General features: G+C 54.4%; 51 protein-coding genes across 58 annotated transcripts; 23 read left to right on the forward strand and 28 right to left on the reverse strand.

Moving 5' to 3' along the window:
* Positions 1-19,140: 19,140 nt before the first annotated feature.
* Positions 19,141-23,250, forward strand: IUM83_01164 (Pleiotropic drug resistance protein ABC Superfamily; the record flags this gene model as incomplete). 2 transcript variants are annotated; one of them, XM_067924996.1, is made up of 2 exons in its annotated part: positions 19,141-19,957; positions 23,096-23,250. In XM_067924996.1, the coding sequence occupies 2 exons, from the start codon at positions 19,141-19,143 to the stop codon at positions 23,248-23,250; spliced, it is 972 nt and encodes a 323-aa protein (XP_067797705.1). The 2 variants fall into 2 exon arrangements, with proteins under 2 accessions (XP_067797705.1, XP_067797706.1); XM_067924997.1 differs by having other exon boundaries at positions 19,141-23,250.
* A 937-nt stretch (positions 23,251-24,187) lies between these two features.
* Positions 24,188-28,300, forward strand: IUM83_01165 (ATP-binding Cassette (ABC) Superfamily; the record flags this gene model as incomplete). Its single annotated transcript, XM_067924998.1, has 1 exon — positions 24,188-28,300. One exon carries the CDS (start codon positions 24,188-24,190, stop codon positions 28,298-28,300), a length of 4,113 nt encoding a protein of 1,370 aa, XP_067797707.1.
* Positions 28,301-29,342: 1,042 nt separating this feature from the next.
* IUM83_01166 (ATP-binding Cassette (ABC) Superfamily) lies at positions 29,343-33,458 on the forward strand (the record flags this gene model as incomplete). The annotated part of the gene is made up of 1 exon (XM_067924999.1): positions 29,343-33,458. The coding sequence occupies one exon, from the start codon at positions 29,343-29,345 to the stop codon at positions 33,456-33,458; it is 4,116 nt and encodes a 1,371-aa protein (XP_067797440.1).
* Positions 33,459-35,091: 1,633 nt separating this feature from the next.
* On the forward strand, positions 35,092-39,206 carry IUM83_01167 (ATP-binding Cassette (ABC) Superfamily; the record flags this gene model as incomplete). Of its 2 annotated transcripts, XM_067925000.1 has the most annotated exons (2): positions 35,092-36,072; positions 36,144-39,206. In XM_067925000.1, 2 exons carry the CDS (start codon positions 35,092-35,094, stop codon positions 39,204-39,206), a joined length of 4,044 nt encoding a protein of 1,347 aa, XP_067797704.1. The 2 variants fall into 2 exon arrangements, with proteins under 2 accessions (XP_067797704.1, XP_067797703.1); XM_067925001.1 differs by lacking the exon at positions 35,092-36,072 and having other exon boundaries at positions 38,232-39,206.
* A 981-nt stretch (positions 39,207-40,187) lies between these two features.
* On the forward strand, positions 40,188-44,315 carry IUM83_01168 (pleiotropic drug resistance protein ABC superfamily; the record flags this gene model as incomplete). The annotated part of the gene is made up of 1 exon (XM_067925002.1): positions 40,188-44,315. The coding sequence occupies one exon, from the start codon at positions 40,188-40,190 to the stop codon at positions 44,313-44,315; it is 4,128 nt and encodes a 1,375-aa protein (XP_067797619.1).
* A 2,742-nt stretch (positions 44,316-47,057) lies between these two features.
* IUM83_01169 (pleiotropic drug resistance protein ABC superfamily) lies at positions 47,058-51,185 on the forward strand (the record flags this gene model as incomplete). Its single annotated transcript, XM_067925003.1, has 1 exon — positions 47,058-51,185. One exon carries the CDS (start codon positions 47,058-47,060, stop codon positions 51,183-51,185), a length of 4,128 nt encoding a protein of 1,375 aa, XP_067797702.1.
* A 979-nt stretch (positions 51,186-52,164) lies between these two features.
* IUM83_01170 (ATP-binding Cassette (ABC) Superfamily) lies at positions 52,165-56,259 on the forward strand (the record flags this gene model as incomplete). Its single annotated transcript, XM_067925004.1, has 2 exons — positions 52,165-54,352; positions 54,425-56,259. The coding sequence occupies 2 exons, from the start codon at positions 52,165-52,167 to the stop codon at positions 56,257-56,259; spliced, it is 4,023 nt and encodes a 1,340-aa protein (XP_067797277.1).
* Positions 56,260-56,427: 168 nt separating this feature from the next.
* Positions 56,428-59,112, reverse strand: IUM83_01171 (pleiotropic drug resistance protein ABC superfamily; the record flags this gene model as incomplete). The annotated part of the gene is made up of 1 exon (XM_067925005.1): positions 56,428-59,112. The coding sequence occupies one exon, from the start codon at positions 59,110-59,112 to the stop codon at positions 56,428-56,430; it is 2,685 nt and encodes an 894-aa protein (XP_067797276.1).
* A 2,138-nt stretch (positions 59,113-61,250) lies between these two features.
* IUM83_01172 (pleiotropic drug resistance protein ABC superfamily) lies at positions 61,251-65,378 on the reverse strand (the record flags this gene model as incomplete). Of its 2 annotated transcripts, XM_067925007.1 has the most annotated exons (3): positions 62,660-62,663; positions 62,749-63,501; positions 63,724-65,378. In XM_067925007.1, 3 exons carry the CDS (start codon positions 65,376-65,378, stop codon positions 62,660-62,662), a joined length of 2,412 nt encoding a protein of 803 aa, XP_067797457.1. The 2 variants fall into 2 exon arrangements, with proteins under 2 accessions (XP_067797456.1, XP_067797457.1); XM_067925006.1 differs by having other exon boundaries at positions 61,251-65,378.
* A 1,270-nt stretch (positions 65,379-66,648) lies between these two features.
* IUM83_01173 (uncharacterized protein) lies at positions 66,649-67,641 on the reverse strand (the record flags this gene model as incomplete). Its single annotated transcript, XM_067925008.1, has 5 exons — positions 66,649-66,726; positions 66,797-67,043; positions 67,117-67,187; positions 67,279-67,370; positions 67,452-67,641. 5 exons carry the CDS (start codon positions 67,639-67,641, stop codon positions 66,649-66,651), a joined length of 678 nt encoding a protein of 225 aa, XP_067797181.1.
* A 184-nt stretch (positions 67,642-67,825) lies between these two features.
* IUM83_01174 (Pre-mRNA-splicing factor 38A) lies at positions 67,826-68,443 on the forward strand (the record flags this gene model as incomplete). The annotated part of the gene is made up of 1 exon (XM_067925009.1): positions 67,826-68,443. One exon carries the CDS (start codon positions 67,826-67,828, stop codon positions 68,441-68,443), a length of 618 nt encoding a protein of 205 aa, XP_067797215.1.
* Positions 68,444-73,458: 5,015 nt separating this feature from the next.
* IUM83_01175 (RxLR effector protein) lies at positions 73,459-74,036 on the reverse strand (the record flags this gene model as incomplete). The annotated part of the gene is made up of 2 exons (XM_067925010.1): positions 73,459-73,776; positions 73,869-74,036. The coding sequence occupies 2 exons, from the start codon at positions 74,034-74,036 to the stop codon at positions 73,459-73,461; spliced, it is 486 nt and encodes a 161-aa protein (XP_067797274.1).
* A 3,258-nt stretch (positions 74,037-77,294) lies between these two features.
* IUM83_01176 (Glycoside hydrolase) lies at positions 77,295-78,833 on the forward strand (the record flags this gene model as incomplete). The annotated part of the gene is made up of 3 exons (XM_067925011.1): positions 77,295-77,581; positions 77,650-78,130; positions 78,213-78,833. The coding sequence occupies 3 exons, from the start codon at positions 77,295-77,297 to the stop codon at positions 78,831-78,833; spliced, it is 1,389 nt and encodes a 462-aa protein (XP_067797216.1).
* A 3,608-nt stretch (positions 78,834-82,441) lies between these two features.
* IUM83_01177 (uncharacterized protein) lies at positions 82,442-83,794 on the reverse strand (the record flags this gene model as incomplete). Its single annotated transcript, XM_067925012.1, has 4 exons — positions 82,442-82,566; positions 82,894-83,080; positions 83,186-83,632; positions 83,693-83,794. The coding sequence occupies 4 exons, from the start codon at positions 83,792-83,794 to the stop codon at positions 82,442-82,444; spliced, it is 861 nt and encodes a 286-aa protein (XP_067797275.1).
* A 4,461-nt stretch (positions 83,795-88,255) lies between these two features.
* IUM83_01178 (necrosis inducing-like protein NPP1 type) lies at positions 88,256-88,729 on the reverse strand (the record flags this gene model as incomplete). Its single annotated transcript, XM_067925013.1, has 1 exon — positions 88,256-88,729. The coding sequence occupies one exon, from the start codon at positions 88,727-88,729 to the stop codon at positions 88,256-88,258; it is 474 nt and encodes a 157-aa protein (XP_067797225.1).
* A 5,488-nt stretch (positions 88,730-94,217) lies between these two features.
* IUM83_01179 (RxLR effector protein) lies at positions 94,218-94,802 on the forward strand (the record flags this gene model as incomplete). Its single annotated transcript, XM_067925014.1, has 1 exon — positions 94,218-94,802. The coding sequence occupies one exon, from the start codon at positions 94,218-94,220 to the stop codon at positions 94,800-94,802; it is 585 nt and encodes a 194-aa protein (XP_067797600.1).
* Positions 94,803-110,556: 15,754 nt separating this feature from the next.
* Positions 110,557-111,207, reverse strand: IUM83_01180 (ATP-binding cassette (ABC) Superfamily; the record flags this gene model as incomplete). The annotated part of the gene is made up of 1 exon (XM_067925015.1): positions 110,557-111,207. One exon carries the CDS (start codon positions 111,205-111,207, stop codon positions 110,557-110,559), a length of 651 nt encoding a protein of 216 aa, XP_067797547.1.
* A 9,136-nt stretch (positions 111,208-120,343) lies between these two features.
* IUM83_01181 (reverse transcriptase) lies at positions 120,344-122,252 on the reverse strand (the record flags this gene model as incomplete). The annotated part of the gene is made up of 2 exons (XM_067925016.1): positions 120,344-120,450; positions 121,301-122,252. The coding sequence occupies 2 exons, from the start codon at positions 122,250-122,252 to the stop codon at positions 120,344-120,346; spliced, it is 1,059 nt and encodes a 352-aa protein (XP_067797548.1).
* Positions 122,253-123,657: 1,405 nt separating this feature from the next.
* On the forward strand, positions 123,658-124,341 carry IUM83_01182 (uncharacterized protein; the record flags this gene model as incomplete). Its single annotated transcript, XM_067925017.1, has 1 exon — positions 123,658-124,341. One exon carries the CDS (start codon positions 123,658-123,660, stop codon positions 124,339-124,341), a length of 684 nt encoding a protein of 227 aa, XP_067797250.1.
* Positions 124,342-140,006: 15,665 nt separating this feature from the next.
* On the reverse strand, positions 140,007-147,447 carry IUM83_01183 (Integrase, catalytic core protein; the record flags this gene model as incomplete). Its single annotated transcript, XM_067925018.1, has 2 exons — positions 140,007-141,149; positions 146,749-147,447. The coding sequence occupies 2 exons, from the start codon at positions 147,445-147,447 to the stop codon at positions 140,007-140,009; spliced, it is 1,842 nt and encodes a 613-aa protein (XP_067797549.1).
* Positions 147,448-147,824: 377 nt separating this feature from the next.
* Positions 147,825-148,394, forward strand: IUM83_01184 (Pleiotropic drug resistance protein ABC Superfamily; the record flags this gene model as incomplete). The annotated part of the gene is made up of 2 exons (XM_067925019.1): positions 147,825-148,138; positions 148,253-148,394. The coding sequence occupies 2 exons, from the start codon at positions 147,825-147,827 to the stop codon at positions 148,392-148,394; spliced, it is 456 nt and encodes a 151-aa protein (XP_067797249.1).
* A 347-nt stretch (positions 148,395-148,741) lies between these two features.
* Positions 148,742-149,586, forward strand: IUM83_01185 (uncharacterized protein; the record flags this gene model as incomplete). Its single annotated transcript, XM_067925020.1, has 3 exons — positions 148,742-149,173; positions 149,254-149,456; positions 149,526-149,586. The coding sequence occupies 3 exons, from the start codon at positions 148,742-148,744 to the stop codon at positions 149,584-149,586; spliced, it is 696 nt and encodes a 231-aa protein (XP_067797442.1).
* A 1,149-nt stretch (positions 149,587-150,735) lies between these two features.
* IUM83_01186 (Pleiotropic drug resistance protein transporter) lies at positions 150,736-151,557 on the forward strand (the record flags this gene model as incomplete). Its single annotated transcript, XM_067925021.1, has 3 exons — positions 150,736-150,827; positions 150,911-151,196; positions 151,306-151,557. The coding sequence occupies 3 exons, from the start codon at positions 150,736-150,738 to the stop codon at positions 151,555-151,557; spliced, it is 630 nt and encodes a 209-aa protein (XP_067797636.1).
* Positions 151,558-151,663: 106 nt separating this feature from the next.
* On the forward strand, positions 151,664-151,995 carry IUM83_01187 (mitochondrial protein; the record flags this gene model as incomplete). The annotated part of the gene is made up of 2 exons (XM_067925022.1): positions 151,664-151,717; positions 151,783-151,995. The coding sequence occupies 2 exons, from the start codon at positions 151,664-151,666 to the stop codon at positions 151,993-151,995; spliced, it is 267 nt and encodes an 88-aa protein (XP_067797546.1).
* A 109-nt stretch (positions 151,996-152,104) lies between these two features.
* Positions 152,105-153,058, reverse strand: IUM83_01188 (UDP-3-O-[3-hydroxymyristoyl] N-acetylglucosamine deacetylase; the record flags this gene model as incomplete). The annotated part of the gene is made up of 1 exon (XM_067925023.1): positions 152,105-153,058. The coding sequence occupies one exon, from the start codon at positions 153,056-153,058 to the stop codon at positions 152,105-152,107; it is 954 nt and encodes a 317-aa protein (XP_067797254.1).
* Positions 153,059-153,925: 867 nt separating this feature from the next.
* IUM83_01189 (uncharacterized protein) lies at positions 153,926-154,994 on the forward strand (the record flags this gene model as incomplete). The annotated part of the gene is made up of 2 exons (XM_067925024.1): positions 153,926-154,803; positions 154,964-154,994. 2 exons carry the CDS (start codon positions 153,926-153,928, stop codon positions 154,992-154,994), a joined length of 909 nt encoding a protein of 302 aa, XP_067797255.1.
* A 1,496-nt stretch (positions 154,995-156,490) lies between these two features.
* On the reverse strand, positions 156,491-157,090 carry IUM83_01190 (Chromatin modification-related protein EAF3; the record flags this gene model as incomplete). Of its 2 annotated transcripts, XM_067925026.1 has the most annotated exons (2): positions 156,613-156,624; positions 156,725-157,090. In XM_067925026.1, the coding sequence occupies 2 exons, from the start codon at positions 157,088-157,090 to the stop codon at positions 156,613-156,615; spliced, it is 378 nt and encodes a 125-aa protein (XP_067797202.1). The 2 variants fall into 2 exon arrangements, with proteins under 2 accessions (XP_067797201.1, XP_067797202.1); XM_067925025.1 differs by having other exon boundaries at positions 156,491-157,090.
* A 273-nt stretch (positions 157,091-157,363) lies between these two features.
* Positions 157,364-157,972, reverse strand: IUM83_01191 (Chromatin modification-related protein EAF3; the record flags this gene model as incomplete). The annotated part of the gene is made up of 1 exon (XM_067925027.1): positions 157,364-157,972. The coding sequence occupies one exon, from the start codon at positions 157,970-157,972 to the stop codon at positions 157,364-157,366; it is 609 nt and encodes a 202-aa protein (XP_067797174.1).
* A 197-nt stretch (positions 157,973-158,169) lies between these two features.
* On the forward strand, positions 158,170-159,592 carry IUM83_01192 (Zinc ion binding protein; the record flags this gene model as incomplete). The annotated part of the gene is made up of 5 exons (XM_067925028.1): positions 158,170-158,226; positions 158,325-158,432; positions 158,501-158,995; positions 159,081-159,119; positions 159,215-159,592. 5 exons carry the CDS (start codon positions 158,170-158,172, stop codon positions 159,590-159,592), a joined length of 1,077 nt encoding a protein of 358 aa, XP_067797396.1.
* Positions 159,593-162,734: 3,142 nt separating this feature from the next.
* IUM83_01193 (DUF4091 domain-containing protein) lies at positions 162,735-165,380 on the reverse strand (the record flags this gene model as incomplete). 2 transcript variants are annotated; one of them, XM_067925030.1, is made up of 1 exon in its annotated part: positions 162,735-165,380. In XM_067925030.1, one exon carries the CDS (start codon positions 165,378-165,380, stop codon positions 162,735-162,737), a length of 2,646 nt encoding a protein of 881 aa, XP_067797173.1. The 2 variants fall into 2 exon arrangements, with proteins under 2 accessions (XP_067797173.1, XP_067797172.1); XM_067925029.1 differs by having other exon boundaries at positions 162,735-163,046.
* A 186-nt stretch (positions 165,381-165,566) lies between these two features.
* IUM83_01194 (DUF866 domain-containing protein) lies at positions 165,567-166,052 on the forward strand (the record flags this gene model as incomplete). The annotated part of the gene is made up of 1 exon (XM_067925031.1): positions 165,567-166,052. One exon carries the CDS (start codon positions 165,567-165,569, stop codon positions 166,050-166,052), a length of 486 nt encoding a protein of 161 aa, XP_067797314.1.
* Positions 166,053-166,159: 107 nt separating this feature from the next.
* IUM83_01195 (Intraflagellar transport protein 43) lies at positions 166,160-167,113 on the reverse strand (the record flags this gene model as incomplete). Its single annotated transcript, XM_067925032.1, has 5 exons — positions 166,160-166,294; positions 166,358-166,411; positions 166,474-166,562; positions 166,634-166,693; positions 166,765-167,113. The coding sequence occupies 5 exons, from the start codon at positions 167,111-167,113 to the stop codon at positions 166,160-166,162; spliced, it is 687 nt and encodes a 228-aa protein (XP_067797197.1).
* A 756-nt stretch (positions 167,114-167,869) lies between these two features.
* Positions 167,870-168,442, reverse strand: IUM83_01196 (RxLR effector protein; the record flags this gene model as incomplete). Its single annotated transcript, XM_067925033.1, has 1 exon — positions 167,870-168,442. One exon carries the CDS (start codon positions 168,440-168,442, stop codon positions 167,870-167,872), a length of 573 nt encoding a protein of 190 aa, XP_067797196.1.
* Positions 168,443-174,221: 5,779 nt separating this feature from the next.
* Positions 174,222-174,446, reverse strand: IUM83_01197 (Serine/threonine protein Kinase; the record flags this gene model as incomplete). The annotated part of the gene is made up of 1 exon (XM_067925034.1): positions 174,222-174,446. One exon carries the CDS (start codon positions 174,444-174,446, stop codon positions 174,222-174,224), a length of 225 nt encoding a protein of 74 aa, XP_067797563.1.
* A 4,068-nt stretch (positions 174,447-178,514) lies between these two features.
* IUM83_01198 (cellulase (glycosyl hydrolase family 5) subfamily protein) lies at positions 178,515-180,200 on the reverse strand (the record flags this gene model as incomplete). Its single annotated transcript, XM_067925035.1, has 2 exons — positions 178,515-179,974; positions 180,047-180,200. 2 exons carry the CDS (start codon positions 180,198-180,200, stop codon positions 178,515-178,517), a joined length of 1,614 nt encoding a protein of 537 aa, XP_067797336.1.
* A 648-nt stretch (positions 180,201-180,848) lies between these two features.
* On the forward strand, positions 180,849-181,911 carry IUM83_01199 (Chromatin modification-related protein EAF3; the record flags this gene model as incomplete). Its single annotated transcript, XM_067925036.1, has 2 exons — positions 180,849-181,635; positions 181,724-181,911. The coding sequence occupies 2 exons, from the start codon at positions 180,849-180,851 to the stop codon at positions 181,909-181,911; spliced, it is 975 nt and encodes a 324-aa protein (XP_067797204.1).
* A 176-nt stretch (positions 181,912-182,087) lies between these two features.
* On the forward strand, positions 182,088-182,780 carry IUM83_01200 (Phosphatidylglycerophosphatase and protein-tyrosine phosphatase 1; the record flags this gene model as incomplete). The annotated part of the gene is made up of 1 exon (XM_067925037.1): positions 182,088-182,780. One exon carries the CDS (start codon positions 182,088-182,090, stop codon positions 182,778-182,780), a length of 693 nt encoding a protein of 230 aa, XP_067797635.1.
* Positions 182,781-183,046: 266 nt separating this feature from the next.
* IUM83_01201 (saccharopine dehydrogenase) lies at positions 183,047-183,496 on the reverse strand (the record flags this gene model as incomplete). Its single annotated transcript, XM_067925038.1, has 1 exon — positions 183,047-183,496. The coding sequence occupies one exon, from the start codon at positions 183,494-183,496 to the stop codon at positions 183,047-183,049; it is 450 nt and encodes a 149-aa protein (XP_067797168.1).
* A 250-nt stretch (positions 183,497-183,746) lies between these two features.
* IUM83_01202 (DnaJ subfamily C member 7) lies at positions 183,747-188,385 on the reverse strand (the record flags this gene model as incomplete). Its single annotated transcript, XM_067925039.1, has 6 exons — positions 183,747-183,886; positions 183,964-184,958; positions 185,036-185,124; positions 186,238-186,456; positions 186,540-186,602; positions 187,063-188,385. 6 exons carry the CDS (start codon positions 188,383-188,385, stop codon positions 183,747-183,749), a joined length of 2,829 nt encoding a protein of 942 aa, XP_067797167.1.
* Positions 188,386-188,630: 245 nt separating this feature from the next.
* Positions 188,631-189,615, reverse strand: IUM83_01203 (RRP15 protein; the record flags this gene model as incomplete). Its single annotated transcript, XM_067925040.1, has 2 exons — positions 188,631-189,064; positions 189,165-189,615. The coding sequence occupies 2 exons, from the start codon at positions 189,613-189,615 to the stop codon at positions 188,631-188,633; spliced, it is 885 nt and encodes a 294-aa protein (XP_067797166.1).
* A 1,242-nt stretch (positions 189,616-190,857) lies between these two features.
* On the reverse strand, positions 190,858-194,550 carry IUM83_01204 (TKL protein kinase; the record flags this gene model as incomplete). 2 transcript variants are annotated; one of them, XM_067925041.1, is made up of 2 exons in its annotated part: positions 190,858-192,394; positions 192,496-192,506. In XM_067925041.1, 2 exons carry the CDS (start codon positions 192,504-192,506, stop codon positions 190,858-190,860), a joined length of 1,548 nt encoding a protein of 515 aa, XP_067797164.1. The 2 variants fall into 2 exon arrangements, with proteins under 2 accessions (XP_067797164.1, XP_067797165.1); XM_067925042.1 differs by having other exon boundaries at positions 190,858-194,550.
* A 1,052-nt stretch (positions 194,551-195,602) lies between these two features.
* On the reverse strand, positions 195,603-196,142 carry IUM83_01205 (Transposase; the record flags this gene model as incomplete). The annotated part of the gene is made up of 1 exon (XM_067925043.1): positions 195,603-196,142. One exon carries the CDS (start codon positions 196,140-196,142, stop codon positions 195,603-195,605), a length of 540 nt encoding a protein of 179 aa, XP_067797163.1.
* Positions 196,143-212,372: 16,230 nt separating this feature from the next.
* On the forward strand, positions 212,373-213,049 carry IUM83_01206 (uncharacterized protein; the record flags this gene model as incomplete). The annotated part of the gene is made up of 2 exons (XM_067925044.1): positions 212,373-212,554; positions 212,908-213,049. 2 exons carry the CDS (start codon positions 212,373-212,375, stop codon positions 213,047-213,049), a joined length of 324 nt encoding a protein of 107 aa, XP_067797152.1.
* A 2,704-nt stretch (positions 213,050-215,753) lies between these two features.
* IUM83_01207 (TKL protein kinase) lies at positions 215,754-218,274 on the reverse strand (the record flags this gene model as incomplete). The annotated part of the gene is made up of 2 exons (XM_067925045.1): positions 215,754-215,768; positions 215,878-218,274. 2 exons carry the CDS (start codon positions 218,272-218,274, stop codon positions 215,754-215,756), a joined length of 2,412 nt encoding a protein of 803 aa, XP_067797162.1.
* Positions 218,275-218,901: 627 nt separating this feature from the next.
* On the reverse strand, positions 218,902-222,612 carry IUM83_01208 (TKL protein kinase; the record flags this gene model as incomplete). Its single annotated transcript, XM_067925046.1, has 3 exons — positions 218,902-220,447; positions 220,562-220,956; positions 221,557-222,612. The coding sequence occupies 3 exons, from the start codon at positions 222,610-222,612 to the stop codon at positions 218,902-218,904; spliced, it is 2,997 nt and encodes a 998-aa protein (XP_067797170.1).
* A 3,681-nt stretch (positions 222,613-226,293) lies between these two features.
* Positions 226,294-226,909, reverse strand: IUM83_01209 (Transmembrane protein; the record flags this gene model as incomplete). The annotated part of the gene is made up of 2 exons (XM_067925047.1): positions 226,294-226,670; positions 226,750-226,909. The coding sequence occupies 2 exons, from the start codon at positions 226,907-226,909 to the stop codon at positions 226,294-226,296; spliced, it is 537 nt and encodes a 178-aa protein (XP_067797169.1).
* A 1,075-nt stretch (positions 226,910-227,984) lies between these two features.
* Positions 227,985-228,291, reverse strand: IUM83_01210 (uncharacterized protein; the record flags this gene model as incomplete). Its single annotated transcript, XM_067925048.1, has 2 exons — positions 227,985-228,104; positions 228,181-228,291. The coding sequence occupies 2 exons, from the start codon at positions 228,289-228,291 to the stop codon at positions 227,985-227,987; spliced, it is 231 nt and encodes a 76-aa protein (XP_067797526.1).
* A 1,683-nt stretch (positions 228,292-229,974) lies between these two features.
* IUM83_01211 (papain-like cysteine protease C1) lies at positions 229,975-231,323 on the reverse strand (the record flags this gene model as incomplete). Its single annotated transcript, XM_067925049.1, has 3 exons — positions 229,975-230,012; positions 230,109-230,116; positions 230,188-231,323. The coding sequence occupies 3 exons, from the start codon at positions 231,321-231,323 to the stop codon at positions 229,975-229,977; spliced, it is 1,182 nt and encodes a 393-aa protein (XP_067797527.1).
* A 1,955-nt stretch (positions 231,324-233,278) lies between these two features.
* Positions 233,279-234,466, forward strand: IUM83_01212 (E3 ubiquitin ligase; the record flags this gene model as incomplete). The annotated part of the gene is made up of 1 exon (XM_067925050.1): positions 233,279-234,466. The coding sequence occupies one exon, from the start codon at positions 233,279-233,281 to the stop codon at positions 234,464-234,466; it is 1,188 nt and encodes a 395-aa protein (XP_067797528.1).
* A 3,269-nt stretch (positions 234,467-237,735) lies between these two features.
* On the reverse strand, positions 237,736-238,713 carry IUM83_01213 (Ferredoxin-dependent glutamate synthase; the record flags this gene model as incomplete). Of its 2 annotated transcripts, none has more annotated exons than XM_067925052.1 (2): positions 237,736-237,942; positions 238,645-238,713. In XM_067925052.1, 2 exons carry the CDS (start codon positions 238,711-238,713, stop codon positions 237,736-237,738), a joined length of 276 nt encoding a protein of 91 aa, XP_067797530.1. The 2 variants fall into 2 exon arrangements, with proteins under 2 accessions (XP_067797530.1, XP_067797529.1); XM_067925051.1 differs by lacking the exon at positions 238,645-238,713 and adding an exon at positions 238,006-238,041.
* On the forward strand, positions 238,586-239,047 carry IUM83_01214 (uncharacterized protein; the record flags this gene model as incomplete). Its single annotated transcript, XM_067925053.1, has 1 exon — positions 238,586-239,047. One exon carries the CDS (start codon positions 238,586-238,588, stop codon positions 239,045-239,047), a length of 462 nt encoding a protein of 153 aa, XP_067797521.1.
* Between the last annotated feature and the right edge of the window lie 8,112 nt (positions 239,048-247,159).

Consider the following 247,159-nt stretch of genomic DNA (forward strand, 5'->3'; position numbering starts at 1 on the left):
AAAATCCATATCTCGAGCAAGTAGACTCCAGCACCCGCAAACGTTTTGTTATAGTCTCGTCCGCCAACGTTCCTTGACGCGTTTTCCTTTTGAGTTCGTGAAGCGTGTTATATTCCCGGTGGCGTGGATGATACCAGTGATGGTGATAATAGCTCCAGCGTGAAGTGCGGCGATGTTACTTAGAGGCGTAAATGCTACGAGGGGATCTTTTGATACGGCCTGATCACCGTCCAACTCCTGAATGTCGGCATCAGCACCGATAGTAGCTTCATATGTAGACCCCGTATCTCCGAACTTCGCTGGCTTGATGCGATCCAGGTAGAAGCGGCACGCCTTAACGGGGAGTACGATGTCGCAAAACCGCGCAACGGCTTCATTGAAAACAGTGATCCGAAACATATCGCCGGCAGAACTGACGACGTAAGATTCGCAAAGGCAGCCGCCGCCACGCAGATTTAGCCATTCACGTACTGGGTGTATAGCCACAACGCGAAGTATCTATAGTGATGTGGACTGAGTCAATCATAAACTTCTAGAAGCTCAGTCGACATCGCTCAAGATACGTCTTAGCAATATCTTAGTTGTAGCCTCGTCAAATTGCGCTTGATATTCTATCATTACCGAAGTCTCGTTCTTGGCGAGCTTTGACGACACGGCCGCCCCCACCCTTCTGAGAGTTCTTCTCTGCTGCCGTGCTGGATTGTCTTACCGAGCGTACGGCTTGGTAGTCAACCAAGCTGCCCCCGCCCGCCACTGCGGCCATTCCCACTGCTCTTGCCGATGCTGTCGCTCGTTATGGTAAAGTCACCTGCTACAGAGCTGGGGTGGGTCCAGCTCAGCAAACGGTCACATCGGTTAGTGAAGTGCAGAGAAGCAAGAAGGAGTCGTTTCTACCTTCAAATATGAACGGTTAGCTCGTCGAGTAATGAACTGTTATCGAATACTATTGAAACCGCTCGTGTGGCAACACCTTAGACTACGGCAGCTTGCTGAATAATACAGAGAGATGCGAAAGAGGAGGGAGTCTTCCTGAGCAATTTTGGCCAATGTGTAGTAGATTCGTTGCTTCACGATATTACCATGTTACAATATCAATAATGATGTCCGATTCCTGGCTAGACATACAGCTCGTGCCACACATTTAAGACGAACAACCACATACAAACTTGAGTTTTTATATGATGACAACACTTGAAAGTTGTATTGGTGCGCTTAATTACGGTTTTGTGGTCCAAGCGGTGGTGGTATAGTGTGACAGCAACACTGCCATCAACGTGGCGACCCCCCCCCCCGGAAATCACAAAGCGAATAAGCTCCGCTATCGGTTTACAAGCGCCTTGTTCAGCTCGGTTGCCTTAAGATAGCTTACTGCTCTACAACAGCGACGACAGTGAATATTCTCACTAAGATCTACCCACGATACAATTCCTGAACCTAAGAACCTAAGACAGAAAGTAGGCGCGCGCGATCTCAAATTGTCCCTTAGTATTTAGTGGGAGTGTCGAATGTGGAGACACGCAGCGCGCGCCCAGCTCGCAGTGAGAGTTACCCGCTATCCATAGTGCGATGACGACAAGAGGCCGAGGAGCGAGCCGTCGAGGATGCAGTCCAAAGCCGATCTCACTTCCGCTTTTGCCTCCAGGTACTGAGCACGGATCTAGAGCAGCAGGCATAGGAATAGACGATAAAGACTAATACATTGTAGTGAGTCACCTACATTGTGTTTTCGGTTCATTTCAATAGTCCGTATCATTAGCCCAAGCCCTATAGGAATTGTAACGGGGTTACACGCACAAGTGGCTACAAGCCACTTGTGAATTTAACAGATAGGTTATCTGTTAAAAGTTTTAGATACTTCCTCACCTTGGTGTAAGACACACCAATGGATACATTGAAGTGGGCCACCGCAGTGAGTGGGCCACACATACCCAAAGATCCTATTGGTAGAAAGCAGCATCTTTCTACCAATCAGAGACATGCATATTAGCAGGGCTCTGACAGCCAGCCGCTACCAACCCCTTTCATAGATGATAAACAGTTTTAGCAGTTCTAGGAGGAAGATCAATTTACAAACAAATACAGTTCTCATTTTACCTAATCTAAGTCACTTGGAATCCTATCTTACTTAGCTTATATTTGTGTATTCAAATATAATTAACCAAAGTAATTACTAAGTGCTTACGCTTCCTCATACACGTTGCGCAACGTGTAAGTAAAAGTAGCGAGTCAAGTTAGACCCACTACAGGAATGCCCTTGCAAGTGCGCCACGATTGCACAAGTCTCGCAGTCGTGGACAATAGGGACAATGATCCCTTTTCCGACGGTGCCCAGTAGATAATGCATCACACGTTTCAGCGCACCAATGTGCTACTCAGTAAGGCGATCTACAAAGTGACTAAGCTGCCACACCGCAAACATCAGATCTGGACGTGTTCCAGTTACCAAATACACCTAACATCCCACTGCCTCACGGTACGGCACTTTACTGGGTGAATGATTGCAGCTTCCTTCGTTTGCTTGCTCACACTTCCTTAACTTCGTGGTAGTTTCCATCGGTATACCGCTCTTGTGCGACTATTCCTCTATTTAAACCGTTCTAGGATCCCCCCGAGCGTATTGCTCCTGGTCCAGCGTCGTTTCTGTCTCCACATATGATACTTGAATCCCCAAGTAGTTCGTCTCCAGCCCCAATTCGTTGAAGTCATGGTCCTTATCCAATGCAGCAAAATGTTACGGGCTGGTGTATGTGCCCGTCACTAGCTTACATGTATCGTGTGTAAGCTTAGGTTTTAGACTCTGCATTAAAAACAATAGTCAATATTGGTGAAATTCAAGTTTACGGCGGCCCATGACCTCATAATATAAGGTTTCTATTATAAACCACTCAAGTGCAAGTTAACGCTTGATTGGGTGAAATGGAGTTTGGTTCCCTTAATTTCAACCAATCAGACGATACCGTCTCAGCACACGCTAGACTCCCTACTTTCGTAAATTCAACCTACCTACTTACGTAACTGGGGCCATTACGTCACGCCCCGTCCACAATCACACATTTTCCAAAAACACCCGACTGGAGAGGCTGACGAGGCGGAGAGATGGCGATCGCGTTACCGACTGACGATGGCGAGTAGTAAACTGGCTCAGACCAAGCCAACTCATCGGCCCACACGCCGACGCAGAGCCCGGTGCCTGAAGAAGCGTCGGGATTGCGCAGAATCCGTGCGATGCTGATGGAGGACGACCTGACGCCGTGGGACCTGCTCGCCTTGTCCGCCGCGGAGCGCCCCGTCACGCTGACTACCACGAATGGTCGCTTTCGTCGCTTCCGTGCGACGCGCCCCAAGGGCATCAAGAGATTCTCGCATGAGGTGCTTCAGTACTCGTGGTGTGCGTTCGCGAGGAGACGCTCCAGATCACTTGATTAAGGAAGTTCGACAGCGTGTCTGCGAAGCCGCGTGATATCTGGATCGAATGTGTTTCGTCAGTGTGTCGGAAGGGTGTGCATCATTTGGGACGTCTCCACCAACACTAGCTCAGTGGGAGGCGCAGCTCGCCGAGCGTCCGCTCGGTGACGAAGCGTCGGGATGGATAGCAAAGGACAAGCACTCTCTCCGATATTGCTCGGACACCAAATCGAGGCAGCGCGGGAGCGCCGTTTGTACTGGAGTCGCCCTTGTCGTTCGTAGTTTTGATCGCCAGACCTTTCTTGTTCTCGCTTGCTGCGGCGCATGCCGAGGGAAAGCTCGCCGCCTCGAGCGCGCTCTCGTACTCGAGAATAACGTCTGGAACGTCACGTAGAAGGTTGACACGAGCCTCCCACGTATCGTCTTCAGCAGGAAATCCAGCGTACCCGATTCCGCGCGGTCGGTACTGTGTGACCAGCGGGACGGAGACCACGAGCGCGTCCCCCCTTGTGTAACAGCGAGATCTTCGTGCGCCACAAAATGGTCGAAGAAGAGGTTCCACGTCCTACGTAAAACATCCGTCAAAAGCAAGACTCGTTTCGATGCCTGGTCGTGGACGCCGACGTCATCTCGATTTGGTCGGAGCTGTCCATTAGCCATTTTGCAGTGGTGGATAACGGCGACGGGGAGCCTCGCTTATCCGCCACGGTCATTCATGATTTGTCAATTCCGGAAGGCAGCTCCTTCAATTACCACACCGACGTATCCTCCATCCCAAAGCCACATTTGAGCATTGTTCCAGCGTCACTCGAGAAGCCCCCGGTTCACAGCTACGTTCTGGTCCGCTCTTCGAACGCCTGGGCACAACGCTGAAGATGTCGACCGCGGCGCATCCGGAGACGGACGGACAGACTAAGCGTGTTAATCGCGTCGTAGAAGATGTGTTCCAGAGCTACGCGACAACATTCCCGAGTTGGAGCGACTCCTTGCCGCTGACCGATGTTGTCCGCAACAACGCCGACCGCTCGTCGACGAGTCTGACTCCATTCTTCGTTAACTCCGCGCAACACCCGCGCGTTCCCCGCAATGTTTGCCTTGGGTCTGCGATGGACCTACCGCAGATAAAGAAGCCGACGGAGCAAACAACAGCGTCACCATACTCGTCTGCGAGTGAAACAAAAGGCAATTCTGTGACACGCACCCAAGTGAGGAAAACCCTCGCCGCACAACCCAACGTGGCGTCCCCACCCACGGACCGGGCGAAACGTGCTTTGGTTGATCGCGCTGGCTCCAGTGACTGTGACCGCGCGGCAAACGACATAGCTATGCGCTCCATACCCGTAGTTAACCACGTCGGCGGATCGCCGGACCTCGCACCAGACATATCGCTTTACCAGCAAAGCCACCAGGACATCTAGGCATGCGCTAGCCGACGAGAAGACCATGCATCAGGGTCATGCCACCAATGGGTGCCAGCCAGGTCCAGCACGTACGCCTCCTGCTGGCACCGGCTCTTCCGACGAGAGGCCCAGCGTTTGCCACGCCCGTCATTCCGCCGATGACGCCTCACCTGTTGTTCAACCGCAAGACTCGGATCACCTGACACATATTGTTGACACGCAGTTCTCGAGATCCGGCTCCATGCCCGTCCATGCGCCTCTCGGTGGAGAATAGACTACACGCCCACAGCGGTATTTGCCGCTGGTGCGACCACGCTACCCGCCGTCGCACGCAGAGTTGATCACCATACAGGCGTCGGTACATCAACAGATGAAGCTGGGGGAATCCATCCTCATCGCGTCCATTCAAATTACATTCAATGCAGAGGGGGACTCTCTGCCGCCGACCCAACACGCGTCCACCGCTATCTCAGACACCGCCTTTATCTGTCAATTAACCATTGCAGACAGCGATGTCCGAATACAATCGCCGCGTTCAGCCATCTCTACGCATAGATGGTTCGCCTGAACGTCGAGCAGTAAAAGGGGCTATATTTTGTTTGCTCTAGTCCTGATATCGAAGCGCCGAGGAACTAACGACGCCTCGTCCTCGTCAATTGCGGCGGCGACCGTCGGACCCACGGCGACGAAAGCGCCTCTTGATGTTGTTGGAAAAAATTGTAAGTTGCTGCTGTTGAAGTTACAGTGAAGTGCTGCTGGAGCAGATAAGGGACGAGGCAGTTGAGGTAGTGTAGTCTAACGGTTGCATGCATGTCTAGGAGAGAGGGAGAAGGAGTTTGGCTGCGGCCATTACCCAACTTACCGCCAAGAACAAGTTGTATTTGTGCGTGTGAGCTTTGTGGTGACATATTCCAACAGATGTACCGGAGGAGGGCTGGAGGTAAATCTGAGGGCCAATCGTGCACGCGGTTGCTGGATGCGCAGCGGGCTCGGGTGTCGCTTAAGCACATAGTACCCGCGAAGGACCGGATGAATGGCTCCTCACCGTCAGCGTCGCGTAGGAACAGCGCCCTTATATGTACCGGAATACCACCGGGTCGTGGCGGTGTACTACGCATCCCCCTGAGAGGTCCATCGGCCGGAGTGGCCGAGGTGGGCTCGGCCGTTAGGCGGTGCGGAAGCCCGTGGAGTGCCATCGCCCACGCTACTGAGTTGTAATCGGTGCGGAGCACGGCCGCGCGAAAGTCCCTCCACCAGGTCGTTGCGTCGCTCCGAAAGGTGGATGACGTGGCGCCGACTAGCTGGTTGACCTCGTGGAGGGTACGTTCCACGCGGGCCGGGGAGTGGTACGGGTCCACAGCCAAGTTTTCTTCGACGAACTTGCGGACGCTGTAGAGTGGACGAGCCATCGGTTCGTAATACTTTCGTTGGCGAATGTCATCAATCCCTGGAACGCCCCAGCAGGTCGTGGAAGTAGGTGCAACTTGGATCTGGTGGTGGCACAGCGGTGGGCTCGAAATCCAAATTGTAGTTGGCATCGGTCGATCCAGCGAGCAGATGTGCGTCGCCCCGAACGCGTTGAGCTGGTGAAAATGCTCGGCTCGGAGGCCACACACAGTCCTGGGTGGGATCGCGTTCCGATGGTCAGGCAGGAGCTCGAGGCACGGCCGCGACTATCTCCTCGTCGGCAGGGCGGGTGAGCCATGGTACGGCGTGGGTTTGAGCCGGCGCAAGAAGCGAGGCTGTCGATGGGCTTGTTTTGGCCGTGCTAAGCAGGAGACCCACGAATTCGGACGCCAGCGTGGGGGTGGTAACCGACGCTGGGCTATCGACGAGCCTTGGTGGGTCCGACGGTAGGGAGTCGGAACCCCGCGGCGCCGGAAGGGCTGCGCTGTGGTGCCCTCCGGCGTCGAAGATGCGCAGCAATGAGTTCAAATCGAATGGCGTACGATTGGGGTGTATCATCGTAATGGGACCGACGCCGTCGCCGAAGCGCGTGTCGGAGTGACTACGAGCTGACGGCGGGAGGGGCGACGTCGAGGCCGAAGGGCGGGAGGGAGCAGGCTGAGCAATATCGTCCTCACTGTCGAAGTCTACCGGCTGCGGTAGTAGCGCAGTACACGGCGGCGGGGGCCTGGCTCCGCATCGGCATCGGGTGTCGAACCCTGGCTGGGGATGTGCCCCCCCCCCCTCCCGGCTGGTTGGATACCTTTGTTCTGCTTCATCAACGCTCGAGTTGTCTGTTGTGTACACGAGGCGCTGAGTGCAGACCCATAACAGGGCACTTGCAGCGTGATCTTGCTCCACAACGCACTGCTCAGGGTTCATGACGGCGTCGTAATTCCACTTCATGCCCGACAGGTACTTAGATCGGTGCGACTATAGTACTGGATGACGGCGTCCGTGAGTTGCAGCACTTTCTCGCCCGCCACCGGATAGAAGCGGCAGTAGCTATGGTAACCCACGTCAGCTCCTTTGTGACTCTGTAATCGAAGTAGCACACACACACACCACCGCCCAGTGCGCCTAACATCATCATACGTTTGGCTGATATGAGAAATTCGTATAGCAGTAGATCTGCCGCATCTTAGAGATCAACATGGAGAGATAGCGACCAGGCCAGGGGTGTCGCTGAGGAAGGAGACGGGGTGCCGGGTCGGTTCGTGCTGCCGAGTCTACTCGCGGTCGAGCGAGCCGGATCCCGCGTCTAGCGACACGTACGCGTTCGTCACGGACGTCGATACGCGAGCGATTTATTGCTTATCTGGTGTCAGTTTGGTTCGCGGGGCGTCGGCCCCCTCCTGGTAGTGCGTTGGGTACTTCTCTTGGCCGTGTTACGCAGCGATGTTCCTGGCGGCCTCGGTCACGGAGACTAGCGTTTGTAAAGGAAGATGCACCTGCAATATTCCAATAATCAATCAATCAATGCGCGGTATTTAGGTCATGACTCAGCTGCTAATATCTGCAGGTATTGTGCGTTTTGTCTTTTTGCTGATGCTTGGCAAGAGCTGCGTTGGCACTTGGGAAGCGAAATCGGGCTTTGCAAAGTAGCGTGTAGCCAACTATAAAACGTACCCAAACCCTTAGGGTATTAGCCAATTGAAGGAGGAAGCGTCTGACCACGAGTGCCTCTGCCTCATTCTGAAACCAGCAACCCAGGTAGCAAGCAGCGAGGACGCCTCCAACAGCTAGGACAACTGATAGCGAAGACGCCACCAATTACGAGCCTGACTGCCACCCCTTGTACCTACCTGTTACCACGACACTTGAATGCCTGCGTAGCTTAACGGTAAAGCCACGTGTTCGGACGATGGAGATTCGATTCCTCCCGCAGGCGATTATTTGGTGGTGGTGGGTTAGCTGGGGATAGGCTCAGGGCATGTCACGGAGGACAGCTTATGAAGAACATACGGCGAGAAATACAGTGGATGCAGCGGTAAAGCCGTCGAGGATAAAGCTCAGAGCGCTGGATAGCATGACAGGCAAGCGGTGGCAGGGATGGCAAATGCTATGCGGTGGATGAGAGGTGTAGCTGGAGATTGTTTCGCCAGGATTGACGAGTTGGTTGCCACCAATCTATTTGCAATGGAGCTAACTATTCCTTTACCCGAAAACTTATGACACCACGTGCCGCGCGAGCAGCGTGCCGCGCAGCTTTGATCGACGATGACACGTCGCCTCGGGCTGTTGCCGGTCGATCCGCGACGCCGAGAAGAAACCGCAGCACGACTAGTACACGAAAGAGACGTCGCACGGCACAGACGCGCTTTCACATTGGCACTGGCGATGAAGATGATGAGATGGTCTTGGTCAGCAGTGATGTGGCCATAGCAGCCGCCGGTGACGGTGGCTCAGGTGATAGCAACAGTGAAGAGGACGCCGAAGACAACAACCGTGAGCACCGAAGAGCAGCAGACGACCCAGCACGCGGCAGCCAAGTCGTCGTTCGACGCGCGCAACTCGGTCGAACCAAAACGAAGACGCCGACGCAGGAACCGATGCGGCCGATGATCTGGAGGACATGAGTTGGTGGGAAGCGCTGACGCCCAGCCAGCAACGCAGCATGATGCGCCGATTTATCATGGCACCACCGCCTGCAGCAGCTGCAGCATCACCGCCGCGAGCTGTTGTACCGGTGGAGCAGCTGAGGAAAGCCAAGCGGAAGAAGCAGCTGATCAGCGACTTCTACGGGAAACCGGACGAGTCGGTGGCAGTGTGGTTGGCGTCGGTCTTGAAGGAAGCTGAGAACCAAGCACATCTGGGGGGAGACGAGTAGACTGTCAGTGGCCTCTATCATGGCGCCACTCCACACCTCAAAGGCAAGTCTGAGAAGTGGTTCATTACCTGGTCGCAAAATGTAGCGCCGGAGGACGAGACGTTCACGTACTTGGTGAAGAAAATGAGGGGAAAGTATGGCCGCCGGAAGGATGCGTTCGAGATCGAACAGCGGCTAGGCCGACGCAAGCAGCAGCTGGGCGAGCGCGTGATTGACTTCGCCGATAGCCTGGTGGACATCGCGTTCGGGAAAAACGTAGCAGACGAGCTCATTAGAGAGGCGTTCTTGCGCGGCATGAACAATGAAGTGATGGCCACCCAAATACGTACCTCGAAACCAGCCACCCTGGAAGACGCCGTGGAAGCAGCCATCGAGACGTGCGGCGAGTACGGTGAAGGCCTCAGCGTCACCGACTGGAGGACGGCGCAGGAGTGCTACCGCCCCAAGCGAGGTTCCGCCACTGAAGAAGCAGGGTCTAAGAAGAAGGCGGCGAAATCGGAAATGGCAAGCCAGTTTGATTGGAAGCAGCTAGGACTGGGATTCGGTACAGAAACGCAGTCGATGTACGACAACTCAGAGGAAGCTGTTAGCGGATTGGCCGAGACGGTCAAGAAAGATCCAGTGTCAGTAGCCGCCCTCCGCGCCCTGATGGTAATGGTTGGTGTCGGAAATAAGACGGCCGAACCCAGTGAACAGCAGGCGAAGGCAGCAGCAGGCAAGACCAAGGCGAGGGCCCTGGAGATCAAGGCAGAGAGGACAGCCGGCGCCGCAGCCGCGGAAGAGCAGCCCGCAGCCGCAGGACGCAGCTGGTAGCTACAGCCGGCTGGCGCAGGTGACAGAGGGTATGGCAGCCACTGGGCACGGAACGGCCGAGGACGAGGCGGAGGACGCGGAGCTGGCTTAGAGAACTACGGGCCAGTCGACAATCGATCGATTGCGCAGAGGAAAGTCGAGTCGTCATGCAGCTACTGCGGACGAGCAGGCCACTGGTGGCGAGAATGTGCTACGCGCCTAGCTGACGCCAGCGCCACAGAGGCACAACAAGCCCAAGCCGCCGGAAACAACAGCAGCAACCGAGGCAACCAAGATGCTGAAGCAGAGGAGAAGGCAGTCCCACCAACAGCGCAGGGAAACGGCCAGCAGCAGTAGACGAGGGGACTCTATTGCCGGCAGAACAGGAACGCCCCATAGCTGAAGTGACGGATGGAGAGCGCACAGCTCACAGACGAAACCGGCGTAGGAAACACCAAGAGAGACGGCATACGATGCGCAGTGAAGCACCCAGAGCAGGACAAGAGACAGAGGTCCCGCGGAGTGCACCAATCTGTGGGAAGAGCGCGTCTGCGGTCAGTAGTCCAGTCTGGGGGAAGAGCAGCAGCGTGCGTGAAGACGAAGAGGCCAATAGTGAAGATATGGCCGATGAGGAAACCAAGAAGGATGCAGCAGCAGTACTGGCCGTGTTAGCAAACAGTGGAGGCGCTCCTGCGCTCGCGCAGACGCCGACAGCCGAAGGTAGTGCAGCTGACGTGCAAAAGACGCCGCAGGGATTGATGAGGAAACGCCTGTTACTGAGCGGAGGTCGGACCACGGCCGCCAAGAGGCGACAGCGGAGAACGGAGCAAGAATTAGCCGAGGCGAGACGCATACTGGCGGCAGAGATTCGTACAGAGTACACCGAACGTGCTAAAGTGCTGCGGAAGAAGGTTCAGAAAGTGATAGCCGAACTGCGCGAGGTGTCCGATCTGTTGCAGCTGGAACACGACCGTCTAGACGCGCAGATAGCAGCAGCAGTTGTGCTGCGAGAGGAACGCAAGAGGCGCTTGAAGTCGACGACCGCAGTCGCAGCAGCTGACGACGAGCAAGCCAAGACTGGACCATCGACAGCAGTCGAAACTGTGCCAGCGGTGGCACATCAGAAGGCTCAGAAGCCAGCAACCATTACTGAGGAGGAGCGGCAGAGGATTGCGCAGCAGTATGCTGACAAGGCGCCCGAGACGCTCGAAGAAACTGGATCGCGGAAGCAGATGCGTGCAGCACGCCGCCGAGCCGAGAAAGAAGCCAAGTCGAACCGGGTGGCAAGATGCATAAGAAGACTGCAGCAACGCCGAGAACGGCAGAGGCGTCTGAACGTAGCAGAAGCAGCTGGTCGAGCAGCAAGTGAGCAGAATAGAAGACGCCGAGCCAAGAGCTGCTACCACTATGAACAGCAAGGCACTTGCGGAGACGTAGAGTTGCGGACAGAAGCCGACGGTCAGACGATACGAGTAGGGAAGTTGCGCGCCACGAGCAGCGGCAGCCCTTGCTGTTTGCCCGCCGCGCTTCTCGCTCTGACGAAGAGACACACGCAGGAAGTGAGGCTGGACACTTGTGCCCAGTATAGTGTGGCTGGTGAAGGGTTACGCAAGTACGGGTACTGTGTGACGCGCAACGCGCCGGTGGACATTGTTGAGGGATTCGGCGGAGGCATCAGCCGGGTACTTGGTGTATGGAGATTCACGGGCACGACGCGATACCAGCAGCGGATAGTCGTGGATGCATTGTTGGTTGAAGGCCAGGGTGACGAGTTCCTGATCGGTGAGAATTGGATGGTGGACAAGCAGGTTAAGATGGATTTCGGCAGCCGTGAACTAAAGTACCGCGACGAAGCTGGACAGAAGGTGATCTTATCCTTCACCTGTTATGGAGTGAGTTCGCTGCCACAAACGAATGGCACCAGACGGGCTGTGGTACGGCTGGCGAAGACCATGAAGTTAGCCACCAACACCCGCAGCAAATGGCGAGTCGCAGTGGATGCAGAGGATGGCACCACTGGTGTGTTCTTGCCAAAGGCTGGAGGCAGAAGGCATTTAATGCTAGCGCCCACAGTCGACACGGTGCGCAACGGGAATGTTCGGATAGCAGTGATCAACGTAGAAGGCCGCCGCGAAAAGCTGCCAGCGCGAGAAGCGCTAGGGACGTGGATTCCTGCTGATGTTGACATGCAGATCCTGTCTCTGAATGGCGAGTTGGAAAGGGCTCGAGTGGCTGAATGGGTCCAGATGCTGCGTAAGGCCGACGCTAAACCCTTAAAGGACGAGGATAAGCTGGACATTGGTGAGATGGAAGCGGAAGACCGTGACCTAGTCATTGCATTGCTGAGGCAGTATGCCTACATTGTCGAGAAGAAGGCGATGCAGCGCCAATTATGCTGCGCCGTAGACGACACGCCGTAGCCGAGTACGCTATTATCGACAAGGAAGTGGATGAGATGCTGAAAAACGGAGTCATTGAACAAGGGTCAGGCGCTTGGGTTTCCCAGTCGCCTCAGTGAAGAAGAAAAATGGCACTGTGTGTTTCTGCATTGATTATCGGGCATTGAATGCAGTCACAGTAAAAGATGTATATCCTTTGCCGCGTGTGGACGAGACCTGGAGGCCTTGCATGGAACTCAACGGTTTACAAGCCTAGATCTACATGCCGGAAATTGGCAGCTGGGCGTAGCAGAGGAGGATAAACCGAAGCCGGCCTTTACAACTCGCCGAGGGCTGTTTCAATTCGTGCGGATGCCATTTGGTCTTTGCAATACGCCGAGTACCTTTCAGAGATTGATGAATTGCCTGTTGAGGGGCCTCACGTGGTTTTGTTGTTTGGTTTACTTGGACGACGTGATCACCTTTACCCGAGGCACGGTCGCGAGACATGTCGTGGAGCTTGAAGTGGTTTTTGGAGAGACTTGCAGAAGCTGGTCTGAGTTTGAAAGCAGGTAAATGCACGTTTGCAGCAACAAGCATGGAGTACCTGGGTCATGACTTGATACCAGAAGGTATCAAGCCGACAAGCCGCTTGATCAGAGCGATCACTGAGTTCCCAAAGCCAGATGATGAAGCAGCCGTTCGCAGATTTGTAGCTTTAGCGGGCTATTACAGGAGATTCATACCAGAATTCAGCACACGAATGGCTCCATTAACGATGCTGTTGCGGAAGAGCAGTGAATGGACATGGGGACAGCAGCAAGAAGAGACATTTGCATGGGCCAAGGCCTGGTTAAGTCAAAAGCCGGTGTTGATTTATCCTGATTATCAACTGCCCTTCAGCTGACAACGGATGCTTCGAAGACGGGGCTAGGCGCGGTGCTCTCGCAGGATCAAGGGAACGGAGACCAACCCGTCGCCTATGCCTCCAAAGTGAACAGTCCTCAGGTGGCGAAGTATAGCATATCGGAGTTGGAATTTTTTGCAGTAGTTTGGGCAGTGCGTTTGTTTAGACCGCACTTGCATGGGCGCAAGTTCACTATCGTGACAGACCACTGCGCTGAAGTGGCTGACGACGGCAAAAGAGCCAGCTGGACGCTTACACCGCTGGGCTTTGACCCTGCAGGAGTATGACTTTGGGATCGGTTATCGGCCGGGGAAGGAAAACCATGTTGCTGACGCCCTATCCCGAGGACCAGCAGCTGAAGACGGCGCCGCAAAAGCAAAGGGAAGGGACGCCGACGAAGAGCTAGCTATTGGAGGTGCCGCAGAAGCCTCTGAGGACGAGCCAAGGGCAGGTGGAACCGGGGAGCCCGTTGTGGCAATCATTCGCCACATTGCCGGCCAGGGCACAGGAGCGATATTGTCGCAGGATGAAGCTGAAACGCTAATGACTCCGCCACAGCAGCTTCGCAATGAAGCTGCTGAAGTCAAACTGACGATGGAAGAGATTGCCGATGAAGGTGCAAATGGAGTTGTGGTAGCAGAAGTAGCACGCGCTCTGAGAATGCAGATGCAATTGACGCTGAGATTAAACGCGCAGCAGACGATGTGGTTCGAATGGCAGTGATCCGACGTGTGGAAGCTGCAGAAATGGGCGTGGTGCAGTTCACTGATGAAGACATTAAACGGGAGCAGGCTAAGTCAGTGATGGTGCAGACATTGAAGGAGAAGGGCACCTACCGAGGACAGCAGGTGGTGACCGATGAAGCCGGTCTAGTGAGTATTGTTACAGCCGAGGGAGAGCAGCATATCACCCTGCCCGCTGTATATTGGGCTTTAGCTTTCAAAGAAGCACATGATAGTATTTGGGCTGGACATCAACGGATGCCGAAAATATATGAACGGCTGCGGAGGATGTATTGGTGGCCGCATATGCGTGAAGCTGTGTACAGCTGGGTAGCCGCGTGCCAGGACTGTGGTTCGCGCAAGGCGAAACCCCAAGCTGTGGTGCCGCCGTTGAGAAGTGTCAGAACGGGAGATGTTAGTGATCGATGGGCTATCGATGTAGCGGGTCCTTTGCCGGAGACGGAGAATGGTCATCGCTATGAGATTGCCGCTATTGAATACACGACGAGGTATGCAGTGGCAGAAGCAGTGAAGGAACACACAGCTAAGGCAGTTGAAGGATTTCTAATTCATCGGGTTGTGTTGGTTTTCGGACCCATGCGCGAGATTATGATGGACGGGGCCGCGGAGATTTGCAGTCAAGCGACAGCTGAATTGCTAGAATTGATGCAAGCGAAGCAGTCCACACCAGGGCCGTATCGACCGAAGCTATTGGGGTTGGTTGAACGTACATGGAAAGATATCGTTAGCGTGGATGAGCAGCAAACAGATTGGGATGATTTCTTACCGTGCGCGTTATATGCGTACAATGACGCGGAGCATGCCACTCATGGGTACCAACCGAACGAGCTGATGTTCGGGCGGAAGTTGCGATCGCCTTCTGAGTTGTTGAGGCGCAGTCATTTACGGCGGCCGTATCGGACGTTGGACGAATACCATGAAGTGTTAATGCAGGACCTAGAGACAGCACGCGAGTTAGCAGCAGTAGCATTGCAGAAGGAGCAGGCACGTCAGGCGATGTACTATAACCAACGCAATGTGCGGCAACGCACCGTGTTTTCGACCGACCAGTTGGTGTGGGTCTACCGACCAGCACGCGGGCCGGGGATCACGAAGTTTGGACACCGCTGGAGAGGTCCGGGACAGATTGTTGAAGTTGCAGGATATGACAACTAATTAGTGAAGATGCTGGAGTCGGGAAAGGAACTTGTAACACATTGCTCGTTCTTATTACCTTATTATTACCCCACGAATTTGTTGGGGTAGATGGTTCGTGACATCGCGTTGGATCTGCGTGAAGCCGTAGCAGCAGCCGATGTTGATCCAGATGACGAAATTGATGGAGCAGACCAGATGGATGATCCACAAATAGATGGAAGTGATCGGACTGCGGATATTTCCGTGATGGAGCACGACGACCGAGTGACTGGAGTAGATATATCCTCCACAGTGGCTCCGAACGCAGTCGCCAATTTACCCGCAGCAGCACAGACGACAGCCGCCGAAGTAGCAGACGAGCAGCAGCCCGCAACAGCAGCAGTCGCGCGTGACGCCGAAGCAGCAGACGAACAGCGGAGAGCAGCAGTCGTAGCAGATGAGCAGCAACAACCGAACGCTCAAGGTAACGCAGCAGGAGCCGCTGGTAACAGACGTCGTGGACGCCCACGAAAACACCCGATAGCAGCAGATGTATCCAACGCAGCAGATGCATCAGCAGCAGCCGAGCGAGCACCGAAACGACGGCGTAGGCGAACAACAGCAGCGCTTGGAGATGCCGTTGCCGGACGCACTCGTGCACGCATTCGAAGAGGTCCCTATCCAGGAACTGACGATGACGATCAACTTCGATACAGAGGCGATAGCCCGAATCGAGCATTGGCAGCTGGCGCAAGCCTGGAAGGTGACAGTGCAGCCGCTCCCGATGCAACAGCAGCAGCCGATGATGATGCACTTGCTGCAGCCCGCGTTGCTGAGCAGTCAGCCAGAGATGCAGACACAGCCGAGCAGCCCAGTGATAGCCGAGCAGCAGGAGCAGCGGACCATGGTGATTCTCTGTTCAAGATGACGGAGCAGCGGACCATGGTGAGTCTCTGTTCAAGATGACGGAGCAGCAGAAGCAAGACGTCGTCAAGGCGCTGAAGCTGGCAGAGCAGATATCGGCCCAGAACGTGATGAGACGCATGCTGACGAAGTTGAGGCAAGAAACGCAGCAGCTGACGAGGAAGTGATCTCACCGCAGCGGTCCAGCCGACGACGACAACCAGCGGCCGAGGAAGCAAAAGAAGAGCCGAGGGTATACGTTTTTGTTGGACAAGGAAGCCGAGGCGTCGACAGCCTCGTGTCTCCGAGACCAAGGCTACCACGCATCGGTCCCGACGAAGCGGTGGTGGAGCTCCGTAGAAGGAAGTATCGAGCACGCACAGGGCGTTACTCGATGGCGTTCCAGATTGTCCGTTTGGCTGATAGATTTGACCCTAAGCGGACACCATCTGGATTAATCAAAACGATTATGAGCAGCTGTGGAAAGAAGGACGCGTACGTACCGAGTTTGAAGATGATACAGCTGGCGAAAGTATATCCCTACCCAATGGTGAACACTAATGCAGAGGTTGCAGCAGTCGAGTGCGTAGAACAGCAGTATTGCACGCGCTTTGAAGATGACGGTAACGCAACCCCAGATGAAGATGACGGCGTGCCCACCGACGAATCGAGGACGATTCGAGGCACGGGGGAAGAGAGTGAGCAAGGTGTAAGAACTGAAGCCCTTCCACCTTGCGTGGGGATGACGGACAACCAAAGCAGCAGAGACGGCGGAAAAGTGGACAGCGGCGAGGACGCTCAAGTGGACAGCGGCAAGGACGCTCAAGTGGATGGCGGCGAGGACGATCCAGATGACGGACGTGCGGACGACAGTGAGACTGACACAGAAGATGAGGAGATGCAGCCAGGCATTGACATTGCAGAGAGCAGCTGGCTCACCGAGGAGACGGCAGCTGGGGTGTGCCACAAACCGGCACTTCAAGGACGCAAGGATCGCACTTGAGCGGCTGTAGCGAGACAGAAGCAGGTGCAGAAGTAGATGTAGCAGCAGAGTTAGATTCGCCCTGTGGAGCGTAAGCCGTAGCGGTGCGCGGTGTTGCCGGCATTGGTGACGCCGTAACTACTCTACTGAAGCTGAAGATGCGAAGCAAATATGTGTGTGTTGGCGAGATGTCCAAGTGTGGCGAATGGGAGTGTGCCTGAGTGGGTATCTGCAGCCCCACGAGAGGAAGGAGACCGCGGTATCGGCAGCCCGAGTAAGCAGCAGCGTGCAAGGCCAAGAGAGGTATCAGCAGCCCCGCGATAGACTAGCCCGCCCGCCCCACGCCTGCAGGTGTCCTGAGGATCTCCCGGACTGCCCCAACTTCAGCCGGATGCACGGAGGGTCGACCAGCAGCTATGCGTGTTTCATATGTAGTGTGCGTGTGTAGTAGTAGCTGGAAGGTTAGTCCATCGAGCACTGTCTCGACGGCCGCAAGACAAGATCGACGCTGGCGACTGGAGCCTACGGGACAGATTGCCCCCGCTTACTTTACCAGGCAAAACAGTGATGCTGAACATTTTTTTCCTTGGGACCTGGCAAAATGTCGTTGCCTTTTGTCAGGTTTCAAGCGTTGTCTGAACAGCGCCATTGAGTCATGACCGAGTCATGCTTTTCGTTTTACATGTACTTGATGAATACTGAAAAGTTACAAAATTCGCACAGGTTGCACATAAACGTCAATGTACTGAAAGTTCGTTAAGCGTCCCATTGCAGCAGTGTGGTTAAAGCCGCACCCTTGCGGCTTTATTTCGTCCAGGGCTCTGTCGCGATTTGCTAGATAAAGCCGCAAGCAAATTCAAAAAGCCGAATAGAGCCGGCCCTATAAAGCCGAAGATAACTCCGCGAGATTGGCTATACAACGGTATACGAGAGGCTATACCTACTTGTATACTCGGCTAATTTGTGGGGGTTTGTGTTTCGGAAAGTTCCTGCTCAGGTGAGCACCACAACACAACCCCCCCCTCAAGTTCCCGTCCAAATCAGTATACAGCCAGCCTACTCATACAACAAGCCTACCCTGGCACGATGGGGCGCCTCCAGGGCTACGAGCGGCAGCAGTTCATTGAGACGGGCTTACCGAAGAAGGGCGACAGGCTCCAGCTTTGGTGCAAGCATTGTCATGCAGCTTACGGCGACGAACAAAGATCTGATCCTGCACCCGCGCCCAAGATCGTCATAGGGCGAGATACCAACTATGTGAGCCACCTCAAGCGTTGTGAGTACTTCCTTGAGGCAGTCACACTGCGCAAGGTTGCCCCTCCTCCGTTTGAATGTGTTACTCTTCACGAAGCGTTGATGCGCAGCGCCCTGCGGCCTATACCCAGACCCAATGTGGCGAGGACCCGACATCGGGGGGATGACGTCAGTGATAGTGTTTCGACGGCTGGAGCAGCTCAGACAGCCCAATTAGGTACGATTTGTCCGGTAATGTCCGGATATTGGCCGCCACTTGCCCCACAAATAAAGCCGCGGCTAAATTATAAAGCCGATCGGCTAAAAAATCGATAAAGCCGAAAATAAAGCCGCGGCTTTATCCAACACTGATTGCAGATCTTCCTGCAACGCGACACTTGACCCTGACGATCTCTGAAGATTTCATACACTATGGGAATTGGCTGCGCAAATCTTTGAGTATGAGCTGTACTTCCTGTGCGGGGTACATCAAGAAATACAGTGGTAAATTAAACGGACGCCTGTCGTGAATTACCACCGATTTACGTGTTTCGCCATCTTCATTCTATCTCCTCTCCGCGGAGCACAATAACAGACGCTTCAGTGCTCCTGGATTGTGCTTTTTCGCTAGCATCGGAGCGCGGTCACTGACAGTAACCAATACCGCCACGCCAAAGTCCCATCCCTTTTGCCGCTTGTTTGTGCATGTTTGTGCTCAGCGGATGTTGCCCCCAGCTCCGATGGATGACGGTCGTCATCCGAAAATAGCCTAATTTCGGTCCTGCGCGCTTAAGTTCGGTCCATCTGGCCTCGATGTTGATGCTCCGTAACGGCTCCTGTCAAGTGGATTGTGCTGGCAATGGCATCGCGGCGCCGCACACTTGACCTGCAACCACGCACGGCGCCTCGATTCGTGCGGTAGTGGCGATGGCATTTCCGATTTTGGCGTGAGGCCGTCACCCCGCAGGCGACAGGCAGGCAACGGCAGCAGCTCCGAGAGTAGACATGGCTCCTCAGTCCGACGCTGGCAAGGGTCAGTTCGGCCTCGAGTCGGGCCAGGCCCTTATGGCCGAGGGCGCCGCCGTGCTGCACGACCACATCGTGGGCAAGATGGAGGTCGCACTCGGCCGCGAGCTGCCGCATATGGACGTGCGATTCAAGAATTTGTCACTCACGGCCGACATCGTCGTGGTCGAGGACGACGGCTCCAAGAACGAGCTGCCCACGCTGCCCAACACCGTCAAGAAGGCTTTCGTGGGCCCCAAGAAGCGCACCGTGCGCAAGGAGATCCTCAAGGACATCAGCGGCGTATTCCAGCCGGGAAAGCTCACACTGCTGCTGGGCCAGCCGGGCTCCGGCAAGTCGGCGCTGATGAAGGTGCTCAGTGGACGCTTCCCCATGGCCAAAAACATCACGCTCGACGGAGACATCACCTTCAACAGCGTCAAGCGCGAGCAGATCGTCAAGACGCTGCCGCAGTTCGCGGCGTACGTGAACCAGCGCGACAAGCACTTCCCCACCTTGACCGTCAAGGAGACGCTGCAGTTCGCGCACACCTTCTGCGGCGGCGAGATCGCCCGCCGCGGCGAGGAGCTTTTCTCCAACGGGTCGCAGAAGGAAAACCTCGAGGCCCTCGAGCTGGCCAGCTCGGTGTTCAACAATTTTCCGGAGATCGTTCTCCAGCAGCTCGGCCTCAAGATTTGCCAGGACACGATCGTCGGTGACGCCATGATGCGTGGTATCTCGGGCGGTGAGCGCAAGCGCGTGACGACCGGCGAGATGGAGTTTGGCATGAAGTACGCGTCCTTCATGGACGAGATCAGTACGGGTCTCGACAGTGCCGCCACCTTTGATATCATCACCACGCAGCGCAGCATCGCGCACCGCCTCCACAAGAACATTGTGATCGCCCTGCTGCAGCCGTCACCCGAGGTGTTCGCTCTCTTTGACGACGTTATGATCCTGAACGACGGCGAGCTGATGTACCACGGCCCCTGCGACCGTGTGCAAGGCTACTTCGACAGCTTGGGCTTCGAGTGCCCCGTGGGCCGCGACATCGCCGACTACTTGCTTGACTTGGGAACGCAGGAGCAGTACCGCTACCAGACACGGGAACCCCCGCGTGGTGGCAAGCACCCGCGGTCGCCCAAGGAGTTCGCTGACGTTTTCAAACAGTCGGATATCCACTTTGACATGCTCAAGGCGCTGGACACCCCTCACGACCCGAAATTGCTTGACACGATCCAAAAGCACATGGACCCCACGCCGGAGTTCCATCAGGGCTTCTTCGAGAGCACGATGACGCTGTTCCGTCGCCAGCTAATGATCACCTACCGCAACAAGCCGTTCGTCTTCGGTCGTCTGCTCATGATCGGCGTCATGGGTCTGCTGTACTGTTCGACGTTCTACAAGTTCGACCCGACGCAGGTCTCGGTGGTCATGGGTGTCATCTTCTCGTCAATCATGTTCTTGTCCATGGGGCAGTCGTCGCAGGTGCCCACGTACCTCGCCGAGCGTGACATTTTCTACAAGCAACGCGGTGCTAACTTCTACCGCACGGCTTCTTATGTACTGGCCCAGTCCGTGGGTCAGATCCCGTTGGCGATTGCAGAAACCCTCATCTTCGGCTCACTGGTGTACTGGATCTGTAGCTTCGAAGCGGACTTCTGGCGGTTCATTATCTTCCTGGTCATTCTGCTGGTGATGAACCTTGCCATGGGCATGTGGTTCTTCTTCTTGTCGGCTGTGTGCCCGAACGGCAACATCGCGTCACCCGTCAGTCAGGTTTCCATCTTGGTGATGGTCATCTTCGCTGGTTTCATCGTGACTGCCGGTACCATTCCCGACTGGCTTATCTGGCTGCACTGGATCAGTCCCATGTCTTGGGCCCTGCGCGCTCTGTCGATCAACCAGTACCGCGCTGCGAGTTTCAACGTGTGTGTCTACGGCGGCGTTGACTACTGCACCCAGTACAACGGGCTGACGATGGGCGAGTACTACCTGCAAATGTTCGACATCCAGACGGACACGGCTTGGGTTGCTTACGGTGTGATCTACGCGGTGGCAGTCTACGTGGTGTTCATGATCCTGTCGTTCCTTGCTCTCGAGTACATCCGCTACGAAACCCCGGAGAACGTCGATGTTTCCGAGGCCCAGGTTAACGACGAGGCTTACGCTCTGCTTGCAACGCCGAAGAGCAAGAATGGCACTGGTGAGGTGATCCTTGACCTTCCGCACAAGCACGAGAAGAATTTTGTGCCAGTCACCGTGGCTTTCCAAGATCTGCACTACTTTGTGCCGAACCCGAAGAACCCGAAGGAACAGCTCGAGCTGCTGAAGGGCATTGACGGATACGCCCTTCCTGGCTCTGTGACTGCTCTCATGGGCTCTTCCGGTGCTGGTAAAACGACGCTGATGGACGTGATCGCTGGTCGTAAGACCGGCGGCAAGATCACCGGTAAGATTCTGCTGAACGGCTACGAGGCGACCGATCTTGCTATTCGTCGCAGTACGGGTTACTGTGAGCAGATGGACATCCACTCGGAAGCGGCTACCATTCGCGAGGCTTTGACTTTCAGTTCGTTCTTGCGTCAGGATGCCTCGATCTCAGATGAGAAGAAAATTGATTCGGTGAACGAGTGCATTGAATTGCTTGGACTTGAGGACATCGCGGACCAGATCATCCGTGGCAGCTCGGTGGAGCAGATGAAGCGTTTGACGATCGGCGTGGAGCTTGCTGCCCAGCCGAGTGTGATTTTCCTGGACGAGCCGACGAGTGGTCTGGACGCTCGTTCTGCCAAGATTATCATGGATGGTGTCCGCAAGGTGGCCGACTCCGGTCGTACGATCATTTGCACGATTCACCAGCCATCGGCGGAGGTGTTCTACCTGTTCGACAGTCTTCTGCTGCTGAAGCGTGGTGGCGAGACCGTGTTTTACGGTGACTTGGGTGAGAACTGCCGTAACTTGATCGACTACTTCGAGAACATCCCCGGCGTGGCCCCTCTTCCTGTCGGCTACAACCCGGCTACATGGATGCTGGAGTGCATTGGCGCCGGCGTCAGCAATTCGGCTGCAGACAACATGGACTTCGTGAGCTACTTCAAGAACAGTAGCTACTGCGCGAGGCTGCAGGCGGCTTTGTCAAAGGAAGGAGTGACGACGCCATCACCTGACTACCCGGAGCTGGTGTTTGGCAAGAAGCGTGCTGCCAGCTCGGCGACGCAGATGAAATTCTTGGTCCAGCGCTTCTACGACATGTACTGGCGCACGTCGTCGTACAACTTGACCCGACTGGTGATCTCGGTGTTCCTTGCCCTGCTCTTCGGCGTGATCTTCGTTGGAGTGGACTACGCGTCGTACACGGGTTTGAACTCTGGCGTCGGTATGGTCTTCATGGCTTCGCTGTTCAACTCGATGGTGTCATTCCAGAGCGTGCTGCCGCTGGCGTCGGAGGAGCGCGCCTCGTTCTACCGAGAGCGTGCTTCCCAGACTTACAACGCCTTCTGGTACTTCGTGGGCTCGACGCTCGTGGAGATCCCGTACTGCTTCGTCAGCGCCTTGCTCTTCACAGTGATCTACTTCCCCATGGTGGGCTTCTCGGGCTTCGCGAACGGTGTCGTGTTCTGGCTCAACCTGTCGCTGCTGATCACCATGCAGACATACTTCGGCCAGTTCTTTTCGTACGCGCTCCCGAGTGAGGAAGTCGCCGCCATTATTGGAGTTCTGATCAACTCGATCTGCTTCTTGTTCATGGGTTTCAGCCCCCCGGCCTACGCCATCCCATCGGGCTACAAGTGGCTGTACACCATCGTCCCGCACCGATTCGCCCTCTCCAACCTCGTGTCGATCGTCTTCGGCCAGTGCTCGGACATGCCTACATGGGACGAAGCCTCACAGTCGTACACGAACGTCGGCTCGGACCTCGGCTGCCAGCCCATGGCAAACTCGCCGGTGACAGTGGGCCACATCACGCTGAAGGAGTACGCGGAGCAGTACTTCGGCATGGACTACGGCGACCTCTGGAGGAACTTCGGTATCGTCATCGCCTGGATTGTCGGCTTCCGCCTCCTGGGTCTGCTGTCGCTGCGTTACGTCAACCACCAGAAGAGATAGAGAAGTTGCTCAACATCGAGTCTCGCTGGTAAAAGAGCAGAGCTGATAGTACAGACGATCGGCTTGGCCAAAAAAATCAAATATACAGACCATACTTGCCGAAGAAGAAGTGAACGCAGTCTGTATGCCTTAGACTTGTACATGTACATGAACATGTATTAATACCTCCTTGATGATGGCACAGCGAAGCTCGAGCAGTGGATATTCCTGTACGTGTCGTCTCAGTGACAGTAATACACGTACGAAGGTAGTAGAAGTGCGGAAGAGCAGTCTATCGGCAGCACGGTGACAAAGCTTCCAGCTTGTGACTTACGAGTTGCGACCCAACTGATCTCACCGCAGCCGGTTTGGGCCGTGATTGTGCTCCTAGTTCATCAGCTCAGGTTCCGAGTGTTTACAGCTACTGTTCTCTTATCTCGAGATTGCAAAAGTTGTTGCCCAGAAGTGCAAGACGCGGTTTATGCCAGCGCCAATATGTCGCAGTCCGCAGCCGACTCAAGCAATGCAACGCGCTTGCCATCATCGCTCTGAAGTCGACGCCAGCGTTTTGGTGGGGCTGCTATCATGACGATTTGTTGCCGTTGTTGAAGTAATCTGGTCACGTCCAGCCAATCGCAACGCTTATCGCGGCTATTACTCGACTCCGCTGAGGTTTCGGGTAGAGCTGTAAACGCACTTCAACACCTTGGGTACATGTACAGGTACAGTAGTTGCACTGCATAAGCAGGATGGCCTAAAGACATCCCCCTCTCACCCCTGTTTCACTTAACATGACTGAAGCATGCAACCCCCAAGGTTGACGCCGCCTGAGGATGACGACCAAGCTGACAGGGGTATACTCATTGATGCCCGCCAGCGTTTGACGCTGCCGGCCATCCTCATTCTCGAATTTCCTGTCTAGCTTCAAAGCCAACCAAGGGACAAGTAGAACACAACGATGGAAACCACGATCCCGGTGTCTCCGGCCACTCGCAAGCAGATCGGATACGAGTCCGGTGCCGCCTTGATGGCCGAGGGCCCTCAGGTGCTGCACGAGCACATCGCCACCAAGGTTGGCAAGGCGCTGGGCTCAGCCATGCCTCAGATGGATGTCCGCTTCAGCAACCTGTCTGTCACCGCCGACGTCGTTGTAGTCGACGACGACAACAGCAAGTACGAGCTGCCGACCATCCCCAACACCCTGAAGAAGACCTTCATTAGTCCGAAGAAGCGCATCGTCCGCAAGGAGATTCTCAAGGATGTCAGCGGTGTGTTCTCACCAGGAAAGATCACGCTGTTGCTGGGACAACCGGGCTCCGGCAAGTCGGCTCTGCTGAAGATGCTGAGTGCTCGCTTCCCGATGACCAAGAACATTACGGTGGAGGGCAACATCGCCTTCAACAACGTGCAGCGCGAGCAGATTATCAAGACTCTGCCCCAGTTCGTGGCCTATGTCAACCAGCGTGACAAGCACTACCCCGTGCTGACTGTCAAGGAGACGCTGGAGTATGCTCACCAGTTCTGTGGGGCTGATCTGCCCGAACATGCTAAGCAAATGCTCTCCCAGGGAACCCCCGACGAAAACGAGGAGGCTGTGCGAGCTGTGAGCGCTATGTTCGCCCACTACCCGGAGGTCATCATCCAGCAGCTAGGACTCCAGAACTGTCAGAACACCATCGTGGGCGACGCCATGACCCGCGGTGTGTCCGGTGGTGAGCGCAAGCGCGTGACGACTGGTGAGATGGAGTTCGGCACCAAGTACGTGACGCTCATGGACGAGATCAGTACGGGTCTGGATAGCGCGGCCACGTACGATATCATCAACACGCAGCGCAGCGTGGCGCACAAGCTGCGAAAGACCGTCGTCATTGCCCTGCTGCAGCCGTCGCCGGAGGTGTTCGCGCTCTTCGACGACGTAATGATTTTGAACGAGGGTCAGCTGATGTACCATGGCCCGTGCAACAAGGTCGAGGGGTACTTTGAATCCCTCGGTTTCAAGTGCCCGCCTCAACGCGACATCGCCGACTATCTGCTAGATTTGGGCACGCACGAGCAGTACCAGTACCAGGTCGAGCATCCAACGAAGCAGCCTCGCCGAGCGAGCGAGTTTGCGGATGCCTTCCGGGAGTCACGCATCTACATGGAATCGATGTACGCCCTCGAGGCCCCGTACGACCCCGAGCTGCTGCGAAGCGTGGAGCAGAACATGAAGCCAATGCCCATGTTCAGCCAGTCTTTTCTTGACAGTACGCTCACGCTGCTGAGACGTCAGCTAACCATCACCTACCGCAACAAGCCCTTCATCTTCGGACGCGTGCTGATGATCGCCATTATGGGACTGCTATTCTGCACGGTCTTCTACAACTTTAATCCGACGCAGGTCTCAGTTGTGCTGGGTGTGGTCTTCTCTTCGGTCATGTTCCTGTCCATGGGCCAGTCGTCCCAGATCGCCACTTACATGGCGGAGCGTGAAGTTTTCTACAAGCAGCGCGGCGCGAACTTCTTCCGCACAGCATCGTATGTCCTCGCAACATCAGCAAGTCAGATCCCGTTGGCACTCGTTGAGACGATCATATTCGGATCGTTGGTGTATTGGCCGTGCGGATTCGTGTCCGAGTTCAAGTTATTCCTCATTTTCGAGTTTGTGCTCTTCGTGATGAATCTGGCCATGGGAATGTGGTTCTTCTTCCTGAGCTCGGTCGGACCGAACGAGAACGTCGTCACCCCCTTGGGTATGGTGTCGATCCTCGTTTTTATCATCTTCGCGGGCTTCATTGTGACCAAAAGTCAGATTCCGGATTACCTCATTTGGGCACACTGGCTCAGTCCAATGACTTGGAGCATTCGAGCACTCTCCATCAACCAGTACCGTTCGGACACCATGGACGTTTGTGTCTACGATGGCATTGACTACTGCAAAGACTACGGCATGACGATGGGTGTGTACTACCTGGATCTGTTCGGCCTCGAGACGGAGAAGTCATGGATCGTGTACGGCATCATTTACACTCTGGCGATGTACGTACTCTTCATGCTCATGTCCTTCCTGGGACTTGAATACCTCCGCTACGAAGCTCCCGAGAATGTCGATGTATCGGAGAAGACGATCGAAGATGAAGGGTACACGATGCTTGAGACACCTAAGAACGCTGGGTCAGCCAACGCATCGGGTGACTATGTTGTGCAGCTTGACAATCGCGAGAAGAACTTCACTCCGGTGACGGTTGCCTTCCAAGACCTGCACTACTTCGTGCCGGACCCGAAGAACCCGAAGCAGGAGCTCGAACTGCTGAAGGGTATCAACGGTTTTGCTGTCCCCGGGTCGATCACCGCGCTCATGGGCTCTTCCGGTGCTGGTAAGACGACGCTGATGGACGTGATCGCTGGCCGCAAGACCGGCGGCAAGATCACCGGTAAGATTCTGCTGAACGGCTACGAGGCCAACGACCTCGCCATTCGTCGCTGCACGGGTTACTGCGAGCAGATGGACATCCACTCGGAGGCGGCTACCATTCGCGAGGCTTTGACTTTCAGCTCGTTCCTGCGCCAGGACGCGTCGATCTCAGATGAGAAGAAAATTGATTCGGTGAACGAATGCATTGAATTGCTTGGACTTGAGGAGATCGCGGACCAGATCATCCGAGGCAGCTCGGTGGAACAGATGAAGCGTTTGACGATCGGTGTGGAGCTTGCTGCTCAACCGAGTGTGATTTTCCTGGACGAACCGACGAGTGGTCTGGACGCTCGCTCCGCTAAGCTCATCATGGACGGAGTCCGCAAGGTGGCCAACTCCGGCCGTACCATTATTTGCACGATCCACCAGCCGTCGTCGGAGGTGTTCTACCTGTTCGACAGCCTGCTTCTGCTGAAGCGCGGTGGCGAGACGGTGTTCTTTGGCGAATTGGGCCAGAACTGCCGCAACCTGGTGGACTACTTCGAGAGCATCCCTGGCGTGGCCCCTCTTCCTATCGGCTACAACCCGGCCACGTGGATGCTGGAGTGCATTGGCGCTGGTGTCGGAAACTCGGCTGCGGATAACACAGATTTCGTGAAGAACTTCAGGAACAGTGCGCTTAACCGTGCGTTGGAGGCGAACATGGCGAAGGAAGGTATTAGCGTCCCGTCACCGGATCTCCCAGAAATGATTTACACTGAGAAGCGAGCGGCCGACTCTAAGACGCAGATGAAGTTTGTGGTGTGGCGTTTCATCCAGATGTACTGGCGTACCCCCAGCTACTCGCTTACTCGAATGTACCTGGCGCTATTCCTCGCAATGGTGTTCGGTCTGATTTTCGTGGACGTTGACTACGCTTCGTACTCTGGTCTGAACTCGGGCGTCGGTATGGTGTTCGTCGCTGCGCTCTTCCAGGCTATGATGACTTTCCAGAGTGTGCTTCCGCTCGCCTGCTCCGAGCGTGCATCGTTCTACCGCGAGCGCGCTTCCCAGACCTACAATGCGCTCTGGTACTTCGTTGGGTCGACGCTAGCTGAAATCCCCTACTGTTTCATCAGCGGAGCTCTCTTTACGGTGGTCTACTACCCCTTCGTGGGCTTTTCGGGCTTCGCCAAGGGCCTGCAGTTCTGGCTGGCGATCTCGCTCATGGTTCTGATGCAAGTCTACATGGGTATGATGTTTGCCTATGCAATGCCGAGCGAAGAGGTGGCGGCGATCATCGGTCTGCTCTTCAATTCCATCTTCATGATGTTCATGGGCTTCAGCCCGCCGGCGTACTCGATTCCCTCTGGCTACACGTGGCTATACAGGATCTCGCCGCTGCGATTCCCGCTCTCGATCATGGAGGCGCTGGTGTTCGCTGACTGCGATGAGCTGCCGACTTGGAACGAGACCACGCAGTCGTACGAGAACGTCGGTTCTCAGCTTGGATGCCAGCCTATGGCGAACTCGCCCGCGACTGTTGGCCACATCACCATCAAGGAGTACACGGAGCAGTACTTTGGCTTCAAGCACGACAAGATCACGCGCTACTTCTTCGTGGTGATCGGTTGCATCATTTTGTTCCGCATCCTCGGACTGATCGCGCTGCGCTACATCAACCACCAGAAGCGGTAGATAGCTCGACGTGTTCGAGGGCTGCTCAAACAGTCGCACTGCGTGGTGGATTTTTGCATGCTTGATACATTTACACCAACAACACACCTTTTGTTTCTACAATGATGTTGATGGCCTGCAGTGCGACACAAATACAGCTTCTGACTGACTGACCTTTTCCGAGGATACCTTTTATCCGGCTCGTTATTAAACCGTGGCATCATCTTTCGGACTTTCGGGGACTGTGCATCTGGTTTGCCATCATCATGGCACTGTCAAGCTGGCACCGCCGGAAACTGACTGTGTACCTTTACTCCTCGATATAGTTGTGCGCACGATAGCCGGCGCCAGTGCGGTCTGCAGGTGCAAATCGCCGTGGTGGTTGCTTCGCGTGATGTGTGTGAACAAGGCAAGGATCGTTCCCGATTGTGCAGCAGTGCAGGCGGTGGTCGCGCTATACTGTAAGTTCATACCCGCACTTTCACAAAAATGTGAAACCTCAGCTCTATATTTTCCAAAAATATGAAAACCTCAGCGACGATACTTTCTGAAAACCTCAGCGATTGCCGATTTTAGTGAAGGGGCGCGATCGAAAAGCGACGGCTGGGCGGCCAATCAGAGGGCGTCTGAGCTGCGATACTTTGCGATGATGGCACCCATTTCCTATTTCTGGCAGTAGTACCCTACCCCGCATTGGATGACGGCAGCCCTCCCTATTTGTGGCGACGGTCTCATCGCGCCACATTCGCAGACCTTCACGCCTCGCTCGAAACTGAAGTTCCACCCCCACAAACAAGCTCACCCCGCCACGGCCCGACGCCACAAACGTCAATGCGGTAGCGCGCGGAAGACGGCGCCCCGCGCGGCTTACGGCCGCTTCAACCTGGCCGAACTGCACCGTTTACCCTCGGCGCGCGTGGTGGTCATCATCCGATACAATGCTGCGCGCGTTGCGTCTGTTCGTCCGCCCCCTTGTTTGACAGCGGCCCGCGCCGGCCCGAGGCTGAAGCTGAAGCTGAAGCTGGCAGTCATTCCCCATTTTCCTGCTCAACCGGCAGCCAACATGGAACTGTCCGCACAGCCGTCGCCGGCCACGGCCAAGAAGCTCGGCCTCGAGTCGGGCCAGGCCCTCATGGCTGAGGGCCCGCAGGTGCTGCACCAGTACGTGGCCTCCAAGATCGGGGCCGCCATGGGCCGCGCCATGCCGCAGATGGACGTGCGCTTCAACAATCTCTCGGTCACCGCCGACATCGTCGTCGTGGACGACTCGGGCGCCAAGCACGAGTTGCCGACCATCCCGAACACCATGAAGAAGGCGTTCGTGGGCCCCAAGAAGCGCATCGTGCGCAAGGAGATCCTCAAGAGCGTGAGCGGCATGTTCGCGCCCGGCAAGATCACGCTGCTGCTGGGCCAGCCGGGCTCCGGCAAGTCGTCGCTGCTCAAGATGCTCAGCGGCCGCTTCCCCATTGAGAAGAACATCACGGTGGAGGGCGACATCACCTTCAACGACGTGCAGCGCGAGCAGATCATCAAGCGCCTGCCGCAGTTCGTCGCGTACGTGAACCAGCGCGACAAGCACTTCCCCATGCTGACCGTCAAGGAGACGCTCGAGTTCGCGCACAAGTTCTGCGGCGGCGAGCTGTCGAAGCGCGGCGAGGAGATGCTGTCCAAGGGGTCCGCGCAGGAGAACCTGGAGGCGCTCGAGGCGGCCAAGGCCGTGTTCGCCCACTACCCGGACATCATTATTCAGCAGCTAGGACTCCAGAACTGTCAGAACACCATCGTGGGCGACGCCATGACCCGCGGTGTGTCCGGTGGTGAGCGCAAACGCGTGACGACCGGCGAGATGGAGTTCGGCACCAAGTACGTGACGCTCATGGACGAGATCAGTACGGGCCTGGATAGCGCGGCCACGTACGATATCATCAACACGCAGCGCAGCGTGGCGCATACGCTCCGCAAGACGGTGGTGGTCGCGCTGCTGCAGCCGTCGCCGGAGGTGTTCGCGCTCTTCGACGACGTGATGATCCTGAACGAGGGCCAGGTGATGTACCATGGCCCGTGCAGCCGCGTGGAGAACTACTTCGAGGGCCTGGGTTTTTCATGCCCGCCCGAGCGCGACATCGCCGACTACCTGCTGGACCTGGGCACGAACGAGCAGTACCGCTACCAGGTGCAGAACTACCACACGAAGCAACCCCGCAGCGCCGGCGAGTTCGCCGAGTTCTTCCGCCGATCGAATATCCACCGCGAGATGCTCAACGAGCTGGAGACCCCCCACGACGCAGAGCTGCTGCGCAACGTGGCGGAGGTCATGGAGCCGACGCCCGCGTTCCACCAGTCGTTCGTGGAGAGCACGTTGACGCTGCTTCAGCGGCAACTCATGGTGACGTACCGCAACAAGCCCTTCATCTTCGGCCGTCTACTGATGATCTTCATCATAGGTCTGCTGTACTGCACGGTTTTCTACGACTTCGACCCGACGCAGGTGTCTGTGGTCATCGGCGTCATTTTCGCCACGGTCATGTTCCTGTCCATGGGCCAGTCGTCGCAGATCCCGACGTACATGGCAGAGCGCGACGTGTTCTACAAGCAACGCGGCGCCAACTTCTTCCGCACGTCATCGTACGTGTTGGCCACGTCCGTGAGCCAGATCCCGCTGGCCGTCGTCGAGACGGCCATCTTCGGCGCGCTGGTGTACTGGTTCTGCGGGTTCGTGTCGGAAGCCAAGCTGTTCATCATCTTCGAGATCATCCTGCTGCTGTCGAACCTGGCCATGGGTATGTGGTTCTTCTTCCTGTCGGCCATCGGCCGCAACGGCGATATCGCGACGCCCTTGGGTATGGTGTCGGTGCTGGTGTTCGTCATCTTCGCTGGTTTCATCGTGACGAAGAGCCAAATCCCGGACTACCTGATCTGGGCGCACTGGATCAGTCCCATGACGTGGAGTCTGAAGGCGCTCGCTATCAACCAGTACCGCTCGAGCCCGATGGACGTGTGCGTGTACGACGGCGTGGATTACTGCTCGAAGTACGGCCTCAAGATGGGCGAGTACTACCTGGGCCTGTTCGGCATGGACACGGAGAAGGAGTGGATCGTGTACGGCGTGATCTACACGGCGGCCATGTACGTGGTGTTCATGTTCCTGTCGTACCTGGCGCTGGAGTACATCCGCTACGAAGTGCCTGAGAACGTGGACGTGTCGGAGAAGACGATCGAGGACGAGTCGTACACGATGCTGGAGACGCCCAAGACGAAGAACGCAACCAACGCCGTGGACGACTACGTCGTCGAGATGGATACCCGCGAGAAGAACTTCACTCCGGTGACGGTTGCCTTCCAAGACTTGCACTACTTCGTGCCGGACCCGAAGAACCCGAAGCAGGAGCTCGAACTGCTGAAGGGTATCAACGGTTTTGCTGTCCCCGGGTCGATCACCGCGCTCATGGGCTCTTCCGGTGCTGGTAAGACGACGCTGATGGACGTGATCGCTGGCCGCAAGACCGGCGGCAAAATTACCGGTAAGATTCTGCTGAACGGCTACGAGGCCAACGACCTCGCCATTCGCCGTTGCACGGGTTACTGCGAGCAGATGGACGTGCACTCGGAGGCGGCTACCATTCGTGAGGCCCTGACCTTCAGCTCGTTCCTGCGCCAGGACGCGTCGATCCCGGACGCTAAGAAGTACGACTCGGTGAACGAGTGCATTGAGCTGCTTGGACTTGAGGACATCGCCGACCAGATCATCCGAGGCAGCTCGGTGGAGCAGATGAAGCGTTTGACGATCGGCGTGGAGCTTGCTGCTCAGCCGAGTGTGATTTTCCTGGACGAGCCGACCAGTGGCCTGGACGCTCGCTCCGCTAAGCTCATCATGGACGGAGTCCGCAAGGTGGCCAACTCCGGCCGTACCATTATTTGCACGATCCACCAGCCGTCGTCGGAGGTGTTCTACCTGTTCGACAGCCTGCTTCTGCTGAAGCGCGGTGGCGAGACGGTGTTCTACGGCAACCTGGGCAAGAACTGCCGCAACCTGGTGGACTACTTCCAGAGCATTCCCGGTGTGGCCCCCCTTCCGAAGGGATACAACCCGGCCACGTGGATGCTGGAGTGCATCGGCGCCGGTGTCAGCAACGGTGCCGCCAACCAGATCGACTTCGTGGACAACTTCAACAAGAGCTCGTACCGCCAGGTGCTTGACAGCGAGATGGCCAAGGAGGGCGTGACGGTCCCGTCGCCCAACCTGCCGGAGATGGTGTTCGCCAAGAAGCGTGCGGCCACGTCGGCGACGCAGATGAAGTTCGTCGTGACCCGCTTCTTCCAGATGTACTGGCGCACGCCGACGTACAACCTGACGCGTATGGTGCTGGGCATCTTCCTGGCGCTGCTGTTCGGCATCGTGTTCGTGGACGCCGAGTACGCGTCGTACTCGGGCCTGAACTCGGGCGTGGGAATGGTGTACATGGCCTCGCTGTTCCTGTCGATGACCGCGTTCCAGAGCGTGCTGCCGCTGACGTCGTCGGAGCGCGCCTCGTTCTACCGTGAGCGTGCTTCGCAGACGTACAATGCGTTCTGGTACTTCCTGGGCTCGACGCTGGCGGAGCTGCCGTACTGCTTCGTGCTCGGCGCTCTCTTCACGGTGGTGTTCTACCCCATGGTGGGTTTCACGGACGTGGGCGTGGCCTTCATCTTCTGGCTGGCGACCTCTCTCAGCGTGCTCATGCAGGTGTACATGGGTCAGATGTTCTCGTACGCGATGCCGTCGGAGGAGGTGGCGGCTATCATCGGTCTGCTGTTCAACGCCATCTTCATGACGTTCATGGGCTTCAGTCCGCCGGCCTACGCGATCCCGTCGGGCTACACGTGGTTGTACAAGATCTCGCCGCTTCGCTTCCCGGTGTCGATTCTGGTGGCTCTCATCTTCTCGGACTGCGACGACCTGCCGACGTGGGATGAGGCCTCGCAGTCGTACACGAACGTGGGCTCGAAGCTGGGCTGCCAGCCCATGGCGGACGCGCCGGTCACGGTGGGCCACATCACCATCAAGGAGTACACGGAGGAGTACTTCGGCATGAAGCACGACACGATCACGCGCTACTTCTTCGTGATCATCGGGTTCATCGTGTTGTTCCGCGTGCTGGCGCTGATCTCGCTGCGCTACATCAACCACCAGAAGCGGTAGATCGTTACTACTTCTTGAAACTGGGGGCCAGCCAGTTATTACGAGCGAGCTTCCATGTATATTTCTGCTTTTGAAACCTCAAATAAAATAATGGTACACATGCGTGCGAAGTCGTTTTCTTCTTCGTTGGGCAACATGCTTCTGATCGGATACCCCGGGCGATTTCGTCTCCAAGCAATGTTGGTAGTCGCCAGGAGTGATCACTTCAAGCACTTCGGTATATCGGCTGCGGTACAGTACAGTCGAGTGAACCTGGACAGCGATGCACCAGCGCAAAGGGCTGAATTTCACATCGGCATTTCGCCATCGACGACAGCACTCTGCCGATAACGGGTGCGGATGCAACAATTTTGGAGATATCACAAGTGCACTCCTACCGCGACAATCATATATCTGCCTGTTACCGTCGGGGGATTCTGTCGAGCGACATAGCACGGAGCTATGCACGGTCAAACCAATCACCCCTGCCCCCGTCACTACGCACAAAACCACAGAACGCAAAGATGAACTGCTTGTTATGGTTACAAATATTAATACTTGGTTGGTTTCCGGAGGATATGTGCAGAATCTTGGTCCACCAAAGTTTAAAGTGGTGTGGACCGCCAGCTCTGGCCAGCATTCCAGTCCTTGCGTCGGCACAACCGGGCTAATGACCGCGATTCGTTCGAACGATCAGCGGGGACACTGTTCAGCGGGGGCGGGAATGGAGAAGCTGTGCTGCTGTCTATCGGAGGATCGACCGAGATATGTACGCACGAGCGCATGTATCTGAAATCTGAAAATCCAGCTATTGAATAGGGCATCATATTGCGGCAGGTTTTCCAGACCGGACATCTGGAATCTGCAGCTTGCCATCATCACGGCGTTCGGTTTTGACCCCTGCCCAGTGCCAGTGCCACCAATTGGTATTAATACCGCCCGCCGGAAACTAACTGCGAACACGTACACCAAGTACACCGCACTATGGTTGTGAGCACAAGACAACTATCGTTCCCGATTGTGCAGCATGCAGGCGGTGGTCGCGCTATACTGTAAGTTCATACCCGCACTTTCACAAAAATGTGAAACCTCAGCTCTATATTTTCCAAAAATATGAAAACCTCAGCGACGATACTTTCTGAAAACCTCAGCGATTGCCGATTTTAGTGAAGGGGCGCGATCGAAAAGCGACGGCTGGGCGGCCAATCAGAGGGCGTCTGAGCTGCGATACTTTGCGATGATGGCACCCATTTCCTATTTCTGGCAGTAGTACCCTACCCCGCATTGGATGACGGCAGCCCTCCCTATTTGTGGCGACGGTCTCATCGCGCCACATTCGCAGACCTTCACGCCTCGCTCGAAACTGAAGTTCCACCCCCACAAACAAGCTCACCCCGCCACGGCCCGACGCCACAAACGTCAATGCGGTAGCGCGCGGAAGACGGCGCCCCGCGCGGCTTACGGCCGCTTCAACCTGGCCGAACTGCACCGTTTACCCTCGGCGCGCGTGGTGGTCATCATCCGATACAATGCTGCGCGCGTTGCGTCTGTTCGTCCGCCCCCTTGTTTGACAGCGGCCCGCGCCGGCCCGAGGCTGAAGCTGAAGCTGAAGCTGGCAGTCATTCCCCATTTTCCTGCTCAACCGGCAGCCAACATGGAACTGTCCGCACAGCCGTCGCCGGCCACGGCCAAGAAGCTCGGCCTCGAGTCGGGCCAGGCCCTCATGGCTGAGGGCCCGCAGGTGCTGCACCAGTACGTGGCCTCCAAGATCGGGGCCGCCATGGGCCGCGCCATGCCGCAGATGGACGTGCGCTTCAACAATCTCTCGGTCACCGCCGACATCGTCGTCGTGGACGACTCGGGCGCCAAGCACGAGTTGCCGACCATCCCGAACACCATGAAGAAGGCGTTCGTGGGCCCCAAGAAGCGCATCGTGCGCAAGGAGATCCTCAAGAGCGTGAGCGGCATGTTCGCGCCCGGCAAGATCACGCTGCTGCTGGGCCAGCCGGGCTCCGGCAAGTCGTCGCTGCTCAAGATGCTCAGCGGCCGCTTCCCCATTGAGAAGAACATCACGGTGGAGGGCGACATCACCTTCAACGACGTGCAGCGCGAGCAGATCATCAAGCGCCTGCCGCAGTTCGTCGCGTACGTGAACCAGCGCGACAAGCACTTCCCCATGCTGACCGTCAAGGAGACGCTCGAGTTCGCGCACAAGTTCTGCGGCGGCGAGCTGTCGAAGCGCGGCGAGGAGATGCTGTCCAAGGGGTCCGCGCAGGAGAACCTGGAGGCGCTCGAGGCGGCCAAGGCCGTGTTCGCCCACTACCCGGACATCATTATTCAGCAGCTAGGACTCCAGAACTGTCAGAACACCATCGTGGGCGACGCCATGACCCGCGGTGTGTCCGGTGGTGAGCGCAAACGCGTGACGACCGGCGAGATGGAGTTCGGCACCAAGTACGTGACGCTCATGGACGAGATCAGTACGGGCCTGGATAGCGCGGCCACGTACGATATCATCAACACGCAGCGCAGCGTGGCGCATACGCTCCGCAAGACGGTGGTGGTCGCGCTGCTGCAGCCGTCGCCGGAGGTCTTCGCGCTCTTCGACGACGTGATGATCCTGAACGAGGGCCAGGTGATGTACCATGGCCCGTGCAGCCGCGTGGAGAACTACTTCGAGGGCCTGGGTTTTCATGCCCGCCCGAGCGCGACATCGCCGACTACCTGCTGGACCTGGGCACGAACGAGCAGTACCGCTACCAGGTGCAGAACTACCACACGAAGCAACCCCGCAGCGCCGGCGAGTTCGCCGAGTTCTTCCGCCGATCGAATATCCACCGCGAGATGCTCAACGAGCTGGAGACCCCCCACGACGCAGAGCTGCTGCGCAACGTGGCGGAGGTCATGGAGCCGACGCCCGCGTTCCACCAGTCGTTCGTGGAGAGCACGTTGACGCTGCTTCAGCGGCAACTCATGGTGACGTACCGCAACAAGCCCTTCATCTTCGGCCGTCTACTGATGATCTTCATCATAGGTCTGCTGTACTGCACGGTTTTCTACGACTTCGACCCGACGCAGGTGTCTGTGGTCATCGGCGTCATTTTCGCCACGGTCATGTTCCTGTCCATGGGCCAGTCGTCGCAGATCCCGACGTACATGGCAGAGCGCGACGTGTTCTACAAGCAACGCGGCGCCAACTTCTTCCGCACGTCATCGTACGTGTTGGCCACGTCCGTGAGCCAGATCCCGCTGGCCGTCGTCGAGACGGCCATCTTCGGCGCGCTGGTGTACTGGTTCTGCGGGTTCGTGTCGGAAGCCAAGCTGTTCATCATCTTCGAGATCATCCTGCTGCTGTCGAACCTGGCCATGGGTATGTGGTTCTTCTTCCTGTCGGCCATCGGCCGCAACGGCGATATCGCGACGCCCTTGGGTATGGTGTCGGTGCTGGTGTTCGTCATCTTCGCTGGTTTCATCGTGACGAAGAGCCAAATCCCGGACTACCTGATCTGGGCGCACTGGATCAGTCCCATGACGTGGAGTCTGAAGGCGCTCGCTATCAACCAGTACCGCTCGAGCCCGATGGACGTGTGCGTGTACGACGGCGTGGATTACTGCTCGAAGTACGGCCTCAGGATGGGCGAGTACTACCTGGGCCTGTTCGGCATGGACACGGAGAAGGAGTGGATCGTGTACGGCGTGATCTACACGGCGGCCATGTACGTGGTGTTCATGTTCCTGTCGTACCTGGCGCTGGAGTACATCCGCTACGAAGTGCCTGAGAACGTGGACGTGTCGGAGAAGACGATCGAGGACGAGTCGTACACGATGCTGGAGACGCCCAAGACGAAGAACGCAACCAACGCCGTGGACGACTACGTCGTCGAGATGGACACCCGCGAGAAGAACTTCACTCCGGTGACGGTTGCCTTCCAAGACTTGCACTACTTCGTGCCGGACCCGAAGAACCCGAAGCAGGAGCTCGAACTGCTGAAGGGTATCAACGGTTTTGCTGTCCCCGGGTCGATCACCGCGCTCATGGGCTCTTCCGGTGCTGGTAAGACGACGCTGATGGACGTGATCGCTGGCCGCAAGACCGGCGGCAAAATTACCGGTAAGATTCTGCTGAACGGCTACGAGGCCAACGACCTCGCCATTCGCCGTTGCACGGGTTACTGCGAGCAGATGGACGTGCACTCGGAGGCGGCTACCATTCGTGAGGCCCTGACCTTCAGCTCGTTCCTGCGCCAGGACGCGTCGATCCCGGACACGAAGAAGTACGACTCGGTGAACGAGTGCATTGAGCTGCTTGGACTTGAGGACATCGCCGACCAGATCATCCGAGGCAGCTCGGTGGAGCAGATGAAGCGTTTGACGATCGGCGTGGAGCTTGCTGCTCAGCCGAGTGTGATTTTCCTGGACGAGCCGACCAGTGGCCTGGACGCTCGCTCCGCTAAGCTCATCATGGACGGAGTCCGCAAGGTGGCCAACTCCGGCCGTACCATTATTTGCACGATCCACCAGCCGTCGTCGGAGGTGTTCTACCTGTTCGACAGCCTGCTTCTGCTGAAGCGCGGTGGCGAGACGGTGTTCTACGGCAACCTGGGCAAGAACTGCCGCAACCTGGTGGACTACTTCCAGTGCATTCCCGGTGTGGCCCCCCTTCCGAAGGGATACAACCCGGCCACGTGGATGCTGGAGTGCATCGGCGCCGGTGTCAGCAACGGTGCCGCCAACCAGATCGACTTCGTGGACAACTTCAACAAGAGCTCGTACCGCCAGGTGCTTGACAGCGAGATGGCCAAGGAGGGCGTGACGGTCCCGTCGCCCAACCTGCCGGAGATGGTGTTCGCCAAGAAGCGTGCGGCCACGTCGGCGACGCAGATGAAGTTCGTCGTGACCCGCTTCTTCCAGATGTACTGGCGCACGCCGACGTACAACCTGACGCGTATGGTGCTGGGCATCTTCCTGGCGCTGCTGTTCGGCATCGTGTTCGTGGACGCCGAGTACGCGTCGTACTCGGGCCTGAACTCGGGCGTGGGAATGGTGTACATGGCCTCGCTGTTCCTGTCGATGACCGCGTTCCAGAGCGTGCTGCCGCTGACGTCGTCGGAGCGCGCCTCGTTCTACCGTGAGCGTGCTTCGCAGACGTACAATGCGTTCTGGTACTTCCTGGGCTCGACGCTGGCGGAGCTGCCGTACTGCTTCGTGCTCGGCGCTCTCTTCACGGTGGTGTTCTACCCCATGGTGGGTTTCACGGACGTGGGCGTGGCCTTCATCTTCTGGCTGGCGACCTCTCTCAGCGTGCTCATGCAGGTGTACATGGGTCAGATGTTCTCGTACGCGATGCCGTCGGAGGAGGTGGCGGCTATCATCGGTCTGCTGTTCAACGCCATCTTCATGACGTTCATGGGCTTCAGTCCGCCGGCCTACGCGATCCCGTCGGGCTACACGTGGTTGTACAAGATCTCGCCGCTTCGCTTCCCGGTGTCGATTCTGGTGGCTCTCATCTTCTCGGACTGCGACGACCTGCCGACGTGGGATGAGGCCTCGCAGTCGTACACGAACGTGGGCTCGAAGCTGGGCTGCCAGCCCATGGCGGACGCGCCGGTCACGGTGGGCCACATCACCATCAAGGAGTACACGGAGGAGTACTTCGGCATGAAGCACGACACGATCACGCGCTACTTCTTCGTGATCATTGGGTTCATCGTGTTGTTCCGCTTGCTGGCGCTGATCTCGCTGCGCTACATCAACCACCAGAAGCGGTAGATCGTTACTACTTCTTGAAACTGGGGGCCAGCCAGCTATTACGAGCGAGCTTCCATGTATATTTCTGCTTTTGAAACCTCAAATAAAATAATGGTACACTTGTGTGCGAAGTCGTTTTCTTCTTCGTTGGGCAACATGCTTCCGATCGGATACCCCGGGCGATTGCGCCTCAAAGCAGTGTCAGTAGTCGCCAGGAGTGATCACTTCAAGCACTTCGGTATGTGGGTCGAGGCCTGCGGTAGTCAAGAGAACCTCGCGACTAGAGAGGGCCGATCATCTACATACAGTGATGCAATTGTTGTAGTCGACTTGAGAGCAATCCACAGCTGTTCAACACGCTTTCCACCCGTTCAATTCCGACAAGTACCCTTGTGGATGTGTAGCTGTTGCTGACGAGGGATGAAACGTTGCAGCTGTACGTCAACGCATCGGATCGGACTCGGTTATCAGGATCGGCCACTCGGCACAGTATCGGCTCCAAGCACAAAGCGATCAATGAGATCTTTGGTTCCGCGCCTGGGTTCCGCGAGTCACGAGTCACAAGAAAAATGCTCATAAACATCCATGTGCATCGGACGAAGCCGCGTCCTCACTTGATCCCTGCGTGATACCAGCGGGCAGCAGCTAACTCCTCTTGCCGTAATCGCTCGCCTACCCAATATGGTAGTTTTCATACCTTTGCAGCGCGGGAGCTGTCTCGGCGAGCTGTCGACGCTTTCCGCTATTATAGTTGGCGCTTGCCATCATCAGAGGCACCTCTCGACCCTCATGGAAGTCATCAAGCTTGAAAACACTATGAACACCATAAAAGGGCCACGTTGATGCCAAGGTCACTTCAACATGTAGTGCTCTTTTGCCAAGACATGGTACCGCCGCCTTTGTCGCCAAGAGGAAGCTGCTTCGCGAGCGGGCTAGCTAGTCTCGATCACTCTTGAATTTCCTGTCTTCCGCCCAAGTCAATCGAGAAGAAGGGGATCCGCGATGAATTCGACGGAGCCGTCGTCCACCTCCGCCGCCGACGGCCCCGAGCTCAGCTACGAGTCGGGCAAAACGCTCATGGCCCAGGGCCCGCAAGTTTTTCACGACCTCATGGCCGCCAAGCTCCCGGCCGCCACGGGCCGCCCATTGCCACGGATGGAGGTGCGCTACAGCAACCTGTCGCTGTCCGCCGACATCGTCGTGGCCGACGACCACGCTACCAAGTACGAGCTGCCCACCATCCCGAACGAGCTCAAGAAGACCCTCATGGGCCCAAAGAAGAAAACAGTTCGTAAGGAGATTTTGAAGAACGTGAGCGGCCGCTTCGCGCCGGGCAAGATCACGCTGCTGCTGGGCCAGCCTGGGTCGGGCAAGTCGGCTCTCATGAAGATTCTCAGCGGCCGGTTCCCCATGGCTAGGAACATCACCATGGAGGGCGACGTCTCGTTCAACAATGTGGCTTATCAACAGCTCGTCGACAGACTACCGCAGTTCGTGTCGTACGTGAACCAGCGCGACAAGCACTTCCCGACACTGACTGTCAAAGAGACGCTCGAGTTCGCCCACACGTTCTGCGGTGGTAAGCTGCTGGAGCAGGGCAAGGGCATGCTGGACATGGGTGGGCAGCACTCCAGCGACCTGGAGGCGCTTGAAGCTACCAAGAGCATCTTTGCGCACTATCCTGACGTCGTGCTGCAACAGCTCGGACTGCAGATCTGCCAGGACACTGTCGTGGGCGACAACATGCTTCGTGGTATCTCAGGTGGTGAGCGGAAGCGTGTCACGACTGGCGAAATGGAGTTCGGCATGAAGTACGTGTCGCTCATGGACGAGATTACTACTGGATTGGATGCCGCTGCAGCCTATGATATCGTGGACACGCAGCGCAGCGTCGCTCATCGAATGCACAAAACAGTGGTGATCGCGCTGCTCCAGCCGTCCCCGGAGGTGTTTGCGTTGTTCGACGATGTGATGATCCTGAACGAGGGCGAGCTCATGTACCACGGACCTTGCAACCAGGTGGAGGAATACTTCGAGACGCTGGGTTTCAAGTGTCCCCCTGGACGCGATATCGCCGATTACCTGCTGGATTTGGGAACGAAGCAGCAGCACCGCTACGAAGTCCCTCATCCGACGAAGCAACCGCGCAGCCCAAGCGAGTTTGCAGAATGTTTCCGTCTGACGCAGATGTACCAGGAAATGTTGAGCATATTGGAGGCTCCCTACGATCCGGAGCTGGTCGCAAGCGTGAAAGACATCATCGAACCGATGCCCGCATTCCACCAGTCGGTGTTCGCCAGCGTGTTAGCGCTTCAGTGGCGAGCGTTGCTCATCACTTATCGGAACCAGGCCTTCGTGATGGGAAAGCTGGCGATGGTCATCGTTATGGCATTGCTGTATTGCTCCATCTTTTACCAATTTGACCCAACGCAGATCTCGGTGTCGATGGGTATCATGTTCGCTGCCGTCATGTTCCTCTCGATGGGACAAGGTGCGATGATTCCGGTCTACATCTCGGGTCGAGCTATCTTCTACAAACAACGCCGCGCCAACTTCTTCCGAACTGGGTCCTATGTTCTAGCAACTACTGTGAGCCAGGTCCCGTTGGCGCTAGCTGAAACCGTCGTCTTCGGCTCGATCGTGTACTGGGTCTGCGGGTTTGCGTCCGACGCAAAGCTTTTCATCATCTTCGAGGTTGTACTGTTCCTGTCAAACCTGGCAATGGGCATGTGGTTCTTCTTCCTCGCTGGGGCGCTACCCGATGCAAACGTGGTGATGCCGGTGAGTATGGTCTCCATTCTCGTGTTCATCATTTTTGCGGGGTTCGTTGTAACCAAGAGCCAAATTCCCGACTACCTGATCTGGGCGCACTGGATCAGCCCGATGGCTTGGGCTATCAAGGCGCTGGCGGTTAACGAGTATCGGTCGAGTGATTACGATGTGTGCGTGTACGACGGGGTGGACTACTGCGCCAAATACGATGGACTCAACATGGGCGAGTACTACCTGAACCTCTTCGATGTATCTACGGATAAGGCGTGGGTTGTATACGGGATCATTTACCTCCTGGCAGTGTATGTCTTCTTCATGTTCCTGTCGTACTTGGCGATGGAGTACATTCGCTACGAGACCCCTGACAACGTTGACGTGACCGTAAAGCCTATCGAAGACGAAAATTCGTACGTCCTCACGGAGACACCAAAGGCTGGAAACCGAAAGAACGACGTGATTGTCGAAGTACCTGTCGAAACGCGTGAGAAGAATTTCACCCCTGTGACCGTGGCGTTCCAAGACCTGCACTACTGGGTCCCCGATCCGCACAACCCGAAGGAACAACTCGAGTTGCTCAAGGGCATCAACGGCTACGCTGTTCCTGGTTCAATCACGGCACTCATGGGCTCCACTGGTGCTGGTAAAACGACGCTGATGGACGTGATCGCTGGCCGCAAGACCGGCGGTAAGATTGCTGGCAAGATTATGTTAAACGGCTACGAGGCGACCGACCTCGCAATTCGCCGCAGTACAGGATACTGTGAGCAAATGGATATCCACTCGGAGGCGGCTACCATTCGCGAGGCCCTGACCTTCAGCTCATTTCTGCGCCAGGATGCGTCGATCCCGGACGCCAAGAAGTACGACTCGGTCGACGAGTGCATTGAATTGCTTGGACTTGAGGACATTGCTGACCAGATCATCCGTGGCAGCTCGGTGGAGCAAATGAAGCGATTGACGATCGGTGTGGAGCTTGCTGCTCAACCGAGTGTGATTTTCCTGGATGAGCCGACGAGTGGTTTGGACGCTCGTTCGGCCAAAATCATCATGGACGGTGTTCGCAAAGTGGCTGACTCCGGTCGTACCATTATTTGTACAATCCACCAGCCTTCGGCTGAGGTGTTCTACCTGTTCGACAGACTGTTGCTGCTGCAGCGTGGTGGCCAGACCGCTTTCTACGGTGACCTGGGTGAGGGCTGTCGCAACTTGATCGACTACTTCGAAAACATCCCGGGGGTGGCTCCGCTACCTGACGGATACAACCCTGCGACGTGGATGCTGGAGTGCATTGGTGCTGGTGTGGGCCACGGATCTAAGGACTCGATGGACTTCGTTAGCTACTTCAAGAATAGTCCGTACAACCAACAGCTGGAGACGACGATGGCGAAGGAAGGCATCACTACCCCTTCTCCGGATCTCCCCGAAATGGTGTTCGCGAAGAAGCGAGCCGCTAACTCGATGACGCAGATGAAGTTTGTCGTGTGGCGGTACTTCCTGATGTACTGGCGGACCCCAACGTACAACCTCACGCGCATGTACCTGGCCATTTTCTTGGCGATCCTGTTCGGACTGATTTTCGTCAGCAATAACAACTACGCGTCGTACTCGGGTCTGAATTCGGGTGTTGGTATGGTATTCATGTCGTCACTTTTCAATTCGATGGCCGTGTTCCAGAGCGTGATGCCGCTGACCTGCGCCGAGCGCGAGTCTTATTATCGCGAGCGTGCTTCGCAGACATACAATGCGTTCTGGTACTTCATTGCCTCGACGCTGGCTGAGATCCCGTACTGCTTCGTCAGCTCGCTCTTGTTCACCGCCATCTTCTACTGGTTCGTGGGCTTCACTGGGTTCTGGGCGGCGGTGGTGTTCTGGCTGGACTCTTCCTTGCTGGTGTTGATGATGGTATACCTGGCTCAATTCTTCGCGTACGCGACACCAAGTGAAGAAGTTGCTCAGATCTCGGGCATCCTGTTCAATTCGATCTTTATGATGTTCGTTGGCTTCAGTCCTCCGGCGTACAAGATTCCTTCGGGCTACACGTGGCTGTACAAGATCTGCGTGTTTAAGTTCCCTATTTCGAACCTCATATCGGTGGTGTTTTCCGACTGCGACGAGCTGCCGACCTGGAACGAGACGACTCAGTCGTACGAGAACGTGGGCTCTCAGCTCGGTTGCCAGCCGATGGCGAATGCTCCGGAGACCGTGGGCCACATCACGATCAAGGAGTACACGGAGCAGTACTTTGGTATGAAGCACAGCCAGATTGCTCGCAACTTCGGCATCACGATCGGCATCATCGTGCTGTTCCGAATCTGGGCTGCGTTCGCACTGCGCTACATTAACCACCAGAAGAAGTAAGCAGCACGGTTGGGCAAGCTGCATGGGCATAGCGAACTTGCATGGACATAGCAATTTTATAATGCATTTTGAGTTTTGAAACAATCAGTCTCCAAGGTTTAAATTTCAATCAGAGCGGTGACAGCAGCAGCTTAATAATGCCATGACGCCAAGCGACTCATAATAAATGTCTACTGTAGAAGTTGCGGTGGGGTGGATGCACACGGACAGCACCGGAGAAAACGACATTACGTAAGCTCTGAAAGGTTCCTGTTGATCCCACGGCTACCCGGAACAAGCTGTAAGCCGTAGAACAACGTGGGGTGCGGCCTATTCTCAAGTAGATCCCGGCGGTGATGCGAGTAAATCAACAGCATTAATCCGCGTAATCCTAAAAAAGGGGCGATTCAAGGAGACCCTCTCACGAATTCATGGGCAGAACAGTTGCTTCTGCGGCAATGTCTCGCCTGATGATCAGGTGATAATGGATTCTCAAAGGATTATTTTTCAAATCTTTTCTCCGTGAACACGTTTGTGGGAAACGACGACAGCTCCTAGTTTTTAGTTTAGAGGGCGTCGTTCTTAGGTCTCAGCTTGCACGCAGGCCAACTCGCCAGGCTAATTTCAACACCCACCACGCCACTCCCCGACTTGTTGCGAGGCATGCCTACGGCGATCTAAGAGTTCTGTAAAACCGTGGTATGGCGTGATGTTAAGTCTGGCTTGGGATGGTGTTTGAAAAATATTGCTCACTGCTTCGGCCGAAAAAACCGCTTTCCACCGCTGCACTGGTTCAAAACGGTGATTTCACTTCAAAGTCATCGAGGCAGCATGCTTAAAATGTACAAACGTCAAACCTCGGTGTCATGAGACAACCAAGAAATTACACGGTAATTTACGATACGTATTACGGGACGAATTACGGGACGAGCTTCCAAGGTGAAGTTTACGGGGCGATCCGTCAAATCGGTACTTTCGCCAAGTCTTGGATGTACAAGGTGATCTGCACGGATGTACATGTACATGTAGGGCACCCGCAACGCCAACAATTGTGGTACATGTATTTGACTGAGCGCGCACGTAGACAGCACAGCCCAAAAGAGCGGATTGCACAACCTTCTGTACGATCAGCTGCACCAAAGCTCCCGAAACGACTCCTGCCGAATTGTTGGCTTTGCACCACGCGATGCGAGGTGGTGGTGGGGGGATACTGTAACACGGGAGCAACCTGTCGCAAGGTGTTCATCTACATGTATGTAGCGAAAGGAAGACGGTGGTCTTGAGGTGGGAAAATGCATTTCAGGAGATCAAGGATGCGATTCCAGGCCTAGAAGCTCTCCCACGCCGTTTAACATACCAGCCAGCCCGAGACGACGGCAAAGCACTAACAGGTCTCCATGGACCTGTAAATGCATTACCGCACGAGCCACAAACAGTTCGTGTGACCTGCCATAATTGTTTTCTCGTCTAGCCTCCCTTCGTGGACAAAAGAACTTCGATGCGTTGTTCAATGTAGCCGACGACGACACGTGAGACTGGGAGACCGACATGGACCCTGGCCTGGAAGGGTGCGGAGCAGGTTCGAATGTATACGAGCTAATATTCAAATTCATACATCAGGCAACGCTACAGAATCCTAACCAAACTAGATAAGCTTACAGTGATAGCGTTATAGCAAGCCAGTGTGAATGTTACGCAGGATTGCATGTGCAGGAGTGCGAGCGGTTGGCGGATGTAGATTGAAACTGCTACTACATCTACTACATGGGGTGCTCGGCTAAGCACGCATACTTGGGATAATGCTATAACGGAATGACGCTGAGTCGAGAGCGCGCGGGCTCCGACGCCACCGCTCGGAGGTCAGCATCCTCAGTGGGCTCGCCGTGATGTCCACCCCAAACGGCTCCTACTTCCATAGACCATTGCCGTTGTAGCGACACTGACCAGGGCGCGACGGCATGTAGCTCGACCTCTCAAACTTTTGATTGGGAGTACCGTGAAGTAAACCACCGTCGCCACGTGTAAAAATTGGTGTTTTGATTGGTCGTTTTTTCCCCTGTGCGTTGAATTGATTTGCTGGAGCCATAGGTCCAAGGAGACCCGTAAGAAATCTCTGGTAGTGAAAGGGTTAACGTGGGCCACGGTCGGACCTTCAGAAAAACGATTTTGAACATGGAGACGAGAAGATGGATCGACTCGGGGCAAGTATCGGCTGTTTACAGGCGAGGCTCCAAGCCCGCCTGAATCCTATCACCTACAGAGGTGCAATGCCGAGGTGTGCTCCCAACCAAGCAGTGCCTCGCAGCGGGCGGGAATGCTGGTCGTCATTGACACCCGACAACTTGTCAATGGGGTGGGGTGGTCGACTGGATTGATCCCTGATCGTTGACCCCTTCGTTGACGCCTTTAGTCACAGGGCACAGTGTACCGCTGCCATCAACATCGCGCTTATTTTGGGCCGCCGCCCAATCTAGACGATCGTAAGCATGTGGCAACTCAGTGGAAATCTTCACTTATCTATACAATTTTTCATAAATATCAAAATTCCTAATATCCCCTAAATCGGACACCCTCAAAACGTTACTTTGGGACCTGATGATGGCGCGCCCCGTCTCTGTGCGGACCACTTCAACGTGCACAGGTACAGCCATCTTTGCAGCCGACGCGCAACGCGCCACTCGAGCCTCGAGCCACGCTCACGAGTGCCCGAGCAGCTCCATCCATTCTGGAATTCCCTGTCTTGCGTCGAGGTCAGTTGAGACCATGAACTCCACCGCCGATATGGACCCGCCCGCCGTCGAGGGTCCCCAGCTCAGCTTCGAGTCTGGCAAGACGCTCATGGCCGAGGGCCCGCAGGCCCTGCACGACCTCATGGCCGCCAAGATCCCGGCCGCCACGGGCCGCGCGCTGCCGGAGATGGAGGTGCGCTTCAGCAACCTGTCGCTGTCCGCCGACATCGTCGTGGCCGACGACCACGCCACCAAGTACGAGCTGCCCACCATCCCGAACGAGTTAAAGAAAACACTCATGGGCCCCAAGAAGCTCACGGTGCGCAAGGAGATCCTCAAGAACGTGAGCGGCCGCTTCGCACCGGGCAAGATCACGCTGCTGCTGGGCCAGCCCGGGTCGGGCAAGTCGGCTCTCATGAAGGTCCTCAGCGGCCGCTTCCCCATCGGCAAGAACATCACCATGGAGGGCGACGTCTCGTTCAACAGCGTGGCGCACCCGCAGATCGTGGACAAGCTGCCGCAGTTCGTGTCGTACGTGAACCAGCGCGACAAGCACTTCCCGACACTGACCGTGAAGGAGACGCTCGAGTTCGCCCACACGTTCTGCGGTGGCAAGCTGCTGGAGCAGGGCAAGGGCATGCTGGACATGGGTGCGCAGCACGCCAGCGACCTGGAGGCGCTCGAAGCCACCAAGACCATCTTCGCGCACTACCCCGACGTCGTGATCCAGCAGCTCGGACTGCAGATCTGCCAGGACACTGTCGTGGGCGACAACATGCTGCGCGGTGTGTCCGGAGGTGAACGCAAGCGCGTCACGACTGGCGAAATGGAGTTCGGCATGAAGTACGTGTCGCTCATGGACGAGATCAGCACGGGTCTCGACAGTGCCGCCACCTACGATATCATCAACACCCAGCGCAGTGTGGCCCACAGGCTCCGCAAGACGGTGGTGATCGCGCTGCTCCAGCCTTCCCCGGAGGTGTTTTCGCTGTTTGACGACGTCATGATCCTGAACGAGGGTGAGGTCATGTACCACGGGCCCTGCAGCCAGGTGGAGGAATACTTCGAGACGCTGGGTTTCAAGTGTCCTCCTGGACGCGATATCGCCGATTACCTGCTGGATTTGGGAACGAAGCAGCAGCACCGCTACGAGGTTTCCCACCCGACGAAGCAGCCTCGCAGCCCGAAGGAATTCGCGGACTGCTTCGCACAGTCTCGGATCTACCACAACACGCTGGCAGCGCTGGAGGCACCGTACGACCCGAAGCTGGTGGCGAGTGTGAAGGACATCATCGACCCCGTGCCAACCTTCCACCAGTCGGTGTTCGCCAGTGTGTTGGCGCTTCAGTGGCGAGCGTTGCTCATCACTTACCGCAACAAGGCCTTCGTGATGGGAAGACTGATGATGGTGATCATCATGGGCTTGCTCTACTGCTCCATCTTCTACCAGTTCGACCCGACGCAGATCTCCGTGGTCATGGGAGTGATTTTCGCCACCGTCATGTTCCTCTCCCTGGGCCAGGGATCGATGATCCCGGTCTACATCGCCGGGCGTGACATTTTCTACAAGCACCGCCGCGCCAACTTCTTCCGAACGGGGTCCTATGTTCTGGCGACGACCGTGAGTCAGATCCCGTTGGCGCTAGCTGAAACCATCATCTTCGGCTCGATCGTGTACTGGATCTGCGGGTTTGCATCCGAGGTGAAGCTGTTCATCATCTTCGAGGTTGTCTTGTTCGTGTCGAACCTGGCTATGGGCATGTGGTTCTTCTTCCTCGCTGGCGCGTTACCCGACGCGAACGTGGTGATGCCGGTGGGCATGACCTCGATCCTCGTGTTCATCATCTTCGCTGGCTTCATCGTGACCAAGAGCCACATCCCGGACTACCTCATCTGGGCGCATTGGATTAGTCCTATTGCTTGGGCTCTCAAGGCGCTGGCGATCAACCAGTACCGATCCAGCGACTTCGATGTGTGCGTGTACGACGGGGTGGACTACTGCGCGAAGTACGATGGACTCAACATGGGCGAGTACTACCTGAACCTCTTCGGTATGGCCACGGAGAAGGAGTGGGTCGTGTACGCTATCATCTACCTGCTGGCCGTGTACGTCTTCTTCATGTTCCTGTCGTACTTGGCGATGGAGTACATCCGGTACGAAACCCCTGACAATGTCGACGTGTCGGTCCAGTCTGGCGGAGACGACAACTCGTACGTCCTCACCGAAACGCCGAAGGCCGCGAAGCGCGATGGCAACGCAGTCATTGATCTTCCCGTTCACGCTCGTGAGAAGAACTTCGTTCCGGTGACCGTGGCGTTCCAAGACCTGCACTATTGGGTCCCCGATCCGCACAACCCGAAGGAACAACTCGAGTTGCTCAAGGGCATCAATGGCTACGCTGTTCCTGGTTCCATCACGGCACTCATGGGCTCCACTGGTGCTGGTAAAACGACGCTGATGGACGTGATCGCTGGCCGCAAGACCGGCGGCAAGATTGCTGGCAAAATTCTGCTGAACGGCTACGAGGCGACCGACCTCGCAATTCGCCGCAGTACAGGATACTGTGAACAAATGGATATCCACTCGGAGGCCGCTACCATTCGCGAGGCCCTGACCTTCAGCTCATTTCTGCGCCAGGACGCATCGATCTCGGATGCCAAAAAGTACGACTCGGTCGATGAGTGCATTGAGTTGCTTGGACTTGAGGACATCGCTGACCAGATCATTCGCGGTAGCTCGGTGGAGCAGATGAAGCGATTGACGATCGGTGTGGAGCTTGCTGCTCAACCGAGTGTGATTTTCCTGGACGAGCCGACGAGTGGTTTGGACGCTCGTTCGGCCAAGATCATCATGGACGGCGTTCGCAAAGTGGCTGACTCCGGTCGTACCATTATTTGTACAATCCACCAGCCTTCGGCTGAGGTGTTCTACCTGTTCGACAGACTGTTGTTGCTGCAACGTGGTGGCCAGACCGCTTTCTACGGTGACCTGGGTGAGGACTGCCGCAACTTGATCGACTACTTCGAAAACATCCCGGGGGTGGCTCCGCTTCCTATCGGCTACAACCCGGCGACTTGGATGCTGGAGTGCATTGGTGCTGGTGTGGGCCACGGATCTAAGGACTCGATGGACTTCGTTAGCTACTTCAAGAATAGTCCGTACAACCAGCAACTGGAGACCGCGATGGCGAAGGAAGGCATCGCTACCCCTTCTCCAGACCTCCCTGAGATCGTCTTCGGCAAGAAGCGTGCCGCTAACTCGATGACGCAGATGAAGTTTGTCGTGTGGAGATTCTTCCAGATGTACTGGCGCACGCCGAGCTACAACCTCACGCGCATGTACCTGGCCATTTTCTTGGCGATCCTGTTTGGCCTCATTTTCGTCAGCAACAACGACTACGCGTCGTACTCGGGCCTGAACTCGGGCGTTGGTATGGTATTCATGTCTGCGTTCTTCAACTCGATGGCCGTGTTCCAGAGCGTGATGCCGCTGACCTGCGCCGAGCGTCAGTCTTTCTACCGTGAGCGCGCTTCGCAGACATACAATGCGTTCTGGTACTTCATTGCCTCGACGCTGGCTGAGATCCCGTACTGCTTCGTCAGCTCGCTCCTGTTCACCGCCATCTTCTACTGGTTCGTGGGCTTCACTGGGTTCTGGACGGCCGTGGTGTACTGGCTCGAGTCGTCTCTGCTGGTGCTGATGTTTGTCTACTTGGGCCAGTTCTTCGCGTACGCCATGCCGTCGGAAGAAGTCGCCCAAATCATCGGCATCCTGTTCAACTCGATCTTCATGATGTTCATCGGCTTCAGCCCCCCGGCGTACGCGATCCCGTCGGGCTACACGTGGCTGTACGACATTTGCCCGTTCAAGTTCGCCATCGCCAACCTCGTCGCGCTGGTGTTCGCCGACTGCGACGAGCTGCCGACCTGGAACGAGACGACGCAGTCGTACGAGAACGTGGGCTCTGCGCTCGGTTGCCAGCCGATGGCAGATGCTCCGGAGACCGTGGGCCACATCACGATCAAGGAGTACACGGAGCAGTACTTCGGCATGAAGCACCACCAGATCGCCCGCAACTTCGGCATCACGATCGGCATCATCGTGCTGTTCCGAATTTGGGCCGCGTTGGCGCTGCGCTTCATCAACCACCAGAAGAAATAAATCGGCAGCGTGTAGATAAGTTTTTTTTTTTTTTTTACATGAATGAATACGTGTTCGTTGCCGTTGCGGATGTATTTTAACGCTGCCATGGGTTGCTGTCGATGAAACTCGCCAGTCGCTCAGCCTTACCACCTCTGGTGGTACTGTAAGCCCGCCATCATATCGGTGCCTCAATACAATGACATTGTCGAGGATCCTGCGACTGGAGATCGTGGATCTCCGGAGCTCGGGCGAGTGGCAGCCTATGCGGAGGAAGCGGTGCGAGCCACGGAGCTCGAGCACGAGCTAGCAAGCAGACAGCTTGGTGGACTGCAGCAGCATGTCGCGAGGTCCATACATGACAATCACTCTTGCTTGTGTGCATAAACCGGTCGGATGCCATCATCACGCCCCGGCTACGCACCTGAAGCTAGTTGCCCTGCCATCATCAAATGCGATTCGCACGCAGTGTATTACAGGACGTATCTGCTCATTTTGCACCGATCCGGAATCCAGGAGTGTAGCAAAAGTCCTCCACAACACTGATGAAGTCGTCGCTATGCATATTGTATTCACTGGAGAAGCTTCCGCCGGTGCGAAGTACACTGGCAAACCTACAGTGGTGCGAACAAAACTTTATTCAGTTAGGCTAACTGAGAGCGTGGCTGGCGATAATGCATTTCCCCGGCGGAAATCGTTATCGACGTGCCGACATGCCGGTGTGCGAGATTATGCTCGACCCCTACCCGTTTTCGCGATGATGCGGCACAATGGCGGTACAGTACGTACGGCTCCAAGTCGGTTTGACAAATCCATATTGTACCTCTTCCCCGTCAAGGATTGTGTCCACCGTGTAGCTACTGCACCAACCAGACGACCATGTCTCCGGATACCTCAGCTTTCGCTCCAAGCGCTTGGCGAGCGGCGAGCAGCTCATTCTGCATTTTACATTCGAGGACTCCAGTCGACCAAGCCAAACCGCCAGCGACTCGATCCCCCAATGGAAGACGCCGACAAGCTCAAGCATCTCGGCTACGAGTCGGGCTCAGCCATGATGGCCCACGGCCCGCACGAGCTACACCGCCACATGGCCACCAAGCTCGAGGCGGCCTTGGGGCACAGCATGCCGCAGATGGACATCCGATTCCGGAACCTGTCCCTGAGCGCCGACATCGTCGTGGTCGACGACGACAGCTCCAAGCACGAGCTGCCGACCATCCCGAACGAGCTCAAGAAGGCGTTCGTCGGGCCAAAGAAGCGCACGGTGCGCAAGAAGATCCTCAAGGACGTCAGCGGCGTGTTCAAGCCGGGCAAGCTCACGCTGCTGCTGGGCCAGCCGGGATCGGGCAAGTCGGCCCTGATGAAAATGCTCAGCGGCCGCTTCCCCATCGAGAAGAACATCACGGTGGAGGGCGACGTCACCTTCAACGGCGTCAAGCGCGAGGAGGTCATCCAGACGCTGCCCCAGTTCGTGTCGTACGTGAACCAGCGGGACAAGCACTTCCCGACGCTGACCGTGAAGGAGACGCTCGAGTTCGCGCACAAGTTCTGCGGCGGCGAGCTCATGCGTCGCGGCCAAGAGCTGTTCGCCAAGGGCTCCGACAAGGAGAACCTGGAGGCGCTCGAGGCCACCAAAGCCCACTTCGCACACTATCCGGAGATCGTGGTCCAGCAGCTGGGACTGCAGAACTGCCAGGACACCATCGTCGGCGACGCCATGCTCCGCGGTATTTCAGGTGGTGAACGCAAACGCGTCACGACTGGCGAAATGGAGTTCGGCATGAAGTACGTGTCGCTCATGGACGAGATCAGCACGGGCCTCGACAGTGCCGCCACCTACGATATCATCAACACCCAGCGCAGTGTCGCGCACACTCTGCACAAGAACGTGGTGATCGCGCTGCTCCAGCCGTCCCCAGAGGTGTTTTCGCTGTTCGACGACGTCATGATCCTGAACGAGGGTGAGCTCATGTACCACGGCCCCTGCGACCGCGTTCAAGACTACTTCGATGGCCTGGGCTTCTTTTGCCCGCCTGAGCGTGACATTGCTGACTACCTGCTGGACCTCGGCACTGCTGAGCAGAGTCGCTATGAGGTGCCCAATTTTGCGACCAAGCAGCCTCGCCGCGCCAGCGATTTTGCCGACATGTTCAAGAGGTCGGATATTCACCAGGACATGCTGCGTGACCTGGACGCCCCGTACGCCCCGGAGCTGCTGCAAAATGCCAGCGAAAACATGAAGCCGATGCCCGTGTTCCACCAGTCGTTCGTGGAAAGCACTTTGACGCTGCTGCGCCGCCAGCTCATGATCACGTACCGCAACAAGCCGTTCGTCTTGGGCCGATTGACGATGATCATTGTGATGGGGTTGCTGTACTGCACGACGTTTTACCAGTTCGACCCAACGCAGATGTCGGTCGTCATGGGAGTCATCTTCTCGTCGATTCTGTTCCTGTCAATGGGTCAGTCGTCCCAGATCCCCACGTACATGGCGGAGCGTGACATCTTCTACAAGCAACGTGGCGCCAACTTTTTCCGCACGGCGTCGTACGTGCTGGCCACGTCGGCAAGTCAGATCCCGTTGGCCATCGCCGAGTCGCTCATTTTCGGTACGCTGATCTACTGGGTCTGTGGTTTCGAGGCGAACGCTGCCAAGTTCATCATTTTCGTGGTCGTGCTGTTCCTGATGAACCTAGCGATGGGAATGTGGTTCTTCTTCCTGTCTGCTGTTGGCCCCAACACCAACGTTGTGACGCCTCTGGGTATGGTCTCCACCCTGATCTTCATCATCTTCGCGGGTTTTGTCGTGACGAAGAGCCAAATCCCGGACTACCTGATCTGGGCGCACTGGATCAGCCCCATGAGCTGGAGTCTGCGAGCCCTCGCTATCAACCAGTACCGCTCGAACAGCTTTGACGTGTGCGTTTACGACGGTATCGACTACTGCTCCCAGTATAATGGGCTTACCATGGGAGAGTACTACCTGGGTCTCTTTGGCATCGAGACGGGGAAGGAGTGGGTCGCCTACGGTATCATCTACACGATTGTCATCTACGTGGTCTTCATGTTCCTCTCGTTCCTGGCACTGGAGTTCCTTCGCTACGAAGCTCCTGAAAATGTTGACGTCTCTGAAAAGATGGTCGAAGATGATTCCTACACGCTCGTCAAAACCCCCAAGGGCAAGGACGGTGAGGTTGTCCTCGATCTTCCTGTCGGTGACCGCGAAAAGAACTTCACCCCCGTCACAGTCGCATTCCAAGACCTGCACTACTGGGTCCCTGACCCGCACAACCCGAAGGAGCAGCTTGAGTTGCTTAAGGGTATTAACGGCTACGCTGTCCCCGGCTCCATCACTGCACTCATGGGATCCTCGGGTGCTGGTAAGACGACGCTAATGGACGTGATTGCAGGCCGCAAGACCGGCGGCAAGATTGCTGGCAAAATTCTGCTGAACGGCTACGAGGCCAGCGACTTGGCTATTCGTCGGAGTACCGGCTACTGTGAGCAAATGGACGTGCACTCGGAGGCCGCTACCATTCGTGAGGCTCTGACCTTCAGCTCGTTCCTGCGCCAGGACGCCTCGATCCCGGACTCGAAGAAGTACGACTCGGTGAACGAGTGTATTGAGCTGCTTGGACTTGAGGACATTGCTGACCAGATCATCCGAGGCAGCTCGGTGGAGCAGATGAAGCGTTTGACGATCGGTGTGGAGCTTGCTGCTCAGCCGAGTGTGATTTTCCTGGACGAGCCGACGAGTGGCCTGGACGCTCGCTCCGCTAAGCTCATCATGGACGGAGTCCGCAAGGTTGCTGATTCCGGCCGTACCATTATTTGTACGATTCACCAGCCGTCGTCGGAGGTGTTCTACCTGTTCGACAGCCTGCTGCTGCTGAAGCGTGGTGGCGAGACTGTATTTTTCGGAGACCTGGGCCAAAACTGCCGCAACCTCATCGACTACTTCGAAAACATCCCTGGTGTGGTGCCGCTGCCGAAGGGCTACAACCCTGCGACGTGGATGCTGGAGTGCATTGGCGCCGGTGTCAGCAATGGTGCCGCCAACCAGACCAATTTCGTGGAGTGCTTCCAGAGCAGCCCGTATAACCAGCAACTGCAAGCGAACATGGCCAAGGAAGGCATCACGGTGCCGTCCCCGGACCTGCCCGAGATGGTGTTTGGTAAAAAGCGTGCCGCCAACTCGGTGACGCAGATGAAGTTCGTGGTGTGGCGCTACATTCAGATGTACTGGCGCACGCCGGCGTACAACCTCACTCGCATGTACCTGGCCGTCTTCCTGGCGCTGCTATTCGGTCTTATTTTCGTTGACGCCGACTACGCTTCGTACTCGGGCCTGAACTCGGGTGTGGGTATGGTTTTCATGGCCGCTCTGTTCAACTCGATGATGGCATTCCAGAGTGTGCTGCCGCTTTCGTGCTCAGAGCGCGCCTCGTTCTACCGGGAGCGTGCCTCGCAAACGTACAATGCGTTCTGGTACTTCGTGGGATCGAGTCTGGCTGAGATCCCCTACTGCTTCGCCAGCTCACTGCTCTTCACGGTGGTGTTCTACTGGTTCGTGGGTTTCCAGGGCTTCTTCGCGGCGGTGCTCTTCTGGCTCATCCTGTCGCTCACGATCCTCATGCAGGTGTACATGGGCATGATGTTCGCGTACGCTCTGCCGAGCGAGGAGGTGGCCGCGATTATCGGCGTGCTCATCAACTCCGTCTTCATCCTCTTCATGGGCTTCAGTCCGCCGGCGTACGCCATCCCGTCGGGCTACAAGTGGCTCTACACCATCTCGCCGCTCAAGTTCCCCATGTCCGTCATGGTAGCGGTGGTGTTCGCCGACTGCGACGAGCTTCCGACCTGGAACGAGACCACCCAGTCGTACGAGAATGTCGGCTCGAACCTTGGCTGCCAGCCCATGGCGAATGCGCCCGCCGACATCGGCCACATTACCATCAAGGAGTACACCGAGGAGTACTTCGGCATGAAGCACGACACCATCGCGCGCAACTTCGGCGTCGTGATCGGCTGCCTCGTGCTCTTCCGTATCCTGGGCCTGCTGGCGCTTCGCTTCGTCAACCACCAGAAGAGATAAACAATGACGTACTAGACGTCAAAGCGGTACAATACACTATCATTTGAGTTTTCAAAGAGAACATGCCCATTTGCAACGAACCAACATGTCATATCGAATTATCTACTACATAGCAGTATGTATCTACGCGTTGTTGCTAGCATTCCTTGTGTTTGCTTGCTTTCTTGTCTACTTCTTCTGGTGGTTGATGAAACGCAGCGCCAGCGCAGCCCAGATGCGGAACAGCACAATGATGCCGATCAAAATGCCGAAGTTGCGAGGGATCTTATCGTGCACAAAACCAAAGTACTCTTCCGTGTACTCTTTGATGGTGATGTGGCCCACAGTCTCCGGGGCATCCGCCATGGGCTGGCAGCCAAGCTGAGAACCAACGTTTTCGTATGACTGAGTGGCCTCGTTCCAAGTCGGGAGTTCATCACAGTCGGCAAACACCAAGGAGATCAGGATTGACATCGGAAACTTGACAGGGCAGATGTCGTACAACCACGTGTAGCCAGACGGAATAGCGTAGGCTGGGGGACTGAAGCCGACGAACATCATGACGATCGAGTTGAACAGCACGCCGATGATCTGAGCAACCTCCTCGGACGGCATGGCGTAGGCGAAGAACTGACCCAAATACACCTGCATCACGACCAGCAAGGACACACCGAGCCAGAAGAGGATGAACGTCTCAAATCCGGAGAAACCAACCATGAAGAAGAAGATGATCACGAAGAGCAGCGAACTGATGAAGCAGTACGGAAGCTCGGCCAACGTTGACGCGATAAAGTACCAGAACGCATTGTATGCCTGCGAAGCACGCTCTCGGTAAAATGACTCGCGTTCGGCGCACGTCAGCGGCATTACGCTCTGGAACACAGCCATCGAGTTGAAGAGTGACGACATGAAGACCATACCGACACCCGAGTTCAAGCCCGAATACGACGCGTAGCTGTCATTGCTGACGAAAATGAGCCCAAAGAGCAGGCCCAAGAAAACTGCGAGGTACATCCGCGTCAAACTGTAGCTCGGCGTGCGCCAGTACATCTGGAAGAATCTCCACACCACGAATTTCATCTGGGTCATCGAGCTGGCAGCTCGCTTCTTGCCAAACATAACCTCCGGAAGATCGGGCGAGGGTGTCGTGATACCTTCCTTGGCCATATTGGACACGAGCAACTGGTTGTACGGACTGTTCTTGAAGTAGTTCACAAAGTCCATCGAGTCTTGCGATCCATGACCCACACCAGCACCAATGCACTCCAGCATCCACGTCGCCGGGTTGTAGCCCTTCGGAAGTGGAGCCACGCCCGGGATGTTTTCGAAGTAGTCGATCAAGTTGCGGCAGTCCTCACCCAGGTCACCGTAGAAAGCGGTCTGGCCACCGCGCTGCAGCAGCAACAGTCTGTCGAACAGGTAGAACACCTCAGCCGAAGGCTGGTGAATCGTACAAATAATGGTACGGCCGGAGTCGGCCACTTTGCGAACGCCGTCCATGGTGATTTTGGCTGAGCGAGCGTCCAAACCACTCGTCGGCTCGTCCAGGAAAATCACACTCGGTTGAGAAGCGAGCTCCACGCCGATCGTCAATCTCTTCATCTGCTCCACCGAGCTACCGCGGATGATCATGTCAGCGATGTCTTCCATCCCCAGCATTTCAATGCATTCATTCACCGAATCGTATTTCTTGGAGTCCGGGATCGAGGCGTCCTGGCGCAAGAACGAGCTGAAAGTCAAGGCTTCACGGAAAGTAGCAGCTTCGGAGTGCACGTCCATTTGCTCGCAGTACCCAGTGCTTCGACGAATAGCCAAGTCGCTGGCCTCGTAGCCGTTCAGCATAATCTTGCCCGTGATCTTGCCGCCGGTCTTGCGGCCAGCAATCACGTCCATCAGCGTCGTCTTTCCAGCACCAGTGGAGCCCATCAAAGCTGTAATAGACCCGGGGACAGCGTAGCCGTTGATTCCCTTGAGCAGCTCGAGTTGTTCCTTCGGGTTGTGTGGATCGGGGACCCAGTAGTGGAGATCCTGGAACGCCACCGTGACTGGCACAAAATTCCTCTCACGAGTTTCGACAGGTAACTCGACAATTACATCACCCTTGAAAGTTGCAGCCTTCGGGGTCTCGGTGAGGAAGTAGGAGTTGTTCGCGTCTTCAACAGGCTTGACTGACACATCAACGGTTTCTGGGGTTTCGTAGCGGACGTATTCCATCGCCAAATACGACAGGAACATGAAGAAGACGTAAATCGCCAGCAGATAAATGATGCCGTACGCAACCCACTCCTTCTGAGTCGCGATATCGAATAAATTCAGGTAGTATTCGCCCATGTTCAGTCCGTACTTCGCGCAGTAGTCCACACCGCCGTACACGCACACATCGAATTTACTTGAGCGGTACTCGTTGATGGCTAATGCCTTGAGAGCCCAAGCAATAGGACTGATCCAATGCGCCCAGATAAGGTAGTCCGGGATTTGGCTTCTGGTCACGACAAAACCCGCGAAAATGATGAAGCAAAGTACCGAAACCATGCCGACGGGCATCACAACATTCGCATTCGGGCAAATTCCAGCGAGGAAGGAGAACCACATGCCCATAGCCAAGTTCGCCACAAAAAGCACGATCTCGAAGATGACAAATAGCTTTGCCTCAGAGGCGAAACCACAGACCCAGTACACGATTGAACCGAAGATAATCGTCTCTGCGAATGCCAACGGAATTTGGCTCACCGTCGTGGCCAGCACATACGACCCGGTTCGGAAGAAATTGGCTCGGCGGTGCTTGTAGAAAATGTCTCGTCCAGCGATGTAGACCGGAATCTGTGAGCCTTGGCCCAGTGATAGGAACATGACGGTGGCGAACATGACTCCCATGACAACAGAGATCTGCGTCGGGTCAAACTAGTAGAAGATGGAGCAATAGAGCAGCCCCATGATGATCACCATCATCAGTCTTCCCATCACGAAGGCCTTGTTGCGGTACGTGATCATTAGTGCCCGTCTTTGGAGGGCCCAGACGCTTGCCAGTACGGACTGGTGGAACGCGGGCATCGGCTCGATGATGTCCTTCACACTCGCAACCAGCCTGGGATCGTAGGGACCTTCCACCGCGCTTACCATAGCCTGGTAGATGGGCGACAACCGGAAACTTTCACCAAATTCATTTGGCATGCGCGGTTGCTTCGTCGGATGAGGGACTTCGTAGCGGTGCTGCTGCTTCGTGCCCAGATCCAGCAGGTAGTCAGCGATGTCACGTCCTGGAGGACACTTGAAACCCAGCGTCTCGAAGTGTGCCTCCACTTTATCGCAAGGTCCATGGTACATGAGTTCACCCTCGTTCAAGATCATCACATCGTCGAACAGGGCGAAAATTTCTGGTGAGGGCTGAAGCAGGGCGATCACCACCGTCTTGCGGAGCCTGTGGGCCACACTGCGCTGGGTGTTGATAATGTCAAACGTAGCAGCACTGTCGAGACCCGTGCTGATCTCATCCATGAGCGACACGTACTTCATGCCGAACTCCATTTCGCCAGTCGTGACACGCTTGCGTTTACCCCCCGACACACCACGAAGCATGTTGTCGCCCACGATGGTGTCCTGGCAGATCTGCAGCCCCAACTGCTCAATTACGACATCCGGGTAGTGCGCGAAAATCGCCTTCGCCGCCTCAAGAGCTTCCGGCTGCTTGTGTTGGGACCCCATGTCCAGCATGCCCTTGCCTTGCTTGATCAAGTCACCCCCGCAGAACTTGCTTGCAAACTCCAGTGTCTCTTTTACAGTAATGATAGGGAAGTGCTTGTCGCGCTGGTTCACGTACGACACGAACTGCGGCAGCTTGTCCACGACCTGCTCTCTCGATACACCGTTGAACGTGACATCGCCTTCCATCGTGATGTTCTTGGTCATGGGGAAGCGGCCGCTGAGGATCTTCATCAGGGCGGACTTGCCCGACCCGGGCTGGCCCAGCAGCAGCGTGATCTTGCCCGGAGTGAAGCGGCTGCTCACGTTCTTCAAAATCTCCTTGCGCACCGTGAGCTTCTTGGGGCCCATGAGCGTCTTCTTGAGCTCGTTCGGGATGGTGGGCAGCTCGTACTTGGTGGCGTGGTCGTCGGCCACGACGATGTCGGCGGACAGCGACAGGTTGCTGTAGCGCACCTCCATCTCCGGCAGTGGACGACCCATTGCCGCTTGGATCTTGGTGGCCATGAGGTCGTGCAGGGCCTGCGGGCCCTCGGCCATTAGCGTCTTGCCAGACTCGTAGCTGAGCTCGGACCTGTGGGCGCCCAAGGAGGTAGACGAATCCGTGTCGTTCATGGCGGATTTTCCCTGGTAGAGTGACTTGGTGAGTCGGAGGCAGGAAATTCCAGAATGACGACTGCTGGGATCAATGTGCAGGTTGCGCTGGTAGGACCTAGTGGCCGTGCAGGGCTGGCTGTATACGGCGTGGGGTGCTGCATGGGTCAAAGGTACTTGCGGTAAGTATAAAGGCGACATAGACCACGAACGCGTTGAAGTGGCACGACTAGCACAATCATCGCTCGCCCTAAACAAATTCGTGTAAGTACGATGTGATACAAACACAAGTATTTCGGATAAGTACGAGTGCGCATTGAGCCCAAAATAATCCATTTTGGGGTCCCGGTGCACCGAGCGAACCCAATTCAAGCGTCTCGGAGCGCAAACCTGCCGAGCCCGAGCGACATCGAGCGAGTTAATCTTGCCTTGAGAGTAGGAAAACGGCCCCGTGGTACAACACCCTCCCACCCGCGAGACAGATCAAGCAACCGGCATCCAAAGTGCTATATAGCTTTACCTGGCGATTGTGCTTTCGGGTGACCCTGCGACAGCGGTTGTATTCCACAGACCCGATCCCTTTGTACAGCTGCAGTGGTTGATACTTTCTTCACTGGGGTGTTCGATCTCTCGCGTTCAAACTTTATTGAGATGGATCCGCAACGGCAACGAACATGTATTCATTCATTTTCCAAAAAAGCTATCTACACGCTGCCGATTTATTTCTTCTGGTGGTTGATGAAGCGCAACGCCAACGCGGCCCAAATTCGGAACAGCACGATGATGCCGATCGTGATGCCGAAGTTGCGGGCGATCTGGTGGTGCTTCATGCCAAAGTACTGCTCCGTGTACTCCTTGATCGTGATGTGGCCCACGGTCTCCGGAGCATCTGCCATCGGCTGGCAACCGAGCGCAGAGCCCACGTTCTCGTACGACTGCGTCGTCTCGTTCCAGGTCGGCAGCTCGTCGCAGTCGGCGAACACCAGCGCGACGAGGTTGGCGATGGCGAACTTGAACGGGCAAATGTCGTACAGCCACGTGTAGCCCGACGGGATCGCGTACGCCGGGGGGCTGAAGCCGATGAACATCATGAAGATCGAGTTGAACAGGATGCCGATGATTTGGGCGACTTCTTCCGACGGCATGGCGTACGCGAAGAACTGGCCCAAGTAGACAAACATCAGCACCAGCAGAGACGACTCGAGCCAGTACACCACCGCCGTCCAGAATCCAGTGAAGCCCACGAACCAGTAGAAGATGGCGGTGAACAGGAGCGAGCTGACGAAGCAGTACGGGATCTCAGCCAGCGTCGAGGCAATGAAGTACCAGAACGCATTGTATGTCTGCGAAGCGCGCTCACGGTAGAAAGACTGACGCTCGGCGCAGGTCAGCGGCATCACGCTCTGGAACACGGCCATCGAGTTGAAGAACGCAGACATGAAAACCATACCAACACCCGAATTCAGGCCCGAGTACGACGCGTAGTCGTTGTTGCTGACGAAAATGAGGCCAAACAGGATCGCCAAGAAAATGGCCAGGTACATGCGCGTGAGGTTGTAGCTCGGCGTGCGCCAGTACATCTGGAAGAATCTCCACACCACGAACTTCATCTGCGTCATCGAGTTAGCGGCACGCTTCTTGCCGAAGACGATCTCAGGGAGGTCTGGAGACGGGGTAGCGATGCCTTCCTTCGCCATCGCGGTCTCCAGTTGCTGGTTGTACGGACTATTCTTGAAGTAGCTAACGAAGTCCATCGAGTCCTTAGATCCGTGGCCCACACCAGCACCAATGCACTCCAGCATCCACGTCGCCGGGTTGTAGCCGATAGGAAGCGGAGCCACACCCGGGATGTTTTCGAAGTAGTCGATCAAGTTGCGGCAGTCCTCACCCAGATCACCATAGAAAGCGGTCTGGCCACCACGCTGCAGCAGCAACAGTCTGTCGAACAGGTAGAACACCTCAGCCGAAGGCTGGTGGATTGTACAAATAATGGTACGACCGGAGTCAGCCACTTTGCGAACGCCGTCCATGATGATCTTGGCTGAGCGAGCGTCCAAACCACTCGTCGGCTCGTCCAGGAAAATCACACTCGGTTGAGCAGCAAGCTCCACACCGATCGTCAATCGCTTCATCTGCTCCACGGAGCTACCGCGAATGATCTGGTCAGCGATGTCCTCAAGTCCGAGCAACTCAATGCACTCGTCGACCGAGTCGTACTTCTTGGCGTCCGAGATCGACGCATCCTGGCGCAGAAATGAGCTGAAGGTCAGGGCCTCGCGAATGGTAGCGGCCTCCGAGTGGATATCCATTTGCTCACAGTATCCTGTACTGCGGCGAATTGCGAGGTCGGTCGCCTCGTAGCCGTTCAGCATAATCTTGCCCGTGATCTTACCGCCGGTCTTGCGGCCAGCGATCACGTCCATCAGCGTCGTTTTACCAGCACCAGTGGAGCCCATGAGTGCCGTGATGGAACCAGGAACAGCGTAGCCGTTGATGCCCTTGAGCAACTCGAGTTGTTCCCTCGGGTTATGCGGATCGGGCACCCAGTAGTGCAGGTCTTGGAAGGCAACCGTCACCGGAACGAAGTTCTTCTCACGAGCGTGAACGGGAAGATCAATGACTGCGTTGCCATCGCGCTTCGCGGCCTTCGGCGTTTCGGTGAGGACGTACGAGTTGTCGTCTTCGCCAGACTGGACCGACACGTCGACATTGTCAGGGGTTTCGTACCGGATGTACTCCATCGCCAAGTACGACAGGAACATGAAGAAGACGTACACGGCCAGCAGGTAGATGATAGCGTACACGACCCACTCCTTCTCCGTGGCCATACCGAAGAGGTTCAGGTAGTACTCGCCCATGTTGAGTCCATCGTACTTCGCGCAGTAGTCCACCCCGTCGTACACGCACACATCGAAGTCGCTGGATCGGTACTGGTTGATCGCCAGCGCCTTGAGAGCCCAAGCAATAGGACTAATCCAATGCGCCCAGATGAGGTAGTCCGGGATGTGGCTCTTGGTCACGATGAAGCCAGCGAAGATGATGAACACGAGGATCGAGGTCATGCCCACCGGCATCACCACGTTCGCGTCGGGTAACGCGCCAGCGAGGAAGAAGAACCACATGCCCATAGCCAGGTTCGACACGAACAAGACAACCTCGAAGATGATGAACAGCTTCACCTCGGATGCAAACCCGCAGATCCAGTACACGATCGAGCCGAAGATGATGGTTTCAGCTAGCGCCAACGGGATCTGACTCACGGTCGTCGCCAGAACATAGGACCCCGTTCGGAAGAAGTTGGCGCGGCGGTGCTTGTAGAAAATGTCACGCCCGGCGATGTAGACCGGGATCATCGATCCCTGGCCCAGGGAGAGGAACATGACGGTGGCGAAAATCACTCCCATGACCACGGAGATCTGCGTCGGGTCGAACTGGTAGAAGATGGAGCAGTAGAGCAAGCCCATGATGATCACCATCATCAGTCTTCCCATCACGAAGGCCTTGTTGCGGTAAGTGATGAGCAACGCTCGCCACTGAAGCGCCAACACACTGGCGAACACCGACTGGTGGAAGGTTGGCACGGGGTCGATGATGTCCTTCACACTCGCCACCAGCTTCGGGTCGTACGGTGCCTCCAGCGCTGCCAGCGTGTTGTGGTAGATCCGAGACTGTGCGAAGCAGTCCGCGAACTCCTTCGGGCTGCGAGGCTGCTTCGTCGGGTGGGAAACCTCGTAGCGGTGCTGCTGCTTCGTTCCCAAGTCCAGCAGGTAATCGGCGATATCGCGTCCAGGAGGACACTTGAAACCCAGCGTCTCGAAGTATTCCTCCACCTGGCTGCAGGGCCCGTGGTACATGACCTCACCCTCGTTCAGGATCATGACGTCGTCAAACAGCGAAAACACCTCCGGGGAAGGCTGGAGCAGCGCGATCACCACCGTCTTGCGGAGCCTGTGGGCCACACTGCGCTGGGTGTTGATGATATCGTAGGTGGCGGCACTGTCGAGACCCGTGCTGATCTCGTCCATGAGCGACACGTACTTCATGCCGAACTCCATTTCGCCAGTCGTGACGCGTTTGCGTTCACCTCCGGACACACCGCGCAGCATGTTGTCGCCCACGACAGTGTCCTGGCAGATCTGCAGTCCGAGCTGCTGGATCACGACGTCGGGGTAGTGCGCGAAGATGGTCTTGGTGGCTTCGAGCGCCTCCAGGTCGCTGGCGTGCTGCGCACCCATGTCCAGCATGCCCTTGCCCTGCTCCAGCAGCTTGCCACCGCAGAACGTGTGGGCGAACTCGAGCGTCTCCTTCACGGTCAGCGTCGGGAAGTGCTTGTCGCGCTGGTTCACGTACGACACGAACTGCGGCAGCTTGTCCACGATCTGCGGGTGCGCCACGCTGTTGAACGAGACGTCGCCCTCCATGGTGATGTTCCTAGCCATGGGGAAGCGGCCGCTGAGGACCTTCATGAGAGCCGACTTGCCCGACCCGGGCTGGCCCAGCAGCAGCGTGATCTTGCCCGGCGCGAAGCGGCCGCTCACGTTCTTCAAAATCTCCTTGCGCACCGTGAGCTTCTTGGGGCCCATGAGCGTCTTCTTGAGCTCGTTCGGGATGGTGGGCAGCTCGTACTTGGTGGCGTGGTCGTCGGCCACGACGATGTCGGCGGACAGCGACAGGTTGCTGAAGCGCACCTCCATCTCCGGCAGCGCGCGGCCCGTGGCGGCCGGGATCTTGGCGGCCATGAGGTCGTGCAGGGCCTGCGGGCCCTCGGCCATGAGCGTCTTGCCCGACTCGAAGCTGAGCTGAGGACCCTCGACGGCGGGCGGGTCCATGTCGGCAGCGGAGTTCATGGTCTCGACTGACCTCGATGCAAGACAGGGAATTCCAGAATGGATGGAGCTGCTCGGGCACTCATGAGGGCTCGAGTGGCGCGTTGCGCGTCGGCTGCAAAGATGGCGGTACATGTCCACGTTGAAGTGGTCCGCGCAGAGACGGGGCGCGCCATCATCAGGTCCCAAAGTAACGTTTTGAGGGTGTCCGATTTAGGGGATATTAGGAATTTTGATATTTATGAAAAATTGTATAGATAAGTGAAGATTTCCACTGAGTTGCCACATGCTTACGATCGGCTAGATTGGGCGGCGACCCAAAATAAGCGCGATGTTGATGGCAGCGGTACACTGTGCCCTGTGACTAAAGGCGTCAACGAAGGCATCAACGATCAGGGATCAATCCAGTCGACCACCACCTCATCGACAAGTTGTCGGGTGTCAATGACGACCAGCATTCCCGCTGCGAGGCACTGCTTGGTTGGGAGCACACCTCGGCATTGCACCTCTGTAGGTGATAGGATTCAGGCGGGCTTGGAGCCTCGCCTGTAAACAGCCGATACTTGCCCCGAGTCGATTCATCTTCTCGTCTACATAGAATTTACTCCGTGTTCAGAATCGCTGAAGGTCCGACCGTGGCCCACGTTAAACGGCGTGGGAGAGCTTCAAGGCGTGGAATCGCGTCCTAGATCTCCTGAAATGCATTTTCCCACCTCAAGACCACTGTCTTCCATTCGCTACATACATGTAGATGAACACCTTGCGACAGGTTGCTCGCGTGGTTGCAGTTGCCTGCACACTACTAGTATAACTCTATAGAGCTCCCCACATGGGTGCAAAGCCAACGATTCTGCGGGAGTCGTGTCGAGAGCTTTGGTGCAGCTGACGGTCACCGTACAGAAAGTTGTGCAGTTCATTTCCGTTGAGATATGTTAGCGGGATCGTGGGCGGTATTCAACAATATTACACATGTATACCACGACGATATCAAAGTATTCCGCGAATGCGCCAAGCTCACAGTAAAAAAGCGCTGGTATATGATTCCAATCGATGTCATGTTACTGCTAGCTTGATTTCCTAATTCAGCCGCAGGGCAAAATACCGTGCTCGGTTGAAAGTGCGAGCAGTATACTTCAGTATTACTCCTATATTTCACTTCAAAAAATGATGCAACCCCAGTGGTCAACCGTGAGGTGAAGTCGAGCGTCCATTTTAATATGCTACAAACTAGCACTGAGAGCCCGCCTTAGTCTTGCAGGCAATACTCAGCTCAGCGTGTGCAGTTTTAAATTCATGCCTCCAGAAATGACTGTGTAAGCCCAATCGTAGTAGGATGCGACGGTAATAAGTAGTGTGGTGCTCCAATAATCTACCCATAATGTGTCAGGTGCCAGCTCAACAACCCTTCCACGAAAAGCAAAACATCCTCATATCCGTACCTGGTGTCGGAACTCGCCTGGCATCGTTGTCTCCTCAACCATCACGAGGCCGTCGTTCGGGTAATTGTGCTGGTTAAATGGGTTCAAACACAGTTTCCCAGCCAGCACCAGCGGGTAACACCTGCGTGGAAGTTTTCCGAGCCGCTCATCCAGCTCTTCAGCGGATAAAGTCGCCAGCTCCTCCGCTGCTACACCGCCATAACCTGCTACACCGATACGCTTCTTCATTGCCGCGTGGTACCGAATCCTGTAACACACAGAAAACAATGAGTTCTCCTGCAAATCAACCACCAAAAAGCTACCCGCTCCCACGACTTTACCCTCGATTGGGTGGCGCCAGCATCACCACTTTGGACTTGGTGTAGTTCCAGTCCACCGATCGGAACGCTTCCTGTCAGCAGCAACACAGCAACAATTTTATGTCTAAAAATCTGCAGTGGTGCCCCGTTTAAAGTGTAATACATGCACTCTATTGTAGTTACCCGCAGCACCAGCGCGCCGTATCCGTGCGTCACGAAGTTCACAGCCTCGTCCGTCGTGTGCGGCTTCTGGCTCCTCAGGAACGCCGCCAGCTCTGCACGAATATCACAGCAGCCCGCACGAAATCAATCAGCGCCCAGCTCTCCGCTGCCAACGTTGCAACAAGCCCCGCAACCTTTGCCGGAGCTGGCGAGGTCCTGCGAGCGCGGCCGGAAGCGGAAGGGCTGCACGTCGAAGCCCCGCGCAGCGTGCAGGTACAGCTCCAGCGGCCGCAGCGGCAGCGAGCCGCCATACAGGTCGTGCACGGTCACCAGCACGCCCCGCGCCAGCACGGCGCCGCGCCGGTCGAGCGCCGCGCTCGCCATATTGACACACGCGAAAATAGTATTGAAAAATGTGAATCATCGACGGAATGTCCCCCCATTATTGTTATTGCTCCCTTATTGCAATTGCCCCCATTTTCCCTTTCCCCATAATTTTCTCCATGTCTAATTATTGCTCAATAATTGCTTTTTGGTCCATTATTGCGCAGGAAGGGCTCGGACGACCATGAACGCGACGGCCCCGGGCGCGCAGAGCGTGCACGGCGTGAACCCGCAGACGCTGGTGGAGAAGATCATGCGCAACCGCGTGTACGCCAGCGTGTACTGGAAGGAGCAGTGCTTCGGGCTCACGGCCGAGACGCTGGTGGACAAGGCCGTGGAGCTGGCCGAGTTCGGCGGCACGTTCGGCGGCAACCAGCAGCCCACGCGCTTCCTGTGCCTGCTGCTCAAGATGCTGCAGCTGCAGCCGGAGCTGGAGGTGGTGCGCCAGTTCATCGAGAACGACGACTACAAGTACGTGACGGTGCTGGGCGCCGTGTACCTGCGGCTCGTGGGCAGGCCGCGCGACGTGTACGAGCTGCTGGAGCCGCTGCTGAGCGACTACCGCAAGATCCGCAGGCGCAACGTCATCGGCTGGGAGCTCACGCACGTGGACGAGATCGCGGACGCGCTGCTGAACGAGGAGTACTACATCGACCTGGCGCTGCCGCGCCTCGTGGACAGAGAGCTGCTCGAGCGCAACGAGGGCCTGCCGCCGCGCAGGAGCCCGCTCGAGGACGAGCTGGACGCGGCCGGCGACAGCAGCGACAGTAGTGATAGCGACAGCGAAGAGGAGAAGAAGTGACGGAAGATGGTACATGTACTTGTGTCGTCGAAGTGGGGTTTTGGTATTGTTGCGTTGTATTATGTGTAGCAACGGACAATTGGGTGGGTGAAATGGCTCACACGGCTCCAGATTTGTCGTCTTGCTGCTGAACACGCTGAGTACTGTGGCGTCGAAGCCAATTAAAATGATTCCAGCGTATATGCTCGTGCACCCAACGTTCGTTTGTCAGCTGTGAGCGAAAGCTACCAAAGACACCGACGATCATTCGAGTGAAGAAACAGAGAAAACGGAGGAGTTGCTAGGGCCTGGTGACACTTGTTGAGCTTAGGGATACTTTGCATGCCTCTGGGAATGCCTCTAGCTTGACTGAATGCTGCACAGCTACGCCAGTGTTCGTCGTTATCATTCGCTGAGGCAGTATCGTTTCGAAACGCAGCGTATAGATCACCGATCATGACCAAGGAGAAATATCTCCAAATGTGGTGAGCGTGTTGCTACATTTTACTCGAATCGGTGTCCGACACTGGTGCTGTGAGCTTCGAGCAACATGTACACAGCTCTCACGAAGACACACTGGACAAAGCTTGCAAGCAAATGGAAGTAGGCCAGGCGGGTAGAACTTTACTTCCTCTCCAGCAGTAGTCAAGAGCACCAAGCCGGCCTTGTCTTTCTAACGCCCGCTGTCGTTGGAGCCCTTGAAAAGATCGGTTGTCGCCGTGCAGTGCCGCCATTTCGCTGATCGCCCATGCGGCATCATCGGGCACAGGTTGATTAAACTCGCTGGCCGCGGCGCGGTCATACAGCTTCAAGGTGTCGTTGGCTCTGTTCCCTTGCATCGCTCAACCAGCGCAGCTTCGTTCCTGCAGCCAGAGATTCACATTGGCGGGCCAATCCTGCTGTCTAAGCCCGAACTGCGCCCGCTTTTCTCCGCTGAGGCCAACCAGTCTCGGTGCGACATAACGCCACCGCGGTGGATAATTCAGCGAGAACGCTGGCACGCTAGCCGCTGATATCCTCAGCCACGTTGAGATTCGCGAAGCTCAAGAGCTCGAGGCACCACACAGGGGATCTACAACACTCATCGTGTGCTCGCGCGCCGCAACTGGCGACTCGTTGATGCTGCCGACGCACTCCGGCGTGACTGTCTGCGCGGCACTGCGGACATGATGTTGCTCCCCTGGGAGGACGGCCATCTCGTGTTTCATCCACGCGATCGAGGCTTGCCGCCGAGGCGTAACGTGCGCTGCAGTCGTAACGTGCTCTTGCATTCCTGAATTTCGCGTCGGTCAGTCAATTGGAGATGGCGTAGACGGGAGCACCGAGGAGGAGGCTGGCCAGCAGCGCCGACAGCTTGGTTACGAGTCGGGTGCTGCCGCAGATAGACGTGCGCTTCAACCGCCTGTCGGTCAAGTCCACATTGTAGTGATCGACGACGACCGGTCCAAGCACGAGCTGCCGACGGTGATGAACACCGTCATGAAGACCTTTGTGGGCCCCAAGAAGTGCACGGTGCGCAAGGAGATCGATCCTCAAGGACTTCAGCGGCACCTTCCAACCGGGTGCCATCACGCCGCTGCTCGGCCAACCAGGCTCGGGCAAGTCTGCGCTCTTGAAATTTTCAAGTTGAAAATGCTGAACGGCCGATTCCCGATCCGCACGAACATCGAGGTCGAAGGCAACATCACGTACAATGGCATTTTCTAGCCGTAATCACGCTTGGACTCCAGGGAGAAGATTGTCATGACGCTGCCGCAGTTCGTCACGAACGTGAACCAGCGTGGCAAGCAGTTTACGACGCTGAGCGTGAAGGAGATGCTGGAGTTCGCGCACAAATTCTGTGGCGGCGAGTTGTCACGCCGCAGCGAGGAGCTGCTATCCAAGGGCACAAAATAGGAGAACCGGGAGGCTCTGGCTGCCGCGAAAGCCATGTTCCGATAAAACTGTGTAGTCAACTCGGACTGTAGATTTGCCAGGACACTGTCGTGGGCGACAACATGCTACGCGGTGTGCCCGGAGGTGAACGCAAGCACGTCACGACTGCCGAAATGGAGTTTGGCAGGAAGTACTACGCTCATGGACGAGATCAGCACGGGCCTCGACAATGCCGCCACCTACGATATCATCAACGCACAGCGCAGCGTCGCCCAGAAGCTGCGCAAAACGGTGGTGATCGCACTGCTTCAGCCGTCTCCGGAGGCGTTTGCGCTGTTCGACGACGTCATGATTCTGAACGAGGGTGAGTTCATGTGCCACGGACCATGTGACCGTGTGCAAGGCTATCTCGACAGCCTGGGTTTTTCATGCCCCCTGTTCGCGATATCGCTGACTATCTGCTGGACTTGGGAACGCAGGAGCAGTACCGCTGTCAGGTACTGCATCGCCCGACGAAGCAGTTGCGGCTCGCTAGTGAATTTGCAGAGATTTCCCACAAGTCAGCCATTAAACCCGAGTGCGTTCTATCAGAATGAGACCTCTGCGTATACTTAGAATAGTGTACATTGTGGACATGACTGAAGATATCAATTACATATTTGACAGACTGGTTTTATGCTTGTCGATGGTTCGTTCTCGACGGTGCTGGCGTCGGTGTCGTTTCGATCGTTGCTAAGTGATCGATGAATTATCCGTGACAATCACTGCATGTAATAGACTGCCATTTCTGGTAAGGAGATCGTGTGGTTCATCCAGGCCATCCAGTGTGAGATTGACGTCAGCAAGGTCGTCGGTTAGTGTGGATGATAACGCGTTTGGTTTGACCATTCGCCTAAATTCAAAATGAGGACTTAGCACTGCTGAGTCTGCGGGAAAACGGGGAGTGAGCACATCCGAGTAATGAGCCCATATGTGCTCCCGATTTGCAACATCCGGATGTGCACTCAGATTGCGTGAAAGTACTGCTGCGTGAACTCGCAGACCAAATGAATACGCACACCCTGTGCGTATTCATTTCGGGTGGGTGTGCGGCACACCCACCCACCGCTGCGCGTCGCAGATTTCACATTGCTCGACAGCTTGCAATGGCATTCGACCACACACCGAAGCCGAAACGGTTCGTGACACCACTTGTGACTCCAAAACGCAAAGTGCGTCCAACCCATCAAGTGCCCACCATCTTCCGCTTATGACGCCACCGAACGCAGTACATACTTTACATATTGCCGCGCCAGAGTATGAAGACCTCGCGAACACACCACTGGACCCCGTAGTTTTGGGCGATAGTGTATTCTTCGACGACGCAAAGGCCTTGCTGTTTTCCGAGCTACACACTGACGACTCAGGCGACTTTGTCTTATCCCCGGCTCGTGTGGACGACGGCGATCGTCTAGTAATCAGCAGCACCGAGACAGAAGCTCCCGAAAACCGCAATGCTCTGAGTGCCAATAAGACCACCAGACGTCGAGTTTATCGATGTCTTCAGAGGATTGAACGCGAGGAATTGAGACGACTAGTAGGCGAGCTATCTAAAGAACTTGTTCAACAAGAGCGGGCCAAGGCTGATGAAAGGGCCAGGCTTGAAGCATCGCGATCACCAGCGTATTTGCTCTGGAAATCGCTCGCCGCTCAACGCCAAGACGAACGATTACTAGCGGAAGCCCAGCAGCAGGAACTTACCGCTGCCGTTGGTGCTCAAGCCGTGTATATCAACGCTCTCGAAGGAATACTACAGAAACTGCAAAACCAAGACACAACTACACACATTTCCAAGAAACGACGGCTCGATTGATCGAACTGCGCCGGGATAAAGGATCGATCTGGCGTTGAAGAATGCACATTCGGAGAAGCTCGCGCTCTGCATGGCGCCGAAGTGCAATAGGTAGAAGACAATACATCATCAAACGAGACCCTTGTAATAACGACCAAGCTGTACGTTGACCCGTACTCGCTTATTAGGAAACCGCAGTCGAATTGGCCATGTTGACAAAGTGTAATATGTAGAGGAAGAGGGTTTAGATGTAATATGTATTAAACGTTTAATTTAAATATGACCATTTTATGCATGTACTTGTGTAGAATGACTCATTTTGTTCAGTAACTCAGTTTGAATTAGTTACCTGAACCCGAGTGTGTTCTATTGGAATGAGACCTCTGCGTATACATTAGAATAGTGTACATTGTGGACATGACTGAAGATATCAATTACACATTTGACACTGGTTTTATGCTTGTCGATGGTTCGTTCTCGACGGTGCTGGCGTCGGTGTCGTTTCGATCGTTGCTAAGTGATCGATGAATTATCCGTGACAATCACTGCATGTAATAGACTGCCATTTCTGGTAAGGAGATCGTGTGGTTCATCCAGGCTATCCAGTGTGAGATTGACGTCAGCAAGGTCGTCGGTTAGTGTGGATGATAACGCGTTTGGTTTGACCATTCGCCTAAATTCAAAATGAGGACTCAGCACTGCTGAGTCTGCGGGAAAAACAGGAAGTGAGCACATCTGAATAGTGTGAACCTATGGAGATTCTCGAGGTAAGAGCAAAAATTGATTTTTAGAGGAGGCAGCACAAGATGAAACCAGCGCACGAGGCCGCAGGAGGAGTCGGTCAGATCTTCTCGCAAACGCATAACCTTCCACGCCACTCCCTGGCTACGGAGAAGCCTGAATGCAACCTTACATTTGTGCCAAGAGCGGCATGCCTCCATGAATCGACAGCAACGACGACTGAAATCCCATTTGTGCAGCGTCTGAGTCAGGTCCCGCTTGAGCAGGGTAAAACTATCATTTTCGAGTAGCTCGTGTACTGAATCAGCAGGCTCGTATCGGATACAGTGGCCTTCATCGTCTTCTTGATCATCCTGTTCCTGTCCAACCTGACTTTGGATTTGTGGTTCTTCTTCCTACAGCTGTCTCTCCAAATTCACTCGCCCGTCGGTATGGTGTCGATTATTGTGTTCGTGATCTACGCGGGTTTCATTGTTACGAAGGCGTAGATACCGAACTATTTCATCTAAGGGAAAATACAACAACTCGAGTGAACAGGATATGTTATTTTCGTAGAAAATATTCCGGAGCGATCTCATCCCTCAGTCATCTATGACGCCATCGCGTTGACGCCAACAAATATGAGCGCCGTGAGCGCAGCGCCGAACGTAATCTGGAGGAACTTCTTGAATTTACTCGCCTTGGCGGGATTCTTCACCATTTCCTTCGCAGCCGCTTCCGTGAGCCTGGCAGCCTGAGCCTCGGTAACGCCCTTAATCTGGCCAGTCTCCTTCAGCTTCGTAAACGCCGTCTTCCACTTGCTGTTCGTGGTATCCAGCTTCAGGTGAGCTCCCGACTCGACAGCCTTGGAGAGCTTCTGCCAGTTCTTCGTAGCGCCAGTGAGAGCAGTAGTCTTGCCTTCGGCTGCCTTAACAGCATTGAGCACATCGTCTGCCTTGGTTCCAGCGCCAGCGACCTTCCAACGCTAGCGACCTTCCCAGCGCCGAACATTCCCTTCACCTTTGCCACAAGGCTGGTAATCCCTCGCTCTTCATTCACCGCGTCGAGATCATTCTGGGTTCCCTTCAGGTGGCGGCGCCCAGTTGTGGCCTTTTCAGCGGTCACGACAATGTTGCAGCTTACCGCAATGGTGGCCACGACTAGCAGCAGGAAAACGCTAAGGCGCATGATGTCAGCTTTCGACGGTGGAAACGCTGAACTGCAATTGATGGTTCGGCGCTGATCTGAAAATGAAAAGTTGTACCTGAGTCCAGAGTAAGCTACATTAGCGACCATATGAACTTCTCGAACAGCACTGCTCCATCATAGGCTTTGACATCGGCGATTCATCTGCACAAATGTATACTACACGTCTGGGAACGACGAACGTTCGGTTTGTTCAAAGCGCGATGATAAATCATAAGGAGAGGTTCGCTGATCAGGTGTTTGGTTGAATCAAATCGATTCAAATATCGTGGGCTGACGAGTACACTGTATGGGTTTCTTACAATTTTGCAACTGCAAGTCGTGGCCGAAACCAGACCAGACCTCTTAGTAGACAATAATAAAGCACAAAGCTAAAATACAATGGCGGATATGCATTGTTTTCCGTTTTGGGCAATGAGGACACAAAACTAATCGCTTGAACGTTAACCCAGCGACGCACAATTTTTCTATTTTAATATTAGGGATTGCCAATGTCCACAGCAGCAGCTCAGTTTTTTCGATTCAGCGAGTCGTTTGTTTTCGGGGCTGTGATTGGCCAGAAAAAATACGATAACGGAACGAAAAGTTGTTCGGTTGAGCGGCAGCAGCAGCTCACATTTTTTTCTAGCAGACCAAAGATCCATCAGGGCTGCGATGACCACGTGCAAGGCCGTCGCGTGGAGAAGACCCCGCTTTAGACTCGGCCCTTGTCTCCTGCGATGTCAGCAGTTGCGAGCAGAGCATTCTTAAGGTCTGCCTATCAATTCTACTCGTGTCATTCGACGCCGAGGGCTCGTTTAAGCGATTCTAAAGTCGCAGCGCAAGACCTCTGCCCAAGCAGTCCGAAAGAGAGTCCCCTGACACCCAATGATAGCGTCAGCTACCTCAGTGTGTATGAGGAGGGTCGATCTAAATACCTCGACGCGAGTACGTACTCGCGCATACTCTGCCGCATAGTGAATGTCTGTATCATCTTCGCTCGAGTCATTCTCGTCGAAGACGCAGTGTAAGATGGCGGCGTGCTCCGTGTGTCTAAAGCTGCGCGCAGATCGTGGGTGAAATCTTGATCTGCTGGGGTGGTCAAAGCTCTGCTCGCGATTGACCAATAAAAATCTTGATAAAATAAATTAGTTGCTGCAACGGGCATTGACAACCCCTATTAAAATCGTCTTTGTGTAGCATGGTTTCTACTCGAAAGCAAAGCTCATGAAAAGTGTGTGCGCATCCATGCATGCCTGATGACATGTACTGTATACATATATGATATGTACGGTACGTAACTACGCGAATACTCTTCGGAGAGGAATCCAGGTGTACAGTTTTTTTCCAATAAATTGCTCTCGATGTACCGTACAGTACAACATACAGCTTGTACACCGTGAATTTAGGTGTACTACTAGGTCATCTAGGGAGTTGGTCGGCACCTCGGCAAATATCGCATCTTTGGTGATAAAGTATAGATCCTCCCGAGACCATGCCAAATCGCACGAGGGACCTATTAACCTACAAAAAACTAGGTAATTCGGGATAATCTATGGGTTTTCGTGTGCAAATCAATCGCTCAAGAGAGGCAATGTAACTATTTGAATATCACGCTTTTCACGAACTCCTGCACTTGAGCACTCCCATGCCAACTGTAACGCGCTTACGCTCGCTACCCTTCGATCTTATCCAAGTGCATCGACTCGAGCATGCACTGGTTCGATCGGGAGCGAGATCAACACGTAGAGGCGAGGTTCTGAGCGAAGTATGAGGGGGCATACTGCTTGCTCGGTGTGGTAATGCACAGACATGGTATTGAATTGGTGCGAATATGAACCCGCTAGCATGCGAGGACACATCTCGGCATTTGTCCAGTCACCAGCGTACCGGTCGAGATCATTAACTGGGGTTCGTACACACTTACACTGGTATTTTGGCTTTGTCTTGTATGTGGACATGGAAAAGTCTACGTAAATCGGCAGAACACACAGCTACACGCTGAAAAAACCGTTTTTTGCTGGGAGATCGATTTAATCACGATATGCTTGCTGCCTCGAGAAAGATGTGTCTCCTCAGAGAAGCACCACTTATTCGCGCAGTTAGGGGTATTTCACCATCTATCGGGTATCCCGCTGGGTTTATATCCGGTCCCAGTAAAAGACCCAGTCTTTGACCAGAATATGCCGAACATGGAAAGCGTTCTACTGTACCAGCAGTAGCTGAACGGAGCCTCGAGGTACCACGAGGTACAAAAATACATGTACCCAGTATAGCATGAAATGTAGATTACGAACCTCATGAACTTTCACGGTTTACGGTACACGTGTACGTACATGTACATGTACATCACGGATGCAAAGCCGGAATTTGTCGTTGAATTGCATTGTTGTAGATCCAGTACCACCATCATTTCCGGGTCAACAAGTTCGTCTTCCGAAGCGCTGTCGCCAATGAGCTCGTCGACGAGGACACTATCACCACTAAAGAGCGTTTGTTCATCTGACTCTGCATCGCTATCCAGGTCCTGCTTGAGCGAGCCCGAGCCCGATGAGGGAGAGAAGTGTGAGTAGCGCGTGAAAGGCGGGAAGTAACCGGAACTTAACAATTAAAAAATCAGATGAACCGTTGAATTTCATTCTGTAGATCGGATGCACGGCGGTACTCGCAATTGGACTTTGGTACATGTATCACGCCGTGCATATATAATAAAAACGCCCCTCACTCACTCACTAATACGTGCCGAATTGGCGTATACAGCCTGACTTGGTGTTAAAGGCCGTGGTTTTTGTGAACCGGCTTGTGGCGTTGGCGCAGTATTTTGGTAAAAAAAAAAAAAGAGGCGATGTTCAAGTATATAGGGCAAAAAGTGACATGACATCAATGCTTTTGTGCACACGAAATTTCCCGAAGGCAAAACATAACTCTGTGATTGGCTAAGCGCCGTCAGGGAGTTCATGGGCAACAGAAGGAATACGGTTGTACGCTTGGCTGTCGCATCATCAATGTTGACCAATTCGCGACCATCTAATTTCAAAAGCTGGAAAGCGTTGTGCAGCTTCCAAACTATATCAGCTTACGGAAGCGGAAGAAAGAGTCAGAAAGACTTTACGAGCAAAATGGCTGCACGCGCTTTGCCGCGAATGAAAGGATATCGAAAACGATAGGAAGCACCAAGACCAATAGTTTTAATAACCATAAAGCAACTCAGTCTGGATCTATATAACGCAATCCGTGTTTGCAGGTGCACTTCGCTGCCCAATGTTTGTCCTCAATGAGGGCCTCTTAGTCATCAACCGCATCGGTCTTCACTTCTTCTACCCGAACGACGACTCTTCTGTCGCCTCCCCCTCTCCCCCTGCAGAGACCATCGAGCTCGTGGTGCAAGGCCTGTGGCCCTCCGCCATCTCCATCGGCAACGCCATGGACCTCTTCACCACCTACGACATCAACGTGTTGCAGCTGCTGCTGGCCATGGACTCGGTCATGGACGACCCCACCGTCAAGAGCACGCAGACGGGAGGCAGCCCGTCGCTCGCGGGCAAACCGTATCTCGAGGTGCTGGGCGTGGTCGTGCGGAGGCGCGCAAGCGCAACATCCTCATCATGTTCGACAGCCACCGCATCGAGGCGTCCGAGCCCGACTTCCTGGACATCGCGGTGTCTGACGACATCACACCGGCGCTGCAGAAGCTGGCCACGAGGTATTGCGAGGACCCCGGGGCGTGGAACGTGTTCGCTATCGACATCAAGAACGAGCCCAAGGGCACGGCCACGTGGGGCAAGGGAGATGAAGACACGGACTGGAACTTGCAGGCCGCCACGATCGGCAACGCCGTGATCAAGATGTGCCCCAGGCTGTTGGTTTTCGTGGAAGGCGTGCAGACAAACATTAAGGGGGTGAGCTTGGAGTGGGGACAGGCCGGAGGATCGCTGCACGGAGCCAAGAACTACCCCGTGAAGCTCAGCAACATGGTGAGACTGGTGTACGGCCCGCACTTGATGTCGCCTGGGGTGGATTACAAGGCACCATGGTGGAGCAACTCGAACTTCCCGGACAACATGCCGAGTACTTTGGCTTCGTACCGAAGGAAACTGGTCAGGCGGTGGTGGTTGGGTCTTGGGGTGCTACAAGAACAAATAGCGGGCCAATGCGGTTTCGACGTATCTGGAAAATAAGTCGATCGGGTCGTTCTACTGGGCCTCCAACCTGCAGCCCGCTGATACCGGCGGCTTTGTGAAGGGCGACTGGGTTACAGCCATTGACGAGCGCGTTGCGCTGTTGGAATCGCTGCCTACCACCAGCGTAGAAGACATCGTTGCTATTTATGCGAAGTGCACCAAGACTTGCGCCGGAAACGGCGGCTGTGAAGGCGGCAAGTGCGTTTGCTACACTGGATGGAGCGGCCCCCAATGCGAAATCTGCTCGGAGGGTGACACCGGCGCCTGCAACGACATGAGAACGTGCCTGGGTAACAGTACCTGCGCGTGCGACGACGACGCGGACGGAAAGTACTGTGCTGGCACGGACTGTGATGAGGTCGACTGTGGCGATGGGTCCAACGCTGGCTGCTTCAATGACGAGTGGACGTGCCGCTACTACTGCATCGGCAACTCCTGCACGGCCTGCGCTGCCAACGAGTCCGCCCTCGCTGACGCTTCGAACGGAGCAACTATTCTCTGCGATGCGTGTGACGCACAGGCCATTCATGACTATTCGTCAGCTGTCACATCTTCTACTGTCACATTTGGATCGACCTCATTTGCTGTCATCACTATGCTCTTCACATGCTTCTTTTAATCTACTACAAAAGTACATCGTACCTAGTTGCTTAGCTATCGAGCTGGCATGCCGCTGTTATCGTCTCAGCGCTCGTCGGGCAAACAATGGCTCTCGTTGCAGGCAGCAGGAATGAAGAGGAGAAGGAGAAGCAGGAGTGTACTCTGACAGACCTACAATTCGATAACGCGCTGGCCGATCTTCTGTGTGAGGGGTGGTTCAGGAAGCATTTAAGGTGTTCTCGCCGTTCGTTTCTTGATATCTGTTGTTTCCTTCGGGCCCAAGGCATCGTGTTTGCTCATGTTGCGGTCGAGCAACACTTATACGAGAAGAAGGTCGCTGCTGCACTCGATTTCCTAGCGTCTGTAAGCGGCTTTGTGGAGACTGCGGATGCGATAGGAATTACCAACACCTACGTCATTGCTAGCGTCGACGAGGTCGTTCGAGTACTCTACGAAGCCGCAGACGATGTACTATGCTTCCCACGTGATCTCCTCGGAGCTGCAATCTGCCCTGTTCCGAATTGACGGGATCGCCTCGGAGTTGCAAGCCCTGAGTCGGGCTCCGGCTGCTCCTCCTGGGAGGATTGCGTGCTGGGGACACGAGTATCTTCCTGCGGCGCAGTAGGGTCCATTGGAGACCGCAGTAATTCGACCATCGACCCTGCTTGCGCGTCCGAGGGTGCCACAGGAGGTGCCAGCCCCTGTCGTCGTGAGCTTCTCCTCATCATAAGGGGGAAGTGGGGGATGTGGGCTATCTTCGTAATTGTGACGCCAAATTATATCTTGTTTCGTAATTAAAACTAACCTACCATCTGGCTGGAGATGGAGGTGGAGATATACTGGAGATCTCCAGTAGGGAGATGACGCGACCAGGCCCTAAATGTGTTCTTTGTTGTGGTATCCTCGTGATAAATATCCCCGCTGAGAAACTTTGGCATCTTCAACTTTTTAGTTCATGGAGGGTATAGATAAGCCAATAGTAATGTGATATTACAGTGTAAAATAGCAGGTGCATTTTAGACTCTGTATCATCAGAAAACAGAGGAATTTCCGTAATACAGTAGAAAACTACTGTTTTGTTTCCCAGTGAGTGCGGACAAATGCAGTACTGACCCGGTAGTTACTAAGTTCGTTCATCAAAGCAAATGTATTTAGCCGTCACCCTAGTGCTTCGCCTACTTGGGAGCGTATGCGGTCGGTGCCGCCCGCACCTTCCTCTCGTTGACTGGTACACCCAGATAAAGTCAACGACTTCTCGATCGAAACTCACTCATTCTTGCCATGGGATGTTTTGCGAAGGCTCCCATGTGAGCTCGCGGTAGCCCACCCACTGAATCAGATAGTAGATGTTAGATTCAGGTCCCGAAGACTGCTGAGACAGTTGAGTAGTGAGACGACCGTGACAGCACGGCGTCACCAATGCATATGAAGCCATCGAGGCTCATCAAGAGTGATGGTAGAAAGGCAGTCACCGCCACTCGGTGTGTGGTGCCTCAGTCCAAGATTTCCCTTTAACGTAACAAGTTGTCTGTGTGTGAGTTCGTATCCTCTTCCCAACAGTAGACGCTTGTGTTAACCCACCGCTTTGCACAGATTCTTTCAACACACACGTTGATGAAGAATGGGCATTCCAGCTCGGTGGCAGGGGTCTCGACGTCAAAAACTTGCATTCCATTCAGCTTTTTGGATGCGTATTTTGCATTACCTGAATTGTTGGATTTGACGCTGGTCTGCTAGAAAAAAATCTGAAAACCGCATTGTAGTTCAAACTCCTTGCATACGGACCTAGCTGATTTTTGTGCCGGAAATTCTGTGTCTGCAATGTTGCGGCGCTGATTGTACGCAACACCAAACTTGGAGCTGGTAGGATCCGAGGTTTCAATTGCAACGTCCCTTCGTAAAAGCCCCACGCTACAACAGCGTCGATATCGAATGCATCCAGGACGAAGCGATCATTGCCAAACGTCGACTGTGTTTTTGTACTAGAGTCTGCCATCTTGGCCATGAAGCAAAGCGGTCTCGAGTTTTCGTAAAGAAGTGTTCCCTTTTCTATCGGTCTATGCGTATTTTGTATCTGCGTTTAAATATAAAGAAAGCGCTCGTACACGGATTTCTATTTTGATTCGTAGTTAAGTACACATCAAGACATGGATCGCACTTTGTGAACTTCTACAGATTTGGGGCAGTCATATTGCGCGTTCCATTCGAAATTTCCGTGGTCGATTGGTTGGTAAAACCTCGTTGGGGTCATGTACGGTACAGATCTGCTTTGTGAACAGATGTAGGTTTTGAAATGATCGGGTGTGAGATCTGAAAATGCACGGTCCTAAGGCGACCACGTGGAAAGGTGGTCCCTGCGGGACCGCTATGAAGTAGCGCTCATTCGGTAACATGCAGGCACCTACTCAGTCTATCGCGGGCAACGCCGAACCTCCCGGCGACGTGGGGACGCTGTCCAGCGCCATATCAAACCGCCCGAGGGGCTAAGTGCGGCAAGAGAAGACCACGTGCTACTTTCGCGGCTTCAAGTACACCCGCGCGTGTGCGTCGTCTAGGAAGATATCCTACCGCTGTTCTCATTGGCGCCAAGGTTGCCGTGGCACGATGGCGTTTTTCATCGGTATCATGGGCTACACGGCAGGACGCCCTGTCTCCAGGTTGATGCTGCTGGTAGTAGCCTTGTGGATGTCACCGGTCTATGAAGGATAGAGCGGACATGCTAGCAATTGATCAGGTTGCGCTACCTGCGCGACGTATTTGGGAAGGCCTCCGCAACGAGTTTTACGGTGCGAATAATGAGCATGTGGTGCGTGGGTTGTCTGAGACCCAAGTGCTTCGGCGTGTTTATCAAGCAAGAAGCACGCACTTCAGTGGAGATGAACATGGAGCGATTGAAATTCCACCACTTTCATCGGTGCTAAACAAAGCTGCCTCGTTCTTTCAGTTTCACTATGTCGCGATGAACCGCGAGAATCTCATCAAACCTACACGACTGGTCGGCTGGGCGCACCCTTCCCTTATCAACCTCCTACGCTACAATGGAACTACGATTTTTGTTGACTGTACATTTCGCTGTGTACCGTCAGGTACACACGTGCGTTGTTTTCATGGTACACGACAGAGCTTCAGGACTTTTTGTACCTGTTTACTACGTCTTGAGTACTTCTCGTAGTGGCGATTCGATTTGGGACATGGTTCATTTTGTAGTGCAAGGTACAGATCAGCAACTAGAGCCTGCCGAAGTCGTGTGCGACTTTGACAGCGCCTTAACTCCTTGGTTCCCAAGATTTTGGGCCCCGAACCGCAAAGTGGAAGTCGTAAATTACGACTTTCATGTGTACCTTCACCTCTGTATGGTCGTAGATTGTCTACTTTGGAGTAGGTGTATAGACTTTGACGAGTTTTTCTCGGCAAAGTCGTAAGTCGTACGACTTTGCGACCCTCCTGCAAACAGCAAAGTCGTGACTGACGGCATTCAACTCTCAGCTCATCATCCAAGAGTTTCACACGGAAGCCACTCATTTCAGATTTTGCGCGACAAAAGGTACATCGCCTCAACATTTCAGAGAAGACAAGGCACATTAGCTAATCACATCTCCTTTCCTATACAGTACGCTTGAGGAACCGTTACTCAAAGTCATCGTCGTCGTTCATATCCGAATTTGCGCTGGTCACGGAGGCGTCGCCGTCGCGAGACCTGGCATCCATCTGCAGCTCACGCCGTGTTTTCTTGCGCAATCCAGTCTCTTGCCCTGGCCGACGAAGAACGACGCGCTTACCCAAGGTAGGCGGGATGGCGAGGCCGCACTCGAAATCCTCGTGCCAGATTTGAAAGCACGTCTTCATGGCCCCCTTTTACTCACGTCTCGCTTTTGGGCACAGGTAGCACTTGGCATCATCGAGCGAGCAGCTCTCACAGTAGTAGGTCGTTTGAAACGACCTTTTGCGTTCTCCGCGAAGAAGTGCGCAGACTTTACATGACCTCTGACGCCGCTTTTGAACGCCAGATACAGTGACCCAGTCGTCGAACTGCGCAAGCGAATGGCCTCCCGGCCCTGTGCGCTTACGCACCCGCTTACCACTTCTGGTAGGTGGTGTGACGGTGATGCCCTGGAAGTCTTGGGCCTTGAGCTGAAGTAGTTGATTCTGCAGGACGCTGTACCATTCACCGCGTTTCATCGCCGTTGTGCCATTCAGCTTGCACGCCTCCTTGTGTGACAGGTAAGCGGTGACCATTGCAAGGTCCAGGAACCCAAGGAACAGGCTCTTATAATTTTTTGGCAAGCGCACAGAAGTTTGGAGTGAAAAGCGCTGGAGACGGAGCTGGTCGTGGACATCCACACCGCCCATCCACCGCTGGTGGTCATTTACTGCGCTTGGACACGGGACTGTGATCGGCCCGACTCGCTTGACGTTGCGCTTGATGGTGGACTCAGCCATCGCCGAACCCGTGCACAGGTAGTGCACGGGCTTTCGATCCCACCAGTGAAACACCACCATGGATGGGACAGCCACCGAGCGCGAGAACGTGAACGAACCGCGTGGAATGGAGCTTGGTCTAGTGCGTCGAGTCTCCCGAACATTGCGGCTGAAGCCGAGGCGATTTGTCATGATGGTCCCCACGATGTACACGGACATTGTCAGCAGCTCAACGGCGAGGGGGATGGAGGAGTAAAAGCGGTCAACGACGACTGCGTGGTAGGCGAGCCGGTTGTTGGCCAGGACCACCTTGAGGTTTCGGATCACCGCAGCTGCACCAATCTTGTGGTCAACTGCGTCCGCTTGTGTATCTCCGACATCACGCTTACCAACGTATACCTTAAACCGGAATAGTTACGACCAACACATACCCTGTCACGAATCAAAGCCATAACTTACGACGTACAAAAGCTCCTCGCACCGATGACAGTACGCTGTTTTGGAGTCACATATCATGAACATTTTAGTCTCGTAGCGATGCGGCTTGTCCAGCATAAACATTCTCGTCGTGTTTCGCTTAGACGTCGCAGGGAGGACGCCTTCATAAAAAAAACACTGGGGAGCGTCCACCCCGCAAGGAAACGCTATTGTATCTTGTCGACTACAGGTCGCAACTTCCACAACTTGTCGCGCGAGCGCGCAGCCTCGTTGTTGACAAAGTGTAGGTCACGTAGAATGTCCTGGTAACGATTTCGTGCCATGAATCGACCGAATGTGCCAGCAGGAATGGCGCCATCTTCGGTCATTGACCAATGGTTCGCGAATTGACGCTGCTGAGGGCAAAGCATGTGGGCTACAATCAGCCCGACCACGTGAAGCAGTTCGTGAGTCTCATACGCTGGTTTTATTCGCAGCCGTTGCTTTATCTGCTTCAGTGTCTCTCTCTTGCTTTCTGAACACTCGCGCTGCTTAGACCGTATTCGCACTGCTCTAGCGGCGACTTGCTGGCTGCAGTAGCGGTTGGTTTCGTCACATATCGAGGCCCAGAGTGCCTTTGGCACAAAATAAAAGAACGTTTGAATCGGCGAATGGCAGAGACTCCGCAGCTTGGGTACAGGTCCCGCTCCTTCCTCAGCGAGACCAGGATAGGCCTCTCTCGAAGTCTCAAACGCTGACGATACGGGTGGCCCCTCCATTGTTCTCAGTGCCGCTCGCCGATCGCGTAGCGTAGCACGGCTAAGCTCGTCGTCGTCTCCTTGCCCGATTGATGCAATGAATGCCTCATCCATCAATACAGCATCAGCTTCCGACAAACAGTCATCAGCGTCGTTCTGGCCTGGGCGTACGACGTCATCGTCATCGACGTCCGCAGCATCTCCCTCCTCGCTGTCTTCGGAGCTCAAGTTCTCGTAGTCGTTCGTTCTCGTCTTCGTTGTCGTCTAGATAGTTCATGTCTCGCTTCCCCCGGCGCGGTATTTCCCGCTGACTGATGCTTGGTCTTACCGGTGTGTTCTCAGTATCCGAGCTCTCAACAGCTGATGCCTCTGAAATATGTAGTAGCTGGGTAGCACCACCAATGATATCGCGTTGCGACTCGCCATTATGTAGGGCGGATAGAGTAATATCAAATGCTCTAACCACTGCACCTTGCGATAGCTCCAGCGGTCGTTGCTGGCTATTCGTGACACTGGCGTCTGCGTCGCTAGCAGTTGGGGAGCCGAAGAGCGCGTCGACAGCTCGCTGTGAAGGTGCACGCTTCTGCGACACGGTGACCACGTCCTTGATCTCCACATCTGCCTCACCGACAGCGATATCGTTCACCCCGCCGCCCGCACTGTGATCGCGTCGACCGCGCGGTCGGCGTCTGTCGCGCCGCTCGCGCTCTCGTTGCTGACGTCCAAGAGGCCTGACTCGATAACGTAGGTAACCACAGCCTCTTCGCCCAGGAAGATGTCGACACCCACGACGCCATCGCTTGGCGCGCCTGGTTTCACATACGTCCAGTCAGTAGAGATGCCTGATGGGCGTTTCGATGTCCAGCCGGCCGCGCGCAGTTGACGCCATAAATGCTTGAAGTTGATCTCCCTCGCTTCCGTCGCGGCTGCGGCTTCGGGCTCACGCCGACCGCTCAACCGGGTGCGGCCCATCGGGCAAATTCTGGAATGGCAGACGCGCGGCGTGCGGCGCGCAGTTGCACCCCGCCCCCATCCCTGGCCTGTTTCTAGCATTTCCCAAAATGACCTCTGCCTGCTTATATTTTTTTGGCTGAGAATACACTTGATTAAAGTATCGGGTCATCGTTTTCGAGCCAAATCCTATTGTTGTGATTTTCTAAGTCGTAACTTACGACTTAAAAAAACCCAAAGTCGTAACTTACGACGGTGGGAATCAAGGGGTTAATTGAAGCCATTGAGACGCAATTTCCCAATGCAATTGTGCTGGGGTGTCTATTCCACCTTAATCAGGTGCTCAGACGCGCTATGAAGAGGTTTCTGATTCCTAAGGAGGAGTGCTGCATCGCTATGACACGTGGTGTCGTCGACATGCTGACTGTCGTTGAGCATAGTATGATAGAGCAAGCCGCCAGCGTTGCGGTGAGGCTGGGACATCCTATTCGAAAGCTAAGTGGCGAGGGTTCTGTGGGTATTTTCAGCGAACGTGGCTGGAGTATTACGACGTGAGTGTCTGGAATGTTGCCGCCCTATACAACAAGCTCATTGCGCGGACGAGTAATCCTCTTGAGAGGTTTAATAGGGAGCTCAATAGTCGATTTCCAAAGCCTCGCCCTAGTATGGCGAGCTTTGTGGGTGTCATTAAGACGCTATCTGCACAGTATGTACAGCGTCTTGCTGACGTTCCTCGAGGGCGCGCCCGCCGCCTACCACGCGAACGAATCGAGCTACCTGTGCCGGTTGAGATACCAAATGACATTGCTGATGAATACACGTTTGTTTACCTGGATGTGCTGCCTGATCACTGCCTGATCACTGCTAGAGTAAGTTTGTCTGATCCAATAACAGATCTGTACCATAGATGACCCCAACTGGAGGTTACGGATTGGTTGAATCGACGGAGCCCAATCGACTGGAAATCGACCAACCCTCGCAAAGGAATAAAATATGAAATGTGAGGAGTGGATAAATTTGATCCGAAGAAGCATTCCGCATTCAGAAGTCCGCACGCAGAGGAAAATGCTGCCACTACCAGGTCGCTCAATTCGTCCGCGCAGCAATGAGAGAGCATCACCACACACTGTGCGTGCACGCGCATAGCAGCTAGTGCCCACCGAAGACTCAGACCCGCCTCTCGTTCTGCAATCCTCCCCAGAAGCCTCGCCGTCAGTCGAGCAAGCTTCTCCGTTGCGAGCAGAAGCCGGGGACTCATCGTTAGGCCTCTCAACTCCTTCGACAGTTGCACCACGATTTCTATCGGCCGAGCATGCTCTGCGATTTCCCGTCGTAGCAGCTAACTACCAGAATCTGGACGTCGCTGCTGAAGCCCCCTCCGCGCCACACATCACCCCGGAAGAATTGCAACTGCAGGCTACAGGCGGAGATGCTAGCCGATCGTTGTCAAATGCTGCGAGTGCCCAACGTTCAGAGGACGCACTCGCACCGCCGGGATCAATGCAGGATCTCTACTGTGCACGCTGCTCCGCCGAGAACGTCTTTTCCGAGGGAGTTCTAGAGCGTTGAAAGACTCGATGCTGCTCGTAGATCTTGATCGAGTTGCCCACGGTACGCTCAGACTTGTTGAAGATGTGCCCCAGGTGGCGCCTTGAGTAGCCGAGCTTGTAGTACGCGAATATGCAGCGGTAGACGTTGTTTGGGTGCGCATGCTGTCGCGTTACGGCTTCCTCCATCGTTCACTTCAACTTCTAGACTTCAACGGCAGGTGTGCACTTTGATTCGTCAATAGCCAGTATTTATCTATTGATTTCTGCCAGTCATACGCATTCGTCGATTGGATGATGGGGGTTGGGGGATGCCAAACCGCCCAGGATTCGCAAATTTTGCCGGAATCGACAATAATCACCTGGGAAACAAAACAGTACTGTATTATGGAAATTCCTAATGGCGAGAGCAATGCGCAATGGTATCGGCGCTTACCTCCTCCCACGCCTCATCACTCCAGTCCATCGCTTGGAGTTGCTCAACGTGATAAACGCTCTTACCCGGAGATGCTCGCTCGGGCCGGTCGTCGTCTGCCCTCCACACATGCAGCGTTTTGCTGAGGGGAAGCGACCAGGCAGGATTCAAACTTCGAGGGCAGGGCGATGAATCTCCCTAACCACATATGTAACGGGATTACACGTACAAGTGGCTGCAAGCCACTTGTGAATTTAACAGATAGGATATCTGTTAAAAGTTTTAGATACTTCCTCACCTTGGTGTAAGATACACCAATGGATACATTGAAGTGGGCCACCACAATGAGTGGTCCACACCTACCCAAAGATCCTATTGGTAGAAAGCAGCATCTTTCTACCAATCAGAGACATGCATATTAGCGGGGCTCTGACAGCCAGCCGCTGTCAACCCCTTTCATAGATGATAAACAGTTTTTAGCAGATTTAGGAGGAAGATCAATTTACAAACAATACAGTTCTCATTTTACCTTAAACTAGCTACTTGGAGTCTTATCTAAGTTAAATTATATTTGTGTATTCAAATATACTTAACCTAAGTAATTACTAAGTACTTACGCTTCCTCATACACGTAGCGCGACGTGTAAGCTAAAGTAGTGAGTCAAGTCAGACCCACTACAACATATCTGTGGTGTTAACTGATCGTGTACAAAAGTTTATCAGCGGTATGTGTAAGGGTCCAAGGAGCTGGTTTGATCGCAGAAACTTTCTACAGCACTCTGTCTGTGACTGGCATCGCGTTACTACATGCATTGCTGCGATACTTTGACGATGTGTCTGATGTTTCGCTTTGATTTTGCGATTACTTTCGGCGTCGTGCGATGTTGGGCTAGCAACGTAGAAACACTAGTGGCTATTCGTCCTTTTGCTGTAGTCAAAGGTAAAGGAACGGACGAGCCGCCTCGAGGCTTGCGTTGAAGTTCGCGTCGATGAAAGGGACCTTGGCCTTATCCCCGAAATCTGTTCCGCTCAAAGCGTTGCGTGCCTCGCCGGTCATTTGTTCCCACATAATGAGTTCCTGAAGTTCGCCTTTACTCCCCACTGTAGTCGTAGTCACCGAGCTCCCATCGTAGTAGTCTTCCAATCCGTATGCGAGCATGACACTGCTGCCGTTGATGTAGTCGGTGAAGGGTGGATCGCACGACCAGCGACCGCACGCTGGTGGAGCGTTCTTCAGAATACGATATCCCCCATTCGGGTATGCAGTCGACACGGCGAGAATCTTCGGTGTCTCGAGGGCAGGGTTGTCAAGCCACACAACGGCGCTTGCCCACTGGAGTCGTTGACCCTTCGTGGAACCGAAGGACCCGTAGAAGGAGATGTCCTTGGGGAAGTACCAGGCATACATGATGGCCCAGAGATCCTTGAGCCAAACAGATCGACCGTACACTTGCGAGCCTAGAGGTGATCCCTTGCCGTCTCCATCGCGTTTTCCGTTTTTTTCAGACCCCCACTCGTCTCCCCTGCGGCATTGACAGCAGGGTATGGATGGCACCCGTCGACGATTTGGAGACTCGGTTTGAACTTGACGGCGGCCTTCTCGGATATGCTGGTGGGTTCAGGCTGTGCAAACGGCTGCACTTCATCGTGACCGATAGGGTCAGCTACGACAACACTGAGCGTAGCGACGGTAATGGTGATGAAAAGCAGCGAATGCAGGTTCATGGTGTGCAGTTCACAGGGGGATTGAAACTGAAATGGTCTCCGATGTCTGTGCCGGTCACGGGAAGATAAAAGTCGGTTGTACTGTACACCCGCGACACTTCGCCAGTTGGTAAGGTACGGGAAGGATCATCCTCAGGATGGGACCTTGGTAAGCTCCATTTCGGCCAAGCTCCGTAGCGAAGACAGTCTTGCTCAAGGGCGGCCCCAACTATTTTAATGTTATACACTACATGGTACATGTATAATACCTGGGTAGTAGTAGGATTGGAATACGTGTACATGGTATACTCGATTGGCATCCGTTTCAAAAATTATGTTGCTTGTGCCATTCTATACAAATGTGACTATCGATACCATCATAGTACAGATAATGACTTACAAAGCCGACAAAGTCGTGCAATGGACAACAAGGGAAGGAAGAGTGGTCGATTACCGATTAGTGGTCTTCTCAAATTGCTAAGTAGTAGTGCCTCTTCGTAGTAGTATCTTCTTGTCGTTTATTCGATCAGTGTCTGGAATACGGTGCCTGTCCGTTGGGTGAGATGTAGCTCAACATGACGTACTCGGAATATATCGTGGTTTCTTCGATGGAACTCCCCGAAGAAACTGGATGTTGCCAAATTTTTGAGAATGCTTGTGAAGTTCTTTTGATTCGGCTTGTCGGTCTGTCTAAGAAGCCGACGGTAGTGAGCTCCGAATGTTGTATAAATCGCGGCAAGGGTGGTATTGAGTGGTTCAGGGTCGATTTCCTCGAAGCAGAGCCGGCTTCGTTCTGTCCAGCGGTGGTGGAGGGTAATGCACCTGATCATATTCCATAGTGATATAATCTCAGCTTGTTGGTTATTCCAGCGTGGTGCTACTTGCAGCTTGTGGGGCAACACAATATTTGTCCAGGAAAGGGGGCCTTCAAAGAAGCGGCACCAGTCTTTCCACAGTTCTTTCCACAGTGCATCAGACGTGGACCAGTCCTTGAAGAGATGGTTTACTGTCTCTATGTTGTTGCATGTAGGATAAGGGCAGCACTGGATATTTAGATCTAGATGTTTGAGGAACCAGAAGCGCGACCTTACTGGCAAAATACGTTGCACGACGCGCATTTGTAGATCATCGTAAATTGGCAGGAGTTCCAATCTGTGTTGGCGTCCAAATCTCACAAAGGCGGAAACATCTTCTAACGTTGTGGCAGTTAGATCTTGGCAGATAGGATGTTGGGTGGGATTTAGCAGTTGTGGTTGTAGTAGTTGTTTCACCTTGTCCCGGGGTATGTGAGGAAATGCGAATATTTTTGCGGCTGTTTTGACTCCTACGTTGGGAAGGAAAGTCGTCGCTTGGTTTGTTTGAAGTTCCAAGTTGCCTAGTGTTGCTTCCACTCGGGAAATAACTTGCATGAGCTCTTTATGGAGACTTCGGAGCCACTTTTTCTGAGTCTGTAGAGGGACGCTAGTATTACTAGGATCCAGGGTTTTCCTTAGGAATGCGGAAATTGATGGATGTTTGCCAATGTCGTCGATAATATCTTTCATACAAGCGTATTGTAGATTTTTGGCTACCTGGAGTCTGAAACTCCTTTTCGGCTCCGCAACTGTGGCAATGTTTCGTTTGTGCCCTTGTGGAGTTGTGTAATGGAGGAGAGGGTTTTTTATATCCAGAGTGGAGCACATAGTAGTGCTTTTGCAGGGCGGTTCTGTCCTCCTTTCGCGGGCCATTCGATCTTGTGCCATAACTTCCATGTTTCGGTCCACCAATTGGGCAGAGCCCTCATACGTAGCAGGCACTTGAACTTGGAAGGCGAGATGTCTAGGAAGTCTAGCGGGTGGTTTACTGGTACGGATGGAGTTAGCGTCTCGAAGAACGTGGCTGCTAGGGATGGCCAGTTTCCCTTCTCTGGAGCTTCTGTCATCTTCGCAAACTGCTGGAGAAGTTGTAGTCGTTGTACATTTAGTTGTGTTTGCAGGTGGGGAAGTTGGAATCCGCCTGCCTTTCACGGTTGATACAGTCGCTCAGTTGGAGCCAGTTGAATGAAGGTCGAGTCCTCTTCATTTTTCCGGGTCAGCACAAACTGATTTAACATTCGCTGCCATCTCCGAACGCAAGAAGTTGGGATCGTAGTGTGCGGGGTGGACAACAAGGACTCACCAGCCAATCATATTCTATCAGTATAATAGAGTTCATCTTTGTATATCATATGCTTTTGAGTACTTTATATGCAATTACGTGTGTTTTATGAAACCATTGGCGTGTTTTATGTCATTTTATCTGCCGGGTTTTCTTGCTCTTTTATTAGGGGGATGACGTTCATGATGCCAGCTTTGTAAGTCGTTGTCTGTACCGTAAACCACGGGTTCACCGCAACGCACGGCGTCAATGCAACACGTAAAAACTGTCAGGTTTTGGGCGAAAACGGTGCAGAGATTAGATATATGGGGGTGACACAACGTCTTTATCTTAATATTTGTATGGAAAAGGCTAAGCATTTCTTCAAATCCGCAAATTATGCGCTGACTGGTCGCGTTTAGTTTTTACGTCGTAAAAACTCATAATTTACCTACAAATTATATAGGACGGGAAATTTTTTACGAGTGTTGCAATGAACCCGTGGTTTACGGTAAGCACTTACCGGTACCGACTAACCTTTTTATCACTTTCTATTTGTAATGGCATACAGCAGTGATATAGCTACTCAGAGCCTGCGCGGGAAAGGTCTCCGTGCACCCTTTGTTACCACATACAGGCCCGGAGCTCATTTTGCCATCCGATGGCTCGCACGCAGCGCCGATGTCCAAAAGGACGCCGTCGTAGGGCGAAGACGCACACTGTTTCATCCTTCCCCGCGTCACAAAGGTCTTCGACCATTTTGTTGCCTACAATGATATCGAGAAGACTGTCAACCACTTCTGTCCTGACTTGCCAGCGGCTAAATTGGACGAAGTTCTCAGTGCAGGATGTTGAGATACTGGTAAGGCTGTAGGTGCTTTCAGCCTGGACGATGATTTTGACATAATGTTCCGGGCTGTAGCTGAGCTTAACATTTGAATAGAATAGACTCCATTCGATCCCTCCATGCATTCGATCGTACGGTTCAGATAGACAGGACACCAAATATCTGGTCTATGTTGGTACACTAAAGTATAGTATGTGGTAACAAAGGTTACAGACAACGACGGATAAATCCGGACTCACTGAATGACATCCTCCATACTATAAGGCAATCTCCGCTCCCGACACAAAAATCCGGAGAGTAAAAATTCTGCGATTGGATTGGTTGATAAACTAACCTATGGTACAGAAAACGAAGTTGAAACCGTATGGAAAAGCAAAAACAATCCGTCTTTTTAGACAGTTACCTTAGGGTAGCTAGGAATTGTTTTTTTGATGCTGCGAATTATCGCCTTTGTCGGTATGGCGTTCCACACAGCAATAGTGGCATGAATTGCACGAAGGCGTTTTTCTTTTGCCGTGCCTCCAGTAGCTTTAGCACTATTTCTTAGCTTCGCTTTTTAGTGGCCCCATGACACCAGCACTAAGCGGTTGGCACAACGGTGAGCTGTTCGGAGGCAACCTCACACCCGGATATGCGTCATGCTAACCTCCCACACCTCGGCGCTGCTCCCCCCCCCCGCGTGCTCCAGATGCCCCCACCACGTCCCCAAGACGGCGGCGCTTCAGCTGGTCCGTGCTCTAGTCCTACACGGGAACTGGGTGGCTCATGAGCATGGCCTTCCTGGACCCGGGGAACCTCGAGGCGGACCTGCAGAGCGGCGCCTACACGGGCTACCAGCTGCTCTACGTGGTTCTACTTAGCACGTCCTTGGGAGGGCTCTACCAGGTGCTGGCCGCCCGCCTGGGGGCCACCACCGGCCGCCACTTGGCCCAGTTGTGCCGCTCCGTACCCTGTAGCCGTCACTTGCTCGACGCGCTTCATTGCGCAACTGACCTCAAATTACTGTGTCGGCAAAGGAGTTTAGCTTCACACCACTCATTATCTTTAACTTTCTGATTGGCTCTAAAATAATTCATTTAAGCATTTCATTGGATAAAAATGGGGTTAGATTTTGTATGGGGATCTAATAGGGATCTGTCTCACCCGGATTTTAGTGTCGCCCGGATTTATCCGTCGTTGTCTGTAGTCGGTACGTTGTCGACCATTGTTTGGACAGGCCCATTGTCGGTTTTTATCACGATTACTGCACACCCAGTGTACTGTACAACAAGTAAGCTTCGAGCTGCAATGATTATGCTGCAGCAACTACTATACAAATATGACTACCGGTACCACATACAGGTGTCCCCTGAATCTGCAACTGCCATCGGCTATCTACCGCGAACAAAGAGTGTGCGGGTGTCTGCCAGTGCACAAGATTTGCTACAGCTGTCTGGTGAGATGTACTGAATTAGTAAGATCATTGCGGGAAAATGTCTCTCTGCGGGAAACTTCGAGTTGCTCGATCACGGTAGAAAATAAAAGGCCCACCATTGCGTGCATCAAGAGTCTCTTCATGCGCATTAAGGTGGAGGATAGCATTGATCGGTATATAGTAGGGCTGCCGCAGGAGAAGATCTCAATCTACACAGCCTTAAGTTGGGCGTCACAGTCTTGGATTGCTGTAACTCCGGTCACTATCATGAACTGCTGGATGCATTCTGGCATCGTATCTAGCGCAAACTCAGCTATGTCGATCCGTAACATTCTTCATTAAAAAGCAGTACATTAGAGTCTATAAAAACAGTACATTAGCGTCTATGCGCAACCTGTGCAGATATTGTAACCTCGCAGTTTTTTTTGGTCCCACCTTTGCAGATTCAGCGGGGACACCTGTAGCAAAAACTTACGTTGTCGCCCATTGTTTGGACTGGCGCATGTTCTCCAATCCACGATGTTTTATCACGATTACTGCACACCCAGTGTAATGTACCAACAAGTAAGCTTCGAGATGCAATGCAAGAGTTATGTTGCAGCAACTACTACATGTATACAAATGTGACTACAACGGTACCATCATAGTAATCACTGACGTTGTCGCGCATTGTTTGGACTGGCGCATGTTCCCCAATCCACGATGTTTTATCACAATTACCCTATCTTATCACATACTCTGGACTCAGACACAACTTTCATTTTCAGATCAGCGCCGAACTGCAATTTAGCATTTCCACCGTCGTAAGCTGACACCATGCGCCTTAGCGTTTTCCTGCTGCTAGTCGTGGCCACCTTTGCGGTGAGCTGCAACATTGTCGTGAGCGCCGAAAAGGCCACCACTGGGCGCCGCCAACTGAAGGGAGCTCAGACGAATGATTTCGACGCGGAGGATGAAGAGCGAGGGATTGAAAGCCTTGTGGCAAAGGTGAAGGGAATGTTCGGCGCTGGGAAGGTCGCTGGCGTTGGAAAGGTCGCTGCCGCTGGCACTAAGGCAGACGATGTGCTCAATGCTGTTAAGGCTGCCGAAGGCAAGACTACTGCTCTCACTGGCGCTACGAAGAACTGGCAGAAGCTCTCCAAGGCTGTTGAGTCGGGAGCTCACCTAAAGAAGCTGGATGCCACGAACAGCAAGTGGAAGACGGCGTTTACGAAGCTGAAGGAGGCTGGCCAGATTAAGGGCGTTACCGAGGCTCAGGCTGCCAGGCTCACGGAAGCGGCTGCGAAGGAAATGGTGAAGAATCCCGCCAAGGCGAGTAAATTCAAGAAGGTCCTCGAGGTTACGTTCGGTGCTGCGCTCACGGCGCTCATATTTGTTGGCATCAACGCGATGGCGTCATAGATGACTGAGGGATGAGATCGCTCCGGAATATTTTCTACGAAAATAACATATCCGGTTCGCTCGAGTTGCTGTATTTTCCCTTAGATGACGCGACCACCTCCTAAGGGGGTGGTCGCGCCATTTAATTGCCAGAATACTGCCTGGATATCTCCTGTTGGCATGTTGTATAAGTTAGTCGATCACCACGGTCATGAAGAACGCGGAGACCATCATGCGCGACACGTACGGCGAAGACTACCAATGCAAACCTACGCAAGCGACCTCGCCTCGCCTGGAGAAGCGGCTTGCAGCATGGAAAATGGATCCGGAGCGCGGCAGTATCTGTATGTCAAGGGAATGAAGGCTAGAGACTGCAGATACCGCCGATAAACTTTGGCACACGATCAGCGAATACCCCCAAATATGTGATTAAATCATGTTAGAGAGGTGTACATAAACATGCACGCATTTACCCGACGACCAACCTGAGCGAGCACCTCCTGGTAAGAGCGTTTACCACGTTGAGCAACAACAAGCAATGGACTGGATTGATGAGGCGTGGGGGGAGGTAAGCGCCAATACCATTGCTCTAAAATGCACCAGCTATTTTACACTTTAATATCACATTACTCTTGGCTTATATATACCTTCTATGAACTAAAAAGTTGAAGATGCCAAAGTTTCTCAGCGGTATTTGTACGAGCACAACTGTGCGACGCTTGGGACCTGGACTTCTCCAACGGCTAGCTGAAGAAGTTCATGCGGCGTCACAAGTTGCGCCATCGCGTACGACATGGCGAGGCTGGACCCCAAGGACAAGCCAGACAACAGGGCAAGCTGCAGCTACGGACACGACGTCAACGCGAGGCTATTTTTCGATTGCAGATGTAGGACCCTCAAGTTTGATCTCCTGCCTTCATTCATTGAACCTGTAGAAAATTGTGCACGTACACATGTGTCGGAAGTGTGAGTAGTGTCTGCACATGTATTATTAAAATTTAAAAGAGACCGCGTCAAACAAAAAAATGCTTATGAACCTAAGTACGAATCGCGATTTAACCACAGGAATCGAAAGAGCTCTGTCTTGTGCTTGTTTTAAGCATTTGATCGTTATAAAATGATTAGAACTCGTGGAGTTACATCGGTCGAAAAAAAAATATCTCCATTTCCGGACCCCCGAAATCCTGGACTTTATTTGGGGAGTGTGACCTCAATATTTTTTCAGGTTTAACGTATTGTATATTGTCGGAAAGCTCTTGCAAAAACCAATCGAATTAGAGTTGCTTTTCGCTTTCTGCGAGTGTATTTAACTTTTAAAATTTTGATGTCCGGTTAGGTACGAATGTTGATTGTTGAACTTTAAACGCGATTATCTTGATAACTCCAAATGGTGCCTAAGCATCTTTTTGTTTGCCGCGGTCTCAAATACCCCCCCCCCTTACGTGGAATAGTGACCCTGGCACTATTCAGGGATGGCTGGCTACAAAAGGTCACTCCCCTGAGTGGTGACACACTAGGCTTGAGAGCCAACCGATACATTTTATATAGGATAAACTATAGGGAACTTCGGATTTGTATGCAGGTCAAATCTGTACTAACCTATAAATACACTCTTCCTCACTTGAACGACTCGCAGTTCGAGTCAGTTCGGAAGATGGCACGCATCTTTGAAATAGATGCTCTGCGTAGCTTAGCGGCAGCGACGCCGGCTGAGCAGGTCGAGCGCATCAGCGCGTTCGACACCTACGAGCAAGGGCTCATCACCCATGTTCAGGGGCTGCAGGCTTCCGCAGCCCCGCCGAAGCCGGTGCAACCGAAGCCGTTGAGGCTGAAGGTTCACCCCTTTGAAAAGAAGGAGGGTGCGAACTTCACTTCTGGGTCCGAGAGGTCGAGCTCGCGATGGAAGCGGCTCTCGTCTCGGACGAGCGATTCCGTGTCGCTTTTGCGCTTTCCAACGTCAGTGGTCGCGCTAAGAGTTGGGCGTATACGTGCGAAACGACAACGCCGGGATGCTTTGCATCATGGTCCCAGCTCTGTGAGCAGCTGCGGGCCACGTTCCTTCCGGCGAACTTTGAGTATCGCCAGCGCTCGCGCTTCCTCGCCTGCAAACAAAGAAGGCGCGAGCTGCACGAGTACGTACAAGAAATGAGAATACTCACAGCCTCTCTGGCGGCAACGCCCCTGCCCGAGCACATCAAGGTGACCGTGTTCATGGACGGTCCGCGTGTTGGCCCAGCCCGCACGCAGCTATTCCGGGTGCAAGCACTATAGAGGAGGCGATACAGATCACCCTCCAGGAGGTGTACAGCCACAAATAGGCTCGCACCCCCGCCATGGTATGGCAAAGCAACCTTGTGACGGGTGGTGCGCCGAATGGCAGTTCCGGCAATGGAACCTCCTATGGGCCAGTTACCATGTATTTGGAAATGGCCGAGCAGAATGACATTCGCTGCTTCGGCTGTGGCAAGCTTGGACACATGAAACGTGCCTGTCCTGCGGGAGGACAAAAAAAGAATTACTCTTCGAAGCCCTTTGGATCTAAGGGTCGCTGGCAGCAGCCGCAGCCCAGGGACCAGGGGAACGCAGGACACCAGTAGGGGCGGGGCGCCCTACTGGGGAGTTCCTAACTCTTCATGAGGGGCGTTCAGGTGGTGCGCGCCATGGGGACTTAGCCCCTGAGAGTCTATGCACTCTCGAAGCGGAGAAGGGCAGCGATGGGCTGCTCGTGGTACACGCGAGTGTACCGGTATACGATCATCCCTTGAGAATCTTGATCGATTCGGGGGCGTCAAAGAATTTTGCGCGCCGCCAGACAGTCGCACGCAACCGCGACAGGTATGCCGATGATCTACGTGGCAGCAGAGGCAACGGGCTGGTCTCCGTAAGGCTAGCCGACGGTACGGTGGTAGAAGTACCTTGGGTCAACATGGACCTGGCTGCCAAGTTCGCAGACTTTGACAGCAAGGAACCGTTCTTGGTTCTAGACATGGACAAATACGACATGATCCTTGGCATGCCGTGGTTAGAGAAACACGAGCCTTGGATTGATTGGCGCGGCAAGACCATTGGGACAAGCCGTCTCCCGCGCTCTGACAGAGCTTTGGTGAGTCATGTTCCCGCCTCTGGCAGAAGCGGGGGTGCCTGTGAGGGCCTCCAGGGCGCAGCAGCGTCCAAAATGTTCATTGGGGTTGTCGAGACTGACGGCGACTCCGAAGGTGACCGGGCCGACCTGGTTCCGGGTGTGGGGGTGCCAGACGGCACCTACCAGGTGTGTAACTTAGGTCCACATGCGGGCAACAGAGTTCAAAGGGCTGCTAGAGGAGGCGCCGTCGGCGCTGGCGTGGGTAACTTAGTTCCACGTCCGGTCACGCAGACCTTAACTGATGAGGAAGCCACCACAGGCGCTTCCTGTGTGGGTAACGTAGTTCCACACGAGGTCGCTCAGACCTTAACTGATGTGGAAGACACTATAGGTGCTTTCTGTGTGGGTAACATAGTTCCACACGAGGTCACTCAGACCATAACTGATGTGGGAGTCGCTGAGAGCGCTCCTGGTGTGGGCAACCAAGTTCCACACGGCGGGGTGGGTAACATAGTTCCACACGTCAAGGCGGGTAACATAGTTCCGCACGAGATCAAGAAGATCCGTGGTGCCGTCAAGTCGGCACCGCCAGACGTAGACACCAGAGTGTCACGTCGTAAGCCGGGCCTAGTCGTTCGTTCGGCGACGTCCGTCACCAACAAGTTGGAGCCGTCAGTCTGGGCTCCAGCCGCCGAAGAATGCTATCACATCTTCGACGGCGTGACCGATTGCCAGGTCAAGGCAGGTGCTGTTCAGCTTGCGTCCCTGTCCGAGGTTGCAGAGTTACTGAACCTCGCAGAGCTCGCAATGGAGGAATTCTTGGCCGAGTTGAAGGCCGGGGAGATCTCAGAGTTGGTCCTCTTAAGGCCGGAGCCAACCTCAGTGGAGTTGAACGCCTCCTCTGTCATGGAAAAGGACGTCCTGGAGGAGTTCCAGAGCAGCGCGTGTCGCGCATGGGCTCTGAGATTCTCAAGAATCCACGGGATCCGGTGTATCCCTTAGCCAAGGAGTTTGAGGACGTAGTGTCGAAGGACCCTCCGTCCCAACTCCCACCAGACAGGGGAATCAGGCACGAAGTACTGTGCCACGAGGCAATGGCCTCTTCCCCGGGAGCAATGCGAAGTTATTGATGACTTCTTTGCCGCCAAGGCGAAGGCAGGCATGGTGCGGGAGTCGAAGTCTCCGCACTCGATGCCCATCTTCTGTGTTCGTAAGCCGAACGGAAAGTGGTGTCTGGTTCATGCTTATAACAAGCTGAACAGCGCGACGGTGCCAGCGCAGACACCGATCCCGCGGAAGGACGTGTTGCTCAACAACATAGCCGGGTGCACATTGTACAGTGCACTGGATCTGGTGGATGGATGCTACCAGATCCTGATGCACGAGAGCGACATTCCACTCACAACTGTGAGCACGCCGAGCGGTATGCTCTGGGAATGGCTGGTAATGCCACAGGGGCTCTCGAATGCCCCAGTAACGTTCCATCGCTTGGTCACACACCTGTTCCGACCTTTGCGTGCGTTCGCACAGACGTACTTTGACGACATATTCGTCCACAGCCGTGCCGGAGCAGGCCAGGCGGTCATGGAGGTGCGTCTCCAGCACCTCCGACGTGTGTTCGAAGTCATGAGGGCGAGCAACTCTACGACAACATCGACAAGTGCGTGTTTGCAGCTGAGGAGATTAAGATCCTTGGCTGCTTCGCTAGCAGCGCTGGGGTCCGTGCGGACCCGGGGAAGGTGAAAGCCATTGCTGCTTGGCCACCACCCCGGTCACAGAAAGACCATCGCCAGTGGTTGGGCCTCGCCAACTACCTGCACAAGTATAGTGCTGGCTATGCCGGTCTGGCACGGCCGCTGTCGGATCTCCTGAAGAAGGATGCCGACTGGAGTTAGGAGCATCGCCACCAAGATGCCTTTGATGACATCGAAGGGAGCTTACAGCGCGTCCTAGTCCTGGCCCTGCCGGACGAGGCAAGCATTTCAGCGTCGTCTGTGACGCATTAGACTTCGCCATTGGCTGTGCGCTCCTACAGGCGGACAATAATTGTAGTGGGCCTAACTTGACTCACTACTTTAGGTTACACGTTGCTGAACGTGTATGAGGAACCGTAAGTACTTAGTAATTACTTAGGTTAATTATATTTGAATACACAAATATAATTTAAATCAGATAAGACTCCAAGTGACTTAGATTAGATAAAATGAGAACTGTATTGTTTGTAAATTGATCTTCCTCTAAAATCTGCTAAAAACTGTTTATCATCTATGAAAGGGTTGACAGCGGCTGGCTGTCAGAGCCCCGCTAATATGCATGTCTCTGATTGGTAGAAAGATGCTGCTTTCTACCAATAGGATCTTTGGGTAGGTGTGGACCACTCATTGTGGTGGCCCACTTCAATGTATCCATTGGTGTGTCTTACACCAAGGTGAGGAAGTATCCAAAACTTTTAACAGACAACCTATCTGTTAAATCCACAAGTGGCTGCAAGCCACTTGTACGTGTAACCCCGTTACACCATCCCCCCCTTAAGGTTAGACGCGCGGGGTCTCCGCACGTCAATCTTCGGAATTGACCATTCGTCAATTCTCCGCGTTTGGAGAAGAAATCCGCGGTCATTCAACGATGAGCGCGCCTCCGAAGAAGAGCTCGAAGTCGGTGGGGAGTCATCTCTCCATCGACGACTACTTCGAACGCCAGAAGGCGAAGTATGGCGACGTCGTCGACTTCGACGACGACGATGAAGATATGGAGGGCAAGGAGGACTCGCCCTCAAAGCGTAAAGACTCAGTGTCGAGCGAATCGCTCGACCCTCATGCGAAGAACATTCGCCCGCGTGAAGGGGACGAATCGGACGCTTCGAGCTCGAAGCGTTCGCGAACTGAGAGCGATACCCCACTCGCTTCCGCTGGGGCTCTTAGTACTCCGGGCGCTGCTGTTGCAGCTCGTGATTCCAAAGCTCAAGGCTCTCCGCGCGCTGCGCCTGTAGCGCGCGATCCACGGATGCCGTCCGCGTCCGAGATCGCGGACCGGTATGGGAACTCGGTACCTCCGAATGAGGTGCCGCTGTACGTATGCAGCGCCATCAAAGATGACGCTGTGGCTGTCGAGCTGCACTTTGATGCGGAAACGCATCAAAGGCGCGATTACTACATCGGACTCTTTCATGAGCTCCGATGGTTTCAAAGTAAGAAGTCATCTTCTCGCAGCGAAGTGCCCGAATGGCAGGCACTTTGTCAAAGTTGGAACGCCTTTGTTGAAAACTTCAACAAGAAATCGAGTGCTTACCGTGATCGGATTAAGCAAGCGCGTGATCGCTTCGAGACGTACTCGAAGCGTGGAAAGTTGGAGCAACACCACGTTGCTGCGGAGGAGGCTAATGTGCCGTGCGCTGTGCCCGAGGGCTTTCAGTGCACGAAGTGCTTCCCAGGCGCGGTCCGCTTGAACGACCGCGACCTGAACGGGTACACGTCGTTCCGTGTGCCCGAGAGTCTCAAAGAGCTCCCTGCTAAGTTCTTAGCACGTGAGGGTTCGGGCGCTAGCGATGATCGCAGCGCTCGCATTACTTCCCTCACCATTTCCGGAACGTCCTCCATCAAGACGTTCCGCACCTCCCATGTATCTTGATGGGGAGGAAATCCTCTCCAACGAATACGAAAACGAGCCCCTTGAGGGTTCGTTTCGGGATACTATGGCCAACAATCCGCTCAACAATCCAGCGGGTTGAGCCGCGGGCGTCACGGATCGGCGGTGGCGGGGGTGGGAACACGCCCCGGGTATGATCAGCCCCGAGCTGATCAGTATGCGCCTCTCCACGACCGGGTGACCGCCGTGGAGCGTCTGCAGGGCGCTGAGTTTGCCGCCCTCAAACAGGAGCTGGCGTACCAGAAGGCCCAAGTCGCGGCGGTCTCGCAGACCGCCTCGAATATCCAGGTCGAGCTGGGGACCCAGATGAAGGGGTTGCTCCAGCGCGTCCGCGCGCTGGAGGAGAGGCTGCTCGTCGCCGAGGCCAAGTCCTCCGCTTCTGCCTCGGCTGCTGCCGAGGCTTCGGGTCAGCCGAGCTAGATGGCTCGTGCTGCAGGTATGGCTTCAGCCGTCCGACGTAAAAGTCGGATGGAGGCGCATGCTAGACGGTATGTCTAGCGTGTAAGCGTTGCCGTGCCGTGCCAACGCAGTGAACGGCCCGATGAAGCGCGGAGCAAGCTTGCTTGCTCCGAAGTTCGAAACTGCATGTCTAGGCAGGTTTTGTGTAGCTAACAAAACTAATGAACCAACTTTAAATTCATTTGTGTTGCCTCTGCCCGCATTGTCTGCGTTCAGCTTCTGTTGATCAACAGAAGCTGCTATTGTGTCTTGGACAAACCGAATTACGGCTTGTCTTTTGGTGATGAAACTGATTGCATCCGAGCTGAAGTCATTCAGCTCGCTCTCCGCTAGAGGCCCGGCCTCTGCGTGGTTCTTTGCGGTGTCTGCGCCCTGCGCAGACCCGTGGTCTTTGGCCTTGTTGTTGGGGGAGTCTGCGCCCTGCGCAGACTCATGTGGTTTGTCCATTGTTGCAGCTGACACTGTGCAAGTGTCAGCGGTTTTCTGCGGCTGCTGGATTGCAGTCGTAGATCCTCCTCCACTTAAAGTGGGAGCCATCACTCCGAGTAAACTCGGTAGACGTGGATGCCGCATGGCATTCACGTAGAACGGTGTATGCCCGGTCGAGGCATGCACTGAGTTGTTGATGGCAAACTCTGCCATCGATAAGCACTCGCTCCAGTATTGGAACGAGTGAGCGTAGCTCTTCAAAATGTCGACGAGCACGCGATTCACGCGCTCGGTTTGACCGTCCGTCTGCGGATGATCCGCAGTCGACATGGAAAGCTGGCTCCCAAGAAGTGTAAACACTTCTTGCCACAGATGTGCTGTGAAGCGCGGATCTCTGTCCGACACGATGTCGGTCGGCATGCCATGGTGTTTGAACACCATGTCGACGAACAGACGGGCCGTCTGCTTCGCGGTCACTTCTGCCGGCACCGCAGCAAGATGCACCATCTTGCTGAAGCGGTCGACGAAGACCACAACACCGGTGTTCCCTCCGCTGTCCGGGGGAAGACCAAAGATGAAGTCCAAAGACATGGACTTTCAACACTCCGACGGAGTCGGCAGTGATTGTAAAGGAGCCTGCGCGAATGGCGCAGGCTTTACGCGTTGGCATACCTCGCAAGCACGGATGTACTTGCGCACCCACTTATACTGGTGGTGCCAGTAGAAGTCGCGCGTGAGAAGGACGTATGTCTTCTCACGTCCGAGATGTCCCGCAGTCGGGGCATCATGATGTTCGTACATGATCCTGAGTCGCAGGTCATGTTCGTTCGGCACGACAACTTGGTTTGCGTTGTCGTCGACCGCATTGTAGAGCAGTAGTCCGTCGTGCACACGAAAGCGGTGTGCACGCGCTCGAAGGTGCTTGGGCAGCTTCTGACGGGACTCGTCAGAAGGCGCTGTGCCATAGGCCAGCAAGAGCTTCGCGTCCGCGTCGTGCGCGTACGCGACCTTCACATCATCCAACAGGGACGATGTGGGTTCGCTCGATCGCATGACGTCAATGGCATTGACGTCAGCAGCTTCCGCGTAGTCCGGCCGACGTGATAACGCGTCGGCCACTACATTCAATCTTCCGGGTTTGTATTCGACCCGGAAGTTATACTCCGCAAAGAATGAGAGCCATCTCGCCATTCTTTGTGATATGTGTGGCGACTTCACTGCGGTGCGCAGTGAAGCATGGTCGGTGTAGACCACAAATGGTCTACTTCCAAGCAAATACACTCGGAACTTTGCGAGTGCATACTTCATGGCAAGGAGTTCCTTGTCATGCACCGGGTAGTTGCGCTCAGCTGGCTTCAGCTGACGCGATTGGTAGTAGACGACACGATCACGGCCCTCGTGATCGTGCTGCATCAACGCGCATCCGATCGCGAAATCGGATGCGTCACACACTACGTGAAATGGGCGATCTTGGTCAGCCACTGCCAAGATCGGCGCCTCAGTCAAGCCCCGCTTGACTGTATCGAATGCCTTTTGGCAATCGGTTGTCCAATTCCACACAGCTTCTTTCTTAAGAAGCTGTGACAGCGGGCGGATCTTGTCCGCGGAATCCTCCACGTGATTGCACAAGTACGTGGCCAAGCCAAGGAACTGCCTCAGTTCCTTGACACTTGAAGGCGTTGGCCATTCATCAATCACTCTGACCTTTTCCGGGTCAGGGCGAACACCATTTTTCCCTACGAGGCACCCGAGGACGGGTATCTCGCTCGCCCCGAAGATACACTTTTTCAGGTTCGCGTAGAGCTTATGCTTTCGCATAAGCTCAAGTAGCTTCCGGAGATGCACCCTGTGCATCTCTACGTCGGTCTTCCCGTCCACAGCCCGGCTGTGGATGAACACATCGTCGAAGTAGCTCGGCGCGAAGTCGCGCACCGAGCGCAACAAGTGCGTCACGCACCTGTTGAAGGCCGCAGGGGGCATTCTTAAGCCCCTGCGGCATTACCAGCCATTCCCAGAGCATGCCGCTTGGCGTGCTCACTGCCATGAGAGAGATATCGCTCTCACGCATTGGGATTTGATAGAATCCATCTCGCAAGTCGAGAGAACTGTAAACGGTGCTCCCGGCCATCGAATCGATGATAACATCTTTTCGCGGTATCGGCGTCTGCGCCGGTACCGTCGCATCGTTCAGCTTGTTGTAGGCATGAACGATGCGCCATCCGCCCTGTGGCGTTTTGACACAGAACGTCGGAGCACTGTGCGGGGACTTTGATTCCCGCACTTGTCCAGCTTTGCGACGACTTTCAAGGAAGTCGTCGATCGCCTTCACTTGATCTCGCGGCAGTGGCCACTGCCGCGTGACACAGTACTTTGTGCCCGAGATCAATTTCGTGCTGGATTCCCTTATCCTGCGGAAGCTCCGCAGGAATTTCTTCCGGGAGTACGTCTTTGTACTCCCTCAGTAATTCGTAATAGAGTTTCGACTTCAGCGAGTCCCAACCTTGTTCCTCGAAGCGCTCTCGCTTCGTCTTCGCACTGAGAGTGTCTTCACTCTCAGTGGTACTTCCCATGAAGAGCTGCCTCAGCCCTTCGCTCTCGCTCTCCGTTCTTTCGCTGTCCGAAAGAACGCAGACTTGCTCGATGCGTCCATCGTGCAAGTCGCGCGTGAAGCGCTTCCAGCTCATGGCTGGAAGCGAAGTCAACTCCGACGCCGTCGTCGGAGGACTAGCGAGTTCCATCTCGCGATACTGGAATCCAGTATCGGTGCGCGTCAAGACGCTTAGCGTCTCGACGTCCGGCGTCACCGCCTCAGTCTGCCCAGCAGCCTGCTTTTGATGCGTCTCGGTCCCGGACCGAGACTTGCGCAGCGTTTTTCGCTTGCGCCGTCTTCTTGTTGTGCGGAGCCCGGCTCCGCACAGTCGTTCTTCTGGTCCAGGCCCGGTCGTGGACAGTTGTTCGCCGGCGGACCCTGTCCGCGGGCGCGCGGTATCAAGCCCGGCTTGACCGCATTTTCCTTCGTGCAGCCCGGCTGCACGGTAATGTGTCCCTTCGCCGGCAGACCCTGTCTGCGGGCGCGCGATATCAAGCCCGGCTTGATCGCATGGCGCTTCGTCGTGCAGCCCGGCTGCACGACAGCATGCAAATTGCGTCAGTGCGGTACGTTTGCAACCGTCCGCGCTGTTTGCAGCGTCAACTCCCGGAGTCGACACGCCTTCGTCACCTCGACGCCATTCATTGGCGGAGCTCCTCATGACCGAGGGTGCGTCGGCTCCCGGAGCCGACGCGTCGTTGTCGACCTGACCTCTTCGGGTCAGGGACTGTCCCTTACACGCTTGAATGTGGGTGTTGGTTCCCGGAACCAACACATCTTTTTCTTCCGACGTCGGCAGCATTGCCGACGCGGGTTTCACTTGTGCGCGCCCTCGCGCACTCCTTGGGCACTCCGGGACAGCAACATTAAGCGCTGTCTCGACTGGTAAGCCGCGCGCACCTGCTGGTGCGTGCGCTGCGGTAACAGGGTCATCGCTCTCTGTTCCGCTGTCGCGGCCGAAGCGCACGAGCGTGCGCTTCTTCCAGTCTATTACCGGATCCTACAAGCCACGGCATGCCATTACCACGTCGAACTTATCGTCCAGGTCCAGGACGATAAAGTGTTCGACAAACACTCGTTGTTTGTACGAGAAGCGCACGTTCACGACGCGCTTCTCAGTCTTCACGATGGCACCTGTTGCCAGTCGTACCTCCAGAAGACCTCGAGGTGTATCTACCTCCTCGAAGTCAAGTCTCGGCAGGCTTCGTAGTCGAACAAAGTTGTTCGACGCGCCTGAATCTACCAAAGCTCGAAGAGAGTCACTCGCTCTCTTCGAGTAAACCTTCAAGATGACTAGGTTCGGCCTGTCATCTTGTTTCTTGCAGCGAGAGCTAGTCTCACTGGGGGCTGCAGTCCTCAGTGTCGCGTGCCCGATGTCGGCACGCATGACTGCATTACCAGTAGGGCGCCCCGCGCCTACTGGATGTTCGCGTTTTTTGTTGGTCCGCGGCGATGCCTAGCATCGCCACGACGGCCACCTCCAGGGGGCATGGGAGCTGTGCACTCCCGTGCAAAGTGACCGATCCTTCCGCAACGGAAGCATCGCACGTTACCTCCCTGCTGCTGGTAACCAGCAGTTGTTGCGTTCGAGAGGTCCATTGGTTCTGGACCTCCCGTCCTCACTACCGGGCGCGGTTGCGGCCTCGGCACATTTGCATGGGGTTTAGCCTGCCGCAGGCTAAACTCTTCTTGCATGGCAACGGTGATTGCAGCTTCGAGAGTACTCGGGTACTCTCGGAAGAGATAGGTCTTCACGGGCCCATCCCTAAGTCCCGTCATGAACGTGACGACCTTGGTCGCCTCGTCAATTCGATTAGTCACGATATTTGATACCAAATATCGTGCGCGCTGCGCGTAAGCATGGACGTCATGCTTACCCTGCTGCAGGTCGAGGAATTCCGCCCTCGACCGGAACTCGTTTTGCGGGGGCTCAGACGCTTGTCTGAGCTCCTCCTTGAATACTTCGTACGTGCTGAAGCACGTAGGATCGGAGAGTCGGCGCCCATACGCCCAACTCCTTGCGCGTCCGCCAAGACAGGACATGGCGAACGCGACCTTCGACAGCGGGTCGACGATGCGTCGAGCCGCTATGGCTGTGTCAAGCTCGACAAGCCACCGAAGGAGAGGCTCGCCCTCTCTTCCCACGTAATCGCTTACGCTCAAGTTTAATGATTGAGCACGCGGTGTCGTCCCTGACGACGCCGTCACTGAGGAAGCATCATCACGCTGCTCCTTCACGATGAATCCTAGAGCAACACCATGTTGTTCTGTCGGCGATAGCGCACGCAGCATCGTAGCTATCGCCGCCTCCCCAATGACTGTTGACAGTCGTTGGAGGGCCTCCCACTCTGGGTCAGACAGGTGGGGGCAGTCTGCGCGTGCAACATGCGTTGCAGGCGTATTGGAGCTCTCCATGGGCACCTACGTGCTCATGTGGTTCTAGGCTCCGCGTTCGTACACCTCGTACGAACGTAAAGCAGTCGGTCGTTGGACGGACTACAAAGTGCTACCACGTGTAGTGGGTCTAACTTGACTCACTACTTTTGCTTACACGTTGCGCAACGTGTATGAGGAAGGGTAAGTATTTAGTAATTACTTAGGTTAATTACATTTGAATACACAAATATAAGTTAAATCAGATAAGACTCCAAGTGACTAGTTTAAGGTAAAATGAGAACTGTATTGTTTGTAAATTGATCTTCCTCTAAAATCTGCTAAAAACTGTTTATCATCTATGAAAGGGGTTGACAGCGGCTGGCTGTCAGAGCCCCGCCAATATGCACGTCTCTAAATTGGCAGAAAGATGCTGCTTTCTACCAATAGGATCTTTGGGTATGTGTGGACCACTCATTGTGGTGGCCCACTTCAATGTATCCATTGGTGTGTCTTACACCAAGGTGAGGAAGTATCCAAAACTTTTAACAGACAACCTATCTGTTAAATCCACAAGTGGCTTGCAGCCACTTGTACGTGTAACCCCGTTACAATAATGGCCACGAACGGGTCATCTCGTTCCAGTCAAGATAGCTTAGAGTTGCCGAACGGAACTACCCCGTTCACGACAAGGAGCTGCTCGCAATGAAGTACGCCCTTGTCAAGTTTCGGGTGCACCTACTGGGATCTACGCCCTTTGTTGTCTATACAGACCACGCGTCCTTGCGGACAGCCATCAGCACTGCGCACCTATCCCAGCGGATGGCGCGCTGGCTGTCCTTCTTCGCGGAATAAAACTTCCGCGTCGAGTACAAGCCGAGCAAGCTGAATGTGCTTGCCGACGCGCTGTCGCGCCGACCCGACTACGAGCTCGCTCATATTAGTAGGGCCACGACGGACCTTTACGATCGCATCCGGTTGGCGTATCGTGATGATGCCAACCTTGGGCCTCTTGCGCGGGTCTTAGCCGCTGACCCGGACGCCAAGGCCGAGCAGCTTACGCCTCGCCAGCGTGCGCGGCTTCACCGCTATGAGTAGGCTGATGGCCTGCTCCACTATAGGGTGGAGCCGAGGGTCCTCCCCGTGTTGTCGTGTCGCACGACGAGGACCATCCTGATGGAGGCGCACGACGCGCCGTCCAGTGGCTACCTCGGCCGTGCGAAGACGTACTCGTCAGAGTCTAAGACGTTCTGGTGGTCCCACATGTACAAGTGGGTCGCCACCTACGTCCGTACGTATGAGACGTGCCAGCGGGTGAAGCCTGCTGGTCACGCCTTGGCTCCATTACAGAGCCTGTCGGTCCCAGCGGATTGCTGGAAGTCGATGAGTCTCGACTTTGTCTTCGCTCTTCCGGCCGATGACCGTGGCAACACAGGTGTTGTAGCCTTTATGTGCCGTCTGAACAAGATGGCCCACTTTGCACCAGTCCGTGACACCGTCACTGGCGACGAGGTAGCTCGCCTGTTCATGGACAGTGTCTTTAGACACCACGGCTTCCCGAGACCATCGTCTCTGATAGAGACACACAGTTCACCGCTGCGTTTTGGCAAACGTTGTTCCGCCTTCTAGGCACTCGGCTGTTGATGTCTACGGCGGATCACCCGGAGACGGACGTCCAGACAGACCGCGTCAATAGTACCCGAGGACACCCTCCGCAGTATCTGCGCGGAGAATCCCCGCTCTTGGGCTGAACGATTGTCCATGGTTGAGTTTGCTCTCAACAACGCGGTGCACGCGTCGACGGGTTCACTCCCTTTTACCTCAATGGGTTACGACACCCTCAGGTGCCGCTCCCCTTACGAGGCGGTACCAGGTCTTCGGTCGTAAGTGGGGGAGAGGCTCAGAAAAAATTTTCCTCCCAAGTCTCGGACGAAAGTCCAGCTTCACTGCGGAAGCAATTGTCCTCGTTTGTCGAGGACGGCTGAATATCATCAGCAGGGCTAGAGATGCAATGGCACAAGCCCAAGATAAACAAAAGGACAAAAGGGACGAGGAAACTTAAACGTGTTTAAGGTTGGGGACTTAGTTCTCCTAGATACTAGAAACCTACCGTTAAACACAGTTAGCTCGGTCGAGAGCAACAAACTGAAGCACCGCTTCATTGGACCTTTCACGGTCCTCAGCCGACACGGTGCTGCGTACACCATAGACTTGCATAAGTCGATGACGACTCACCCGACGTTTTACGTGGGTCGTCTGAAGCGGTACCACGACCCTCCGGCTCAGGCTACCCCGCAGGAAGCGGTGGGCGGCCATGTGGAGGAGGGTGCAGCTCCTCGAAGCGGGGCGTCGGCTTGGGATGAGGCGGCTGGAACGCCCGCTGGTCGTAGGACGACGAGGCGTACACCGGGGTGCCATAAGCAGGGCCACGATGAGACCCGTGTCCGTACGGAGCCGGGTATGGGAAATGCTGCGGCTCCTGATAGGGCGCGCAGCCACGAGTTCTTGACCGATGTAAGGCGCGCGGTTGCAGACGGAGTCGCACCGCACCCACGCTCTTCACGAGCTTTGGATTTTGCCTGTTGCTTGAACTCCTCCATCATTGGGTAGAGCTTACGTTTGCTCACGAAGTGAGCGAAATGTACGCGGAGGTCGCGCCGGTCCAGTATAGCTGACAGCAAGCGGTCCTCACGGAGTCCTTTATACTCCTGGTAGGAATACCCTTTGCGAGGTACATATCTCCAGAAGAGGTATTCCACCTCAATCCAGGTCAGAGCCTCGGAAGGCTTGACTCAGGGATAACCCCAAACTGGATGGAGTCCACCCTTGGCCTCCGCCTTCTTACGAAGGTTGGTGAACTCCTTCAATGGGATCTTGTGTGGTGCTAAGAGCACACACCGAGCGGCTTCAATGTCGCTGACAAAGAGCGGCTCTGTCTCAACCAGAGCGCGCTCATAGGCGCCCCTCGAGGTGTAGCCGCTGACAAGGCCACGAGGAGGCGTGAGCTTCTCCAGGAGCTGTAGAGCACCAGTGCCGTCGTCGGGCGGGTAATAGCCCTTTGGACGCGCAGCGCCGCCGCCGGAAAGAGGGTCTACAGTAGTCGTGACCGGCGCCGTAGTTTGTCCCGCACGGGCGGCCGAGCCAGCGCTGCAGTATTGCGCCTGTTACTCATCGAGGTCATTATAGACCTCACCGGGCTAGTCGACAGCCCCTTCTTCAGACTCGGAGTCATCGACCAGACCCCTGTAGTCGTCGCGGGGCGGCGACTTAGAGGCGGCACGCTTCTTCCCACCGGACGCGTCGCCCTCCACAGCAGCGGCGGCTTTGGAAGCTTGGGCGCGCGCGAGGCCTTCCGCCAGGGTCAGGTTCTTGACCGGCGGAGCTGCCATGGGCTCAGTGCCCGTCTTGCCGCTCGACGGTTCCTCGGCCTGGGTGTCCGGGCCAGCCGGGGCGTTGGACACGTCGCCCTCCGCCTGCTTCTTGTCGTTCGCGGCCTGCCCGCTGTCTTCGGAGGTGTCCTCCTCCTCTTGCGAGCTCTCACCAGAGTACAAGACTTTGGTGCAACTAAACTCGGGCGAGTCCCAGTCCCTGCGCGGACTGCGCCGTTCACAGCTGAACCTGCGGTTGTCCTCCTCATCCGGTGGAGCATCGGGCAACATGCGAGACGCATGATCGCCGTGCGATTCTTCCGGAGAACTGCTCGGAGAGCGCACCTCCTTCGAGGTCGCGCCCGTGGCCTCCTTCAGCACGGCCGACTCCTTCTTGGCTTTGGTCTTGTTGGCCTTGGGCCTCTCGGCCCGGGGTTTCGAAGGTGCTTTCGCACCGCGCGAGCTGCGCTTGGGAGGCATGCTTCCGGTCGACGTGGAGACCGTGGGGCTTGCTCGCGATGGGCCAGTTGCTCTCTCGGGCCCGAGAGCCGACTCGCGCCGTTGTCGATGCATTTCGACTGTGCGAGTGAAATGTGAGTCGCCACCGCACCCTCACTCTGATTGGTCGATATGATCGAATCTAAGTGGGGGAGGAGTAACGTGGTTACATGGAATAGTGACCCTGGCACTATTCAGGGATGGCTACAAAAGTTCACTCCCCTGGGTAGTGACACAATAGGCTTGAGAGCCAACCGATACATTTTATATAGGATAAACTTGAGAGAACTTCGGATTTGTATGCAGGCCAAATCTGTACTAACCTATGAATACACTCAGTCTTCGATCTACCGTACTTCTGATCAATCAGTCCCTTAGACCAGGGACACGTGAACTGCCGTTCACTGAGAGTTTGTATACTCTCGTTAGTACACTTCCTCTGTGCAAGGTGCTCGTGTGGCCTCGTCCCCCCCCCCCCCCTCCACCACCACCGCGAGGATTCTGAGTTCCCACCGTGGACCGAAACCCTATACACGTCATGCCTTTAGCTTACGATGGGCACCTATAATATACAAAGCCGTGCTTCGCCTAGAACAACTCTTGATTTTACTGTTAGCGTGCGAAAATTAGCATATGATAATACTACTGTACCTCACAAAAGAAGAAATCATGGATTGCATTTGTCACAACGTTTAAGGGGTGCTCTCAGCTCGTAAATGTGTGTTTTTTTTTTGTTAAGTTTCAGCTACGTAATTTCAAAAGTAAATGTGCAGATGCGCTCCTTACTTGAGTGATTTAGCCGTTTGATTCAGGAGAAGAGAGCTGTATACTATGCTTTCCTGTAGTTGGCTCAGATTTTCTTGGAAGCGTTCATTGTTTGGCTGACGAGGATCTTGTCCGGGTTTGTCGAATATGCGCTTGATTTTTCTATCAGAGCTCTGAGTCTCGTTCACCGTAGAAAAACCCGCCTCAACCCAGTGAATCACCTGCACGCGATCAACTTGGTACTTTCCATCAGGTGGAATTCTCTGATATATCTTCCACAGCAGAAATTTCTTCTTAACTGCAGCTTAAAATGAGCGATTGGCGTACAAGCCACAAATCGGCATGATGGAAGTCAATCCGACGGGGATGAACTACCCTTCTCGATCACATACTCAATAGCCTTCACAAGTGTGCGCGGAAGCTGCGAAGCTGATCATTCAATGTGCTCTTCTTAGCGCGTGATTCCTGCGCCTCGACCCAGCTCGCGTTGGAGCCACCTTGTAGCAGGAACCTCTTCGCCGTGGCAGTGAAATGCGGAAGTAAGCTTGTAGCTGTGTGCAAAACCTATTGTTAGACTTGGTTTCAATCCCGCTTTCTAAGTGTTAAGAAATAGAAAGTTTTCAGAAAGAATTGGGCCAATTTGGCGAAATGGCAACTTAGTTGTTAAGCATTTCAATTGTGAGGTATGTGGCGATACGGGCTCCAAAATAAGAGAATAGCCTCGCGGCTAGACCTTGATCTCAGACCACTCAACCCAGAATCTGAGATCAGATCTCAGATTCCAAGCTGAGTGAGGCGTGTTTTCCTCACTCTTCCAATCCCTTAACTTGGTTCTTCCTAGGGCTACGCTGTGGGCCCAGACTTGCATCGGTCACACCAGCTGCCTCCGAACTCGAAGTTCCCAGGTACCCACAGACGAAGCTTGCTCCTTGTTTGGGAGGCCCTTATACGCACGCGCGAAGTCCGCTGTGCCCCGTTTTCTTGAATATAAACACGTCCACTTCTCTTCTCAGGCCCTTGGACTCTGGGCCTTAACAGCCTCCTCCTTGCTCAGCGACTCCGACTTCGAGTCGCTTCCAGTCACGACACTTCCTCCGGCGGCTCAGACTGAGAGCCGCGCAGCGGTCTTCACTCTCACCTCAGACCAGAGTGGCCCCGACAGTTGGCTCGGCTTGAGTCTGTCTTGATCCAGGGTTCTCACTCTGCACCCTGGGACTTCCGCGCACGACACCTTGACGTAGGCGGCACAGCGAAGCTGGGAACCACTATCCCAGATTAATCGCGCCACACGGATACCACCACCAACCCCAGAAACCACTATCCCAGAGGTTGTTCTGCCAACACCTCAGAGCGGAGCACCTTCCGCCCGAAAATATCAAGCCCCGCCATGAAACCAGCCAACCAGCAAGCAAAACCAGCAACCAATGTCCCGCGTATGGAGTGTACAACAACGAAGGCAAACCGGGCCGAAACACGAAAAGGCTTGGTTGTTGAACTTGAATTTATTCGGAGTTAGCTGAGCTTGACCGTAGAACACTCGTAGCGACCCCATTTGGTCTTGTGCGCGCTGCCGGGGGCAGGGACTTGGTCCCTGCGAAGCAACACGCCCGTCGGCGCAAAACGAATTCCGCTGCGTCCGGTCTTCGGGGCAAAACAAACTCTGATTGATTATCATGCACATGCACATACGTAGGGCCTATCAAGTAAGGGTGCAAACATCCCCTGGGTACACCTTGAACAAGGGTGAAATTCCCACTGGTTTGGCGGCGCCTGTGAATGCGCGTCGTTGTTTTGGCGGCCTTCCATTGCCTGTCTGGGTCAGTCATCACTTGATTACACCGATTACTCTTGGGTGCAAATCACGAATAATCCGATTACACCAGGATCTTGTGGCCGGGATTGGCCGAACTTGATCTGTCGTCGCTTGATTACACTGATTACTCTGAGTATACATCAGGTGCAATCCAAATGACGCCAAGGTCCTGTGGCTCCAATTGGCCCATATCCAAAGGCCGCTGGTCGGGCCGAGTCTTGTGTGCCAGACACCAGGCACCGAAAAGACACAACGGGGCGACCCTTCAGAGCGACCCCCCAAACGAAAACCGCCAACGTCAACGAGCAACTACCGCAGATCCCAGACCGTCACTGTAGCCATCCCCATGTAGCCACTTCACAACCCAGCTCGCGAAGTCTCATCCCAGGTTCTGCAGGCACGCCTCAGACTCTCAGTCACGTCCTAGGCTCGGAGCGGCAGCTGACTTTCACCAATCTCAGCCTAACTCCCAAATTCCGTGTTCACATTCTAGACCGGGGTCATATTTCAGCATCCCAGACTCCACATCTCAGCTCCTGAGATGACATCATCGCTCGAACTCCGATCCCAGACCCTAGACTCTGCTCACAATGACTGACGCTCAGTTCGCTCAGGCTCTGAGATTCTCAGGCTGGAATCTGAGGTGGGGGCAAAATTACGGTACTGATTCCATATCCCAGCCATGGCACTCCAGAGCCGAGGCGAAATCGGACGCCGCACGCCACGCTCTCTTCCCAGACCTCAGACTGAACATCTCAGAGTCTGATGCACAGACAAACCCCAGACCGAACTCCAAATTCCAAAGTCTCAGACTTTGACGTCACGCTCAGGTTCCAGATCTGCCGGTACTCCAAACGTTTAGATCTCAGGTCTGAGATCTGAGACTCAAGCAACCAAGTGACTCCAAGTCACAGATCCAAAAGGCCGACGCTCAGAATTTTGCCCAGGGCTAGATTCAAGGCCTGGAACCCCAGATCTGTTACCGCTAGAGCGAATCTCTGACCTCAGCCCCAGACTGAATTCAAATCTCCGACCTGGGGTCCGGAGCTGCCCACTTGATATCTACTTCACAAAGCACGGGGAGTTGGTCGTGCAGCTTTGGACACAGCAGAGCTTAAAATGTTTTGTACACAGGATGATCACTGATAGTTGCGACATTTGCTGGTGTTAATGTTTTTGTCTGGGTTGGCTGGGCCACACGCATCCACGTCGCATGGCCTCACAAATTTGGAACGCGGAGCAGCTTGTTCTCCCAGGTCCCGCGTGGCAGAGCTGGGCACGGCATCAGCGACAACAATGAGAATGACGTGGGCAGGAACTTCATGGTTTGGCTCTTCGGACGACGGGGCGGGTTAGGCTGACTTGTATATTTGAGAACTACATGCCCATTACATACTGTCCTCCTCTCTCCTAATTCCTCTGTGGGGTTCATTACTCCAACAGAAAATTCATAGTACGACGCTCACATTCGGTGGCCACGGGAAGCGATACTTTTATCGTTGAGGATGTGGACGTTTTATTTGGTGAACGTGGGAGTAACGATGTCCAAAGTAGGTAAACTAAGGTACGCAACATGAGTTTCAATCTGGGGGTGTCAGGTAAACTATAGCTGTAGCTCTGTAAACAGATGCTATATTATATTCCACTATATATTCCACTAAAACAAAAATATATTACAGCCGTAACTGCAGGTACGGAGGAGAACTAGAGTGCACCCAGAGCGCAAACGGCATTATCGGAAGTGGATGAGGGACGCCGTCATTTTGCTGTCTCTACAACGTCTCTGCACCGTCCCTCAGATAATTGGATTATCTGAAGGGGGTACCTTCGGATAACACACGGTATTGGAGCCCATCCGCGGGGCACTTATCGTCCACTCGCATTCAGCAATCTGACAGCGGCGGGGAAGCCCTCGAGACGCGCGAGGCGGCGCTGCGTCAAGGAGGTGTTGGCCCCGTAGGCGGCGGGTGAGTGTGGCATCCTACGCAACCTGCGAGAGGCGGCGCCGCGAGGACAACATGGTAAGTTAAGCACCAGTAAGTTGGACATTCGCGGGGTGGGCGTTTACTAACACAGTGATGAACGTCATTTAATTTGCTTTACAGACTATGTACTTTTCTTTAGGCTATCACTTAATGCATTCAGGGCAAGCTGTGATTGATTTTGTAGTGCCTCAATCATACAAACGGCTTCTTCGTGACTAACGCTCTGCTGATGCACGACAGCAAGGACCCGATCAATAATGTGGATGCGTCGACAGTAAAAGCGTTTCTCAGCTGCGGTGTTTCGCCAGGAAGAGCCATGCTGTTCGTCGAGTTCCCTCACGCCAGTACAGCCATGTATTCCAAGCGACCATTCCTGCCAGACGTGGTGAACCGTTTTTAAAGCCCGCATCATCTTATACGATGCTGGAAAAGGAGAGGACGACCGGTGAGATAGCATCCCTCCATGGCACCAGCATTCCAACGCCCTAACCTTCGAATTCGTGACTTTGTTGCTCCAGCTAATTCGGCCATCCTGGACCCCGATCCTCGTGCGACGTGCGTCTTGGCCTTCGAGTGCATCCCAAGAGCCGTGAAAGTTTTGGCAGTTGCGTTATAATGAGCCCGGTACGTTAGCGCAGTTGTTACACTTTTCCCTGACTTGAGTACTTTGATGCCACACCATTGTTTGGGATCAAGAAAATTTGGCACATCTTCGTTTCGAATATTCCACCTAAAGAAGAAATACAGTCTAAGTGCACCAACGGGACAAACTTCGACGTTGCGGTGCCGGATGCATGATCCTAACTCACGACGGTCGTACTGATTTATCTTTCCTTGCTTCATAACCATTACAAGTGCGCGGCAGTCGGTATATCCTTCATGCTCCAGTACCACGCTGAATAGATCGGGTAGCTCGAGATTACGTGCTGACTCCCCCCTCAATATACATGCATGACACGAAAAGTTGCTCATGCGGCTGCCTAAATCACCTCCAGTGTCTATATTCATGTAATAACGCGAAATTGCAACCAGGTCGTCGGGGCGGCAGTACCCGTCCAACAACGAGCCCCCCCCCCCCCGATCTACATACTCACGCTGCTGCTATAACTTGATAGCGTGTAGTTTCATGGAAACCTTTTCGATCGCACCAGGTTTTAAATTCTTGCTGCTTCGACACGTGCGCGCGTGTCGTGTTCGTTGGCCTCACCGCGCGGCAGCGATCTAGAGTTGCATTAGCGATCTCTTCGAGCTCCACTTGCAGGCTCGGTGACTCCATTGCACCCTTGCAACACAAACAGGAATGTAGACTATTTTTGATTACTTTTGAAGTTTCCGCTATCTGCGATGGTCAGGCACACACCAGGGACGGCGTCCTCGTGCCATAGTGCATTCAAATACAGCAACACTTAGCCCTAGGGAGATAACCGCTCATTATCTGCGGAAAGTAAAATGAAAAATAAAAGAATGCATGCCATGGACCACAAGTAGATTGAACTAGACCTAGACTGCTTTTTGGTAGCCCGACAATTTACAACAAAGGTGACTTGAGGACAATTTCTCAAGATTCATGAATTGCCAATATTTCTCGATCACAATGTGCAACTTAGGTTTCGAAAGTGCAACGATTTGGGTGTAGAAGAACATTACCTGACCAATAACCCGGACAATTTTGGTTCATCGTACAGTTCGCGCAAGCTAACACGTCCGTATTATTGACATAGATCCTAGTGCAGCCCATGTGCATGGCCAGTCTTATCTACTAATAGAGTATCACTTCAAGCAGTGCTCTCTCGGAGTGTGACTGGTAAAAAGTGAAGGCGAATTTCCCATTTAGGATTGCAATGCAGTTCTGGTTTAGCTCCTACTACTGCTCTATATCCGTTCGGGGCAGTAGGGGTAGAAGAGACAAGTACAATAAATATTTCCTGTTATTAAAGAAAAAATGAGAGCAGTACTACACTACAGCAAAAATTCATCTACTGTTTTGCTGTGCGGTCCGCAAATTAAATCCAGACCTGTTCCGGGCGAAGCACGGCGTTGTTATAGCTTGCCTGTGACCGCGCCCACGCCGCGTAGGCTACGAGAAACAAGCAAATCGAAGCAGGGCGCAGCTTTGTTTCATTTGCTTCTTCAAATTTACGCCACACAATTTCAGAGCTTCTCTTCGTGCGGCGAACGGCTTTGTCTTAATGACCGGAGGCGACCACCCCTCACCTTCACGAGGACTGCATGTTGCCTGAACGCGGAAAAAATCCGCGGATGTCGCTCGAGTGATCAGATAAATTACCTGTCACGGGTATTATACTCGAGTACAAGTTATTGGAAGTAACAGTTTTATTTAACTAAATAATAACTGGATGTCAACACACCAACATAATTTGAATAGAGCGCAGGTAATTCAATATCACAGTCCCGTCAAGCGCCTGTTGAACCGAACCGAAGGAATCATATTCACCAGGTATTTCGATTGGAGAATAATGGCACCTGATTGGCATCCGCCTAAGGATACTGGTTAAAATCCAGAGAATTCTATACTAATTACATCGTGTGTTTATCAAAGCCAGTACATGACCCTAACCCGGAGTTCGCATGCCACTACCATACCATATCCCAAATCCTCCGACGCTCCGATATCCTCCGACATGCACACAATACGCGCGGATAGGAGGGGTGTCACCATACAATATCACCCAGCTACGAGCTCCGCGCGATCCCAAAAACCCGAAAGGCTCGCTGCGCCCGCTGGTCCAGAACCCTAAGCCCGCTGCGGCTCGCACGCGTCGCCTCCGCTTGCGAGGCAGACCACTACTGGGTCCTGGTTTTGTAGCCGCGTACTCCGCACACGGACTCTCAGACCGCAGGCGGGGGCTCGCTGCGCTCGCTTCATGCCATCCATCCCCAGCCTCCGACCAATCAGCAAACGGCGCACTAATCTATCTAGGAACGAGTATGCATAACACTTCGGGAAGGGGTAGGGCAGTCGTGTTATGCTCTGAAAGGGCTTGACTCGCGATTTGTATGATGCTCGTCTTAAGTGCAGTCGGGAAATTGCTGTTATTCTACCGTATGATGTATGTACCAAACACGTTTGAGGGATGCGAAACCAACCGGACCAGCAATGCGAAGCTGGCAAAGTGGGCCTTGGGACTCTCCCAATTACGCTTTTAAGTCTACCCCGAGGCCGGAACCGCGATGGGTCACGTGGACGGGCTCTCGCGCTTATACTCCGATACTATATCTGCTATCTCGATCTCAGACACCTACTCAACGACACCGACTTAGATGGGCAGAGTTTGATCCCAGTCGGGGAGGGTGGACGGACGCTTCCCCAGCTGTGAGCGCTTGGGCTCCGCTCCCCGAAGCTCCCACTGCGATCCACCGTTCTGCCGAGGTCGGGGAGCGTGATCCCCGAACTATGGACACCCCGAATCGTGCCTCTTCCTCGTCAAACTCTGTCGAGGCTGACCTGTCGTCATCAGAGCAGCTGTTAGTATCCCCTGCGAATGTATTCGGGCTGCAACAGGACCGTTTTGTGGGAAAAAGCAACGCGCGCCGTGGATCTTAGCGATGACCGCCTACCTGGTGTGGTGGGCCTACTTTGGACACTACCTATGCTTACACGTTGCGCTACGTGTATGAGGAAGCGGTAGTTTAGTTTAACTAGAATAAATTATACTTGAGTCCTCAAGTATAATTTAAAGTAAATAAAGACACCGAGCTAATTCGATTAGGGGAATATGAGAACTGTATTGTTTGTAAATTGATCTTCCTCCTAAATCTGCTAAAACTGTGGCTTACACCAAGGTGAGGAAGTATCTAAAACTTTAACAGACAACCTATCTGTTAAATCCACAAGTGGCTGCAAGCCACTTGTGCGTGTAACCCCGTTACACCATCCCCCCCCTTAAGGTTAGACGCGCGGGGTCTCCGCACGTCAATCTTCGGAATTGACCATTCGTCAATTCTCCGCGTTTGGAGAAGAAACCCGCGCTCATACAACGATGACCGCGCCCAAATAGAAGAAGGACTAGATGGCGGTGGAGAGTCATCTTTCCATCGACAAATACACGAGCGCCAGACGGCGAAGTACGGTGACGTCGTCGTCGCCGAAGTCGACGACGAAGACATGGAGGACGAGAAGGACTCAGTGTTGAGCGAGTCGCTCGACCCCCACACTGGGAACGTCCGCCCCTGCGTGGGAGATGAATCGGACGCTTCGAGCTCGAAGCGTTCGCAAGCTGAGCGTGATACCCCACTCGCTTCTGCTGGTGCTCTCAGGTCTCCGCGCGCTGCACCTGCAGCACGCGATCCGTAGATGCCGTCCGCGTCCGAGATCTCGGACCGGTATGGGAACTCGGTACCTCCGAATGAGGTGCCGCTGAACGTATGCAACGCCAGCAAGGATGACTCCGTGGCTGTCGAGCTGCGCGGAGACGCATCAAAGGCGCGATTACTACATCGGACTCTTCCATGAGCTCCGATGGTTTCAAAGCAAGAAGACATCTTCTCGCAGTAGCGTGCCCGAGTGGCAGGCACTTTGCCAAAGTTGGAATGCTTATTTCTCGTGCGCGTCGTGCGCGTACGCGCCCTTCACGTCGTCCAACAGAGACGACGTGGGTGTGCTCGTTCGCATGGCGTCAATGGCATTGACGTCGGCAGCTTCTGCGTAGTCCGGCCGACGTGATCACGCGTCCGTCACTACATTCAACCTTCCGGGTTTGTATTCGACCCGGAAATTGTATTCCGCAAAGAATGAGAGCCATCTCGCCATTCTTTGTGATATGTGTGGCGACTTCACTGCGGTGCGCAGTGAAGCATGGTCGGTGTAGACCACAAATGGTCTACTTCCAAGCAAATACACTCGGAACTTTGCGAGTGCGTACTTCATGGCAAGGAGTTCCTTGTCATGCACCGGGTAGTTGCGCTCAGCTGGCTTCAGCTGACGCGATTGGTAGTAGACGACACGATCACGGCCCTCGTGATCGTGCTGCATCAACGCGCATCCGATCGCGAAATCGGATGCGTCACACACTACGTGAAATGGGCGATCTTGGTCAGCCACTGCCAAGATCGGCGCCTCAGTCAAGCCCCGCTTGACTGTATCGAATGCCTTTTGGCAATCGGTTGTCCAATTCCACACAGCTTCCTTCTTAAGAAGCTGTGACAGCGGGCGGATCTTGCCCGCGGAATCCTCCACGTGATTGCACAAGTACGTGGCCAAGCCAAGGAACTGCCTCAGTTCCTTGACACTTGAAGGCGTTGGCCATTCATCAATCACTCTGACCTTTTCCGGGTCAGGGCGAACACCATTTTTCCCTACGAGGCACCCGAGGACGGGTATCTCGCTCGCCCCGAAGATACACTTTTTCAGGTTCGCGTAGAGCTTATGCTTTCGCATAAGCTCAAGTAGTTCCCGAAGATGCACCCTGTGCATCTCTACGTCGGTCTTCCCGTCCACAGCCCGGCTGTGGATGAACACATCGTCGAAGTAGCTCGGCGCGAAGTCGCGCACCGAGCGCAGCAAGTGTGTCACGCACCTGTTGAAGGCCGCAGGGGGCATTATTAAGCCCCTGCGGCATTACCAGCCATTCCCAGAGCATGTCGCATGGCGTGCTCACTGCCGTGAGAGGGATATCGCTCTCACGCATTAGGATTTGATAGAATCCATCTCGCAAGTCGAGAGCACTGTAAACGGTGCTCCCGGCCATCGAATCGATGATAACATCTTTTCGCGGTATCGGCGTCTGCGCCGGTACCGTCGCATCGTTCAGCTTGTTGTAGGCATGAACGATGCGCCATCCGCCCTGTGGCTTCTTGACACAGAACGTCGGAGCACTGTGCGGGGACTTTGATTCCCGCACTTGTCCTGCTTTGCGACGACTTTCAAAGAAGTCGTCGATTGCTTTTACTTGCTCTCGCGGCAGTGGCCACTGCCGCGTGACACAGTACTTCGTGCCCGGCACGAGATCAATCTCGTGCTGAATACCCTTATCCTGCGGAAGCTCCGCAGGAATCTCTTCCGGGAGTACGTCTTTGTACTCCCTCAACAGTTCGTAATAGAGTTTCGACTTCAGCGAGTCCCAACCTTGTTCCTCGAAGCGCTCTCGCTTCGTCTTCGCACTGAGAGTGTCTTCACTCTCAGTGGTACTTCCCATGAAGAGCTGCCTCAGCCCTTCGCTCTCGCTCTCCGTTCTTTCGCTGTCCGAAAGAACGCAGACCTGCTCGATGCGTCCATCGTGCAAGTTGCGCGTGAAGCGCTTCCAGCTCATGGCTGGAAGCGAAGTCAACTCCGACGCCGTCGTCGGAGGACTAGCGAGTTCCATCTCGCGATACTGGAATCCAGTATCGGTGCGCGTCAAGACGCTTAGCGTCTTGACATTCGGCGTCACCGCCTCTGTCTGCCCAGCAGACTGCTCTCGTTGCGTCTCGGTCCCGGACCGAGACTTGCGCAGCGTTCTCCGCATGCGCCGTCTTCTTGTTGTGCGGCGCCCGGCTCCGCACAGTTGTTCTTCTGGTCCAGGCCCGGCCGTGGACAGTTGTTCGCCGGCGGACCCTGTCCGCGGGCGCGCGGTATCAAGCCCGGCTTGACCGCATTTTCCTTCGTGCAGCCCGGCTGCACGGTAATGTGTCCCTTCGCCGGCAGACCCTGTCTGCGGGCGCGCGATATCAAGCCCGGCTTGATCGCATGGCGCTTCGTCGTGCAGCCCGGCTGCACGACAGCATGCAAATTGCGTCAGTGTGGTACGTTTGCAACCGCCCGCACTGTTTGCAGCGTCAACTCCCGGAGTTGACACGCCTTCGTCACCTCGACGCCATTCATTGGCGGAGCCCCTCATGACCGAGGGTGCGTCGGCTCCCGGAGTCGACGCGTCGTTGTCGACCTGACCGCTTCGGGTCTGGGACTGTCCCTTACACGCTTGAATGTGGGTGTTGGTTCCCGGAACCAACACATCTTTTTCTTCCGACGTCGGCAGCATTGCCGACGCGGGTTTCACTTGTGCGCGCCCTCGCGCACTCCTTGGGCACTCCGGGACAGCAACATTAAGCGCTGTCTCGACTGGTAAGCCGCGCGCACCTGCTGGTGCGTGCGCTGCGGTAACAGGGTCATCGCTCTCTGTTCCGCTGTCGCGGCCGAAGCGCACGAGCGTGCGCTTCTTCCAGTCTATTACCGGATCCTACAAGCCACGGCATGCCATTACCACGTCGAACTTATCGTCCAGGTCCAGGACGATAAAGTGTTCGACAAACACTCGTTGTTTGTACGAGAAGCGCACGTTCACGACGCGCTACTCAGTCTTCAGAATGGCACCTGTTGCCTGTAACGGGGTTACACGTACAAGTGGCTGCAAGCCACTTGTGAATTTAACAGATAGGTTATCTGTTAAAAGTTTTAGATACTTCCTCACCTTGGTGTAAGACACACCAATGGATACATTGAAGTGGGCCACCACAATGAGTGGTCCACACATGCCCAAAGATCCTATTGGTAGAAAGCAGCATCTTTCTGCCAATTTAGAGACGTGCATATTGGCGGGGCTCTGACAGCCAGCCGCTGTCAACCCTTTCATAGATGATAAACAGTTTTTAGCAGATTTTAGAGGAAGATCAATTTACAAGCAATACAGTTCTCATTTTACCTAATCTAAGTCACTTGGAGTCTTATCTGATTTAACTTATATTTGTGTATTCAAATGTAATTAACCTAAGTAATTACTAAATACTTACCCTTCCTCATACACGTTGCGCAACGTGTAAGCAAAAGTAGTGAGTCAAGTTAGACCCACTGCACCTGGTAGCACTTTGTAGTCCGTCCAACGACCGACTGCTTTACGTTCGTACGAGGTGTACAAACGCGGAGCCGAAAACCCCATGAACACGGAGGTGCCCATGGAGAGCTCCAACTCGCCTGCAACGCATGTTGCACGCGCAGACTGCCCCCACCTGTCTGACCCAGAGTGGGAAGCCCTCCAACGAATGTCAACAGTCATTGGAGAAGCGGCGAAAGCTACGATGCTGCGTACGCTATCGCCGACAGAGCAACATGGTGTTGCTCTAGGATTCATCATGATGGAGCAGCGCGATGCTGCTTCCTCAGTGACGGCGTCGTCAGGGACGACACCGCGTGCTCAATCATTAAAATTGAGCGTAAGCAAATACGTGGGAAGAGAGGGCGAGCCTCTCCTCCGATGGCTTGTCGAGCTCGACACAGCCATAGCGGCTCGACGCATCGTCGACCCGCTGTCGAACGTCGCGTTCGCCATGTCCTGCCTTGGCGGACGCGCAAGGAGTTGGGCGTATGGGCGCCGACTCTCCGATCCTACGTGCTTCAGCACGTACGAAGTATTCAAGGAGGAGCTCAGACAAGCGTCTGAGCCCCCGCAAAACGAGTTCCGGTCGAGGGCGGAGTTCCTCGACCTTCAGCAGGGTAAGCATGACGTTCATGCTTACGCGCAGCGCGCACGATATTTGGTATCAAATATCGTGGCTAACCCGATTGACGAGGCGACCAAGGTCGTCACGTTCATGAAGGGGAGCTCAGAGATGGGCCTGTGAAGACCTATCTCTTCCGAGAGTACCCGAGTACTCTCGAAGCTGCAATCACCGTTGCCATGCAAGAAGAGTTTAGCCTGCGGCAGGCTAAACCCCATGCAAATGTGCCGAGGCCGCAACCGCGCCCGGTAGTGAGGACGGGAGGTCCAGAACCAATGGACCTCTCGAACGCAACAACTGCTGGTTACCAGCAGCAGGGAGGTAACGTGCGATGCTTCCGTTGCGGAAGGATCGGTCACTTTGCACGGGAGTGCACAGCTCCCATGCCCCCCTGGAGGTGGCCGTCGTGGCGATGCTAGGCATCGCCGCGGACCAACAAAAACGCGAACATCCAGTAGGCGCGGGGCGCCCTACTTGTAATGCAGTCAGGCGTGCCGTCATCGGGCACGCGACACTGAGGACTGCAGCCCCAGTGAGACTAGCTCTCGCTGCAAGAAACAAGATGACAGGCCGAACCTAGTCATCTTGAAGGTTTACTCGAAGAGAGCGAGTGACTCTCTTCGAGCTTTGGTAGATTCAGGCGCGTCGAACAACTTTGTTCGACTACGAAGCCTGCCGAGACTTGACTTCGAGGAGGTAGATACACCTCGAGGTCTTCTGGAGGTACGACTGGCAACAGGTGCCATCGTGAAGACTGAGAAGCGCGTCGTGAACGTGCGCTTCTCGTACAAACAACGAGTGTTTGTCGAACACTTTATCGTCCTGGACCTGGACGATAAGTTCGACGTGGTAATGGCATGCAGTGGCTTGTAGGATCCGGTGATAGACTGGAAGAAGCGCACACTCGTGCGCTTCGGACGCGACAGCGGAACAGAGAGCGATGACCCTGTTACCGCAGCGCACGCACCAGCAGGTGCGCGCGGCTTACCAGTCGAGACAGCGCTTAATGTTGCTGTCCCGGAGTGCCCAAGGAGTGCGCGAGGGCGCGCACAAGTGAAACCCGCGTCGGCAATGCTGCCGACGTCGGAAGAAAAAGATGTGTTGGTTCCGGGAACCAACACCCACGATATCAAGCGTGTAAGGGACAGTCCCAGACCCGAAGCGGTCAGGTCGACAACGACGCGTCGACTCCGGGAGCCGACGCACCCTCGGTCATGAGGGGCTCCGCCAATGAATGGCGTCGAGGTGACGAAGGCGTGTCAACTCCGGGAGTTGACGCTGCAAACAGCGCGGACGGTTGCAAACGTACCGCACTGACGCAATTGGCATGTTGTCGTGCAGCCGGGCTGCACGACGAAGCGCCATGCGATCAAGCCGGGCTTGATATCGCGCGCCCGCAGACAGGGTCTGCCGGCGAAGGGACACATTACCGTGCAGCCGGGCTGCACGAAGGAAAATGCGGTCAAGCCGGGCTTGATACCGCGCGCCCGCGGACAGGGTCCGCCGGCGAACAACTGTCCACGGCCGGGCCTGGACCAGAAGAACGACTGTGCGGAGCCGGGCTCCGCACAACAAGAAGACGGCGCAAGCGGAAAACGCTGCGCAAGTCTCGGTCCGGGACCGAGACGCAACGAGAGCAGTCTGCTGGGCAGACAGAGGCGGTGACGCCGAATGTCAAGACGCTAAGCGTCTTGACGCGCACCGATACTGGATTCCAGTATCGCGAGATGGAACTCGCTAGTCCTCCGACGACGGCGTCGGAGTTGACTTCGCTTCCAGCCATGAGCTGGAAGCGCTTCACGCGCGACTTGCACGATGGACGCATCGAGCAGGTCTGCGTTCTTTCGGACAGCGAAAGAACGGAGAGCGAGAGCGAAGGGCTGAGGCAGCTCTTCATGGGAAGTACCACTGAGAGTGAAGACACTCTCAGTGCGAAGACGGAGCGAGAGCGCTTCGAGGAACAAGGTTGGGACTCGCTGAAGTCGAGTCCCTATTACGAACTGTTGAGGGAGTACAAAGACGTACTCCCGGAAGAGATTCCTGCGGAGCTTCCGCAGGATAAGGGTATTCAGCACGAGATTGATCTCGTGCCGGGCACGAAGTACTGTGTCACGCGGCAGTGGCCACTGCCGCGAGAGCAAGTAAAAGCAATCGACGACTTCTTTGAAAGTCGTCGCAAAGCAGGACAAGTGCGGGAATCAAAGTCCCCGCACAGTGCTCCGACGTTCTGTGTCAAGAAGCCACAGGGCGGATGGCGCATCGTTCATGCCTACAACAAGCTGAACGATGCGACGGTACCGGCGCAGACGCCGATACCGCGAAAAGATGTTATCATCGATTCGATGGCCGGGAGCACCGTTTACAGTGCTCTCGACTTGCGAGATGGATTCTATCAAATCCTAATGCGTGAGAGCGATATCCCTCTCACGGCAGTGAGCACGCCAAGCGACATGCTCTGGGAATGGCTAGTAATGCCGCAGGGGCTTAATAATGCCCCCTGCGGCCTTCAACAGGTGCGTGACACACTTGCTGCGCTCGGTGCGCGACTTCGCGCCGAGCTACTTCGACGATGTGTTCATCCACAGCCGGGCTGTGGACGGGAAGACCGACGTAGAGATGCACAGGGTGCATCTTCGGGAACTACGCGAGCTTATGCGAAAGCATAAGCTCTACGCGAACCTGAAAAGTGTATCTTCGGGGCGAGCGAGATACCCGTCCTCGGGTGCCTCGTAGGGAAAAATGGTGTTCGCCCTGACCCGGAAAAGGTCAGAGTGATTGATGAATGGCCAACGCCTTCAAGTGTCAAGGAACTGAGGCAGTTCCTTGGCTTGGCCACGTACTTGTGCAATCACGTGGAGGATTCCGCGGGCAAGATCCGCCCGCTGTCACAGCTTCTTAAGAAGGAAGCTGTGTGGAATTGGACAACCGATTGCCAAAAGGCATTCGATACAGTCAAGCGGGGCTTGACTGAGGCGCCGATCTTGGCAGTGGCTGACCAAGATCGCCCATTTCACGTAGTGTGTGACGCATCCGATTTCGCGATCGGATGCGCGTTGATGCAGCTCGATCACGAGGGCCGTGATCGTGTCGTCTACTACCAATCGCGTCAGCTGAAGCCAGCTGAGCGCAACTACCCGGTGCATGACAAGGAACTCCTTGCCATGAAGTATGCACTCGCAAAGTTCCGAGTGTATTTGCTTGGAAGTAGACCATTTGTGGTCTACACCGACCATGCTTCACTGCGCACCGCAGTGAAGTCGCTACACATATCACAAAGAATGGCGAGATGGCTCTCATTCTTTGCGGAGTATAACTTTCGGGTCGAATACAAACCCGGAAGGTTGAATGTAGTGGCCGACGCGTTATCACGTCGGCCGGACTACGCAGAAGCTGCTGACGTCAATGCCATTGACGTCATGCGATCGAGCGAACCCACATCGTCCCTGTTGGATGATGTGAAGGTCGCGTACGCGCACGACGCGGACGCGAAGCTCTTGCTGGCCTATGGCACAGCGCCTTCTGACGAGTCCCGTCAGAAGCTGCCCAAGCACCTTCGAGCGCGTGCACACCGCTTTCGTGTGCACGACGGACTACTGCTTTACAATGCAGTCGACGACAACGCGGATCGCGTTATCGTGCCGAATGACCATGACCTGCGACTCAGGATCATGTACGAATATCATGATGCCCCGACTGCGGGACATCTCGGACGTGAGAAGACATACGTCCTTCTCACGCGCGACTTCTACTGGCACCACCAGTATAAGTGGGTGCGCAAGTACATCCGTGCTTGCGAGGTATGCCAACGCGTAAAGCCTGCGCCATTCGCGCAGGCTCCTTTACAATCACTACCGACTCCGTCGGAGTGTTGAAAGTCCACGTCTTTGGACTTCATCTTTGGTCTTCCCCCGGACAGCGGAGGGAACACCGGTGTTGTGGTCTTCGTCGACCGCTTCAGCAAGATGGTGCATCTTGCTGCGGTGCCGGCAGAAGTGACCGCGAAGCAGACGGCCCGTCTGTTCGTCGACATGGTGTTCAAACACCATGGCATGCCGACCGACATCGTGTCGGACAGAGATCCGCGCTTCACAGCGCATCTGTGGCAAGAAGTGTTTACACTTCTTGGGAGCCAGCTTTCCATGTCGACTGCGGATCATCCGCAGACGGACGGTCAAACCGAGCGCGTGAATCGCGTGCTCGTCGACATTTTGAAGAGCTACGCTCACTCGTTCCAATACTGGAGCGAGTGCTTATCGATGGCAGAGTTTGCCATCAACAACTCAGTGCATGCCTCGACCGGGCATACACCGTTCTACGTGAATGCCATGCGGCATCCACGTCTACCGAGTTTACTCGGAGTGATGGCTCCCACTTTAAGTGGAGGAGGATCTACGACTGCAATCCAGCAGCCGCAGAAAACCGCTGACACTTGCACAGTGTCAGCTGCAACAATGGACAAACCACATGAGTCTGCGCAGGGCGCAGACTCCCCCAACAACAAGGCCAAAGACCACGGGTCTGCGCAGGGCGCAGACACCGCAAAGAACCACGCAGAGGCCGGGCCTCTAGCGGAGAGCGAGCTGAATGACTTCAGCTCGGATGCAATCAGTTTCATCACCAAAAGACAAGCCGTAATTCGGTTTGTCCAAGACACAATAGCAGCTTCTGTTGATCAACAGAAGCTGAACGCAGACAATGTGGGCAGAGGCAACACAAATGAATTTAAAGTTGGTTCATTAGTTTTGTTAGCTACGCAAAACCTGCCTAACATGCAGTTTCGAACTTCGGAGCAAGCAAGCTTGCTCCGCGCTTCATCGGGCCGTTCACTGCGTTGGCACGGCACGGCAACGCTTACACGCTAGACATACCGTCTAGCATGCGCCTCCATCCGACCTTTTACGTCGGACGGCTGAAGCCATACCTGCAGCACGAGCCATCTAGCTCGGCTGACCCGAAGCCTCGGCAGCAGCCGAGGCAGAAGCGGAGGACTTGGCCTCGGCGACGAGCAGCCTCTCCTCCAGCGCGCGGACGCGCTGGAGCAACCCCTTCATCTGGGTCCCCAGCTCGACCTGGATATTCGAGGCGGTCTGCGAGACCGCCGCGACTTGGGCCTTCTGGTACGCCAGCTCCTGTTTGAGGGCGGCGAACTCAGCGCCCTGCAGACGCTCCACGGCGGTCACCCGGTCGTGGAGAGGCGCATACTGATCAGCTCGGGGCTGATCATACCCGGGGCGTGTTCCCACCCCCGCCACCGCCGATCCGTGACGCCCGCGGCTCAACCCGCTGGATTGTTGAGCGGATTGTTGGCCATAGTATCCCGAAACGAACCCTCAAGGGGCTCGTTTTCGTATTCGTTGGAGAGGATTTCCTCCCCATCAAGATACTTGGGAGCCGCCGAACGTCTTGCTGGAGGTCGTTCCGGAAATGGTGAGGGCGTACGAGGAGCAGTACGCGCTGGCGCAGCGGAAGTAACACGAGCGCTGCGATCATCGCTAGCCCGAACCCTCACGTGCTAAGAACTTAGCACGGAGCTCTTTGAGACTCTCAGGCACACGGAACGACGTGTACCCGTTCAGGTCGCGGTCGCTCAAGCGGACCACACCTGGGAAGCACTTCGTGCACTGAAAGCCCTCGGGCACAGCGCACGACACATTTGCCTCCTCCGCAGCAACGTGGTGTTGCTCCAACTTTCCACGCTTCGAGTACGTCTCGAAGCGATCACGCGCCTGCTTAATCCGATCACGGTAAGCACTCGGCCTCTTATTGAAGTTTTCAACAAAGGCGTTTCAGCTTTGACAAAGTGCCTGCCATTCGGGCACTTTGCTGCGAGAAGAGGTCTTCTTGCTTTGAAACCATCGGAGCTCATGGAAGAGTCCGATGATGTAGTAATCGCGCCTTTGATGCGTTTCCGCATCAAAGTGCAGCTCGGCAGCCACAGCGTCATCTTTGATGGCGCTGCATACGTACAGCGGCACCTCATTCGGAGGTACCGAGTTCCCATACCGGTCCGCGATCTCGGACGCGGACGGCATCCGTGGATCGCGCGCTACAGGCGCAGCGCGCGGAGAGCCTTGAGCTTTGGAATCACGAGCTGCAACAGCAGCGCCCGGAGTACTAAGAGCCCCAGCGGAAGCGAGTGGGGTATCGCTCTCAGTTCGCGAACGCTTCGAGCTCGAAGCGTCCGATTCGTCCCCTTCACGCGGGCGAATGTTCTTCGCATGAGGGTCGAGCGATTCGCTCGACACTGAGTCTTTACGCTTTGAGGGCGAGTCCTCCTTGCCCTCCATATCTTCATCGTCGTCGTCGAAATCGACGACGTCGCCATACTTCGCCTTCTGGCGTTCGAAGTAGTCGTCGATGGAGAGATGACTCCCCACCGACTTCGAGCTCTTCTTCGGAGGCGCGTTCATCGTTGAATGAGCGCGGATTTCTTCTCCAAACGCGGAGAATTGACGAGTGGTCAATTTCGAAGATGACGTGCGGAGACCCCGCGCGTCTAACCTTAAGGGGGGGATGGTGTAACGGGGTTACACGCACAAGTGGCTGCAAGCCACTTGTGAATTTAACAGATAGGTTATCTGTTAAAAGTTTTAGATACTTCCTCACCTTGGTGTAAGACACACCAATGGATACATTGAAGTGGGCCACCACAATGAGTGGTCCACACATGCCCAAAGATCCTATTGGTAGAAAGCAGCATCTTTCTGCCAATTTAGAGACGTGCATATTGGCGGGGCTCTGACAGCCAGCCGCTGTCAACCCTTTCATAGATGATAAACAGTTTTTAGCAGATTTTAGAGGAAGATCAATTTACAAGCAATACAGTTCTCATTTTACCTAATCTAAGTCACTTGGAGTCTTATCTGATTTAACTTATATTTGTGTATTCAAATGTAATTAACCTAAGTAATTACTAAATACTTACCCTTCCTCATACACGTTGCGCAACGTGTAAGCAAAAGTAGTGAGTCAAGTTAGACCCACTGCACCTGGTAGCACTTTGTAGTCCGTCCAACGACCGACTGCTTTACGTTCGTACGAGGTGTACAAACGCGGAGCCGAAAACCCCATGAACACGGAGGTGCCCATGGAGAGCTCCAACTCGCCTGCAACGCATGTTGCACGCGCAGACTGCCCCCACCTGTCTGACCCAGAGTGGGAAGCCCTCCAACGAATGTCAACAGTCATTGGAGAAGCGGCGAAAGCTACGATGCTGCGTACGCTATCGCCGACAGAGCAACATGGTGTTGCTCTAGGATTCATCATGATGGAGCAGCGCGATGCTGCTTCCTCAGTGACGGCGTCGTCAGGGACGACACCGCGTGCTCAATCATTAAAATTGAGCGTAAGCAAATACGTGGGAAGAGAGGGCGAGCCTCTCCTCCGATGGCTTGTCGAGCTCGACACAGCCATAGCGGCTCGACGCATCGTCGACCCGCTGTCGAACGTCGCGTTCGCCATGTCCTGCCTTGGCGGACGCGCAAGGAGTTGGGCGTATGGGCGCCGACTCTCCGATCCTACGTGCTTCAGCACGTACGAAGTATTCAAGGAGGAGCTCAGACAAGCGTCTGAGCCCCCGCAAAACGAGTTCCGGTCGAGGGCGGAGTTCCTCGACCTTCAGCAGGGTAAGCATGACGTTCATGCTTACGCGCAGCGCGCACGATATTTGGTATCAAATATCGTGGCTAACCCGATTGACGAGGCGACCAAGGTCGTCACGTTCATGAAGGGGCTCAGAGATGGGCCTGTGAAGACCTATCTCTTCCGAGAGTACCCGAGTACTCTCGAAGCTGCAATCACCGTTGCCATGCAAGAAGAGTTTAGCCTGCGGCAGGCTAAACCCCATGCAAATGTGCCGAGGCCGCAACCGCGCCCGGTAGTGAGGACGGGAGGTCCAGAACCAATGGACCTCTCGAACGCAACAACTGCTGGTTACCAGCAGCAGGGAGGTAACGTGCGATGCTTCCGTTGCGGAAGGATCGGTCACTTTGCACGGGAGTGCACAGCTCCCATGCCCCCTGGAGGTGGCCGTCGTGGCGATGCTAGGCATCGCCGCGGACCAACAAAAAACGCGAACATCCAGTAGGCGCGGGGCGCCCTACTGGTAATGCAGTCATGCGTGCCGACATCGGGCACGCGACACTGAGGACTGCAGCCCCCAGTGAGACTAGCTCTCGCTGCAAGAAACAAGATGACAGGCCGAACCTAGTCATCTTGAAGGTTTACTCGAAGAGAGCGAGTGACTCTCTTCGAGCTTTGGTAGATTCAGGCGCGTCGAACAACTTTGTTCGACTACGAAGCCTGCCGAGACTTGACTTCGAGGAGGTAGATACACCTCGAGGTCTTCTGGAGGTACGACTGGCAACAGGTGCCATCGTGAAGACTGAGAAGCGCGTCGTGAACGTGCGCTTCTCGTACAAACAACGAGTGTTTGTCGAACACTTTATCGTCCTGGACCTGGACGATAAGTTCGACGTGGTAATGGCATGCAGTGGCTTGTAGGATCCGGTGATAGACTGGAAGAAGCGCACACTCGTGCGCTTCGGACGCGACAGCGGAACAGAGAGCGATGACCCTGTTACCGCAGCGCACGCACCAGCAGGTGCGCGCGGCTTACCAGTCGAGACAGCGCTTAATGTTGCTGTCCCGGAGTGCCCAAGGAGTGCGCGAGGGCGCGCACAAGTGAAACCCGCGTCGGCAATGCTGCCGACGTCGGAAGAAAAAGATGTGTTGGTTCCGGGAACCAACACCCACATTCAAGCGTGTAAGGGACAGTCCCAGACCCGAAGCGGTCAGGTCGACAACGACGCGTCGACTCCGGGAGCCGACGCACCCTCGGTCATGAGGGGCTCCGCCAATGAATGGCGTCGAGGTGACGAAGGCGTGTCAACTCCGGGAGTTGACGCTGCAAACAGCGCGGACGGTTGCAAACGTACCGCACTGACGCAATTGCATGCTGTCGTGCAGCCGGGCTGCACGACGAAGCGCCATGCGATCAAGCCGGGCTTGATATCGCGCGCCCGCAGACAGGGTCTGCCGGCGAAGGACATTACCGTGCAGCCGGGCTGCACGAAGGAAAATGCGGTCAAGCCGGGATTGATACCGCGCGCCCGCGGACAGGGTCCGCCGGCGAACAACTGTCCACGGCCGGGCCTGGACCAAAGAACAACTGTGCGGAGCCCGGCTCCGCACAACAAGAAGACGGCGCATGCGGAGAACGCTGCGCAAGTCTCGGTCCGGGACCGAGACGCCACGAGAACCGTCTGCTGAGCAGACTGAGGCGGTGACACTGGATTCCAGTATCGTGAAATGGAACTCGCTATCCCACCGACGACGGCGTCGGAGTTGACTTCGCTTCCAGTCATGAGCTGGAAGCGCTTCACGCACGACTTGCACAATGGACGCATCGAGCAGGTCGGCGTTCTTTCGGACAGCGAAAGAACGGAGAGCGAGAGCGAAGAGCTGAGACAGCTCTTCATGGGAAGTACCACTGAGAGTGAAGACACTCTCAGTGCGAAGACGAAGCGAGAGCGCTTCGAGGAACAAGGTTGGGACTCGCTGAAGTCGAGTCCCTATTACGAACTGTTGAGGGAGTACAAAGACGTACTCCCGGAAGAGATTCCTGCGGAGCTTCCGCAGGATAAGGGTATTCAGCACGAGATTGATCTCGTGCCGGGCACGAAGTACTGTGTCACGCGGCAGTGGCCACTGCCGCGAGAGCAAGTAAAAGCAATCGACGACTTCTTTGAAAGTCGTCGCAAAGCAGGACAAGTGCGGGAATCAAAGTCCCCGCACAGTGCTCCGACGTTCTGTGTCAAAAGCCACAGGGCGGATGGCGCATCGTTCATGCCTACAACAAGCTGAACGATGCGACGGTACCGGCACAGACGCCGATACCGCGAAAAGATGTTATCATCGATTCGATGGCCGGGAGCACCGTTTACAGTGCTCTCGACTTGCGAGATGGATTCTATCAAATCCTAATGCGTGAGAGCGATATCCCTCTCATGGCAGTGAGCACGCCATGCGGCATGCTCTGGGAATGGCTGGTAATGCCGCAGGGGCTTAAGAATGCCCCTTGCGACCTTCAACAGGTGCATGGCGCACTTGTTGCGCTCGGTGCGCGACTTCGCGCCGAGCTACTTCGACGATGTGTTCATCCACAGCCGGGCTGTGGACGGGAAGACTCGACGTAGAGATGCACAGGGTGCATCTCCGGAAGCTACTTGAACTTATGCGAAAGCATAAGCTCTACGCGAACCTGAAGAAGTGTATCTTCGGGGCGAGCGAGATACCCGTCCTCGGGTGTCTCGTAGGGAAGAATGGTGTTCGCCCTGACCCGGAAAAGGTCAGAGTGATCAATGAATGGCCAACGCATTCAAGTGTCAAGGAACTGAGGCAGTTCCTTGGCTTGGCCACGTACTTGTGCAAGTACGTGGAGGATTATGCGGGCAAGATCCGCCCGCTGTCACAACTTCTTAAGAAAGAAGCTGTGTGGAATTGGACAACCGATTCTCAACAGGCATTCGATGTAGTCAAGCGGGGCTTGACTGAGGCGCCGACCTTGGCAGTGGCTAACCAAGATCGCCTATTTCACGTAGTGTGTGACGCATCCGATTTCTCGATTGGATGTGCATTGATGCAGCACAATCACGAGGGCCGTGATCGTGCCGACTACTACCAATCGCGCCAGCTGAAGCCAGCTGAGCGCAACTATCCGGTGCATGACAAGGAACTCCTTGCCATGAAGTACGCTCTCGCAAAGTTCCGAGTGTATTTGCTTGGAAGTAGACCATTTGTGGTCTACACCGACCATGCTTCACTGCGCACCGCAGTGAAGTCACCACACATATCACAAAGAATGGCGAGATGGCTCTCATTCTTTGCGGAGTATAACTTTCGGGTCGAACACAAACCCGGAAGATTGAATGTGGTGGCCGACGCGTTATCACGTCGGCCGGACTACGCGGAAGCTGCTGACGTCAATGCCATTGACGTCATGCGATCGAGCAAACCCACATCGTCCCTGTTGGATGATGTGAAGGCTGCGTACGCGCACGACGCGGACGCGAAACTCTTGTTGGCCTATGGCACAACACCTTCTGACAAGGCTCGTCAGAAGTTACCCAAACACCTTCGTGCGCGTGCACACCGATATCGGGTGCACGACGGACTGCTTCTTTACAATGCAGTCGACGACAACGCGGATCGCGTTGTCGTGCCAAATGACCATGACCTGCGACTCAGGATCATGTACGAGTATCATGATGCCCCGACTGCGGGACATCTCGGACGTGAGAAGACTTACGTCCTTCTCACGCGCGACTTCTACTGGCGCCACCAGTATAAGTGGGTGCGCAAGTACATCCGTGCTTGCGAGATATGCCAACGCGTAAAGCCTGCGCCATTCGCGCAGGCTCCGTTACAATCACTGCCGACTCCGTCGGAGTGTTGAAAGTACATGTCTTTGGACTTCATCTTTGGTCTTCCCCCGGACAGCGGAGGGAACACCGGTGTTGTGGTCTTCGTCGACCGCTTCAGCAAGATGGTGCATCTTGCTGCGGTGCCGGCAGAAGTGACCGCGAAGCAGACGGCCCGTCTGTTCGTCGACATGGTGTTCAAACACCATGGCATGCCGACCGACATCGTGTCGGACAGAGATCCGCGCTTCACAGCGCACCTGTGGCAAGAAGTGTTTACACTTCTTGGGAGCCAGCTTTCCATGTCGACTGCGGATCATCCGCAGACGGACTGTCAAACCGAGCGCGTGAATCGCGTGCTCGTCGACATTTTGAAGAGCTACGCTCACTCGTTCCAATACTGGAGCGAGTGCTTATCGATGGCAGAGTTTGCCATCAATAACTCAGTGCATGCCTCGACCGGGCATACACCGTTCTACGTGAATGCCATGCGACATCCACGTCTACCGAGTTTACTCGGAGTGATGGCTCCCACTTTAAGTGGGGGAGGATCTACGACTGCAATACAGCAGCCGCAGAAAACCGCTGACACTTGCACAGTGTCAGCTGCAAAAATGAGCAAACCACATGAGTCTGCGCAGGGCGCAGACTCCCCCAACAACAAGGCCAACGACCACGGATCGGCGCAGGGCGCAGACACCGCAAAGAACCACGCAGAGGCCGGGCCTCTAGCGGAGAACGAGCTGAATGACTTCAGCTCGGATGCAATCAGTTTCATCAACAAAAGACAAGCCGTAATTCGGTTTGTCCAAGACACAATAGCAGCTTCTGTTGATCAACAGAAGCTGAACGCAGACAATGCGGGCAGAGGCAACACAAATGAATTTAAAGTTGGTTCATTAGTTTTGTTAGCTACGCAAAACCTGCAGTTTCGGATTTCGGAGCAAGCAAGCTTGCTCCGCGCTTCATCGGGCCGTTCACTGTGTTGGCACGGCAACGCATACACACTAGACATACCGTCTATCATGCGCCTCCATCCGACCTTTTACGTCGGACGGCTGAAGCCATACCTGCAGCACGAGCCATCTAGCTCGGCTGACCCGAAGCCTCGGCAGGAGCCGAGGCAGAAGCGGAGGACTTGGCCTCGGCGACGAGCAGCCTCTCCTCCAGCGCGCGGACGCGCTGGAGCAACCCCTTCATCTGGGTCCCCTGCTCGACCTGGATATTCGAGGCGGTCTGCGAGACCGCCGCGACTTGGGCCTTCTGGTACGCCAGCTCCTGTTTGAGGGCGGCGAACTCAGCGCCCTGCAGACGCTCCACGGCGGTCACCCGGTCGTGGAGAGGCGCATACTGATCAGCCCGGGGCTGATCATACCCGGGGCGTGTTCCCACCCCCGCCACCGCCGATCCGTGACGCCCGCGGCTCAACCCGCTGGATTGTTGAGCGGATTGTTGGCCATAGTATCCCGAAAACGAACCCTCAAGGGGCTCGTTTTCGTATTCGTTGGAGAGGATTTCCTCCCCATCAAGATACTTGGGAGCCGCCGAACGTCTTGCTGGAGGTCGTTCCGGAAATGGTGAGGGCGTACGAGTAGCAGTACGCGCTGGCGCAGCGGAAGTAACACGAGCGCTGCGATCATCGCTAGCGCCCGAACCCTCACGTGCTAAGAACTTAGCACGGAGCTCTTTGAGACGCTCGGGCACACGGAACGGCGTGTACCCGTTCAGGTCGCGGTCGCTCAAGCGGACCGCGCCTGGGAAGCACTTCGTGCACTGAAATCCCTCGGGCACAGCGCATGGCACATTTGCCCCCTCCGCAGCAACGTGGAGTTGCTGCAACTTTCCACGCTTCGAGTACGTCTCGAAGCGATCACGCGCTTGCTTAATCCGATCACGGTAAGCACTCGGCCTCTTGTTGAAGCTTTCAACAAAGGCGTTCCAACTTTGACAAAGTGCCTGCCATTCGGGCACTTTGCTGCGAGAAAATGTCTTCTTGCTTTGAAACCATCGGAGCTCATGAAAGAGTCCGATGATGTAGTATCGCGCCTTTGATGCGTTTCCGCATCAAAGTGCAGCTCGGCAGCCACAGCGTCATCTTTGATGGCGCTGCATACGTACAGCGGCACCTCATTCGGAGGTACCGAGTTCCCATACCGGTCCGCGATCTCGGACGCGGACGGCATCCGTGGATCGCGCGCTGCAGGCGCAGCGCGCGGAGAGCCTTGAGCTTTGAATCACGCGCTGCAGCAGCAGCGCCCGGAGTACTAAGAGCCCCAGCGGAAGCGAGTGGGGTATCGCTCTCAGTTCGCGAACGCTTCGAACTCGAAGCGTCCGATTCGTCCCCCTTCACGCGGGCGAATGTTCTTCGCATGAGGGTCGAGCGATTCGCTCGACACTGAGTCTTTACGCTTTGAGGGCGAGTCCTCCTCGCCCTCCATATCTTCATCGTCGTCGTCGAAGTCGACGACGTCGCCATACTTCGCCTTCTGGCGTTCGAAGTAGTCGTCGATGGAGAGATGACTCCCCACCGACTTCGTCTTCTTCGGAGGCGCGCTCATCGTTGAATGAGCGCGGATTTCTTCTCCAAACGCGGAGAATTGACGAATGGTCAATTCCGAAGATTGACGTGCAGAGACCCCGCGCGTCTAACCTTAAGGGGGGGATGGTGTAACGGGGTTACACGTACAAGTGGCTGCAAGCCACTTGTGGATTTAACAGATAGGTTATCTGTTAAACGTTTTGGATACTTCCTCACATTGGTGTAAGACACACCGATGGATACATTGAAGTGGACCACCACAATGAGTGGTCCACACATACCCAAAGATCCTATTGGTAGAAAGCAGCACTTTCTACCAATCAGAGACATGCATATTAGCGGGGCTCTGACAGCCAGCCGCTGCCAACCCCTTTCATAGATGATAAACAGTTTTAGCAGATTTTAGAGGAAGATCAATTTACAAACAATACAGTTCTCATTTTACCTAATCTAAGTCACTTGGAGTCTTATCTGATTTAAATTATATTTGTGTATTCAAATATAATTAACCTAAGTAATTACTAAGTACTTACGCTTCCTCATACACGTTGCGCAACGTGTAAGCAAAAGTAGTGAGTCAAGTTAGACCCACTACATTGCCAGTCGTACCTCTAGAAGACTTCGAGGTACATTTACCTCCTCGAAGTCAAGTCTCGGCAGGCTCCGTAGTCGAACAAAGTTGTTCGACGCGCCTGAATCTACCAAAGCTCGAAGAGAGTCACTCACTCTCTTCGAGTAACCTTCAGGATGACTAGGTTCGGCCTGTCATCTTGTTTCTTGCAGCGAGAGCTAGTCTCACTGGGGGCTGCAGTCCTCAGTGTCGCGTGCCCGATGTCGGCACGCATGACTGCATTACTAGTAGGGCGCCCCGCGCCTACTGGATGTTCGCGTTTTTTGTTGGTCCGCGGCGATGCCTAGCATCGCCACGACGGCCACCTCCAGGGGGCATGGGAGCTGTGCACCCCCGTGCAAAGTGACCGATCCTTCCGCAACGGAAGCATCGCACGTTACCCCCCTGTTGCTGGTAACCAGTAGTTGTTGCGTTCGTGAGGTCCATTGGTTCCGGACCTCCCGTCCTCACTACCGGGCGCGGTTGCGGCCTCGGCACATTTGCATGGGGTTTAGCCTGCCGCAGGCTAAACTCTTCTTGCATGGCAAGGGTGATTGCAGCTTCGAGAGTACTCGGGTACTCTCGGAAGAGATAGGTCTTCACGGGCCCATCTCTAACTCCCTTCATGAACATGACGACCTTGGTCGCCTCGTCAATCGGGTTAGCCACGATATTTGATACCAAATATCGTGCGCGCTGCGAATAAGCATGGACGTCATGCTTACCCTGCTGAAGGTCGAGGAACTCCGCCCTCGACCGGAACTCGTTTTGCGGGGGCTCAGACGCTTGTCTGAGCTCCTCCTTGAATACTTCGTACGTGCTGAAGCACGTAGGATCGGAGAGTCGGCGCCCATACGCCCAACTCCTTGCGCGTCCGCCAAGGCAGGACATGGCGAACGCGACCTTCGACAGCGGGTCGACGATGCGTCGAGCCGCTATGGCTGTGTCGAGCTCGACAAGCCACCGAAGGAGAGGCTCGCCCTCTCTTCCCACGTAATCGCTTACGCTCAAGTTTAATGATTGAGCACGCGGTGTCGTCCCTGACGACGCCGTCGCTGAGGAAGCATCATCACGCTGCTCCTTCACGATGAATCCTAGAGCAACACCATGTTGTTCTGTCGGCGATAGCGCACGCAGCATCGTAGCTATCACCGCTTCTCCAATGACTGTTGACAGTCGTTGGAGGGCCTCCCACTCTAGGTCAGACAGGTGGGGGCAGTCAGCGCGTGCAACATGCGTTGCAGGCGTATTGAACTTGACATGTGGTGAGACCTAGGAACTTGTAGCCTTTAGTCGAATCACTGTAACCCAGCAATAGACTCAGTCGCGCACGCAGCTTCAGCTTTTCTTTGCGTTGCCGAGATTCCGGCGGAATTCGCACCCACGACAGACAACCCCACGTCCGCAAGACACTGAGGTCTGGAGGCACTCTATACAACTTCTCATGCGACGAGACGAGGGCCAATGGCTTCGTCGGCAGCACATTCAGCGTTTCAACGACGTTCAGCAGAGTTTCGCCCCAGAGTAGATCAGGCATATGCGTCGCAGTCAGCATAGCCCGAATTCGCGGCAACGCCACTCCATTTGCACGCTCAGTAATACCGTTTTCTTGCTGAGAATATGCGTTCGTGGATAGAAGGATGATGCCTTCATCTTCGCAATAGGCAAGTAGCTCATTGCTTTCAAATTCTCCACCTTGGTCCGAGAACAGACGCTGTACCTTGTACAGTTGAAACTGGGTGCGCAGCTCGTTCAGCAGCTTGATGATGTAGTGGGTTGCCTCGCTCTTCTTCTCGAGAAGGTATGCCCATTTAAATCGAGTTGCTTCATCTATCCCAAACAGAAACATGGTCGCACCACTCGCACTTGCTTCGTTCACGAAGCACACATCCATCACCAGGACAGCCAGTGGCAGCTGCTTCCGCATTGGGCACCTCGCATGATGCATACCCTTTGCCTTACTTGCATTGCACGCAACACAGTCGTAGGAGCTCAGATCTTTTGCATTAATCTTAACTCCAACATTCAACTTGTTGGTCATCATCTTCACCGTGTCCATGCTCAAATGACTGAAGCGCTGGTGCAACAGTTCCATCGTGTTCTTTCCGTCCACTTCTCCCTTCTGCACTGTATTCACCGTCGCCCCAGCTACGTGTGCAACACGAAGTCGATAGATGTTATCACGCATGTCAAATCGCAAAGCAGTTCCAAGCTTAGAGAGCCACGCAGTTCGCTGGTCGTCCGAGCACACAAGCTTGAACTTCACCTTCATCTGCATGTATCCCAAGCTGATGATGTTCACTCTCGTATTTGAGATGTACATCACGTCATCCAGCAGTTTGTCCTCCAGTTCGCCAGTGACCTGGTTGCAAATACGTAGTAGCACAGATCCACACACAGTCGCAGATTGAAAGGTTCCGTTAGCAAAGTCCAGTCGGCTGGTGGTTTGGTCTGGCAAAGTAGTAAATTGAGACAGATCATTGCATACATTTGCCTAAGAGCCTGAGTCGAGAATCCACTCAACAAAGCTCTCTGGTTGCTGCATACCTTCATTCCGGTTTGTAACGGGGTTACACGCACAAGTGGCTACAAGCCACTTGTGATTTTAACAGATAAGACATCTGTTAAAAGGTTTAGATACTTCCTCACCTTGGTGTAAGACACACCAATGGATACATTGAAGTGGACCAACACAATGAGTGGTCCACACATACCCAAAGATCCTATTGGTAGAAAGCAGCATCTTTCTACCAATCAGAGACATGCATATTAGCGGGGCTCTGACAGCCAGCCGCTGTCAACCCTTTCATAGATGATAAACAGTTTTTAGCAGATTTTAGAGGAAGATCAATTTACAAGCAATACAGTTCTCATTTTACCTAATCTAAGTCACTTGGAGTCTTATCTGATTTAACTTATATTTGTGTATTCAAATGTAATTAACCTAAGTAATTACTAAATACTTACCCTTCCTCATACACGTTGCGCAACGTGTAAGCAAAAGTAGTGAGTCAAGTTAGACCCACTGCACCTGGTAGCACTTTGTAGTCCGTCCAACGACCGACTGCTTTACGTTCGTACGAGGTGTACAAACGCGGAGCCGAAAACCCCATGAACACGGAGGTGCCCATGGAGAGCTCCAACTCGCCTGCAACGCATGTTGCACGCGCAGACTGCCCCCACCTGTCTGACCCAGAGTGGGAAGCCCTCCAACGAATGTCAACAGTCATTGGAGAAGCGGCGAAAGCTACGATGCTGCGTACGCTATCGCCGACAAGCAACATGGTGTTGCTCTAGGATTCATCATGATGGAGCAGCGCGATGCTGCTTCCTCAGTGACGGCGTCGTCAGGGACGACACCGCGTGCTCAATCATTAAAATTGAGCGTAAGCAAATACGTGGGAAGAGAGGGCGAGCCTCTCCTCCGATGGCTTGTCGAGCTCGACACAGCCATAGCGGCTCGACGCATCGTCGACCCGCTGTCGAACGTCGCGTTCGCCATGTCCTGCCTTGGCGGACGCGCAAGGAGTTGGGCGTATGGGCGCCGACTCTCCGATCCTACGTGCTTCAGCACGTACGAAGTATTCAAGGAGGAGCTCAGACAAGCGTCTGAGCCCCCGCAAAACGAGTTCCGGTCGAGGGCGGAGTTCCTCGACCTTCAGCAGGGTAAGCATGACGTTCATGCTTACGCGCAGCGCGCACGATACTTGGTATCAAATATCGTGACTAATCCAATTGACGAGGCGACCAAGGTCGTCACGTTCATGAAGGGACTTAGAGATGGGCCCGTGAAGACCTATCTCTTCCGAGAGTACCCGAGTACTCTCGAAGCTGCAATCACCGTTGCCATGCAAGAAGAGTTTAGCCTGCGGCAGGCTAAACCCCATGCAAATGTGCCGAGGCCGCAACCGCGCCCGGTAGTGAGGACGGGAGGTCCGGAACCAATGGACCTCACGAACGCAACAACTACTGGTTACCAGCAACAAGGGGGTAACGTGCGATGCTTCCGTTGCGGAAGGATCGGTCACTTTGCACGGGAGTGCACAGCTCCCATGCCCCCTGGAGGTGGCCGTCGTGGCGATGCTAGGCATCGCCGCGGACCAACAAAAAACGCGAACATCCAGTAGGCGCGGGGCGCCCTACTGGTAATGCAGTCATGCGTGCTGACATCGGGCACACGACACTGAGGACTGCAGCCCCCAGTGAGAGTAGCTCTCGCTGCAAGAAACAAGATGACAAGCCGAACCTAGTCATCCTGAAGGTTACTCGAAGAGAGTGAGTGAATCTCTTCGAGCTTTGGTAGATTCAGGCGCGTCGAACAACTTTGTTCGACTACGGAGCCTGCCGAGACTTGACTTCGAGGAGGTAAATGTACCTCGAAGTCTTCTAGAGGTACGACTGGCAACAGGCGCCATCGTGGAGACTGAGAAGCGCGTCGTGAACGTGCGCTTCTCGTACAAACAACGAGTGTTTGTCGAACACTTTATCGTCCTGGACCTGTACGATAAGTTCGACGTGGTAATGGCATGCCGTGGCTTGTAGGATCCGGTAATAGACTGGAAGAAGCGCACGCTCGTGCGCGTCGGCCGCGACAGCGGAACAGAGAGCGATGGCGCTGTTACCGCAGCGCACGCACCAGCAGGTGTGCGCGGCTTACCAGTCGAGACAGCGCTTAATGCTGCTCCAAGCAGACGAAGTAGATCTTGCGCGCGAGGGTTAGCCGATGAAAGTCTGTTCTGCCACGCCACCGCTGACTTGTTGTCGATCATGAAACGGATGTGGGCGGGGTGCCCGGAGGGCGTGGGAAGTTGCGACCAACGGTGGCCCCCAGGCATGAACTGCGAAGACGCAGGAAAGTAGCTCGCGGAAGTTGATGTCAAAGCCGTTGGCACAACCGGACTTGAAGTCTGTTATGAGCCGTAACTCCGCTGAAGAGAATTGGTAGGTCAGGGCCGCTTGGGCCGAAGTGTCCAAGGCGCAGAGCCCGACATCGCTAGCATCCATTTCGACAACCACGTCAGCATCGGGGAGCCCGTTGAAGTATGCCAAGGCAACCCCATTTAAGGAAGGCGAATGCAGAATCTGCCACCACCAAAGGAAATCCTGCTTCATGGAGTCTGACATGGTGACGAGACGGAACCCGGTAAGCTGGGGCTCGCACCGGCGAGGCCACTGCAGAAACGGACGAGCCGCCCGGATACAGGTGGCCACGTGCCGCAGGCGGCCCAAGAGGGACCGGTAGTACTTCCGGGAAAGCTCGCGGGAGTGGAACGCCGCCGAAACTTGCCTTCGTGCCTTGAGAATCTTGTTCTCAGGCATTGACACCGTCCCTGAGACCGAATCGAACCGGAGACCTAAGACCGTGTGGCTAGTGTCCCACGTCATGAATTTGTTTTCGTTGACTGCCGCAGCCCCCAGAATCGCAGTCATTGCAAAACGCAGCGATCGCGCGGTGTCTGCACAGTTGGAACCGATGTCGGCCGCAGCGCCAATATGATCATCAACCTAGTGATAATTGAAGAAGCCTCGGGGCTTGTGCACGTTGGAAGAGTTCCCGTGGACGAAAGCGATCGCGCCACCCACGATTTCGTACATCCCTGGAGACCCCGTCCAGCCGAACGGAGCAGACAAGTCGATGATGAGCGCGTCTTCGCTGTGAAGCTGTTCGGTAAATAGGTGCACACTGTGGCTGTGGATGCTCACGTTGCGGAAAGCCGAAGCCACATCGCCGGCCATCAGCGGATGGGAGCGTCGGGAAACTCGCGCTTCAAGCGTATGATCTCGGCCGCCACGGCGTCGCAGTGAAGATAATCCGGATGCGGTATGCTCTCTTGGTCAGTAAGATCATTAACCGAGCTTCCTTCAGGCGATGAGAGATCGTGAATGACGCGGCCAGTAGTTTGGGGGACACCACCGGATTTATCGACGACCCCAAAGGGACTCAGGACCAGCTCGGGCCAGAGGTCAAGGGTGTATAGGTCGAGTACGAGACAACGCCACGCATCCTGCTCCTTCCGGATATTTTTGCGCAGTACGTTGATCCTCTCCCCGGTTGAGCCGTGGTTGGTTGGTGGCCGAGATTGAGGCGGAGGGGGCTTCTTCAGGGTGACGTGTACCCCTTCAGCTATGATCTGCTGGAGTTGCTTGAGTTTCGGGTACCCGGCGCACAGCCGGGAGACAACATTGGGAATGAGCTGTTTGGTGAGCGGTTAATCAGTACTGGTCTGGCCACGCACTAACTCGACGAAATCGGGAAGCGACATCCGCGTTCGCCGGATATACTCTGATAGAACCGACTTCATCGGGGAATTGAGGAGATGTTGTGTGCTGGATCCGGCCGGCTGTGTACGGGGAAATCCCAGCTCGGGTAGGGCAAGACCAACCGAGGCAAGAGCCTGGGTGAGCGTCCGAATTCGCAGCTTGTCAAACGCTGCGGCCCGTGCAATACTATTGGTCGACAATTCGTCAGCGATGACGGAAGGTACAACGGGCCGAGGACCGAACTTAGAGGGTGCATACGGTGGGACGGGCACCGCTGACTCGCTGGCCTCAACACGAACGGTCGGTACGCTCGGTACGCGCGAGTCACATCGTAGGCGTTGGTCGGTATAGTTTCTTCGCGCATGGCTGTATGGCCGTGGGCGGTGCACATGGCTGTATGGCCGTTGGCGGTGGTGGTTGATCGCGTACACGCGACTGAATAGCCGAATGCAGGCGTGACTCATGGCGAAGGCGGAAGGACTTACTGTTTGTATTCGTTTCCTTAAGCCGCACCGTTATCCGAAGTGACGTTGAGTCGCCGTCGCCTCGGCCTCCTCACGGACGTCCGCCATCTTGGCCGTCGCCGCTGCGGTAGTGGTCGCGCCGGTCGCGGTCGGAATCCCGGCCGCCGCGGTAGTGGTCACGACGGTCGTGGTCGGGTTTTCGGCCGTCGCGCCTATAGGCGTGCTCCGCCCACTCACGAAGTCGCCGCGGGATATGGTCATGCCATTGGTGAACCCGCAAGGGGTGGCCGCAGCGCTCGCTGGTACCGCCCGAGCATGGTACTCAACCGAGATGGCGAAGGCAGGGCTCCTGACCCCGCCGATTGACCGGAATCAGGGCACGGATGTCGTCAGGTACGCCTCGCTGTCTTGAACGGGTGCTCGATGACTCGCGCGAGCCGCCGAACCAGCGCCGGGGGTCATGGTCGGAATCGTTTCTGCGCGGAGGGGCCTGGTGGAGGGCGTTAACCAGCGCCATGGTCCACTCCGCGGCGTGGATGTCGATGGCATCCACAGCGCTGCAAAAGCGTCCCTACCAAGAGGGGTCATCCAGTTGAAGGCGTCCGAGCGCCGCGCCAAGCCATTTGTTCGCGTACATCAAGGTGAGCCGGACTCGCACAGTAGAGCAGTTGGGGTCGGCTTTCTTGTTACCCGACACAAACTCGCGTAATCGATCAGTCAACCGAGTCATGTAACCATGCCACAGAGCATCACCCATCACGGACAAACCATGAATCCCATCCAGGATTTCCTCGTAAGTGGAGCAGGTCACGGCAGTGCGGGGCAGAGCAGCGGATGGGCTGAAATCACTGGCAAAATTCCCGTTCGTTGAACGGGCCTCCAGTATGGCAGACTCACTCTCCGCTCTGAAATGCATTATTGTGAGGCCTCGGGCGTCGAGACGTCCGCTGAAAACTGCCATTAGCACGGCTGGCGACGTGCGGAAACACACACACACCGCTTCGCGCATACTTAGTACAAATGACATTGGAGACATAGCCTTACCTTGATCGGGGATCAACCCCTTGAACATGCGGCTCGCAGTAAGTACATGAACTTGAGGGGGTTGATAGTCCCCCTTGGCCTTCTTGGACTCGACAGGAAAACCTGCGTACGAGAGCTGACAGATCTCCTCGGGGGGAGCTCTCCTCTGGCATTCGGCAGCGTCAGGATGCCGGCCGATCGCGTGCTGGTTACCTGGTTCGACAGTCGTTGGTCTTCGCGGCGAAGCAGTTCCAGCTCACGGAGCACTGCTGGCGGTGCGCTTGCGGTTGGTGCTTGTGACAGCGCTGAAGGTTGCGTCGCCTCGGGTCGGCGATGTCCGCCGCCAAGCCCCGGCTTGAACCCGGCCATGAATTCGTCAAGGTTGAAGCCATCAGCTGATGGCGTAATGCCCACAGCGCCCGGTGCCACAGGTGTGATGCCGCCGCGACGAGGGGTTGAAGTGACCGGTGCGGCCGGAGCGGACGCGCTCAGGGTTATAGCGGTGTCGACCGCTGCCGCTCCGACGGCTATAACGCGCTCGGTTGGGCCCGCTGGGCTGGCGGCGGTATCAACAGAGTCTGGCTCATGACGTGACGGGGCAGTGTCTTCACCTAGCTCGGCGTTGGCGGCATGCGCCGGCGCGCTCACGACGGGCTCAAAGCCGCTGTCAGTGGTAGGGCCCGGCGCGGCAGGTCGGACACTCGGAGTACCACTTGGCGCGCCCTTCACCGCAGTCGTCGGGCTGGCCTTGCTTGCGGGTTTCCGCACCAGCTTTTTCTTGCCCTTGCGTGAAGTAGTTGGCTCCGTTGCCGGCGCCTTGCGCTTTGCGGCGCGTGTCGACGCACGCAGCGGCGGGGGATCCGTCGTGGACCTGGCAGATGAGGCAGTCCACGGCTCCCCGTCAGCCGTCATGTCGACGACCTGATTTCCGGTGGTCGAGGTTGTCGTTGGACCGCCGTTGCTGGCTGAGGCGGTGCTTGGTGACGTGGGTGTAGTGATGGTGCTCATGTTGGTGAAGAAGAAAGCCCCCCCCCCGAATTTCTAGCTACTGGTAACTTGGTCGGAGTAGAACTGGTGGGGTCTGAGCAACGCGCTCGAAATGGTTGGCTCTGAATGGCACAGTTTTCTGTGTGCAAAACATCATTTCCCGGTGTTCGCAAACTTCACTTGAAATGTACCTTTCCCATATTGGTAGAGGTCTGTCAATGAGGCATTGGCTGTGTTCTACGTGTTCGACAGCCTGCAGCTGCTGCCGAAGCGTGGGGGTGAGACCTTTTTTTTTGGGAGACCTGGGCAAGAACTGCCGCAGCTTGATCGACTACTTTGAAAACATTCCGGGTGCTGTGCCGCTGCCGAAGGACTACAACCCAGTGATGTGGATGCTGGAGTACATTGGCGCCGGTGTGAGCAATTCAGCTGCGGATGACATGGAATTTGTCCTGATCTTCAGCACCAGTTCGTACAAGCAGCAGCTTGACACGAATTTGTCCAAGGAGGCCATCACGACGCCATCGCCCGACTATCCTGAGATAAATTTCTCCAACAAGCTTGCAGCGAGCTCGATGACGCAGATGAAGTTTGTCGTGGGCCACTTCGTGCGAATGTACTGGCGCACTCCGGCGTACTAAGTACAACTTGGCACAGTTACTGATCGCAGTGTTTCTGGCTCTGGTTTTCGGCCTTGTGTTCGTGACGGCGGAGTTCAATTCGTATTCAGGCCTGAATTCCGGTGCATGGTGTTTATGGCCTCGCTCTTCAACGCTATGGTCTCCCTCCGGAATGTGGTGCCTCTTGCTTGCGAGGAGTGGGTCTCGTTCTACCGCGAGCGTGTGGGGCAGATCTACAACGCCTTCTGGTAAGTACTTCGTGGGCTCTACGGTGGCGGACATCCTGTACTGCTTCGTGGGCTCACCGGCAAAACAAGCCCACTGTTTAGAACGTACCAAATTTAGAAATGGCAACCTACAGTGTGACACCCACAGTTGTGTACACGTTATGTAGACTACAGTTCCGCAAGATACGCCCACGTTTGTCGCGTAAACGCAGATTTGAACGATTTTTACTACTTATGTTTTGTATACTTTTGTAAAACAAGCCCACCACTCACCGCCAGCCATAGCCTGCAGCCAGTAGCCAGTTTCTTCGGACTTAAGCTCACACAACCCAAGTTTTTTCATCGCACTCACACGGAGGCCGCCCCTACAACATGGATACCCCCTTCCAGTACCACATCGAGGATAAAGGTCTCTTCGTCCTCGCCCACGTCATGAGAGTGACATGCGACGAAGAGACCTGCGTCCTCTGGTGCATGGAGGTGGGTCTCATCGACAAATCGAAGCTCTGCCCACTTTACGGGGCCGACATGAAGCCATCGGTTGCCCGCAAGCGCTGGCGGTGCTCTCGTCGTGCAGGGCGCCAGGAGGGTAAAGAGGTGCCTCGTGGGATGCTTACGAGCTCGTTTTTAAACGAAACCAAGTTGAAGTTGCACCGTGCCGTTCGGCTACTTTTAGCTTGGTGCATGCGGCTGTCTCAAGTCCAGGGTTCTGAACTAGCGGACGTTTGTGAGCGTACCGTGCGCGACTGGTACGCGTATTGCCGGTCTACGTGCTCCAAGGAACTACTGAAGGCAGAGTTCAAGGTATTGTAGCTATTCTGTTGCTCCATGTAACTTAATGTTGCGCTAATGTTGCACTAATGTTGCGGTATATCGCTCCATAGATCGGAGGCGAGGGACATATAGTGGAGATCGACGAAACTAGCCTGGCAAAGAAGCGTAAATACAACCGAGGCCGTTGTTACCAGGAGTTCTGGCTGTTCGGTGGTGTTGAACGCACAACAGGTCGCTGGTTCGGACGTATTGTGTACGATAAGCGTACTAAACAAACACTCCTCCCCATTATCAATAAATTCATCAAACCCCGGTACGGTTTTTGTAATATTTATCCGCATGTATTGTGTCACTAATATAATGTGGACGTTTGCTTTTGCAGAACAAAAATCGGCTCTCCTGAACAACACGCCCGCTTTTCTAATTTGAATATCCAGAACTAAATCTGAACTGTAGTAAACGGGCAGAACTGAAATTGTGTATGAACACTATGCGATGTGTCCGCACACAACACATCCAGAGATCGCTCCAAGCCACCCACTGGTGCACAATACGCCCGCTTTTGTGCCAATTTCCGGACAGAGCTATCTTGCGCTATACTATATTTTACTATGCAATGGAAATACACGCCCGTCGAGTCCTGTCCTCCTCACAGTCTGGGCCTCACTTTAGCTTTCGCCTCTTCGCCCCCCCCCTCCACTACCAAGCACCAGCTCCCCCCCCCCTCCACCAGCCCCGCCTCCCACCGTCATGGCCTCCGCGTATCAGTACCGCGCGAACAACGAGAGCCTCTTCGCACTCGCAAAGGTGATGGAGGTCACCTGCGAGGAGGCTGATTGCGTGGAGTGGTGCAAGGAGGTGGGGTTGATCGACAAGACCAAGTTCTGCCCACTATGCAGCATGCCCATGCGGCTCAGCTGCGAGCTCAAACGTTAGCGCTGCTGCCGCAGTACGCAGCATGCCACAGGCAAAGAGGTCAGCCTGGGCATGCTGACCAACTCGTTTTTCAGCGAGACTAAGCTAAACCTATGTAGTGCCGTGCGACTGCTGCTGGCTTGGTTCATGCGACTTGCGCACGGCCAGGCCAGCGAGTTGGCGGACGTCTCCGAGCGTGCTGTCCACAACTGGGACTCTGGGAAACCCGGATCAAGCGCCACATCAAACACATGCGCGGTATGACGAAGGACCGCTTGGACGGCTACTTGGATGAGTATATGTGGCGCTCGTGGTGTTTTCCTGTGCGTGCCAGCACAGCTTCATATCTGGCAGGCTTAGTTGCTGCGATAATCAGAAATGAATAAGAAGCTTCGAAATGATATTTCTTATTTTTGAAAATGTAGCCACCAGTGATCTAAAAAAACGGGCGTGTTGTTCAGGAGAGCCCAAAAATCATGTCTGACATGTTTGCAACCTACGTTTGTGAGCGTGGCAGCAAACAACATACCCTAGAGAACAACCGCACTCTAGCAAGTATGCACTATACGCATAGTTGGGTGAACCACAGTCTCAATTTCGTAGACCCCGTCACTGGCACACACACAAATACAATCGAGGGGCTGTGGGAGACTCGGATTAAGCGACATATCAAGAGCATGCGCGGCATGACCAAGGAAAAGCTAGACTCCTACCTTGACGAGTATATGTGGTGTTCCTGGTTCTTCTCTCCTAAGGCCAGCATAGGCCAGTACCTAGGTGGACTAGTTGTAGCTATAATCAGAAATGAATAATTTTAGGTTGCCATTTCTAAATTTGGTACGTTCTAAACAGTGGGCTTGTTTTGCTGGTGAGCCGCTTCGTGAGCGCCCTCATCTTCATGGTGATCTTCTTCCCCATGTTGGGCTACACGGGCTTCTGGACGGGCTTCGTGTTCTGGATCAACGCGTCGGTGTTCATCATGATGCAGTCGTATCTGGGCCAGTTCTTCGCGTACGCCTTCCCCAGTGAAGAGGTCGCGGTGATCGTGGATGTGCTCGTCAACTCCTTCTTCCTCTTCATGGGCTTCAGCCCGCCGGCGTACGCCATCCGGGACGGCTACCGGTGGCTCTACAAGATCGTACCTCAGCAATTCTCCCTCGTGGCTCTGGTCGCGACGAGCTGTCAACCTGGCACGACGCGAACGTGGACGTGGGCTCGCAGCTGGGTAGCCAGCCCATGCATTGCAGGACTCGCTAGTGACGGTCGGCCACATCACGCTCAACGAGTGCACGGAGCAATACTTCGGCATGAAGCACGACGAGATCGGCATGAACTTCGGCATCGCGCTCGCCTACATCGTGCTGTTCCGTGTGCTGGCGCTGCGCTTCATCAACCACCACCATAATACACTACACAGCTCTCCATATGGCAACACGCCAGGGTTGAAGTGCTTCTTCCCGGCGGTCCGTTGTTTTAAACGGAAGCGTCGCCCATGTTGAAGTTGGCGAAACCGTGGAATGAGACTCTCATTCTCCAGCTCAGTCCCGAATCTTCCTCCAAGCGAGCAAGTCGCAAGCCTCAAGCCCCTCCCATCAATCTAGCGCCATGGTTGCCCGAGCTGCCGCGAAGAAAGGCTCCGTCTGGCTGAGCGACCCGTCCGTACGTGTCTCCTCAACCTGCCTCAGCCCACCAGAGCGCTAACAACCCCGTCTTATCTGGCGTAGACGTACCCGCTGCTCGCCGCCCTGGGCGTGGCCGCCGTCATGTGCATGTCGACGGGCGTGCGCCACCTGACGACCAGCCCGGACGTCAAGTGGGACCGCGAGGTCCGCAAGAACCCGGACATGGCGCTCCGGGACCGCTCGGACTGGCGCTCGCACCGCAAGTACATCTCGGAGCTGCACTCGAACGCCGTGAACGCGTACCACGACAAGTGAGCGGCGTCTCGAGCCCCTCCGTCTGTAACTCTCAGCCCTATCCAACCAAACAAACTCTTAAAAACATCAGTACAAAGCTCTGTTGGTCTGCTTACTCTCTTCCGTCTCCCTACTGCTGTCCTAGGACACTCATCTCCTCGTAGTTGGCCGGGTCCTTGAAGAGCTCTCGCAGCAGCTCGTGGGTCAGCGCGTGGCCCGGACTCGTCGCGAAGAAGTAGCCGTGCAGCGGCAGCCCGGCGAGGCCGATGTCCCCGATGCAGTCCAGCATCTTGTGCCGCGCCCACTCGTCCGGGAAGCGCAGGCCGCCCTCGTTCAGCACGGTGGATCGCCCGCTCTTGGCGGAGAACACGACGGCGTTGTCCAGCGACCCGCCGCGCGCCAGGCCGTTGGCTTGCATCCACGCGATCTCGTCCTCGAACGTGAAGGTCCTGGCCGATGCAACCTCGCGGTGGAACGCGTCCAAGGTCTCGTCTGGATCGGCCCCCAGCGAGAAGCGGCAGAACGTCGTGCCCAGCTGCTTGTGCTCGAAGTTGACCTGCACCGACATATGCAGCGTCGGCGCCTGCATCGAAGCAGGCGAGCCGCTGAGGTCCATTGGCAGAGGGAGCAGCCACGCCGCCTTGTCCTGCTTGAACACCTGCACCGGCCGCTTCACGCGCAGATACTTCAGCACAGCGCCGTGCTGCTCCTCGACGCCCACACGGCGGATGCCTTCCACGTACTCGGCGCTGCTGCCGTCCAGCACCGGCAGCTCGACGCTGGAAGCCTCACCGCCCCCTTCAAAGTCCACGAACGCATTCGTCACGCGTGACGCCACCAGCGCCGCCAGCAGGTGCTCGGCGGTCGACACGCTCGCGCCATGGGCTGCGAGCTGCGTACACAATTGGCTCTTGCGCGCGTCCACGTTCGCGACGAGCGCGGGGATCGCGCTGGGGCCGGCGCGGAAGACGATGCCCGAGTCCGCGGGCGCCGGCAGCACGCGGATCGCCGCCCTCTGGCCGGAGTGCAGCCCCACGCCAGCGAAGCGCAGCGGCTGCCGGAGCGTGCGCTGCCACGGGCTCATCTGGAGCGAGGTGTCTAGTTTCTTGCCCAACTGGGCACCGCCCAGATTTGCGCTAAAGAGCGCGGCTTCAGCTGCCGCCCCACGCTACATCTTGGTGCGCGTGTGGGCAAGGCAGGCGCGACCAGGTGAACCTTCCAGCGCGGGTTCTACTTTCTGAGGTGCTATGGCAGCTCGGGCCTGCTGGTTTCGAGGGCGCGTGGGGCCAGAGCGCGCTGCACGCGCCTCGGGGGTCGTTGTCGCGTGCAGGTAAATCCGCTCGGGCGAACGCAAGTGCAGCAGGTGACGCACAACGCAGATGAAGCCGGGGGCGGTAGGATATCCTGGCGGCGGGTCCGTGAGTCACCCGGGCTGAACTTTCAACTAGCGAGATCGAGACACGCACGCATCCGACACGGGCACCAAGCAGCCCAGTTCAGGACAAGTCCTGCATTGCACGGCGGCGAAGTGACCGTCTCCGGGCGTATGAGAGAAAGCCCCGCTTCAACGTGGCGCCTGTCCCCCTGACTTCAACGGAGTTCCGCCCCCGACCACGTGGGCTCTATGCAGACAACTGGCACCACGCTCTCGGTCTCCGCCAGCAGGCAGCAGACGTCCTGCCAGCGTCTGAGTTCCATTAGCGGAGCCTGAGCCTTGGCGAACTGAACTCCGGCCGTTTCGCGGTCTACCATCCCGTGTTGTTCTGCGGAATGTCTCTTCTGCTTGGTGCGCACAAGTAATTACCATTCTAGCCGCGATTATGGTGTGGCGCACATGCCCTGTCCATACCCCGCAGGCAGCCAAGTTGAAGCTGACTTTCGCGTATTTACGCGGGTGGACGCGCTAGGTATCCATCGCGGCTCCTTCTCGCTCACTTTCGCTTTTGCCGCCATGGCGGACGAAGCGTCGCCGTCGCGGCGGAAACCGGCGGCGCTGGAGCCAGAGCCAGCGCCAGCACGCGCACATGTCCCCAGTGTTCGAGTGGCGCTCGCCCGCGCCCGCGCCCAGAAGAAGCGCCGCCAGACCAGGACCATGCACGGCCACGACCTCGTGGCGCACACGGCCAGGCAGAGGTTCGTGCCGGACAGCGAGGACGAGGACGCGATGGCTTCAGTGGCCTCCACCTCGGCGCTGAAGTTCGTGGCGCCGCCGCCGAGGCTCGTGACCAGCAAGTCCGAGGGCCGTGCCAATGCGCTGCCCAGCAAGAGGAGGCAGCAGCAGTTCCAGCCCACGGTCGAGCAGGCTCAGCCGCAACGGACGGTGGCTGCAGGAGGCACGTACCTTAGCAGGGAGAAGCTGCTTCGACGCCGCTTTGGCGCTGTGCCTGAGCACAACAAGAGCTTCGAGTCGCTGTCGTCCACGTCTTCACTTGCCAACAGTGAGACGACGACGGGGGCTGCCATTGCACTGGAGCAGGGGCTCATGTCGTCCACGACGTTCTCGAGCTCCGCCGTGCTGACGGATGACATGCTGGTGGCCGTCGCGCGGAGAGCCAAGAAGCAGCTCGAGACGGTGTCCAAGCGCCAGGTGATGGTGGGGAGGTGGAAGCGCATGGCGCGATCCAAGCCCGACTGCCAGATGTTCGAGTCGGTCAGTAAAGCCAAGGACCAGTACAGCGTCGTCGCCAAGATGAACCTGCCGTGCAGCTTGCGGGAGATTATGAGCGTCTTCTCGACAGATAACGCCGCGGAGTTCCACCGCAGCATGGAGGCGGTCTTTGGCGACCAGTATGTCTACGGGGTCAACGTCCGCAGTGTGGATTGCGCCTCGTACGTCGGAGTGGGCAATGCAGCCTTGCAGTCACGCGCGAAAGCCCGACGAGCCTCTGAGCCTGCGGCGTGGCGGGTTAGTGAAGGGTCCTCAAGTTGCAGGATACCACCTTTGCGCTCCGCTAGACTGAAACTCAACGCAGTATCGCTCATGCAAAAGCATCGGCTGGTCTGGAAGCAGCGCAGCATGACGTTCCTGGATTACCTTGAAGAGAAGATTGAGGCCAAATCACTTACCCGCGTGATGCAGACGATGGATATGCAAGATGAAGACCTGGAGTTTAGCGCGGTGACGATGTCGTCGCCCACAGCTGCCTCGAGTAGCCAAGAAGGCTGCTATCAGCAACATAGTCAGCAAGGAGTCGATGCTCGGCAGGAGCTGAAAGGGATTCTTGCCGGGTACGTCGTCCAGGAGGATTCGGAGGAAAAGTTCACGCGGTTCTTCTTCTACGCGACGCACCACCACCATTCCCATCACGGCCAGAGCAAAATGCCTCGCTCAGCCGTTCAGCTCTTGCGCGGAATGGTGAGCAAGGTATCCTTGCTTGAGGCCATTGTGCTGCGCCGCCGACTAGGTTACTATCCGCTTTCTCGGCTGCCAACTTCCTCTGACGAAACCAACATGGCGTCGTACTGTGCAACATGCTACACCCCCTTCGGCATGTTGCGCAAAAAACATTTTTGCAGACTCTGTGGACACTACACTTGCCGGAAGTGTTCGGACCTACAAGATGTCGAGAAGACTGTTGGGCTTGTGGAGAGACACCGCGTGTGCGTGTCATGCGTGCGCCGTGTGAGCTACTGCGTCTTCAGCATGTGCGCCTTCCCCCCAAAGATCGCGTCGAATGTCAGCGGAAGCAGCTGGACGTCTGCACGATCTCAACAACCTACTGAAATCGCCGAGGATGGAGAAGATTTCGACTACGATCCGCCGATTATGGATGATCTAGTGACGGCAGACATCGAAGACGTGAAGGTCGTCCATCCAAATCATCCTGGGGCTCTGGTCGGGTTTGTGTCGGAGTTGTTGCATGGCGGGAAGGAGAAAAAGCAAGACCTCGCAGCCCAACGGAAGCAGCGACTGCAACTAACTATCGATGATCTTTCCACCTGGGCGCCGGGGCCCCTACTCGACGGCCAGAGTACACCCAAAGAGTCGATTTCTCTTCTTGACAGCTTCTGCACGTCGCACTCATCGGCTAGCTCACGCTCTCGAGATTTACCGTTGTGGATGTCTCCTTCGCCAACGGGAGCGTAGGACACCACCACACTTTATCTTCCACGAACGAAGGGGAAGAAATCTTTTTGCACACAGCCAGTAGACATTGCTACGGCGTTCTTCACCAATGCTCCGTCGACAGTCTGCGGCTTGTACGGTACTTATGAGTCTAGAAGGACCATTCCCGGTATCTATCTTCTGTAATTGTTTAAGAAATTCAAACCTGAGTCCACTCAAATGCAAAATTTTGCAACGTCATTCAGCGAAGCTGTTGGAACTCCCAGCGCGGATGTACGACAACGTCGACTCGAAGAATGGACTGTGTACTGTACCATCCTCGAGGCTGTGCGGATCGATCCCCCATCCAGATTGCTGTTCTCGGGCATGGAACTTCAATTTGCCCGCAATACACACATTTACTCACTCCACATCAAAACTCATAACCTTCGCTCAATTCTGTATCCGATGTTAGGCCGTGTGAGGTATTACAGGAAGAATCACGTCAATCTCTTCCTGATCTACTCCCGCGTTTTGCAGTCTTTTGCGTGCCAAGGCAGTCTCCTCAGCTACCCTCACCCTCTTCAGCTCCGTCAGCACGGCGGCTTCCAGCCCCGCCTTCTCCTCCAGCGCCTCCTTCTTCCTTCGCTTCAGCTCGAGCAGGTGGGCTGCTTGGTTGGCCTGGTGTCGGATGAGATCTTTCACGTCCTTGTCCAGACGGACGAGCGCGTCGTCCACCGTGTTCATCCAGGCGGCCATGGCGTCCAGCCGCTTGGGGCCACAGAACTTCTCAAAGGTGGTCGAAGCTCCTGAGACCTCATTCTTTGCCTGGTTGAGGGCCTTCGCCTTCTCCTGCAGCTCTCGGTTGGTCGGCGTGTCTTCCAGCACTCTGTCGTGCGTCACCCACTCGTCCGGTTGGTCCGTCTGCGCGAGGTAGTGCACCTTGAATTGCACAGAGCTCTCAGCGCTGGTCCCGCCAGCCTCGACACCGCTTCCGACCTCCTTCACCTCGGCGTCCAGCAGCAGCGAGCCATGCGCGACCAGCACCGTGTCGCCAGCTTTGACAGGCATCTCTCGGACGGTCTCAACTTGACGTGTCCGGCGTAACGGACGATTTGTAGCTTGGTCTGTAGATCGTCGTCAGCCAATCACCATCCCTACAGCACGCTGATGAGTCCTGGTGTGCAGGTCTCCCTGCCGTAGTGAGCAGGGGGGACCTCGTGGCGCTCGCTCGCTGTCTTGCGTCTACATGTTGCACGCGGCCTTCTCTTTATTAGTTCACTATTACAAGGTTGGCAGGAGGCTCGTCACTCCCCACCCTCTTCGAGCCGACGCGGCAGGGTTCTATCTAGCGGCAGGCAGGATGGCGTCGATCTCCTTCTGCGAGATGCCTGCGTCTCGGAGTCTCTTCCGCGCCATGGCGGTCTCCTCGGCCACCTTGACGCGCTTGAGATCCCTGGCCACCTCCACCTCGAGCTCCGCCTTGTGCACCTCCGCCTCCGCCTTGCGCTTCTTGAGCTGCAAGGCGCCCGCCTCCTGGCTGATCTGCTCGCGCACGAGGTCCTTCACCTGCTTGTCGAGCCGCGTGAGCGAGTCGTCCAGCGTCTTCATCCAGCCGATCATGGCCACGAGCCGCTCCGATCCGGGCAGGGTGATGGGTCTCTTGCTAGCCGCCGCGTCCTGTTGCATTGGCCGCGGCGTCGGCGTGACATTGGCGGCTGCGTTGTGCAGCAGCAGCTCCTCCTTGGCCTTCTTCTGGCGCTCGCGGTTGGGCGGCGTGTCCTCCAGCACGTTGTCGTGCTCGATCCACTCGTCCCAGCTGTCGGACCAGCCCGTGAAGTGCACGAAGAACCTGTGGGCGTCCGCGTCGGCCGGCTCGACCTTGAGCACCTCGGCGTCGAAGATCAGCAGGTCGTAGTACACGAGCACCGTGTCGCCCACCTTGATCCCCATCCCGGAAGTTCAAAATGGCTGTCGTCTGGCTAGTAGCGAGATCAGAACCGCTCCGAAAGTCTAGATTCGCTGTGATTGGGTGGGATTATCCACCAATAGCCTGCGTTCCTGAAGCGACCAGTCAAAATCCCGGGCTGAAGACACTCAATAGGACGGCGGAGCACACACACAACACGCCCAGGCACTCTCGTCCCCCCATGGCCACCAAGGGCGACCACGAGAAGCCGGAGACGGTGGACGACGAGCACCAGCCGGTGGGTGGGAGATACATACATCCGCAGCGCCGTTATAGATGCTCTGTTAGCGCCGCCATCGCTCACCGTCGTCTCTGTGGTGGATTAAAACGCTGTAGATCGTCAAGAAGGTGCGGCTGGATGTGGACGCCAACGTGACGGAGGACGTCAAGAAGGTCAAAATCGACGAGAACGCCGCCCCGCAGCCGGAGATCGGCGGCCACCAGGTGCGTGCGTCGCAATGGCTTTTTTGTAGCTTCGGAGCTGCGTGCTGATGTGTTTTTTTCCTCCATAGGACGAAGCGGTTGAGAAGAACTCGTCCGAGTCTTCGTCGCCCGTGGCTGAGGAGGAGCAGGAGCAGGAGAAGGATGGGGACAAGGAGGAGGAGAAGGTGGTCAAGCCCAACACGACCGGCAGCGCCTTTGGCGGCTTCAGCGCCTTCAGCGGCAAGAACGCCTTCGCGGCGTTTGCGGCGCCGGACGCGGACGCCAATGGCTTCGGCACCAAGGCGGCGGACTCGGGCTTTGGTACCAAGGCCTCGAGCGGCTTTGGAGACGTGACGCCATCTTCTTCTTCGTCGTCGACGACGACGCCGGACGCTGCCGCGAGCGGCTTTGCGTCCTTCCAGAGCAAGTCGCCCGTGACGTTCGCGTCGTTCGCAGCAGCACAGCCGACCACGGACACAGACGGATTCGGCGCCAAGGCGTCGTCGGCGTCGGCGACCGACTTCTCCGACGCGGATGTGGTGAAGAAGGCGGAGCCCGTCGTGCCCGCGCTGACAGAAGCGGAGGTAAGGTGGAGGCTGATGGGTTGAGACGATTGTGGCGTGCTTGGTCTCACCGTTGCTGCGTTGATGGTGGTTGATGTGAGTGCAGCTGGCGAACGGAGAGGAAGGCGAACAGATTTTGGTCGAGGTTAGTGTTTTTTTTGGTTTTATGGTGAAGTTTGCCCGTTGCTAGAGTCGCTAAACTAATGGCGTCTGCACATTGCCGTTCATACCTACCTACAGAAACGCGCCAAGCTGTTCAAACTGGTCGAGAAGGACTACGCAGAGGTCGGCATTGGCCCGCTTCGGGTTCTGAACGCCACGGACGCCAAGAGTGACGGCGATAAGTCGACTGCGCGCCTCGTGATGCGGCGCGAGTCGTACCCGCACGGACCCGGCACCAAGCTGCTGATGAACGCAAGCTTGGGCTCGTGCCTGCTGTGCGAGAAGAAGACAGAGAAGACGATGCTGTTGACGGTTCTGGAGGCAAACGAAGACCCGGAGGCGGAGAAGAAGGTCGTCCCGGTGACGTATCTGATGCGCTTCGGGTCGCCGGACGACCTGGACGTGGTGATGGTGCGGATCCAGGCGCACATGCACTCATCGTCGACGTCCAGTTGAAGCCGAGCCTGACTGAGCGCAGTTGCTCTGCTTGGCTGTAGAGCTCAGCTCAAGCCGTGTAGCGATATTAGTCCAGCCGACGAGAAGTCACAGCGCTGGGCGTATGCCGGTCGGGTCGGCAGCGCGAGAGCGAGGAAGGCACCCCAGGGTGGGCCAGCCCCGTGCCAACTTGCGCGCGCAGTTATCCGTTAGATAAAAACAAGTTACAGCTGAACCATCCCGTCGCTTGCTCCTTCTTACATTCCATTGCTCACTTCCACCATACAGCACGTCGTACCTAGGAAGTTGCAGTGCGGTTCAACTGCTGTACCGTCCACTATTCGGGTAACAACGTAAAAAGTAACATCCGACCAATCACACCGCACCAAATCGTAATTACGGTCTGAACCGCCTGCCTACAAACGGTTGGATGTCTGGGCTGAGGCTCCCCACAGTCTCCACTTCAGATCATTCTGCAATTATCGGCGGCCCACAGTACAAGATTTTTTTTTACCTATTGAGCGTGCAGGACGATGAAGATCACAAGCTCCCTCTTCTGAGAACCATAAACCGTGCGGAAGATAGCTGCATCCGGAATCACTATATGCAACCTCCGAGTCCAGCCGACCTGATCGTACGTTTTGTATGTCTTTATGTCTTTATGTCTGTATATCTGTACACATATCGGAGTGCGATGATGAAAACAGTGTCTGATTTGGCTTGAACCAACTAGCCGTGAAGAGTCGAATATATCACTATCACCCATAAAATGAGCTCTCCACCTCATTGCATGTTTTGATATCGAGAGGAGTGAAGACCACATACTTTGGTCCGTGTTCATGATCTGCCTCATGGCAATGAAATTGCTCAAAGTTCTGACCTCTCGTCCAGTCTGCATGTTTGTACACTTGTATACTTGCGTGTTGCTTCTTCATACTCCACGCCGGCAATGTTCTGCAGCCCGCTGGGTCGACGGAGACGGTGTGCGCGGCAATCCATTCGGCTTGCGCTGAAAAGTTCGAGCTGGGTGGTGTCGCTGCGCGCACAAGATCCGTCACTGCCTGGTGGGTGAGCATTTGTAATTGGACCCGGTACTTTTTCACAGAAGCAAGAGTAACAGCGAGCTTACTACGGATTCCGCTGCTGTGTGCGTCCTGGACGTCGGTGCTGACTGCTGTAGCTGCCCTCGGGTGGTGAAGGTGGGAGGTGCAGGTGTTTCGGGGCGCCTCGTGCGGCGAAGTCAACATAGCTGCTTATATTTCTTCACAGTGTGTGTTTTGTATATGGGGGGAGACTGCAATGGTTGTTGATGATTTAAATCTTCATGCACCACTCTGAAAGGACGGCGGCGAGCTTGCTCGAAGTCTCTTTGTGTCGATAAACCGAACACCTAGAACTTGGATGAAACAACCACATTGCTGCATGTTTGTATGGGATTGCCTGATTGTGTGTCGCCGAGGAGGATACCTACTTATCATTACCACCTAATCTAACCCTTTTGGTCTTCGGACAAACGTGTGGACTTCCTACACCTGTGTTTCTGAGGCGACACGATCAATGTGTACATATTGTATGGTTGTATGTTGTGCGATGGAGAAAGAATGACGATAAACTTGTTTTAGGATTCCCCTTCATGAAAGGCGCCTACATCGCCATATATGATGAGCATCCATTTACCGACTTTCTTCTGCATTTTCACTGTGTTTGCTTCGACCGGGACGACGATGATTAAAATTATCCAACACAGACCTGTTCTGAAACAACGTGTGGATACAACTAACATGCATCACCATATGAGTCATCCCAACACAAGTAGTACATTTGTTTTTTGCTTCTCTACATGCAAGGCAATGATTATAAAATTCTCAGACCTGTTCTGAAGCTACGTGTGGATACTTTAACATGCATCACCATATGAGCCTTCAACCACTTCAACCACTTCAACCATGCTAGCGTAGGATACAACCGTTTTCAATCTACTACCTCCGTTCGGAAATAGATGACCATTTGTTTTTTTTTTGCGCAGCGCTCCGCCTCGTTCATTTTCCTGATTATAAAATTGTGGGAGTGCTGGAGAACACCAAGCGAGGCACAGTCCAGAGAGGCGCAGGCGTTTAAAATGTGGGAGGGCTGGAGATCTAGAGTTGACACTAAGCGAGGCACAGTCCAGAGAGGCGCAGGCGTTCTTGTTCCGCCGCACTACATACACAAAAATGGATCTAAGATCTCACTTCATCCTTGAGAGGCACATGATTTGGCTTCGGGTGCTACGAGGATCCCACTTGCTGAGAGATGTTGCATCGCATGGCAATGACGTTGGAAGACTGTCCGTTCGCATCAGTTTGTACTTAGCAAATGTTCGAGCCGGTAATCATTTCCACCATTAGACTTCATGATATGCTCCATGGGCGCTGGCAGCGGGAAGCGCGAGCCCTCCGTCCAAGCGTCGCTCTCAGCCTTCGCCTCACGCTCATCGTCAGCAACCGAGCCCTCCATCGTCGTCAGATCCCGCATGGCTTCCAGCACACGACGCGCACCAAGTCAAGCGCGGGGCACGTAGCGCAAGTACATGCGAGACACGGGGGGAATTGGTCCAGGCACGAAAGGTCGAATCCAGCGTTCCAGGCCTCGGCGCAGCAGCGTCAGCGCGTGGCGTCGGCGGCGGGGGAGAGTCCTCCGGGCGGTTGGCAGGGGCAGCGGGGCGGCGGTCCATCTTGCACTCTTTCTTGACTTGACCACAGCTGCTACTCGATCTCCCATCGAGTTGATTCCACGCTTCCAATGCGCTCGACAACTTGGCGGCTCACGTGGAAGTACATTGCACCCCGGACGATCTCCCACGTGTAAGCACGCCTCCTACGCTGCGAAGCAGTAAGGTTTCAGACGGCCTGGCGTTCACTATTCGTAATCTCCCCATCCGCCAACTTTCGAAATGAATCCAGAAGCCAGTGTGCGGGGCCAGCAGTGTGGTGGCCAGTGAGCGGGGAAAGCGCGGGAGATTCAGAATTCAAACTCGATTTGTTTGGAAGGGGAATTATGTTGGAGAGGCTGAAATATGATTGGAAATGGTCATCTATTTCCGAACGGAGGTAGTACTGTTTTCATTTGTTCGTTCAAGATCCTTGTGTACACTTCTGCTCTGCGTCAAAAAGCTTCTGTTTGTTTAAGTCGTGTTGCCCTTCACTGCAGCCGCCGCTAACGTCTCGAGGATGATCGTCTTCGCGCGTTGGTAGTCCAGCGGGTCCAGCGAATACAGGTCCTCGCGGGCTCGGTCTCCACAACGGCCAAACTCTTCCAAGTCACTCGACCGCAGGATCTGCTCCGCTACCGTGCGCTGCAACTGCTGCATCTGCGCCGGCGCCAACTTTTCTTGGGCAAGTGCCAACAACTCGAAGGCCTGTCCCGCAAACCTCAAAGACTCGAGGCGTAGCGTTTCCACGGGCCAACCGTCCTGGCCTGGAAGCACGAAATACATGTCTCCAACCTTCCACATCGGAGCCCTCCAGCGAAGATCGTCCCATGGTTTGGATGGCCAAAGGCAGTAGTTCCATCGCAAGAATCCGTCGAGCTCGAAAAAGAATGTGAGGTACCCCACGAGCTCGCCTTCCACAAGGGGCGAGGACACAAACTGGTTGGGGAACGCTGGCCCACAGCAGACGTACCAGCATACATGTCCTCCACGCGCCCGAGCATCGTTCGCCAAACGTCGTGTCACCTCTAGATCAGCACATGCTAGAGGCAGTAAAGGGACGTAGTCCGCCACTTGAGGCGGAGCGTAAGCTGGCGAGAAAAACTCCGAGTGATTCACCGCCAGCTTGATGCGGAAATTGGGCGCCAGGCGCTGCATAAACCGCAGTTGCTCGTGAAATACGGCCACATCACGTGGTTCATCCGCGCATATCCGCACTCGATCCGCGATCTCCAACGCAACGCAATGCGCGTAAAATTGCTCTATGAACGCTTCAACCTCGGACACTCGTCTCAAATAGCGCACGCGTTGGGTAGTGCGATCCTGGCACCGGATGCGCCAGCCGTCAATTACAAATGCGGGAGCTTGTGAGTTTGCCGTGGGAGGAGAAGGTGGTGGGGATGAACCGTTTGGTTGCTCTTGACTGAGGCCCAGACCATTGCCATTACCATTACCACCTCCATTTTGCATTGTCGACGATGATCCAGCCGTTGGAGATGCCAGCCCGGAGCCTGATGAAGAAGTTCTGCGGCGCACCTCTGTGGGTGGAGCCGGATCAGGGGCCGAAGCAGTCGGAGGTGGTCGCAGGTGATGCGCAGTGAGCTCAGCAGGAGCATTAAAACCAGCGACCGGGTCACGCCAAACCGACAGCAGACCAAACACCTCGATTTCGTGATCCAAGTGATGACGACCAGCCAGCTCCAGCAGCCGATCAAAGTGCGTAAAATCAATTGTCAGCGGAACTCCATGTGCCGGATCCTCGTACACTTCTAAGATCGCGTGTTCGAACAGCGCCGATGGGTTTTGCTCCTCCATATAGCACTGCTGGCCCGCCCAGGGCATCTCGGTAGCCACCACTGACAAGCATTTCTGCCCCATTTCAGACAGTGGCGTCATGTACCGATCGATGAGTTCAAAGTGCCGATTGCTCCACAATGCAACGCGATGCGCACGCGCCACCGCAGTCCAATGCTGCCACAGATCCAGTCGAAAATGCCAGTTGCTCGGCACGGGTAGCCGCACATCCACCACTCGCACTGCGAAGCTGCTCGACCAGGTCAACTGTTCATCCCGAAAGCCCGCCTCCTGGGTAAACACGCGCAGCGGCAGTTCATACACGCCGGGCTCCAAATTCTCGCCAACGCGAACTCGCAGGTACACCGCGTGTTCCCTCGCCGCTTTAGCACTTACGCCCGTGCGCTCCAGCGTCTCCATGACCAAGTCCGAGTTTTCGTCTTCCACGCAGCCCACCACGAACGCCTCCACCTTCAACATGTGCGGCGGCACGAACCTCGTGTCCACCGCCACCCGCGCTCTGGGTCCATGTCCCATTGGCAGCATCCAGTTGCTCGTGTCCGTCGTCAGCAGGAATGGCACATTGGATTTCAACCTGAGCTGCACCCCCGTCACCTCGTTCCTGGCAGCGGTGAGCCGCATGCCTTCGGGCAGCTCCACGTGAGCCGTGGCCGAGGCCCAAGCCACGCGCCGGTTGCCCATGCTCATTGCCCTATTGCTCGCCTGCTCTCCACCTTGAGCTGCTGCGTCCACATTGACCTGCGCCGCCTGTGTCCTCTCCGTGTCCTCATCGAAGGGCTCGTCGTCCTCCATGTCCGCGCTGGGGTCCACACTGCGCATGGTCTTGGACATGGCGGGCGCGAACTGCGTCAGCAGCCACATGCTGTGGGTGGACACCCGCTGTCCACTTAACGAGGCGTCCACCACGTCGAACGAGAAGCTCGTCGCGCGCGGGGGGACACCGGCAAGGTTGCCGTTAGTAACGCTGGCAACCTGTACCTCCTGATACGGCAATTGCCTCGCGAAGTCATCGAACGAGGCGGAACGTCCGCCGCCGTCCCCTTCCCGCTCTCTCTCCCGCCCGAGCTCCAGCTGCTGCTGGCGGCGCGCCTCAACGTCCATGTCGACACTGGAGGACGACGACATGGACTCGTCGTTCGACATGGACGCGTCGTCATCCTCGTCGCCCTCAGGCGCCGCGAAGCTGCCGCCGCTGGCCGAGCGGATGCGCTCGTCGATGCCGCTGCCCTGCCGGACGAAGCCGCCGCCGCTCTGCTGCTGCGCGCGCGGCGACGCGCCCCCCGCCGTGTTGGCGCCCGCCTCCATCTCTCAGGATCGCGGCCGTCTGTATAATGTCATCTGCCACCACAATTATCATTAACACGAGTTTCATAATCATCTCCTAAAACAACAGTACTCATACACAACCACCTGTAGATAGCGATATAGTACGCTTGAGAGCACGAATTTATGCTACAACGGGGTATTGCGGAAAAATACGAGTCGGTGGACATGGTGCTCTTCGTGCTGTACGTCAAGGCGGATCTGGAGAACGTGGAGACGCTGACGGCGCCGGAGCTGCACCGCTGGTGCCTGGACGTGAAGGAGCCGCGCGGCGACGAGAAGCGCGAGGCCGTGTTCGTGTCGGACGGGGACGCGGTGGACGTGGCCGGCGGCCGCAGCGAAGTGAACTTCACGCTCAAGTGGCCGGGCGCCAACAAGCCCGCGCAGCTCACGGTGGTGCGCGACGTCAAGAAGCTCACGCGCGCGGTGACGGCCGCGGACTCGGGCGAGTTCGTGCCTTTTGTGGGCTTCGAGTGTCGCGGACTTGAGCCCTACGCCTGGCACCCGGAGAGCGGCTACACGGTCGTGTCCGCCGGCGGCCACGCCAAGTTCCAGGACGTGGACCTGAGCGAGGACTGGGCCGACTATGATGGAGACGGCGAGCAGTCCGTGGGGATCTACGAGATCGAGTACAAGTTCGAGGTGCACAAGTAAAGGAGAGATAGGGAGAAGATGGAGAGAGAGGAGATGTTCATCTGCAAATGAAGGTTGGCCCCTTCTTGTTTTTTTTTTAGGGGTTTTATGTTGTTGATGTGGTGGTTTTAGGGAGCGAGGTGGAGCGAGTCCTGCGAACCGAGACGGACGAGCTCCTCCTTCTCGTCGAGGTCTTTTTGGATCTCTTGCGCGATGTCGTTGAGCAGCGTGTCGAAGTCCCAGGGCTCGTCTTCCTCGGATACCTGGCATAGGGATGGGAAGTGTGTCAGTGTGGGAAGGTGGAGAGGGGTGGTGAGGAGACGTACTGCTCGCTCGGGGCACAAGGCACTTGTGAGGAGGTGCAGGTCGACGCCGTGGGTCTGTAGCAGAGACGGGGAAGTGAGGAGCATGAAGACAAGGAGTTGAGTGAACTTTTACTTGCCTGGGCGCTTGGGAGAGCGAACTTGATGTCTTTGTCCAGCTGCTTGAGACTTTGCACCGCTCGTGTCGTATTGCGAGGAGCCTCAGCGACTACAAAGCGATTTAAAGTGCTGTTGGTGAACGGTGAAGTTAAGAATGACAATGGTGCATTAGGTGCTGACCCATGGTGGTGATGTCTGGCTCGCGTTCCTCTTCCTCGAGGTCGGGGATCTCCATGATATCTGCCCCAACAGTGAGTGAACAGCAATGTTAACAGGCCTGAGCTACATCAATTATTTGGGAGTCTTCGCACCCGTGGTCTCATCGTCCTCTTCAAAGTATCTGTTCTTCTGGTTGCGCCGGTCTCCGCTTGAAGACCCCGTGGCCTCAGAGCCCTTGCGACGTCGACCCACGCGCTTCGACTCGCTCGTGGAGGCCCCAGTAGCAGCAGGGGTGGTGTCGGGGTCGGGGGTCCCACCGCCATCTTTCTCCTCACTCGCCAGAGTCGTCTCGTTGCCCCAGCCGATACTTGCACGCATGGGCGGCTTCTTGGCGTCGTCAGGTAGCACAGTCTCGTCCTCGTCGACATCAAAGGCAGCACGACTGCGCTTTGCGTCGCCGTTGACGTCTCCATCCTTGCTCTCTTTAGCCTCCGACGGCATGATAGTGGTGGCGAAGCTTTGCGACGTTTCAACAAGATCGAGCTGTGAAGCGCCGCTACGACAGACTTGATGTCTACAATATTCAGCTGTAAGTTGCTGTTCAACAGTGCTATTTGGTAAGAGCAGCTACCGGTGAGGCGCTGCGTTGCGTTATGGTGTTGTGACTGTGCTGGCAGAAAATTGTTGGTTGGTGATGGCGGTAAGGGAAGATATTGGCGCTAGCCGAGCTACAATGTATGATTAACTTTAAACTTAAAGTATATTTATGGTCAGAATGCGGACCATCAGCAGAAGAATCGAGTCTATTAGTGCACCATCAGTGATGGTGATGGTGTACTACTACCTGTAGCAGGCTCAATTCTTCTCACCAGGCTAGGTCACTGGCGTTTCACGGGGGTGGGACGTCTACAGTAGTTCAACTCAATAGCTAGGGTTCACGCTGGCCACACTCACAAGACTAACTGCAGCCGTAACTATACTTAAGTAAGGGCCGGGTCGCATTATCTCCAGAAGGAGAAATGCTGGATTTTTTTAAAGGCGAAAGCTTATTAACACAAGTAATCGGCTAACTTCTGGGCCTTTACGACATGACAACTGGAGATATCCCGATGGCCTTGTCTAGCTATGGTGGAGGCGACCTGGAGAACCTCCCAGGTAATATCCTGGCAATTAAATGACGAGAAAATACAGCAACTCGCGTGAACAAGACATGCTATTTTCGTAGAAAATATTCCGGAGAGATCTCATCCCAGTCGTCTATGAAATCATCGAGTTGATGCCAACAATAATGAGCGCCGTGAGCGCAGCGCCGAACGTAATCTCGAGGAACTTCTTGAATTTACTCGACTTGGCGGGATTCTTCACCATTTCCTTCGCAGCCGCTTCAGTGAGCCTGGCAGCCTGAGCCTCGGTAACGCCCTTAATCTGGCCAGCATCCTTCAGCTTCGTAAACGCCGTCTTCCACTTGCTGTTCGTGGCATCCAGCTTCTTCAGGTGAGCTCCCGACTCGACAGCCTTGGAGAGCTTCTGCCAGTTCTTCGCAGCGCCGGTGAGAGCGGTAGTCTTGCCTTCGGCAGCCTTAACAGCATTGAGCACATCGTCTACCTTGGTGCCAGCGGTGGCGACCTTTTCAGCGCCGATCAGTCCCTGAGCCCTCATCTTCGCCAGAAGGTCGGCACTCAATCCTCGCTCTTCATCCTCCGCGTCGAGATCATTCTGGGTTCCCTTCAGGTGGCGGCGCCCAGTTGTGGCCTTTTCAGCGGTCACGACAATGTTGCAGCTTACCGCAATGGTGGCCACGACTAGCAGCAGGAAAACGCTAAGGCGCATGATGTCAGCTTTCGACGGTGGAAACGCTGAACTGCAATTGATGGTTCGGCGCTGATCTGAAAATGAAAAGTAGTCCCTGAGTCCAGAGTAAGCTAAGCGACCATATGAACTTCTCGAACAGCACTGCTCCATCATAGGCTTTGACGTTGGCGATTCATCTGCACAAATGTATACTGCACGTCTGGGAACGACGAACGTTCGGTTTGTTCAAAGCGCGATGATAAATCATAAGGAGAGGTTCGCTGATCAGGTGTTTGGTTGAATCAAATCGATTCAAATATCGTGGGCTGACGAGTACACTGTATGGGTTTCTTACAATTTTGCAACTGCATGTCGTGGACCAGACCTCTTAGTAGACAATTATAAAGCACAAAGCTAAAATACAATGGCGGATATGCATTGTTTTCCGTTTTGGGCAATGAGGAAAACTAATTGCTTGAACGTTGACCCAGCGACGTTCTATTGTAATAGGGGTTGTCAATTTCCGCAACAGCAGCTCAGTTTTTTTCGATTCAGCAAGTCGTTTTTTTTGTCTGTGATTGGACAGAAAAAATACGATAACGGAACGAAAAGTTGTTCGGTTGAGCGGCAGCAGCAGCTCACATTTTTTTTCTAGCAGACCAAAGATCCATCAGGGCCGCGATGACCACGTGCAAGGCCGTCGCGTGGAGAAGACCACCGCTTTAGACTCGGCCCTTGTCTCCTGCGATGTCAGCAGTTGCGAGCAGAGCATTCATAAGGTCTGCCTATCAATTCTACTCGTGTCATTCGACGCCGAGGGCTCGTTTAAGCGATTCTAAAGTCGCAGCGCAAGACCTCTGCCCAAGCAGTCCGAAAGAGAGTCCCCTGACACCCAATGATAGCGTCAGCTACCTCAGTGTGTATGAGGAGGGTCGATCTAAACACCGCGACGCGAGTACGTACTTGCGCATACTCTGCCGCATAGTGAATATCTGTATTATTTTCGCTCGAGTCATTCTCGTCGAAGACGCAGTGTAAGATGGCGGCGTGCTCCGTGTGTCTAAAGCTGCGCGAAGATCGTGGGTGAAATCTTGATCTGCTGGGGTGGCCAAAGCTCTCTGCTCGCGATTGGCCAATAAAAGTCTTGATAAAATAAATTAGTTGCTGCAACGGGCATTGACAACCCCTATTAAAATCGTCTTTGTGTAGCATGGATTCTACTCGAAAGCAAAGCTCATGAATGGTGTGTGCGCATCCATGCATGCCAGATGACCAGGCATCATATACATATATGATGTGTATGGTACGTAACCTACGCGAATACTCTTCGGCTTTAAGGCCGTTCTTAACGGAGCGGGTGTGCGGTAGGCTCGGTAGGCCGGGGTAGGCTACGCAGCGGCTCTGTGCAGCAGTCGGGACTACCTCGAGGGAATTTTCGATCACGGATCGGTAGGCCCCCTACGCCCTACGCGAGGGGGGTGGGGGTGCGCTGTCCGTGGTAGGCTGCCCAGATTCTGACTCCCCATCCAAATGGATCGCCCTCGAGAGTTGCTGCGCACCTTTGTCTAGCCCAGCGCGAGCTCCTCTGAATAATCTTCTCTAATGGCAAGCGCCTGCGTCGCTGCAGCGCCACACATGACAATGTCATTCATCTCTTCATCACTGGACGAACTGCTCCATTCCTCGTCGTTCGAATCGACTAGCTGAGGGAACATACGTAGTATCTGCCACAGGGGGTTCGGGGCGTTTTGTGAATGAGACAATTTCTCGCACACAGGTACAGTCTGGTACAGCGGCCTACCGCCCTACACTCCGTCATTCTTAACGACGACGCGCAGAGTGGTACTCTCTACGCCCCACCGCCCTCCCAGCCTACCGCTCCGTTAAGAACGGCCCGTAGGTTGAAGAGGAATCCAGGTGTACCGTTTTTTCCAATAATTTGCTCTCCATGTACCGTACAGTACAACATACAGCTTGTACACCGTGAATTCAGGTGTACTACTGTACCAGCAGTAGCTGAACGGAGCCTCGAGGTACCACGAAGTACAAAAATACATGTACCCAGTACAGCATGAAAGGAAGATTACGAACCTCATGAACTTTCACGGTTTACGGTACACGTGTACGTACATGTACATGTACATCACGGATGCAAAGCCGGAATTTGTCGTTGAATTGCATTGTTGCAGATCCAAGTACCGCCATCATTTCACGCATCTGGGTCAACAAGTTCGTCTCCCGTAGTGCTATCGCCAATGAGCTCGTTGACGAGGTCACTATCATCACCAAAGAGCATTTGCTCATCTGACTCAGCATCGCTATCGACGTCCATGCTTGAGCGAGCGCGAGCCCGACGAGGGAGAGAAGCGAGAGTAGCGCGTGAGCGGCTGGAAGTAATCGGAAATTGACAATTGAAGAAACCGTTGAATTTCATTCTGTAGATCGGTTGCACGGTGGTACTCGCCTGTTTCTTACATGGATCACGCCGTGATACCGAACTACCTCACCTCTGTTAAAATAAAAACCGCTCCTCACTCACTCACTACATGTATTCTTATACATGTAATATGTGCCGAATTGGCGCATACAGCCTGACTTAGTGGTAAAGGCCGTGGTTGTTGTGTCCCAGCTTATGCAATATTTTGGTAAAAAAAAGAGTCAGGCCAATACAATGTTCAAGTATACAGTAGAGGACAATGTGTGATATAAATGCTCCAGAAGGCAAAAATATAGCTCTTTGATTGGCTAAATGACGGACAGGGAGTATGCGCAGACGGAATACGGTACACTTGTCGCCATTGATGATGCGACAGCAACAAGAAGGTTCACATGTGCGGGTAGCTTCGTCACGATCTCTTCCAGCCTTTTGCTCAACATAGCAACAAAAGCAACAAAAGCAACAACAGCACAGCCGACAAGACGGTCGTGCGCATGCTGCAAGAGGAGTACGAGGGCTCCGTAGCACAAGAGGACCATCCCCCTGCTGCACGAGGAGCACCAGAGGCCCGTCTTGTTGATGTGCGTGTTGGCGAAGCCGGAGTCGCCGCAGTGGACGATAGAGTCGTCATAGCCCAGCATGGAGGAGAAACATGGTGGAGGAGGTGACCGCGGAGGAGGAGGGCGACCGAGGGAGAATCGGATTCCTAGTGCAAGCGAAGCAACTACCGGCAAGGCTCCGAAGAAAGCACACAAATGCGGACTCTGCGAAAAACTTGATCATAACAAACATGGATGTGACGAGTAGGCAGGTGTCGTTCACAACGGGCTGCTTCACCTCGGAAATTTTCGGCGTCTTATCTACGACCTTTGTCTAGGACAGCTTCTCTACGCTGTACACAACACTCGATACCTTTTGATGCAGATGCCCATCACGGCTTCCTGCTCCACGGTTACCATGCTCAAGTCGTGCTCTTCCGCCGCCGTCTCCTCAAAGGCTTACTTGTGCATGACGACCACAACGACGTCGGTATATACTTCGCGATACCAGTCTCCTCCAAGACAGAGGACACCTTCAAGGCGACGGCCACGACGACTATGTTTATACGGTTCTGTCTACAAAAATGACAGCAGAATCGGGCATTCCGATAAATTGATGGCATTCAGAGAAGTAACAGGTCAACCACGGTACTGCGCGTCACACAGTCCACCGACAGTCCCCGACAGGTCCCCGACGTGCAGTACCGTGGTTGACCTGTTACTTCTCTGAATGCCATCAATTGTTTTCGCCACAGTATCCTTTCATTCGCGGGAAAGAGGGCGCAACTATTTTGCTCGTAAAGTCCTACAGTAAGACTCTGACTCTTACTTCAACTTTGCGGAGGCTGAAATAGGGGGGGGGGGGGTCAGAATTAGCTTTTTGGCCGACATTTTCCGACCGAAATGGTCACCATATTTTTTATGGTATATTTTGAGAAATGGTTCAGTTGTTTGGCCGAACCATTTCCGAAATGACCGATCATTTCTAAAATGGTCGGAAAGGTTGACCATCCGCAACGTCAAGTTTCCCCTCAGTCTTGATTCTCTTGAATTCGTTGGCATCTGACTTCATTTTTGTATGAAAACTTTTGCGTTTCTTGTGCGTTTGTGCGCACACGAATTCGTTTTATCCCAGGCGATTTTTCGATACAACCACTGTTATTCTGAGCGACAATCCAGAGCTCTCACGAATTTGTTGGCGTCAGATCGCTACCGTAATACACGAAACTCAATACCACTCCGTATTACGGAACGCTGGTGGATATGGGGGGGGGGCAGCAAGTTATCTACCGCGACAGGGAATGAGACCGCGCGGAGACGCTTATCCCCCCCCTCTCCTCTTTCCCTCCCTCCCCCCAAGTTCGGGACCACGGACAGCGTCTCGTCGTACGTGACTACCTCCACCACAGCTGCAAGAAGGAAGGTGGGTGGTTAGCGGCCACTGTGTATGTTATCTGCAGGAGTTTAAAGCGGAGACTATAGATCAGCTGCATCAACGCCCAGTCGGTGTCGCTAAACTGCACGACATCGCAATATTCCGAGCTAGGACTGGATGTACGGCTTCTAATACATTCACCGAACGACACTACAGTGGAAATAACACGGTTTTTAATTGTGCACTTGAGTCTACATTTGATTGTGTATGTACTGCTGTTACTACTAACCATGCATTGGCGTGATCTACAACAGTTTTCTCCGATTTCATTAGGGTCATTCAACCATTGGAGCTGATTCCTGCACCATTGACATGGTTTTGGCGTGGCGTCGCTGATAGGAAGCCTTGTCGTCATATTTTGACGCATCTTGCACGCCTGCTGGACACAGCGGTTGCTTCTATGAGTTTTGTCTTGTATCTCATCTCCTTACAACGGTGTATCGATAGTATGTTTCACCCCCTTCTGGTGGAAAGGTCCTGTGATCGCAACTTCGCAAGAAGCAATGCGGACTGATTCACGCTACGGCAACAGTGCTACATGCTGGAACATCGTAAGCTAAAGGTTATGATAAAAAGGTGTGTTTGTAATATATATATTAAGTAGCAAGGGGAAGTCCGTCGTGGTGCCCGCTAGTGGGACGACAATGACATCTACGTATCCTGCTCGTTGCGTTCTAGTTGCTGGGGTGAATGATTTCGGCCGCTTCAACTACTTCAATTATGTAAGCACCAACGATATACCTACACATCTCCACATTCCTCTGGCCTATGACGCCGTATTTGGCTGTCTGCACCTGGCTAAGGCCTTCAGCGTGCGAATCAGCGCGCAGGCATGGTGTCCAACTTGGAGCCCTTGGACTCCAATCCAAAACTCGCAAACCACTCGATTAAGTGCGATCACAAGATTGTCACACAAATTCTTGCTACATATGAATTTCCCCGCGCAGCGCACACTTAGAAGGCCAAGTCAGCCGCGGCAACTTACCTCTCGCCCACGTGCAGCAAGTACGGGCGTTGATGTAGTCCGCCACGTGATGTAGTCCACCTCGTCGAACACAAGTCGTGTTAGACAAAAGAAATCATGCTACATGTATTGCGTTGGGTTTTAATGCCTGAGATCTACTGCTAGAGCCCTACCTAATGCATTTCGGGGATCAATTGCTGCCGTTCAATACCTGTGTCGTCTTTGCGTTAGTAGACGGCTTGAAGGTGGTGGATTGCACGCCGGTCTTCTGTATGATCCAAAGCATTTTGCCCGCGTCGCCGGATCCAGGCATCCACTTCCTCTCCACTTTGTGCACCTCCCCAGATGCGGAGTGGCAAAGCGTGGCTTGCAGAGGCGATCGCTTGCTCGCGTCGACGGCCTGCAGCAAACAGTTGATGGCCAAGCTGCCATCGGCCTAGACCTCACCAGCTCGTGCCTTCAACGAACACAGCCGCACGAGTTAGTTCATTGACACCGTTTAGCTGCGCGCGGGACCGTGTCCGACAGGCGCTTGAAGATGGCGTCCAGATGAGTCCGTAGCTGCCGTTGCCCTGCAGCGTGCGGTGCACCTGCTCGTTGAGCCCGCCGGGCGTGGTGGCCTTGTCCGCCGTATCGCCGAAGTCCTCGCTGGACTCGGCGCCCGCCATCGCCAGCGCGTGGAAGAAGGACGCCTGCCCCCCTTGCCTGCGATGGGAGAAGCGCGGCGTCGAAGTTTCGGGCTTGTGAAACGTGATTGTCAGATAGAAAATGACCGGTCGTATCATATCTGACTGGGGTGATATTTTGAACATGGTTTGGTCATTTCATGGGCACTCAAGTGGTCATATTTTTTGCACCATTTGCTAATTCTGACCCCCCCCCCCCTAATAGCTCCGAAATATACGCACTTGGGACATCATCGACGTGCATCAGTGCCACAGCTCGCCAACGACAGTCGTAGCTGTAGGTCATAGTGAGGGTGGGATTTGAGGTGGGTGTGAAGGAAGAATGCGAGAGCTGGAGTGAGATTAGCACGAGGTGGGGCAGCTTCGCTGAAGCTTGAACGTCATTTACATATAGCGCTGAAAAGAGGCAAAAGTAGCAGGTGTCCTTTAAAATTGAGCTGAGGTGCTGAATTGACCTAACCCTTGACCTCATTTTAGGCTTTTCTCCTCGCTAAATCGAAGTGCTTCGCTATTCTGGAGGTCCTATCTCGGGTTAAATGGCCTCCGGTTTGCATACTATTTTCAAGTTCTCGAAAAGCAGTTGAACTGCTCACCATAACCAAGTTGTGACTGAGTCATACTTCCTCCAGACGGAATTAATTGCAAGTATGATGTATGACAGAACCATAGGTTTTGGTAGTCGTGATTTTTGTATCATTATCGATTTGGAGGGGATAAATACTACGAGGGGACATTGGTATCGGGTAACAAGATGGAGCTTACCCTGTTCGACTTGCGCACCACTGCTCTGTTGTAAACCTGCGGATCACACGCGATCACTTCTGGCAGCATGACCAGCTTCCTTAGTTTTGCCTTGTTCATGTGTGATACCTAGTTTGCCATCCCGGTCTGCGTTTCGATGCGGGTCGAACCTATCAAGTCAAGTTGAAGTCAGTAATATCGGTTTAGAAAGGGTATATAATCATCAGAGTAATCTTACCTTGGACGTGCGACGGCAGCCAAAAACATAGTCTTGGTGATGTGGCGCTTGCTTTGGCATTTTCTGACCGGGAGTTCTTTGTCTTCGAGCATTATAAACGAACGTTTGTCTTTGTCTGAATTGAACCACTTTTCATCTACATGTACAGCAGAATATCAGAAGGACTGCGATGAAGCTGATGAGTAGCTCTCCCACCATGTACTTGAAGTGATCTTCCAGAGGAACCGACCGCAGCTTTTCTTTAGCTTCTTCGCGGTTTTTACGCTTCCATCCGCAATGCTTCGCTTTCCGGCTCTTGCATCCGTCGCAGCTGCGCAGTGCTCTGGGATGACAGTCAGTGGCAGGAAGTTCCCGATGGCAGAACGAGATCATTACAGCGAATTAGAAGCTCGTGAGTGATGCGTTGGCGTTCCTCGTCCGTGAAGTTGGTCCTAGACACAGTCATCGGTCGCAGAGTGCTTGCTGTTCACGTGGCGGAAATGGCTCAAATGAAGCGGCCTAGGCGTTGTGTTTGGTAAGGCCCTGCACATGGTAGAGGAAGAAGTAGTGTGCATGGTTGGTATCCCCGAATAGACGAAATACAGACGCGTCCACTCGTCCATTCCTCGGTAAATTTGTCGAAGTCTATGCAATTTTATCATGGTCAACGTCTAGATTTTGCATTTATTTCCGGACAGAGGAAGTACATAAATGTAATTAGCCTTTTGCAACCAAGGTAGTATTTCCGCTGAGCGAGCGATCCTATTGGTGGATAACGGCTCTAGGCTGTGGTTTCGCCCCCAAATATGGCGGAACCCCTGCTAACTTTGAGGTATCGTTTGCAATTTCTGTTGCTATAGGCGTTTGTATTGTCGCATGGATATGCTACCAGCTTCATACAAAAAAGACGTGGTCATTTTTCCCCTTGTTGCAAAACTGGCTTTGCGGTGTGGAGTGCAAGACGGAGAAAAATGAGACCGAAGCGCTACAGAGCGATTTTGACGGAGTTCATGAGCTTTAACGATAGTCGTGCCTACACTGTGGAGACCGTGTTTACGACAGAGATGCTGCTAACCATCACTCCTGAAGATGTTAGCCGGTGGATGAATTTTCGTGCTTTTGGTGAGCCATACCCTGGCGAGGACGCTAAGCCAGTGTTTGCCAGATCTTCCACTCTCGCATTCGCCAAAAAAGCTATCTCGTGCTTTATGCCTCGTGTTGCTGTTACCTGGGACCCGATTCGAAAAGAAGGCAATCCGACGCGCTCGGAGCTGGTGAATAAGGTGATCAAAACGGTGAAACGCTTCGACGTTCGCCGAGAAGGAGTGCAATCCGCCGCCCGGCGTCCCATCGAATACGAAGAGTTCATTAACCTCCTCGAGATTGTGCGCTCTAATCATGACAAAGGCAGCATCAAGTACGTCATTAGCAGTGTTCTCACTTTGCAATGGCACATGATTACAAGAATCGACGACATGATGCAGCTAAAGTTCGACAGCTTCACTCCTAACATACAACACCCTCACACATTACTCTGTCAACTACGCTGGTCAGATAATATTTCCGAGGAGCGTGACGCCCCGGAGCAGATTTTGCTGGGTAGTTTAGACCCACGAGTGTGTGTCCTGTCGAATTTGGCTGTTCACCTTGAAATGGCGAGTAGTAGTACGTCTCCCTACGTGTTTGGGAACGCGGTGGACGGAGATCGTGTTGTCCGACGCTTTCTGCAAGAGATATTTGACGGTGATAAATTTCACAAGCTAAAGCAAGGCAACCTGGGGACTCACAGCTTGCGTAAAGGGGCAGCGACTTACGGGACAAGAAGTGGTTTGACCAGAGATTTTATAAATCGTTGCGGGAGGTGGCGTGCCCAGAAGAGTGTCGTCGACGTTTATATTGATAACACGCAGCCTTATCCGGACGCCGCAACGGCCAGCGTGCTAACAGGTCCACTGGGCCCGTGCTTTTACGTTATCGAAGATGGCATGAGATTTGTCACCGATAACTTGCTCGTCAACCGAATCGGCAGCGTCATCAAGCAGAAAATGGGAGAAGGCGTAGCACACGAACTGAGTATTGTCTTGTTGTGGGCGTCGCTGGTGCCCAACGGCTCGTTTGACTATGCATTAGTCCCTACGGCGCTGAAACAACACGTGATACAGCGTATCGGGATGCTGGCGGAAACCCTACGGTAAATCCCGTCAAACGGGTTCCCATTCAGGTCGTGGGGGAGGGTGCACAACTCCAGCTTATTGAGCTCACAGAAGACGGCCCATATTCTGATAGCAGCACACCTGTAGAACACAGCAACATTCCCACCAGGATGAGCGCAGACAATACTCGAACGGAGTACACAGCATTACACTCACAGTTATTTGGAGTGCAGCGCCAGCTCTCAAACACCATGAATGAGGTCCTTCGGCTGAGAACAGAAATGCAGCAGGAGCACCGAAGAATGATGGCTGTGATGCGACGCATCGCATTGCAGCCTGTTATCCGAACGCTGGCAGAGGGCAGTGAGGTTTCTGACGTTGCTGCTGGTGTTGGTGCAGTTCACAGAGTCGTGCGGCTGGCCAAGAGGCCGCGAGATTTGTTCCAGTTGTGGCACGAGTATGAGTTTAGCTTGAATGGAACCAAACCTGCAAAAGAATTCACACGAGCAGAGAGAGGAGCAAATAAGTTTGCATATTCGCGACGGAAAGCTTTCTGGGATAGTGTGGCGTACCTCGTTCGAGCGGGACTCACGAGCGACGTCGCTATCGACAGGATCTACGCAGCGTACGGACGCCAGCGGCCAGTGACAGCGGTCCTGACAGCTCTTCGCCGCGACAAGAAGAATGTCGGACACCCAGCGCTCCGCGTGTAGTTTAGAGCGACTTTTTACCAATCAAAACGCAGTTGCACTGATTGTTGCACCGATGGTCGATATTTATATGATACTGTACGTGCACTGGACGATATTCTTCGGTATTCTTGTCAGCACATCTGTCAAATGAAAGTCCTCGAAGAAATTTCAGGCTACAAATACTGCAAATATATGTATTATCAGCTCGGTAGCTAAGCAACTAGGTACGAAGTACTTCTGTAGTAGATTAAAAGAAGCTTGAGAAGAGCATAGCGATGACAGCAAATAAGGTCGATCCAAATGTGGCAGTAGAAGATGTGACAGCTGACGAATAGTCATGAATGGCCTGTGCATCACACGCATCGCAGAGAATAGTTGCTCCGTTCGAAGCGTCAGCGAGGGCGGACTCGTTGGCAGCGCAGGCCGTGCAGGAGTTGCCGATGCAATTGTAGAGGCACGTGCACTCGCCATTGAAGCAGCCAGCGTTGGACCCATCGCCACAGTCGACCTCATCACAGTCCGTTCCAGCACAGTACTTTCCGTCCGCGTCGTCGTCGCACGCGCAGGTACTGTTACCCAGGCACGTTCCCATGTCGTTGCAGGCGCCGGTGTCGCCCTCCGAGCAGATTTCGCACTGGGGACCGCTCCATCCAGTGTAGCAAACGCACTTGCCGCCTTCACAGCCGCCGTTCCCGGCGCAAGTCTTGGTGCACTTCGCGTAAATAGCAACGATGTCTTCTACGCTGGTGGTAGGCAGCGATTCCAACAGCGCAACGCGCTCGTCAATGGCTGTAACCCAGTCGTCCTTCACAAAGCCGCCGGTATCAGCGGACTGCGGGTTGAAGGCCCAGTAGAACGACCCGATCGACTTATCCTCCAGATACGTCGAAACCGCATTGGCCCACTGTTTGTTCTTGTCCTTCATCTGAGCACCCCAAGACCCCACCACCACCGCCTGGCCGGTTTCCTTCGGCACGAAGCCAAAGTACTCGTCCCACAGGTCCGGCATGTTGTCCGGGAAGTTCGAGTCGCTCCACCATGGTGCCTTGTAATCCACCCCAGGCGAGATCAAGTGCGGGCTGTACACCAGTCTCTCCATGTTGCTGAGCTTCACGGGGTAGTCCTTGGCTCCCTGCAGCGATCCTCCGGCCTGTCCCCACTCCAAGCTCACCCCCTTAATGTTTGTCTGCACGCCTTCCACGAAAATCAACAGCCTGGGGCACTTCTTGAGCACGGCGTTGCCGATCGTGGCGGCCTGCAAGTTCCAGTCCGTGTCTTCATCTCCCTTGCCCCACGTGGCCTTGCCCTTGGGCTCGTTCTTGATGTCGATAGCGAACACGTTCCACGCCCCGGGGTCCTCGCAGTACCTCGTGGCCAGCTTCTGCAGCGCCGGTGTGATGTCGTCGGGCACCGCGATGTCAGGGAAGTCGGGCTCGGACGCCTCGATGCGGTGGCTGTCGAACATGATGAGGATGTTGCGCTTGCGTGCCTCCCGCACGATCACATCCAACACCTCGAGGTACGTTTTGCCCGCGAGCGACGGGCTACCTCCCGTCTGCGTGCTCTTGACGGTGGGGTCGTCCATGACTGAGTCCATGGCCAGCGGCAGCCGCAGCGCGTTGATGTCATAGGTGGTGAAGAGGTCCATGGCGTTGCCGATGGAGGTGGCGGAGGGCCACAGGCCTTGCACCACGAGTTCGATGGTCTCTGCAGAGCATTGTCACGGTCAGAACACTGGGGGTTTCCATTGGGGGAGCGCAGTATAGCGACAAAACGCACCGCCGCCGAACCAGTTGATCCCTTTAATGTGGAACGTCTCGTTATCCGCCTTAATCTGCCCGTCCACGGAGCGGAAGTCGATGAAGCTGCTGCCAGCATCGCAGCAGGTGGCGGAGGCGGCTGCCACGGCCAAAAACCCCAGGAACCGCGTCATGGCAGACGGCGAAGGTGTCGAAGTGGAATGTGGGGAGACCGTTGCGGTGCCCATGCAAGGCTCGACCGTTACGGCGATCGAACGATGGATTAGGTAACTAGTAGGGATTTAGACTAATTGTGTGGATTTACGTAATTCGAGCCAGACTGTGACGGACAGCGAAAACGACTACTGTAACGGAGCACGGTGGCTTTGGGCGAGGCTGTCTCGGACGGCTGTGTTGCTCGCTCGCCGGGAGTTTTGCTGATCTTGACGGCCTAAGCCTCGTTAACGACTTCGAGCTGACCAGTATTTTTCAGCTTCGCAAAAGCAGTCTTCCACTTACTTTTAGCTTCTTCATGAAAGCTCCCACCCCGACCACGTCGGAGAACGTCAGCCATTTTTTTCACCCATTTCTTCACAGCGCGATCGACTTCGGCAATTTCAACAGCTTTGATGACATCGTCCGCCGTGGTGCCACGTTTCAGCACCCACGAGACCAGCACGGCGTAAAGTGTAGCCATTGCCAGCTTTCCTAACAATGTACCCATATGTCCTCTCCATCCCAATTTCATGTGGTGCACACTTGCTTCTTATTTTCGGCCACTCTCGTTCCCGCGCAGCAGTCCATCAATCAGTCTGTCGGTCTCCTCGAGCAGCTCTGTAGCCATGACGGTCAAGGTGGGCGACACGGTGCTGGCGTACCACGGCGTGATGATCTACGACGCCAAGGTGCAGAAGGTGGACAACGGCCAGGGCGTGCAGGAGGCTCCGGGCGCGGGCGGCCAGGCCTCGGCCAGCACGCAGTTCTACCTGCACTACCAGGGCTGGGCCAAGAAGTGGGACGAGTGGGTGCGCCACGACCGCGTGCTGGAGGACACGCCCGCCAACCGCGCGCTGCAGCGCAAGGCCAAGGAGGACCTGGCCACGGCCAAGAGGGAGAAGCGCCTGGCCAAGAAGAAGAAGATCAGCTCGGCCGGCGTGGACGCGCCCAGCGCGCGCAAGTCGCCGTTCAAGCGCCTCAAGCGCAGCGTCGAGAACGACTTCGAGGAGTTCCCAGGCCCTGCAGAGGGCGACGACGCGGCCGGAGCCAAGCAGGTGAACATCCAGATGCCCTTCTCGCTCAAGAAGCAGCTCGTGGAGGACTGGAAGAGCGTGACGCAGGCGCCGCACAAGCTCGTGCCGCTGCCCCGCAAGCCCAGCGTGGCCCAGATCGTCAAGACGTACCTCGAGTTCAAGAAGAGCAAGGTGCACGACGGCGAGGCCGCCGAGGAGAAGGAGTACAAGAACATCGAGGGCATCATGCAGGGTGTGCAGTCCTACTTCGACCGCGCGCTCAGCTCCATCCTGCTCTACCGCATGGAGCGCAGGCAGTTCCAGGAGCTCCGGCAGAAGCACGGGGAGGACGAGCCGCTCTCGCAGATCTACGGCGCCGAACACCTCATCAGGCTCTTCGGTGCGTGCTGCAGTGGACAATTGTGCTTTGTTTTTGGAGGCGTTTCTGACGTGCTCGTTGCTTGATGCTTGGTGTTTATTGCTGACAGTGAGATTACCGGTGCTGCTGGCCGGTTCCAACATCGCCCCGCGCGAGCTGCACCAGATCCAGGTGCGACTCAACGACTTCCTCAAGTTCATCCAGAAGAACTCGGCGGCCTGGTTCGTCACGGAGTACGAGGCCGCGTCCGACAAGTACGTGGAGCAGGCCACCGCCGCAGCCGCCTCAACCTCATAAGCTGCTCTCACCGAGGCACAAGTATGTAGCCATCTTACCGCAATGTCAAACTTTCTTTGATTTTTTTTTTACAAACTGAAGTATTGTTTTGTACAGGTTTCGTACCTAGTCGCACACATGGCTTCATCTCCATTTCGAGCCGTTACAGCCGTTACAGAACTTCCAGCAGCTCCGATATGTCAGTGACGCACTGGACCTGGAAGATGCTGCTCTACGCCGCCACGAGCTGGCAGGCGTGGGTTCTGGCCGCGGGGATGCTGTACGCGGCCTTCCAGCTGCACTTGCTGCCCGAGGGCTTGGCGCGTGTCGTGGCGCGCGTGTTCTTCTACCCGACGTGGCCGCTCACGTACCTGTCGCGCCGGAAGAACTACTGGACGTTGGTGGACTCGCACGTCCTGCTGGGCGCCGCGCCAATGTCCTTCATGCCGCATGTGGACGCTCTGGTGTCTCGTGGTGTCCGCGCGGTCGTCAACCTGTGCGACGAGTACGCGGGGCCCGAGAAGCAGTACCGACGCCAGCACGTCCAGCAGCTGCGTCTCCCGACGGTGGACCACTGCGAGCCGTCCTTGGCGGCGCTGGAGGCCGCGGTGGCCTTCATCCGCACGCAGAAGCAGCGAGGGGTGCGCACCTACGTGCACTGCAAAGGCGGCACCGGTCGCAGTGCAGCCGTTGCTCTGTGCTGGCTGGTGGCGAACCGCGGCATGACCCCGCGGGAAGCGCAGGACTACCTCAACGAGAAGCGCCACGTGCGCAAGGGGCTGTACCTGCAGCCCAACGTGCTGGCGTTCTGCAACAAGATCCAGACGCCCAAGGCCAGCGACAAACAGGAGCGATCAAAGGTTTCGTCGGAGGGAGACGCGGTCGAGTGAAAAAAAAATAGAGGTGAAGTAGAGAAGGTTTGGTTGGTTTTCACAATACTCGAAGGTGCTAAGCGGTGCATCATGCCATGGCAATCAAAATGCATTGTCATCCAGTAGCCCGGGTCTCCATTGCCAACTGCCCTCAGCTTTGCTGCGAGCTTTCCATCTTCGGTAAACCCATTCCAGTCTTGGTATCGTTGCCGTAACGCTTACGGATTTGCGCTGTGAGGAGGTACGCGATGAGATCCGACGGCGCTGAGTCCAACCGCAAGAGTTCACGAGGAAGCTCCGCTCCGCGCAGCCACATTTTGGTACTTGCGGATCATCTCGCGCACCCACAGCATCTCGCCGGTGGGATCACAATAGTGCACGCCGGCCGTTCCATCACACAACTTGACCAGCAGCTCTCCGTTCAGCATGTATGGTCCCACCAGCGACAGCACCACCTTGGTCTGCTTGACCATGCTCACTAGCGACGACTCATCATTACTATCCGCAATAAGCGTCGGGATCACGTCGATCAGCTTGCTACCCACCTCCGGTAACTTGAGGACGAGCTCCTCCTTCAAAGCCGCCAACTTGCTGGCACTGCGGGCTGCCAACGCCCACTTGATTGCATTGGGAGAGCTCAGCGCCGACTCCGGCTCCGTGATTAACTGCCTCGCTGCCACTGCGCCTGTGAAGCCCGTTGCACCGAACACCACCACGTCGAGTTGTTTGCTCATTGCTTGAAGCTTGTCTCGACACTGGCAAATTGGGACGGGAGGTCTTCCTGCGGGGACGGCTATGTCGGAGGTATCGAATACCGTCGGAGTGTTATTGACCTCATCGAGGCCCACGGGAAGTCTTGTTGAAGCTGTCAACTCATCAATCCAAAGTGTTCACTGAGCAAGGTGGACGGATAATAATTCATATTGATCGGGGCGGAACGCTTCGATTGGGGAAGACGGAGATAACCTTTTTGCTCACTCCCCATCAGCTCTCGTAGAAGTTGCCAAACCTGTTGTAGATCAACTCCCGGTCGTACTTGGCGCGAGCGCTCTCGTCGGAGAGGACGGTGTACGCGGCTGTCATTTCCTTGAACAAGTCCGCGTGGGTCGACGTCTTCGCTTTGTCTGCACACAAGAAAAATACAGCAATTAGTCAGCATCCCGAGTCTACAAACCCTGTGAACACAAGCAGCCAGCATCACCTGGGTGATACACGAGCGCCAGCTTCCGGTACGCCTTCTTGATTTGGTCGTTCGTCGCTGCCTTCTCGATCCCCAGCACGTCGTAATGCGTGCGGCGCTGAGTCTTGGGCGCCATGAACGAGGCCCTGCTGTTAGCTCCAGACGACTGGTACCTGCTACTCCCGTTGTTGTTGCTGCTACCGCTGCTGCTGCTGCTAGTCCTCCGGAAATTGTCGTAGTATCTGTTGTCGCTCCAGGACGATTCCTCCCAGCGATTCGAACGCCTTTGGCGTTGCTCGCGTTCGGCACGCTTCTTAGCCGCCTCTCGTTGCCTCGCTTCTTCCCTTGCTTTGGCAATCGCAGCCTTCGCCTCGTTGCGCTCGCGACGAACTTCAGCAGTCGCCTCGGTAGGCAAGTCGTTTGGCTGATCACGCAGATACCGGTCGAAGTCCTTCACTGCTTCGTGGAACATCTTCAACGCAACGTGGCAACGCGCTCGGCGCAGCAGTGCACGTGGGTACTGCGGCTTCCGCTGCAGTGCCTCGTTGCAGTCCAGGATCGCTGTATGGTATCGCTCCAACCCCATTTGAGCCGCTGCGCGATTGCAATAAATTATAGCGCAGAACTCTTGGTGCTGCGGGTCGATCTGCACTGCCTCCGAGTAGAATCGCACTGCTTCCTGGTACTCTCCTCGCTTAAAGCGTTCGTTTCCGTTGTGCTTCAGCTGCTTCATCTCCTGCCATTGCCGCTTCAGCTGAATCACGTTGGAGCTACAGGGAGCAACAGCCTCCAGAGCGTTGAGCATCCGAACAGCTTCCTCGACTTTGTTCTGGTAATGCAGCGTAGTCGCCCACAGTAGTCCCAGATCAATGCCGACGATCGTGATTTTCTCCACGGTTTTCTCTTTGAGCGACCGGGAGTTAACCCCTCTGCTCTCGGGGCTTGACTGCTTCCCGTGGCTTGTTTGCTGTTTTTCCACAATGGAAGTGCAAAATTGAACGATCTGGTCGAACTTCCTGTCAGCCCAGTCACGATCAAAGCGATATGTCAGTCAAGAACAAACGACATCCATCGAGGACAACAATGTACGTACTTTTGATGGAGCAGGATGCGAACCTTCTGGACCTGCAGCTTCTTGCTGCTTGGAGCAAGCCCCAGAGCGCTCTCTGTGTGCACGAGAGCCTGCTTAAAGTCACCGCAGTCAACATACCACTTGATTTCCCCTTGTAAAGTTGTCAACTTCTTGATTGTTGCTTCCATCTTGGTGAGCGAAGCGAGATCTGCTTGGTCGCTCGTGCTGAGCTCACTGTTGCCTTGCATTAGGTGCTTGGCAGTGTCAAGATTTGCTTGCGCATGGGCAGTGTCTCCCAGCAGAACTTGAATACGACCCAGTCGTAGATACGCCCGAGCATACGTCGCGTCCACCTCGATCGAGCACCGACACTCACGCTGGGCTTCTGTGATCTGCATTAGCATCATCAGAGATGCTGCTCGGTTCGCATGGAGCTTTGCTTTATCCGTTCTTAGCTCAGGCGTATCCAACAATGGGTCATGATAGATATGAGACTCAAGAACCTCGATACTCTGGCGGTAGTACTCCGCTGCATCTTCAAAGTGGCGTGACCCATGTGCAATGCCGCCGAGACGCTTCAGTTCCAACCAGTCACGCTCATCTTCGCTATCCATTTCATCGTCGCCCTCGTCGCGGTGAAAATGTGTTGTTGTTATGGTTGGTGGTGCTGATTTGGCACGCTCGGCTTGAACTCCAGCGCCACGGAGAGCTGCACGGAGAATTCGGCGTGATCCAGCAAACCCAGGACGGACACCGCCTGGGTTACCTTTTCCAGAGTGGCTGGACTCGGCTGTTGGAAAAGTAGATGAATGACTGGAGCTGTGAGTCTGTGCACCTGCTGTCTGATGGTTGCTCGTTTTTTCCTGTTGATGAGCTGTAGCTGGACCAAATTGGACGCTACTGGGAGCAGCAAACGCACTAGCAAGACCTTTCTTAGCTGTGGGCCTCACAACGTTGGACTGATCAGACGAAGCAAAGGTTGGTGCAGGCGGGTGGCTTTGGAAAATCTTCGTCGCAAACGGATCGGCAGGAGGACTGCGTCCATATGTGCGCCGGAGACGAGCGTTCTTGCGACTACGCTGGTTGTGCATACCGAACGGAGACGGCGTTGCTGGCGATGAGGAGGAAGCATCCGGAGATGGCTCGGGCTCGGTTGCACCCAGCTTGGCATCCTTCCGAGGGCTGTTCTTTTTAGCGAACATCCCGCTTCTCCGCGGACGCACCCGCGGGTTACGTCGCGAATTCGTTTGTGTACTTCCCATTTGAAAGCCACCAGTAGCCTCTGCTTGTGCCTGTGGCGTATCCGCTTCACCAAATTGAAATGGGTGCTGAGAGGTGCCGTTGCCGAACAAAACCTGTCCGAACGTCCCTAAGTTTGCCGCAGCAGTGGTTGAGCCAAATGCTCCATTCTGGAAAGGAGATGGATCGACCGCCGGGAAAGGCTTAGCATTTGAGTTGCCAAATGCAAACGATCCATTAGTAAAAGACTGGTTTGAGGGTACAGCAGAGGGCATCTGGGCCGCACCATTTTCATGCACTCTATCACCTGCTTGGCCACTCGAGGCTCCAAAGGAAACGAACGGGTTCTCTGATCGCTGACGAGTAGCGGTTGCTTCCTGAAAGAGTGACGAACCAAACGAAGCTGCAGATGCAGTCGACGCCGTGAACTGAGAGGCACTCGGGTTGCTACTTGCCTGAGGTGCAAACGCAACCTTCTTTTTCCGGCGATCTGCGTTCCGAGTTTTTCCAGCAACGCCAGGTGAAAAGAATGCGGAAGCTGCCGTAGGTCCACTGCTCCCAAAATTACCACTTCTAGTTGAGACTTTCGCGGTCCATGAACTTCCTGTAGTTTGTCCTGACGCCGCGCTAGTTGCTGAAGCCGAGCCCGGGCCAGATGAATTGAGCGATTCAGTGCTATTTTGTCTTCCCCAAGCAAACGGTTTTCGATTCTTGTAGCCTTGGCCAAACAAAAACTCGACATTAGTAGGTGTCCGGTTCGCTGGTGGGCTTGGGCTTCGCATATGCGTGTCATCACCATTACCAGCAACCTTTGCCGTGTTTGATGGCTTTGGCCTAGGACCCGAGGGCTTCGAAGTCGCACTGACGCCATTTCCAGCGAAGTTGTACGGTTTCGGAGCCTTGCCACTTCTTCCTAGGGTAAAACCTCCGTCAGTTGATGCGAACGGTGCCGCTGGGGTGTGTCGCGGAGTCGGACTTCGCATGTGAATATCGTCGCCAGCTCCATCAAACGCTGCCGGAGCTGTCTTCCCAAACGTGAACTCCGATGCTTTCGGTGCATTGAATTGCTTCGCGGTGAATGAAAACGCAGGTATCTCCACTTCCGGCGGCGGGAAGCTAAACGTCACGTTTGTCTCCTGTCCAGCAGCAACGGGAGTTTCCCGACTTGGCTTCTCCTGCGATGACGACGACGACGACTGCTGCATCGTAAAATCTGTCGTCGAATCCTGCACTGTCGTAGATCTCTGCTCTCCTGTGAACAACGCCGAAAATCTCGGCGACACACCCGTCGGGCGGGGCTGAGCAGTGGGTGTGTGCCGTCTGCGGCGGGGCGTCCTCTTCTTGTCTCCAACGCCGGGAGCGAACTCCGCCTGGAAGCCCCACTTGCCCGCCTCCACGTCGAAAAAGTTGGGCGCCTGCGTCTCCTTCTGTTCGTCCTGATTAAACTCCTGCTGGTCAGCGGGCGCCACGTGCTCCTCTCCCTCTTTCTCTACATTCAATCCTTCGTCTTCTTCTTTATCATCGTCATCAGTTTCCTCCTTATTTTCCACCTCTTCTTCTTCTTCTAGCACTTCTTCTCCTCCTTCCTCCTCCTCGTCCCTCATGTCCACGCTGCGTCTCCTGAACGGGTTGTCCTCGAAGGCCTCCTGCAGGTCCTTCCAGGCGTAGAACACGCCCCTCTTCTCCTCCTGGCCCTCTTCTACCTGCGTCAGGTCGATAACCTTCTCCTCCAGCTCGTCATCCTCTTCAAAAGAATGAGAAATGTTCTCGTCCTGCGTTTCCGGCTGCTCCTCGTCCATCTCGTTGTCCGGGTCCAGGTCGTCCGTGTCCACGGAGCTGGTGGCCGAGTCCACCTCCGAAGGAGCATAATCCTCGTCATCGTCATCATCATCTTCTCTTATTTCTTCTCCTCTTATTTCGAAATTGATTTCGTCATCATCGTCCTCTGTTTCATCATCATCTTCATCATCATCTTCACTGTCTCCTTCTTCTTCTTCTTCTTCGCGCATCGGGTACGAGAACGAGTCGCAGGGGCTGGCGGGCGCCTCGAGCACCTCCGACCACTGACTGCCGTCGGAGCGCGCGTCCTGCTCGTCGTCCGAGCTCTCCGGGTACTCCACGAGCCGCACCATGCTGGCCTGGAGGCGGCGCTTGCCAGTCTGTAGCCGTTATGGATGGCTTCGTTTGCTCGGACAGGCCGACGGACTGCGACTACCTGAGTTTAGTGACTTTCAATTGAACTTTAGCATACGGAAGAGGTTGCAGATATAATTGGAGATTTGTAGATACAGGGGATATACCTCCAGGTAACGACACTGTGCGGCAGTCTTTTCGATACGTGCATGTAGAGTGGGTCGATCTAGGTAGGAGGTGTGTTCTACGAGCGCTTGGGCTTCTTGGCGCCGCTCTTCTTGGCAGCGGCCGATGTCCGTCGTTTGGCGGGCTTTTTGCTGTCTGTGGGGGCTTCGTCGTCGCTGTCCAGCGCGGCGCCGGCCTGTTTCCAGGCCACATCCTCGGCGGCCTCGACGTCTGCGTCGCCCGTTTGTCGCACGCGGCCCACCTCAGTGCCGTGCTGGTTGTCCCAGTCCTTGAGCTTGGCGCCCATCATGAAGTCGTCCTGCACCACGGACCACGAGCTCTTCTTGGCCGCAGCCGTGGCAGCAGATTTGTCCGCCGTCGACTTGTGCTGCGACGCCTTGAGCAGTCCGAGGAAGTTGTCCTTGGACATCTCCTTCACCTTCTTGTCCTCCTTGTCCTCCTTCTTGCCGCTCTGGTGCTGGTGCTTCTCGATCGCGTTGAACAGCGCCACCACTGGCAACAACAATAACAACAATAAAAAACACAAAAAAGTCAGCAACAACAACAACAACAAACTGCGTCGAAAGCTTCAGAACTGCGTGGGTCAACGCACCGCCTTTCGTCGCGATCATGCGCAGCTTGCGGTCCTGCGCGGCCGTCGTGTGGTCGGGCACGGCCATGTCCTTCTGCTCGCGCTCGCGCTTCTCGGCGGCGCTGAGCCGCGCCGTCTTGGTCTCCTTCTTGTCGCTCTGGATCTCGCGCATGCGCGCAGTGGTGCGCTTGGCCAGGATGGGCTGCGCGTCCTCCGCCACGTTCTGGCCCAGGATCTTGCTCATGGCGTCGCCGAAGCCCACGGCGTCGCGGGGCTCGGCGTCGTCTCCATCCTCCTCCTCGTCGGAGCTCTGGGGCTCTGCATCATTCTCTTCTTCCTCTTCCTCTTCTTCTTCTTCTTTCTCCTCTTCTCCACTGCTGCTCTGGCTCTGGCTCTGCTCCACGTCGCTGGCGGACGCGTCGCCCTCGGTCTGGGCCTGCACCTGCAGCTTCTTGTCGGACAGCTCCGCCATGGTCTACTGTATCAACTATTGACGTTGTGATGGCCACCAACCGATTGACAAGAAAGTGGTGTGTGCCACGTGAAATTGGGTAAAATTGGCGTAAAATTGAAGATGACCTTGAAGTTGCTGTACTGTATGTATTGATACACATGTACTCTATTATGTTGACCGCAGCAGGATCGCTCGGATCTCGCTCCTGTTGTTCAGACGCGCTATCTCGTCGGCATTTCGGCCGGAGCTATCGGTCAAGTTGATGGACGCGCCGTTGTCCAGTAACAAGCGGGCGGCGTCTTCGTGGCCTCTGTACGCAGCTTTCATCAACGCCGACTGGCCGTCGGAGGCCAGAGCGTTTACGTCCGCGCCGTGGCTTAAGAGCAGGCGAACGATGTCGACGTGACCTTCTTCCGAGGCGAGGACCAGAGCCGTTCGGCTGTCGTTTGCTTTGGTATCCACTTCGGCCCCGTTTTCCAGGAGGAGCGTCGCGATGTCAACGTGACCTCGTTGCGCGGCTGCGATAAGCGGCGTCTACCTGATGCGATTCGCCACATTGGCGTCAGATTTGAAGTCTAACAACGAGCGGACTGCCTCCGTGTGGCCGTTGGTGATGGTTTCGTGCAGCGCCGTGTCTCCGTCGTCGTCTTGGGTGTTAAAGTCTGCAGTTCTCGGACTTGGAGTCGCCGAGTCGACTTCGCTTCCTTCTGCAATAGAAGACGAGCGATGTCGAGGTGGCCATTTTCGACTGCAATGTAGAGCGCAGTCGAACCGTTGTCATTCGTTGCGTTTACGTCGACCGCTTTCTCCAGTATTTGCTTGACACCGTCGAGATTGCCGTCTTTTGACACCAGCGTGAGCGTATCGGCGTTCCCATTTCACTGTTACCACTTGCTTCGTTAACTGCGTTTCGTTTGTGTGATTGAGACATCAACTGGGAACTTGTACAGAAGCGAATTCCCCGCAAAAAATATGCTGCAGTCACTATTAATAATTAGCATTTTCCGTGCATCCTGCAGCAGGACTGAGATACAAACGTCATGATAGGCACTTCCTCCTCACTGGACATCGAGCTTAGATAAAATAAAATCCAGTGCTCACAACAAGATGAGGCGCCAGTATGTTATACTGGCGCCTCAGTAGCAACTTACATATTATGTAAGGTACCTGTGAGTGCGTTATGAAAACATTTTGAGCATGTCACGTCACGTCGGCCCGCCGTATGGCAATGTTTTCCGACACCATGAATGCATCCAAGTGCTAAGCTGCTGCAACTAAACTGCCCAACCCTCGTCCCCCAAGTATCGAACGACCGAGCGATTTCACATTCGTCAGCGCTCCCATCGTCATTTTAGAAAACTTTGCAGGCTCCGATACACCAATAGCAATGTCGCTCATACCATCATCATCCGCCTCCTCCCTTATCACATGGAGTCGCTCCTGGAATTGTTCCTCCTCCGCGAAACCTCGGATCACCTCGATCGCTTCCGCCAACTTCATTCGCTCCGACGGATCGAACGCACACAAACCCAGTACCAGCTCCCACTGCGCATCGCTTACAAACGCCTTCGGCCGAGGCATGAACTTCTGCCGAGTCACGTGGAACTTCACCGCAGGGTCGGGCACGCGCTGACCCCACGGCACGTCACAAGTCACAGCTTCCACCACGCACATGCCGAACGAGTACACGTCCGACTGCGCGTTGGGTACCACGGGTTTGACCTTGCGGATAACCTCGGGTGCTTTCCAGCGGATGGCTCCCACGCTCTCTTCGTCTCCGCTCTGCTCCGTCGCCAAGAAGCTCAAGCCGAAGTCCGTCAGCATGGCCACGCCGTCTTTACTCACGAGGATCTGGTTGCACTTGAGGTCGCTGTGCACGATGTGTCTCTCGTGCAGGAAGTGCAGTCCGAGTGCCGCGTCCAGCAGTTTTCTCCACACCAGCGATCGACCTTCTTCTCTTGCATGATACAGGTAGTCGAGCAGCTTGCCGTTCTTGGCCTCCTCGCACACGAAGAAGTACGTCGAGCCTTCGTCGCAGGCGCCGAAGAAGGGAACGATGTTCGGATGCCTCGCTTTCTGCCAGATGCGCGCTTCTCGGTGGAAGGTGCGGCTCTCTTTCTCGTTAGCGACGGTAACGGTCTTGACTACGACTCTAGTGCTGAGCCACCATCCCCTGTAGACTTTACCGAACGACCCGGCGGAGAATGGTTGTTGGTCCTTACGGACTTCTCGACTGGGAATAAACCAGTCTGGCTTGCTTTGTTGGTTCGAAACCTTTAGTACCGTTGTTGCTGAACTTGCTTGTGCTGCTTCGTGCTCTTGAAGAGTGTCGCAGATTTCGTATCTGCCGTTCCTGCGGGCGATCTCTGTTGCTGTCAGGCCTGAGCTGTTGGTCACACCCACATCAGCATTGTTGTCCAGCAATAAACGTACGATTTCGTCGTGTCCTCTGTAGCCAGCTTTCATTAATGGCGTCTGGTTCTCATCGTCCACCACGTTCACAGCGGCGTTATTATCCAAGAGGAGGCGTACGATTTCAAGATGACCTTCCTCAGCAGCAAACAATAAGGCAGTCCTTTCATCATTTGTCTTCGAATTCACTGAAGCACCTTTCTCAACAAGGAGACTCGCAATCTCGGTATGACCTCGTTGAGACGCCAGGATAAGCGGAGTCCAACCCATGACGTTCGGCACGTTCGGATCTGTTTCGTGCTCAAACAATAGCCTTGCGATCTCCAGGTATCCGTGCAGCACAGCTTCATGGAGTACCGAGTCTCCATCGTCATCAAGCGTATTACTATCAGCGCCACGCGATAGTAAGAGCTTGGCGACCTCGATATGGCCGTTAGCGATTGATCCCTGAAGAGATGTACAATTATTGCTGCCAAGGACGTTCACACCAGCACCATGCTCCAGGAGGAGGCGAATGCATTCTGCGCTGCCTCCGCGCGCGGCAAAGCGCAACGCCGTTTCTCCACTTTGTGATTTCGTACCTACACCTGCACCCGCTTTTAAGAGCAATTCCACTACTTCCGCGTGCTTGTTTTCCGCTGCCAGCATTAACGGGGTATTTCCATATGAATCGGGCAAGTTGATGCTAGCTCCATGATCTAGCAGAGCACGAGCGGCGTTTAGCTGACCGAATAGTGCCGACATGAGAAGCGCAGTCTCTCCATCGTCCGAAGTAGCATCAATGCAAGCCCCACTTTCCAGAAGTGCTTCTACGATTTCAATGTGACCATTCTGAGCAGCGTACGAGAGCGCCGTGTAGCCATCCTTAGATTTTGTCTCGGTGTCGAGCCCGTTCTCCAGTAAAAGACGAACGATCTCAGAATGTCCTTTGTAAGCAGCCGAGATAAGAGGCGACACAAGTTCCTTTGAAGCTATGTCGAAGGTTGCTCCATGTTCAAGCAAGAGGCGGGTGACTCCGATATGGCCTTGCGAAGCGCTGCTAACAAGAGGTGTAAACCCTCCTGTCGACGCGTGGTTAATGTTGGCTCCTTTCTCCAACAGTAGCTGTACAATTCCTGCGTGGCCATTGTGAGCAGCGCAGTTCAGCGCGGTGTACCCCTCTTGATCAAATTTCGCACTATCTGCTCCTTTCTCCAGCAGTAAGCGCACAGTTTCCAGGTGATCGAACAAAGCAGCACAAATTAAAGGTGTATTTCCATGCACATTGGGTATATCAATCGCAGCTCCACGCTCCAGCAGCAGTTGCACGGCTCCAACACGGCCGTACTCCGCTGCACAGCCGATTGCCGTCGATCCGTTAGCGCTCGTGGCATCTATTGAGGTTCCACACTCCAACAGCAGGAGAATTACATCCTCATGCCCTCCCATAGCCGCAGAGACCAAAAGCGTCGATCCTGCAGCTCCACGCTCCAGCAAAAGACGTACGACATCGAGATGACAATTGTTGGCGGCAAAACGTAGAGCTGTCAAGCCCCTTTGGTCGACATTTTCAATACCAGCTCCACTGTCGAGCAGAAGCTGCACAACATCAACATGGCCGCTCGAAGCAGCGCGCATGAGAGGTGTGATCCCGGCTTCTGTGGCTTCATCCACAGTTGCCCCCTTCTCCAGCAAAACTCGCACAATGTCAACATGTCCGCGGCTAGCGGCGCAATGGAGAGCTGTAGTGCCAGTCGAGTGAACCGCGTTCACGTCAGCCCCATGCTCAAGCAGGTACTGCACAGCGTCAATATGGCCATTCAAAGCAGCGCTGGAAAGCGGCGTGAACCCGTCGTTCGTAGCCGTCCCGACGCCAAGTCCTTTCCCTGTCAGAAACTTGACAACGTCAACGTGACCATTGTCAGCAGCTATCAGGAGAGCGGTAGCCCCCTCCTTATTGGTATTTTCGACAATCGCTCCATGTTCCAGTAGAACTTCCATAACCTCAAGGTGACCGTTTGAAGCCGCGCAGAGTAACGGAGTAAATCCGTCAATGGTAGCCAAGTCCACAGTCGCGTCCTTCTCCAGTAAGAACTTGACTACATCAATGTGACCATCGTCTGCAGCCCGCAAAAGAGCAGTGGACCCAAATTGGTTAGTCCGGTTGATGTCAGCCCCCAGTTCCAATAGCAACTGGACAACTTCCAAGTGTCCGTTCTTCGCCGCTCGGATGAGGGGCGTGTTCCCGTCCTCGCTCGAGTTTTCGACATCGGCCCCACTTTTTGTCAAGATGTCGACAATTTTGACATGACCTTCGGATGCCGCAGCGAGCAGCGGCGTGTCTCCGTCGTGGTCGGCAATGGTGACGTCCGCCCCCCTTTCAAGTAAGAACGTGACGATATGTAGATGGCCGCTTCGGGCGGAGGACAGCAACGCCGTGAGACCGTTCGCGTCGACGGCGTTGATATCGACACCCCTGTCCAATTCATTTTTGACAGTGTCGAAAACGCCGTTGCCCGCGGCGGTGACGAGTGAGGCTGCGCTGGCTTGCGTGGACGTCATGGTGCGAGGCCGTTCCTGATTTCAATTGTGTGATGGGTTTGCCGTAGCTCCCGCGTTGTGAACCGGTGATGCGAGGTATAGAGCAAATTGGAAGATGAGATTAGCTGCGTTCTGTGATACTAACGTAACCGCATGCACGCACGAGGGAGCTCTCTGGGCTGTCTCCTTGACACACTCGAAGTTGGGTGAACATCCTAGTTGGGTGTCAGCTGGATCCAGCTAGTTGCAAATGGGTGAATAGATGTAGTGTCTGTCCATCGCCTGTGTAGTTCGTCGTTCGAAGAACTCTGCTGACGTCGATGTTCACAATTCGGAACGAAGTGTTCGTAGGTCGCTGTTCGTTAGGACTGTGTCCAGTTCACAGTTCGTTGGACTGTGTCTAGTATCCCGCCGTTAACCACACCGTTTTACCTTCAAAACGGCAAATTGTTACTTCAAAACAACAAAATGTAAGATCAAAACAGTAATACTCTATGATTGTATATTAGAAACTGTATGATATATCCCGGTACATAGAGTTGAAGAGTACGATTTGCCTATTGGCCAGCAGTATTTCAAATCAGCCAATGACTTGGGTATAAAAGTACGAAGATGCCTAGCCTGTGAAGTCAGTTTTGACTATGTACTTGTTCCAGCAGAATTGAAGCAGCGCGTCGAACAGGCGTACTCCAATGCAGGAGGCAATGCTAGGACGAATCCTGTGCGACGCGTGCCGATTCACGTTATTGGTGACGGAGCACAGCTGGAGTTCATTGAGGTACAAGACGACGCATCCAGCACCGCAAATTCTTCGACTAGCGAACCCACCCGAGCAGGTTAGCGTACAAGGGCCTTTCAACCAAGGAGCAAGCTTCGTCTGGGGCGACTGGGAACGTTCGAGTTCGGAGGCAGCTGGTGCGGCTGACGCAAGTCTGGGCCCACAGCCTAGCCCTAGGAAGAACCAAGGCAAGGGGTTGCAAGAGTGAGGAACACACGCCTCACCCAGCCTGGGATCTGAGATTTGATCTCAGACTCCGGGTTGAGTGATCTGAGATCAAGGTCTAGCCTCGCGGCTATTCTCTGATTTTGGAGCCCGCATCGCCGCACGTGGAAATCAGCATCCCGAGAAGGGGCAGAGGCAGTGGGATCGTTGCGCGCTCGCCCACGCGAGACCACCATTCACGACGCGAAAGGTACATGTTGAAATTAGTCTCATCCTGGTAGACGGTCATGCCACCCTTCTTGATGTGTGTGTTCAGCTTCTCGACGAATTCTTTCGACATGTCCTTGTTCACCGAGTTATTTATGGTCACCTTCTCAGTCCTAAGATTCTTCACGCTGTAGACGATTCCCTGCAAGGCACGATGCACCGATGACTTGTTTACAACCACGCCGGGATCGCTGCGGATGCGATCCGCCATCTGCTGGCATGTGTGGCAGCAGTCCCCGTTCAAGTACTCCTCGATCTTCGACATCACCTCCTTCGTCATCTTCACGCGGCTGTCGTCGACACCACCAGCCGAAACCAGCTCGTTGACAACCGTAGCGTGGAGGACGGTGCACCGCGCGGCCCAGTAGCTCACGTTGTTGCTTGAAACAACCTCCTGCCACATCCGCCCTTGGCAAAAGGCGCGAACTACGTGCGCTCGAGCAGCTTCGCGCTCGTGACGACGACTTCTCGGGCCGGTTTTGTCGGGGGCGTAGATGACATGCTGAGCGGCTAGCAGATTGCTAAATGATATAGGCTCGCTATTGCAGCTCGAGCTCAAAATGGTTGGAGGTTGCTTTGTGTCGTGTAGGAATTCACGATTTTACGAGTCCTCGTCCCTCCGCCTCGACAAATGGGACGAGTCCTACCAACAACACACGCTTCCCTCGAAAGGTCGTCGAATATTGTTGGGATTAAACCTGAAGACCAGGTCCGATCCCTTCCACCGGGCTGAAAATATGCCTTGTTTTGAAGTATCGGTCAGGTAGGAAGAGCCCACACAAAGGCACCGCCAGCCACGAGCAACGGCTGGGGTGCGTAAATATAAACGTTTTCGCGCTAAAACCACTGTGGTCCCTCGGAAAGGAAGGGTACCGGGCCGGTCAAGGCCTTTAAAAGGGGCGCCGAGGTGAAACCTCGGCCAAAGAGTCAAGTACACTGGGGGGGGGGGGGCTACGCCACGCACCCAGGACAATGTACAAACGCACAGGGAGGACTCCTTTTCTCCCAACACTCGGCCATTATTCACTCTTGGCCTTACCAGGGCGAACTCTCGGTCAGTGTACCTTAACCCTTTAACTACCAGCGAATTTCTATGGGTTCTACTAGACCTATACTAAAACCAATCGTACGACTGAAATATCAATTGTACGACTGAAATATCAATTGTGAGCCTGTTTTCATCCAATTGGAACCGCTTGATTTCCTATCCCTCCCTCTACAATTTCGTGCAGCTCCTGACCGCTCGTGCTATAACTAAGGTCCCATGGAACCCGTACGCGATCCCCTCTGCTGCTGGTGCGGCGCCTCGCCCTGCGAGTGGAAGAACTACGAGGAAGAGCTGTGGCTGAAAGCAGGACGTGTGCAGCGCAAGCTGATGCGGCGCAAACATCGCAATTGTATGCTACGGCAGACACTGAGTCGCCTGTATCTCTACCAGACGTCAGGCAATCTACACGATCCGGTACCTTGCTGCGTGACCAGGAAGCTGATGGAGTACTGGCCAGACTCTCCAAAGGTATGAATGGTGTGTATTATGCTTATGGCTCTGGTAGTTTCAGTTGTGCAATAGGTGTGATCGTTCTGTTGCTTTTCTTGCGTGCAAAGGTCACGGGTTCATCGGTGGAGGCGCGACAGAGTGCCTCCAGTGCCGACCGTAGCTGAGGGGAGTGTTTGAACACGTCTCTGGTGTGAAAGGCCGTGAAGCATTCTACATGAAAACCAACATCACACTTGGTGCACCCATATCGCGACTTTTTTTATATTTCGCACGCTGCAGAGATGACAGAGGAGCTTGCCGTTGCTGTGCTAGGTTGAGTTGGGCGTTATCATGTGAACAGATGTATCCATTCCAACTATTTCCTCCAATGTCTAGGTGGCTCATTTTGTTTTGCTGCATCTCACGTCGACGCTTTTTCTGCTTCTCGCTTCTGGTAAGTACATCTGCTATTCTGCGCTTTAATTCGCGCAACAATACCCCCTATGCTGCATCAGGCTGAACGATGCTGATTAGTGTGTGCATTTATTATTTCGAGGTCCATTAGCCACGTGAACATCTTTATTCCAAGACGCTTCTCACGCCGTCGGATCCTGTTGATGCTGCTCAGTTGATCGACCCGATCGACTGCATTCATCCAAAGATTGTATGCAGCAATAACAGTGGGCGCCACGAAAAAATTACGGTGCATCATGCGATCTTCGGTCCAGCGTTGAATTGGGTAGGTAGTGTGGGAGAAAAATACAGCTTCGTGTCACGTTGAAACCATTATCAGTGCCGAGGGCGTAGACATCAAGTGATTTGTGTAAAATATTACGACTTTCCTATCCATATAAACGATATATTCTGTAGTGGGCCCACTTTGGCTCACTACTTTAGCTTACACGTTGCTCTACGTGTATGAAAAAGCTGTAGTTAGATTCAATCAGAATAAATTATACTTGAGTTCTCAAGTATAATCTAATCCAAATAAAGACACCAAAGCTATTAGTTTAAGGTAAAATGAGAACTGTATTGTTTGTAAATTGATCTTCCTCCCCAATCTGCTAAAACTGGTTATTATCTATGAACGGGGTTGCCAGCGACTGGCTGCCAGAGCCCCGCCAATATGCACGTATCTAATTGGTAGAAAGATGCTGCTTTCTACCAATAGGGTCTTTGTGTATATGTGGACCACTCATTGTGGTGGCCCACTTCAATGTATCCATTGGTGTGACTTACACCAAGGTAAGGAAGTATCTAAAACTTTTAACAGATAACCTATCAGTTAAAATCACAAGTGGCTTGCAGCCACTTGTACGTGTAACCCCGTTACACCCCCCCCCCTTAAGGTTAGCCGCGCAGGGTCTCCGCACGTCAATCTTCGGAATTGACCATTCGCCAATTCTCCGCGTTTGGAGAAGAAATCCGCGCTCATTCAACGATGAGCGCGCCTCAGAAGAAGACTTCAAAGTCGGTGGAGGGTCATCTCTCCATCGACGACTACTTCGAGCGTCAGAAGGCGAAGTACGACGATGAAGACATGGAGGGCGAGGAGGACTCGCCCTCAAAGCGTAAAGACTCAGTGTCGAGCGAATCGCTCGACCCTCACGCCAAGAACGTTCGCCCGCGTGAAGGGGACGAATCGGACGCTTCGAGTTCGAAGCGTTCGCGTACTGAGAGCGATACCCCACTCGCTTCCGCTGGGGCTCTCAGTACTCCGCGCGCTGCTGCTGCAGCGCGTGATGTCAAAGCTCAAGGCTCTCCGCGCGCTGCGCCTGCAGCGCGCGATCCATGGATGCCGTCCGCGTCCGAGATCGCGGACCGGTATGGGAACTCGGTACCTCCGAATGAGGTGCCGCTGTACGTATGCAGCGCCATCAAAGATGACGCTGTGGCTGCCGAGCTGCACTTTGATGCGGAAACGCATCAAAGGCGCGATTACTACATCGGACTCTTTCATGAGCTCCGATGGTTTCAAAGCAAGAAGACCTCTTCTCGCAACAAAGTGCCCGAATGGCAGGCACTTTGACAAAGTTGGAATGCTTTTGCTGAGAACTTCAACGAGAAGCCGAATGCTTACCGTGATCGGATTTAAAGCGGGAGATCGCTTCGAGACATACTCGAAGCGTGGAAAGTTGGAGCAACTCCACGTTGCTGCGGAAGAGGCTAACGTGCCGTGCGCTGTGCCCGAGGGCTTTCAGTGCACGAAGTGCTTTCCAGGCGCGGTCCGCTTGAGCGACGGCGACCTGAACGGGTACACGTCGTTCCGTGTGCCCGAGAGTCTCAAAGAGCTCCGTGCTAAGTTCTTAGCACGTGAGGGTTCGGGCGCTGGCGATGCTCGCAGTGCTCGTATTACTTCCGCTGCACCAGCGCGTACTGCTCCTCGTACGCCCTCACCATTTCCGGAACGTCCTCCAGCAAGACGTTCCGCGGCTCCCATGTATCTCGATGGGGAGGAAATCCTCTCCAACGAATACGAAAACGAGCCCCTTGAGGGTTCGTTTTCGGGATACTACGGTCAACAATCCGCTCAACAATCCAGCGGGTTGAGCCGCGGGCGTCACGGATCGGCGGTGGCGGGGGTGGGAACACGCCCCGGGCTGATCCATTCGCGCCTCTCCACGACCGGGTGACCGCAGTGGGGCATCTGCAGGGCGCTGAGTTCGCCGCCCTGAAGCAGGAGCTGGCGAACCAGAAGGCCCAAGTCACGGCGGTCTCGCAGACCGCCTCGAATATCCAGATCGAGTTGGGGACCCGGATGAAAGAGTTGCTCCAGCGCGCGGACGCGCTGGAGGAGAGGCTGCTCGTCGCCGAGGCCAAGGCTTCCGCTTCTGCCTCGACTCCTGCCGAGGCTTCGGGTCAGCCGAGCTAGATGGCTCGTGCGGCAGGTATGGCTTCAGCCGTCCGACGTAAAAGATCGGATGGAGGCGCATGCTAGACGGTATGTCTAGCGTGTATGCGTTGCCGTACCGTACCAACACAGTGAACGGCCCGATGAAGCGCGGAGCAAGCCTACCTGTTCCGAAATTCGAAACTGCATGTTTAGGCAGGTTTTGATTAGCTAACAAAACCAATGAACTAACTTTGAATTCATTTGTGTTGCCTCTGCCCACATTGTCTGCGTTCAGCTTCTGTTGATCAACAGAAGCTGCTATTGTGTCTTGGACAAACCGAATTACGGCTAGTCTTTTGGTGATGAAATTGATTACATCCGAGCTGAAGTCATTCAGCTCGCTCTCCGCTAGAGGCCCTGCCTCTGCGTGGTTCTTCGCGGTGTCTGCGCCCTCCGCAGACCCGCTGTCTTTGTCCTTATTGCTAGAGGAGGCTGCGCCCTGCGCAGACTCATGTGGTTTGTTTGTTGTTGCAGCTGACACTGTGCAAGTGTCAGCGGTTTTCTGCGGCTGCTGTTTTGCAGTCGTAGATCCTCCCCCACTTAAAGTGGGAGCCATCACTCCGAATAAACTCGGTAGACGTGGGTGCCGCATGGCATTCACGTAGAACGGTGTATGCCCTGTCGAGGCATGCACTGAGTTGTTGATGGCAAACGCAGCCATCGATAAACACTCGATCCAGTATTGGAACGAGTGAGTGTAGCTCTTCAAAATGTCGACGAGCACGCGATTCACGCGCTCGGTTTGGCCGGCCGTCTGCGGATGATCCGCAGTCGACATGGAAAAGCTGGCTCCCAAGAAGTGTAAACACTTCTTGCCACAGGTGCGCTGTGAAGCGCGGGTCTCTGTCCGACACGATGTCGGTCGGCATGCCATGGTGTTTGAACACCATGTCGACGAACAGACGGGCCGTCTGCTTCGCTGTCACTTCTGCCGGCACTGCAGCAAGATGTATCATCTTGCTGAAGCGGTCGACGAAGACCACAAGACCGGAATTTCCTCCGCTGTCCGGGGGAAGACCAAAGATGAAGTCCAAAGACATGGACTTCCAGCACTCCGACGGAGTCGGTAGTGACTGCAAAGGAGCCTGCGCGAATAGCACAGGCTATACGCGTTGGCACACCTCGCAAGCACGGACGTACTTACGCACCCACTTATACTGGTGGTGCCAGTAGAAGTCACGCGTGAATAGGACGTGTGTCTTCTGACGTCCGAGATGTCTCGCAGGCGGGGCATCGTGATGTTCGTACATGATCCTGAGTCGCAGGTCATGTTCGTTCGGCACGACAACTCGGTTCGCGTTGTCGTCGACCGCATTGTAGAGCAGTAGTCTGTCGTGCACCCGATAGTGGTGTGCACGCGCACGAAGATGTTTGGGCAGCTTCTGACGAGCCTTGTCAGAAGGTGCTTCGTGTCCGCGTCGTGCGCGTACGCGGCCTTCACGTCGTCCAGCAGAGACAACGTGGGTGGGCTCGATCGCATGGCACCAATTGCATTGACGTCTGCAGCTTCTGCATAGTCTGGCCGACGTGACAATGCGTTGGCCACCACATTCAACCTACTGGGTTTGTATTCGACCCGAAAATTATAGTCCGCAATGAATGAGAGCCATCTCGCCATTCTTTGTGATATGTGTGGTGACTTCACTGCAGTGCGCAGTGATGCATGGTCGGTGTAGACCACAAACGGTCTACTTCCAAGCAAATACACTCGGAGCTTTGCGAGTGCATACTTCATGGCAAGGAGTTTCTTGTCATTCACCGGATAGATGCGCTCAGCTGGCTTCAGCTGACGCGATTGGTAGTAGACGACACGATCACGGCCCTCGTGATCGTGCTGCATCAACGCGCATCCGATCGCGAAGTCGGATGCGTCACACACGACGTGAAATGGGCGATCTTGGTCAGCCACTGTCAAGATCGGCTCCTCAATCAAGCCCCTCTTGACTACATCGAATGCCTTTTGGCAATCGGTTGTTCAATTCCACGCAGCGCCTTCGTACGAAGCTGTGACAGCGGGCGAATCCTGCCCGCGTAATCCTCCACGTGATTGCACAAGTATGTGACCAAGCCAAGGAACTGCCTCCATTTCTTGACACTCGAAGGCGTTGGCCATTCATTGATCACTCTGACCATTTCCGGGTCAAGGGGAACGCCATTTCTCCCTACGAGACACCCGAGGACGGGTATCTCGCTCGCCCCGAAGATACACTTCTTCAGGTTTGCGTAGAGCTTATGTTTTCGCATAAGCTCAAGTTGCTTCCGGAGATGCACCCTGTGCATCTCAATGTCGATCTTCCCGTCCACAGCCCGGCTGTGGATGAACACATCATCGAAGTAGCTCGGCGCGAAGTCGCGCACCGAACGCAACAAGTGCGTCACGCACCTGTTGAAAGTCGCAGGGGCATTCTTAAGCCCCTGTGGCATTACTAGCCATTCCCAGAACATGCCGCTTGGCGTGCTCACTGCCGTGAGAGCGATATCGCTCTCACGCATTAGGATTTGATAAAATCCATCTCACAAGTCGAGAGCACTGTAAACGGTGTTCCCGGCCATCGAATCGATGATAGCATCTTTTCGCGGTATCAGCGTCTGCGCCGGTACCGTCGCATCGTTCAGGTTATTGTATGCATGAACGATGCGCCATCCGCCCTGTGGCTTTGTGACTCAGAATGTCGGAGCACTGTGCGGGGACTTTGATTTCCGCACTTGTCCTGCTTTGCGACGACTTTCAGAGAAGTCGTCGATTGCTTTCACTTGCTCTCGCCGCAGTGACCACTGCCGCGTGACACAGTACTTCGTGCCCGGCACGAGATCAATCACGTGCTGAATGCCCTTATCCTGCGGAAGCTCCGCAGGAATGTCTTCCGGGAGTACGTCTTTGTACTCCCTCAACAATTCGTAATAGGGACTCGACTTCAGCGAGTCCCAACCTTGTTCCTCGAAGCGCTCTCGCTTCGTCTTCGCACTGAGAGTGTCTTCACTCTCAGTGGTACTTCCCATGAAGAGCTGCCTCAGCTCTTCGCTCTCGCCCGCCGTTCTTTCGCTGTCCGAAAGAACGCAGACTTGCTCGATGCGTCCATCGTGCAAGTCGCGCGTGAAGCGCTTCCAGCTCATGGCTGGAAGCGAAGTCAACTCCAACGCCGTCGTCGGAGGACTAGCGAGTTCCATGTCACGATACTGGAATCCTGTATCGGTGCGCGTCAAGACGCTTAGCGTCTTGACATTCGGCGTCACCGCCGCAGTCTGCCCAGCAGACTGCTCTTGTTGCATCTCGGTCCCGGACCGAGACTTGCGCAGCGTTTTCCGCTTGCGCCGTCTTCTTGTTGTGCGGAGCCCGGCTCCGCACAGTTGTTCTTCTGGTCCAGGCCCGGCCGTGGACAGTTGTTCGCCGGCGGACCCTGTCCGCGGGCGCGCGGTATCAAGCCCGGCTTGACCGCATTTTCCTTCCTGCAGCCCGGCTGCACGACAGCATGCAAATTGCGTCAGTGCGGTACGTTTGCAACCGTCCGCACTGTCTGCAGCGTCAACGCCCGGAGTTGACACGCCTTCGTCACCTCGACGCCATTCATTGGCGGAGCCCCTCATTACCGAGGGTGCGTCGGCTCCCGGAGCTGACGCGTCGTCGTCGACCTGACCTCTTCGGGTCAGGGATTGTCCCTTACACACTTGAATGTGGGTGTTGGTTCCCTGAACCAGCACATCTTTTTCTTCCGACGTCGGCAGCGTTGCCGGCGTTTGTCTCACTTGTGCGCGCCCTCGCGCACTTCTTCGGCACTCCGGGACAGCAGCATTAAGCGCTGTCTCGACTGGTAAGGCGCGCGCACCTGCTGGTGCGTGCGCTGCGGTAACAGGGCCATCGCTCTCTGTTCCGCTGTCGCAGCCGAAGCGCACGAGCGTGCGCTTCTTCCCGTCTATTGCCGGATCATGCCGTGCAGGCCACGTCATTCCCATTACCACATCGAACTTATCGTCCAGATCCAGGACGATAAAGTGTTCGACAAACACTCGTTGTTTGTACGAGAAGCGCACGTTTACGACGCGCTTCTCGGTCTTCACGATGGCACCTGTTGCCAGTCGTACCTCCAGAAGACTTCGAGGTACATTTCCCTTCTCGAAGTCAAGTCTCGGCAGGCTCCGTAGTCGAACAAAGTTGCTCGACGTGCCTGAATCTACCAAAGCTCGAAGAGAGTCACTCGCTCCCTTCGAGTAAACCTTCAGGATGATTAGGTTCGGCCTGTCATCTTGTTTCTTGCAGCGAGAGCTGGTCTCACTGGGGACTGCAGTCCTCAGTGTCGCGTGACCGATGTCGGCACGCGTGACTGCATTACCAGTAGGGCACCCCGCGCCTACTGGATGTTCGCGTTTTTTGTTGGTCCGCGGCGATGCCTAGCATCGCACCTCCAGGGGGCATGGGAGCTGTGCACTCCCGTGCAAAGTGACCGATCCTTCCGCAACGGAAGCATCGCACGTTACCTCCCTGCTGCTGGTAGCCAGCAGTCGTTGCGTTCGAGAGGTCCATTGGTTCTGGACCACCCGTCCTCGCTATCGGCACGTTTGCACGGAGTTTAGCCTGCCGTAGCCTAAACGATTCTTGCATTGCGAGAGTAATCGCAGCTTCGAGAGTACTCGGGTATTCTCGGAAGAGATAGGTCTTCACGGGTCCATCTCTAAGTCCCTTCATGAACGTGACGACTTTAGTCGCCTCGTCAATCGGATTAGTCACGATATTTGAGACCAAGTATCGTGCGCGCTGCGCGTAAGCATGAACGTCATGCTTACCCTGCTGAAGGTCGAGGAACTCGTTTTGCGGGGGCTCAAACGCTTGTCTGAGCTCCTCTTTGAACACTTCGTACGTACTGAAGCACATAGGATCCGATTGTCGGCGTCCATACGCCCAACCCCTTGCGCGTCCGCCAAGGCAGGACATGGCGAACGCGACCTTCGACAGCGGGTCGACGATACGTCGAGCCGCTGTGGCTGTGTCGAGTTTGACAAGCCACCGGAGGAAAGACTCGCCTCTCTTCCCACGTAAGTGCTTACGCTCAATTTCAATGATTGAGCACGCGGTATTGTCCCTGACGACGCCGTCGCTGAGGAAGCAGCATCCCGATGCTCCTTCATGATGAATCCTGGAGCAACACCATGTTGCTCCGTCGGCGATAGCGTACGCAGCATCGTAGCTATCGCCGCTTCTCCAATGACTGTTGACAGTCGCTGAAAGGCTTCCCACTCTGGGTCAGACAGGTGGGAGCAGTCAGCGCGTGCAATATGTATTGCAGGCGTATTGGAGCTCTCCATGGTCACCTCCGTACTCATGTGGTTCTAGGCTCCGCGTTCGTACTCCTCGTCCAAACGTCAAGCGGGCGGTCGTTGGACGGACTAACAAGTGCTACCAGGTGTAGTGGCCCGACTTGGCTCACTACTTTAGCTTACACGTTGCGCTACGTGTATGAAAAAGCTGTAGTTAGATTCAATCAGAATAAAATATACTGGAGTCCTCAAGTATAATTTAATCCAAATAAAGACACCAAAGCTATTAGTTTAAGGTAAAATGAGAACTGTACTGTTTGTAAATTGATCTTCCTCCCCAATCTGCTAAAACTGTTTATTATCTATGAACGGGGTTGCCAGCGACTGGCTGCCGGAGCCCCGCCAATATGCACGTATCTAACTGGTAGAAAGATGCTGCTTTCTACCAATAGGGTCTTTGTGTATGTGTGGACCACTCATTGTGGTGGCCCACTTCAATGTATCCATTGGTGTGACTTACACCAAGGTGAGGAAGGATCTAAAACTTTTAACAGATAACCTATCAGTTAAAATCACAAGTAGCTACAAGCCACTTGTGTGTAACCCCGATACATATCCACTTGCAGAATAGCTGGTTAGTATTCGGCTCGGTTCGCCTTTGCAAGGTGGCGCTGAGTCTTTTGGTGGGCTTTCTTATTTTCCTCCCATCCTGGTTCTGGACCTACAGCTGCAACCAGCTCCCATGCCCCCCCCCCCCGCTCCCACTCGAGCTACTGCTGCTGCGACTGCGGGTTTATTCCACTTATCAACTAAATTGATACGGACTGTACCAAGCAAGTGCATCTCACAGTCGGTAAATTGTAGAAGCGCCTTTGCAGATGTGTGATGAGAGTAAAAGTTATCGGAAACGACCAGGCGATGCCCAGTAGTAGAACGCAACGTTTCTGTTTGATGACCTGCCATTGCAATCCACATAGCTGTCGCCGAGTCTGGCTCGATATCCACATCCCGCGCCCACAGTGTATTGAATAGCGGTGTTCTCAATGTTGGAAAAGGCCCGTATAGCGCTCGACAGGGGTTGAGGGCGTGGTGTTCCCTGACGAGTTATCCCACAGTGAGTGCACGTACAACGAACACCACCCCACTACAGCATAAAACCGAACGCCGTATTTGTCTGGTTTAGAAGGCATAAACGGCTTTGTACGGGTCGTTGCCTTAGTCCGTCATCCATGCTACTTACTCCTACAGGAACAGCAAACTCCGCAAACTGTTGCTGAAAATGCTCTATAAGTCCACGTCACCACCAAAGTGGGTCTCGTTCTTTGTCAAATGATGGAGACTGGGGTGGATGTAGAGCTAGTGCGCCTCGGATCTATTGAAACCTGTTTCTTGGCATGGTCTCCATGAAAGCGATTTGCCCGAGAAAGCGACGGTCATACCAAAACTCTGCTATTTCACTCATAGGGTAGATGCTCATTGCAATTTCGAGACCGAAGTACGCGTTGAACTCTCTCGCAGTGATCGTTATGTGCCCTGCCTCCACTAACACGTCGGATGCCCCGTTCCTCTATCCTTAAATGCTGGTGTGAATAAGAGGGAAAAACCCCATACTCTGCCTTCTGGTCGTATGCCTTAGCCACTTGACCAGAAGTAGGCACATGATGGCTGCTATTGTTGCGCAGCGAGATGATGTACTCCTCACCCATGCTGCGTAGCTTGGACGAGGTGGAGGTGGCCGTTTGCTCTACGACAGTATGCCCCCCCCTTCAGATGACCGGCGCTCTTCATCCCCAGAAGCCAAGCTGCTGCAGTCGTCTTCGTCTTCGGCGGCGGCTTCCACCTCCCAGTTCCCTGTTAGATCCTCCGCGGGTGAGCTCATTCCGGCGTCTGTTTTGTTGTGAGTGTGCAGAGGAGGGAAGAACCCTCTAACGATCTAATATTTGAGCATCAGGAACGTAACAGAACCCTAACAAATGTCTGTTAGAGATATGGATAGACCTCTAACAACGTCAGCGTTACGTTTAGCATCAGGAACTGGTATTTTTTATCCAATAACAACGGTTGCTGCCAGCTGGTAATGGTCTATTGAGACCTCTACCAAGCATGGGAGCTAAAGGGTTAAGTTTACCGGCAGCCATACCCCACGTCGGCCGAGCGTATCCAGACCCTACAGCTAAGCTAGCTTGTCTTACCGTAGACGGACTTGACCCTGATGGCTTGGGGGAATATTCTGCTCTGATCTAATAGTTAGAGGCGGTGAGGCCTCGAGTATAACTAATCCCTAATGTCTATACAAATATCTCATATAGACCGAGCTTTCGATCTGATCCTACAACCGGACGAGCTTTCATCTTAAGTCCAGATTCCTAATAAGAGACAAAAGGCGTGTCCAATATGACTATCCGGAGAGCTCGACAGGGATTTAGTAGAACCCACCGAGCCCCGCAGTCACTAACTAGCTTCCTGTCACTCTGGCGCGGTAAATGTGAGTAGCCAATAAGAGACCTCGGTCACCTTCTCTCAAAGCCTCGATGCAGTTAGACCTCAGCCTGGCGCCTTTGCTCCTCAGTTAAAACCCAATCTGACATCTGACGCCAGCTTCGCGCCAAAACGAATGGATTCTAAAGACGTGCGCAATATCTGGGATAACGATTTGGGCGAGATTCGCACTCGTGGGAAACGTTCTTTTTCTTGTTAATAAAAACAAATTTAGGTTTATCTAGTAAAACCTCGTTTTGCATTGCTCATAGGATGGATTTGAACTTAATTGGGAAATTGTGTAGTGTTGGCTCAGTTGCGCACAGCGTTCTAGCGGACAAGGTGTGATGTGTCATTTTAAAATCTCACTTAGCGCTGCAGACCGTAGGAAGTGCGTGATGCCGCCAACAAAGGATGGCGGAAAACAACACTACGAGGGCCAAACTGGAATCACTCGGAGATCAAGGTGCTGACCAAGGCTTAGCTAGCAATCCCGAAGTGCGGCGTCACTGCTACCGGCAAGAAGGGATACAACTTTGGGAGCGAGTAGCGGCCAAGTACAATGAATTGCGGCCTCGACACCATGAGCGCTTTCAACTCCCCCAAAATGCTGTCTCAAAACGGGTGAAGTAGCTTAGCCTGGCAGTACGAATGTTTTGTGGGTGCATCGCTTCTGTTACCCAGCTGAACGAGTGTGGCAAAACGGTCGAGAATCGCGTCGAAGCACTGCTTAACAACAGCGTCCATGAGGCGTACGAAAAGTGCGCGACTCGTACAATTCCTCCGTCGATAGAGCTTATGGGGATAGGTAGGATTCTAGCATGTTAAAGTGAAAGAACGCTTTTGTTTTGTTTGCAAATTGTCTTTATTAGCCACTTTACCGCTATCCTAATTCTATCTAACAGACGTGCTCAGTCCAAAGCAAAAGCAGAAGTGAGGACACCGTCCTCGCTTCCGATCCGCTGCTTCCGTTCTTCATCGCACAAATCCTGCCTCTGTATCAAAGAGAGGAGGTCTCCCTAACCCTAATGGCTCCATACCAGCCATTGGCGTAGTACCGTATACTACATCGACACTTGGCTTCGTATACTTAAACTAAATATACCTAATCTTATTATGTCTGGCCCGGTGCTTGCGTACCCATCCCGGGAAGCCCAGTCGGTTTCCGAACCGCACCTGGCATTCCGCGGGGCTGGCACAGCTTCAGCGCCAGGCCGTCGAGCCCAGGCTTAACATAGCAGAAGTAATCGCTCCAAAGCTGCAAGTATGCAGCTTCAAAATCTTGGTTAAGGTTCGCTGCTTTGCCAAATTCCGAACCTACTCGCTTGCGCCTAAAGGAGGTCCTCTCTGTGCAGAGAGAGAGAGAGAGAGAGAGAGAGAGAGAGAGAGAGAGAGTGGGACATGAAAGCCTGCTTCATGGCACACACCACATACACGCAGATACACTCGTCAGGACGTATATACACATGATGGAGCCTCTGGGTACGTACGTCGTCGTCGCCGCTGCCGCTACGAAGCTCCGCGTCTTCACCAGTGCTGGCAGTGCACAATTTGAACTTTCTAAAACTGTTTAAACGCCCCATCGAAAGTTTTAAACGTTCGTTCGACTGGAACAGGGTACCAATATTTTTGACATGACCTTCCTATAAAAACGGAAAAGGCACGACGAACGGTTTAAACGTTCGTCAACGAACTGTTTTTACCAGCACTGTCTTCACCGGAATCGCTATTCATCAAAAAGATTTCACTACGAACAGTCGCTGAACTCTCTTTGCTATGTTTGCTGTCGTTCGCATATAGGCAGTTACGGTTTTTTATTCTGATTTGCTGCCAGTATTGTGACGGTGCGCTGGCGATGCCCTACAGGCTGAAAGGCTGCGCCTCTGTAAAAAACGTTATTTTTGTAACAGTAATTTTAATTTTAATTTACTTACTTTCTAGACGACGAGATTAATCGAACACGCGATGATGCCCCCACTTGTTGAGAATGTTCTCTCGATTGCGAAGGTAGGAGTCTCGATTGATCGCCTTGCGTATTTATTTATTTATTTTTTTTTTTTGGGGGGGGGGAGTTCTTGCCGTACACCTTGCAGTACATCGCCATGTCTGACTTCGATCCCACATTGAAGACTCGTTTGATTGGCTGAAACAAAACGTTGTTTCATGAAGTCCCAAGGGAAAAAGTAAATATCTCTACTGTACCGTTTAAACTCGGCTTATCTTCGGCCGTTTACGTCTATTAGATCGTGGCCGAAGTTAACGTATATTCGTGAAGTAGCCAGTACACTTGGCTAGACTATACCAGAATACTCGAACCCAATTAACTTCGCTGATAGCCTCGATTGGTTATATATAATCACTTATCTAGGAAAAAACGTAGGAATTTTCGCGGGCAACAAAGTCTCTCTTATTATTGGTGGAGATACACTGAGTTTTGTCCAATTATAGCAAGCCCCGCGAGCGCTTAGAAGCTGCTTGACGTGCTAGGCGGAGTGTAGTTCCGAGGGATAGCTCGGATACTCTGCGCTTGCGAGTCGAAGCTAGGAGAGGCAAGTTCTCCATTCCTACCCTAAATATTTGTTGTGCCTGCTCTTGAGTCATGTCTAATCTAGTTTCGTAGCCAGCCTCTGCTGTCGATACAGCAATCCGTTTTACTAGGTTGGTCCAGTCCGAAAATGTTTTTCGCATTTGTTCACGAGGTAGATCATGCGTGCCGACTCGCTTCAACGGTGGGTAGCCTTTTGTTTTGTCGCCAAACCACCACAACTGCCACGCACCGTATGCCCCAACCTTGGGGAACTCAAAAGTTTCGGGAAGCATGTGGAACTTGCCGTTGTAATAATGTGCCGTACTCGAACTTGATTCTGGTGACGATATTTGAGTTGCCTCTGCTTGGGCATGAGCGAGGCCGGCGCGTTCCAGTGCGCTTTCGATTGTGCTTTCTAAAACATCTCGAGTTATGTGCTTTCTAAAACATCTCGAGTTATGTTGCCTGCCGCAACCCCTTTGTTCTCTATTAATTCACTCATGCCATCAATAAGAACCGGTGGTAGATTGTCAATAGATTATTGGACTCCTTGAAGTTGCTTGTAAATATCCACATGGGATGGAATTCCGGTAGGAGTCATCCACGTTTCATCACCAGCCGCCAACATCCCCGACAGTTCACTCAACATTCCTTCGTTCCGAAACAGAGAGGTAAATAACAGTGGGTGTGATTGTGGTAGTGCCTTACGAAGAAACACTGAATGCTTTACCAACGAAGCAATGCACAACTTAAGAATGTCACTGAGCCCGCTGACTTTGTGTAGTGATGGATACATCTCTTGAACACACGAGCGCAGAGTAGGATCCTCGTTATATTTAAAGTGTGGCAGCAGGACCGCAAATGCTGGGCGGTTTAATGGCAGATCTGCAACAACTCGCCCCAAAACCTGATCTCCTGCAGCTTTATATTTAATGTAGCGATCTTGGACATCTCCAAGCGACCATCCTACACGTAAGCAAACGCTAGCGATGGACGGCCCACCAGTAGAGCCACTGCAAGCAAAGGTCGCAACACCTTTCCGAAGTGAATGTGTCCCATAATGCGTCTGCTGCTTGAGCTCGGAAATAAGTTTCCGGAGAATGCCACCAAATCTAGCTTTCTGCTCTGACCCAGAAAACAAAAGACCTGGCGACTGCATTGGTCTGCATGCTAAATAGAGAGCCAAAGACGTTATCCAGCATGTTTCCGGGCTAAGCGGATTTGCATACATGTGACGGGGGTCTTTAGGGCCACTGCCCTCCTGATTCGTTTTCGACTTGTACATAATGCACCCAACACTGTCGTCATGGCAGCTCATGTGCTCGGTGCATAGTGTCTGCACGGACTCCGATCGGCACATCAAGTTCCATTGGGTAGTGAGAAACATGTGGGCAAAGCCACCGTCTTGTCGAGCAAGTGTAGAGCGGCACAACTCCCGGTACAAAGAGAAGGGTATCGGGTCTTTGCCGGACTCTTTTGGCGACCCCGACTGAAGCTTTGAGGCCTCCATGCGTTTCAATCCTGAAAAGAATGTAGCCATTCCCTTCTCGTAAGCTGCAGGAAGAGGTATTTCTCGACGCCGATAGAGATCCTTTATTGCGCTGCGATACCCACTTAGCGTCCCCACACTGACACGTTTGCGCTTCTCCAACAGGAACGCCTCAAAATCACTCGGCGTAAAGTATGTGAGGTCGAGCTGACTAGTGCTTGTAAAATACATCGGTGCCTCGTCGCCTTTAGTTGATCGAATCCACCGAGATATAACCGCCAAGCAACCTCGATACGCGCGCTGTGTTTTGGAAGACACGCACGCATCCCTCACATCTTGCACAGTGACTTCTCTTTTGTCACTCCCATTTTGCGCAGCAGCCCAATTCGACGGCGAGCTGGCCGATTGGGGGAGGGGGACGCCACCAAGCTGGTGGATGAAGGGAACACGTCACCGTTGCACGACGAAGGCGCTGAAGATGGACTGCTCGACGGTGGAGTACGAGGCGAGACAGACTCAATGGAGACCGGGGCCATGATGGCGCTCGAGGCCAAGCTGGGCTCGGTGACGTTCGAGGTCGAGCTGGACTCGGTGGTGCTCGAGAAGCTTGAGGCGCTTGAGGCCAAGCTGGGCTCAGTGGTGGGCGGAGCCGAGCCGCGCTTAGAGGTGGACAGCGGCAGGCTAGGTGTGCTCGAAGACAGGTTCTCCTTAACTTGATCGGTCGCGCTGCGGGTCTTCATGATGCAGGAGAGATCGACTTGACGGCGTGAATTGTTTTGTACCAATCCTAGCACGTCGCATGTGTCGCCTACGAAACACTTCGCCTTTGGGAGTGTATACAAATTTCTATATGTTCATTTGTGCTATTACTCACATTTTTATCGATTTGTCCGCGATATTTCCTACGATTATATACAAAGTGCCAAATACGGCCTACGTTTCACCGCCAATCAGCTTGGGCGTGGCATTCAGAGGCGGATTTTCAGACTGGACGAAAGAACAGTTGGACAGCCCGTGTGGAGGCCGACTCGCCCTCCTCCCATGGTGTACACAGCATCCTGCTCGTCGTCCAGCTCGTGGCCGTTGTGACGCCCTGCTCGCTGTGCTCTCGTGGTGTGCGAGGTTGTCTGCCCATCGCCCTGGTCGTCATCCTGCGACTGAACTGCTTGGACCTGCGTGACGACCTGTCGGGCTAAATTTTTGTTTGGCGACGTGCTTGAGGAGTTTATGGTGGTTTCCTTCTTGTGGTGTGTGTGGTGGTCTGCTGTTGAGGGCCGTGTGTCTAGCAGAAGGATGGCTAGAGCGACGGGCTAGATGTCGGCGTGCTGGTGGCCTGTGTGGCGCCATATTCGTGTAGTGTGCTATGTGGAGGCATGCTGTTAGAGTGCGCGCCCTAGTTGGGGAAATTGAGGAATACTGTGGAGGTGAGCGGAGTGCCCCCCCCCCCCGGCTTCGTTGCCTACTGGTGAACTAAGTGGAGGTTGCAGCTGGCGAATGAAGTGGCGGCCAGCATCGCGGTCTACTAGTGTAAGACTAGTGAATTAAGCGGAGGTTGCAGCTGGTGAACGAAGTGGCAGACAGCATCGTGACATACTAGTGCACTACGTGGACGATGTAGCGGTATGGAGATGGTCTACCCTAACAGTTAAATGGAGATTCTGAATGAGATTGTTAATGGACCTATTTACTACCGAGTAGCTAGCTATTTGGCTGGTTTTGAAGCAGGATCACCACGGGTAATTGAAAAGCGAATTCGCGGTAGCGAGCGAAATGCAGGTCGCTGCTGGTCGTTCAGCTCACTCCATGCCTTGACGATACCAATAATTTTTCCAGTCCGTCGGCGCTTACGTTGTGCTCCTACTGTTGCACTGGCGAAACCGTTTCCTAGCAAATCCTCGCATTGTTTCGCCGTGTCTTTCAGCGCAGCCATCCATGGAATTCGTTGGATTTCATGTGCTGTTGCGGGCATTGAAGGAATACTGTTCATATCCACCACGTATACCATGATGTCGAGCGCGCGCAAGCCGTCTTTCTGACCGCGATTACCTGGGGCCTTTGTCAACGTACCAAGACCCTCCATCACGAATTGAACCAAAAACCTGAAAGCCGTTTTCCTATTAATGACGTCAGATTCTTGGTCCAAGCTTTTCCAACTAACGGAGGAGCGACGGTTGCGACAGCTGGCGCAGTGCTCGTGTCGCTTGTGCAAGTCATCGTAGTTACGCCTGGCAAGTACTCAACACGTTCAAAACTTCGATCGTTAATTGCTGATATCCGTTGAGGGTACGCTCAAGAGTATCACTAAAAGTCAACAAACAGTTGTTGTTGCTCTTCCCCTGAGAGAATTCCTTTTACCTTCTGAATTGGCAGGGACAAGATATTATCCATGACGACTCGTTTGCGAATTATGCTGCCCCAGCTGTGAAGTTCATCTTGACACGATATGAGCAGCGGTAGCGTGCCGCGCACACGTTGTAGCTCCTGGTGCAAGATATATTAGGGGGTAACAACCTCCAGTGTATTGCGGTAGTACATTAGCAGTGTCGCCGTTAAGCAATCGGCGAACCCTTTTGGACCCACTTTCGCGAAATGTAACAAACGAAGGTGTTGTGTAAATTGGCTGACTCTTGTAACTGTTTGATAGGACTCCTTGTCAAAGCAGGAAAGTGAGGGGGGATATCCGGTTTGCTTAGAATCGGTTCAACCACCAAGAATATGGCGACGTTTTGATCACACGCAAACGTGGGGGGAATGTACTCCAGCAGAGTTACAAACCCGTCCATCGACCAGAGACCACGATGCGCTAAGTCGAACAAATTCACGGTGGGGTTGGAGCTGCCCCTCCGCGTCGAACAGAATGAGACTGTAAATTTTTCGTGAGGCTAGCGTGAGTATCATAATCATACAAAGACTTCAGTAAGCGGTAGATATATGCTGCAACATGAGCATCCGTATCGGTTTCCGTAACTTGTAAAAACACTCTGGGTGAGGCATCATAGGGATCTACAATTAATGGGGACGCTAGAGCATGAAAAGGATCAACATTCCAGCTGATTGGAGAGCAGAAAATCGAGATGCTATGTTGTTGTTGGACTTTAATGCTGAAGCTAAACAGCGTCATTCAGTACTACGCAGTACACACAACGAACTAGCAAAGCGCATCCACCGAGTTACATCAATGAGGAAAAAATTGCCGTGCCAGTGCAAGTCAGAAAAATGAATCATACCAACATCAGAACTCCGGCCTATTGCTAGCCACTGTTTGTTCAGCAGCGCTCGGTCCATGAGAGCTTTCTTGTCGTATTGCAGGAAGGGTATGGTAGAAATCAAGTCATCCATGGTCATTGGTGGTGCTTGGTCTTTAAGGTTTTTGACAGTTGAAACTGCTACCATGAGATACTGTTTCTCCGGATGTCGCCTGCGTCGACAGTACCATTCGGGGCTTGAGCAAAATAAGTATGTTCCTGTGGTCTCTTCGAGCTGTTGCTTGAGGGAGCTCAGGTAGTTCATGGGCGGTTGTCAATGAATATCAGGGTCCTTAAATAAGAAGGACAAAAGATTTCCAAACATGTGCTTCGTCACGTTTGCAGTAGACAGATTCCCTACAGTTAACGTTTTACCTGCATATAGGGTAGAAAACTATTGAATTTTGACCAGGCGGATGCGTCTTGATTCCTTGGTGATGAACCAAGCTCACTATCCATCAGATCAACTATGGTGTCGGTGTCAGCGCCAGCAGTATCCGCCATCGTTGCTCTACTTTCCCTTCTGTTTCTCACTGGCAACCAAAAGTTTGGACGACCCTTCTGACGGTTGTTTCTCACAGGTTGCAGGAATGTTGCCCGAATGATACATCTTCATCTTCGTTGTCGAAGATAAGTAAATACCCTACTGTATCAGTTACTGAATTTCCGACTGATTGACAAGAAAGTGGTGTGTGCCACGTGAAATTGGGTAAAATTGGCGTAAATTTGAAGATGACATTGAAGTTGCTGTACTGCTGTATGTATTGATATACATGTACTCTATTAAGTTGAGTGCAGCAGGATCGCTCGCTGTTGTTCAGACGCGCTATCTCGTCGGCATTTCGGCCGGAGCTATCGGTCAAGTTGATGGACGCGCCGTTGTCCAGTAACAAGCGGGCGGCGTCTTCGTGGCCTCTGTACGCAGCTTTCAACGCCGTCTGGTCGTCGGAGGCCAGAGCGTTTACGTCCGCGCCGTGGCTTAAGAGCAGGCGAACGATGTCGACGTGACCTTCTTCCGAGGCGAGGACCAGAGCCGTTCGGCTGTCGTTTGCTTTGGTATCCACTTCGGCCCCGTTTTCCAGGAGGAGCGTCGCGATGTCAACGTGACCTCGTTGCGCGGCTGCGATAAGCGGCGTCCACCCGATGCTATTCGCCACATTGGCGTCAGATTTGAAGTCTAACAACGAGCGGACTGCCTCCGTGTGGCCGTTGGTGATGGCTTCGTGCAGCGCCGTGTCTCCGTCGTCGTCTTGGGTGTTAAGGTCTGCAGTTCTCGGTAGCAACAGCTTGAAGGCTTCCAACTGCCCTGCAGCAAGTGCGCCTTGGAGAATAGAGCAGCCGTTGTCCAGTGGCTGATCAACATCTCCACCGTGATCGAGGATTAGTCGGACGCACTCGACATCTCCCCGTGATACGGCAAAGCACAACGCCATATCTCCCTTGGTTGTCTTCGCATTCACGAAGGCTCCAGCCTTCAACAGCAGCTCCACCACGCCAGCGTTTTTGCTTTCAGCTGCCGCCATTAGTGGGGTGTTCCCATACGTATCCGCGAGGTCGACGCTTGCACCATGACCCAGGAGTGCACGGACAATCTCCAGTTGACCGAATGTCGCGGCGATCAAGAGTGCAGAGGACCCATCATCGGATACGGCGTCGATGGCGGCCCCACCACCCAGAAGAGCCTCGACAACATCGATGTGACCATATTGAGCGGCTGAGGTGAGCGCGCGGTAGCCGACGTCGTACGACTTTTCGGTATCCGCTCCTTTCTCCAGCAAAAGTCGCACGATGTCGCAATGGCCTTCGTATGCAGCAGTGATAAGAGCTGTGGAGCCCCCGCTCCTCGTGAGCTCGATTGAAGCACCACGCTCCAGCAGGAGACGGACAACATCAAGGTGGCCGTATTGAGCAGCAGCTATCAACGGAGTCGTCCCTTTATCCGCTGCTTGGTCGATAGCTGCTCCGTTTTCCAACAAAAGCTGTACGATCTCCACGAACCCTTCATTGGCAGCCCAAATGAGCGCGGTAGCCCCGTTATTGCCCCCAGCATTGACTGACGCTCCTTTTTCAAGGAGAAAGCGCACGATCTCGATGTGTCCGTTTTGAGCAGCACACCCTAGAACAGTGTATCCGTATTGCACGCCCTTCTCGAAATCTGCGCCGCTTTCAACAAGAAAGCGAACGACATCGAGGTGACCGTTTTGCGCAGCACAAGCTAATGCCGTGAGTCCGTTCTTCTCACCTTTCTCAATGTCTGCACCATCCCCCACCAACAATCGAGCGACGTCAACACGACCGTGTAGGCCAGCACTAATGAGAGGAGTTGCTCCAGAGTTTACAGGTAGGTCGAGGTCAGCTCCGTTTGCCACCAGGAAGCGCACAGCTTCGGTGTGGCCGTGTTCAGCAGCCCAACTCATAGCTGGGTATCCATCACTGTCGACCTTCTTCATGTCGGCCCCCTTGTCCAACAACAGCTTCAATATCTCGACATGACCGCCTGAGGCTGCACTCATCAATGGCGTGACTCCCTTCTTCGAAGGCAGATCAATAGAAGCCCCTTTCTCCAGAAGCTGTCGCGCGATATCGACGTGGCCATTTCCAGCAGCAAACATGAGTGTGGTAGTCCCTTGGGAATCCGGGGCGTCAATCATTGCTCCTCCATCCAGCAAAGCCTGCACAGCTTCACACTGGCCCGCTTCAACGGCGCACGACAGAGCTGTGCGTCCGTCTTCGTCGACCTTGTCAACAGCAGCCCCCTTCTCTAGGAGAAACCGTGCGACAGCAACATGGCCATTCGAAGCAGCGTCCATGAGGGGTGTGACTCCGTAGTTGGTAGCTTGGTCAACCACGGCACCGTTCTCCACCAAAAACTCCACAACATCCAAGTGACCACAGTCTGCAGCCCAAAGGAGCGCTGTCGATCCATGCTCGTTCGTGAGATGAATGTTAGCATTCTTCTCAAGAAGGAGCTTGATAACCTCCAAATGACCCTGCTTGGCTGCACAGATCAAGGGCGTATTGCCGTCCTTGCTCGTCTTCTCAATATTGTCGCCAGTTTCCAACAGGAGACGCACGACATCGACTTCACCTTCGACGGCAACAATAATTAACGGTGTATTTCCCTCTTTATCGGCCTTATCAAAGTCCGCTCCGTTCTCCAGCAAGAGCCGAACCATATTCACTAGCCCCTTCGTAGCAGCGCAGATGAGAGGGGTGGCCCACTTGGAGTCGCCGAGTCGACTTCGGCTCCTTTCTGCAATAGAAGGTGAGCGATGTCGAGGTGGCCATTTTCGACTGCAATGTAGAGCGCAGTCGAACCATTGTCGTCCGTCGCGTTTACGTCGATCGCTTTCTCCAGTATTTGCTTGACAGCGTCAAGATTTCCGTCTTTTGAAACCAACGTGAGCGTATCGACAATCCCCATTTCACTGTTACCACTTGCTTCGTTGACTGCGTTTTCGTTGTGTGATTACCAAATACCAAAGAGTCATGAACTGGAAACTTGTGCAGAGCGAATTTCCCGCAAAAAATCTGTTGCAGTCACTAATCGGCATTTTCTACGCATCCTGCTGCTTTGGCATCTGGTACACTGTTATTATAATATCTCAGTCCTGAGATACAAACGTCATGACAGGCACTTCCTCCTCACTGGACATTGAGCTTAGATAAAATAAAATCCAGTGTTCACAACAATATAAGGCGCAGGTACTGTATACATGAGTATGTAAGTTACCTGTGGTTTATGAGAGCTTGTCACCCCGCCGAATGGCAATGTTTTCCGACATCATGAATGCATCCAAGTGCTAAGCTGCTGCAACTAAACTGCCCAACCCTCGCCCCCCACGAATCGAACGACCGAGCGATTTCATCTTCGTCAGCGCTCGCACACTCCCCATCGTCATTTTAGAAAACTTTGCAGGCTCAGAGACACCAATAGCAATGTCGCTCATATCATCAGCATCCGCCTCCTTCCTCATCACCTGCAGTCGCTCCTGGAATTGCTCTTCCTCCGCGAAACTTCGGATCACCTCGATCGCATCCGACAACTTCATTCGCTCCGACGGATCGAACGCGCACAAACCCAGCACCAGCTCCCACTGCGCATCGCTTACAAACGCCTTCGGCCGAGGCATGAACTTCTGCCGAGTCACGTGGAACTTCACCGCAGGGTCGGGCACGCGCTGACCCCACGGCACGTCACAAGTCACAGCTTCCACCACGCACATGCCGAACGAGTACACGTCCGACTGCGCGTTGGGTACCACGGGTTTGACCTTGCGGATAACCTCGGGTGCTTTCCAGCGGATGGCTCCCACGCTCTCTTCGTCTCCGCTCTGCTCCGTCGCCAAGAAGCTCAAGCCGAAGTCCGTCAGCATGGCCACGCCGTCTTTACTCACGAGGATTTGGTTGCACTTGAGGTCGCTGTGCACGATGTGTCTCTCGTGCAGGAAGTGCAGTCCGAGTGCCGCGTCCAGCAGTTTTCTCCAAACCAGCGACCGACCTTCTTCCCTAGCGTGGTACAGGTAGTCGAGCAGCTTGCCGTCCTTGGCCTCCTCGCACACGAAGAAGTACGTCGAACCTTCGTCGCAGGCGCCGAAGAAGGGAACGATGTTCGGATGCCTCGCTTTCTGCCAGATGCGCGCTTCTCGGTGGAAGGTGCGGCTCTCTTTTTCGTTAACGACGGTAACAGTCTTGACTACGACTCTAGTACTGAGCCACCATCCCCTGTAGACTTTACCGAAGGACCCAGCGGAGAATGGTTGTTGGTCCTTGCGGACTTCTCGACTGGGAATAAACCAGTCTGGCTTGCTTTGTTGGTTCGAAACCTTTAGTACCGTTGTTGCTGAACTTGCTTGTGCTGCTTCGTGCTCTTGAAGAGTTCGCCAGATTTCGTATCTGCAATTCCTGCGGGCGATCTCTGTTGCTGTCAGGCCTGAGCTGTTGGCCACGCCCACGTCAGCATTGTTGTCCAGCAATAAACGTACGATTTCGTCGTGTCCTCTGTAGCCAGCTTTCATTAATGGCGTCTGGTTCTCATCGTCCACCACGTTCACAGCGGCGTTATTATCCAAGAGGAGGCGTACGATTTCAAGATGACCTTCCTCAGCAGCAAACAATAAGGCAGTCCTTTCATCATTTGTCTTCGAATTCACTGAAGCACCTTTCTCAACAAGGAGACTCGCAATCTCGGTATGACCTCGTTGAGACGCCAGGATAAGCGGAGTCCAACCCATGACGTTCGGCACGTTCGGATCTGTTTCGTGCTCAAACAATAGCCTTGCGATCTCCAGGTATCCGTGCAGCACAGCTTCATGGAGTACCGAGTCTCCATCGTCATCAAGCGTATTACTATCAGCGCCACGCGATAGTAAGAGCCTGGCAACCTCGATATGGCCGCTAGCGATTGATCCCTGAAGAGCTGTACAATTATTGCTACCAAGGACGTTCACACCAGCACCATACTTCAGGAGGAGGCGGATGCATTCCGCGTTGCCTCCGTGCGCGGCAAAGCGCAACGCCGTTTCTCCACTTTGTGATTTCGTATCTACATCTGCTCCCGATTTCAAGAGCAATTCCACTACTTCCACGTGCTTGTTTGCCGCTGCCATCATTAGCGGGGTATTTCCATTTGAATCGGGCAAATTGATGCTAGCTCCATGATCTAGCAGAGCACGAGCGGCGTTTAGCTGACCGAATAGTGCCGACATGAGAAGTGCAGTCGCTCCATCGTCCGAAGTAGCATCGATAGAAGCCCCACTTTCCAGAAGTGCTTCTACGATTTCAATGTGACCATTCTGAGCAGCGTACGAGAGCGCCGTGTAGCCGCCCTCATACTTTGTCTTAGTGTCGGCCCCGTTCTTCAGCAAAAGACGAACGATCTCAGAATGTCCATTGTAAGCAGCCGAGATAAGAGGCGACACAAGTTCCTTTGAAGATATGTCGATGATTGCTCCATGTTCAAGCAAGAGGCGGGTGACTTCGATATGATCTTGCGAAGCGCTACTGGCAAGAGGTGTAAACCCTTCTGTCGACGCGTGGTTAACGTCGGCTCCTTTCTCCAGCAGGAGCTGTACAATTCTTGCGTGGCCATTTTGAGCAGCGCAGTTCAGCGCGGTATACCCCTCTTGGTCAAATTTCGCAATATCCGCTTCTTTCTCAAGCAGTAAGCGCACAGTTTCTAAATGGTCGAACGAAGCAGCACCAATTAAAGCTGTATTTCCTTTCATATCGGGTATATCAATCGCAGCTCCACGCTCCAACAGCAGTTGCACGGCTCCAAAATGGCCGTACTCCGCTGCACAGCTGATTGCCGTCGATCCGTTAGCGCTCGTGGCATCTATTGAGGCTCCACACTCCAACAGTAGGAGTATTACATCCTCATGACCTTCCATAGCCGCAGAGATTAAAGGCGTCGATCCTCCCTCGATCGCAGCTCCACACTCCAACAAAAGACGTACGATGCCGAGATGCCCTTTTCCGGCGGCAAAACGTAGAGCTGTCAAGCCCCTTTGGTCGACATTTTCAATATTAGCTCCACTGTCGAGCAGAAGCTGCACAACACCAATATGGCCGTTCGAAGCAGCGTGCATGAGAGGTGTGATCCCTGCTTCTGTGGCTTCATCCACAGTTGCCCCCTTCTCCAGCAAAACTCGCACAATGTCAACATGTCCGCGGCTAGCGGCGCAATGGAGAGCTGTAGTGCCAGTCGAGTGAACCGCGTTCACGTCAGCCCCTTGCTCGAGCAGGTACTGCACAGCGTCAATATGGCCATTCAAAGCAGCGCTGGAAAGCGGCGTGAACCCGTCATTCGTAGCCGTCCCGACGCCAAGTCCTTTCCCTGTCAGAAACTTGACAACGTCAACGTGACCATTGTCAGCAGCTATCAGGAGAGCGGTAGCCCCCTCCTTATTGGTATTTTCGACAACCGCTCCATGTTCCAGTAGAACTTCCATAACCTCAAGGTGACCGTTTGAAGCCGCGCAGAGTAGCGGAGTAAATCCGTCAATGGTAGCCAAGTCCACAGTCGCGTCCTTCTCCAGTAAGAACTTGACTACATTAATGTGACCATCGTCTGCAGCCCGCAAAAGAGCAGTGGACCCAAATTGGTTAGTCCGGTTGATGTCAGCCCCTAGTTCCAATAGCAACTGGACAACTTCCAAGTGTCCGTTCTTCGCCGCTCGGATGAGGGGCGTGTTCCCGTCCTCGCTCGAGTTTTCGACATCGGCCCCACTTTTTGACAAGATGCCGACAATTTTGACATGACCTTCGGATGCTGCAGCGAGCAGCGGCGTGTCTCCGTCGTGGTCGGCAATGGTGACGTCCGCCCCCCTTTCAAGTAAGAACGTGACGATCTGTAGATGGCCGCTTCGGGCGGCGGACAGCAACGCCGTGAGACCGTCCTCGTCGACGGCGTTGATATCGTCACCCCTGTCCAATTCATTTTTGACAGTGTCGAAAACGCCGTTGCCCGCGGCGGTGACGAGTGAGGCTGCGCTGCCTTGTGTGGGCACCATGGTGTTGGAGCGAGGCCGTTCCTGATTTGAAGTGTGTGGTGGGTTGATTTCATGCTCGTACATCATTGTTTTCCATATATATGATACCACTAAAGTCGGTATTTCTGACATGCAAATGTGTAGGTGAGCTTTAAGAAGGGCTTCATCAAGGGTTTTCCTGTACACGGAAGCTATCTGTTCTGTTGCGGCTGATAAGCTCGTATCCGATAGACAGTCTCAGTCTCGTACTGTGTGGCATTTATGAATGTCCAAACAACACGCTATGCCAGATATGAATTCGTTGGTAGTGTTGTCAAGGATCCTAACTTAGGATTCCTAAGTACTGAACATTACATTCCATTTGGAGCAGGGGTATGTTTAATAAGATCTGTGAAAATCATCCACAGAACTACAATTTTAGTACAAATTCTATCGAATGACAGTGCTGGAGTAGCTAACTCCTCGAAATACTTGTATTTTTCATCTACACCTTTCTCGCGTGTTGAGATTTAGTGTTATTAATACTAAATACTGGGATCGGTGTTGGACAGTAAGCGAGCGTTCCATAGCGAAATAGGACAGTTGGCTAAAGGCTCACTTGTTGTGCCTTTACTTCAATTCTATTTGGAGGTACACTAAATAGAGTCAATTCGATCGCTCAGAGCTTTATTTAGCACTAAATACTGTGATCGGTGTAGGACGACTCGTGCTACACAAAGTCCTGCTGAACGAGCAGTTATTTATCCAATTTCTGAAGTTCGTGGGCGCTTCTTAGAGACGAATCACTTAACGTCAATGAAATGTCAATTTAGGAGGATATTTTTGTAGACGTCCGTCGTGCCCAGTTCGGTCAGCTTCCAACGAAAAAGCTAAGCTCTAACTTTATTCTCTGACACAGACAACGCTCTGTGACTGCTCACAGTTGCGGTCTGGCTTCAGTGAATTCTTTCGGGCCCATAGCCACATTCTGGTATCGAGGTCAGCGCCGGTGGTCACCAAGCAACGTGATGGTGCTATTAAAGTTGGAGCGGCGCACGGCCAGTTATTGGACGTATCACACCATCACTCTTTACGAGACGAGGGTTGTTCAGCTTTGGGGATGGGGGAGGTCGGCGTTGAAGTTCGACTGGTGATCGTCGACACCGAGCTTCTCCTTGAGTGACCTTGATCTTCTCCACGATATATCTGTTCCAGTTGTTCAAAAACTTGAATCTTGAGTCTTACAGATTGGTTGAACTTTATGACGTTCGACTGCGTGCGGGGAGACATAAGTAGTTTCTTCAGGTCAAGGGTTCTCTCTTCGGTGTCAGCATTCGTTTCTTCCGTGTGAAGGTACTTCCGAGCGTTGCTGCCATCCAGAACAGTATCGCTTGACTGGAGCAAGTTTCGGGCTCTTAGCGTAGGGCGACTCGGAGATGCCATAGAAATATTGCAGACTGCAAAGAACGTGGCCGCAACCAGAAGCAAGACGTGACCGAGGCGCATATTTGGCAGGAATCGATTGAGGTTGTTGTTTCTTGAGTGGTCGCCTTCGAGATGCAAACTGGCGATTCTTTCTGGTCCCACTTCACCATCAGCGTTGACAGCTTTGTGAAAACCTACCACGATATGTTTATATACCCCTTCATATCTGCTACTTAATAATCGACTTGGCTAATACAATCTAAAGAAAGGGTCGTTCCTATGTTTGGATACCTGTCAAACTCGCTCTAAACTTTACCCTAAACCAGTGTTCATAATTCCAAGAGTCGATGGCCGTGATCGTCCACGCCAGAGATACGAGAGATATACCGTAATCGGCTACCGATATTGATTAACCTTTTAACTGGTTATTGCTGGCTGAGATAATGCCATAAAGATTACGAAATGCACCCAAGGTCGTATCATTATTTATCAAGCCAGAGTACCATTGTTCACTCATAATTTATTAAAAACAACACTTCGGAAGGTACCCGATTATCTGAGAGTCAGGACCCTTGGCCCATGAGCGCTACATGCTCCGTCTGGTCTCGAAGACGCGCAAGTTCTCATCCTCTGGGGCTACACGAATACCGCTAACTATCTCCGACGAGACAATAATGCGTGTACTACATTCCCCTCGGGGTATTTTTTAATCATAAAAATTTCGTCAATCACTATGCTGTCAAATTCAGGTCCATTCCATTCGCCGGTATGCCACCAAGGTATATCCTGGCTACTTAAACAGTTTGCCTGTCAAAACTAAGATCGGGAAAATATTTATTTTATTTAACTAAGGGATGCAACTCAAGTCAATAAATTATGGGCAATAAACTAACGGAAATTACCAAGACTGTATTATACGAGATTCTAGTGCAAATCAATCAGGGGCGAATGTCTGGTGTAGGTCAATTGAAAACTAGCTATAGTCTCGGAGACATCTATACCTACGATGTCTTCGGCTGAGATCATTCTGGTCCCTCACGTTGCAACCATCAGGGGTTTCACCAACCCACTTACACTGGCGGTGCCTCCGAGGGTGGAGTAATCCCGAGGATTGCTCTATATCCAACCAGAAAACCATGTTGAGCGCTCTTCTGAGAAGAAAACAGGGCTATTAGGAGAACATATGATGCCACTACGCTTCTAGAGTGCCCCTCGGCCGTCTTGGCCTCATACCTGCGCACTGAATTTCATACACATAAAAATACTTAGCAAGTATCCCTCCTATAAAAACACATTGAAGCCCACCGTTTCAGGGCCCACACTAGGACTTCAGCCCACTAGATATCCACAACCATTTCTATTGGCCAAGTAAACATTGGATATTTTAGAGGGTATTACACGGGTAAAACTCTTTTATTTGGGAATTTCCGTAGGTGTTCATCAAGTAAACCACTGCATCAGCTACTTCCACTCCTGAGGCGATAGATAATAGATTGCTCGTAGCGCTCGCTAAATGCTCAATTATTCGACGTGCCCATTAAGATGATGCCAGTTGACGCGATAAAAACTTCGTTTGTTCGACTTTGTGCTTAGCTTTGGTTTGGAATTGTCGAGCTCCACCCAGGCGACGGGACAAAATTCGGCGCCAGCTCGCTTCAAGGCGATCGTTTCCGATTTGATCGGATCAATATCGACAACTGGCAGTTCGAAGAACTGCAACATAGAATGAAATTGCTCTAAAAGGTGGCGAGCGGAAACAGGAGCAAATTAGATAAAACGTTACACAAATCCCTCAATAAGGAACCCCGCCGATTCGCTTGTATCGCCGAAGTAGTCTGTCAAGCTGCACACGATCCAAGTATGTCGAATCAAAGTTATTTACTCATCATTACTATGGACGCGGCGGTGAACGTCTCGCGTGGGATGTACTAAGTTCCATATCAGAGCGATCATAGAGGCGCGCCAATTGAGAAATAGGATAATGCTGCGGAGCCCCGGCACCCATAAAGGCTTTCAATTACCTGCTGCTGCGGGGTTGTCAAAATTGCTCTTTGTGAACTTTTTTCTGCCGCGCCGCAGAAAAAAAAATCGATTACCCTGTTGTGCTTCGAATTACGGTTTTAGTCGCTGCTAGCTCCCTATCGGCGCGCTCAGGCTGGAGTATCTGAGTATCTGTGGCAGGGGCCCGTTGCTCACTGAATTTCGAAGCTGCCACCAGGCATTGGCAAGCTAAAAGAGTAAAAGTGTCAATGAACTACATGACTGCGAGCTTCACCCACGCTATCTTCCTCCCCCTCTTCACTGCCGAACGTATCCCTCGAGTGTCGATCGAGCGCGGAACAAGCACGTCCCAGGCTTGTAAGCCTGTGCATGGTTGGCCATCTGCGCAACCGCACAGGGGGCGCACAAGAAGACACTAGCCACGTCCAGCGCAATGTTCCCAGGGATGTCGAACAGCACCCGCATCTTCATCCTCAGTCGGACTACTGCAGACGCCGCGGCAACAGCCACCACCACGCAGAAGAAGTTGAGCACTACGCTGTCCATTGCGACAGTCAGTAGCAGCAGCAGATACAACGCCGCGCAGACTTGCAGCATCAGTTTGTAGCGCACGAGCCCCAGTCGAGCGCCGATCTGAGCTACGGAGACCCCGGGGCAAAGGAAGGCCATGAACCCTGCATCATACGGGCACGTGGCTGCGTCAGAGGAGAGGGTAGAGTGGGGATCCATTGTACTACGTTTGTTTGGTGAGACCGTTGGGGATGCAGTCGCTCAAGCAGCCGAAGAGGCCGACGGACCAGCGGCCGAGGCGGAGCCCATTGCGGTCGAAGTCGTCAGTGGCGCCAGCGCCGATCTCCAGCTTGTTGGTGTACGCGGAGACGAACTCGTCCTTGGCCGTCGAGAGCTCGAACATGGCGGGAGGGGGGGGGGGGGGGGGGGGGCTTGCTTGAACTGGTGACTCACCTGTGGTGAGACTGCGCCGAATCAGGCTTGAGGCTCAAGCCGCTTGGGGTGTGCAAGGGCGGGGGGACAGTAACCTACGCTCTATGAGGGATAAGAAGGGAGAATCCACACGAGTTGTGCCTGCTTCTGCGATGCTGCCTGGACAGCACAGCACTATCCAGCACTACCTTCTTGTGCTGTAATCGTTGGGCACGTCCCACGTACTTTTGACTAAAGGTAAAGGCGGCTTGACAAGCCGAAGACTTGGATCCCACGGCTTTGGCGTGTACTGGAATAAGCTTCATAACGAACAACTGCACTGCAAGGTTCGCGTGTACTTTGAGGGCTGCGTGCAGCTTCATGTAGCCATTGGACACCAGGGCTGAGCGAGTTGTCGGGGATATATTGCCCCTCGAGTCCAATTCAACAGTCGCTCGTACAGGAGGGTTGGGCTCGTCTTCCCCTTCCTCGCAACGAGATTAGCCCGAGGTCGAAGTTTTCGTCACGGAGGATCTTCACCGCTCAACCAAGCTGGGGCCAGGAGCCTCCTGTCGGGACGGACAAACGCCATGTGGGGGCACTTTTCGGTCGGCCATGTGCTTGCAATGGCAGCCCCAGGTCGCGCGGCTTCAAGATCGTGTCCGATGCGTGTCATAAGAGCAGGGGGATCCACGTCATATTGGGGCCGTCCTCTCGTTCGCAAGCGGATCCATCCGCCACCACCAGAACTCACTCGCGTCCTGCAAGCCGCACGTTGCAGCGGAAAGAGCCACCACCAGAAACCGCAAGAGATATAGTATATGGATTCACTACGCATGTGCCCGCACCACCACAAATAGAGCAAGAAATTGCATTGTTTCCAATAAATAACGCGTTGCAATCTGCTATCTCCTCCCTCTTTCTCCGTATCGATCGTGCTAATACCGCACTGCCGCGACGGCCTCACAGCAGCGGGGTCTGCGCGAGTTCCGGCCGCGTGATGCACCCGTCCCTCTCCGCGCATGGTTGGTTCTCTATTGATTGCATTGGAATGTCTGACCGACGGTCTAGTCCTCCTCCTCTTCGTCGTCCTCCGAGATGGCGTTGAGTCCCGTGGACGCGCTGGAGGGGGAGCTGGCGATCTCAGCCGCCACGCCCGTGAACGAACGCCGCATGTACGAGAGCTCCTGGAAATGGGCAAAAAGGGTCCGTTAGCATCGGTACCGTAGAATTGGGGAGGGAACTGTCTCGTTCGTCCAGTACCTCGAGGATGAGCTGCGCCATCTCGTCGTCGGCGTCGAGCGACACGAAGGAGCTGATCTGCAGCTGGGCGTTGTTGCTGGGGCTGGTGCTGGCGGGGCTGAGGCTCTCCATGACTGATGCTGAGAGATTGAAGCTTGATGCACGTTGGCAACTGCTGGCAAAACGGGAAGTGGGCACCAACACGGGAATGTAGGGGGAAACGGCCCAAGCGAGGGTGAAAACATGTCCACTCGTTGCGCAGCAAGCAATGGACACTCGAAAAGTGAGGGTTCCCTGCTAAGTGCGACGCGAGACATGACGTCGCCCCGTCTCTGCCTCGCACGCACGGCCGGCCAATGGGCGATTTTAGAGCGTCGTTTTGACCAATGGAGGAGTAGGACGAGCCCCTGCGCGTCACATGTCGGCCGCTGGCTGCTTGGGGGAAAGACACGGTACGTCATTCCTGGTGGACGACCGGGCCGCGCGACGTCATCCGGGCCGTGACGTCGCTTGAAGTTGGGCTATCCTGCGGCTGCAGCGGGATCTTTTTCTCCTGGTCGGGGCTGCCTGCCAGGCTCGTCAAGTTAGATGTTGCTGCTGCTGTCGCTGCCGATGCTTTCGTCCTCCTTGCACTAGCAGCTCTTGCATCCACCCAGGTCGCCGCTTCGCTGCTGCCAACTTGCAGTTCGCGCGGCAAAGCGCGATCGGACGCTTGAAGGGCGTCATGCGTTCAGAATCGATATTGATCTTTGTATGGACGCTTTGGGCACGTTTTCCGCAACGCCGGGCCACAGACCCAAATAACTGGGTCCTACATGACTGAATGAAACGCCCATTTCAAGCAGTCCCGATGTGGAAGTTCCACCTCCATCGCACGGCGCTAAAACGCACGTGGAAGAAATATTTGTAGGCGCAACGGTTGCAGAGAACTTAGCGCTGCAAGAAATATTTGTAGGCGCAACGGTTGCGGAGAACTTAGCGCTGCGTAAGAACCTGTTTTAGTTTATATCAAAACTAATAGCGAGGGAGTCCTGGTTGGTATGACTCACGCCAAAAGCAAATGCACGAATTTAACATGTACGAAGTTGTGGAGTCGCTAATCAAAATATCGCGCTCCATCGTGTCAATAGTCGAGTGCATGTATCTGAAAAGAAAGCATTATAGGCGTTTAACTTCAGCAACACTGCTTCACCTCAGCTTGCCAAGGTATGTTCGCTGCATAGTCCAAGGAGCCAATACATTCGGACTCTGCGCTTCCCCATTTTGCCGATCTCCGACGAGATCGAATTCTTATCTTCACCCCTGCGATAGAGCACCCTTGCAGCGATTAAGGGCCCCCTATACTGCTGAGAATACTCCGAACTGTTACAGCTTCGACAGCAACTGCCATTTACATAGACTCAAGCGAGAGCGTTGTGCAAAACTGCCAAGAAGGACTGGTGCATAGCCATCTAGATTCAAACGAGCACCGCTGCGATGAAGCACCGGTGCTGAGACGGTGGTAGCATTTCGGTCTCGCTTTGGGCAATGCTGGATACAGTCCGCAATCTTTTGGGTCGATTACGAGTTTGCATTTTACCCGACTATGTCCGATTATGCCCTGCGACGTGTGCCAAAAGCACCAGCTGGGCACCGGTACACGAACAAAGGGCAACAGCCAATGGCGGTCTGCCAGTGGCGGTCGGCCAGCGCACTTGTGCTGCGCAACAGCAACCGAAGACATCAACGCCTCCGAAAAGGAACGCACGAACGATGTGCTGGCCAGTGGGTTGCCGCTCCAACAAGTCGGCATTCCTGCATTGGAACCAGTGGCCATTAGACAGTCTGAGGCATGATGATACAGAACTTGTGACCTGCGATTCACGAGGAACGAGCTCAGTAACAGTAAGCTCAGAACAGCACATGGAGCGATACAGCGCGTGCATTCATAACAGCAGCCGTCTGCCGACCTTCAAACCTTCCAGGCAGTCAGCCACCTCGCAGCAACAGCCAGCGTTGCCACGGCGCGGGTTTGTCACCGCCGCTCACATGATGCTGGCCACCTCCGTGGTCTCCTCCACGACGACCGGGCGGGGCTCCGACGGGACATCCTCCTCCTTGGTCATAATCGGGTACGACGCGTCCGTGGCGATGCCGCACTGGTTGTCCTTGTTGCGGCTCATCATGATGTAGCCCTTCATGCCCCACGAGTCCCCCCACGAGTTCTTGACGAGCCAGAAGTCCTTCTTCTTGTAGACGCCGTAGCCGGCGGCGGCCACGCCGTGGTCCAGCGCGTCGGGCGCGTTGCCGCACAGCGGCCAGCTGTACACGCCGTGGCGGTAGAGCTGGAAGGTGAAGCTGCTGGCGTCGATGGCCACGGCCTGCACGCCCTTGGTGGCGACGGCGGCCTGCAGCGCCGCCTCGTCCCCGGACGTCACGTTGGCGTAGGCCGAGAAGTGGCCCAGGGCCTTGTCGTCCTTGGCGTTGCACACGCCCCTGGACTCGGCCGTGTACTCGTAGTCCTTCTCGCGGTCGATCTTGCCGCCGTGGTGCTGGATGATCTCCTCGAAGCCCTCGCTCATCTCTCCGCCGTGGTTGCAGTCGTCCACGCCGCCCAGCGTGCAGTCCACGAGCTCCTGCTCCGAGAAGGACTCGAGCGTGCCCGTGCTGAGCTGGTAGGCGCTCTCCATGGCGGCCACGGCCGAGAAGGCCCAGCACGAGCCGCACTGGCCCTGGTTCTTCACGGGCGTCACGGCGCCGTGCTGGCGCCAGTCCCAGCTCTCGGGCAGGCTCTGCACGCTCTCCGGGGCAACGGAGAACGTCTCGGCAGCGCCACCGGAGCGTTTCGAGTCCGCACGGTAGCTCAGAAGCTGCCGGTACTCGGCATCTGACAGGTCCGCGAGCTCGTTGAGCCCCAGCGTGAAGCTGAACTCGCCGCGTTCATACGCGGCGTTGTGCGCCTCGATGCGCTCCAGACTCGTGGCGAAGGCGCGGAACCGACGCAGCACCAGCGCCTGGCCGTTGTCTTGGTATTGGTAGCTCTTGGAGAAGTCGAGCGCGTAGTCCACGAAGGCCTCCCACGCCTGCCGCTGCGATTCGCCCACGGCCGCGGGGGGCTCGCTCGTCAGCGCGGAGCAGGGGGCGAAGGCGACCGAAGACAGCAGCAGCGAGCTCAACACCTTCATGCTATCGTTGGAATGAATCTGATTTCTTAACGGAGCTGCTCGGATTTGGGCAAAGATCGGGCGGATGCAGGGAGGTGACTTGGCGTTTGTATGGAAGAGGTGAGCTTATTAGAGGGCGGACAGCTTCAAGGAGGCTTGTATTGGGGGGCCGAGTTGAAGTGAATTGAGTAGCACGGCTTCCAAGTATTAGGCGACGTCAATGGTGAAAAGTGTCTCGAGTGAATGCTGGAGCAGCAGCGCATCGTGAGGCCTGAATGATTTTTCTGAGCTTTCTACCGGTCGAACATCTTCCTCCCAAATGGAGGGCTTGGATTAGCCACGTCAAGAACCAAAGGGTGAATTGCACTATTTCGATTTAGGCAGAATGATGTCTGACTCTGATCAACTTCAGCGATCCCTCGTTTCAGAAAATCGTCCAGTAAAGCCATTAACTTCGCATCCGCCACGCCAAGCTTATAGGGGATGAGAGTAAATGTGGGTACCATCTCGAGTCTGTTTCTCGAAGCTTCCAGGACTTCGAAACGGTACGCACAGCTCCCTTGGCAAATTTTGGATCAAATGATTCTTTCCTGCAACATGTTGAAATCTCACGAGTGTTGCAGCAGTGCGATGGCGCAGTCCGCACAGCATCATTATCGTCAACGACAGGTCGACAGTAGTTATCACCGATACTGTCACTAGGGAAGAAGCACTCTGCATGCGTAGCCATGTACGTTGAATTGAACAAGTCAACCGTGAATATTACTGCTTCAGGTGTCATGTCTTCAGCGTGAGCGGTGCATCGACGCATGATGTTCTTCAGAGCGATCTCCACAAGGGGCAAAAACAGAATAACTGGAATGTGGTAATGAGTCCTGTGAGCAGCACGGAATAATGCATCGTACGCTGGATATACGAAGATCTGCAGTCAGTTTGCGTTGACAGAATGAAGGTATCTGGTCAACTGACCTCGATGAGCCAAGATTTCGTGAATAATTGGTGTGCCTATGATAACTCGGAACAAGACCATCAAAACTACGCTGAGCACTGGAAACATTGACAACGGGAAGAACGGAACTGGGAAGATGAGGTTGGGACAAGCCTGCCATCACTCCGATCGAAGCGAAGAGAGACAGCAAAACCAAACGAGCGGTGGGATCTCCACCCCATCAATAAAGTATGAAGCCTGACCTGTCAACGTAGGAATTCCAACGAAACCCGTTCGTACCGAAAATCCGTAGTTCGAGCTTCCACCCCTCCTCCGGGTCTTGCAATGGCACTAGTTCCTGAGCAAGCACGAGGGCAATCATAGGTAGGGGGACGGAAGCACACGACACGAGAAGAACGTGACGCAGCGACGTGTTCTTAGTGTACGACGTCTCCAACGCGAGCGCTCGACGGACCGAGTATTTGCCACCGTAGTAGCTGACCTGCAGTCATTTCCACCTTCCAGCAATCGCTCGCGAGACTTGCCGTCAACCAACACCGATGCTCAAGAATGTCTACACGCAAGACACAGTCAATTTTCTCTAAACTTTCAACATAGGACGCTGTAATTTCAGCTACTTGTAACGTTCTTATCCTCATGGTGAACTTTTTTAGCATGTGATACATCTCAAGAATACCAGTAGAAGATGTCGGAGCTATCGTCTATCGATGGGACAGAACGAGCACTCACGCTTGGTGATTCTGGTAACACAGACTCTAAGTGTTAGACAGTGCAATGCAGACGCAACTTCTTTCGGAAAATGGCACTTGAGATTTTTATCGTGGCCATTTGGTATCAACATTGATGGCGTCCACCTGATGCCTCCATTGGCAGCACCTTATGACGCTCGCCTATGCGTTGCGACTGGAATTAATGAGTTCGTTGAACAACTGTGTTTCCCTGTGGCTCCTCTGGAATGGTATATGGTCCTAGCCTCAGTAGGCCCTCACTTCTGTTTTCGCGTTCTCCTCCAAGTTTCCAAGTCACTATGGGCAAAGGACGCTTCATCGTGAACCCATTCCCGGAACTTCGAGTTACACCGCACGATCAGCAGCAGCTTCAGAACCTCGCCAACAACATCATCATGTCCAACCTCGACAAGTACAACAGATTCGTCTCCTCGGACAAGGGCAAAGTTAATTCGAATCGTTGGAAGTCCGTCAAGGAGCGTGAGCAACTCAGAGTGTATGCGGAACGACGAGACACTGCCCATGGGACTGGAAACAGCGACCTCACAGGTTCAGGCCTCCCAATGATTCTGTGCGTTGGGTTGGTGGAGGGGAAACTCGATGATCTCATGTACGGCGTCATGAGCGAAGACCTGGAGACGATGCGCATCAAGGCGTCATACGTCGACGATGTCAGCGGTGCGGCAGTGCTCAGTTCCATAGTCCAGCCAACTCTTGAAGACCCGTTTCAGTCTTTGATTGTCAAGTGGATGGAGCTCGATATCCCCTTCGCCTCGACGAGCCTCGTCAAGAACAGAGATTATGTGTACCTTGAGGGCACTGGCTTTGTGACGGCCAAGAATGGAGATCGACTGGGGTATCATCTCCTGCACTCCGTGAGTTTTCCTCAAACACATGAACTTCCTAATCGGATCCGTGGAAATGTCTCTATCATCGCGTTTTGGCGCCAGTCCGGTGCTAATAGCTTGGGGATGTTCGCCACTGGGATTTTCGACCCGTGCGGAGACATGATCCGCATGCTGGTTGTGCCCGGCATGGCATCCGCCTTCTTGTCGAGTGTCAAGTACTCGTACTGCGGACAGATGCGGAAGCTTTCATTCATGCTCGACAAGGCGTACACCGAATCAAAGCAACGCGGAGCCCCAAACAAAAAGAAGGTGTGCGTGACATGCTCGTCGCTCATTACCAGTCGACGACTAGGAGACTTCGCCAAGAGCAACAGTTCGTGCAAGATGTGCTTCGGTCATGTGTGTCACGCCTGCAAGGTTTCTCGGAAGTTGAGTTTCGTGGACTCGGATCTGTTGTTGTCGAAGCGGAAGGTGACGTTTTGTACAGCATGCATTAGCTCAGTAACATCGATGAGCGCGAGAGACTGTGCCCGCGCGAAAATGTTGTCCCTAAAGAGCGCCATAGATTACACCAGTATCCAATCCAGCTCAACTGGCAGTGCTGAGTACGCCAGCGAGGTATCCTACAGCAGCTCATAGCTTGTCGTGTAAGTCTCGAATTGATGGAGACTTGCGAACGCGACAAAAAATAAAATAGACACGATTCATTCCAACCAACTCACTTCCATTCTCGCTTTGCATGTAACCCAGGGAATATGCGGAATCTACATATAAAATATAACAGAAACTTACCGAGATGATCTGCGTAAGGTAGATCAATAGATAGATAAGCATACATCGAATCAATCTCGTATGCTTCTCCAGCACACAACCAAGTCGACGCGACGGTGAAATGCCTAGGGTGCATGTCAGCGCAAAAGTAAGCTCAGCCACTGAGACATCGGTTGGTCATGATGATTTAGAATTGTATACATGCAATAAGTCTTAAAAATTGGGCTGAAGACACGCAAAGTCTTTTAAATCGATAGCCTAAATCGATAGCCTGCATTCTTCGATACACACCGGCGAAATATCCGCCAAATGAGTATGTTCGTAAATGAAACCACTAGGTCCCGTAAGAGTACCGGGATTGGGGGTTTCCAAGCACTTTGTACGTCCCGACATACATGTACAGCGGAATGTTTATCTTCACATTGTGCGACTCGAGCTGGTCAGGATCGAAACGAAACCTGAATATTTAATCTTCCGCGGTTTCGCCCCTGATATTGTCGTCGTCAAACAGGAGCGCAATGTAACACACTTGTTTTCCTGCAGGTTTCGCAAACTTCCACATATCCTCCTCCGTGCACTAGTCGGCAGTATCCGCCATCACCTTCAGTAAACAAAATCGCTCTACAAAAGTCTCGCCATTGAATGACTCCGGTGGATCAGTAGCAGGAAAAAGGCGTCAAGATTCTTTCTACGGGTCGACCATCTTGCTCTCCGACGGACTCGCCGCATCCGGGACTCAACGAGTGATTCGCACTATTCCGACTTAGACGGACGTATGTCTGGAGGCTGATTAGGTTCAAGAAACTATCATGCGGTAAAACATTGAGCTGAGAATACGAGTGGGGAGAAATCGCCATCAAACCAACGATAACACTGACCGAAGCAGTGGCTGTTTGGATCTCCACTTCATCAATAATATGCGGGGTTTGGACTGTGAGCGTAGGAATCCCTTCGAATGCTAGCATCGATGTTCGTAGTTTGAAAATTTGTGATGTAAGTTTCTAATTGACAGACTTGCAAATGAAACAAAGAAATAAGATACGCCTGCTTCATTCCAGCAGCTTATCGTTTCGCCTACCCAGCTACAATTCTTATTTTGTATGTAGCCAAGAAAACTTGAAGCTGAAATCGGCACCTAACAGAAACAGCACCACGTAGCATCAAACGTTTCGGTGACCGAGGGCACAGTACGATGCAGACGAATACCATTGCACTTACCGAGATGTGCCAGTGAAATCTGTGTGATGTAGATCAATAGATTGATCAGCATCGATTGAACCATTCCCGTATGTGTCTCCAGCACAAATCCAAGTTGACGCCAAGGTGATATGCCTAGTGTGCGTTTCAAAACGATCGTCGAGACAATCAATGAACCAAATTCCAAAGAGCTGTAGGCCAACACATTCACGGCGGATGAGAAGAGTTGCGCAATGGTAAGTTCAGCCATTGAAGCGTAAAATGCGCGGTTGGGCATGTAAAATAGGACAGTGCGGTATGCGACTGTAACCACACAGTCACAGCTTGGGTTAGTCAATTAAGGACACGTCGCGCGTGCCATTTTTCACTTACCGTAGACAATGGGAAGAACCACCTCAACATATTCTACCAGGATAACATATTCCGTGATAAAGAGCACCTGAGCACTCTTTTTGATGAATAAAGCTCGTTCGTCTACCGAAAAGATGGACTTGATATCGGTGTTATCCGTTTCAGCATGGATGTTACGCGCTGTCAATGTTTGAATGGGCGGGACATTAGTTTTCGAGTTTTGAACTGGCAGGATTTTTCCTGTCTCAAAACCGCGATTGGTCCCTGGACTGTCGTCTGCGATTCCTGTGGGGACAGGACTGGAGTCGTTAAAGTTTGCTGTCGTTATTTTGGCTGAGGAAGTCTCTCTGAATATACTTGTACCGCAAAAACTTCGAAGCCTCGTCGAATCTTTCAAGTTGCTGTCTGCTGCCAAAATTCTCATCGCCACTTGTAGAAAGTTTTCTTTGGCAAGTGAATGAGTTGGTGGGATGCTAGCCATGAGCACCGTTACTTCCTTTAGAACCGATAAAACATCCTGCATTGATAACCAGAAGTGCACGACATCAACGACCATGATCGTTATGGTTAATGCCCAGGAAGAAGCACTCTGAAGAGCATTCGACACGTAAAGTGCGTTGAAAACCTCCACTACAAAAATGACCGACTGGGGCTTCAAGTCGTCGTAGTCGACTAAAGCACGGCTGACCCAATTTTTGGCGATGAGTTTAATGATTGGCAATACGAGCACGAATAGAATTTGGTTCACGCCAGTAAGCGAGACAAAACCGTAGATGTAGACAGGATAGATGAACGTCAGTGCGACTTGACAGTTCACTACTGCTATTTGCTGGTTGATCTCGGACAGCAACGACGGGTCGGCTTGTACCCGTGGCCCAAAAATCCGTATGAAACATATTGTCATCACTAGGACGTCAGGCGGAGCGGTGACAAGTACGCCAAACGGAAGAGGAAACACAGTGGCCGAGCAAACGGCATAAATGAAGGCAAGAGACACTACCGACGCCAGTAGCGAAATGAAAGCCACCTGCATGCGCGTGAGCTTGACTCGTGGAGCGCCTTGGCCAATCTGGACGAGTAGCGTTGCGTTAATGAGAGTGGTCACTATCACGGCTCGGATGAAGAAGACCCAGTTTTTCTTCACTCCAGCTTCAGGAGGTTCCAAAGGGGGGACTTCTTTCAGCAAACCGAATACCAAACACGGCAGAGGTGTCAACAAGCAAATCAGCAGTATCCAAGCAGTGCTGACACTGTTCGCGTATCTGCCAAGTTGCTGGAGCCGTTCCACGGAATAGTGTCCCTGAAACTCGACCTGGAATGATGCCCATGCGGACCAAAGTCTTTGCCGTGCTGTATGAGCCAACCTCATCCCGTCTGCGTGCACTTGCGATAGAAATACAAGAAATGACGAAAGACTGCGCTAAAAGTGAGGTGGTCAACGTGATGACGATATAGGTATATCTATACCTAGCCAAAAATGCGCAGGTGAGTTTGGGGTATCAGAGAAACGGCAATGTGCCTATCAATACCTGGGGATGGAAATCAATGTTCTCACGAGATAATTTTGGCTATGGTCGGGTTCCCACGAATTAAATAAAGGGCTGGCCGATCAGGCGCATGTCGATGCTTTTCTCAACCTCGTGCTCCTGTTCCATCTCCTTCTTCACACCAGCGCCCTCGTTCAGGGTGCTGGCGTTGATCAAAAGCGGGGACAGATCCAGCGTGCGGCTTTTGTAGTGCAGCGCGTCCTGGTTCACCTTGAGCAGGTTAGCGCGATCACCAATGAAGTCGTCCAGCTAGCACAAACCCAGTCTATCATAATCTACAACCGGCGAGGGAGTAAGTATTCGTCGCATCACCACGAACGGTGAAATGAAGTGCGTCGATGAGATCATTAACGCTCCCCTCCTGGCGGAAACCTCTGGCTAATGTTTTGTATTCCGATCGCGAGGTGTCAATACTGAAAACGACGACACAAATATCAACCCGTTTTCTCGGAAAATGAGCGAGCTTCACTCATGAACAAGATGGTTTTGACTCATTGCTTTCTGCGTCTCCAGAACAGAAGCCGCACGTGCCCCCACAGAGACCTGATAAGATCATTGAGGTCACCAGCGTGTCGAATTCAAGGGAGCTTTAGTCAGTAGGGATAACAACATTGGGATGGTTTTCGTTGAAGCTGAGTACTTCGAGTCACTCAGTTGCAGATTTTTCTCGCGACTTCGAACACGAATATTCCCCAACCTGAATGATTGATGGAAATTGTGCAGTTGTAAGTTCAGCAATAGAGGCGTAGAAGACCCGATCCGGAGAAACGGCTCACTAACATCATTCCTTGGTTTTTCGAAAAAATGATTAAAAGTGATGACAATCTTACCTCAAGCTTCCCTCCATCATTTGCGAAACAGGAAGGAGGGAGTAAAACCGCTTTCCGGAGCGTTGGAGGAGGGCACGACGGAAGTGACGATGACGCCGCCAGCACATGATATCAAGTTGACCTGTGGGGTGTACGTCACGGGGGAGTCCTTTACCGTTGCGACCAGGCTCAACGAGGACGTAGACGGCATGATTCGGAAGATTGCAGACGAACTGGACGCCCGTCCCCGCAATCTCAGAGTCTACGTGGCGAAGGAGACGGGGGTGAATGGAGGTTGGTTGAGGACCCACAGCAACTTGAGACCCTTTTTGCTGGCGGGACCTGAATGGGGCGAGACTGATGCGCCAGACTTTCAACAAATTTGGCCGTCGCAAAGTCTGGTATCGGAGTACTTCGGTCTACCACTACCCGATGACGCGCTCCACATTCTGGCGGAGGTGAAGAAGGGCGACAAGAAGCGGAAGACAGATGCTGACCAGCTATTGGTGGCATCGACGGTGCGGACCAGGGATCCCGAAAAATAAATATGCATACAATATATTAATATTTTTCTTTGAAATAATCTATTTTATCAAAATAGTAGTTCTCGATAATATTTTATGTTGATATACAGCGAAAACTTATATAATATTTCGGATCCTCAAGTGTAGGAAGGTCGACGCCGCCCCCAACAGCTTTGTCTTGCTCGACGCGATACCACCTACGTCGAACGTGGAGGAGCGCCTGTTCAGTTCTACCAGGTATGTGCTACGGCACGAGCGCCACCGACTTTCTCCGCAGGCTCTCGAAATGATACTATTTCTGAGGGCTAATAGATCGTATGGGAACGTTGCTCTTGCCTGCAGTAGGTAAATTTGAGGCTTGAAGTGGGAATGTTTTATTGTCGAGTGTTCTCTTATTCAGTTATTTATTTTTTCTCTGACAGGCAGGTCAAGCACTATCTATTTATGCTTCAGTTGGTATATTTTGTATTTTCGGGACCCCTGGTGCGGACTCTGTCGGGATTGAACGGGCTGTTATCTGTGGGAGCTCTGAAAGCTGCAGCCAATAAAAGTGGAGACTTGCCGACAACGGGGGACTTCTTGGAGTTATTCGAGTGGAGCGATAAAGAATGCGGGAAGGTGAAGGACATTCAAGCGATCAGAGACATCGTGGGATTCACCGGTTCGAAATTTTATGTGCGGAAGGAGGTCTTGTGTGTGTTGAAGTTGTTCGCGAATACATTCGGAAAGAAGCTACTCGAGGACAATGGCGCGAAGTTCGAGGACCAGTTCATATTAATGGGGAATCCAGGCACAGGCAAGATGTAGTGGGTCTAACTTGACTCACTACTTTAGCTTACACGTTGCGCTACGTGTATGAGGAAGCGTAAGTACCTAGTAATTACTTGAGTTAATTATATTTGAATACACAAATATAATTTAAATCAGATAAGACTCCAAGTGACTTAGATTAGGTAAAATGAGAACTGTATTCTTGTAAATTGATGTTCCTCCTAAATCTGCTAAAACTGTTTATCATCTATGAAAGGGGTTGGCAGCGGCTGGCTGTCAGGGCCCCGCTAATATGCATGTCTCTGATTGGTAGAAAGATGATGTTTTCTACCAATAGGATCTTTGGGTAGGTGTGGACCACTCATTGTGGTGACCCACTTCAAAATGTATCCATTGGTGTAACTTACACCAAAGTGAGGAAGTATCTAAAACTTTTAACAGATATCTGTTAAAATCACAAATGGCTTGTAGCCACTTGTGCGTGTAACCCCGTTACACCATCCCCCCCCCCTTAAGGTTAGACGCGCGGGGTCCCCGCACGTCAATCTCTGAATTGACCATTCGTCAATTCTCCGCGTTTGGAGAAGAAACCCGCGCTCATTCAACGATGAGCGCGCCTCAGAAGAAGTCCGCAAAGTCGATGGGAGTCATCTCTCCATCGATGACTACTTCGAGCGCCAGAAGGCGAAGTATGGCGACGTCGTCGACTTCGACGACGACGATGAAGACATGGAGGATGAAAAGGACTCGTCCTCAAAGCGCAAATACTCAGTGTCAAGCGAGTCGCTCGACCTCCACGTTAAGAACGTTCACCCGCGAGAAGAGGACGAATCGGACGCTTCGAGTTCGAAGCGGTCGCGAACTGAGAGCGATACCCCACTCGCTTCCGCTGGGGCTCTCAGTTCTCCGCGCGCTGCAACTGCAGCGCGTGATTCCAAAGCTCAAGGCTCTCCGCGCGCTCCGCCTGCAGCGAGCGATCCGTCGATGCCGTCCGCGTCCGAGATCGCGTACCGGTATGGGAACTCGGTACCTCCGAATGAGGTGCCGCTATACGTATGCAGCGCCATCAAAGATGACGCCGTGGCTGCCGAGCTGCACTTTGATGCGGAAACGCATCAAAGGCGCGATTACTACATCGGACTCTTCCATGAGCTCCGATGGTTCCAAAGCAAGAAGACATCTTCTCGCAGCAAAGTGCCCGAGTGGCAGGCACTTTGTCAAAGTTGGAATGCTTTTGTTGAAAACTTCAACAAGAAGCCGAATGCTTACCGTGATCGGATTAAGCAAGCGCGTGATCGCTTCGAGACGCGGAAAGTTGGAGCAACTCCACGTTGCTGCGGAGGAGGCTAATGTGCCGTGCGCTGTGCCCGAGGGCTTTCAGTGCGCGAAGTGCTTTCCAGGTGCGGTCCGCTTGAGCGACCGCGACCTGAACGGGTACACGTCGTTCCGTGTGCCCGAAAGTCTCAAAGAGCTCCGTGCTAAGTTCTTAGCACGTGAGGGTTCGGGCGCTGGCGATGATCGCAGCGCTCGCTCTACTTCCGCTGTGCCAGTGCGTACTGCTCCTCGTACGCCCTCACCATTTCCGGAACGTCCTCCAGTAAGACGTTCCGCGGCTCCCATGTATCTCGATGGGGAGGAAATCCTCTCCAACGAATACGAAAACGAGCCCCTTGAGGGTTCGTTTTCGGGATACTATGGTCAACAATCCGCTCAACAATCCAGCGGGTTGAGCCGTGGGCGTCACGGATCGGCGGTGGCGGGGGTGGGAACACGCCCCGGGCTGATCAGCACGCGCCTCTCCACGACCGGGTGACCGCTGTGGAGCGTCTGCAGGGCGTTGCGTTCGCCGCCCTGAAGTAGGAGATGGCGAACCAGAAGGCCCAAGTCGCGGCGGTCTCGCAGACCGCCTCGAATATCCAGGTCGTGTTGGGGGCCCGGATGAAGGAGTTGCTCCAGCGCGTCCGCGCGCTGGAGGAGAGGCTGCTCGTCGCCGAGGCGAAGTCCTCCGCTTCTGCCTTGGCTCCTGCCGAGGCTTCGGGTCAGCCGAGTTAGATGGCTCGTGCTGCAGGTATGGCTTCAGCCGTCCGACGTAAAAGGTCGGATGGAGGCGCATGCTAGACGGTATGTCTAGCGTGTATGCGTTGCCGTGCCGTGCCAACACAGTGAACGGCCCGATGAAGCGCGGAGCAAGCTTGCTTGCTCCGAAGTCTGAAACTGCATGTTTAGGCAGGTTTTGCGTAGCTAACAAAACCAATGAACTAACTTTGAATTCATTTGTGTTGCCTCTGCCCACATTGTCTGCGTTCAGCTTCTGTTGATCAACAGAAGCTGCTATTGTGTCTTGGACAAACCGAATCACGGCTTGTCTTTTGGTGATGAAACTGATTGCATCCGAGCTGAAGTCATTCAGCTCGCTCTCCGCTAGAGGCCCGGCCTCTGCGTGGTTCTTTGCGGTGTCTGCGCCCTGCGCAGACCCGTGGTCGTTGGCCATGTTGTTGGGGGAGTCTGCGCCCTGCGCAGACTTATGTGGTTTGTTTGTTGTTGCAGCTGACACTGTGCAAGAGTCAGCGGTTTTCTGCGGCTGCTGTATTGCAGTCGTAGATCCTCCCCCACTTAAAGTGGGAGCCATCACTCCGAGTAAACTCGGTAGGCGTGGATGCCGCATGGCATTCACGTAGAACGGTGTATGCCCGGTCGAGGCATGCACTGAGTTGTTGATGGCAAACTCTGCCATCGATAAACACTCGCTCCAGTAGTGGAACGAGTGAGCGTAGCTCTTCAACATATCGACGAGCACGCGATTCACGCGCTCGGTTTGACCGTCCGTCTGCGGATGATCCGCAGTCGACATGGAAAGCTGGCTCCCAAGAAGTGTAAACACTTCTTGCCACAGGTGCGCTGTGAAGCGCGGGTCTCTGTCCGACACGATGTCGGACGGCATGCCATGGTGTTTGAACACCATGTCGACGAGCAGACGGGCCGTCTGCTTCGCGGTCACCTCTGCTGGCACCGCAGCAAGATGTACCATCTTGCTGAAACGGTCTACAAAGACCACAACACCGGTGTTCCCTCCGCTGTCCGGGGGAAGACCAAAGATGAAGTCCAAAGACATGGACTTCCAACACTCCGACGGAGTCGGTAGTGATTGCAAAGGAGCCTGTGCGAATAGCACAGGCTTTACGCGTTGGCATACTTCGCAAGCACGGACGTACTTGCGCACCCACATGTACTGGTGGTGCCAGTAGAAGGCACGCGTGAGAAGGACGTAAGTCTTCTCACCCCCGAGATGTCCCGCAGTCGGGGCATCATGATGTTCGTACATGATCCTGAGTCGCAGGTCATGTTCGTTCGGCACGACAACTCGGTTCGCGTTGTCGTCGACCGCATTGTAGAGCAGTAGTCCGTCGTGCACCCGATAGCGGTGTGCACACGCACGAAGATGTTTAGGCAGCTTCTGACGAGCCTGTCAGAAGGAGCTTCGTGTCCGCGTCGTGCGCGTACGCGGCCTTCACGTTGTCCAGCAGAGACGACGTGGATGTGCTCGAGCGCATGGCGTCAATGACATTGACGTCAGCAGCTTCTGCGTAGTCCGGCCGACTTGATAACGCGTCGACCACTACATTCAATCTTCCAGGTTTGTATTCGACCCGGAAGTTATACTCCGCAAAGAATGAGAGCCATCTCGCCATTCTTTGTGATATGTGTGGTGACTTCACTGCAGTGCGCAGTGATGCATGGTCGGTGTAGACCACAAACGGTCTACTTCCAAGCAAATACACTCGGAACTTTGCGAGTGCGTATTTCATGGCAAGGAGTTCCTTGTCATGCACCGGATAGTTGCGCTCAGCTGGCTTCAGCTGACGCGATTGGTAGTAGACGACACGATCACGGCCCTCGTGATCGTGCTGCATCAACGCACATCCGATCGCAAAATTGAATGCGTCACACGCTACGTGGAATGGGCGATCGTGGTCAGCCACTGCCAAGATCGGTGCCTCAGTCAAGCCCCGCTTGACTGCATCGAATGCCTTTTGGCAATCGGTTGTCCACTTCCACACAGCTTCTTTCTTAAGAAGCTGTGACAGCGGGCGGATCTTGACCGCACAATCCTCCACGTACATGCACAAGTACGTGGCCAAGCCAAGGAACTGCCTCAGTTCCTCGACACTTGAAGGCGTTGGCCATTCATTAATCACTCTGACCTTTTCCGGGTCAGGGCGAACACCATTTTTCCCTACGAGACACCCGAGGACGGGTATCTCGCTCGCCCCGAAGATACACTTCTTCAGGTTCGCGTAGAGCTTATGCTTTCGCATAAGTTCAAGTAGCTTCCGGAGATGCACCCTGTGCATCTCTACATCGGTCTTCTCGTCCACAGCTCGGCTGTGGATGAACACATCATCGAAGTAGCTCGGTGCGAAGTCACGCACTTGTTGAAAGTCGCAGGGGCGTTCTTGAGTCCCTGTGGCATCACTAGCCACTCCCAGAGCATGCCGCTTGGCGTTATTACTGCCATAAGAGGGATATCGCTCTCACGCATTAGGATCTGATAGAATCCATCTCGCAAGTCGAGAGCACTGTAAACGGTGCTCCCGGCCATCGAATCGATGATAACATCTTTTCGCGGTATTGGCGTCTGCGCCGGTACCGTCGCATCGTTCAGCTTGTTATACGCATGAACGATGCGCCATCCGCCCTGTGGCTTTTTGACACAGAACGTCAGAGCACTGTGCAGGGACTTTGATTCCCGCACTTGTCCTGCTTTGCGACGACTTTCAAAGAAGTCGTCGATTGCTTTTACTTGCTCTCGCGGCAGTGGCCACTGCCGCGTGACACAGTACTTCGTGCCCGGCACGAGATCAATCTCGTGCTGGATGGCTTTATCCTGCGGAAGCTCCGCAGGAATCTCTTCCGGGAGTACGGCTTTGTACTCCCTCAACAATTCGTAATAGGGGCTCGACTTCAGCGAGTCCCAGCCTTGTTCCTCGAAGCGCTCTCGCTTCGTCTTCGCACTGAGAGTGTCTTCACTCTCAGTGGTACTTCCCATGAAGAGCTGTCTTAGCTCTTCGCTCTCGCTCTCCGTTCTTTCGCTGTTCGAAAGAACGCAGACCTGCTCGATGCGTCCATCGTGCAAGTCGCGCGTGAAGCGCTTCCAGCTCACGACTGGAAGCGAAGTCAATTCCGACGCCGTCGTCGGAGGATTACCGAGCTCCATTTCACGATACTGGAATCCAGTATCGGTGCGCGTCAAGACGCTTAGCGTCTCGACATCCGGTGTCACCGCATCAGTCTGCCCAACAGATAGTTCTTGTCGCCCCTCGTCCCGGACCAGGACTTGCGCAGGGTTCTCCGCTTGCGCCGTCTTCTTGTTGTGCGGAGCCGGGCTCCGCACAGTTGTTCTTCTGGTCCAGGCCCGGCCGTGGACAGTTGTTCGCCGGCGAACCCTGTCCGCGGGCGCGCGATATCAAGCCCGGCTTGATCGCATGGCGCTTCGTCGTGCATCCCGGCTGCACGACAGCATGCAAATTGCGTCAATGCGGTACGTTTGCAACCGTCCGCACTGTTTGCAGCGTCAACTCCCGGAGTTGAGACGCCTTTGTCACCTCGACGCCATTCATTGGCGGAGCCCCTCATGACCGAGGGTGCATCGTCGACCTGACCTCTTCGGGTCAGGGACTGTCCCTTACACACTTGAACGTGGGTGTTGGTTCCCGGAACCAGCACATCTTTTTCTTCTGACGTCGGCAGCACCGCCGACGTTGGTCTCACTTGTGCGCGTCCTCGCGCACTTCCTGGGCGCTCCGGGACAGCAGCATTAAGCGCTGTCTCGACTGGTACGCCGCGGTAACGGGGCCACCGCTCTCTGTTCCGCTGTCGCGGCCGACGCGCACGAGCGTGCGTTTCTTCCAGTCTATCACCGGATCATGCCGTGAAAGTCACGGCATGACCATTATCACGTCGAACTTATCGTCCAGGTCCAGGACGACAAAGTGTTCGACAAACACTCGTTGTTTGTACGAGAAGCGCACGTTCACGACGCGTTTATCGGTCTTCACGATGGCACCTGTTGCCAGTCGTACTTCCCGAAGACTTCGAGGTACATTTACCTCCTCGAAGTCAAGTCTCGGCAGGCTCCGTAGTCGAACAAAGTTGCTCGACGCGCCTGAATCTGCCAAAGCTCGAAGAGAGGCATTTGCTCTCTTCGAGTAAACCTTCAGGATGATTAGGTTCGGCCTGTCATCTTGTTTCCTGCGGCGAGAGCTAGTCTCACTGGGGGCTGCAGTCCTCAGTGTCGCGTGCCCGATGTCGGCACGCGTGACTGCATTACCAGTAGGGCACCCCGCGCCTACTGGATGTTCGCGTTTTTTGTTGGTCCGCGGCGATGCTTAGCATCGCCACGACGGCCGCCTCCAGGGGGCATGGGAGCTGTGCACTCCCGTGCAAAGTGACCGATCCTTCCGCAACGGAAGCATCGCGCATTACTTCCGTGATGCTGGTAACCAGCAGTCGTTGCGTTCGAGAGGTCCATTGGTTCTGGACCACCCGTCCTCGCTATTGGGCGCGGTTGCGGCCTCGACACGTTTGCAAGGAGTTTAGCCTGCCGTAGGCTAAACTCTTCTTGCATTGCGAGAGTAATCGCAGCTTCGAGAGTACTCGGGTACTCTCGGAATAGATAGGTCTTCATGGGCCCATCTCTAAATCCCTTCATGAACGTGACGACTTTAGTCGCCTCGTCAATTGGATTAGTCACGATATTTGAGATCAAGTAGCGTGCGCGCTGCGCGTAAGCATGAACGTCATGCTTACCCTGCTGAAGGTCGAGGAACTCCGCCCTCGACCGGAACTCGTTTTGCGGGGGCTCAAACGCTTGTCTAAGCTCCTCTTTGAATACTTCGTACGTGCTGAAGCACGTAGGATCGGAGAGTCGGCGCCCATACGCCCAACTCCTTGCGCGTCCGCCAAGGTAGGACATGGCGAACGCGACCTTCGACAGCGGGTCGACGATGCGTCGAGCCGCTATGACTGTGTCGAGCTCGACAAGCCACCGGAGGAGAGGCTCGCCCTCTCTTCCCACGTAATTGCTTACGCTCAATTTTAATGATTGAGCACGCGGTGTCGTCCCTGACGACGCCGTCACTGAGGAAGCAGGGTCACGCTGCTCCTTCATCATGAACCCCAGAGCAACACCATGTTGCTCCGTCGGCGATAGCGTACGCAGCATCGTAGCTATCGCCGCTTCTCCAATGACTGTTGACAGTCGTTGGAGGACCTCCCACTCTGGGTCAGACAGGTGGGGGCAGTCAGTGCGTGCAACATGCGTTGCAGGCGTATTGGAGCTCTCCATGGGCACCTCCGTGCTCA

Source organism: Phytophthora cinnamomi (genome assembly GCF_018691715.1).
Source record: "Phytophthora cinnamomi strain GKB4 chromosome Unknown Contig14, whole genome shotgun sequence".
NCBI lineage: Eukaryota > Oomycota > Peronosporomycetes > Peronosporales > Peronosporaceae > Phytophthora > Phytophthora cinnamomi.